We start from the raw sequence: 288,358 nt of genomic DNA on the forward strand, positions 1-288,358 counted from the left end.
TGCACACATATCACATTTTGTAGAGTGTGGCTGAGCAGTGTCCGTGACCTGGGCAAAGGGGCTGCCATGGGGCTGTGTTGTGTACAACTCCAAACTGAGGCACAGAAGACAATGTGCATTTCGAGGGTGCTGGGCAGGGGGGCCCTGCTCTGCCCATGCTATACTATACATGGGCAGTGCAGGGCCCCCCCTGTGAACCCCTGTACTTGTTCTCCGCCAGCCTTTTCATGGCGGTTGAACTGCCATGAAAACACTGGTGAAGAACAAGGTTGTAGTCAGCAGGGCGGCGGCCCTGACTTCAGCGCCATCCTTGCTGATTGCAACCTGATCTGCCGTCAACCCATCAGGATCTGAGAGCCTGGCAGGGACGGCAGGTAGTTGGCAGGTCTGCCCGCCAACCTCACAATGTGACGGTTGGACCACCACAGCCATGGCGGTCCGACTGCCACCGTAAGGCCACTGGTCTTCCAACCGCCAGCCTTATGGTGGCTTGTGATCTGGCCCTAGGTCTTTTATAAAAATTATTTATGCTGAAGTGTGATTCATTTTATAATTTTAGTCCGAAATCTTTTATTTTAATTGTGTTTGTATATAGTAGAAATTGGTTCTGTTATTTTATTAGTAGTGTCGGTGATTAGAAATATAGGGGGTCATTACCGCCGTGCAGAAGACCGCCAATACACCGCCGCGGCGGCGGCATTCCGCCACAGCTATTATGACACACATCTTGGAATCCGCCGAAATTCAGACACCCACACAAGACCGCCACACCAAAGGTCAGTGATAAACTGGCGGAAACAAATCCTCCACCTCCACGCCAACAGAAACACGCCCATGCTATTACGACCCACGAATCCAAGCGGTGGTCTTTCAACCGCGGTATTCCATTGGCGGTACACACCGCCGCGCTCAAAATACACACACATCTCCAAAACACCGCCACATTGGACAATTCCAAATACACACACCTGATACACATACAAAAAACACACCCACACACCCAATACAATATAAAACACACACCCACATCACCCACAAACCCCTACGACCAAAAATTTGAGACAAAGGCGACAGAGAGAGAGCACAGAATAGACAACCCCACTACACAGAGGCACACAACACCATCACCCACACAACATCCACACACAAAACACCACACACCACTACACTCACCACAACCATCACCACATACACCACCCCACACTTCACCCACACCAACACATGTCACGCCAAAGACACCCCCGCTTCTCCGAGGAGGAGCTCAGGGTCATGGTGGAGGAAATCATCCGGGTAGAGCCACAGCTATTTGGCTCACAGGTACAGCACACATCAATAGCCACGAAGATGGAGTTATGGCGCAGAATAGTGGACAGGGTCAACGCCGTGGGACAGCACGCAAGAAATAGGGAGGACATCAGGAAGAGGTGGAACGACCTACGGGGGAAGGTGCGTTCAACGGTCTCCAGGCACAACATCGCGGTACAGCCGACTGGCGGCGGACCCCCACCTCCTCCCCCACAACTAACAACATGGGAGGAACAAGTCTTGACCATCTTGCATCCTGAGGGCCTCGCAGGAGTCGGTGGAGGATGGGACACTGGTAAGTCAATTCTTAACTATCATATCCCCCACCCTACCTGCATGCCATCACACACCCCCTCCCTCACCCCCTCCCCTATCACTACAACTCCTCACTAATGTACTAATATCAAAAACCACGCATCCCAACACCAAGCCCTGCATGACACAACTAAGCATGGACACCCCTCACTAAAGCATGCCAACTGCACATACCCAGTACACCCCCCCCCAACCATCATCACACAACCCCACACACAGGAATGCTTGCACTGGGGTACACAAACACCCACCCATTGCACACCATTACACACACACATGCAATAATCTAGCTCTTAAGCCCCTGCAGGAACCCGAAGGACCGTCACCACACCAGAGGGTCCAGACAACACCACTCCACCTTCAGAAGAGGCCCACAGTGACGAGAGCAGCTCTGCCCCACTGAATCCTGATGACCAGCCCGGACCATCGTGGGCCTCGGGACAGTCGGTTCCCCTTGCACAGGCACAGCCCAACACCGACCTTCCACCCTCTGGTAACACCAGCACAGCACCCACCCAGCGGGCCCAAACCTACGTACCCAGGACAGGTCAATCAGCTGTGTGTCCACCACTACAGGGAACCCAGGATAACCCACCACCCCAACAACAACAGGGACCTGGGGGCAGTGGTAGTGGGCATACGGTCCATGGGACGGAGGGACAGGAACACAGGGGAACTGGGAGGGCTGCTGTGCGACAGGGGGCGGACAGGCCAAGGCAACCCACTCTCCACGAGGCCCTCTCCTTCATCATGGGAGCATACCACCATTCCCAGGAGACGATGGCCACGGTCCTGGAAAAGTTGCAGGAGACCCTGCGCCTGCAGGACGAACTGTATTTGGGGTTCAGGGAGGAGCTCAGGACCATCAGCTCCGCCCTGGGCACCATCGTAGGGGTGCTGAAGGACATACAGAAGACCTTGAGGGACACTGTGGCACTCCAAGAGGCCCCTGACACTAGCATGGACGATGAACTGCCCACCACCTGCGCCGGCGCTAGTGGACAGGATGCCCCGCCACAGGACCACCACACCAGCACCCCACCCCCTGCAGACGGACAACCACCATGCAAGCGGTCCCTGAGATCCAGGAACAGGACAGAGCACGATGGCAAGACCCCCGCCAGGAAATGACACCACCCTGTTTGTCCTCCCACTGTCCCACTTTGTTACCCTGTCCATACTTAAACTGCACCAGCTCCACTTCCTATGCCCAGATGGGCAGTGCACCTGTGAGACTAATAGACTGGACTCTGCCATGGACATTCCTCCGCCATCACCCATCCTCATTTTATAACCCCCTCCCATTTCTGAGCACTTCAATAAACACCCTTGAAACACAAAACAATCTGGAGTCAGTCTGTGATTTAGTAAAAATGTATTATCAATGACAGTGTCATAAGGGGTTTACCATTGTAAAGCTAACATACCTATGTCACACATCACAAGCCCTTGAAGGATGCAAGCAGTTGACACGTAGGTAACCACACCTGTGAAACCGTAATGGAAGGGTACAACTCAGTTACCAAATAGTGATTTAAATCGAGAAACAGGATAGAGGTAGACGTGTGAAAGTTAATGTTATGCTAAAAATGAAAATGTTCTCACCTGTGTCTCACTGGAAATATTGCTGTATGACTGACTCCCTGTTGTCGTTGTCTTCTTCCTCAGCTTCATCCTCATCACTGTCCACAGGCTCCACAGACTCCACAGCTGCTACAACACTGTCATCTGGATCATCCTCCTGCAGAAAAGGCACCTGTCGTCGCAAAGCCAAATTATGGAGCATGCGATGATGATGTCACACACCTTCTTCGGTGAGTAGAATAGGGATCCACCTGTCATATGGAGGCACCTGAACCTGGCCTTCAGGAGGCCGAAGGTGCGTTCGATCACCCTCCTAGTCCGTCCATGGGCCTCATTGTACCGTTCCTCTGCCCTGGTCCTGGGATTCCTCACTGGGGTCAATAGCCAGGACAGGTTGGGGTAACCAGAGTCCCCCAATAGCCATTCACGGTGCCTCTGGAGTTGACCCATCAGATCAGGGATGCTGCTATTCCACAGGATGTAGGCGTCATGCACTGAGCCAGGGAACATAGCATTTACCTGCGAGATGTACTGGTCTGCCAAACAGACCATATGGACATTCATGGAATGATAACTCTTCCGGTTCCTGTACACCTGTTCACTCCTGTGGGGGGGGGAACCAGAGCTACATGGGTCCCATTAATAGCACTTATGACGTTGGGGATATGTCCAAGGGCATAGAAGTCACCTTTCACTGTAGGCAAATCCTCCACCTGAGGGAAAACGATGTATCTCCTTACGTGTTTCAGCAGGGAAGACAACACTCTGGACAACATGTTGGAAAACATAGGCTGGGACATCCCTGATGCCATGGCCACTGTTGTCTGAAAAGAGCCACTTGCAAGGAAATGGAGCACTGACAGCGCCTGCACGTCAGGGGGGATTCCAGTCGGATGGCGGATTGGTGACATCAGGTCTGGCTCCAACTGGGTACATGGTTCCTGGATTGTGGCACGGTCAAACCGGTAGGTGACGATGACATGTCTCTCTTCCATTGTCAACAGGTGCACCAGCGGTCGGTACACCGGAGGATTCTGCCATCTTCTCATATGTCCCAGCTGACGGTGCCTACGAAGGACAACAGCGAAGAACCAGTCATTATTCCTCCAGGTATGTACCCACAGTTACACACAAGACTACACCACTCACAAAACCCTTCCTGTATGTGTGTTGAGTGCAGGCCTAGCTATGTGTGACGCACAGGTAAATTAAGCCATGTGGGCCCCTGAAATGGCGGCTGCCTGACCTCTAAAGTGGGACAATGGGATTGTGGGGTAACTGCGCTGGCGTTGCACACCGTCGTGGTAGGCGGTCATAGACCGCGGCGCAATGCTGCATTGGTTAACATTGGACCCTGTGGGTCCCAGGAGCCAATGAACAGGTGCGCTGGCGGTGATGATGCGCACCGCCGCCGATGTCACCGCCATTTTCTATCTGTTCAATCACTAGATACCTGACCTTCGACAGGAGTGGACCTACACTGCAAGTGCTGCTGTTACCTCGGTCTGGAAGCGACGATGGCTGCTGCATCTGGGGAAAGGGCCCCTGCCTTCACTACACAGGAGTTAGAGAAACTGGTAGACGGGGTCCTCCCCCAGTACATGCTACTCTACGGTCCTCCAGATCAACAGGTTAGTACACAGGGAGCACGTTGTATGGGCTAGGCCTGGGTGGAGAGGGCTGGTTGGAAGAGGGAAGGGGGCAGAGTTCATAGAACATTAATGCATGTGAATGGATGGGCCAAATGGCCAGAGTAGGGAGGGGGCCACTTACAACAACGGTGCATTAGGTAATGACTGTTCCTCCTCCCTTGTGCATGTCATGTAGGTCAGCGCCCACCAGAAGAGGGACATCTGGCGTGCCATCGCCAAGGAGGTCCGGACCCTGGTGGACCACCAGAGACGGGGCACCCACTGCCGGAAAAGATGGGAGGACATTCGCCGCTGCAGCAAGAAGACGGCAGAGGCTCAGCTGGGGATGGCCTCCCAACGTGGGAGGGGTGCCCGTCGCACCATGACCCCCCTGATGTTCCGGATCCTGGCGGTGGCCTTCCCGGAGTTGGATGGGCGCTTGATGGCATCACAGCAGACACAAGGGGGTGAGTACAACCTCATTCTGCGGACTTTGCGTGCAGTGGAGGTGTCTGGGTGGGGGAGGTGGGCTGTCGGTGTCCCTAGTCCAGGGCGAGTTAGGTAGGCAAGGCCCCTCCGTAATGTAGGCCATGTGGCACTCTACCCCACCTCAGCAGAGTGCCAAGTCGAGGTATAGTAGCCCCTGTGGCATCCATGTGCGCAGATGTCCACCATTGCCATATAGGCCATATCCCAGAAATTGTATGTGCAGAGGGCTGGAGCACGGCGTAATGCAGGGGGCTGCTGCGTTTGTCTTGTCCGCCAACGGTAGCGGTATGCCATGCACTAAAACTCTCTTTCTTCTGTCTCCCCCCCTTTTTCTGCTCTCCCTGTCCTTTTGTACATCAGCATCAACAGGCGGAGGTACAGTGGCACCGGAGCACGAGGGAGCTGCATCCCACATGGCCATGGAGGGCCACACCACGGACTCTGAATGCACCAGTGGGACGGAGGGCGAGGGGAGCTTCACGTCAGCCACCGGATCACCAAGCAGCGACACGGACACGTTCGACGATGTGGGCTCCCTTGTGGTGGCGGCACCATCTGTGCCCCCCACCTCCACACGTACAGCCGCCACCTCCCCTACCAGCCCCGCCCTCCCAGCAGCCCCTCAGCATTCGCCCCGTGCCCGCTCACCCAGGAGGGTGGGCATCACCTTCGCCCCAGGCACCTCAGGCCCTGACCCAGTCACCCCTGCTGCCCTCAGTGAGGAGGCCATTGACCTCCTCAGGTCACTCACTGTTGGGCAGTCTACCATTGTGAATGCCATCCAGGGTGTAGAACGAGAGTTGCAACACGGTAATGCATTCCTGGAGGGCATTCTGGTCAGGCTGTCCTTCAGCGAACCCTGCAATCTCTGGCCTCAGCACTGATAGCAGCCATTGTCCCTGTGTCTAGCCTCCCCCCTCCAACTTCCTCCACCCAGACCCAATCTCCTGTACCCCAGCCCATCCCAAGCACACCTACAGACCAGCATGCACGCAAGTCAACACACACAAGTAGCTCAAGCAAACATAGGCACCACACAACCCACAGGCACTCACGCAAGCCTCACCCACGTACAGACACAGCAACATCCACTGCCTCCACTGTGTCCCCCTCCTCCTCTTCTCCCTCCTCCCTCCCAGTCTCGTCTACACACACACCTGCATGCACCACATCTACAGGCACCATGAATCGCATCAGGACACCCAGCACCCCAAGCCGCTCACCTGCCATTTACACATCCCCTGTGTCCTCTCCCAGTGTGTCTGTGACGCCCCCTCCCAAAGTACACAAACGTCGGCAATCACTCACCCAACATCCATCCACCTCACGACAGCCTCCAGTACCTGCACCTGCACCCAAAACAGCTAAAGTGACACCTCCGACAACCACTTCCTCTTCCTCCACTCCCAGACCCCCTCCAGCTACCCATCCCAGTGTTCGTCAGAAACTGTCCCTCTGTAAAGTTGACCTTTTTGCCCCCTCCAATTCATCAGTCCTGTGGTAGCGCCTCAGCCAAAAAGCCTCCAATACCAGTGGTGCCTGTTCAAGGTTTGTGGAGTGCACCATCTACCAGGGCAGGCAGTAGGACCCGGAGCCAAGGCACTGGCAGCCCACCCCCTGAAACGGCTCTAAAATTGGAGAGTGGATGACGGGACCGTGTTAAGACTCCTGGTGGGAAAACTACTAACATGGGTTCCAAGGGGATTGGAGAGTCAGCTGTGACTCCACCAAAGGTGGGGAAGGGCCAGAGGAAGTCTGCCCAGCCTGTTGTGAGTGTCACGGCGGAGAAGTGCACCATCATTTCCGGCGGGCGAGACACAACCGCCAGCACCGTTGTCACTGGTCAGGAGACCACCGCCAGACTCACAGCCCAGGAGGGCCCAAGTATCGTCACTGGTCAGGAGACCACAGCCGGAGTCATTGCCCAGGAGGGCCCAAGTATCGTCACTGGTCAGGAGACCACCGCCAGACTCACAGCCCAGGAGGGCCCAAGTATCGTCACTGGTCAGGAGACCACCGCCGGAGTCATTGCCCAGGAGGGCCCAAGTACTGTCACTGGTCAGGGACCACCGCCGGAGTCATTGCCCAGAAGGGCCCAAGTATCGTCACTGGTCAGGAGACCACCGCCGAAGTCATTGCCCAGGAGGGCCCTAGTATCGTCACTGGTCCAGAGACCACCGACAGAGTCACAGCCCAGGAGGGCCCAAGTATCGTCACTGGTCCAGAGACCACCGCCAGAGCACAGCCCAGGAGGGCCCAAGTATCGTCACTGGTCAGGAGACCACCGCCGGAGTCATTGCCCAGGAGGGCCCAAGTATCGTCACTGGTCCAGAGACCACCGCCAGAGTCACAGCCCAGGAGGGCCCAAGTATCGTCACTGGTCAGGAGACCACCGCCGGAGTCATTGCCCAGGAGGGCCCAAGTATCGTCACTGGTCCAGAGACCACCGCCAGAGTCACAGCCCAGGAGGGCCCAAGTATCGTCACTGGTCAGGAGACCACCGCCGGAGTCATTGCCCGGGGGCCCAAGTATCGTCACTGGTCAGGAGACCACCGCCGGAGTCATTGCCCAGGAGGGCCCAGGTATCGTCACTGGTCCAGAGACCACCGCCAGAGTCACAGCCCAGGAGGGCCCAAGTATCGTCACTGGTCAGGAGACCACCGCCACCGCCAGAGTCATTGCCCAGGAGGGCCCAAGTATCATCACTGGTCCAGAGACCACTGCCGGAGTCAGTGCCCTGGAGGGCCCCGGCTGCCACAGCCCCACTGGGCAATGATGAAACATCATGCCACACACCAATGTCCAGTGTAGAGAACGTCATGCCACACACCAATGTCCTTATCAGAACCGCCATGGCAAAGCACCGCTGAACAGGGCAAAGACCGCCATGGCAAAGCACCGCTGAACAGGGCAAAGACCGCCATGGCAAAGCACCGCTGAACAGGGCAAAGACAGCCATGGCAAAGCACCGCTGAACAGTCCTGAACCGCCATGGCAAAGCACCGCTGAACAGGGCAAAGACTGCCATGGCAAAGCACCGCTGAACAGGGCAAAGACCGCCATGGCAAAGCACCGCTGAACAGGGCAAAGACCGCCATGGCAAAGCACTGCTGAACAGGGCAAAGACCGCCATGGCAAAGCACCGCTGAACAGGGCAAGCACCGGGTAGGAATGAATGGACCGCCACATCAGGCATCCTTATCCCATGTGCAGCTGGGACAGTGACAGGACACGACCTTTCACGGGGAGACTCATCCAGTCTGGGCACCAGTCCCCCCCAGTACCAGTAGAGACCTGCATCAACTTGAGAGACTGTGGCTTTGCACTCCCCAGGATGGCACAGTGGGCAAACCACCCACTGTATAGACTTGAGAGACTGTGGCTTTGCACTCCCCACGATGGCACAGTGGGCAAACCACCCACTGTAGAGACTTGAGAGACTGTGGCTTTGCACTCCCCAGGATGGCACAGTGGGCAAACCACCCACTGTAGAGACTTGAGAGACTGTGGCTTTGCACTCCCCAGGATGGCATAAATGGGCATGGAGCCCCATCGTGGATCTGGCTTTGCACTCCTCCGGCTGAGGTGCCCCCCCTTCTCTTCCCACTGAGGTGCCTGTAGTATTTCTATCTGATGCCCCGGCAGTGTTCTCTCCGATTGTGGTCAGGTATCGTTTGTGGGCCTCGCCCATGCATTTTTGGACTGATGGTGCACGGACATTGTTATGTACATATCTGCACTACTTCTCGTATTGTATATAATTATGACTGATTTTCAAATATATATCTGTATATTTTTGTTTGACATGTATATTGGCACATTACATTGTTTGACCGATTTTCGCTTTGTGTTTTCATTCTTCCGGGGGGATTGTGGGTTGTTACTGTGATTTTTTGTGAATGCATTGGTGTGTATGTTGTAATATGCGAGGGTGGGGGTGTTTGGTGGGTGTCCCGCTAACTTTTGCCTCCCTCCTCCCCGTGTCGTAGGTGCAGTACTCACGTTGTCTTCGGCGCCTACGTAGCTGTTGGTCATAGAGGAGCAGAAACACAAGGGCAGGGAGTATTTGGAGTTCCGCCTCCATGGTGTCCTCCTTCCTTTTGGGATGTGTTAAGGTGAGCGTTTTCCCATAGCAAAAGCTGTTTCCGCTGTGTTTTTATCCGCGGTGAATCCGCCCCGGATTGGCGGGTTGTAATACTGTGGGCGGTACATTGTCTCCCGCCTGTCTGTTGGCGGTGACCGCCGCGCTGCTTGTCTGTACCACTGTGGCGGGCGGTGTGTTAAAGTGGCTGTCTTTGTTGGCGGTTTCCGCCAGGGTCATAATTCCCTTTTTTTGTCCGCCGGCCTGTTTGCGGTATTTCCGCAGCTTTAACACCGTCGGCCAGGGTTGTAATGACCCCCATAATGAAAAACAGTTAATTGTGTGTTTGTAACCAATAATATTATTAATTGCATTTTTAGAGAATAAAGACATGTTATACATTGTTCTCATTTTATTTATGTTTTCAACCCTTATTTATTGTTTATTTTTAAATTTGTATTCATATATAATTTATCTTAAAAATACATGTGGGTGAATCCCATTTAATTTTATTGGGCTTGCAGGCCTATGCCGTGATCTTGTGACTTTTAACCTACTTAGCCTACTCTGTTTTAATCCATTTGTTTTATTATTTCTTTTAAAATGGCTGCCTTTGCTTATAGTTACAAACATGTTTTGATTTGCATTATCAGTGCCACTCTGCAAAGGCGTCACTATCAGCATCATAATCAAGTGATGTACATAGGTATTAACATCATATTCCTTACCCACTCACGTGCAACAATAACAATATGTACACTTGTTGGGGATTGTTTATATAATTTTCACCACAAGTCTGCCTCCTTATCAATTGTTTGGGAACATGCCTGCAGCAGGGGTCCTATGTGATCTTTATAAATACATCTCCCAAGGACAAGATCATTAGAGGGATTCCTTCCAGATGCCATCTATACTGCACGTCACCTTGCTGCAGAAATCAGCCTTTGTGTCACCACAGAGTCTAACCTAAAGACCTCATTCCAAGGTAACGAGGGTTGAGCGGCGCTGCTCACGGACATGGAACTGGCAGATTAGGTTTATCACACCTAGCTCTCATTAGGTTGGAGTTCAGGCACTCTATGTTAGAGATTTCACATTTCATGTAAATTGCAAGATGGTGGGGGTCTGTGTATTCACGACTCTCTTCTTCACAATCATGCTTCTTTTAATGTTCGTTATCCTAATAATTGCAGCTCATGCATTTTACCATAGTTTGCAGTCTTTTCAATAAATATATTGAAAACGTTCCTGCATCTCCTTCATTGCCTGTGTGTCACTGAGACTTGTTACTAACGTGAGAAAAGGATAACTTTGGTTCCAAAACGAGTTCCCTGAGATGTCACAATCTAGAGTCCATGAGTAAGGCTGCCAGAAATCACATTTTACTGTTTGGGGTTTTTGGTGAGGTACTGCTTGTGAGCCGGGAGGGTTTGGCCGACAGTTGCAACTTGTTTTAGGAATGGCTTAGTCACCTGCAACAAAAGTGCTATCTCTCCTAAACCAGCGGTCTCACCTAGGGGCGAGAGTCCAACTACAACATAAACATTTCTATAATGTTAAGTAAATAAAACATTCTTTAGTATTTTTGTTATTAAAAAATGTACATTTTATTTAAATACTATTGCATTTTGTATATTTTCGACTTTTCATTCCCCTTGTTCAACAGTTTTTTTGCAATTTCTTAAATTGTTTTATAAACATATTTTGAAAATCAGTTTAACATGTTTTTCAGTATATATAAAATATTAATATATTTTTATACTATTATTCAATTTATACTTTATAATTTTTAATATTTTTCACACCATTTTTAACACGTTTTACATGTTTAATAATGTTTAACATTTTTTCATACATTTATTACTTCATTTTCACAATATTTACCATTCATTTTTATAGGGAGATATGCTTTCTTTTCATTTAATTTAGTGGCCATTTGTTACAGCTACCTTCAATTTTGTAATCTATTGGTGTTTTTTTAGTCTATTTTCTCCGAACCAGGTCACAGTAAGTTGCTGCTGATAATCGGAACAGGTAAGTCCTTTTAGAAGGATTTTTTAAGGGATTTGCTCTTGGGGGCTGAAGGGGCCCAGACTTTAGGTGTAGTACTGTTTGTGTATTTTTTGTAATGCATATTTATATGTATTAGTATTAGTGATTTTCACTAGTTTTTAGTTTTTATTTTTTTTACACTATTTTAGTAATGTATTGCTATGTTATGTTAAATTGTGTTATGTTCATTATATTTTGATGATTAAGTATTAACTGTGATGTACATGTATTGTGGGGGAAGTAAGGGGTGTTGCAGGTGGGTTTTCTAATTACTTTACAGGTTTTGTCTATGAACGTGTCCTATGGGCAGTGAGATTTTGCGTTTTTATTGAAAGAAATAATTTATGGTTTATAATAATCAATGCTTTTGACCTGATTTCCTTTTGTTCTGGTGACCTTTAGGGTTTCTGTTTTTTAAAACACTTTTCAGGCTTTTGTTTTCTAGAAAGTTTGGATTACTTTGAGTTATTCCTATTTGATTTGTTTTTTAAAAAATTTTCTGGTGGCTTTTTGGACAAAGTTTTTCCCATTTTTAGTGGGCTACTACGTTTGATTACGTGGACATGGAGAAAGATCTGCAGCTACAGAACAGTAAGTCTGGGTGGGAAATGTGATGTTATTTTTTTGTGTGTAATTTTTGTGTCACCTGGAGAAAGGCAATGTGAACTTGTCTACATTTACAAGCATGAACAACTTCTGTCATTTGTATGTAACAATTTAATTATTTAATCACTGGGCACTCCAGGTCATCATTTTGACTTTTTCTGCTATGCTAGAAATAGGCTCCACAACTCAGAGTCCTGAGTTGTTGACTAATGTTGACTAGCCACTCATCACCTTGTGCTCAAACACTTTCAATACTCACATGCAAAGAAGCATATTCGTTTTTCCCATCCCAGACTTGGAAAGTTCCATGAGGATTCTAAAATTGTTTTCAGCTGAAGCTCCATGTCCGTAATTTGAAAAATGATTTCAGGAAGCCACTATTGCCATCAAGATAGCTGTCCTAATATCCTCCAAATCACCACCCACTTTTGTGATTCTAAAAAAGAATAGCAGCATTAATAAAGTGAAGTAACAGATGAGGGTAACTTCAACTCTTGGTACCCAGAGCAACTCCCACAATGGGGAGGAGCAAAAGACTGTGACTACCCCCGACCATGAAGAATTAGGTTGCTGGCGGAAGGCAGTGCACTCCCCGCAGGAAGGGCCCCTTTTATTAAACCTGTATACTGACAGTAGTTATAACTGTGGTACTTCCGAGCAGAAAGTTCAGCTATCTATTGTTTATAATATGGTTTGCATGCCATCCCTAATTTACAAGGACTCACCTCATTAAGGGGCATATTTATGAAAACTGGCACAATGCTGCATTGCAGCAATATTGAATCAAAAAAACTTGCTCTGTGTTGAGTCATTTACTTGTGACATGGATGCTATGTATTTATGGAACAGTGCACCATGTGTCAAGCTCTGAAGGTGCGTCAAAAAGTGTAATACATCTTTGAAAAAAATTATGCAACATGGTGTAAGGCAACCGGCACCTATGTGACACAAAGCTGATTTGCATGTCATAAAGCACTTGTAAGTGCTTCAAATCAGCACTGTGTCACTTAGGAGTGCATTGCGTGGCAGGAAGCAAGAAAATAAAACATTCAATTCAAAACACAGTACAGCAGACCAAAAATTACTTTAAAAAATGGAGGGAGCACCATCCACCAGTCAGGAGGGCAACAACCCATACCCCAGCCAAGATAACCAGATAGCAAACCAGGGGTGGAGGAAGAGAAAAAACAATTTCAGTGAGGAGTAGAACCAAATATAAATAGCAGTTGAGATGGCAAACAATGAACATCTTCTCTTTGTCACCTCCAAATTGCCATTAAAGAAGAAGGGAGCCATTTAACAATCCATACTGAGTAAGGTCAACAGTGTAGGGGAAACAAAAAGGACAGTGCTGGGCTTGAAGAAGAGGTGGCATGACCATAAGTGCAGGACCAAAGTCAAACTGGCAAGATCCTTAGGGCAGCCATGAGGACCAAAAGAGATACTGAATTCCAGGAGGAGTTGGTCCCACTGGAGGAACAGGTGGTGTCACTTATCCCAACAGAGTTGGTGGCAGGGTTTTCCGGACAGTACAGTGCTGCATTTGAGGACCAGGAAGAACTACAGGGTAAGTGAAAACAAAGGACCATATGGATGAAACTGTCATGCAGCACTGTACCAAGCTACACCGTGCAAGTGAAAGGGCAGGAATGTCTCACATATTAACTAAGCATCACATAACTGTAAATTAATTGCCCAATCAGTCATGTTTATGTCCAGCCCTGCCAAGTGTCTCTGATCTATGTGTAATGTGTTGTACCAGTCCAAGTTGTACTATAAATCCTGGAACTTCGTTTTACAGCTTGGTTGACTTAGACTACAGATCCCACAGTACAAAGCAAAAACCCACAACTGGAGCAGCACATCATGCATGGATCTTGGAAACTGTGCATTTATGTTAGTGCAAATGCTGGCTTCCTTGCACCATGATGAAAGTGTGCTTGTTTTTGGGCCTTACAGCCAAAATTTTATGTAATGCAATGTAATGTAAAGCAATGTGCTTTGCCAGAGTGCTAACTTCTCATCCAAGAGGGTATCCTGAAGAGTCAGGTGTACAGTCATTAGCACTAAACCATTTTGCACACAGCTGTCCAGATGTGCTGGGTGAGGTTTTAACAGGTGTTGGCTGCCATGTAAGAGATCACACTACCCCCTGCTTTGCTCATCAGAATATTGGGAGGAGGAGATAATGCATGTGAAGTATAGTGCAGAGGACTATGATTGTTTTTTGGAAGCATAAATGGTACCTGAGCTAGGTGGGGCCCAGGAAGTGTAGTGCCTTGTAGGTGTGGCAGAACAGATTGAACTGACAGTGTATCTGAATAGGGAGACATTGTATCCCAAGGAAGCAAGGGATGATGTGTGTGATGCAAGGTAAGCTGAGTAATAGTCAGGCCCTGCTGCTTATGATAGTTTAACACCTGTATAGAAGCTGTGAATAGATGCTGTGGTAGAGTGCATTGGTGTACTACAGTCTACACGTAATTAGGGCCTGGGGGATGGTGTCACAGGTGGCAGCCAGAAGAGACGTCTGACTATGCAACATATGTGAAAGCAGGTAGAAGAGAAGCAAGGGATTTGTGAAGTGTCACTGTGAGCTATGTGTCCAGGATGATAGTTAGGTGACTGGGGTGGTTGGAGGGCGAGGGGTTTGGGCCTAGGTGTGTGGTCAAACAGGGTAGGTATATGTTGCAGAATATCCTCACTAACATCTACTGTGGTTCAGTATGACCCATTACTCTCACATGGAGGTAGGCATGCTGGACAACAGCATAATGTAAAATGTTGGTGGTGTTTGTGTCTTCTGAGAGTCAACGCATGATTTGGTTGTCATCAGTGTGTGAGATAAAGGGCGCATGGCTAACCGCCCAAGATGGCGGTCGTCTGATCACAGAGCTCCTGTCTCGGGCACGCCAAATCACATCAATCTGAGTGTTATTGGGGCTAACTACAAACAATGGACCGTCCGCTGCTCAGGGGTGATGACGGAGCATCTGCAGAGTGAAGTTTAAACTCCCTATCGGGTACGAGAAGGTGCCGCTGGACTCTGCCGAGGATCGGGCCTGCTGCCCGGTGGGTGAGCTGAGGCGAGACAACAGGCGGACTGGAGACGCGCCGCGGTGAGTAGGGGCGCGGTCGTGGCCAAGATCGAACGCAGAAACCTGGGCCGTAGCGGTGTGCTTTTCCGAGGCTCACGGCCCGGAGCCCCTTCTGCCCCCCCCCTTCTTCCCCAGTGAAAAATCGTAGAAAACGTGAAGCGCAGTGCGGCGGAAGGAAAGGCAAATACAAGGCTGGCTACGCTTACACAGCGGCCGGGACTGAAAAGCATTGTGGAGTCACAACAGCGTGCTCTGATGAGCGGGAGAGGTGACGGAGAGTTAGCGGTGACTGATACTGCATGAAGGGGCCAGGGCTGTGGCTGTAGATCCCGCCTTCCCCTGCTGAGGAGGATTCACCAAATAATGGGGTCTGGCATGTAATGAGCGCTCAAGTGGCAAAGTTGGGGTGCCCGTAGAACACAAAAGTGAAATATAAACCTAAAGGAGGGGAAAAATAAAGTGAACTAACAAACACAACTACAACGCTCAAAGCGGAAAACGTACATCCCGATGTAAGAAGGCCAGGGATTCTGAATTAGGTAGAACAGAACTATCAGTCAGTGTCTACCTTGTGATTTGAAAGCTCCCTGCGCGAATGCCCATTAATTAATCATAGCTGTGTAAGAAGAAACCGTAACTTGCGCAAACTCCACTTAGGACTGAACTGAGTGTTTAAAATTACCAGCTTGCTGGAATAGAACTGCTTCAAAGACATACAATAATGGGCCGTACAAAAGGCAAGTAACCTGAAGGCATGGAGGTGCCGACCCCCGAGGATCCAATGCTGACAATACCATCAGGAGGCAAAATGGATAAGCTGGACGTTATTCTGCAGGAAATCAAAGACTCGCGACAGGCGATAGAGAAAAAACTGGCCTCCATCACAATAGAATTGAGTATCCTGAAAGACGACCAGAAGAAATTATCAGATAGAATGAAACAAACTGAATCAAACGTCGCTGAGATTCTCCCGACTCACAAGGAAAACAAAAATGCCATTGAGCACCTCCAGCAACAAGCAGAGGCTTTGCAGGAAAGAGTCAAAGATGCAGAAGGACGATCTTGATGCAATAATGTCCGAATAATTGGTCTCTCGGAAGGAAAGGAGGGGAGAGACCCCACACAATATGTAGAAGACTGGCTGAAAAAGATAGCAATGGACCTATTGTCGGTACACTTTGCAGTAGAAAGAGCGCACCGTATACCGGGTAAGAGACCTTCACCAGGAGCACCGGCACGCCCATTGATAGCCCGGATACTAAACAACAGAGATCGTGATACTATACTGCAAGCAGCGAGAGAATTAGACCCTATTACAGTGGATAATGCCCGAATCTCCCTGTATCCAGACTACACGCTGCTGGTCCAGAAACGCAGAGCTTCTTTCCAATCTGTAAAAAAGAGATTACGAGCAGAAGGGATAACATACGCACTATTATTCCCAGCCCGGTTTCGAATCACATTCAATCAAAAAACTCACTTCTTTGAAACACCTGACTTGGCATGTAACTGGCTGGATGCAACCTTCCCTCATAAAGAGTCTGGAGTGCATAGTGGTATCCCTCCCTCGAGCCCCACCAGCCCCACAGAGACAAGCGCAATAGACTACAATCAGCACGGAAAAAAACTGGCCCGACACTACTACAAGTTCTGGAAGGTCAAACTACTGCATTACAATCAGCATACTCTTTACAAGGAATAGACTTCTCCCCACATAGAGCTCCCTCATCCATGGATAGCACCGCAGCATCTGACTCAGAGGGAAGCTTGGCATTATTCCCCTCTGTCACCCCGCAAACAGCACGAGACCTCTAATGGAAAAAACACGCTACTTCAGAATTGACTATGCACCCATCTTCTGCGGAGACCGCATCTCCCCTCCTAAATGGCGGGCCCGGGCGGTTGAGCACCGCGATCCCTGTTATACATAAAGAAACCCGTTGGCCACGGGCGTGAACTACTGAGCGCACATCTTGTATAACCCCATTGCGTAGGCTCCTTGTATATTTCTGCTTTGGTTTGCAATAATAATGGTTTTGTATTGCACAAAAGTTTGGCAAAGCCAGTTTCGGCTTTGCCTAGTATTAAGCCTAATAAGAGGCATTGTTTACTGTTTCATGAGTTCGACATCACCACACACATCATACATAATACATAGAATACTGGCCCAAATAAAACGCTGAAAAGTGCACATGGCCTATTTGCAGGAAACCCATCTCACTACCCATGAAGCGGCAAAACTCCGCAACAAATGGCGGGGACAACTCCTTCACACATCATACTCTACGTTTGCGCGGGGAGCAGCGGTGTGGATATGGGCTGGGGTGTCCTTTGAAGTAATGGAGACTAGGATAGACGATGAGGGCAGGTACACACTGATCAGAGGCAATTTGGATGGGAGACCCATAATACTGGGTAGTATATATGCTCCGAATACTGCCCTAGACATCTTCCTGGAGCTTCTGTCAAGGGTACTATCACAATGGGCACATATCCCATGGATACTGGACGGAGACTTTAACGCGGTACTAGATATCACGCTGGACCGCACCACCCCCTCATTACCAGGCACTAATGCACAGAGACAGGCAGACGCACTGCGCAACTGGCTACAAGGCTGGTCACTAACAGACATATGGTAGAAATGTAGGTATGAGAGAGCACTCCTTTTACTCACACCCACACAAAGTACACATGAGACTAGACCGCGTTGTATGTACTACATCATTACAAACACAGATGACACAGATTACATACTTAGGGAAAACATTATCAGACCATAACCCTTTACAGCTGACCTTGTTGTGGGGCTGACGGTCTACACCGATCCCTACATGGCGTCTACAACCATCAATATTAGAAGACGTTACTTTGAGAGACGAAATGACCCAGGTGATCACAAACATTTTCGCTGTCAACACGGGCTCGGCGTCCTCCCCATTGATGGAATGGGAGGCGTTCAAGGTAGTGATAAGGGGGGCAGTGATGGGAGCAGCATCAGGAGTACAAAAGGTATTGGCAAGAGAGTTAAAACAGGTAGATGATTGACTGAGCTCCCTAGAAAAAGAGATGATATTACACCCCTCGAAGGCTCAGCAATTACAGGAAGCTAGGGCCGAACATACAGAACTCATTGAAAGATTACCATAAATAGACTATGCTAAATGCAGGGAACGCGCGCACAGTGAAGGGGACAAAGCAAGGACACTACTGGCACGCCTTATAAAAGAAGAGTCATCCCCCGATCCCATTCTTCATATTACTACACCACAACGAGTTAATATAACTACACAATTATAGATAAACGCAGCATTCCGTGACTACTACACTATGTTATATTCTGCCCTGCCAGCAAAGGATCAGGCTAAGATCGACTCCTTTCTGGCTGACATTACATTACGGACACTCAATGAAGAGGCCCGACTACAATTAGGAGCGCAGATAACGCAGGAAGAGATACAGGGACTATTAAAAACATGGCGTGTAATAAAACACCGGGATCGGATGGACTCCTGTCCGAATTCTATTCCCTCTACTGTGCACAGCTTGCCCCACAATTGGAAAAGCTATACTATGCCTCGTTACAAAATGGATCTCTCCCAGATACGACTAAACAGGCAATAGTTACCTCACTATTAAAACCGGGAAAAGCCGCAACAGACATCTCGTCCTATAGACCCCTGTCTTTACTGAATACAGAACATAAAATACTAGCAAAAATATTAGCGTAAAGACTACTCAGTTTTATAGATAGTCTAATACACAAGGATCAATGCGGATTTGTTCCGTCTCGGAACACCTCCGTGAACATCCGCCGATTATATCATGTGATGGACTCTGCTAAGGGACGATATCCACATGCGGGATGTCTCTCGCTGGACCTTCGTCAAGCGTTCGACTCTTTGAGTTGGGACTATATGTTTAAGGTGTTGGAGAAATTTGGTGTCCCTCACAATTACATACGCTGGGTTTGTCTGCTATATGCTACACCAATGCCAAGGGCACGCATGGGACAGAACATCTCAGACGCCTACCATGTACACAGGGTCACCAGGCAAGGATGCCCATTATCCCCTCTACTGTTTGTCCTGGCGATAGAGCCCTTAGTCCACCGATTGAGACGAGGTAGCGAGTGTTGGGGAATAGATACACCAAGTACAAAATACACGGTATCATTATATGCTGACAACATTATATTATACATAAAAGATCTAGGGCAGAACCTGGACACTGTAGCGCAGATCTTTCAAGAGTTTGCACCATTATCCGGACTGGCCATAAACTTTGGTAAATCTATAGCATTCTTCTTTTATGAACCAGATATGAGAAATGCAGTGACATTTGGAGATAAAAAACTATAAATGGCCACAGACACATTCGGTACCTTGGTATACAAATTTATCGCACCCCAATAGATATCTTAGAAGATAACTTACAAGGAACGATGACTTCACTTATGCCACAGATCCAGTTTTGTACAACATTACCAATATCAATTGCAGGTAGACTGGCTCTGGCCAAAATGGTGATGCTATCCCGCATTCTATATTACTTTATGACCCTACCGGTGAAAGTGCCAGAGACTTACTTTAAGACACTTCACTCGATGCTGCTCAAACTTGTTTGGGGAAAGATAAGGCGCCGTATAGGCCTAGCCAAGCTGTAGATGCCGCTGGGTCAGGGGGCATGGGTGCACCAGACTTTAAGGCCTACTGTGTGGCGAGCCAGCTGCAATGGCTGGCATACTGGTTGGCCGGACTAAACTTGCAAGAAATAGAGTACACCCAAATAATGCTGGATAAAGGCAGCATACACTCCTTGTTGTGTCCTGGTTCTCAGATTCCGGAGAAAATGCCACTTCTACTACGAGTGGCAGTGCAGTACTGGAAACTGTCACTCTAATACACAGCTAACACAACCCCCTATTCCCCTAATATACCACTGCTGGGATTGCCAGTTAATGCCGGTGCACTAGCCCATCGCTAAATACAAAGATGGACACAGGATGGCGTGGACACAGTTGGTTCACTGTTTAAAGACCAACACTTACTTGCACACATTGACTTTACACATGAACATAACCTGTCATCGTCGCTCTTCCTTCTCCATTCCAATATTATACATTATGTAAAGAAACACTGGGCCCCAGATGGTATGGAACTCCCTACGCATGATCTTGTAAGTACTATATACACCAAAGTGCATGGAAAACACTTAATAAAATGGCTCTACCGAGGACACAGAACTCACTTATCACAACCTCTGACAACACTAAAAACGAAGTGGGAAACAGACATTGGCAAAGAGCTGTCCGATGAAGATTGGGCGGCAATATTAAAGTATCCTAGTCAAACCTCCTGCAACACAAGATTCAAATTTATACAGTATGCTAGACTACATAGAGCATACCTCACACCGCACAAGTTACATTTACTATACCCCGAAGCACCATCAAGATGTCCCAGATGTGGGGTTGAAGAGGCAGAACTAATACACATGCTTTGGAGATGTCCAGCTATTGCCCAATATTGGAATGGGGTGAGAACTATATCAGAGAAAACAACGGGAAGCACTGTATGCCAGACAATTGAAACTTGCATGCTAGGGCTATTCCCATACTCAAGAAAAGGGAAAGCACCCCCACGACTAATAAACTTAGCACTTATATTGGCAAAACGCCTACTAACCAAGCGTTGGAAGGCCACAATGGCCCCCTCGGTGACGCAATGGAGTATAGAAGTGAGAGACTGGGGAAGGGTAGAAAGTATATCCCTTAGAAGAGAGGAGAGCAGAGGAATGAGAAGCCATCCTTTGGCTGCAGACTGGGACGAATTATTAGATGCATTTGTAACAGCATGTGAAGTGGAGGGGATCCAGGTTAAAATATAGAAGTGTCTATGTTTGACCGCCACAGTAATATAAATCAAAATGCCGATACCAATGAACCGTTTCAGGCAGTAACTTGTTACTGAAATAAGAATGCGTGTTATGAGTGATAGTAAAGAACTCCTTAATAAGCATATGTTGTATAGTCACAAAGAAGTACAACCTAATAATGAAAATGCTATTGCACAACTGGCAATGCCCCCCTATAAAGCCGTGATGTCAAGTTAGAAAATAGAATGTACAATACTATGGTTAAATGTTATGAGTTATGCAGGATTAAAACGTATAAAGCTACATATACCCAGAATGTATTATGCTACTTACAAGTTTAATATATATGGTGAATAATGTACAATATCACTGACAACCAAACAATTATATGTATGATATACCTCGGAATTTACCAGTATAATGTACTGAAAGCATAACAATTTGTGACAAATTCTGAAAATAATAAAAAGATGTTTAAAAAAAAAATCAGTGTGTGAGATAAAGTAGAGTCCATGGCTCTGAATGATGATTGCCTGAGGAGTCATGTACATGTACAACTGAGTGTGCAGAGTGAAGATAATAGCGGGAATTTGCAGATGAGTATCTTGAGTTCCCTGGAAATGGTGTGAGCTTGAGGTTGCATATTTTCAATTGTGATGGTGGCTATCCCCTTTAGGCACTGCTGTCAGTGTCCACTGTTCTGTACTCTGAAGATGAATTTGTGTGCAAGGAAACTACTGGAAATCATAAAAAATTGAACTATGGTGCATACGTATTCTTACCCATTCCTACAGTGTAGCAAGGTTGTTTACTGTGTTGAGTTCAGTGGATGTGTGACTAATATGGCCCCAGGCCACTTATTTTGTTGAAATTGCATGCAAGAGAGTACAGCAAGGCAGATTGTTGTGTTTTACGGTCTGAAAGGCAGAGTGCACGATAATATACAAAAAGCCAAATTAACAACACTTGGATACTGCTGTGGTGTTAACTGATGATTAGAGGGAATGCTGGCACCCTGATGACATGGTGCAATGGTCTCAGCAGTGGTTTAAAGAAGCAAATGTAACATCAGTGTAGACACAAACTAGAAACATTATGTCAAATGTTAAATGGGCCCCTTACCTGCACTCACTCTGTCATGCAGGGCAGGCTGAGTGGTGTTGCATTGTGTTTCCTTAAACAAATAGTCTCCCATGTTCATACTGAGGTAGTGAAACAATGTTGAGGTATTGCCATGTGAAAGGCTAACATGGCCTCATCTACTTATAGCAACATGTGTTCGACATATCCATCTTGTTAGACCTGGCATCCTTAGGGTAGTCTTACTTCAGACCTTTTGCTTTTCACCTACTATTTTTCGCTGTATCTTTGTGTTGACATTAGGACTCTGAGCACTTTACCACTGCTAACTATTTCTAAAGTGCCTATGCTTCCCCCCTAAACATGGAAACATTGGTGTATCCACAATTGTCATATTTAATTTACTTGTATGTCCCTTGTAAATTGGTATACCACATACACAGGACCTGTAAATGAATGCTATTAGTGAGCCTTTGGCACTGATTGTGCCACCCACTTAAGTAACCCTGTAAACATGTCTCAAGCCTGCAACTGCAGGGCCTGTCTGTGCAGTTTCACAGCCACTTCGACTTGGCATTTGAAATGACTTCCCAAGCCTTAAACTCCCCTTTTCTTACATATAAGTCATCCCTAAGGTAGGCCATAAGTAGACCAAAAGTAGGCTGCGTCATAAGTGAAAGGCAGGACATGTAACTTTAATTTATACATGTCCTGGTAATGAAAAACTCCCAAAGTTGTTTTTCATTATTGTGAGACTTGCTCCTCTCATAGGCCAGCATTGGGAATTCCTTAATAAGCTTTTAAGCTGAAATTCCTGATCAGAAAGGAGCAGCTGTGTCATGTTTCATATCATTGGACTGGTATTGATAGATCCTCTTTACTGGTAAAGGCAGATGTATTATTACTATGTTAGTAATGCTACTTTTAGAAAGTAGGCATTTCTCTGCTCTCACTGCTCTATGTGCCCGACAGCCTGTCTCCAAAACACCTCTGGCCTAGGCTGGGTGAAAGCTAGTTTAGTTCAGTTTAGTTTGGTAGATTTCTAGAACTCATGCCTACCCGGCGGCCTCTCAGCGCTAAAACGAAGATGGGGACGGGAGAACCAGAGTGGGACTATGCTGAAAAAAATAGTCTTCAGTTTTCCACGAAAAGATAGTTCAGAGTTGTCCAGTTGGAGTGCCAGTGGAAGGGAGTTCCATATATTAGCTGCTCTAAACGCAAAGGATCTACCTCCCCATCTTGCTTTCTTAACACAGGTGTTAATTAGAGGGGCAGATGAGGATCTAAGGAATCTCAGAGGAATATCTGGTGTGATAATCTGTCTAAGAAAAGCCGGGCCCTTGACATGAAGATCTGGGTGCACAATACACATAGGCCCATATTTATACTTTTTTAGCGCCGCATTTGCGCCACTTCTTGATGCAAAAACGACGCAAACTTACAAAATACAATTGTATTTTGCAAGTTTGCGCCGCTTTTGCGTCAAAAAATTATGCAAAAGCAGCGCTAAAAAAGTATAAATATGGGCCATAGCTTTAAAATTGATCCTTTGCTGGATAGGAAGCCAGTGAATGAAGGCTAGGGCTGGTTTGGAAGATACGTCTAGGGATGTTCATGAGTAGGTGGGCTGCTGCGTTTTGCACTACCTGCAATCTCTTTAATACGCAAGTAGGAGAACTCAAAAACAGGACATTCCCATAGTCCAAATGAGATGGTATGAGGGCCTGACTGATAAGTCTTTTAGCAAGAAAAGGAAGACATTTGAATTTTTTCCTAAGGATTCTTAGAAGATTGAAGCAGATGGCCGCAAGTTTTTTTGCATGATGTTCCATTGTAAGGCAAGAGTCCAGTCACACACCTAAACATTTTATAGTTTCCTTTGGAGAGGGAAGATCGTTCAGTCCTTCTGGATCGAGATAGGGGATTTAAGTAGGGGGAAATTCTCGACCAACATTACTTCAGTTTTTTCGTCATTTAATTTAAGCTTGCTGTCTGACATCCAACTGGTGACATCTGAGAGACAGGAAGATAGAGCGGCCTGATCAGAGTTTACATTGATGGTAAAGGAGTAAACCAACTGAGTGTTGTCAGCATAAGATATTAAGGATAGACCATAGGGTTTCACAATCTCAGCTAGAGGAGACATGTTAAAAAAGGTGTGGCTCAGGAAAGAGCCCTTAGAAACCCCACAATTAAGAGGATAAATATTGGAGAGAAAAGACCTATCCAAAACTTGGAAAGACCTATCTTCCAAAAAAGAGGAGAGCCAATTGAAAGTGGTACCTTCAAATCCTGCCAGGGTGATTCTTTGAAAAAGGATTTGTGATCCACTGTGTCAAACGCCACACTCAAATCTAATAGAAGGATTGCCTCGTAACCACCTGCTTCTAGACATTGTCGAGTGTCTTCTGTCACTGCCAAAAGGGCAGTTTCTGTGCTATGTTGAGGTCTGAAGCCCATTTGGGTGGGATGAAGAAGCTTACGTTCTTCCAAGAAACCTATACCTTGTTTATTGACATGCTTTTCAAATATTTTGGATGCTATAGGAAGAAGAACAATAGGTCTATAATTGCTTAGTAGAGATGCATAATAAAGGTTTGATAACAGCATGTTTCCAAGCTTGTGGTAGTTTACCAGCTGTGAGACAGTCATTAAGAATATTAGTTAGAACAGGCACTATAACATCCGCACCTTGAGCTAATATGGACAGAGGGCCAGGGTCCAAAGGGGATCCTGATTTTATTTTTGACAAATAATCTCTAAATAATTCTCCTGTCATAGGCTGGAAGACTGAGAGAGTGGGTCTAAGAGGGTGATATTCAGCCTGAGATGTCATTTTAAGCTCTTGAGATGGGTTATTAGGAAAAGTTGCCTTAGTGGTAAGGATTTTCTTTTGGAAAAAACATGCCAGAATGTGTTCTTTAGATGCTTCCATTAGGTTAGTAGTGACAGGTTCATGAGTCATTTCCTTAAATATAGAAAAACTCTCCTTAAGGGAATTGGAGGATTGTTCTATTCTAGAGGCGTAATAGGCTGCCTGCACGGATTTAATTTCCATATGGTAGGATCTAATCACTTTTCTATATTCAAATTTGGAGGCATCGTTGTAGGTTTACCGCCATTTTCTCTCCAATTTCTTGCACTCGTTTTTTTGGTACCACAGTTGTGGGGAAAACCAGGGTGGTTTCTTCTGACCATTATTTTGACAGTTTTCTTGGTCGGTAATATGATGTCTAAAGAGTTAGAAATCCATTTATTACATTTTTCTGATGAACAAGATTCTGTAGAGAAAGTACAACTATGTTTTAATGTGTCTAACCAATCACTACGATTCAATTTTGACCATTGACGTGAAGTCAGCTTCCTAGGTGGTTGATAGGTTTGGGAAAATGATGTAAGCGGTAACATAATTGGAATAAAAAAATTATCAATGTGTATATCCTCCAGACACCCACAACACTGCCTACTCAAATGTATCTGCATTCATCTGTGTTGGAAATGGCCCTTTCTACAGGGTCACCACTAAACATTTTGCCTTCCTCCTACTTTTTGCTGGATTTTTCCTTGTTGACCTTCGGTCTCTGTGCACTTTACCACTGCTAACCAGTGCTAAAGTGCTTGTGATCACTCCTTTCAACATGGTTTGATTGGTATATGCCTGATTGGAATATTTAGTTTACATGTAGGTCCCTTGTAAAGTGGTACACCATATACTCAGGGCCTGTAAATTAAATGCTGTCAAGCCTTAAACTCCCCTTTTATTACATATAAGTCACCCCTAAGGTAGGCCTTGGGTAGCCCATGGGGCAGGGTGCTGTGTAATTAAAAGGTAGGACATGTACTTTTTAGTTTTATATGTCCTAGTAGTGAAAAACTCCCACATTTGTTGTTTAACTACTGTGAGGCCTACACCTACACCTCCCATCGAATAACATTGGAGATTCCTTATTAAAATAATAAGTTATATTTCCTAAACCAGAGACTGTAGATATGTCATGTTTGGTATCTATGAACTTCTAATGATAAACCATCTTTAATGGTAAAGTCAGATTTATCATTACAAGTTTGAAAATGCCACTTTTAGAAAGTTGGCACTTTCCTGCCCTTAGTCCTCTGTGCCTGCAACCTGCCTAGGTCACATGTCTGGGTGCAACTGACAGTTGGGACTTTGTGAATTCACCCCAGACAGTCACACAATAGGGGGATTAGCAGAGCTTGAAAGGGCCATTAACTGACTTGATTGGGGGGTGGAGCTAAGCGCAGCCCCACTTGCAACTGAATAGGCTGGGCTCTGCCACAACACAATAGGCTTAATTACCCTATATTGTCAGTGCAGCCATCTTGGAGCAAGGGCAGGGGAGGTAGGAAAGTTGTGGAACTTCAGAGAACCTTTCTGGAAATGTCACCCAGCTTCTCAGCATAGGGCACCAGGGTATAAAAATAGAGGTCTCCGACCTGCTCCTCAGTTCACTAGTGGACCTGTGGAAGAGCTCTCAGAGGACTGTCTGCTGCTGTGACCTGCTGTGCATTCTACCAGACTGCTGCTGTATCTGGAAGGACCACTTTGCTGCCTGGAGCCTGCCTTGAACCTTGCGTGACCAGCCCTGCTATGGAGCCCTGCATCTTCACCTGCAGCCAGGACCTCAGAAGTGAATTTCAGGGCTAGTTTAGCTAGTCTCCTGTTCAGAGCCAGAAGGACATAACAGGCTGCCTCCATCTGGAACCTACACCTGGACCCTGCCTGAGTGAGTTTTGAACCTCCAAGAGATCTCCATCCACTCCTGGACCCTTGGTTGTGGTGCTAAAGGTGCTCAGGTGCCTATTTTCCAAAACGGAGGTCTCGCTATTTTGAACTTTAAACTCAAAAAATTCATAACTATGGTTCTACTCATTGGATTTTGATGATTTTGGTGTCAAATATTTTATTTAAAATGTCTCTATTTTCCAGAATTGGTTGGGGATTTTATTGTGTTGAGTTTGCACAGTGTTGTTGTTTGTGTACTTCATAAATACCTAATACATAGCCTCTAACTTTATCGTCTCTGCTTTTTATGCCAAGATACCCAGGGTTATGCACACGTTAAATTAGTGACTTTCTGTGGTTCACCTTGCAAGGGATTGTAGCAGTTGCTTGACCAAGGCTCACACCCCAGTCAACCAACAACCCAATTTTGCACAATCTGCATACTGATGGGTATTCCTGGGCAGGGAGGATAGGAAGGGCTCACACATACACTTCAAAGAGTAGTGGCCTAAGCCCCACACAAAGGGCTGATGACCCCCAACTGAGAGTCTGGAGCCACGGCTCAGATGAAAGGGGGACCTGTGCACTTCACATGGATCCTGTGAAGCCATCTCCCACATCAAAGGGACTTGTTGGTATAAGTACTGAGTACCCTCGATCGCAATTGCCTGGCTTTTGGATTTGCATCGGCCCCTCGCAACTTCAAGTCACCTTTTGCCTGCTAGTGACTTGTAAGCACTATTTTAAATTTAATCCTTAAGAATGCATATCTCAACTTCTACTGATTGGATTTTTGTTGTTTGGTCTTGTTTTACTCAATAGTATCTATTTTTCTAAACTGGTGTGTAGTCTTTTTGTGGTGTTTTCATTGTGTTAGTGTGTGTGCTGCACAAATACTTTACACAGTTTTTTACGTTAAGCCTGCCTGTTCTGTGCCAAGCTACCATAGGGTGAGCACAGTTTAATTTAGGTTGTGTAACTGACTTACCCTGACTAGGATTGTGGTCCCTACTTTAACAGGGTGCATTCTTCTGCCAACTAGAGATCCAATTTCCATCACATGTGTACTTTAAATTCTAAAAATTCTATCAGAATGTCATCAAAATCACTTATGTCTACATATATCACGGATGATTATTGACATATTCGTATCTCTTTCCAGAGGATAAACAACACCTCCTGTAGAGCTGCCGGTCCATGATGACCTACCTGTTGAGAACTCCATCCTTCACCCCATGAATGATGACACCTTTCATCAACTCTTTGACTCTGTTCATTCACCTCCTTTGGTCTTGGCAAGTGAAGATGACATTGCACGGTCTCCAGAAGAACTGCCATCCAAAGGACAGGCCCCATCTAGCTGTGCAATCCCAACTGAGGATTCCGAGGACCCCCAAGTTGACTTTCACCAGCAAATGGTAGGAGTCGAGCAGCGAATGGCTGATGAGGTGCAGGTGGGGAGGGAGACCATAGCAGACACCTTAGAAGGAGGCCTAGGTGTTTGACCTCTAATAAGGGTATGGCTAAGGCAATTACAAACACCCACACTTGGCCCCATTCGATTGATGAGTCCCTAGCTGACATCACTGGTGTCATGATGAAGAACGAACAACATCAGCCCTCTACTTCTGCCACCAGTGAAGAAGCCAGGCAGCTGAGGGCCATCCGTAATATCATGGAATCCATGGAGTGCAAGTTGGACTTTTACATAACAATAATGAGTGACCTTAATCACAACTTCATTGGTTTGTTGCCAAGCCTCCAGGCCCTTGTCAGGGATTTGGTGGCTGGCCTATTGGCACAGACAAATGTTGGTGGGGACAGGGGAGCCACATCTTCTTCCTCTGACATATGTGTTTCTCAGATGCCTCCCATACAAACACCACCAACTGCAGGGGAGGCACAACAACCATCAGAGGAGGAAGATATAGAGTTCCCCAGTTTCCATTGGCAAAATGCCAGATAACATTTGTCAGTGCCTCCTATCCAGTTTCCCAGTGGTCCTGTGTTTAACATAATGCCACATATTTTGCCACCTAGTATTGTACTCTTTGTTTGTTCACAGGTTGATTTTATTCAGTTGTGGACTAATGGCAATTGTATTTCCTCACTGAAATATTCCTCATCTCAACATGTCATCTGACGTGTTTTTCCAAATGGACTCTGTCTGGTCATCTAAGGTTTCAAGAAGTGTTGGTGTTTACCCAAAATAAACATTTATACTCCCAATAAACATTGTGTGGGACCTACAATCTTGTATAATAATAACTCTTACACATCAATTTGTCCAAAACCACAAACAGTATTGGATGTGTTTTTGCTGAAAGGACTACATATACCATGGTGGAAGTGTATTTTCATAACCCACTTCTTTGCATCTCAAGCACAGTGAGCTAAACTCTCTTGCACATGCACCTACAAAGAGTACATCCACTGCAATGGCAACATGAGGAATGTGTTTTCTCCCAATAGAACGCAAGAATGTGACAACACACTGCAGTTACTCTTTCTAAACACACCAATACTTATCTGCTATAAATGGGATGCATGGGCATGTGAAGGTATAACACAGTTTCACACATCCACATATATCTAGCGCAGTGAACATGACAACTTGATCACCCTAAAATGGTAATCTTGATGGTCAAACTGAAGAGATTATACAGTACCTAAATTTGCATGATTGTACTAATAATAGCTAGATATTAATGCCCATCCCCCTCAAAAATTAGCATCATACCTGTGCCACACAAGAGTGTACAAGGACAATCCAATACCTTGAGTGTCAGTATGAAAGAAATGTGAGGGCTTCTAGTAGGGGCTCGGTGTCAACTGATAAATGATGAATAATGCTACACTAGAATAAGTAGGGTAAATGTGTCCCTCTGCTCCTGAGAGCCTATTATGAGTTGAGCATGAGTTCAACCACACCTTACATCTACTGTACATTGTACACACATACTTTTGCATAAAGGCCAGACATGGAATCATAAACAATGCAACACCTCCCTGGGGGAAGAGGACATGGGAGACTTATGGGGATGAAACTCTAAAAGTACTTAACCAAAGTGAGCTCCATGAAGTGCCATACATAGCAAGTAGTCAATGCCATTGATGATGGAGGCTCTCCAGGCAGGTATGGATACATTCATATTTTGTAACCAGACAACAACTATGACCCACTTACACATTGGTATAAGGGTGTATGCGTTAGTGGCAGGCACAAGTGTATGTTCCAGTGCAGCCAGAGATCTGTAATCTGTAGTAACAAAACTATCCTGACTATTCCTACCTTTTTCACTTTGACACAGAGAGCCACAGTAGGAGACTATGGGCCTGATTACAACTTTGGAGGAGGTGTTAATCCGTCCTAAATGTGACGGATATCCCACCAGCCGTATTAAGAGTTCCGTAGGATATAATGGACTCGTAATACGGCTGGTGGTATATCCGTCACTTTACCGTCACTTTTGGGACGGATTAACACCTCCTCCAAAGTTGTAATCAGGCCCTATCTGTGTTGTGCGTAAAATCACCAAAAGAGGCACACTTCCAGTGCCTAAAGAATGATAAAGGGTCTATACTTAGTTAAATGTGAGGTAGAATAACACTTGTCCATAGGCCTGTAGCAAAGCAACATATACCTTCAAAGACTGCAGCTCAATAGCTACATCATGTACCTTACTCAATGCTCTACCAACTCCTAATTATGAAATGATGATGAACTTGTGAAAGCAGAAACAACTACCTAGCCCACACTTACTAACTTTAACACTACTTTATAATATCTTAACTTATCTTAAAGTACCTATACCTACCTAGCCTACACTAACTAGCCTTAACACCAGATCTATGATCGTGGCGGGTACAGTGGTCTTCAGGTGGGTCCGCCCACCAAAGTTGTCATTTGGCTATCGGACTGCCACAGCTGCGGCGATCAGACCGCACCATAGATTGGTACAATACAAACAGCAACTACACCTAAACATGTACTAATTACACATGTAAAGCTAAACAAATATATATTTTTTGGGTAGCTTTCTTTTTTCATTTTTTTTTTCAACAGTCACAATATGATTACAACCATATCATTTAGAACAATGAGTCACACTCATGATGATGTGTTTATTTGGAATTGGGCACATGGTACCCACATTTAAACTTTAGGTGTTGGTATTGCACCATGCAAGTGGGCTGAAAATTGCTCATCTACATATGTGAAAGTTGATAAGTTTAGACAGTCCAGGTAGTGTGCGTCTGCATTGCATAACTCATCTTGAGTCACACAAGTCAGCACACATTGCTGACTTTACTTACTCACTGTCAGGTATCTAAAACATGGATAGGGGTAGATATTTATCCCCTGCAAAACAGTATTGGTGCACATTTCATCAATTGAGCCTCAGCCAAATACACTAAGGGACACAGGTACAAAGATTTTTTCTCATCGCAAACGGCCCGACTCGCAGAATCGGGCTGTTTGCAACAAGAAAAAAGCAGTTGGAGATGCAAAAACCCAATTTTGCGATTCAGTAACCTCTTTAACGAATCGCAAATAGGGTTTGCGAGTCGCAATTAGGAAGGGGCGTTCCCTTCCTAATTGCAAGTCGCAGTGCGATGTATGATTGTTTTGTGACCGTTAATGCGGTCACAAAACAATCGCAGTTAGCACCAATTTCACATTGGTGCTAGCACATTCGCAAACGTGAAGGAGTCCCCAGGGGACCCCTTCTCCTTTGTGAAAGGTGGCAAAAATATTTTTTCAGAGCAGGCAGTGTTCCCATGGACCACTGCCTGCCCTAAAAAAATGGAAAGAAACCTTTTCATTTTTTAAAAAATGCATCCTGTTTTCCTTTAAGGAAAACAGGCTGAATTAAAAAAAAAAAACACTGATTTATTTAAAAGCAGTCACAGATATGGCGGTCTGCTGTCCCCAGCAGGCCACCATCCCTGTGAGGGCAGCCATTCCCAATGGGGTCCCAAATTGCAACCTACATCACGAATATTTATAAGGGTAGGTTATTTGCGACCCCATTGGGAATCGCAAACAGCGTCATTGGCACTGTTGTACATCAGGTTAAGACTCACAATTTGCACATCGCAAAACCAAATATTTGTACATGTGGCCCTAAAATCTGACATATAGCTCCAGGTTTACACTTGTAACAAAACCATGTTGACCTTTACTTAAACATATTTCAGTACACTCATTCTCCATGGGCTGCATTTGTCTGCACACATTTTAAATATGACTATGCATCTCAGTAGTGTGTGCATGTATGCATGCTGGAGTACTTATTTGTACAAGAACTTTGTGGCATATAATGCAGAGACCCTTGCATCATGATGCAGGTTAACTACATGGCATTCTGCACGTGAACATTTACACAGTGCATCAACATTACAATATACCTTGCATTGTATGAATGCCTCCCAGAAATAAGGGATATACAGGGCATGAGTTTGGCATGTCATTGTCAATCCATGTGCAGATTAGTGAGTTTGTTCAGCTGGGCACATACTGCCAATTAGACTGAATCCATTCATTGAGGCCTACTGACATTCTATAGATGTTACAGCAATGTAATGTAATGTAATGTAATTCGAGATTTATAAAGCGCGTTCCTACTCAAAGAGCATCGAAGCGCTGGGAAGAAAGCACGTAGTAAAAAATAGACAGAGGATAAGAAAAATAACAGAAATAATGAAGATAGAAAAACATCCAATAGAAGAAACTGAAACAAACTAAATCAAAGACCCTGATCTTGATGTACCAAAAAATTAACGAGGAAAGAGCCAAGTTTTCACCATTTTCCTAAATTTCATATAACCTGATTCTTGCCTAATATTCTGTGGGAGAGAGTTCCATCCTCTGGCTGCAGCTACTGTAAAAGCTTTGTCTCCCCATTTGGCTTTATGTGTGCGAGGGACCTGAATAAAGTGAGCTTGGGAAGACCTCAAGCTTCTTTTAGGTACATGCAGGAGGAGTCTGGAAGTCAGGTACCGTGGTCCTATTCCATGAACTGCCTTAAAAGTAAGAAAGAGCGACTTAAACTGGATACGCTGCGCCACTGGTAACCAATGTAATTTCCTAAGACTCTCTCTAACTGATATACATCATGGGAGATTAAGAACCGCTCTGACAGCAGAATCCTGAACTAATTGGAGTCTTTTTATCAGCCCCTTATCCAGATTAAGGAACAGTGCATTACAGTAGTCTATCTTGGACATTACCAATGCCAGGATAGCAGATACTCTCCATTCATGCAACAGATAGGGGAAGATTTTTCTGAGCATTTTAATTGACCATAAACTGATGTTTACCACATGATTAATCTGTTTTTTAAAAGACAGATGTTCGTCGAACAAGATGCCTAGGTTTCTAGTAACAGTAGTGGGCACAGGGCAGTTACCACATTCAGAGGGCCACCACTGTGAGTTCCATAAATTCTTTCCAGGTCCAAAACATAAAACTTCAGTTTTGGTGGCATTCATTTTTAGCCAATTGGTCTTCATCCATTTACTCACTTCCACCATACAATTACTAAAACGATCTGCAATCTCCTCCCATGGCTGATTAATAGGAATAATAAGCTGGGAGTCATCAGCATAGGAAGATGGAATGAAACCAAAAGTACGAATTAGACTAGCCAAAGGCGCTACATACACATTAAACAATGTGGGGCTGAGGGAAGATCCCTGTGGAATCCCACATGGCAGAAGATAAGGTCTAGATTTGAAATCACCACAGCTAACTGTGGTCCATCTATTTGTAAGAAAAGACTTCAAAAGTTTAAGCGCCTTGTCCCTCAAACCCACATGATGAAAACGGGACATTAATAGTGTGGGAGAGATAGTGTCGAAGGCAGCGGATAAATCTAAAAGAACCAAAACGGACTCCTTGCCTTCATCAACCATCCTTCGAATAGTATCAGAGGATGAGATCAGGGCAGTTTCAGTACTATGCCCTTTTCTGAACCCGTATTGGGAGATATCAAGAGCATCAGCTTTTGTTAAAAACTCGATCAATTCAGAGTTCAAAATTTTTTCTAGAATCTTTGCCAAAAACGAGAGACGTGGTATTGGCCGCAAATTACTCATGTCCTGATTATCCCCCTCTGTTTTTTTCTTGAGGGGTACTACTATCGTTTCTTTCCAGATAGATGGGTACTCCCCAGACATAGCTACCTCTTGGTAAATGGGGACCAACATCCGTGCCATTAAATCCGGAACCAAGTGAAAAATGGAAGGAGGACACGGATCCAGAGGGGAGCCCGATTTAATTTCAAGAATCTTCTTTTTAATAGTATCCATGGAAGGGGGTTGGAAATATGACATTAGTGACTGGTCATCTGCTGTAGCACTCTCTGTTATCATGGGGGGTAATACTTCGGGAATTATCTGGGTATCAAAGTTGCTATGTATTTGCAATGTTGCTATGTATTTGCAATATCTTATTTTCAAAATGAAAAGCAACTTTGTCACAGAAACCCTGAGAGTTTTCTAGACCAGCCGGCTTCATGGGCACAGTTAGGGCCTTAATAGTCTTAAAAAGTTCCCTGGGGGCATTAATAGCCTCCTTTACTTTGGTAGTATAAAATTTAGATTTGGCCGTAAATTGTGCTGCTTTATAAGCCTTTAGAGTGGACTTAAGGGATACCCTTTCCTCAGGTACTGGATTAAGTTTCCACTGTCTTTCCTGCTGTCAATACTTTCTTTCAAGGAGTTTGAGGTCTTTTGTAAACCAAGGGTGACCTGGTTTCTTCTGACTATTGGGCCTTCTAATTACGGGGGGTACCATTTCTTCCATGGTCATTTCCACTCCTTTCAGAAAGCTGTCAATCAGGGGCAAGGCCATAGCTTTAGCCTTATCCCAACCAGCTTCTAAAGCTGGGCCTAATTCCTCTACTTTAACCTGTTTCCATGACCTGGCTACCTTGTTCGTTTCCACGTTAGCAGCCCCAGCATTCTTTGAGGCAAGTTTAAATTTCAGCAGATGATGATCCGTCCAACTCAACTGTATCATGGTTACCTCCACCTGTTGAGTAGCTCGTGCAAACACCCCATCCAGAATATGCCCTGCAATATGGGTGGCCGACGAGACTCTGGAGTTCCAATCCAGGGCCTCCATAAAGTCAATGAATTCACGGATCTTAGGAGTTGACATCTCATCAAAGTACATGTTAAAATCGCCCAATATCACAGCTTTTGTAGACAGAACCATAGGTTCTATCAACTTAGGCCAAGACTGTAAAAGATTTTTAGTCGGTCCCGTGGACGATATATCAACAGCCCCTCTAGTAGTACCCCACTGGTTTGAGAAATTGTAAATGTCATTGCCTCACATGAATCTGTCGAAGAACTAATGCATGTGCATGCCAACGTAGACCTATAGATAATGGCCAGACCCCCCCCCCCTGTTCTGAGGTCTATCAAGTCTCTGGAAGGTAAAACCTGGTGGAGAGGCGACAATAAAGTCTGGGTCCGATTCTACTTTACCCCAGGTTTCAGTAATAAATAGACAATCAATCTGCCAATTATCAATCATTTCGCAGATTTCCTGTTTATGTTTGGGAAGGGACCTAGCATTTATTAAGGCATACTGAAAGCTGTAATTATGAAATGCCTTCTGTTTCATTTTTTTCTCTCCCAACCCTGACGGCCTAATGTCTTGGTTTCTTACCTTTGTTGCCTCTATAAGGACTTGAATAGCCCAATTACAAGTTTCACAGGTCCAAATAGCTCCACCCTTCCTTAAAGGCTTAGATACTACATTATTAGTGGGATTGGGCGATAGTTTACTGTAATCTTCCTCTCCCCCAGATACTGCATAGCTATGAAAAAGGGCAGCATTTCTGGCCCCGGGCCCGGTCGGGCGCAGGCGAGCTTGTCTTTGGTCGCTCGTTCAGGCACATTTATGCCTGCAGGACCGAGGCCCAGCCCAGAATCGGCTCCCTAACACTAGACTGCTAACTTGCGGTCCCAACAGGAAGGAGGGCTCTTACTGACCCTCACTTCCTGTTTAATACAAGTAAAAACGATTTCCACTCCCTCCACAGGCTATTTTAACTAAACTCCTCTTCTCGAAACCCCCAGAACATTCAAAATACACAGAAATGACTTTTGCACAATTTAAAAATGCAAAAAAAATTTAAAAACACACACATTGATTAAAAAACAATTTTCCTTATTTTTCTATTCTATTTTCCTCTTTCCATTAAAATACAAAAATGTAATACATCAAAGCCACAGTAGTTATAAAAAGCAGATGTCACCACACAAACCTTTAAACAGCAAGAGCTAAAATATATGCTTTCTTCTCAAGCGCGTCGCTCGTTCTGGCACATTTATGCCTGCAGGAACAAGGCCCAGCCCAGAATCGGCTCCCTAACACTAGACCGCTAACTTGCGGTCCCAACTGGAAGGAGGGCTCTTACTGACCCTCACTTCCTGTTTAATACAAGTAAAAACAATTTCCACTCCCTCCACAGGCTATTTTAACTAAACTCCTCTTCCCCACACCCCCAGAACATTCAAAATACACAGAAATGACTTTTGCACAATTTAAAAATGCTAAATTAAAAAAAAAAAAAACACATTGATTAAAAAACAATTTTCCTTATTTTTCTATTCTATTTTCCTCTTTCTATTAAAATACTAACATTTAATACATCAAAGCCACAGTAGTTATAAAAAGCAGATGTCACCACACAAACCTTAAAACAGCAAGAGCTAAAAAGAAATGCTTTCTTCAGGGAACTTACTGTCCAGGAGGCACTCACTGATGTCCTGGCGGCTTACCAACAATCCCAGGCAATAGCACAATGTGCTTAAACAATACACACACTGCACAGAGATCTGAAGACTGGCATCCAGTTAAGACCCGCAAAACAATATAACCAAAACCTTGCCTTGTGTACATCCACATTCACAATGGGCATCAGTCAGTCATTCTGGTAATGATTTGTACAACACAATGGTTGCCTACAGTAGCAAGCCTACAACCCAACATCCTCCAGTGCATCAGTGTAAATTTTCCTTTGCCACACCATTTCACACAGTGATGACATGGCCTACTCTGAGGCTCAAGTGCTGCTGAGGCTGGATTACAACAGCCTTGCCTTGGGTTAGGTTGAGAAACTGATTTTTTTTAAGACCTTAGGATAATGTACTAAGGGCCAAATGTGCAATGGCCTAACCCGTTCGGAAACAGCGAAAATCACCGGTTGCGACCACAAAATGGGCTGGTCTGATGTACCATCCCTATTTTGCAAGTTGGTCGCAATTACTGACTCACAAAGTAGGGATTTGCGACGCACAATTAGGAAGGGACATCCTGAGGGCGTCCCTTCCTAATTGTGAGTCACAGGGGTATGTATGATTGTTTTGTGACCGCAAATACGGTTCCAAACAATCGCAGTTACCATCAATTCAAATTGGTGGTAACCCATTCGCATACAGGAAGTGATTCCCTTCCCCTTTGTGAATGTATGCGAAAATATTTTTTCTGAGCAGGTAGTGGTCCCATGGACCATTGCCTGCTTTGAAAAAATGAAAATAAAATTTTTCCATTTTTCTTTTTGAAATGCATCCCGTTTTCCTTTAAGGTTGAGGAAATAGTCAGGGTAGAGCCACAGCTGTTTGGAGCACACATCCAGCAGATATCCATTGCCAGGAAGATGGAGCTATAGCGGAGGATCATGGACAGGGTGAACTCCGTGGGACTGCATCCACGAACAAGGAATGACATCAGGAAGAGGTGGAACGACCTGCAGGGAAAAGTACGTTCCATAACAGCAAGCCACCAGATCGCCATCCAAAGGACTGGCGTGGACCCCCACCTCCTTCCCCACAGCTGACAGCATGGGAGGAGCAAGTCTTGGCAATCCTGCATCCTGAGGGACTCACTGGAGTTGAATTTTACTACCTATCCCCCCCATACCTGCATGCCATCACCACCCTGAAACCCATCACTCTGCTCCATCCCACACAGTGCACCACCACAATTAACTAACCCAAATGCCAAGCCCAGCATGCCATGCCCACTGCATGCACATTCATTCAAGCCTTGCATGTACACCCACCACCAATTGCATGCACAGCATGGACAAACAAAGGTGGCAGGGCTACAGCAATAACATAGCTAGGAATGCAGACTATGTCACATATGTAGCATAATATACCACTTATATTCCCACAGGTGCTTAGCCACTCTCAGTGGCGAGGAGGTGCGACGGCTACCCAGTCCCCCACCAGGAGATGCCCCCAGTGATGACAGCAACTCTGGAGTTCTGGATCTGGATGAACTCCCTGGCCCATCAGGGACCACTGGTCAGTGGGATACCCCAGCCCACACCCACTCCACCCCAGAGTCTCCCCCCTCAGTATCCAACACCACAGCAGCCACCAAACGTCCCAAGTCCTCAGGACACATCAATCAGCAGTGTGCCCACCTGTAAAGGGACCCCAGTCCACACCTCACAGGCAAGGTAATGAGGGTCTTGGGGTCAGTGGGTGCACTGTTCAGGGGACACAGGCACAGGGGGCCAGGGACACTCGGAGGACAGCGGGAGGACAGACCCAGGGAACTAACTGTCCAGGAGGCACTCACTGATGTCCTGGCGGCTTACCAACAATCCCAGGACAAGAGGAATACCACCAGCAGATCAGAAAAGAATTGAAGGCCCTCAACACCACCATGGACTCCGTAGCAGGGGTGCTGGGTGACAAGGCCAACATCAGGCGGGAGTACACATCACACCAGCGGGTCCCTTCCACTAGCCAGTCATTTGACCAGCCCTCCACATCTGCTGCACCTAGTGGACAGGAGGCCCTGCCACAGGACCCACAGTCCACCAGGACCCCTCCCACTGCAGAAGGTGAACCACCCCGCAAACGGTCCCTGCGACCCAGACTTACACCAGAGACACTTGCCAAGACCAATACCACCACCAGGAAATGAGCCCCTCCTGAATGTCCCCCTTGTGTTCCACTGTGTCTGCTAGTCCACTTTGAACTCCCATTTCTCCCCTTCCTATGGCCCTTTGGACACTGGACCGGTGCTACAAACAGATTGGACCACTACCCTGGACTATTCCCAACCATCAGCCCACTCAATTGCACTTCCCATTGTAGAACAATTTTCAAAAAACACCCTTGGACACAACTTGTGTAATAGTGCTTTATCTACAGGTAATGTACAGTGTAACAAACTATAATGAACAGCATGATCCTGTGTAAATGCCCAGTAACATGTTCACCCATCCAACAAATGTGTCTCAGCAGTCTGTACACATCACAGCAGCACACCTTTGGAACTACATCAACATCTGCAATAACGGAAGATATAGTTGACAGTCAGGTGGGATGCAAACGGAATGACTGACATCATGCTGCAGTCACACAGGACAACACTAAAATGTAGTCTTGCTTAGTTCAACAGTCTTACCTCAGTGTCATTGGAAGTACTGTTGGATCAAATATGACCTGTTGCCCACATCCTGCACCTCTTCCTCCTCCTCACTGTCCTCAGTGTCCACTACTGCCACAGCTGCATTGTCACCCCCTCATCCTGCAGATAGGGTACATGCCGTAGGGGGGGCAAATTGTGCAATATGCAACACACAACAACGATTATGCAGACCTTCTCAGGGAAGTAGCATAGGGATCCACCTGTCAGATGGAGGCAACTGACCCTAGCCTTCAGGAGACCGAAGGTCCTTTCTACAATCCTCCTGGTATACCCAGGGGCATCATTATATCTATTTTCAGCCCCTGTTTCTCGGATTCCTAACAGGGGTTATGAGCCAGGACAGGTTTGGGTAGCCGGAATCACCTGCAAGAAGTAAGGGACACACATTAGCCCAGCGTAATGGCATTGGTCATGAGTCCTAAAGGCATACACTCACAAACATTGAGTGGGGACAGAGACTCACCTATTAGCCACACTCTGTACCTCTGTAGTTGTGCCATTAGCTGTGGGACACTGCTATTCCTCAGGACAAAGGCATCATGCACCGACCCTGGATACTTGGCAGTGACGTGGGAGATGTACTGGTCAGCCAGGCACACCATCTGGGCATTGATTGACAAGGAAACTCGTCTGATTCCTGTACACTTGTTCATTGGCCCTGGGGGGGGACTAAGGCAATATGGGTCCCGTCGATGGCCCCAATAGCATGAGTTATATGTTCCATTGCATAGACTCCAGCCTTCACAGTGGGTAAGTCATCTACCTGGGGGAATGTGGTGTAGCTGCACATGTGTTTGAGCAAGGCAGCCAACACCTATGCAAGCACAATAGAGAACATTGGCTGTGACATCCCTGCAGCCAAGCCCACTGTCACCTGGAACGAGCCTGTTGCCAGGAAATGGAGCTCTGAGTGTACCTGCACAAGAGCGGGGATTGCTGTGATGCTACGGATAGCAGGTAGCAGATCAGGCTCCAATTGGGCACACAGCTCTATTATTGTGGCCCTGTCCAGACAAAAGGTGAGTATGATGTGCCAGTACTTCAGTGTAGCCAAGTCCACAAGGGCTCTGTACACGGGTGTTTGCCTCCTCCTTTTCCTTCACAGTGGTTTGTACCTAAGGGACCCAAATGTAGAAAAGGAGTGTCAACAGGAACTATGAACATGCTACTGCAGTGTACACAGAGCATGTTTGTATGGACACTGAAACTGTGTAGGTGAGTACATTCAACTACAATGACACACTTATTAATCTGTACGTGTGCACCAGCATTAGAAAATGGCACCCTTCACAGTGGTTTGTACCTAAGGGACCCAAATGTAGAAAAGGAGTGTCAACAGGAACTATGAACATGCTACTGCAGTGTACACAGAGCATGTTTGTATGGACACTGAAACTGTGTAGGTGAGTACATTCAACTACAATGACACACTTATTAATCTGTACGTGTGCACCAGCATTAGAAAATGGCACCCTTCACAGTGGTTTGTACCTAAGGGACCCAAATGTAGAAAAGGAGTGTCAACAGGAACTATGAACATGCTACTGCAGTGTACACAGAGCATGTTTTTATGGACACTGAAACTGTGTAGGTGAGTACATTCAACTACAATGACACACTTATTAATCTGTACGTGTGCACCAGCATTAGAAAATGGCACCCGCCTGTCCTGGCGTTGGCGTCATGGCGGAAGGCAGTCCACACCGCTGTGCAATTCCTCATTGGCTAACATGGCCCTCTATGGAGTATGGGAACCAATGATGATCAACCCCGGCAGTGATGGAGTTCACCGCCGCAGACGTGACCACCATTTCCTTTTCAGCACTTCACTTGATTCCTGGCTTTCCACAGAACGACATCTCCACTGCCTGTGCTGCTGTGACTTGTGTCTGGAACCTGTCATGGCTTGTGCTACAGGGCAAAGGGCCCCAGCCTTCACGTCATAGGAGATGGAGCGCCTCGTGGATGGTGTCCCACCCCAGTATGGCCATTTGTATACCAAACCAACAGCTGAGTACACCATGGGTACATTGCATGCAAGATGACTGCATGGACATGTGTGTGTCTGCTGGCAGTGTGTCAGGTGGGGGGAGGATGGCTGGTGGCAGCATCAATGCAGGGGTACAGGTCATGTGTGTGCCTGATGAGGGGAAATGCTTTTTGTGGGCCATATGTGTGACAGGCTGGATTGTCAGGTTCATGGTGTACTGCCTTCTGTGTTTCCTCTGCAGGTCAGCGCCCATCAGAAGAAGGAATTGTGGTGTGCCATCGGCAAGGACGTGCGGACCCTTGGGGTCTATAGCAGGCGGAGCACCCACTGCGGGAGGACCTGAAACACGGGGCCAGGAAGACCGCGGAGGCCCAGCTGGGGACGGCCTCTCAACGAGTGAGGGGTGCTCTTCGGAACCTGACCCCCTGATGGCTGGCAAACTGGCGAAAGCCTACCCAAAGCTGGATGGGTGCTTGAGGGCATCACAGCAGCCACAAGGGGTGAGTACAGTGTGTATGTCAATCATCTCTGTTGGCTGGCATGGGATTTGGGTGCAGAGTATTAGTCAGTAGATGCCCCAATATGCCAGTTCAGATATTGCTGCGTAGTCCAGCTCAGGATAATAGGGTGTAAAGCATGTATTAGATAGCTAGGTAGATAGCGTCCCATGTCAGGCAGGGTTTAGCTGGTCCCAGTTGGTGTGTGTCTGGCAAGGTTTGGTGCCTACCTGCTGTGGTACATAGTCAATGGTATGCCAGTGTGGTCCGTACTACTGATTCTCAGTCCCAGTGTGTGACAGTGATGTGTCTGTCATCTGTGCTGTTGGTGCTGAGATTGACCCTGCGCTCCATTTCTCTCTGCCCCCCTCTCTTCTTTTGTCATCCTGTCCATGTGTGCATTAGCATCATCTGGCGAAGAAACAGAGGCACCGGCGAGTGAGGGAGCTGGAGCCCACAGGACCCAGGAGGCACAGTCCACCGACACCGAGAGGACCAGTGGGACGGAAGGAGAGGGAAGCACTATCGCGGGGACAGGAGGTGATACCACTGAGTTGTCCTCTGATGGGAGCTCCCTGGTGGTGCAGACCTCTCTGGGACCACCCCAGCTACAGGTTCTATCACCACTCCCGTACAAGCAGCGCCCTCCAAGTAGCCCCCCACCTAGGTTGCCTGTGCCCGCTCACCCAGGAGGGTGGGCATCTCCTTTGCCCCAGGCACCTCAGGCCCTGCTCCAGTCAGCCCTGCTGCCCTCAGTGAGGAGGCTACTGAGATCCATCTCTGTAGGGCGGTCAACCATTGTGAATGCCATCCAAGGGCTGGTATCCTAGATGCAGCAATGCAATGCCTTCCTGGAGGGCATCCACAGTGTGTTGGCGGTGCTTCAGAGATCGTTTCAGGCTCTGGCCTCTTCACTGACGGCAGCCAGTGTCCCTGTTTAATCCGTCCCCCCTCCTACTACCTCTACCCAATCCCAGTCTCCTTACCCTCAACCCATCCCACGCACACATTCTGACAAGAATGCACCCAAAACAACACACAAGACTCACACAAACACAAGCAGCACACTTCAGTCCACAAGCACTCACACAGCCAATAGAGAGATGCGCACACATCATCCACTGACTTCACTGTCTCCCTCTCCTCCTTCTCCCCCACAGTCACAGCCTCACTCACACCTGCATGCACTGCATCAACAGTCCCAGATCCTGCCATCTGCACAGCCTTGCCTATAGTGACCACAACAGCAGACCCGCAGACATGCACCCCATACACCACATGCGCTGTCACCACCACCACCAAATGCAGCACACCGACCTCACTTGCAGACACCACCACAATATCCATTCACACATCATGTTTGTCCTCCCCCACCCTGTGTGCCCCCAGTAACGCACACACGCTTGCTCTCAGACCCCAAAAAGCCATCCACCTCACACACGCACACTGACCATGCACCTGCACCCAAGTCCAGCACACCTCCTCCTCCTATAACCACTCCCTCTACCTCTTCTCCCATCCCTCCTCCCACATCCCACCCCATTGTTCCTAAGAAGCTTTTCCTTTCCCGCCTTGACCTCTTCCCTTCCCCTCCCCCGTCCTGCCTGTAAAAGGAAGATCCCACTACCTCAAGCACCCAGTCCAACACAGCTCCACCCCCAAAGTCTCCAGCTAGTACTATGGGGCACATGAGTGTTAAGTCAGACCTACGCAACTCCTCCCCCCTCAAACAGAGGGCTAAGGTGCCGCTCCCTCCCAAACAGACTGGCAAGACCATGGGACCACCTCCAAAACTCAGGGCCAAGGAGGCCCAAACGAAGTCCCTGCCCAAGGAGGCCCCCTGGAAATCAAAGGCCAAGGAGGCCCCCCAAACATTCATGGCCAAGGAGGCCCCCAGAAATCAAAGGCCAAGGAGGCCCCTCAGAAATCAAAGGCCAAGGAGGCCCCCCCAGACATCCAAGGCCAAGGAGGCCCCCCAGAAATCAAAGGCCTAGGAGGCCCCCAGACATCCAAGGCCAATGAGATCCCACAGAAATCAAAGGCCAAGGAGGCCCCACAGAAATCAAAGGCCAAGGATGAGCCCCATAAATCCCTGGAGAGGGAGGTGCCACAGAAATCCCTGGACAAGGAGGAGCCCCAGAAATCCCTGAAGTAGGAGGCCCCACAGAAATCCCTGGACCAGGAGGCCCACAATATAGTGGCCATGGAGAAGCATCTGGAACCAGAGGCCAAGGGGCACCATCAGTGACCAGTGAGCACCCAGCCCCCTCCTCATCCTGTGGGCAGGCAGCCCCCTCCTTATCCTGTGGGCAGCCAGCCCCTCCTTATCCTGTGGGCAGGAAGCCCCTCCAGAACCAGTGGGCATCCAGCCCCCTCCTCATCCTGTGGCCAGCCATCCCCCTCCTCATCCTGTGGGCAGGAAGCCCCCTCCAGAACCAATGGGAAGCCAGCCCCTCCACGTCGTGTGGGCAGCCAGCCCCCTCCTCATTCTGTGGGCAGCCAGCCCCCTCCTCATCATGTGGGCAGAAATCCCCCTCCAGAACCAATGTGTTGCAACCTCCAACCACCCTACCCCCCACCCCCTGAGGTGCCTGCCCATTCCCAACATGATGCCCCTTAACAGTGGAGTCCCGCTTGGACTTTGCAGTGTGGGCATTCATGACTTTGGACTGGCCTTTGGGCCTGCATTTCTTTATTTCTGCAGCTGTGCATGTTTTTGCATTTTTTTATATTTATACATAAGTAATACAGTGGTTGGAACTGTGTATGTGTCCTGCTTTTATTTACTCTGGGGTTCTGTTGCTGTTTATTCCTGTGCATGTGTTTCTGAGTGTGTTGTGTGTGTATGTTGTGTGTTGTACGTGTGTGTGTCACTCTCCCTCCTCTCTCCCACCCTTTTGTGCTAGGCGGCTGTACTCACCATCGTCATCTTCTTCGGCGTTGGTGCTCAAGGACGGCCATGGCATGGTACAGCATCAGGAATACTTGCAGTTCAGGTTCCATGGCGGACCCAGACTCCTGTGTGTCCCTGGAGGTTAGTGGCTCCCTTTAAGTGATGTGTTTCCACCAGGCTTTTGGTGTAGTTGCCACCGCCCCGGAAATCGTGGCGGTGTGCTATGTCATAATTTGGTGGGCGGATCCTTGTCTTCCACCTGCCTGTAGGTGGCTACCGCCGTGTTCGGGTTCATGCCGCGCTGGGAGTTGGTGTGGTACATTGGCTGTCTATGGACCACTGCTGTGGTCATGATTACATAGTCATTACCGCCAATCTGTTGGCGGTGCTACCGCCATGTTAACCCTGGTGGTCAGAAGACCACCAGGGTCATGATGACCACCTGAGTGTCCACTTTTTAAAGTGAAAAGAATTCCTATTTAAAAGCATACTTACTGGAACGATTGTTCTCTGATGCCTAAACATATATAAAGATGCTTGTTCTTTTTCTAAATTTGTGTGGCTCTCCTCTTTGAGTTGTGTGTCTCATTTATTTGTCATTGTGTGTATTTGTAAATGTCTTGCACTCCTCTGTGTTAAGCCTAAGGTTAGTCACCCACACTACCCCTAAATAGAGCACTTTGGTATTGCATAGCAAGCTTTGTCCACTCATTGGGGAACCCCTGGACACTCTACAAGGTATTTACATACCACATAAAGGGCTAACTTCCTATAGATGTCAAAAAGCTACATCCATGTACTTATAACACTTATTGGTTGCATTAGGGTCCCAGAAGCTGCCCACCTCATCCTGATTGTGCTGGAGATGTCCACCTAGAAGACAAAGATTTCAGCACTGCATTGTACATAGTGCAGATACACACGGTCAAAATTCAATACACAAAATACTATGCCATTCCAGTATTTCAGATATACTGAACACTCTTGCTACACATATCCATACATAGTATTAATATGGGATGCAGCTAGTCATCTTAAAGGGCTGAGCTGTCTGGATGTTGAAGGTCAGAGATATCTATCATCATATGCCTGAAGCATGCCTCAGGCATGTGATATTTTAGTGCTGCTAGTCAGCAATAAGTCTGGCCCCCTTGCACCATGACACATGGGTAACACCATTGCACTAGGCAGAACGAAGTAGTGGTGTGATGGGAAATGACAGGTATGCACTGCATGTGGCCGTATAAAAGCCATATCAGAATTTTCATGGCACTGGGGCACAGAGTGCTGACTGGTGGCAATGCATGCTATCTTGCAACTTTGTGTAAGGGTGCATGCCTTGTAAGCAGGTTTGTTTTGTGATGTCCTGTAAAGCCCACATTCAGAATGTTATATTTGCTTGAAATTGCCCCCCCATACACAGAAAGCATTCCTGCATGCGAAACAACGCCCTTGCACCATGGTGCAAGAGTGTCAGAGTCAGTTCTAAGCAGCCATAATGACACCAGCACAGGGGAAAAAGCAGGTATACACACTAATATTTTAAATAAAGAACATTCCCTCTATTTCCATAGCATGCAATGCAGCGCAGCAAGGTGACTCGCAACACTGCATGACAAATACTCATTATTCAACACCACTGATTAGTTTGACAATACCTTTGACCTGTTTTATAGTGTGCCAAATACAACATAAAGTACAAGCTGACACACATTAGTCATGTGCACACTGTTTTGCAGTTCAAAATATGTGTTGTGTGTGTTGTGCATAGGCACATGCATCCAGCACAATTTTTATCATAATCACATTTCCTGAACAAAGTGCTCTTGTGCAGGGATGAGTGTAACGCACAGCAACAGACCTTTTGAAGAGATCTGTGATGCAGTAGGCCTCACAGCAGTAAACGAGGGTTGCATGATAATTTACACTACTGCTGTTCACCACACAACATGCCGCCATCCCCACTGTAGCTCTATCTGAATCCTGGCAAAGGCAGTGGCGTGTATCTATTATGAGAGCAGGTGTTTTTTTGGCCATCCTGGTCCAAGCAGACTACCGTTCTTTAAACAGGCCTGGTTTGGCACACATGCATATTCCCTGTTTCCCGGTGGACATATACCAGAATTGGTGAGCAACACAATTATGCAGTTCTAACCTCAGGGCAGGGGTACAGTATTCTTAACATGAAGGGGTGATTTCATACCATACATCTCCATGGCACCATATTCAGTGAGTCTGTGATGTACACATACATTTATGTTTGAATTTTGACATGGGTGCCATACAAATTTAGCATCTCTGCATTCTTGAGGTGATGTGATTTTTGGCAAACATCTCCCTTGCCTTATTTCTCTAGTTAATGCCACACATTGCTACTTCATCAGGTTACTGTGCTCTGTTAGAGGCCTTGGAGCTTGCCTGCATTGCTGTGCAAAGCATGGTAAATGTGTATTTTGTCAACTGTGGCTAGATATGGTACTTACATCAATCAGCCCCAGAAAGGTGTCACCTGTGTAGTGTTTGATGGATCTTGACCTATGCATGTATTTCTTTTTACACATGACATGCTAACATCTACACCGGGGACTATGCGTATGTCCATGACAACTGTCACTCATGATCTCTAATGGTATCTGCAAGAACATTTACTACTTCAAAGCGCTGACATTCTACAAGATATTCCATTGGTGAGACAAACTACGATGAGGGGTTTGCCTCAGCTACTGACATTTTTGGAGATTTGTGTTCCATCAGTCACAGAGTACCATATGAAACACACTTTGCTCCTGCAGAACACAGCAAGCCTGCTAGCTGTGCTGCACTGATTAATTCAGTGAGGACAAGAATAAAACATTAATATGTAGATATGGGGCAATCCTGCCCAGTTCTTTCATGCAGTACACTTCACCACATTGGCTTGCTACATTGATTGAATTATTTGTTTAAGTTATGGTCCTATGTTGATCAACAGCTCAAGCAACATGATTGTTACATGTTGAGGACTGCATCTAGTTGAGAAGATGTGAGTGACTTGATTTTTACATTGACTTTCACCTAGAGACAACACAGTTAAAATAGTTCAAATATGTATTTATATGTTGATTAGTTGACATTATTTCTGTCTATTTTACCATCAGGTGATATGTTTAGCTAAAGACATTAGCCACAATCTGGGCATGTCTCCACCAACTGGCCAATGTGTGGTGGATGTCTCCTTCATTGTTTTTATCCTCGTCCATTTCTTCCATATGTAGTATTTCATAGTCCCAAGGGACATTTGTTTTTAAACAGATGTTGCGCAATACAGCACAGATGGTGATTATTTGTAGGCCATAGGCAGGGGGTACAACAGTCTTCCAGCTGACATATCCAGGCATTTTAACTTGGACCTTAAGACTCCAAAAGTCCTCTCCACACCATTCCTCATCTGTGTGGCATGTTGTACCCTTTCCCCATCTCCATCTGAGGATGGGTGAATGGGGTCATGACCCATTGTTGCAACCGATAACCATAATCAGCTGAAAGTACAAAAATACAACAGTAAAGGACTATGCACATTATTACAGAGACATAACTGTCCATGCTTGTTTTGTATGCTGGCACATTTCTTAAAGTTTTGAACAATATGCGTTAAATATTACTGACCACTGGTTCACACATGTATCTTCAAGTTGCATGTCTCATTCCAAATGTTGACCTTGATACTTTGGTCACTTTTACATGGTGACGTTTATGCTTAGGCAGTAGATTACTATGATAGGTCTTTTGGAATGTTCTTGACATCTCTATGTTATTTGCACTCATTATCTGTGCGAAGTGACACACTTATAATTAGATTATCTGGTGTATATTAAGCCCTAGGTAGGTTGTGGCAGTGCCAACATGTTTGACACTCACACATACATTTGCCCTTTTTACACCCTGGTGTTGTTGCTTGCCTACATGACAGCACTGCCTAGGATTGGATTGGGTCAGTTAATTTAGCATGGGTATTTGCTTAGTACATGTAGTTCATTTCCAACATGTGACATGGATAGTTATATAATTTGTGGTCAACCAACAGTTAATGTTTTTTGGAGAAACTGATGTAGATACTGATAACTTTCTACTACAGACCTGGAAACAACACTTTAGCTTTAACATGTAGGTGAACCAGTACTTATATGCCTTGATTGTGACATCATTGATGAAGCAAGAGAATTCTAAGATTGGGATCCAAAGTACAATGTGATACCTTACACTGGTTGCATTATATTCTATGTTAGTTACTAGTGTGTGAAATGATTAACAGCATATTGTTTGAATTTGTGAGTTTTACATTGATGGACTCAAATGCATGACATGTAGCCAACTTGCCCAACAAAACTGCTCATCACATTGATGTAGTAAATCTTTGTAAGTTGATGACTATGGGCCTGATTTAGATATTGGTAGATGGGTTACTCCACCACAACAGTGACGGATATCCCTTCTGCCCAAATCTAAATGCCATTACATCCTATGGGATTTAGTTTTCAGCGGACGGGTAATCCCTCATCTATGTGACGGAGTAACCAGTCTGCCAATATCTAAATCAGGCGCTCTTTGTATGTTTGGGCCTGAAATGTATGAATGGCTGAGATATATGTGTACTTTCTATTTTTGGTACTAAATATGTACCTGGAATTGGGCCTACACTTACAGTGCATGACAGAAATGGAATTTACAACTAGTCCTTCTTAGTGCTTCTTAGTGCTCCTGATACTTTGGTAAATATACATGTTTACTGCCATGTATGACTCATTTACTTATGAACACCATAACATCATATCTAACATCATAAACCATTATTTTAGTGGAACTTTAACTAATACCCAGACTAGGTACACTGTTAACGCGTGTTCTATGTTAATTTATACATTTAAGGACTCGTTTTAGGCCGATGAATCTTTGGACCCAGTGGTGAGACACCGTAAGACGAAGTAACTGATCATTATATCAAGCAATATATCAATAATATTGTCAACATATATCACCACAATATATCTCAATTTAGACATTAGTTAAGATCGTTAGCGCAACCATGACCTTTCAGTCATGAATAACCACACCTTATTGAAGTTTTGTGAATTTTATTCCCTATTGATTACAATCTAATAGCAGATATATTAATCTCAAAACCAAGAAGTAAAAGAGCATAGTCAAAATGCGGCAACTATGATAAGGTTTCAACAATGCAATGATCACAAACATAAGATAGAAATATGAAGGTAAACAAATCAAAATGCATAGAACCTCATATATGTCTTAGTTCAGCATAGCACCACGTCAGTCACGTCAGTTACGTCAGTCAAGGTGAATGCCTCATCTAGCCACTAATTAGCATCAGCATGTTGGGCTTCAGGCAAAACAATTTAGAACATCAATTTGGAAAACATCTAACTAAGGTCTCTAATCAAAAATACACAGCAGTTGGTACCTAGAAAGGAAAGGCAAATAGATGAATTTCAATAGCAGTAGCATAATTACCCTCCTCGGAATAGGTCAGCATACAGGATCAGTCTTCGTCTTCAGGACATCAGTTAGATCGCCGTCAGTCTATCTAGTCTAAGGGCAGGGGACACTTCCCTCATAAGGAAGAAAGTGTAATGGGGCGACTAAGGGTGAGGATGGTTCATTAAGTCTCAAGTCACCAAACAGAGTGACAGAGTTTCTGGATGCACTCGATATCATTCCCTACCTAGTGCTCTCGAGTCTCCTGTGTCATGGGTTTTTATCCCTTTTTCATAATACATTCCCTCAAAATTCTATTGGATAGTCACTACACCCCACTATCTGTAACCTATCAAATTATACATTAAGTAATGCATTTGTCATTTTACGATAACTTATAACATTTTGATTGGTCTTCATAATTGACGCTTTTCGTAGGTGGCACATCCGGGGTTACTTCATTTTCTGGCACACTCTTCGGGTCAAGAGTTCTCTTTTTCGTGGTTCAATGTCCTTGAAAGTGTCCATATTTTGTTGCAAAGCGTATAACTTTACACTAAAGCAGCTAGCATGCGGATGAGAAAAACTAGCAATGTTACATAAAACGGAGAAAAGAACAATTGCTGGGTCATGGCCTTTTGCGAGTCAGCACACTGAAGAAACAGAAAAATATGCTTTAATATGAGAGCTACACAGCTAGTTTTCGACTTACGCTAACTTAAGACTTATGGATTCTTATAAATGCAATCTTTGTACGTGTTAACATATTCAATTAATCATAGTACAAGCAATCATTTCTTCTTATTAATATTTAGTATATGCGTACAATAATTCTCCACGATTAAGATATGTTTCAATGAAAATATTATTAATGCAGTATTGTTAAATATAAGCATTTCACATCTAGATATATAATATTTAAACTACGCTCTCTCAGTCCCTTCTCTGATGACGCTCGTCATCACACAATTTTCTCTTTGGTTTAATTTTTCAACTTGCGCATGATACGCATTTCAAAATCTTACCCTTTATGAGAACTTTCCCATATTTCATTGAACATTTTCTCTCTTTCACTTTCTTCATTTCGTCGGGCTCTTTTAGTCCAATTTCTTTTTACTTTGTCATTGATTTTACTTGCCCCCCATAATCCTAATAGACAAACCAAAACAATTAATAGACCCATCATAATTTTTGCAAGTACCCCATTCCAAATGTTGGTAAACCAGCTTCCCACTCGGGCAATTAATTTCCCAAATTTCTCCCAAACACTGGGTTCTTTCAGATCCTTCAAGTCTGTACTATCTCTAGTAAGGTTAGTAAGCATGCTTCTAATTTTCTTACTGTTATCTGGTATGAATGAGCAACAATAACGCTCATTAAGCATTTTGCAGACACCTCCACTCTTTGCTAAAAGAATGTCTAAAGCAAGCCGATTTTGAAGAGTCATAGCTCTTTCTGCAGCAAGTTCAGTATCCATCAGGAGTATGGCTCCTGTAAAATTTGTCAACATGTTATCCACTATTGTAGACAACCTTTGAATTTTCATAGAATTCAAGATAAACCCTACTGATGGGATTATAGCTCCAAATATATCACCAATGACAGCCGCCACTGATTCTCGTTTTTGTCTAGAATGTTGCAATTCGGACGTTTTAGGTATTTGTTTCAAGTCATCAATCTGGTATATCTTTGGGAATACTATTCCCAAATAACATGTCCCATACCATCCCTTAGGGAGACGGTAATAAGCATTTAGTCCACAGATATAATAGCTTCCAGGGATCGCTGGATCTTGTCCATTTAACATAAAGGTCCATTTACTCTGAAACAGAAACACATGCCTACATTCACTCGTACCCACAAACAAATTGTCTTGATCAGATTTTGGTCTATATATACAGAGCCTACCTACGTGTAATGCATCTATAGCTAGTTTGCCTTGTGTTTTGATTGCAGTATAAGCATAATCATTTGCATAAGTACGCTTCTCTAATCCTTTTTCTAATCTTTCTTTCAGTGCTTTGCGTCTATCATCTGTGTGATCTAAAAAGCTTTTCTCTACAGGAGACAATAAGCAAGTCAAATTGTTGCGATGTGCATAAGCAGTTCCAAATGTAAGTGTTGGCTCAAAGAATCCTCTAACTATTTTTATATCATGCTCTTTTGCTAATCTATTTAGGAATTCAATCACAGGCACAAAAGAAAACACAACATCCAAGTTTGAATAAAAGTATTGCACATGCTCTTGATTATAGAATCTTGTTAATAGCAAGCTGCAACTAATTCCATAAGTAAGAGGGAGGCTATGATAAGTAACTCCCTCCTGCACAGATGAAGGAATTTTAGTACATACATAACAATCTTTCGCATCCATAGTTCCCACATATTCGTTTAGTAAGCGATAGAAGACATTAGTAGAAAGTTCCCCTTTTGCATTAGTTCCCTCATGCATATGTCTTGCATCCTGCTCAAATCTCTCCCACGGTGTTAGTTTAGTGGTAGTCTCAGGTTTCGAAGTTGCATTAATAGTTTCTTTCTCTCTCCATGGCATTCCCACAATCACTCCCACAATCATTACTGCACATACAACACCTATTATAAGACCTAACCAACCACACACTTTACTTCCTTTGCTACTGTAAGCCATGTTTGTATAGAATCAGAATAGCAGATCAACAATCAACTTGAGGAAAAACTTCTCTCTTTTTTTTTTTCTCTGCGATATTACAGCGTCTTCACTCACTCCAGGACCCTTTTCGTCAATTCAGGTTAGCAGCTTGTCGTAATCAGGTTTCTTTAAAAGTCAAGTCCGGTTTTAGTGTCACTTCCAGTAGTTTTCTAGAGTTTCTTTCTTTTTAGTTTTCAACATTTTCAGACTTAGCCAAGTCTTCCTTGAGTTTTGTTCAGGTACCGTAATACTGGCCTGGTACTTCTCGATCAAAACAAAATGCTAAGAATTCTTGTTGCCATTCAGAGGTTGTAGCATATGCCCATTCAGGACCTGTATATCTTCTGTTCGCTATTCTTTTTCTTTTTAACCTTCGTTCACCTTGTTGTTCTCCTTCACTCAGATCATCTGCTTGTGAAGTATCACTTTCTTCTATTATTGTGTCATTCGATACCTCTCTTATTTTAGGATGTGACTTGTCTGGCCAATTATCGCCTCTATGTGTCTTTGTTCGATGTTTTCCTTCAGGACGTTGGACAGCACCCTCCTCTTGTAATATGGTGTTTCCTCTTGACGGACCTGCAACTGGTTCGGGGACTCTGACACGTTTTGATTTGTATTTACAGTTTCTCCTTCTCTTTCATCTTCTGGTTCTATTTTGGGTTCGGACTCTAACCCGTACTCATCTACTTCTGGGAGAACCTCTCCTTGGCTTAGTTCTCCTGCTGCCTCGACTGAGATAGGCACTCTGTCACCTCTCTCGAACTCATTGACAGTTTGAGGGACAAGGCTGTTCTCAGTGGGCTCTCCAGTAGTCTCAGTTCCTTCTTGACTGATCTCTGACTCTGAGACTTCTCTTCCTGAAGTTGCTGTACAGGAAACTTCAAGTTCCTCTTCAACAGGACACGTTACCTTTTTCGTGTGACTGGCATGTATCCAGTTGGGAACCCTGGCACACTTCACAGCAGTGGTTGTCGTCAATATTACTTGATACGGCCCCTTCCAACGCGGCTCAAGACATGTTTTTCTCACGTGCTTCTTCACCACCACCCAATCTCCAGCTTGCAGAGAGTGACCTGGTTCGCCAATTGGTGGCAACGTGTTAGCTTCCACCTGGTGAGAAAAAGAGCGAATCACGTCAGCCAAACCTTTGCAGTAATCCAACACCATCTCATCTGTAATATTCACTAGTGCATTTGCAGGTACCGCTGGTAATCTCATTGCTCTGCCCATGAGGATTTCATGGGGGGCAGTCCCGTTTTCTTAGCTGGGGTATTTCTCATAGACATCAGTACTAGAGGTAAGGCATCTGGCCATTTCATGTTTGTAGCTGCACACATTTTTGCCATTCTTGATTTTAAGGTACCATTCATCTGTTCAACTAGCCCTGATGCTTCAGGGCGATAGCTACAATGCAGCTTTTGTTCAATGTTGAGTGCGGCACACAGAAGTTTAATCACCTCATTGTCGAAGTGTCTCCCCCTATCTGATTCTATAGAAACCGGAAACCCGAATCTTGGTATCAGCTCCCTCAGTAGTAGTTTTGCAACTGTAAGACTGTCATTCCTACGTGTGGGATATGCCTCAATCCAATGACTGAAAACACACACAATCACCAACAAGTACTTCAATCCTCCACAAACAGGCATTTCGATAAAATCCATTTGCATTTTGTTGAATGGACCTCCAGCTCTCCCAATGTGGCTCAAAGTTACCACAGTTCCTTTTCCAGCATTCATCTGTTGACAGATGACGCACCTGTGGCAAGTGATTTCTGCGGCATGTCTGAATTTTGGATTGAACCAATCAATCTTAAAGGACCTGATCATGGCATCTCTTCCCAGAAGTGCCTGGCCATGATAGAGCCGGGCAAACTGTGATAAAAGACTATTTGGCAGAACCAATTTTCCCTCTTCTGAAACCCATAGATCATCTGCTCTTTGTACACATTGCATTCTCTGCCAGGAACGTTTTTCTTCTTTGCTTGCACGACTTTGTAATGTTTTCAGTTAGTCTAAGGTATCAACCACTCGTAATGCTAGACTTAAACTTGTGTCGTTTTCAGTTTGTGGTAACAATTCCTACTGCTCTTTAAACGATATACAGTTCAATGCACAAAATCTTGTGACTTGATCTGCATAGCTGTTTCCCATAGACACAAAATCTTGTGATCTGGTGTGAGCACTGCACTTCACCACTGCAACTTCAAGAGGTAACTAAATCGCATGTAACAAATCTCTTATTTGTTCACCGTTTTTCACAGGAGAACCAGAGGAGGTCATGAAACCCCTCTGTGACCAGATTTGGCCAAAATCATGCACAATTCCAAATCCATATCTGCTGTCAGTATAGATAGTGACTTTCAAATTTACAGCTGCATGGCATGCCTTAGTAAGGGCTATTAATTCTGCCACTTGTGCAGAAAACACTTTCTCGAGCCAGGAGGCTTCGACAATGCCAGTTATGGTACATACTGCGTAACCGGCTTTCAATGTTCCTGCTGAATCTCTTAGACAGGACCCATCAACAAACATAATGCAATCGTTTTCTTTTAACTGGGTATCCTGTATGTCTGGGCGAGGTTTGGTACAGAGTTCAGTCACCTCAAGACAATCATGTTCAAATTCTTCCCCATCTTTGATTCCAGTATTTTCATTGGGAAGTAAGGTTGCCGGGTTCAGCACAGTGCATCTTTTTAGTGTGACATTTGGTGACCCCAGTATAATCGTCTCATATCTAGTGAGACGTGCATTTGTCATGTGTTGTGTCTTAGTTCGTGTCAACAGAATTTCAACTGAATGTGGAACCATTACTGTCAGAGGGTATCCCATGACTATGCCTTCACATTGTGAAAGGCTTTGACCAACTGCTGCAACTGCCCGCAAACAACCCGGTAAGGCTGCTGCGACAGGGTCCAAGGTAGCTGAAAAATATGCTACAGGGCGATTTGCATCTCCGTGGACCTGTGTTAAAACAGACAAAGAACAAGCATCACGTTCATGACAAAACAACAGAAAAGGTTTCTCATAGTAAGGCATTCCCAATGCTGGTGCCCTGCACATGCATTCTTTTAATTCTACAAATGATTCAAGCTCCTCTTTTGTCAAAGTTATTGTGTATGGCTCATCCTTGACTTCTTTTCCTGTCAATTTTATTAAAGGCTTTGAGATGATTGAGAAGTTGGGTATCCACTGACGACAGTAGCCCACCATTCCCAAAAACATCCTGACATCTCTTTTTGTTGTTGGGGGATTCATCTGCAAAACAGCTGTTATTCTTTCCTTTGATATTCTTCGAGACCCTTTCTCAATCAAATGTCCCAAATAGTTCACTTCCTTTTGACAGTATTGTAACTTTCTGGGTGATACCTTGTGTCCATTCTTTCCCAGATGATTCAATAATGCAATGGTATCATATTTACAACTGTCTCTGGTTTTGGATGCAATTAGCAAATCATTAATGTACTGCACAAGAGTCAAATTAAAAGGCAGCACAAGAGGTTCCAAGTCCTTCTTCAATATTTGATTGAAGATGGATGGTGACTCTGAGAACCCTTGAAGAATTCTGCACCAACTGTACACCTTGTCCAAAAATTTGAAACTGAACAAAAATTGGCTGTCCTCATGAAGAGGTATCGAAAAGAATGCTTGTGATAGGTCTACCACAGTAAACCATTCAGCATCACAAGGAACCTGGAACATTATTACCGCTGGGTTAGGTACCACAGGGCAGCATTTTATCACAATTTCATTTATTTTCCTCAAATCCTGCACAATTTGAACCTTTCCACAGGGTTTCTTTAAACCCATTATAGGAGAGTTACACGACTGCTCAAGACTTCTTTCAGGACTCCCTGTCTGAGAAAATCTGCAATTATTTGTGACACCTCGATGAGGACGTCTTGGGTCATGTGGTATTGTGACACTTGTGGGAACACTGCATTCGGCTTTATCTGAACCTTGACTGGTTCTACTCCTTTTATCAATCCTACTTCTTTCCCAGTCAAATCCCACACTTTCTCTGTCACGGTCCCTTGTAGTTCAACAGGTAAGTCGATCAAAGTATGTATTGGGAATAAAGTAATCAAAGGGTAGTCTTCATTTGTCTCTCCTCCTTCCTCTATGAATTGACTCTCATCTCCCTCATCGTCACTATTTGTTTGTACTTCTATTCCATCGTTGGAACAGGTAATTGAACATTTTGTCTTACACAGTAAGTCCCTTACTAGTAAGGATACTGGACTTGAATCGCATACAACAAATCTATGCAGCCCTTGAAAGTTGCCAATGTCAACCTGCACCGGATCAGTAATCGGATTAGTCAGGTACTGATTTGCCACACCAACCACTCGTATAGTACGCCCTGAGAGAGGTAATCTCGGGACTTCTGCACTTTGAACTGTAGAGCATGTAGCTCCTGTGTCGACCAAAAATGAAACCTTATAGCCCATTACTTTTCCCTCTACGTATGGGCCTCTCTGATCCACCTCTAGAGATGCTGCAAGCCTGCACTCTTCACTGTCTGAGCTGTCATCTGACCAATCCTCATTCATGCCATTTTCACCTCGTAATGGGAATTGTTGCACAGTATTATTTTGATTGGTTACCTGGCCTGTGACCTGCTGAGGAAGCATCACCTGTTGCTGTCCCATCGGAGCCATTGGTAATTGCATTTGCTGTCTAGGCACCATAGGAATCTGCTGCTGTACTGGTTGCATTTGTACTGACTGAAAACGCGGCATTTGCATCTGCTGCATGGGCTGTACCCCTTGCATTTGTACCAAATTATTCTGAAAATTCGGGTTTTGATGTCTCACTTTTGGACCTCGTGAATTTTGTAATGTACCAACATTAATGCTCTGCTGAACTGCACCATCCTGTACCATATTCGGACACTCCCGTTTCCAGTGCCCCACGCCCCCGCACGCGTGACATGGTGACATCTTTTTCACTCCTTGACCGTCATTTTGAATAACAACATTATTCATGTCCGAACCACGGTTCACAAACCCTCGACCTCGGCCTCTTGGCTGTGCCTCAAACACACCATTCATTTGCGGTTGTTGTTGTATCATTTGCTGATCTCCATTTCCCTGTATTCCTGCCTGTGCAGCCCTTATCTGCATCACCATCACTTTCTCTTTCAACTTTTTCTGCTTTAACTCAATTTCATCACTACAGTATTTTGCATACTGCAACACCTCATCAATCGGTTTAGCTTGCCAACAAATCAAATGATTCTTAATCATTTGGCTAACTTCTGGTCTCAACCCTTCAACGAATCTAAACACAAGGTGATTCATGTCCTTCGGTTCGATAGTCTCAGTACCACTGTAATGTTTGAACGCTTTCAATAATCTCTCGTAATAAGCATGTATTGACTCCTTAACCTCTTGAGAGGTCCGGTCGATTTTCTGCCAATCTGTCACCTTTGGCGACACCTTTTGTTTCAAGAACTCAATTACTTTATGATAATATTTCATCACCTCTTCTGAAGGTGCTCCAGTCACCTTATCTCTTGCCGGCTCCTTCGTTGGCCAATCTACCCCTCTCTTGCACTCGAGCTACAAATCAGGCGGAACAATGATCTCAAATAAAGTATTCAAGTCTTCCCAGAGACACTTTGCAAGTTTCACAAACCTGTCCGTTTGTTGATACCACTCAATCGGCTTCTCTCTTAATCTAGGATAATCGTTCGTAAAAGATAAAATATCTCCTCTAGACCACGGCACATGTACTAAAACACCACCAGCTGTCTCTCTCATAGGTAAGATTTTAACCGATCCCAGGTCAGGTGACGTCCTAACTTCATTGGACCCTGGACTATCTCCCTTTCCCTTATCTCTTTTCTTTGCCCATCAGCCTTCCCATTTCTCCAATGCACCCCAAATTTGTGCACTTTGCAACAGTTCTCTCAGATGTGCCTTCATGCCTGCAGATCTCATGTGTTCAAAATCTTTGGAGTCAAAATCTAGTCTGTAACTTCTTTTCAAATGCTTAGTGTTTCCGATATCAACATTATATTTATCTGCCAAATTCGCTAATCTCTGATGTACTTTGCCTACCTCTTTGGTAATCTTGGGGCATAAGTACCTCAATTCTGCCTCAGTGTATGATTCCAACCTATTTACTCCCATTGTTCCTTCCACTAACTCGGCAGCTTCTGCCCCTAGTCGTACAAAATTCAAGTATTCATCTTGTTTTTCTTTCTCAGGTTCAATGGTAGTCATTGCAGCCTTTTGTGAGGTACAAGTTTTCTCTAACCACTCATTTAACTGCTGTACTGTGAAACCCTGCAGTGAAATATTCCCTGCATGTATCATTGGGGTGTGTGAGGTATTTGTACTCATAGTTTGGGGAGTTAAAACTCCCAACCCTGCTTTACGCATCGCTTCGAGAGGTGCCCCTACTGGACTAAGGTCCATTAAGGGTCTCGGTGGCTCATTTACTTGCTCTCCGGGAGCCATTATCTGGGGTGTTCTCATAGGCCCTCCTCTTATTGCTTTCTGAGTCATCACTCCCTGATCACACATCCCTGTTTTACCTTGTGCATACAATGGCACTGGGGGACCAACAGTAATAGGTAACGATATAGCGGCAGGTGTCTGACCCGGACCCAGACTTCTTGGAGCCTCAACACCATAGGTCTGCTCCCGTGTACCCGGTACAGGTACTAAGGCTGGTCCCGCTACAGGGTTATACCCTGGTATCAACTGTGGTGGTTGAGACAGTAGCTTCGGAGTCGATTCAATCTGTATTAACTTTGGCTTTGTGTATATCGGGTCTTGCGGCACTATCAAGTTTGTAGTAGTCTCAAGCACTAGAACATCAGGGTGGATTCTCTTTATCTGTGGTGGAGGCTGCAACTGTATCGGCAGGTCTGGTGCAGTGGGTACATTGACACCATTCTGTATCAAAGCTGTATCGCTAGTCTGTACTGTATCAGTAACTCCCTTTTCCTGCGTCTATTTCCCAGGATCCAAGCTAGTGCTTGGAGCGCTGTCGCTCACCGCATATGGTGGCAGACGATCATGTAACAATCTATCCATAAATTCCTCATCATCTGAATCATCTTCCTCTTCCCAGGACCTTTTATTTTCTTTAGTTTTGCCTGAATCTTTGTTGGTTTTACAGGAGGCTTTCTTTCCCTGTGTCTCTTCTCCCTGGGTTATTGCTGGGAATAACTTCAACCCATCTACGATTCCCTGTAAGGCGGAGTACCCTCAGGTGGTGTGGGTTCTCCATCGGTTGCAACAATATATACATCTCCCTTTAGAGCGCTCTTAAATGCTTTGACAAAATTCATTTTTGCGATTCTCTTATTTCGTATTTAATCAGAAATGACTTAGTTCCCAGGACACTCTTCACCCGCCCTTTCTCAACCTATTGCCTCTCACAGATGGCAGCCAATCTGTGCGCGAACCCTCTCAACAACTGACCTATCTCAGCGTGGCACCACTGATGTCACACTCACACACACAGCAGCTGACAAAGTCTTGCGGCTTGTCCGCTCCTCACTGACCCTTACAACTCACACAAACTAAAGCAAATTATTGCGAGCACCTTAAAATGACAACACAAATCTGTCGGTTTACTACAGGAAGGGTAACACATTCTCTTCAGAACTTTACAGAGATTTCACTTGAAGCCTCGCCCGCTACTCTCTCCTTCTCAGTTCCCGCATACGCAAGCAGAATTCGACCCGCAAATTCTACTCTCGACTTGTCAATGACTCCTTCTAGTGCACTTTAGAATTTGTCAAATCTCCATCGAAGGTTTCATACATGCATTATAACTCAAACTCGACTTGTCAACCACGCCCGATTGACCTACTAAACCGCACAGATTACAACATGAACCACAATTATCATCATACTCCGGAGTCTTAGACCTCGACAGGTCCGTACACAACAACCAACCACGTGGATAATTTTGAGCAACAAGCGCTACATTCACATGAAGTACGCCAACTTCCCTACTCTCATACTGTGGAGTACGCCCACTCCTGCTAAACAACACTTAATTTGGCCTAAATACACACACATTTTTCACAACCACCTGCAAGATGCATAAGCTTAGGCAAGCGCAAAGTCCCTAACCACTCATACTATGGCGCCAAGAACATTCCCAACTCATTTAGGCAGGCTCCGAGATCCCGGGAAAGCCATGGCGAACTTAGCAACCCATCATATCTCCAAATTGCATTATCACAGAAAAACAAATTAAACAATGAAACTCCGTCCTAGGGCCCCCAAGGGCCAAACCGTCGCTCTGCTACCAGAACTGTTAACGCGTCCTTCTATGTTAATTTATACATTTAAGGATTCGTTTTAGGCCGATGAATCTTTGGACCCAGTGGTGAGACACCGTAAGACGAGGTAACTGATTATTATATCAAGCAATATATCAATAATATTGTCAACATATATCACCACAATATATCTCAATTTAGACATTAGTTACGATCGTTAGCGCAACCATGACCTTTCAGTCATGAATAACCACACCTTATTGAAGTTTTGTGAATTTTATTCCCTATTGATTACAATCTAATAGCAGATATATTAATCTCAAAACCAAGAAGTAAAAGAGCATAGTCACAATGCGGCAACTATGATAAGGTTTCAACAATGCAATGATCACAAACATAAGATAGAAATATGAAGGTAAACAAATCAAAATGCATAGAACCTCATATATGTCTTAGTTCAGCATAGCACCACGTCAATCACGTCAGTTACGTCAGTCAAGGTGAATGCCTCATCTAGCCACTAATTAGCATCAGCATGTTGGGCTTCATGCAAAACAATTTAGAACATCAATTTGGAAAACATCTAACTAAGGTCTCTAATCAAAAATACACAGCAGTTGGTACCTAGAAAGGAAAGGCAAATAGATGAATTTCAATAGCAGTAGCATAATTACCCTCCTCGGAATAGGTCAGCATACAGGATCAGTCTTCGTCTTCAGGACATCAGTTAGATCGCCGTCAGTCTATCTAGTCTAAGGGCAGGGGACACTTCCCTCATAAGGAAGAAAGTGTAATGGGGCGACTAAGGGTGAGGATGGTTCATTAAGTCTCAAGTCACCAAACAGAGTGACAGAGTTTCTGGATGCAATCGATATCATTCCCTACCTAGTGCTCTCGAGTCTCCTGTGTCATGGGTTTTTATCCCTTTTTCATAATACATTCCCCCAAAATTCTATTGGATAGTCACTACACCCCACTATCTGTAACCTATCAAATTATACATTAAGTAATGCATTTGTCATTTTACGATAACTTATAACATTTTGATTGGTCTTCATAATTGACGCTTTTCGTAGGTGGCACATCCGGGGTTACTTCATTTTCTGGTACAATCTTCGGGTCAAGAGTTCTCTTTTCCGTGGTTCAATGTCCTTGAAAGTGTCCATATTTTGTTGCAAAGCGTATAACTTTATACTAAAGCAGCTAGCATGCGGATGAGAAAAACTAGCAATGTTACATAAAACGGAGAAAAGAACAATTGCTGGGTCATGGCCTTTTGCGAGTCAGCACACTGAAGAAACAGAAAAATATGCTTTAATATGAGAGCTACACAGCTAGTTTTCGACTTACGCTAACTTAAGACTTATGGATTCTAATAAATGCAATCTTTGTACGTGTTAACATATTCAATTAATCATAGTACAAGCAATCATTTCTTCTTATTAATATTTAGTATATGCGTACAATAATTCTCCACGATTAAGATACGTTTCAATGAAAATATTATTAATGCAGTATTGTTAAATATAAGCATTTCACATCTAGATATATAATATTTAAACTACGCTCTCTCAACACTATTGACCATACACTTATCTCACACTTAGCTAATATGTACCCTTTGTACTCATTTTACTTTACTTGTGTAGCACATGATTTGTGTACTGATTTGTTAACCAGTGTTGAATATGTTGGTCTGTCAACTCACACTGTGAGATGACACAAAACTTCACCTAGTTATTTTGATACTAACATTGCAGTACTGGTGAGGGAATGACATAATGGAACTTAATTGTTTACATGTTTGAATAAATTATTCCCACTATGTGGACGGCACAAACTCCATAGACAAATACAGAGATGGCTATTTTATCACCATTACAACTTCTTAGTTAGTGTGTTGCATCTTTCTGCTTTGCTTACCAATGAGTAGGCCATTCCCATATCTTCCACTCTGAAACCACTCATTTATAACACTTTGGGGGAAGATGAAGGCATCAAGTGCACTCCCTGGATATTTGGCCAGCTCATTGATAAACATTCCCAATGATCCACTATGGCCTGGACATTGATAGAATATGCAGGATTCTGGTTTCTGAAGAGGTGGGATGTTGCTGCAAGGGGCACCATTTGCACATGTGTGCAATCCATTGCACCAAGGACATGTGGGAATCAAGATATGGCATAGAATCCTTGCTTTGTGTCCATTTGTTGTTGTTGAGTTTTCAGGTAGAGAAGGTGTTGGGGTGTGAGTTGGATTCTGACATCCATGACAGAGGGGAGGAACGCAGAAAATGCTCCCTGTGAAGTTCTTACCAATCTGTCTGTCGTGACCTGAAAGGAACCGGGTGCCAGAATATGGAGCACAGCCATAAGTTTCACATCTGGGGGGATGTTATTGAGCCTTGCAGTTGGTGGCTGGAGACGGTCTCATCTTATGTAGAACTTCAATAAAAGACTCCCTCCTCAGTCTGTAGAATTTTGTGACCTCCTTCTTCCTAGGGTCAATGAGGGATATGCGTTGCCGGAACACACGCTCCTTCCTCCTTCGCTGCCTGCATGATAGTGGTCTCCTCGCTACTCCTAGTTGCAGAATGACGAACTCCATAGCATAGTTGAGATTACCAAAGTGTTTTGTGATGTTCAGGTTTTTATACCACAGCCGCTGTGTCATTTCTTATGCCTGGTTGGCTGATGTGCAGCAATTCTGGTGCGTTTCAAGCTTTGCGTTGTGCTTCCCAGAGATGTGTGATAAAGTGGTCAACCCGCAAATACCACTGTGTTACATTTGTGGTAGAGTTTACGGGTGAATGCCTACATTGCATATATTAAATATTGCGTGAATCAGCTGCTTTCGGCGCAGCTGTTGCACCATGCAATACTTGAAAAATTAAGCACTTTTGCAAATGCGTTGTTTCCTAAATATGACTTTAGGCTTGCACCACTGTTGCATCACAATTTGTGGCACAACTGCGATACATGCCCCTAAGTGTGAATTCAAGGCAGTGTTGAAGCCTGTGGAATCATTATGTTCTCATCTGTTATAGGAAGATCTGTGCAGGTGTCGGAAGCCATTTTTCTTTGTATTCTGCGAGGGTTTTGACAGCCCTCTACTCAATGACAAGCAGTTTCACGTGCTTGATAAAGTATAACTTTCTGTTCAGGATTATTTAAGTGGTAAGAGCAGCATATAATTGACATTGTGTTTTTGACAGTCTTTCCACTGCATGAATGGAGTTTTTTTTAAATCATCCTCGTTGATTCTAATTAGGAAAAACATGAACTGTCAGCCCCTCGATCTGGGTCGCTACTTATCTTTCAAGCTCTGCAGAGTGATTTCACAGACTTTATAGCTCAAGAAACAGACTATCGTCGCATGTAGAGGACCACCAGACCTAAGGATTCAAAAGAAAAGTTCCACTTAAGGTGCTTTGCAGTGCTGCAGAAAGCTTAGATTATTCTAGAGAGACCTTCACTCTACATCTTTGACCCTTGAAGTCCAAGTACAATTGGAATATTGAAGCTTTATAATAGTGTTACACATTTTTCAACATTTTATATAATGGCCTTCAGTGCTTCTTCAGAGGCCTTCAACTTGTCAGACACTTTTCTTAGTACTGCACGCCTGACCGACTGAAATGAGACACTGGCCACACCAACCTCACTGTGACCTTCCTGCTCTGCACTCAGTCGGTCCACAGATGTGGAGTCTGCTGTCAGCAGCTCACCATCCTCCCCAGGAGCCAGGTCCTTATGTCAGGTCAAAGCACATAAGCTAGCTGACACCCCTCAGGTCACAACTCTGCACCACCACCCACAGCTCAGTTTTGGTAAAGCTTCCCAACATCAGACACCAGCAGTAACCATCTTGGGAAAACTGGAGGACTTGCCGTTGCCTACACTACACACCAGCAAATCAAGAGAAACTTATCTTTCATGGTCATTCACAAGGTGTGTTTCCTTTTCTCTGGCAGAAGGGCCGTTCAGAGAGGTACGTACAGGGCCACAGGGCAGGGAATTGTTAGATCATTTCCAGGGCCACTTACCTCAGCAGAATCATGTCTGTTCATTGCATTCCTGTCTGCCACCCCCCACACATTTGCTAATTTTTCATGTCCTCTTATCACCCAACATTAAATGAGGCTCTTAATTCCCCCATTGCTGCAATGCGAAATGATGACTCTGCTATTGAGCATTTGTTGAGGGTCCTAAATCTATGATTATGATAGATGCCTTACAGATATACAGAGGACTCAGGGTGCACAGCAGCTCGCTAAGGGTATTTGGACCCTCAGCCACTGGTTCTGCATGGCTCTGAATTATGCACTGATTGGCATTCATTCCATTTCTCAACAAACTATTGTTCAGGTCGGTAGTTAGTACCTCAAACAGAACAAGCATTGGCAATGCAATGGGTCTCGCAATTGCTCGACTTAGATCAATTAGCATTGTACAGTATTAACCGGACTTTTATTGCCACATAAAATGAAAATGAAAATTAATACAGTTACCAAAGAGACCTAATTTAAAGTGCCATGCCATGAGTGTGAAGAAGCACACAAAATGATGCAGAAGTTCGCTTGCAGTCAAACGTATTGCTGCATAGGAAATAAAAAGAAAAAGTAGTCCAGAAACCATGCTGAAAACATGGAGCCTCGTATGTTTTCAGTAGTTGGCCGATGCGCTTGAGGAGGGATAATCACCGGAAAAGACATGACGTATGCATGCCTCTCACAAATAAAATCAAGGGATTTTTAAAAGGCAAGCCTACGAACCAACCAAACTGATGGGCGTGCAGTGGGCGTGGTTAAAAGCCCACAGAGAGATTACAGCAGGCTAGAGCGCTTGTGCGCTCGACCCTAAAAAGTAATTCCCAAAGCAATTACTGTGAGAAGTCTTAGTTGCTCCAGACTAAGGAGTACCTTCTCTCACAGACAATGTTTTCTGAACTAGGCCTGAAAAAACAGACATAATTCACTCTTGATAGCAGTAAGACACAGCACAGCTACTCAAAGAAGAACGATTTGTAAATCAGGCTACAAAAGTTTACCATTAGGAGTGTATGTTTCTCATCGCAAAAAAATAATAAGTATTTGGAAGTTGCTGAATTTCATGCTGAGAGAAGGCATTTGTGTTCACTTTTGCAATAGGCCGGATTTTATAGCTTTTAAAATGGACACATTGAATGTTTACAATCCTCTGCGCCACGCGTCCTGCTTCCCTATGCAGTGTCGGGGTTATTGAAGGATGTAATCAGATATGGAAGTTTTCATGGTTAATTAACTTGCTGATCGGTGTGACACAAATGTGATGTGCTATTGATAACGAATGCCAATGTAGATGATTAGAAATGTGCATGTATAAAGGCTGTGCCAATGTAAGAAGGTAAAAGTATTGCAAAACATCCCAGAGAACAGACCAACAAACACAAAATAAAATCCAGCGCCTCTTCATTGCCCTTCAACTTGTCAGACATTTTTATAAGTATTGAGCATCTCACTGACCAAATTAAGACACTAACCTTACCAACTCCACTCCTGCTCTGTGCTCAGTCAGTCCACAGATGTGGAGTCTGCTCACAGCCGTTCACCATCCTCCCCAAGAGCCAGGTCCTTTGGCAGGACAAAGCACATGAGCCAGCTGGTACCCCTCAGGTCACAACTCTGCACCACCAACCACTGCTCAGTTTTGATCAAACTTCCCAACATCATACAACAGTAGTCACCATCTTGGGACATCATAGGAAACTGGAGGACTTGCTGTTGCCTACACTACACACAAGCAAATCAAGAGAAAGTCAACCATCACAGTCATTAACATGGTGTGTGCCATTTATTTCTGGCAGTAGGTACATTCAGAGAGATGCGTGCAGGGCCGTAGGGCACAGAATTTTCACAGATAATTTCCAGGGCCGCTTAGCTCACCGGGCTCATGTCTGTTCATTTCATTCCTGTCTGCCCCCATACTCACATTTGTCAAATATTCATGCATGTCCTATTATCACTCAAACTTATATAAGTTGAAGATTTAAAGTTCAACATAAAGTTAGCTCTCGAAAAATGAAAAGATGTTGTTAAACTCTTGGGGCCAGATGTAGGGAAAAGTGGCACAGCGCGGTGCTGCACCAAAATTGGCATCACCGCACTGCGTAACTTTAGAAACGCAGGGATATGCTGTATTTAAAGGAATACGGTGCACCCCTGCGTTTCACCCTGCACTGGCGCTAAATTTAGCTGCCAGTGCCAACGCAGGCATCCTTGCACCATCATGCAAGGATGTCTGTGTTGAGGGGTGTGATTGTTTATGTGTGGGAAGGTGTCCCTTCCTGCACATAAACAATCACTAATGGCACTTTGGCACTTCTGTGTGGGCTGCACAATGCAGCCCACACAGAAGTGCCAACGCGTCATTTTCTAATGATCATTTATGTGCAGTAAGGGACAGATTCCCGCACATAAACAATCATTTCTGGTATTTTGCTCTTTCTATGCATGCTGCAGAATGCAGCACGCATAGAAAAAGCAATAAACGAGGCGGAATAAAAATATTCCTCCTTGTTGCGCCATGCTAACGCCACCCCTGGGGGTGGCGTTAGATTTTGGCATTGCCTCAGGTTTACGAGATTTCATAAATATGAGGCAGTGTCAAAATGCAATGAGTGTTGCTGTTGCACGACCACAGCAACACCCATTGAACACCCTTTCCACGCACAATGCTGAGTGGGAAGGGGCCGTATTTACATGGTGGTGTTAAGCCACAAAAAGTGGCTTAAAGCCACCTTGTAAATACGGCGCTGTGCTTCGCGCCACAGGAGCGTCACTAAAAGTGACGCTCCTGTGGTGCTAGGGGCCTATAAATACGGCCCGTGATGTGCATGTGTTGCAGAGGTTTACCACTGGTGTGTATAGGTGAGATCTATGTGTGGTAGAGTAGGTCACTAATGCAACTCTAGGTAAGTACAAGTGACGTGGTGCTTCTAAGGTAGGGTGCGTATAGTAGATGCCATGTAAGGGACCTCAGGGTGTGGGAGGGCTGGCAGAGGATAGGAAAGGGGCTCAATCAATCAATCAGTACTTGTAAAACGCTGCTTATCACCCGTGGGGTCTCAAGGTGCTGTGGTGGACATGATGAACATTTGAAGAGCCAGGTCTTGAGATCCTTCCTGAATTGCTTCAGTGATGCAGCCTGTCTGAGGTTGAGGGGGACTATATTCCATGTCCAGACTGCGAGGTAGGAGAAGGATCTTCCTCCAACCTTGCTTTTCTTGATTCTGGGGATGGTGGTGAGGGTGAGATGGGAGGATTGGAGTTGACTGGCGGGGATGTAGAACGTCAGGTGGAGGTTGAGGAAATCTGATCCAATGTTGTGAAGTGTCTTATAGGTGTGAGTCAATAGCTTGAAGGTGATGCATTTGTTGACTGGGAGCCAGTGGAGGTCTTCGAGGTAGGCAGAGATGTGCCTGTGACAGGGGATGTCCAGGTTGAGTCTGGCTGCTGCATTCTGGATTCTCTGTAGTTTTGCTTGTAGCTTCTTTGTGATGCCGGTTTAGAATATGTTGCCATAGTCCAATTTAGAGCTCACAAGGGCATGGGTGACCATCCTTCTAATCTCAGTGGGGATCCACTTGAAGATCTTTTGAAGGAACCGCTATGTGTGGATGCAGGCAGAAGAGACGGCGTTGACTTGAAGGGTCATGAAGAGTGCTAAGTCCATTATGATGCACAGGTTGCGTGCATGGTCGGTGGGAGTGGGGGCGCATCCTAGGGTGGCTGGCCACAAGGAGTCATCCCAGGCAGATGGGGTGAAGCCAAGTACGAGGATCTCTGTTTTGTCTGAGTTGAGGCTGAGGCAGCTGGCTTCCATCCAGGTAGCGACTGCTCTCATACCGTTGTGGAAATTTCTCTTGGCTGTTGATGAGTCGTCGGTCAGGGAGAAGATCAACAGAATGTCGTCGGTTTAGGAGACACTACATAGTCCATGCTGTCTGACGATCTTAGCGAGCGGTACCATGTGGATGTTGAAGAGAGTCAGGCTTAGTGAGGGTCCCTGGGGTATTCCACAGCATGTTTCTTTGGGCGCCAAAGTGTACGGTGGGAGTCTGACACTCTGGGGTTCTTACGGTCAGGAAGGATAGAATCCATTCCAGTGCTTTGCAGCGGATGCCGCATCATGGAGTCTGGTGCAGATGGTGGAGTGGGAGACTGTGTCAAACGTGGTGGAGAACTCAAGGAGGATGAGGGTGGCTGTGTCTCTTTGGTCCAGTATGGTGCAGATGACATCTGTGGCTGCAAGGAGGCTGTCTTGTGCTGTGGTTGCTCCTAAATCTAGACTGTGAGGGGTCCAGAATGAGGTTTGATTTCAGAAATCCCGTCAGTTGCATGTAGATGGCATTTTCTGTTACCTCAGCTGGGAAGGGGAGCAGCAAGATGAGTCTGTAGTTTTTCATCTCCCTTGGGTCGGCGGAGGGCTTCTTCAGGAGTGGGTTGATTTCTCTGTGTTTCCAGTCGGATGAGAAGGTGGCAGTTTCAATGGAGCGGTTGATTGTCTGGCAGAGCTCTGGTGAAATGGTGGCACTGGCCTTGTTGAAGATGTGGTGTTGGCATGGGTCCGAGGGTGCACCTGAATGGATGGAGTTTATGAGTTTCTGGGTGTCTTGTGAGGAGATAGGGGTCCAGAGGGTCAGGGTCTGGGGTCCTTGGTGATGCTGGTGGGTGGTGGGAGCAGGTTTTGTTTCTTGAATCCTTCGGATATGTCCTGGATTTTCTGATGAAAAAACATGGCAAGGTTGTTGCAGAGTTTTCTCCTGTGCTACTGTATCTGTCTGAGGTGTCTGATCCAGGGTTCGTGAATTCCTTCACTATGATGAATAGCTCCTTGCTGTGGTGTGCGTTGGTGCTGATACATTCTTGAATGGCAGCTTTCTTGGAGGCTTTGATGCATTTGGTGGTGGGTGGTGACTGCATCTTTGTAGGCTGTGCGATCTGCGGTTGCTTTACTGTTCCTCCATTTTCGTTCCAGTCGTCTGCAGTTGCGTTTGGATTCTTGGAGTTCTGTCTTTAACCAGTTCGTTTTCTGACAGTGCTTGTTTCCAGCGGGTCTTCTGAGAAGGGCTATGGTGTTGGCGCATTCTGTAATCCAGCGGTGCAAGTTGCATGCTGAGTTGTTCGCGTTTGTGGCGTCGAGTGGGGGGGAGTGGCTGAGGGCATTGGTGAGCTGGGTTTCAGTGACTTTGCTCCAGTTTCTGCTTGGGGTGCACAGGACGTGGTGGTGTGCGGTGGCCTTAGTAAAGGTGAAGTGGACGCATCGGTAGTGGGTCCAACGATGTTAGGAGGTGTGCGAGATGATGATGGATGTTTTTAGATGAGGTGCACAGTAGCACAGGAGAAAACTTGTTCTGTCCTGGTGATGATGTAGTATATGTAACTTTTAAGGGGTCAAAACATCAAGAAAAACATTAGTGAACTGTTTTATTTTGAATGGGAATTCGACACTTTGACATAGAGGGACAGTTAACAACAAATGTATCCCTATCAGTCACTTGTATATATGCTTATTGTATAATACACCTGTGCATTTCTATGCACTTTCCTCACTTTCACTGTGCTGTATTAATGCTTGGAGCATCTTGTTATATCTGAACAGTATGAAAAAAGTATTTTTAAGCTTATGTTTTACTAAACTGAATACGTTTTGATTTGAATTCTGATCAAATCAATCTAGTGATTGGGACCGTTGTTTTTCTCTTACACCCCCAAGCTGCAATGGCAGACCTGTAGGCATTTTTTACAGTGCTGCTTTAATGGGTGTCACAGTGAGGAGTGCAGTCCATTTGCATTTTTTCATTTTAGAGGCATTGGGTACATGTTGTATCATATACTAGGGGCTTAAAAGTAAATTAAACATGCCAGTCAGGGATATGACAATTGTATCATATTTAAAAGGGAGAGCACAGTCACTTTATCACTGGTTAAAATGTGCAGAGCCTAACAAAAAACAGGTTCAGGTACAGAAGGAAAACATCTGGGGAATCACCACACAAAAGTTGGTTACTTCCAACAGGGCGTATATACAGTAAACATGTTTTATGTACATGCAGGTTTTGGTCTGTTTTCTGCACATGCTAATTACACAGCAGTTACCTACTCACAGTACCTTTCATGTTGCTTATTAGGGTGTTATCAGCCTTACCATGCTACTTTTCAGAAAGTGTTTTCTGACTACGTTTTAAAATTATGCATGCCCCTTGTATGTCACAAACGTCATGATCCTTGCTGTTTTAGCCTTGGCATAATTGTTTCCTTAGTGATTTGCCTGTAATCTTTCATTCACAAACACCAGATAACCTAGAAACGTGTAGTTTGTGTGTCAAGGTAAAAATATTTTGTACAAATGTAGGTTTTGAAATGGATGCATTTATTATACCAAAACCATGTTTCCTTTCTTCAACAGCAAAATTGTGTGTTTTTATTCAGACCTATTCCCTAGTATCACTCAAACATATATATAGAGGGGCTTTTGGTAATCCCATTCACCAATTCACTCATTTGGGCCATTCCTTTGCAGTCATTGCTTGCAAAACATGTACTTCACATTTTAGATCAGACCAGAGGAGTATTTCACTATCAATGTTGGCTATTGGCTGTTAGGTGTGTTATTTCACCTGCTCAAAAAATGTGTCTCATTTAAGAACATAGACAATGAAACATTCCATGCACTGCAATTCAGGTGCATTTGTATTTCTAAAAGTGTTTCCACACTCCTTTTGATGCAGCACTTACAGTGATTTTGCAACTAAACGTAATTTTGAAACCAAATGTAATGATTATAAGAGCTGGAGGTGCTTAGTGCATCCTCCTTGGCACTGTGTGGAGAACAAATTAGGAGCAAGTGCCACAGAGCTAACATGACCAAAAGTAATAGGTGACATTGCAGTCACTAGCACCCTACTTAGTGTTAGGCTTGTGTTAGCACTAAGGAGCCAGTCCAGATGTAGAGTGAATCACAGAGGACATATCACCACTCACCAATCATCTTTGACTCCTCCCTATCCATGACCCACCAGGTCAACTCTGTTGCCTCCTCCTGCTGACACACACTCTGCAAACTCCAGAAGATCTTCTGATAGATCCCAGAAGACTGTTGCAGGACAGTCACCCACTCCTTAGTCACGAGCAAGCTTGACTACAGTAATGCCCTCTATGCCGGCACCTCAACTAGGAACATCAAAAAACTTCAACTCATCCGGAATGCCACCGCCAGACTCATTCTGGACCTCCCTCAACAAGAACAGCTCCTGGCACTGGTGACCGGTCGAGAAGCGAATCACCTTCAACCTTCTCACCCACACGTACAAGGTCATACACAACGCAGGACCAGTCTACCTGAACCACAGTGTCTCCTTCCACACCCCCACCAGATCCCTCCGCTCCGTCCAGATGGCCCTGACCACCGTCCCTCACATCTGCAAAACCACCACCGGGGGACAATCTTTCACCTACACTGCAGCAAAGAGCTGGAACAACCTCCCCCTGCACCTCAGACAAAGCCCGTCGCTACCCATCTTCAGGAAGAACCTCAGGACGTGGCTCTTCTGATGAGGCCCCCCCCCAGCGTCTTGAGACTCTCACGAGTAGCCGAGCTTTACAAATATTGATCGATTGTCAGCAGCTTTCTACTTTGCTTGTTACAATCTTCCTTTCTCCATATATATCTTCTTTTTTCGCACAATGCAGCTCCTGCCTTTTTCTTCCAAACTGAAGTTTAAGGTTCTGTCCACTGCACTTCTCCATCTGTGGATGAAATGTTATGCTTAGAATACAACTCATTCAAACAATGACTATGATTTCTCCACATGACTCATCCATTCTGTAGGCCTAGGATGAATTCCCTGGTTTTTCTGGGTCAGGATAGGCTTGAAGGGTGTCCTTGGTTGACATGTATGACAGTCCCCTCCCTGTGGATCCTACTTCTCCCTCCACTCACCAGATTTCTCTGCCTTGCCACAAAAGTCTACGTCCCTGTGAAAACCTTCCATTGGATCCTACATCTTCAATCTTCAGATGAGGAGTGATGTTTATATCCACTGGGTTGTAGGTGAGGTTAACAATTTACCAGTGGGCTGCACTGGATGAAAAACCTCCCTTATAACTTTTGATCTATGAACAGTGACCTAGCCTCTGTTATGTTCCTAGTTTGTCTAGTCTGTGTGAAAGTGGCATTTGGGTGAGGTATGGCTGTGGGTTAGTTTTGATGCTGAATACCTCCTAGGGAGTAGGTGTCAGCTCCATTTCCTTCCTAAAATTGTCACCAGCCAAACCATGGGAAGCGTCACTTTCAGCGTGCTTCACTGCCCAAGCAAGAGAAACACACTCTGTTCAGTGTGAGGAGAATGTGAAAATTCCAAGTCAATAAATCCCAGGGATATCAGAAGTTATTGCAACCCAATTGTGTCCCAAAATATCTTTTTGCTTGTTGTGTCCTCGGACCCTGTACTTCACTACCTAAATACTGGGGACCAAGTACCCCTTTTTAGGGTCAAGCGCAAAGCCCTCTGTCCCTGGTGTAATCTCTCTGTGGGCTTTTAACCATGCCCATGTCAAGCCCACCCATCTGGTTGGTTCGTGGACTTGCCTTTTAAAATTTTCTTGATTTCATTAGTGAAAGGCATGCACACACCATGACTTTTCCAGTGCTTAGCCCGCCTCAATTACACCGGCCAACTACTGAAAACACACAATGGTACATGTTTTCCGTATGGTTTCTAGACTACTTTTTCTCTTTATTTTGTAGGCAGAGTGATCTCGCAGGGCAGCAGTCGAGTGCTTTGCATGACATCGACCCTGTTACATGAATAATTGCACTTTTGCCAGTTACATGGATAATTGCACTTTTGCTGATATGGTTCACTGCGAGCGAACTTTTGTTTCCTTGAAAGAAAAGTCCGGTTAGGAATTTACAACGCTAATAGCTTTAACTCAAGCAAACCCGAGACCCATTGCATTGCAAATGCTTGTTATCACTTGACTTTACAATAGGGAGGCACAGCAATCCCATTCTGACTCAGGTGGGGGCTGTGGGCTAAACCTCAGAACTCAGCAGCTCATAAATAACACTCAATAAGTCATTATCTAGTCAGTTATTTTTCTTTTACAAAAGGAAACATACTTTAGGACCGAACATTACAAATATTTATAATGGTAGATAGAAAACTCAATTGAAACACTGGAACCCTCATAAGGGAGTCTCGGAATCTACTCTACATCGAATACAAAAACATGTCAAGGGTGTTCACAGTGTTATAATTTGACCTACAGACATTGGCACTATATGCACTATGTAAAACCTTTGGTGTACCGGCTTCATCACAATAATCATAAAAATGGTTAATTAAAAGGCCTGCCATGTTCCTTTCGACAATAAAACAAAAAATTACTTTTCAGTAAAAAATGCATATTTGTTGTTTTATAACAAGTTTCCAAATAACCATTAAAGACCCACGACATAAAGAGCCCAACATGCCCAGGGCAACATACAGGGTCAGCTAATACTAAGTAAAGCCAGCCACTGACCCAAAAGCATTTTTGAGAGCAACGTAAAAACAAGCATTCATCACATAAACATATAAATGAAAATTAACTAATAGACCTCAAAAAGTGATCACAAAGTGTGGACGCGACAATGGGAAGTCTGTAGTTACAAGTTAAAAAGAGATGACTCAGGACTCAAAGAAAAGAGAGAATTAGCAACAAAAAAAGAATTCCCGTTGAGGAAAATATGCATCAAAAAAGGGGTGGTCCAGGAATCTAACTGCTTAGGAGTCGACAAAGTTTCGACCTTAAAATAAGTAGAAAGCTCATCAGCAGGACTGGGAGGATGTGAGCACAAGGTCAAGAGGTTACGGAGGGAAGAACTAAATTAACTTGGTGGGGAGTAAGCACAGTTTCCGGACTGTAACATGGTGTCATTGGATTATTTAGGGAGATGTCTGGTCTATTTCCCTTCTTCGCTTCCCATCTCAATTTTATGTCTCCCACAGACATTCCTGTATCCCTTCGCTCTCTCCCCTTGCACTCCTCCTTTTTCTTTAGTTCATACTCTGCCCTTTTCCACGCCCCACTTTTCTCATCCTGGTGTCATTTTATGTACTCATACCAGTGTAACGAAGCTTTCTTTGTTTCACTCACAGCCCTCTCGTCCCTGTTCACGCTTTTAATTAACTCCTTCTGATACCTTCTGTAATCTCTGTGGAGCGTCCTCTCCTGTCCCTCCCCGGTGCGCCCCAATTTTTCTTCTCTCCCCTTTTGTTTTGCCACTTTGTACCTTCTTTTACCTCCCCCTTCCATTCTATTACTATGACACTGCCCTCTCTCCTTGTGCCATTGAGTTTCTTGTACCTCCACTCTCCAGCTTCTCAGTCTGCCCTATTTTCCCATCCATACATCTCTGTTCCTTGTCACCAACACTGTATCCGCCATTTTCTCCAACTTCTCTTTTGTGTGCCATCCACTATAATTTTTTGCCCCCTCTTATCTGTTTTGAACACCTGAATTATCAATATGTTGCAGCCTTCTCTCTTTTCTAGAAGTCACTTACAAACTTTCACTTTCATTTTATCCACATTTATTTCTTCACTGTGTCAATCTCTTCATGTCCCCATTCGCGTTTTGCCCTTTATCTTTTTTACCATAGCCCGGACTCTCCTCATGTGGCTCTCCTGGTCTTATAAATGTCTCACGCTTTTTCCAAGTTTTTCCTGTTGCTCTATCACTGTCTCGCCTCTGTTTGCTGCTTCTATCTCATATTATGCTCTGTACTCTCTTTGATGTGTTTCAATACCCAGTACCCACACCCACTAGGGAATTTCAGTCTCACCTGTCAAAACCTGAAATTGGTCCATTTGATTGAGAAATGTATCGCTTTGTCCATTTGTTAAGATTTTTTAACTGGGCACACCTGGTGGGTGACAGGGTTATTAAGGTGAGCTAGCTCGCTTGCTAGACTCATTCTCACCCTGCAATTTGGATTAGAGATTTGCAACCCCTGACCCACCCCCCCAACCTCCTCCTGTGTATATTTCTACAGTGTAGAACCCCATTTGTCCAGGTATGTAGCTTTAGCAACACTGCATGAACGTAGCGTGTTCATAAAATCACTTGTTTGAGTACACTTTTTTAAGTCATTGTATAGAAAGGACGGTTCGGTTACCTGTGAATTCTTAGTTGTATAACTTCTACGTCCTTCAGCTTAACTTTTTCAATGAATTTCTAGGGAGCGTTTATTAAAATGGTGAGCACCTACACTCTTCTGGTAACCTCCGAGTCAATCAACTAATTTATTTTCAGAAACATACACAGCTTTGAAAACCTATACAGCGATCCACGATATTATATTCTATCTTCAGCAGCAACGCATTTGTCATGTGGCTTCATTTCTGTGGCTTTTTCGACTACATGAGTTCCCTTACCAGGCCCGAGCCTTTCTGCCTCGTATTCATTTTCTTCTCACTGCCCTCGAGCCTCTCATTCTGTAGTGAGGTATACAGATTGATTCCTGGCACTAAGTACACTGTGGTCAGCATGTAAAGGTAATTCCGTTTTATACCTAGGCTCATTCATCATGCATGCATTTTCCGTTTTTTCAAAATGTTTCATTCTTCGGGCAAATTGAAGATGTGTGGGAGAAGGCAAGCTCCTAGCTCATGCCTTTGTGCTCCGACCAATGTCATTAATATTTTTGAGCTTCCATTACATCCCTTCAAAATTCTGAATGAGTGCGAAACTCAGAATAAACTACATCTAATTAAGTGCCTCTCTTATACGAGATTTCCTTTTCTATTTTTAATAACTTTCCAACTTATTAATTCAGAAATCCGAGCTGCTTCGTAAGAATAAAAACACACGTAAGTGATGTGAGATGATGGCTTCTCATAATATAAAAACTACAAATGGATTCTGCGGGATACAGTTGCCGTACATGAGTTTTTGTCGTACTCTGAACTTCTAAGGAGAATATTCTTGGGGCATATTTAAGAGCCACTAGCGCCTCCATGAGCCACATTAGAGTCTTTTTTTTCCTAATGTGGCCCAACTAGGCCAAAATCCCTGCGCCATATTTCCAAAGTGGCGCAATGCGCACTTTGCAACCCTTTGCACTACATTATGCCTGTGCCAGACATAATGCATGCAAATGGGGCGTTCCCCCGTTAGTGGGGCTCAAAAATTGGCACAAAGAAATCAAAGAGATTTCTTTGCGTATTTTTTTTTCGACACTATCAACACCTGCTCAGAGCAGGCATTAAAAGGAGGCACACCACTGATTACAATGGGCCTCAATGGGCTTTACGGTATTAGCGCAAAAGCATTTTGATGCTAATCTTGTTAAACTCCCGACTAGCGTAAAAAATTATCACGCTAATCCCCTAACTACCATCATGGTGCATCATATTTAAAATATGGCGCACACATGGTGTGGTTAGGGGGGCGCTAAGGGGTGCAAGAAAAGTGGTGCTGCACTGTGTTCTTAAATGTGCCCCCTAGTTTATTACACTTCTGGCGTAACTAGGCTATTTTTGAGCAGTGCTATTTCAAGTCATTTATTTTCTTCTTTCCTCTGGGCAATATTCAAAATGTGACCAATTGGACCAATAACAAAAATACAATATGCAGATTTTAGATCTAGTGAAAATGATGGCAATTGAGTCCAGGCCAGACATTGTGATTACAAGTAAAGGGTTTGAAATCCATGTTTATTTTCCCTTGAAACATGCATCTAGAAAGGTCTGCTAGAGACCCCTAAAAAGTTAGCCTCATAAAAGTCTGAGAGAAAAGGTTGGGAATTTACTTTGGTAGGCTTATGCCGATGTTTTAGAGTACATTTCTGACTTTTATGGAATTGAGAAAGCAAAGTTGGTAAATGCAACTGTTGTAGATTCCCAGCAGTATTTACATGTCTAATTTGCCGTTCTATTCATAGAAAATCCAGAGGTGTATATTTCCCCATGTACAAATGAAACACAAAACTGCAATAGTAACTTGGAACTTCATTTACTTTCTCCATGGGGAAACTATTTTTTTCTTATGAAGAACCCCCTTGTTTAGCAACCCCTTTCGGCTTTACAAGAGTCCCCTTATTCCCACCTGAATATACATGATTTCCAGCCCTTCACCAAATTCACTCTGTGGATGTATGTAGGGTTGAAAAATAACTGCCAAAATGAATATCTGCAAACTTGTAGACTTACTGCAGTGTATCTGTGTTTTACGTGGGCCTAAACTGATGTGCCAACAACCTCTTCCATAAGAGCACATTGGCTTACACAGAAACTGTACCATACTGACCGATTTCACAAGTGTGTAAATTCCATTAATGATTGCAGAATGCTACCATTCCTTATTCTGTGAACTGGTAATGAGACTTTGATTTGCCAATGCCCTTTTTTGCACTTGTTTCACTTAGTTGCTGACAAAGGTTTATGAATTGGGACATTGGGGGGGCCTACTTACAGATGATTACTAATAATGGGCTCAATTCATAAAGGCAACTATACATGTGCAGATTTACTCACATGTGTATTTACTACTACACCAGCTGTAAATCTATACGTTTTTTTTCATTGATCATTTCGGAGTATTCTCCAAAGTCGGTCTAATACAACAGCACATCCAAGCCTGAAATAAAAATAAACCACTCCATCAACACTGGCACCTTCCCCGAGGACTGGAAGCATGCCGAAATACGTCCCCTCCTGAAGTAACCCTCGGCGACCCATCAGAACAAAAGAACTTTTGGCCCATCTCGCTGCTACCCTACCCGACCAAAGTACTAAAGAAAGCCATCAACACACAACTACAAAATTTAATCAAGGTCAACAGCTCTCTGGACAGCTCCCAGCATGGGTTCCGCAGCAACCAGAGCACGGAGACAGCTCTTCTTGCAGCCACTGACGACATCCGATCACTTCTAGACCGTGGCCACACCGCAAGACTCATACTCTCCGACCTCTCAGTGGCCTTCAACATGGTCTCCCACAGCACACTATGCACCAGACTCCACGACGTAGGAATCCGTAGAACAGCCCTGAAATTGATCCACTCCTTCCTCTCCAGAAGGACTCAGAGGGTCAGGCTCCCTCCCTACACATCTAAACCCACATGATTCAGCTGCAGAGTTCCCCAATGATCCTCTCTAAATCCAAATATTCTCAAAATATATATGACCCCACTCACAGCCATTGTCAGAAGCCATGGAATGAACATCGTGTCATACGCCGATGACACACAACTCATCATTTCCCTCACCGAAAACCCAGACACGGCAGAAAGGAACTTCCACTTGGGAATGGAAGCTGTTGCCACCTGGATGAGACAAAGCTGCCTCAAGCTTAACTCTGATAAGACAGAGTTCATCATTTGCGGAAACGCCACCTCAGCATGGGACGACTCCTGGTGGCCCACATCTCTCAGCACCCCGCCTTCACCGACTGAGCACACCAGCAAACTAGGCATCATCCTCGACTCCTCCCTATCTATGGCCCAACAGGTAAACTCAGTCACCTCCTCCTGCTGGCAAACCCTCTGCAAACTCTGGAAAATTGTCAAATGGATCCCCGCAGACTGCGGCAGGACAGTCACCCATGCCTTAGTCACAAGCAAGCTTGACTACGGCAACATTCTCTACGCCGGCACATTGACGAGAAACATCAAAAAGCTGCAAATCATCCAGAGCGCTGCTGCCAGACTTGTCCTTAACCTCCCACGTCAAAAACATATCTCCCAGCACCTGAGTATCCTCCACTGGCTCCCGATAGAAAAACTAATCACCCTCAAGCTACTCACCCACACGTACAACGCCATACACAATGTCGGACCGGCTTCCTGAACCACCGTGCCACCTTCCACACCCCGCCAGATCCCTTCGCTCAACAGGCTCTGGGCACTATCCCTCACATTCGAAAAACCACTGCCGGAGGACAATCCTTCACCCACATCACAGCAAAGAGCTGGAACAACCTATACCTCAGACAAAGCCCAGCGCTCACCATCTTCAGGAAGATCCTCATGAAGTGGCTTTTTAGATGAAGCTCCATCTTTCCCCCTACCCTCCAGCGCCTTTAGACCCTCACAGGTGAGTAGCTGCGCTTTACAAAAACTGATTGTTGGACCTGGCTTTTTGACAGGGACATCCCCAAACTTTTTGCCTCCTTCCTCCTATTTTTTCTGACCTGTTGTTGTTGGCTTTTGACCTCTGGGCACTTTACCACTGCTAACCAGTGCTAAAGTGCATATGCTCTCTGTTTAAATTGTACTACTGATTGGTTTATCCATGATTGACTATTTAATTTACTTGTAAGTCCCTGGTAGAGTGCACTACATGTGCCTAGGGCAGGTAGATTAAATGCTACTAGTGGGCCTGCAGCACTGGTTGTGCCACCCACCTCAGTAGCCCCTTAACCTTGTCTCAGGCCTGCCATTGCAAGGCCTGTGTGTGCAGTTTCACTGCCACTTCGACTTGGCATTTAAAGGTACTTGCCAAGCCTAGAACTCCCCTTTTTCTATACATAATTCACCCCTAATGTGTGCCCTAGGTAACCCCTAGAGCAGGGTGCGGTGTGGGTAAAAGGCAGGACATGTACTTGTGTGGTTATATGTCCTGGTAGTGTAAAACTCCTAAATTCGTTTTTACACTACTGTGAGGCCTGCTCCCTTCATAGGCTAACATTGGGGCTGCCCTCATACATGGTTGAAGTGGCAGCTGCTGAACTGAAAGGAGCAGGAAGGTCATGTTTAGTATGGCCAGAATGGTAATATAGAATCCTGCTGACTGGTGAAGTCGGATTTAATATTACTATCCTAGAAATGCCACTTTTAGAAAGTGAGCATTTCTTTGCACTAAAATCTTGTTGTGCCCTTCAATCCACGTCTGGCTAGGTTTAGTTGACAGCTCCTTGTGCATTCACTCAGACACTTGCTGGAGAAGAAACCTGAACCAGAAACTACATCCTGCCAAGAAGAACTGCCTGGCTGCTCAAAGGACTCACCTGTCTGCTTTTCTACAAAGGACTGCTGCCTTGCTGTTGGCCTGCTGCCTTGCTGAACTGCCTGGCTGCTCAAAGGACTCACCTGTCTGCTTTTCTACAAAGGACTGCTGCCTTGCTGTTGGCCTGCTGCCTTGCTGAACTCTTGTCTGGCTGTAAAAGTGCTCTCCAAGGGCTTGGATAGAGCTTGCCTCCTGTTCCCTGAAGTCTCAGGACCAAAAAGACTTCTCTCTTCCTCTTGGACGCTCCGTGCGCCGAACTTTTCGACGCACAGCTTGTTCCGCGGGAAGAAAAACGCTGCACACCGACGCTGATCGACAGGACGTCTTCGGGACGACCGAAACTTTGACGCACGGCCTCGCAAGGACAACGCCGCCCGACTTCCCGGGAGAAATCGACGCGACGCCTGCCGTGAGATCGAAACTTTGACGCACGGCCTCGCAAGGACAACGCCGCCCGACTTCCCAGGAGAAATCGACGCAACGCCTGCCATGAGATCAAAACTTTGACGTACGGCCTCGCAAGGACAACGCCGCCCGACTTCCCGGGAGAAATCGACGCGACGCCTGCCGTGAGATCGAAACTTTGACGCACGGCCTCGCAAGGACAACGCCGCCCGACTTCCCAGGAGAAATCGACGCGACGCCTGCCGTGAGATCAAAACTTTGACGCACGGCCTCGCAAGGACAACGCCGCCCGACTCCGCAGGAGAAATCGACGCGACACCTGCCGTGAGATCGAAACTTTGACGCGCAGCCCAGCAGAACGACGCGCAGCCGTAAAACAAGCAGGAAAATCCACGCACAGACCCGGGACATCTGGTATTCCCCGCAAACCACAGTAAGAGACTGTCCGCGCGCCGGAAAACGACGCACGACTCCCCGCGTGGAAAATAACGACGCAAGTCCGTGTGTGCTGAGGAGAAATCAACGCACACACCTGTTTTCCACGTATCTCTTCTCCTGTGGCCCTCTGAGGAGATTTTCCACCAGAAACCAGGTACTTTGTGTTTGAAAGAGACTTTGTTTACTTTCTAAAGACTTAAGACACTTTATATCACTTTTCAGTGATATCTTTACAAATTCGTATTGCAACTTTGATCGTTTTGACCTGAAGATACCCAGATAAATATTATATATTTTTCTAAACACTGTGTGGTGTATTTTTGTGGTGTTATGCTATGGTGTTGTATGATTTATTGCACAAATGCTTTACACATTGCCTTCTAAGTTAAGCCTGACTGCTCGTGCCAAGCTACCGGAGGGTGAGCACAGGCTGATTTTGGAGTGTGTGTGACTTACCCTGACTAGAGTGAGGGTTCTTGCTTGGACAGAGGGCAACCTGACTGCCAACCAAAAACCCCATTTCTAACACTGATTGATTGATTGATTGAGCCTTAGAACATATACAGCTGAAACTATTACATATTACTGTTCTCGAGACTCATTGCAGTCCCAGACAGGCTATATCAATCATGATTTGTAGAGCGAGGATAATCACCCGCAAGGGTATCCAGGCACATATACAAAGAAAATCCTAGGTTTTGGGCTGGCAAATTCTACACATATTAACCATGTCTCTATTTGAGGAACACATCCAGAAGGGTGGTGTGGTTCAATATTAAATCCAATATTTAAAGGTTGAGATAGGTGCAAACCAGAAAATTATTGCCTCACAGCCACATTATATACTGAGATGAAGTATTTTGCCTCCCCTCTACTTGCCAAACTAACCTCTTGGTCCCGCACAAATAACATCATTCCATTAAATCAAGCAGGAGTTATGAGGGGGTCAGGGACACAAAGGAATATTCTGGCATTAGCACACACAAATGACACACTGAAAAGAAGCAAAGCAACCCCTTCATCTCCGTTTCATTGATTTTGAGTCTGCTTGTAATTGCTTTGACCATGGAAAATTATGGTTAAAGCTTGACAGATAGTATAGCCCTGCACCCCTCCTGAGAGAGATAGAACTGTATACTAACACTTGGATTCGAATAAAATAGGCAATGGATCTTGTGTCTCAAGAAAAATATGAACGTATTTTGCATCAAGCATGGTTGTGTCCTAGCACCATTTCTCTTTAACCTTTATCTATCAGACTTGACAAAATCTCTTTTTTGTTTGGGCCCACTGCAACTCAATCATCTATTGCATGCAGATGATGATTTCCTTTGCAGTCTAACCAAGGTTGGACTTTAGCTCCTTCTGGATAAACCTTTTCAATATGCAATGAAAACATGTTGGAAATTAATGGAAAAAAAGACCAAAGTATTGCCAATTTCAAATCGTAAAAAGCGTCTCCAAAAGTGATCGCTAAATGGACAGCTTCTTGAGCACGTCAATGTATATAAATATTTGGGGATCTTCATCGATAAAAAAGGAACCTTTTCCCCACAAAAACAAGAATTTATAGGCCACCTTCCTTAACCTATATAACAACTTAAAAGAGCCCATACTCTTGTCAATGCTGACTGTTTTGGCAGCAATACTTCCTCCAACCCTTACCTATGGCAGTGAGACTCTGCAAGATCAAGATACAGCCTTGCTTGAAGGAATAATAATGAAAACATATAGACAAGTATTCATTCAAGATCCCAAGAACCACCTCACAGATGCAGATCTGTTTTGAATACGGCCATACAAAGCAAGCTACTGCCAGACAGCGTGCTTTTATGAGGTGCTGCTACAGACTGCTACACTCTAATGAAAATTCTATTAACAAATACTGTGGTCACTAATTGATAGCTCTCCGCTGTTGCTTATTAATTCCTATTTGGAAAAATCAGAAGCCACAATGCAAGCACAAGCTTTGTGCGACCTGTCATTACCATATTCAACTTTTTTTAAAAAGAATACTTATTAAATGTATGAGGAAAAAGTAATTGTAAGAGGACAAACTAACATTGGCTAAGCAATCACTTGCCCGGATGTTGTGCAAGGTGGTAGCACAACTACCCTGCTTTTGGCATAGCAAAAAGAGCAAAAACATTAGAGAACCTACCCTTGACAAGTGGAGTAAAGTAGGCTAATGTCTATGACTATATGCTCATACGTCCAATGACAGATACTCACCATCACATTTCAACACATCCCTTCTCAAACACGTACCACCAGATGTCCATGCACCTGAATAGTTCCCTGGAATGACCACTAATGCAAATACACCCCTTGTAGAAAATGCAAACACCTATATTACCTACCTTTTAATCTCCTGAATGCTTACAATTAGAAATTCATGGTCTCCACATTACCTCTACGGTGTGGAGAACATTAATGTCTCATTCTCCCAGGGTGCATAGGGCAACCTCTGGTGCTTGCACTAGAGGTTTCTTCCAAGCCAACAATTTCCTGGGACTACCCTGGAAGAGCTTCTGCTTCAGCCCGATCCCCTGCCACCCTAATCAAGGATACAGCACCAAAATAAATGATCAGGTGGGATTTCTCTTTTTCACCCCCATACAGATAAGTATATGGAAGAGAAGCTGATAGAAAGGGGAGTCCCCCCTTTTTTAATTTAATCAATAGTATAATTGGGAAAACCATATGAGACTAGCACCAGTGAGCTCTTTCTAGATTTTGAAATTTGTCTACTTTTCAGAAATATATAGCTTTTCAAGTTCAACCATAGGGTTCAATCCTGTTTCAACCACAAACTCCAAGTAGGAAGAAACCATAAACATGGAAAAAATCCAACTACCATATTTTTTTGATGCTGTGTTTAGAAAGGCAAATGTTTCTCATTTCCCCCCCCAAAAAAAACACAAAATGTTGCTGTATTTTGACTACTTCCTCTGTTCCCTCAAGGCAGATGAAAAAATGTTGTGTGCCTTTAGAATCCCTAACATGGGAGAAAAGGATGCAAATTATGCCTGAATACAATAAAAATAAAGCCTGAATTGCGCAAACATAATCAAAGGGTCAGTAGTGGGGAGGAAAAGCCTCAGTATGTAAGGCTTAAAAAGGCCCTACAAAGACCTACTTTTGTAGCCTGCCCTGTTACTTCTCTCCCTGTGAGAAAACTGCCCACCCTTTTCTTGCTGCTCTTCTTCTCTTCCTACAGCCACTCATGGTGAGTCCTGAATTGCATCTTTCTGCCTCTGTGTCCAAAACCAAACCATGAAAATGGTACCCCATGGATCCCTCCTCTCTGCAACTTTTGAACCTGTGGAAGATAGGAAGAGGGCTGGACTTGCTGTCTGAGACAGAGGAGCCCCTGAAGCATTAGGCCCTTGTACCCAGAACAAAGAGGTGGACTCCAACATTCAGTTGGCTGACCTTCTGTGTGGCTGCAGGGACATTCCAAGCTGCAAGAGGCCCTTTTCCTGAAGTGATCAGTTGACTAGTATCAACTGAACTTGGAGTGGGCCGTGCAGGTGACACCTGTGGCCTCTCCTAGAGTAAGTTGTAGCCCCCAAGTGCTGCCCCAGAGGTCCAAGGAGCCATAGAAGTGATCCAGACAAACTGCTCCAGAATCCCTGAAAAATTAGAACTTAGAAAAACATTTTTGCACCATGGTGCAAATGTGCCTGCATTGCATGCACAATTGTTTTTGTGAAGAATGGGGAACCTTCCTGCACAAAAACAATCCCGAGAGGCTTTTTTCCTCTTTCAAGATGTATGGTATAGGCAGTAATCTTTCCTGGATACATTGGAGTCACCTGTTGGGATGAGGCAGAAGAGTTAGAAGGTGGAAGGAAGCAGCTGCCTAGGAGTTGGGCCTATTGGAGTAGTGGCAGATGGTCTGATTTACCATTTTTTTGACCTTACCAAGGATAAGCATACATTTCTTGTGTGTTGGTAACTGTTTGGATTAAGATATTGATGCATCTTCACTTTGGCCTTTTTTTCTAGAGGCCAATCTGATGATATCCTTGCTCAGACCACACCACTTGCATTTGGATGTGATGTCAAACAGAAGAAAGTTGTTCTTACCCCTGAACCCTTACCAGCTACCCTAAGAATGTTGCCACCTGTTAGACACACCTTGATTCCATCACTGCCACTCTTCTAGAAATATTCTATATAGTTATTATAGCAAAATAACAGTGCAGTCTCCTACAAAGGTGGGAGACTGCACTGATATATTTAAATTTATTTATAATTATATGACTGTAATTAAATTGTATTTTTCCTCAAATATAAGTAATGTGGATTTTTTGGGGAAAGTACGTTTCTGGATATTACTTTTTCTTTTAATAACCACTAAATGAGTGTAATCTAAAATATTACTAATTGAAGAAAACACATAAGTGAAGGTTATGTCTGTGCTACGCTTGCCAGGCTCCTGTGCTCCTTCTACTGCACCTTCAATACTGTCAATGCAGGTGATGCCAGAAATTGTATTATTGTTGAGGAAGGGTAGCTACCCACCTCAAGGAATAATCAGAACTCATGTCATGGTGAGCCCTCAAAGCCACCAAATTAACCTGAGCTCAGCCGTCAGTAGATATGGTACAAAGTAGACAGGATTAACTTAGGATAACATGTAAAGTATTTATGCAGTACCAAAACAGTAAGAAAGTCAAAATGCAAAACAATAAAAATCCTGAACCGGAGGTGAAGTGGTCTTTGTACAAGTCTTGTCAGTCCCCTCTGGACTTTGCTTTAAAGAACTAGTATTACCAACATCTGAGGTGTTGTAGTGTACTTTCATCATTTTTGCTGCTCTTTCTGCTTTAAATTTTCTGGGGGTGCCCCCTCACCCTGCGGGATCCCGAAACACTGCCTTCTTCAGTTACCCAGCCAATACCAAGGGGGCGGATTGGGAAGGGAGTTTGAGGGGTGGGTGGGAGTGGGTATGGGTGTGGGGGTGTAACTGCCCATACTGAGTGGGCTGAATGCTTTTACCACTGGGAACAATCAGTTTGCCAATAACCTTTTGGGGGGAGAAAACACCCGTACCTGCCTTGCATCAATTTCATTTAAGCCCCTTTAGCATTTTGGCAGATGCACACCAAGTGAGCTGTCAGATACCTAAATAGTGAACATAAGCTGCATGCAATCAAAATGTTCTTGGGAGGGAGCGGATAAGGTAGGCAGCCATACGAGGTGGAAGGGTTGTGCAGCATGAATGTAGGGAGACAGAGCATTGAAGACCACAAGCTGCACCTGCTCCTGGGCGGGCCACTTCCATAGCCTAACCGGCCTTCTCCCTGCTCACCATTGGGGACCTAGTGTAACCCTGCGGGGATGCGACCATCAGAAACACCCCCTTTTGTGTCCGCTCAACCTCCCTTTTATTAAGTCCGGACTCAATTAACTTCTTCTTGGTGTCAATCTCTCCACACATGCCATCACCAAAATCATCTGCACGCCATGGTAGAGTCTTCAGACGGTATTGCAGCTCCAAATCTCTGTGCTGCGGACTGCGGTATTGAGTAATCAGAGCCCCCACCGTGCCCCGAGACTGAATGTGAGCGGCCACCGACTACCACTGCCATTCTCGCTCTCCTGGCGCCATAAGATGCCTCACTCCAACCTCCAGCATTTCCCCCCAGAAGCAGCTCCTTCAAGCAGAGTGCATGACAGGAGCACTTCGCCTGCTACCCCAATGTACAAAGACCACTTCTCCTCCGGGACTTAAGTGTGGGGTGCTAAGTATGCAAACAGAGATGACCGTTAGGAATTCCCCACCGCCACCAGTCCCTGCAATGAATAATGCAGCTGCACCAGGCTCAGCTGAGATGATCCTTTCTAGGTACAAAAATCTACTTTTATACCCACTGTTTGGTCTCAAGGCGGTTGGCTCTGTGCTGCAGGAGGGCAGGGTGTCATTTTCATCATTGCCAGAGCCGGAAGGCAAGGAAATAGAGGAACTACTTCAGTCCGCTTCGTCAGTTTTGTCACTAGACAATTGTCTGGGGGAAGCACCAGTACCTGGAAGTGAGGAGGGGGCAAAAGATATTCGCTACTTGGGCTAATGCTGTGCCAAAGTGGTAGGAGTGCTACTCTTCCGGATGAAGTATTGAGCAAGATAGGGGCGGATTCCCAGCTGGAGACTGTGCTATTCAGGATCATTGGATGGCAACAAGGTGATAGCAGATAAATTGAGCCAGGCCTATTTTATCACTTTGTTGCAAGCAATTGGTAATTGATATAGGGAACTGATTGCAGCAAAAAAAAAATCACAAATTTTGGGACATTTGCGGTTTATCGCTTGCACTAGAGGGTGCTGCCTCGGTGTTAAGCACTGGCAATTCTATAATCAAATCAGCTGTACAGTGGTTAGAACTGCAAACCTGAGAAGGTTAGCTTTCTTCAGCAAGTGAATGTTATACTACACTCCAGTTCAACTCCATAGTATATACCCTGGGGTCTCATCAGATTGTTGTAGGTGTAATCAGGCCAAAGGAGATTGGCTCCATATAATGTTTACATGTCCACAGCCAAAAATGTTTTGTCAAGGTTTCTCTCAGGAATTGGGGCTCAAATTACAGCTTTGTCTCACTTCCGATTCACAGTTTGCTGTATTAAACTGGATGAGGTTATCACTGGGACTGACTATTGAACAACTACAGTTGTGATTAATTTCGGTTTTAGTTGCCAGATTTCTGATCTTGTCAAACTGGAGGTCGGTAAAAACCCCATCAGTAGCAGAATGGGTAACCAAAATGAATAGAGTTTTTTAAGGGAAACATTGTATGCAAAGAGTTTGGGTTCCACAAGCAAACTCAATAGAACTTGGAATGATTAGGACAAGCAGATAAACTGCTGGGTATGGATTGGGAGGAGTAGTGTGCCCTTATGATGTATTGAGTTACGTCATTACGGATTGGGTCTGGTATATGAATTCTCACCAGGATTCACATGATTAATGTTTTCAATCTGATGTAATTACATGTGCTTTGGTATTAATCAAGTGAAGAGTACAATTTAATAAAGAAAATGTCACCAAAATTACATAACTCCAATAAGGGGACAGAGATATGATTTTTTGAAGTTTTAAGTAGGAATAACCCCAGTTAGTGCCAGTGATAGTCAATAGTCAAAAGAGACTGGAACATAGGTGAAAGGTGTCAAGCAGAGGGCATCAGCAGGGTTCAGTCCAGGTCCAGTTGCCACTGGTCATCTAGGCAGTTAAAGGATAGGTCTCTTGAAGTTGTATTACTGCAGCTTGAACAGGAGGTAAGCCTTATTACTTTTGGAGTCCATTTTTTGGTCCTGTGTACAAGAGGGAGCAAGTCCAGATCTTAAGGGCTGCTCTCAGGTCACAGATAACAGGTGGAGTCCTCTTCTGTTCTTCCTCAAGATCAGGGATGTTTTAAAGTGGGTGGTTGGAGATGCTAAATTTATGCCTGGAATGGGTTAGTTGTAGTAGAAAGACAGGGTACTTCAGTCATCAGGCAGGGTATACACAAGAATTGTCTTGGCATCCTGTTCCCTTCCTCTATAGTGTTATATGCAGCACAGTAGACCTGTCAGGCAGGATATGGCACTGTGCTGTCAAAAAGAAGCCCACAGCCCTACCTTGTGAATTCTGTGAGCTCAGATAAATCATTTCTGCATATTCAGATCAGTGTATTGTTTGCTTCTGGGAGGCATTTCACACATCTTCAAATTCTAATCACTGGCTGGGAGTTGGCAGATGGTTATATTAATTAGCCTTCTGACCATTCAAGTAAGTAGAGGGTTACTCTCTAAAGGGTAATTTTCCCTAATATGTATTAAATGAGAATTCACCCTTGAAATTAATTCTATAAACTATTAAAATAGTTGTTATAGTTGTTTAATTATGTTAAAAGCTAATCCCCCGCACATGATACAGTATTAGTATTTTAATCTGTAGTCTGGTTTTCTGCATAGGACATGCCACAGTGAAAATAGCTTTTGGGTGCATAAGGACATGTCAACATTCTACATGTCCTACTTTTCACTACCACACACCCTGGCTTGTGGCTACAAACCTATGTAGGAGTGACATATTATTGTGTCACTCCTCTATAAGATAAATATACCTTTCTAATGTGGATCTTCTCTTTGCCCTATGTTTCTGGAAGCCAATCTGATGCTGTCAGGTTCCAATGGTAGGCCTGAATCCATGTTTGCACTGCCACTATGATGGATGGCACAATAGGTGCTACAGTCCAATAGTAGAACTTAATTTTTACTTAACTATAATTAAACTATTGTTTACTGAGGATTTATAGGCAAGTTAACGATACCAGTAAGGAGTATGTCAATTCAACCGTTTTATAAGTGGGAGCACAGATTACTACTGTTTACCAGTGGTAAAGTAAAGTTCTAAAGCCACTAAAATATAGGGGCCTATTTACAAGGGGCTTCTGTGAAGCATCTCATGTATCCATCACCAGGTAAACTGTGAAATGTCTCAAACCAATTGCCCTCCCCAGGTCATGTGCACAATGAAAAATTAACTTAAGTGATCTAAACACTCCTGCCACCTATGTGTGGTGCATTCCGTGGCACACAGACATACACTATCAGGCCTACAAGTGTTCAGACTGTGCAGGAAGGTAGCCCCCATCTCACTGAAAATGCAGCCACACATTCACCATGTCACAATTGTGCCTGTGTTGGTGCTACACAGTCTATCGTGTGCCAGTGCACCTTGAAAAATCAGAACTGTGCTGTATGGCCCAAAATATGTCCTACACTTCCTCTACTTAGTGAGGCAGTGCAATCCAACAAAATAGAGATGTGAGAGAATTGTCTCCTCTGTGGTATACTCACTCTGCATATCAGTACATAGTCACCACATTCATGCTATTGGCAATACAATGTTTTTCAACTAGTAAGTGTATCACACAGGCCAGTGTACTTGTATGTGTATTACAGTGTCCGTTATATCAAAAAAGAAAGGGAACGTATGCCATTCAATGTCAGTGCAGGTCCCATACTGGTGAAAATGTATATGAGTCATTCGGTACACATAACTGAAATGTACATGATTGCGGATCCATCAATCATCGTGATCATTGACTGATTTTTTATTTCCTGTCTTTTCAGCTGACCAAGGATTTAGGGCCAGATGTATCAAACTATTTTGCATTCGCAAATGGTGCGAATCACAGAATTCCACAGTTTGCAGATGCAAAATAGCCTTCTACGATGTATGAAAGGCATTCACAGTGCATTTTGTAGGAATCGCTAAATTAACGATTCCCTAAAAATGCAACTAGGTTTAGCGAACGGCAAATTGCGATTTGAAAATAAGGAATTGCAAATCCAATTTATGAAGCAGTCACAAATTGCGAGAAGTCGCAAAACGGGGATTTTGCATGTGTAATTTACCAGTAAATGAAGTCAGCTGGTAAACTAGTGCAACCTATGAAAAGAGGCCCAGAATGCATCAGCCCTTTTTCGGCAGTTGCTGCACTCTACATCATGGCGAGGAGGATGAGGATCCTGGCAGGTTTGAGGAGAAGGAGGGGGAGGCAGGAGCATATTTTCAGAGTGCACATTACTCTATTTGATCAAACAGAGTAGGAAATATATGCCAAGTACAGGTTAAACTCTGACACGATACTGGATTTGATAGCAGATTTACAACCTCTACTGCAGCGACACACACACACACACAGCACCCATTTAATTCCCACTCATGTGCAGGTATTATACTCCCTGCACCTCTTAGCCACAGGAAGCTATCAGGGGGTCATAGCAGCAGTTGGAGGTGTATCTCAAAGTGTGCTTTCACCCTTATTTAATGCATTCCTAAATGCTATTTCAACAAAATTGAATCTGTACATAAACTTCCCCAACACCCTACAGGATTTGCAGCTAACTAAATTAAGTTTCTACCAGGTAGTCCAATTTCCACATTATTGGCTGCAATGTTGGGACACGTGTGGCAATCTGTCCACTATCTGCAACAGAGTATATCTACAGGACTCGTAAAAATACCCACTCAATGAACATCCAGGTTTTTTGCAATGCTTCCCACTTCATAACTGATCTAGTGGCCAGATTCCTACATTTTAGCACCGTGGAATGTACACAAGACTTCTTGCTGGGAGTTTGGCAAAGGATACCTAATTGGTAATGAAACAGAGAACAATGCTGCATGTTGTATAAGTTATGTCACAGATAACAATAACTAATATGACACTTCTGTCATTGTAGGAGACTGCTTATGCAGTGCAGTCCTTGATCCTGACACTGTATCTCAATCTGGCCATGCCAAGTGAGAGGCAATACAATGCGGTACATAGGAGGACAAGCAGTGTCATAGAGAGGACCTTTGAACAGCTGAAGAGTTGCTTTTGGTCCCTGCACAAAAGTGGGGTGCACTCCAATACAGTCCAGAAGCCACCTGCAAGATTGTGGCCACATAAGCAATGTTGCATAACACTGCTACTGTAGTGAATCCTAGTTCGTTTTAATGGGATAACAGGAGTTAGCTTAGCCTCTGGCTTGCAGACTCGTGCCCCCGTCACCCAGTGACTTTTAACCTACTTAGCTTGCTCTGTCTTAGCCCATTTAATTATTTATTTCTTCTAAGATGGCTGCCTTGTTTATAGTTAGGCCACTTGTTATGGGTAACATTATCAGTGTCACCGCGCCAAGGCCTCAAGATCAAGCACCAAAGACAAACAAACAGCAGGTGTTCACACTTAGGGATTTTCCCTCTCTATACTTTCGAGGGATTGTTTATATTAATTGCCATCCCAAGCATGTCTGTTATCTATTGTTTAGGAACACACCTTCGTCAGGGGTCCTTGTAGATCTGTATAAATACATCACACTTTAGACAGATAATCAGAGGGATTCCGACCAGAGGGCATCGCCACCATCGCTGATAGCGATGCTGCAGTCGTCTTGACGCTGACCCAGTCTTCGTGTCCCTGCGGAGTCTGAGATAGAGACCTAATTCCAAGGTAACGAGGGTTGGGGGCTCCTCTCATGGGCATGGCCTTGGCAGATTAGGATTAACAAACCCAGCTCTCCTTTAGGTAGGAGGTTAGGCCTTTCACATTAGGGTATTAGGGCATATTACATCTCATATATCTTTTCTACGTATTGCAAGATGGTGGTGGTCTTTGTGATAATGACTCTCGTCTTCACAATTCTGTTTCATGCATTATTCATTATCCTAATCATTGCAGCCCATGCAACTTATCGCAAATTGCAGTTATGTTAAATAAAAACTATTGAAGCTCTACTGCATCTTTGTCATTGCCTGTGTTTGTATGAGACATGATATATCTGTGAGAAAGGGGTAATCTCCGTTTAACCATGACACTCCCTGAGAAGTCTTATTCTCGAGTCCATGCGTAACGGCTGCCATGAATCACCTTTTACTATTGTGTTTCTGGTGAGGTGCTGCTAGTGAGCCGGTAAGGTTGGGACAACAGTTGCGACTTGTAGGAAAGGCGTAGTCGCCTACAAACAAAAGTACTGTCATCCTTAAACAAGCTGTCTTGCTCAGAGCAAGAGTCCAAACTACGACACTACAGCACGAGGTATACAAGTGGAACTGACAAAGATGGATTCCGATGAGGATGATGACCCCTTGCCACCTCTTCACCCAGCAGACATAACCAGAGCAGCAGATGGCAGGCAATGACGTGCTGAGATTACGCGCAACTATTTCTAATGTAAGTAATGACAATGCCACATCTCGTTTCTTTTTTGCTACAGGTATCACATTTATTGCCTTCAGTCAAGGTCGATTATGTGGGCATAGGACATGGGTATTTCAAATTAGCACAATCAGTAGCCAATAACAATGTCATACTGTTAACATCATAGTATCAATGCATTGCGACAAAATATACAAGGCCCAGAACATGTCCAAATCACTTTATTATGTCCACGCATTCCGTTAGTACGCTCATTGGGCTCAACTGCACTTTTTGTTAAAGGTACTGAGACAGTACTGTGTCTGGAACTGCGACGTCTAGGATCTATTACAGGGGCTGTTACACTACTGAGGCTAGAAAGCTACTCAAAGTCCCCACCACCCAGATCACTGTTTGCAGCACTCCGAGCTGTCTGCATTGCCTCCAATGCATTAGTGACTTGCACCAATCCTTGTGCAACATCCTGACTGCAATGTGCCATTTCCACTTGTACGCCCACAGCACATCGTGACTGCAAAGCAGTTGTATTAGTGAGCTGAGTTACAGATTTGTTGAACCCATCCAACCTACCCATCAATTGGTGATGGCGCCTACGGTGGGGGACATGCTCCTGCTGCAGTACAGTGCAGAGTCTATTAACTTCAGTTGTCATCTCCCTTAGGTTTTCTACTGTAGCTTGTTGTCCATCATGCAGCTTGTACATGTTGTGATTGTGAGACACCGAGGCCCATATTTATACTTTTTGACGCAAAACTGCGCCGGCGCAGTTTTGCGTCAAAAATATTACCGTCAGCTAATGCGATTTCAGTGCGCCGTACAGGCGTCAAATTTATACTTTGACGCACAGCGGCGCAAACCACAGGTGTAAGTCATTTTTTTTTATGCACACTGCAGTGTCACCTCGGAAAGGAAAACAACGTTAACCCTGCGGAAATGACTGTGGGTCGATTTACGACACCGCAAAACGGATATGCGGCATTTTTTGACGCAGTAGCATAAAAATTCCCCACAAACACAGCCATTTCAGCAGGGGAGAGCCAAAATGGAGTCCAGATGCCTGTACAGACCCCAGGAAGATGACAACAGACCAGGAACCAGCCAGGAGGACTCACACAAGAACCAGGACAGGGAGAAGAAGAAAAGAAAGTGTTGCTTCAGTGCAGAGGAGCAGGAAATCCTGGTAAAACGCTAACTGTTTGTCACCTCAAAGTTGCCAATCAGTAGGAGAGAGGCTATATGGCAACAAATTGTTGACAAGATTAACATTGTGGCAGAAGTACGCAGAACAGACATCGAGTGCAAGAAACGCTGGCATGACTGCAAGCGCAGGACCAAGGAAAAGATGGCCAGGAACAGGAAGGCAGCACTGCAGACTGGAGGTTGGAGTCCAGCACACCATGGGGCCCGGGACCACATGAAGGAGATGGTGGCAGCCATCATCCTTGAGGAGATTGTCACAGGGATTCAAGGACAGGACAGCGCAGACTGCCAGGAGACAACACACATGCAGTGTAAGTCGCATGAGGAATTAAAATGCACTAATGTCAACTACAACCGGGGGCGGGGGATACCGACTACAAAATGCATGGAAGTCATCATATACATGGAGTGGCATGGGTAAAGGGGTACGGCATGGGGGCATGGCCTGTGCAGAGAGAAACTGGGGCACACCATAACACAACACCAACAACATTTCCATGGGGGTATGCTGTCATGCCAACAATGTTTCAAAGGTAAAGCCATGCCAGGAGGGAAGGGCACAATGTCAAACTGACATCCTGTCACACGTCAGCCACTATACCCCCTACATTAACTAGTGCCCAATTAACAACCTCTAGCCATACCGACAACTGGAATGGAACAGTGACAACAGTTGCCACTACCACCTCCGCAGTGTGTGCAGCTCATGTAGCCAATGGCAGTAACGTCCCCATGGATCATACACACCTAAATTAGTGGGTTAACAATCCCCTGAAACAAGACTAATGTTCCACTCCTGTCAATTGTGAATGTCCATAGTTGCCGCAAACATCAGCCAATGTCATCCACATTAGGAGCTACACAGCACTAAGGTCACACCCATGCAGCATATGCCAGGGTCCATCCTGTGCCTGGGCCACAATGCAACATCCCAAATTTCATACTGCTCAGACAACAGCATTGATGGGGAGGACACATGTAACTGGTCACTGAAATACACCTGCACAGTCAGAGGAGGAAATAGGACACTGCTACGACTATCAGGGCAATCCAATGTTCACACATTCCCCAACATCAGCTGTACACATTACCAATGCTAACATCCATGTTGTGCCATAACAATGCTATGCATAGGATACACTACATTTATACTACATATAAGTGGATGTGAAAGATCAGAGACTGGGGCAGGTCCAGATTGTTAAGTGTGCTGCTAGTGCCATCAGAGCACCCACAGCCAGTGAAAGGACTCACAATGAGAATGGATGTAAACGGAGGGTTGAGTAGGACAAGAAGGTGGGAATTCACAATTTGGCCTAAACCAACACCTAGAGGAGATGATGCCGACAAGTCAAAAAACTTACCATGTGACGTGCAGGTGGGGCATAGGCCTGGGAGAATGCCCATCTGAAAGACTGGAGCAATGAACAGGAAACAAGATCACAATGTGAAATCATCACAAGGCAGGCATGTCACATCACAAATGCCACAACACAGATACACTAATTGTACCCTATTTAATTGCAGAGAACGATGGATCTCCTGCGGATATGCCTGTCCAGGACTACCATGATGACATGGATGACGAGCTGACAAACATCAGCCACCAGACCCTCCAAGATGTCCTTGGAACCCTCCAGACCCCACCTTCAGTCACAATGAGGAGCACAGAACAAGCAGCCCTCACAGAGGACCCACCCACACCCCAATTGTAAGACCTGCCAGCTCCGATACAGCTGAGGACTCTGACGACACTGGCACCAGCTTTGAGAGAACTGTAGTCGGAGTACAGCGGGAGCTGGCCAAGGAGGTACGGGTGGGGATGCAAACTATGGCAGCCAGCCTAGAGGGGGTGTGCTCAGCATGATGTCATCTGCAGATCAGGCAGCAGCCATGCAAGCGCTAACATCCATCCTGCAAGGACTACAACAAACTGTAAAGGAATTCACCACTGCAGTAAGGGACTTGCCACAACACCTTGCACCCCAAACCTTCCACTGCATGCACGAATGCAATCATGACCCCCTCAGGGCCGACCTGGCTGCCTACCATCGTGATGTGGCTGCTATTCTTAAGAACCAGCAGATCCTCCTTGCAGCAGTACTGCCCTTAGGACCTTCACAGGTAGCAGCGACGGGGATGTCTGACTCCACGTCTTCAAACACTGAGGTGTGTGTTGCCCCTTCACAACCACCAAGGACAGAGGAGGCAACACACACATCAGAAGAAGAAGGCATGGAACAGACCACCATCACACGTAAAAGTACCAAGAAGCACTAGTCCCTGCCACAAGGCCACCTATTACCAAGGTCCTGCGCTTTGTAACATACCAGTCTTGCAACAACTGTACTCAATGACTGTTCTGCAAACCACTGTATATCTTGTCAGCCTGCCTTGTGATTGTCTCTCACTTACTCATTGGCAAATCTTGTCCCTCTGCACTGTCTGACACATCACCCCAGCATGTCAAATGCATTTTCCTTTAGCACTTGTGCAGGATCACAATGGAATATGTCACTATAATGGACTCACAAACATGGACAATATACATATAGCACTACAGCACTTTTCATTAAATAGCACTTACACAACCACTTTGTCTCTGTGTAATGTGACACATCAACCGTGCAGTAGATCACTGAATTTTGCCTCCTGTCAAATATCATAGCTTGTCAATACAACTGTCCTGAAATAATGTAGGCTGATAACTATGCACAATGGCCTGGATTCTACCATACTCTGCCCTTCCTGAGGGTAATAGCTGATGAAAAGAGAAACCATACACCATAATGCTATGTTGGACAGAATAATGCTGCCTCCATACAAAACTAACACATATAACATTGCCCACAAATCTAAGCAAACAGTCAACAAACTGCATGAATGAAGGTGTCTGAGTTTACATCCAAATAAGTAATCATGCTGAACAGTGTCACAAATTATCTATGTGAGTCATGAACACGATACTACAAGGATGCTTACTACCACTCAGCTTATAAGGGTTTCCTTGAACATCACACTGCAGTCAGACATAACACAGTGTCCCCAATACCAAATCTGGAAGCCATGTATGTGACATTGAAAACACACTTATTGAAAAAAACACGTTGGGATCCATAGTAACTGTGATTGGTGGTTGCAATGAATGGTCTAATCTTTGCAAGGTAACTTTGGGGTAGCTGCCAATGTTACAGCTAATTTGGGATTTGTTTGTAGCATAGGACACAAAGGCCCTCATTACGACCCTGGCGGTCGGTGTTAAAGCAGCGGTAAGACCGCAAACAGGCCGGCGGAAAAAAAAATGGAATTATGACCGCAGCGGTGCCACTTCACCATTCCGACCGCCATGGCGGTGAAGACCGCTGGGCTGGAGATTGCGGTCTCCAGTCCGGTGGTCGTCACTAGACCGCCGACGGTATCAGGACCCTGCATACCGCCATGGATCTCGGGTGGTTGGGAACCGCCATGAGATCCATGGAGGTAGGCACTATCAGTGCCAGGGAATTTCTTCCCTGGCACTGATAGGGGTCTCCCCCACCCCGCGCTGCCCCCCACGAATCCTCCGCCCCACCCCCTGCCACCCCCCAAAGGTGGCACAACACCCCTCTCCACCCCGACCCCGAACATGCACATATGCACACCCCTACATATGCACACCCCTACACGCACACACCCCCAATATGCACATATACACACCCCTACACGCACACACCCGCAACATGCACATATACACACCCCTACATGCACACATACACCCCGACAACACATACCCGCACACATACAGACATGCACACCGTCCGACCCGCACACATTTCCCATACACACAACACCCCCCGCACACATACACTCACTCACCCCCTCTACACTCTCACACGCACACCCCCATGCACCCACACAACACACAACACCCCCCACCCCCTTCCCTAACGGACGATCAACTTACCTTGTCTGTTGATCCTCCAGGAGGGGACGGGATCAATGGGGGCAGCTCCGCCACCAGAACACCATCACCAGAACACCACCACACCGAATCATGGGACATGATTCAGGGGGCGGTGTTCTGTTGACGTTGCGGTGGAGGTTGAAGAACCTCCACTTTCCCGCCGTCCGCCAGTATGGCTGCTGGCGGCTTTCCGTACGTAAAAGGACAGCAGGCTGCCAGCAGTCATAATACGCGGCGCGGAAGACCATCACCATTGGCAGTCTTCAGCACGCCGGTACCTCGGCGGTCTTACGAAAAGACAGCTGAGGTCGTAATGACCCCCAAATTGTAAATCAAAAGAAATCATCTACACTCATGCCAAGGCCCTGATCTACAAGCATTTCACACATACTGTAAAGGGTTTACTACATATTTATTAAACTGTAAAAACAGAAGAGAAAACTCGGGGAAAAGCCTTGCCTACCCTAATCTACCCTAACTAGTCATTACCCACAACTGTCCCTAACTAACCTAAGCTAAACTTACTTATCACATGTAACGAAACGTTCTAAACATCAACCACCCACCCCCCTTATGAGACGGGACACATGGAGGACAACAGATACTAACCTAAACACATACTATCCTATACTAAACAAATATATATTTTTTAGTTTTTTTTATTATAATATTTTTTTGTACATTTTTTTTCAAAACACACAATAACCCCAACATTGCGAAACACACTCAAAAAGAAACAGTAGAAATAATCAGGACCCCCCACCCACTAACACTAACTAAACTAACAGCCTATACTAACCTAACACTAAGCCCCCTAAACCCACAAAGTATACGAATAAGGAAAGAGGAGGGAGGGGAGGGAATCATGTCCATCAAAATGTCTATAGGTTGGCCGTCTGGAGGGTCCGCTTAATGGACCGCACCCGCCGGTTAATATGGCGAACATCCTGCCGCAGGCGACTCATTTTTCTCAGGACACGGTCCATTTTACGGTGCATGTCCACAAAAGCAGCAGGGTCAAAAGCTGCAGCTGGGGTGGTCTGTGTGCCAGCTGAGGAAGTGTGGGGCCGTGTAGGGTCAATGTCTGTGGGCTGCCCTGCTGGTGGTCCTGTTCTAGGGCATGGAGCACTTGCTGATGTTGTTGCCACAACGGTCACAGATGTTGGTGGTGCCACCTGGGTGGTAGTGGTGGTGGTGCTGGTGGTGGCTGTGGTGGGCAAAGGAGGGCCTCCCTGTGGGAATGCCCTCCAGGCTCCGGAGGCCCGTTCGTTTTGGTATCTGCGGGCCATTCTTCGGTACCCCGACTCTACCTGCAGTATATACTGGTACCGCATTGCCCGCCTTTGGAATTCCCGCACTTGGATGGGTGTCATATTAGCAGCTGTGACGACAAATGAAAAAAATTACATTAGGAACTGCATTGTGTGAAATGGCACAAGAAGTAAATCAGACAATACATCTACTGTACTTGTAACAGCTCATATCACCATACAGATCATTGAATGTCCCTTAGGAAGTACATGGCAGGCCAGCCTACAAAGGTCGTATCAGACATAGCACATCCAAACCCTACAAGATGGGTAACAACTGGCATGTTTTGGCATCAGCGTTCTGCGAGTTGTCAGCTAACAATCATGCAGCACATCCTCCGCCAATGCCAGGGCTAGAAATGTCATTGTACGGGATGGAAATCTAGGGCCACTAGTATAGTACTCATGTGCTAAACATTAGAGTGTATACTAGGTTCAGACAAAAGATTCACTGATTTACATGTCTGTGTACCAAATTGTATCATCAGTCCTAGGTACACTATTCACAAACCCATGCCTGTGTTTGACGGTGGGGGCGTGGGGGGGCTGGAGAAACAACTAACAATTTCAAACAACATGGACACCCAGGAAGCTTATGAAAGCTGGACATGTGTTTGGCTCTACACACACACCACAGGTAAGGTGTATCTACAAAGAGGAGACAGCAAATCCTTGACCAATCCCAGCGCCACACATGTCTGGTAATGCAGACTTTTGTCCACATCATATACTTCCAGTAAGCCATGACTTACAACTAACACAGAGATGCAAGAACACCCCTGGCCATGAGTTGCATGCACACCTATGCCATTGCACTCAAGTGCCACATATTTGTAGCACTACATGTGGAGCTACATGCTGCTAGGAAGTTCAACCTATAGTTTAATCAGTACATTAGTGAATAGGGAAGCATAAGTCTGTGGGTAAGCATTTTGCAGCCCCATTCTGGGAGACTGTGGGTCTGACAGGCTGACTAAATCTGAGATTAGGTCCAGTGCGACTCTTGTTGATACAAGTGTTATCCACATGACTCATCCCCATTCACATTGCGGGGCCTACAGGACTGACCTAGAATCCCTAAATAAGACAATGGGATAAGCATTGGCCAACTCTAAAATGGCGAGAAAATGAAATCCCACTCATGGAACAAGACAAATGATTGGCCAGCGCATCACACCTTGCTACTTGTTCAACACACAGGAGTCCATCACACATCACCAGCAAACACAACACATAACAGACATATCAACACTTACTGGAGTTGTCGGGATCCTCGAATGAAACCACTTCGCCCACAGTGTAGGGTGCGGGTCCACCTGTAAGGCATGGAAGGGTGAAATATGCTCACATTTTGTGCACTGTCCAACAATTCCAAAGACAAAAACTATGTGTAAGATTACATAAGTAAGTAAAGCCACTCAGACATGATGATACTGCATCTGATATAGCACGGCTAACATGTACATACCATGGGTATACTGTGAAATTTACACACATATCCGCACACATTCAGAGGCCCTAACTATCATGTGGTGGCAAACATGCTCCTTCATTAGTGAGCAGACATAATAATGGAGTGTATTCGTCTCATCATGTGTATCCAAGAAAGACATCCAAAGCCACTTTCCTTGTGGAGTGCATTACCATTCAACCAGCCATTGTGGCCATGACAAATTTATGACACACAGGTTCAATGTACAGTGGGGCAGAGACAATTGTAAGCCCTCATGTTGTTACAGTTTCTTCATTTGATGTGGCCCAGCTATGATGAGTTGCACCAACCATAGAGATGTGAACCCATGTGCATACCTTTGGCCAACCATCCCTAAAGGTGGAACAACAAACACCAAATAAAATACCAGTCTAAGATGTTAGCTGAGGGCACCTTGCACTTTTTCCCTATGTATCCAAATCCAGATCTGACATGTATCCGAAATAACGAAGGACCACAATAATCCCTAACATTTAAAGAACTTCCATGATCGCTTGCCTTACACACTCACCAGACACACGAGACATATGTTTGGGCCACATTGCTATCATCAATTGACGTGAAGCCTGCACTCATTTTCCACATCATGTAGTGTTTCGAAAGTCAGTCTAGCTGTTGTGTCAAAAAATGTTGGTAATGATTTTGAAAATCTATACCTCACAGGCAAATGTGACCTATATATACATAATTGGCTCCTGATTTGTGTTGCTGTTTGACACAAAGGCGGCACCAACTTACATTAAGCAAAAGTATTCAGTAAGTTTGCAGAGCACTTGCTTCCTGACAGCTAGCAATTGTGGTCCTTAACATAGTCCATCAATGACCCTGTATGTTTCCAAAGCATTCCACGTACTCAACAACATTGCCGGCAGATATTGTACAAATCATCTGATGTCACTACAGAGCATTTAATCGTGCACATTTACATGATTTTTACTCACCAACAGGGCCCCCAATCACAATTCCCAGGTGGTCCAACAGATCTTGCTCCTGGAGATGAGGTCATCCCAGCGGTGCTTCAGCTGGTGGTCATTCCTCGGGCTCCGATATACGCGTTGCAAGTGATGCAGAACCTTTCCCCACCGGAGCCTCCGTGCCTTGGTGTGATACCCCTGTATCACCCGCCCACCTGCCTCAATCAGACGTGGCCTACCCAACATCTTAGCACAAAAAGGGGTAATAGGGGATAAAGGAGAACAAAGGAGAATAGGGGGAAAGTAGAATAAGAAAAACATAAACTAAACAACTAAAGGAGCCCAGCTATCCCCAAACTATCACTACCCACAACAGACTCCCAAAAACAACAAAGAGAATACAATACTAGACAATAGTACACAATAAACACTCAGACAGGATATAACAACAATATTTTATTCACAAACTGACAAGTAATGGACCACACAGGAGACAAAAGCACAATTTGACTAGACAAAACTCTAAACACAGCCACACATTCTAGAAGAATCACAGACAGCAAAGTGAAAGTGAAAGTACACCCACTGTACATAATCAGTAAACATCACTTCCTGCATAAAATGGCCACCGTTTTTATTGTTATGCGTTAAAAAAAATGACGCATACAGTCTGGGCGTCATTTTTTTGACGCACAGGAGTAAAAATGAGGCTGCATCCATATATTTTGAAATAGTCTAACACGTAACTAATTTTCAGGGCATAATGCATCGTTTTTCGGGCATAAGCGTCATTTTCTTACGCTTGTGCGTCATTTTGTGACACATATGCGTCAAAATTTCAGGGCATTAACTGGGTTTGGGTCATTTTACTATTTTAATGTAATGTTACATTTGTGACACAACTGAGATAGGCTGATTGCACCCACTTTGGTCTTGACGGTGTATGGGCACATGTGAGACATCATACTGCTGCGGACCATGATCCGCTACTTCCTTAACATGATTTTCACTCTTGGCTGACGCACTAGATGGCCATATGTGTGGCCTACATATATGTATTGCACAAATTGGACATGTTTGGCGTCAGGAGAGGATAACAAGGTGACGCACATAAGTACAATACCTCAATGCCTATGGGTCAATTTGTGTGCATTGGCTACTAATGTAGTTGTTGACCCAGTGTGTGTGCATCACAAGATGCATTATTGAAAATATGCTTGTATGAATGTGAAGTCAATGTTTCCAAACCTTAGATGCAAGTCAGTGTGGAAATGAGAGAGGACATGTGTGAGTCATAGATGTAGCAACATCTGTTGTGTGCACTTCCAAGATTTTGGGTAATGTAGACACCACAAATGACAAACCATGCACCGGATAGATGGCAGACGCTTGTTCATGTCAATGGTCCAAAAGTTGCCCATCGCATGTCCTGGAAATTTGGAAACTGCTTCCTAGGCACTTGTTGGTGAACCCAGCGTGAGTCAGGCACATGTACAGACTAAGTGGGTACCATGTTATTGGCACGGAAAGCCAAAGGTGACCCACAACTGTAATTTCACCCCACAGTTGTGGTCATATGACTGAGCCACAACTCTCCTGTGGCAGTGGTGGACCAGCAGACGAGGCAGCACATGGCCACATATTTCCAGTGATCAATTGCACAGAGGTGTCTTGTTCATGTGTGTGGTCCAATGTTGATCCTGTATATTTTTAAGGGTCTATGTTGTCACAGTTACGTCCAGGTCTCATCATGAGTCAGTGGCGGCTATTCCTGTATCTACTGAGTATCCTTCAGAGATCAATGGAAGTAAAGCCAATGAGGACATGAGAACCTACATGGGGATGGTCCCAGCCTGTCACTGCAGACGTGTTATGAGAATGTCAACAGGGCAACCTTGGTGTGCTGAGTGAGATCATATCTCAGGAGTCATGTTCCAGCAGGTTTCATTGCAACATTTGTACACAGGTAGACCTGTAAAGTTCCCACTTCATCTGGGAACATCATAGCCTCTGTGTTGATTAATCTTGCAGCTATTCAGCACACACAGGCCATCAATATGTTGTGAGCAATCTGATTCAGCATGTGAATTGTCAGGGTCCTAACATGTGTGGAATTTTCATGCACATTATCAGAGGTTGCTAGTTCTGCTGGAGGCACCATACCCAATCCCTGCATACGGCCCTGGTACACTGTCACACTTTGTCGTTCATGCATACATGAGACCCAGACAAGGGATAGGCCATGATTTTGGTATTCCAAGACAATTTTACAATTATGGTACAATTAAAAAGCAGATGATTCTATACAATGTATTTGGGTATGCATTGAGGAAGCACCTGACAAAATACCCCCTGAGGAATGTGAGGTTTGGGAAAGCAAGTGTGGTACATATGTAGCTACAAGGAACCTTTAGGGTAACGCAGAGGCAGGTGCCAGTCAGGCTGACAGGATGCAGGGTCAATCAGGATCCAGCAATTTCACAAGGTACATACTCAGTGGTCTGACTTACACTGGTCGGAGGAAGAACAAGACAGTTGACATAGGAAACTGTGTTTGTCCTATGTTTTGGAAGGTGACACATCAACCCAAGGGCTGTGTTATACAGCTTATTTTCTAGCAATGCATAACAGTGTATTCGACAAAATGGCAACTTCTATGCTGTTCCAAGCATCTACAAGGGCAGTGCATGTACAAATGGGTTGTCTGCATGGAGGTGATCACAGGTGTGTGCTGCATCAGCTTATCACAAGTCCTGTAGGTGAGATTCGAGTTCAAATGGCCAACAGTACCTTTCACATGGGAAGCAAACTACAGGTGATAACGTGGCTTAGAAACTACAAGCCAGTGTATTAATTGACCTGACGTCCATGCAGTGAGATGTACTATGACAATGGCATACCATAGGAAAGGGTGAAGCACACTGGATTACTATTGTTAGTCTGTGTGTGGAGAGGAGGGAATATCTGGGTACACATATTACCATTCCAGGGACCTCTTCAGACATGTGGGGTGAGGCCAGGAGCATGGGTGTGTCAGGAGTTAGGAAATGGGCTGACATGTACATGGAATGCCGTGTGCGCAATGCTTGTCATAGGTGTGGCACTTGTGCTGTCTATGTTCTGCTTATATGGAACTCTAGTCATAGATAGTCCTTGCAAAGATAGGTGCTGTACGACTTACTGCAGTCAAGGGTCTGGTCATACATTCCTGTTACCAATGCAATAGCACGTACACTGCCTCATGTAAGAGGCATTTTTTTCCCTTATAGACTGATGGTGTCTTAGTTGTGTGCCATATGCTGCGATGAACCATGTTGCCAACATGTATGTGCGAAATAGGTGTGGTCCTCTGCTATTGCCCTTCAAATGTGAAATGTACAGGATATATGTCATTTACAGTGTGTGTGTATGTGACTGTTGTGTAATACGCATCACAATTGCTTTGGAATGTTCTGTGTCCTGATCGGTATATCAGCAATGCTCCAGGAGGCTACACTGTTATTCTGATAGTTAGGGATAAAGGTGAGCAAAAATGATTACCCAGACCATGATATGGGGATTATTATCGATGTTTATTTACATATGTTGCTACAGTGGTGATGGTGAGTTGTTCTAAAAGAAATTGTTCACAATATGTTGGCGCCTATGCAATTCAGCAGCTGTGTTTTGTTGTTCCCCCTCATGTTGCAGGCCAGCATCCTCCTCTTCAGGCATTTGTGGCTCTGGTTCTAATAGGGGAATGTTCCTTCATATACAAATGTTGTGCAGGATGGCACATGTTAAAATGATCTTACAGACCATTTCTGGTGAATATAGGAGGCTGCCACCAGTGATGTTGAGGCACCTGAATCTCGACTTGAGGATGCCGAAGGTCCTCTTGACTATGGTGCGTGTCCTTCTATTTCCCTCGCTGTAGGCACGCTCTGCTGCAGTGCTTGAGTTGCCAAATGGTGTCATAATCCATGGCTGGATCCCATACCCCTGATCAGCTGAAAAAGAAAATGATTGGGATCATGTTGATGTAGCTTGCACCATTAATATCACCTTGCATGGCAGTAGTTGTCTTGTTTTGTCTGTGACTCTTTTGTGTTATTGTGTTGCTTCATAGCCTTCTAGGATGTACCAGCTTCATTGGGTTGTTTCCTTGACTGAACGAGTGTTTGCCTGCTGATCGGTTGTCAGCAGTATGTTTTGGGATTTGCAGTACAGTGTGCACTCCCTAGCATTGTGACTTGCGATACAGGTGTCCCTATGTCTTCACTGGGGGTGAGATGATAGTTCCATACACAGATTCAAATTGACAGTGGTGGTAACACGTTAGTATCTATGTACCCTGGACATCCCATACCTTTAGACATATGCAATGGATTAATTTAAACATCAGTGAGACGCTTACATTTTGCAAGGTTGCAATTAGCCAAACCTCTCCATACGTTGTGATCATTGACGTCTTGACATTAGACTGTACACTAATTTCCGATCTGTGACAGGTTCACTGCAGACCTATCAAACATGGCTAGCGGTGTGATAACCTCAGTGTGTTCCTGTCCACATGTTACTGTTGTGGTGTATGTGTTGTGTGTCCTAGAGGGTTGCTGTGCAGTGTGTATATAAGTAGGTTTCTGTACTTACCAACAAGTAAGTCCATTGCCATGTCGTCCATCCTGGAAGTGTTGATTGATGGTAGAGTGACGGAAGATGAATGAGTCATGGACGATCCCAGGATACTTTGCCACGATGTTGGTGATCAATCCTTGGTGATCCACAATGGCCTGCACATTGATAGAGTGTGTGTGCTTCCTGGTGCGGTATAGATGTTCAGTTGCAGCAGGTGGCACAAGGCGTACATGTGTGCAGTCAATTGCACCAAGGACGTGTGGGAATCCATTAATGAGGTAAAACCCCTGTTTTGTCTCCTGCTGCTTCTGCTGTGTGTTTGGGAAGCAGATGTGGTGGTGTGTGAGTCCAATGATGGCATCCAGTACTCTGGGCAAGGAGGCAGAGAATGATACTGTGATATTCCGGCAACCAGGGCGCCAGTGCTTTGAAAGGAGCCACTTGCCAACATGTGAAGTACAGCTAGCAGCTTGGTTTCTGTTGGGATGGTGCTGGGTGTCAGCAAGGTGGGTGCCAACTGTGGCTCTATGTTGCGCAGCAGCTGCTGAATGGCCTGCCAATTCAACCTGTACCTCTGGATGATGTCATGTTCCCTGAGGCCATGAAGGGTTGTCCTGGTGCGGAATATCCTCTCCTGCCTTCTGCGCTGCCTAAGGGGGCCCTGCTGGTGTTGTGGTAGCTGCTGTTGTTGTTGCTGGGCTCTGCGTCTGCTTGCACGCTGGATGAGAAGCACCTCCATGTCTCCCTTTTGCTGCTCTGCTGTTGCTTCTGTGTGTTCTGATTAAATACAGGTGTGTTTCCCCCATTTTAACGCCTGCCCTGACGCAGGCGTTAATTTTTTACGCAAATCAGGCTGTGCGTCATTTTCCGACTCCACCTCCCGGCTGTGCAGGAATTGTGCCCGGAAGCATAAATACGACGACGGCCGTTTATGTCTTTTTTTGGACGGGAACGTCTACCTTGCATATGACTAAAGCAAGGCGGTTTCCCGCATCGAGAAAATGATGCACACAGCGGGATTTTGTCGTCCGCGGGCTCAGGCTTCAAAGTTTGAATATGGGGCAAGGTTTGCGCCGATTGTGAGTCAAACTTTTTGACGCACATTCGGCGCACGCGGAGTATAAAAATGCACCCAAATGCCTGTGGATTGATCTCATGTCCTTACATTGTAGGCGCTGCACCTTCAACATGGATGCCTCAAGACCACCAAACAGAGTTGGGCCCTAACCTTCCACTATGCTTTGTCTGCCTTCTTCACAACGCCTCCTGAGGGGAGTGTACTGGCACTGAAACAGAGACTGTTGTCTGTGGGTGCGTCTACAAGCTGACGGTGGTGTCTGCACATCTTCTTGTAACTCCTCAGAGTCCTGAGTGAAATCTGGGAGGGGTTCCACTCTTGCCCTGCGTCTGAGTGGTGCTGGTATGATGGACTCAGTGTTGTTGGTATCAGACTGTGCCTGACTTTCCTCATTTCCCCCTGTTTCAGTCTCCACTGCATCAGGTGCAGGAACATCTGCAACAACAATGTGCAGAATGTAATTCCATATGTTCTTTTTGCATGAGTCATGAAACAGCTACTTTTATATTAAACATTTTCCCTGACATTGTATCTCTATATGTCTGTTGTATTGTCCCTATGTTTGGTTTTACACAATACTGCTATTTTGGCAGTAGATGCACTTTGGACTACCACTCCCATCAGGCATTGTTGTGTTGATTGGACAATGTGGCATGGACTGTTTCTCACACTGCATGGTGACATTGAACATTTCTAAGGGATATTTGTACATGCACATATGGTGATTCAAATCATTACTGCCGTTACCATTGCTGGTGCTGGATGTGCCTGAGGTGTCTATGTCAGTTATATATCAGTTATACCACCTACTGCTTCAGGCAGCAGTGTTGACTCCACCATGTCTTTCAAGGGGATGGACGGTGTCTGGGTGGATAATCCTCCGCCAGTGGTCCTTGCCTCCTTCAGCCTGCTAGCTACCCTCTCCTTGGCACATGATCATAAGTCATACCATCGCTTGCGTATCTCTTTGATGTACGCTGCGCAACACCTACTGCACTGATTTTAGTCTGGATGTCAGTCCGCAATTTCCTTTTCTCACTTTCTGGGACATGTAGTGAGTTCTTCTCAAGTAACTGGTCATGGTTCCTGACTACCCCTTCTGTGAGCACCTCCAATTCCTGCTCACTGAATTTCAGTTTTCTTTTTCTCCCTCCTGTGTCCTTGCCATTTCCATCAATAGCCATTGTGTTCACCTGGTCCTGACTGACTCTCCTGAGTGCCTCCCTGGTGCTGTGCTGGGTCTCTCTGCCTGCCTCTGTGGCTCAGGCTTCTGGAAACAGCATGCACTGACTCACTTCGTGGTTGTGATGTCATCATGCAACTCCAGAATACAAAAATCGCATGTGTGATTTCCAAATACCGATTCACTATTTTATAGAATCGTTATTTGGTACTTCGTATTTGGTTTGCGAATCCCAAAAAGCGTTTTGGTAAAAATCGCTACTTGGGAATCACAAATGCAGACCTTCATACATCTGGCCAATAGTCTGCACCCATGGGTCATGACCCCATTTCCACACCCCACAGACTGAAGCCAAGCGGAACTACAACAGCATCCTTGGTAAGATCAGGGCTATAGTGGGGTGGACTTTTGGAGTACTGAGGTCTCACTTATGCTGCCTCAACATGTTTGAGGGGGAGATTGCTACACTCTGCCCATGGTATACAAGATCATTCTTGTGTGCTGTATATTTGTATAATCTATTTATGTGTGGACCAGTGTCCCATGGGATGAGGACCGGGAAGACACAGGTGAAAATGTTGATGAGGATGAGGACCAAGGCCTAAATCTAGCCACAATTGTCGGTACCCAGTGAAGAAAAAACATTATGCAGAACTTTTTCAGACACATGACGTATCTTGTTGGACAATAATTTATTTACTTTTTTACAAAGAGTGTTAAAAAATGGCAATAAATTAATAAAAACTACCTTGGTTTAAGAAATCTCAATTCACAGTCACTGTAAACATCAAGACACTCACAACTCACCTAATATTTGTTGCTCCATCACAAAGGTATGTAGCTATGTGTTACTAACACCAGAGGACCACATGTGTAGCAAAATATGTGTGCATGTCAGCAACATGTGCCAAACGCATGTGTTTGAAAAGACATACACCAAATAAAGCTAGCAATATGGCACAGAGTGGCCATGTTGTGTGTATGTGTGCTGTTGCAGTGTACTGACCATCAAACATCCTACCACAATACAAAGGGAGTGTAAATGTAAACAGTGTGCAAAGACTGCATGTGTTTGTCGTACATCTAGCCATATGCACAAGCTCATACTTGTTGAGAACACTATAGTGAACTCATAGTCTGATGAGTGTGAACAGAGGCACAAATGATGTGAATGGGAACACAGTGCAACCCATATAGTCACCATATACTACATAAATGTGTGCAAGCAAATAGCAAATTCATTGTGGTATCTCACATAACACATATAAATGTAGATTCCTCGACTGGGCCAGTGCAGGATTTGCTACATAGGCCCAATGCTGGCACACTTGCCCCACTAGGCAAGGATGCAACTGTTACATGCAGGGATGTATGTGACCCTGTTGGTGTGCCGCACTCCAACAATAACAATGTTTTCACTCCTGCAGCTCTATCTATGTGTGTTAGTAAAAACAGGACACAAAAGGCCTGATTAGAATTTGGTGGATCATTTTTTTCTTCACAACGGGGACGAATATCCCATCTGCCGAAATCTAAATATCATTATGCCCTATAGGATTTAGATTTCGCCGGACGGGATATTAGTCACCATTGTGATGGAGTAACCTGTGCGCCAAGTTCTAAATCAGCCCCTAAGAGATAAAAAAAAAATCAATTGATGCCAAGGTATGACTACATGCAATATCACTTTTGCCAAGGTAGCATGCACTGATGCATTCCAGGTTAGAGTGGCATAAAGTTGCATAAAATGACCAGATTAACATCTGATGTGATTAGCTACACACATTGTAAGTTCACAGAAGACCTCTCTGCTGCTAAATAATGTGATGCATGCTAAATTGTTTTGGCCTTGTGATGACCAAAATATAGGCTGACAATTAAGGCAAACACCTTTCTGCCGTGGCACTGTGCCACACATATTGTTCCAGATACCAACCCAAACAGCAGATGTGTGTATCCCACAACATGATATGGTGGTTTTGGGGTATTTCTGTATGGAAATGTTGTTTTTCACATATCCACATGTGTCATATAGGCCTAGCCATATACCTTACAATTCTACACAGCCAGCCTGTGACCAGGATGCCACATACACTGTAGACTTGCTGAAGCAGCTAGTGCATGTCACTCTCTGGTTGTGTATTGTGCCCATAGCACATCCTATGTCGGGAATGCAGACAAATCTGAACATATTTATGAGAGGATTGCACTGTCAGTGCCTCACTTTTTTGCTGCTCCGGCAGCGCAAGGCTCTCAACCATATCTCTGGGGCCACGCAAAACACTTTGCATGGCTTTTTAATGCCTCAAAGATATGAAGTAAGGCAAGCAGCCTAAGTTGCTATGTTGCCTTACTCTGTGCCACAGGGGCACACACAACATCCATGGATTTTGGTGCTGCCTCAGATTTACTTAATAATGTAAACCTGCTGCAGCGTCAACATTTTACACCTCCTCAAAGCAGGGGTAATGCAGAGAAATAGTTTAATTTCTCCTAATTTCTATCTCTATCCATGTATGCTGCATTCTGCAGTATACATAGAAAGTGGGAAACACCTCTTGGGATCGTATTTGTGCAAGAAGGTTCCCCTTCCCTCACAAAAACAATCCTGTATGGAATGTAGAAACCCTTCCACCATGGTGCGGGGGGAGTAGAACAATGCACCGTATTACATAAAAATAGTGCATTCCTGCACTTTTACACTGGTGTAGGGCAGCGCAGCTAGAAGACTTGCAGATCTGTCCTACACAAATTGCCCATAAATAGTATGTCACACACGTTTTGCAATACTCTTGCAAGTGTATCACATTTGCATAGGACTGCAATATATGAGTTGAGCCAAACATGATACAAATTGTAAGACATGAAAATATTGTGAATTTCTCAAGAATACAGAATATGTTAGTGTATTTCACAGTGCTACATTTCATGTCCCTGTGTCCGCACCTTTAATGCAATGAGTCACACATATGTGAACATACACATGCAACACATTGCAAGTTGTCAATCATGTCAGGTCAGAAATTTCAAAACAAATAACTGCTCGCTGGAAGTGTTTACCAGCTTTGCTCAGTAGAGTACACTGTACAACACGGCTACTTGCATCAATGTAAATGGACGCATTAGCCTTATCCGGGATTCATTGCACTCCCTGAATCACTGGCAGCCATTTATCCATGCCAATTCGTCAAAAAAACAGCATTGTGCAGTGAAATGTGTTATGCGTAAATCACGCATTGCATATTTTGCTAAGAATGCAAAAGAAAAAAACAACGCATTTGGAAAAAATGTGACGCATCCACCCAGGAAATTATCCAATGACTCAGCCATGCTACAAACCAGGAACAGTAAAGTTACTTTCACTTTTCCTTACAGTCTTTTTGTCTGTGCTGGCTGTTGGAGGTGTTTGTCAGTTGCTGGTGAGATTGGTGGTGTCTCTATATCTTGTTGGTTTCTGTGCTGCCACTGTTGTGTTACATTTTAGTCTTGTAGTTGTATTTTATATTGTTTATTTAAATAGGGAGTTGTAGTTTTAGGGTAGGGGGACTTGTAGGTTTTGTTAGCTGAATGTTAAGGATTTTTTTGATGAGGGATAGGTCAGGGAGTGGCAGATCACGTAATCTGCTGGAGGATGAGTTTGGAGACCTCCTGTGGCTGATTGTACACTACCTGCTCAATTGGATTGCCACAGGGGTAGAGTAAGCCAGGGTTACCCTACCCATGAAAGAAATGAGTGTTGGGAGAAGGTCAGGGTTTATCTGAAACATGCCTATATTTCTAAGAAATCTTTGTCATTTTTACATCCCAAAATGTAATATTATGATCAGGAGATAACATGTGAATTGTTTTGTTGACTAAAGCCTAATGTTGAATCAAATATGTACAACTTCAGCTTTGTCTGATACATATTTCCATTCACCCCAACAGACAACATAACGCCAGACCAGACAAAGTCACATGGGATCGGGCTTAAACTGTACCATCACCTCAGGCATGTTGCATGGGCATATGGTAGGATGGGACGCAGGTAGATGGATGAGAAGGCGACTGGCACATGGTCCATAGAACATCAGGGTCAACAAGCAGCAGCCAAGGCAGGATCCAGCCAGGCAGACAATGTGCCCCATGATGAGGGAGATGCAGTATTTCAGGGAACATCTTCAAGCCAAACCCTAAATGCAACACAGGCCTAACCACCAACCCCAGAGCAGCCATCTGGCATTGAATAGCAGGCCCTTAATGACCTGGTGGAATTTAAGAGATGTGCTGAAGGAATGGGGCAGCAGCTGAACATGATTCTGTGGAGAATTAACAGTTTGTAGCAGGCAGCGGGCCGTATTCCTTCCCAGATCTGAAACTCTCTGTTACTTCTTGACCGTCTCCTTTATTTATGGAGTTTTTAAGATTTGTACAGTAGCATGTGTTGGGTTAGTCATTAGCATAGGGTTAGTTTAGTATAGTTCAGTGTTAGAAATTCTAAAGACTTTATAGTTGTTTTCTTGTTAGGTGGGGATATGTGTGGGTTGTTTGTTAAGGGGGAGCTTGACATTTATTATATGTTGAAAAAATTAAAAAATTATATTAAGAGGGGTTAGGAGTTGATTTTTAACATGTCTGCTGTGGTATATGTGTGGAGTAGAATACGTTAAGGTTAGGTAGATTAAGGTCGTTTTTAGATAAGTTAGTGTAGGTTAGATAGCCTAGGTTAGTTTAGGAATATTTTAGTTGGGATAGGCAAGCTACATTTGGGTAGTTAGGTTTAAATTTTATAGGCTTGTCTAAGTTATGAATAAAGTATGATTTCAATTTTCACAACTGCTTTGTGATTAACTGTGTAGGAGTTGACATATATTGTTAGGTGGTGTTAGATGCATGCTGTGGTGTTTCCATGCAGTGTTTGTTTCCTTGTGTGACTAGGTGGAATACCTACGGAAAAGATCATGTCACTTTTGCAATTGATTCACGTAAGAGATCCTCACACTTGATTGGACAATGTAAGTAGCAGTCTTGCTGTGGATGGACACACAGGCCAAAACAGGTATTCCTATACTGTTGCAGTGTGTGTGAGTAGTGCTACATGTGCTATATGGATGATCATGTCAAACTGTTGTCAGTATTCAGAGAGGATTTGGCTCATACACTGATGCCATCTACTTACACACTCATCCTTGCAGCATTTTAGTGTCACAGCAGTGTTATTTGCTGGCTAGTATACTTGGATGTGCTCCCCACCTGTGCTGTGACATCATTCACCCTTACCATAGACTGAATGCTACTTGTTGCACTTCATGCTTGTTACCTTGAGTAACTACTTGCTAGTCTAGATATATGTAAGGATCACTTAAACTAATTTCCTTGGCCTGTGTAGAGTGTTCCATGGCTCTATGACACACATTTCGCTTTGGGTATCGGGTAGTGTCATTAGGGTCACAACATCCACCATGGTCTACTTAATCCAATCATCAACAGACATACAACACACAGGCTAAAGTCAGTGCATTTATTTACATGTGTGTAAATATGTAGGATCACAGTCACAATTATTTCAGCAACAACCCCAATATTGTTTTAGAGCTATAGGATGTCCAGACAGAGTACAGAGGGATACATGTAATGAGACATGCTGAGGAGAGGAGTATTACAGTGAGGAGGAGATCCAATTTGCTATTAGAGGAAAGAGGCCACGTTGAAATTCCACAATTGGATAAGAGCAACAGGTGGGCAAACACAAACTAGACAGTGCCAGATGATAAGGGCGATGGCATGTTACGTAACACAGGCCTAATAGGGAGACTGGCCAAGTGGCACAGACAAATGTTACTGAGACATTTGCCACCTGAAATTGGAGAAATGCATTTCTTCCTCCTCTGATATGTGGTGTGTATCCCCTGAGGGTGGTGGTGTTTGTGCAGGAGGCATCTGAGGCACCAACACATCAGGGGCTGAAGATGTGGCTCCTCTGTCCAGCAGCATTTGTCTGTTCCAACACGGAAGGCAGTACAGTGCTGAGAAGGGGTTGCGGGCTTGTCAGCACAGCAACAACATCACAGTGGAAGGTACACATCATTGTGTTATAGGAGTCCTGCTTCTGCTCCATGGACTGGAGGATGTTACACATAGCCCCCAGCTAGATGGCAACCTCACTGGTGTCACATTGGCAGGGCTGTTGTTGTTGCCTCTGCCTCATGACACCAGCAATGTTAGCCAGAGACTGTTCCAATCTCTGGAGTGGAGTGTAGGTGCCTTTAGCTGCATCTGGGGTGTTCTTATTGGGACTGAGGCACCTTTGGACTCCCTCTAGGGTGCCCACAATGTTCTCCATCCCTGGCCACTCTGCATCCAAAATCTGCCGCTGGACTCCTAACACTTGGCATTGAAATACAACCTGTGGGTCCTCAGATCGGAGTCCAGAGCTGGCCTGGGACTTGTTGATGGGGTTGAAAACCCAATAATGCTGTCAGCCACTTCCAGAGAAGGTCAGACAATGTAATCCGGGATTTACTGGAGGATGTCATCGTCCATGGGGAGCAGGATGGCATTGGCAGCAGTTTGGCCATCCTGGACAGGCAGGTGGTCAGCAGGAGTTGTTTCTCCATCTGCAATAAAATGGATATATGTCAATGTTGTTTAATGCTAGATGTTGACAGTAGTTATCTAGCTGACATACAGTATTTAAATGCATGCACTTTCAAATAAACATTGATGTGTGGTACTTATGTGACTTGTATGCATTGAAAGGAAGTGGTAATGTATTTGCCTTTCAAATGGCAGGTTATGTGCATTGTTCATGTGCCACTTTGTGACAAGGGAGTTTGTTTCTGTCACACCATACATTACAACACAGTTACACAGTGTGCTGGCCTGCCCTACCAGTGCAGATATGTTGAGTTAAGGTACACATCCAGCTTGGTGATTGTAATATTTTTTTAATAATGGCTATGTCTAACATTTTTTCATGTGTTCACAGCACTACTGTGCACATTGCACAAACATTGTTCGAGCTCAGCAGTGTACTTGTAATTCCCTGCGGCCACTACTCAGGCCACAGATCCTGAAATAGTACACATTGTTTGCTGATATATTCAATTTGATCCTGGTGTCAGCCTTACACATGCTACATCATGGCAGTCTGCCATGTTGTGCTGTCTGGCATGCATGTTGTGCATTCATTTAGCCAAGGTGCATATTGATCATGCATTCATACTACAGAGCTAGGAACCTGCTACACTGCAGGAATGTGTATGTGCATGTTATTGCCATGGGTGTGCTATCTGTGTAAACAGTGTCCAGTGTGTGTGAACTCTGAGGGACTATACACAGTGAAACTAGGTACCTAGCTAGCAATGACGATCAGCCCATTTCATTGTTGCCAGAGTTGAATATCTGCTGAGTTTCACACATTGTCAGACTCATCCCCACTCACTTGTACATGACTCCTCTGGCAATCCTCATTTGGGCCCAGTGACTCCACTTACTGTCACACACAGATGGAAGCCTGATCATACATTGACTCACGTGTGATGCTAAAGCCTACATTTACATGCACCACTACCAATTGTCAAACATGGCTGCATGATTTTGTGAGCTACATATCTGGCTGGATCCACACATGCTAGTATTTTTAATTATGAATGACATGTACCTACCCTGGTTTGGCACAGACCTTTAGCCATATTTCTCTGCCTCAAAACATCACAGATTCCTGCTCATAGTTATGGCAACCTAGCTCATCGTGTCATTTCTGATTTCACTGTTTGTCATCCTCCTGCTTTGACATATGTATTGTGGTATGATTTTTCTTTTTTCTTCTTCCATCATCTTCCTGGTACATGCTACATCTTCCTCCAGTGCACATCACATTTTTGATGTAGTACACCTATGCCCTCTTCTATGTCATCCCTTCCGAGCAGCAACAGATGTGTGGCAATAACAAACACAGTGATGCATTTGTATAGTTCAGGCTACTTAGGAGTACACATGCCACGTCTCACCTCCTTGCTATGCAATGTGCCCCCAGTGAAACATGTGTCCTCAGCCACACTTACATTTAAGAGCACTACCATGGAACAACCTGTCTCACACATTGTTTTACAAAACACACAGCTCAGTTTTTTATGCATCACTTGCTTCACCCCGTTAAGATATTTTTCTATACCAGGATTGAGGGTGTTGGCTACCATGGCAGACTACACCTTTCTGCTTAAACCCCACACATCATGGCATCTATGTGCAATCTAGTTTAATAATAGGGACTAAGGGACATATTTACAAGCTGCATGCACTGCCAGTGCAACACTTATGGAGACACACCAATGGCAGAAATTGCAGATCCATATGTATGAGGCCACAGAAAGGCTATTTGATTGCCTTTGGATGGGCTCATATATATTGAGTCAGGCAAGGCACTGAAAAATGGCTCAGTTGCCTTAGCCTGCATTAGGGGGTCATTCCATGTCAGTTGTGGTCGGTTTTTCAAAGCAACATTCATGGCTTTGGACTCATTCCCAGATTTCCTAAACAGGTAAACCTAGATATGCGTACAAACTGGCAGGCCTACCAAGAAAAAATCACTTTCTTTCTACTCCTTTTTGCCTCTTTCCATGTGTGCTGCATTTTGATGCATAGATGGGAAGAGGTAAATGCCCCCATGTATTGCTATTGGGAAGGTAGGTATGCCTTCCTGCACAAAGACAGTCCCCCATGCAATGCAGGCACCCTAGCAACATGTTGCACGTGTGCCAGCCTTGATGCTAAGCAGCCATCAGGATGACAACACGGATGGGGTGGAATAGGAATGCTCCATTTTATGAACATACACAGCAATTGTGCCCTTATCTGTGGCGCAGGGCACGCACAGCATGGTCCATTGTGGTGGTGTGCTGCCCTGAGGCTGTATTGCTGTACTTGTATCCTTCTGGACATGGCTGTGCACATGGCCCTATGTGGTGGTACTTTACATGCCCAACACCTGACCCTACTCTCAGGAGAGGAATTGATCCTCTTGAAACCCACATTCCAACCCATAGCTTTGCAGTCCAGATTTGGCTGCGTGACCCCACAGGAAACTCACTCACCTCATGGTACAAGGGGGCATGCATCATACAAGTTTGGTTGGTCATGGTTCCTGCCATGTTATGGTTTTTCAGTCCAGGAGGCATATTTACTAGGAATTGGCATAAGGCAGGCCGCAAGTCCTTATGCTGTGCTGCCTTACATCAATTAGAAAGGGCAGAAATGCACCGTATTTACAAGATTGAGCGCATTTCTGTCCTTTCCCCCTGCACTGATGCACAAATTGCTGCCTAGTGCCAACGCAGTCAGCCTTGCACCATGGCACTCACGTCAAAAACCCTTGGGTGCTGCCTGTGACCACCCACCGCAATGGGCCATGGTACTGCTCCATGATGCAGTGTAAGGCAACTCAGTGACTTGCCCTGCATTGCATTACACCTTATCTCCGAGGTCATGAAAAGCCACGCAAAGTGGCTGCCGGTGCATCACAAAGAGTGAGGCTCCAGCGGCTTAAACCCATTTTAAATATGCCCCCAGATTTTTTGCTTGGAATTGTGAGACTTATAGTCCTGGACACTGATGTTGTACATTACACAAAAATCCCAAAGACCCAATGGTGAAGCTAGACTGGTGCAGCACAACAAACATGGACTGAACACACATGACGGCCCGGGACTGGGCTTTGTGACGTGTGTGTGGGTTTTCCTTAAGTTACATTTTTGTGATGTATGACTAGACATGTGGCAATTTCCATCCCTTTTCCTTACACTCAGCACAGTGAATCCCAGAAAGGTAGAAGGCTGCGCTGCAGAACCTGACACTTTCGGTACAATAGTCCCTTGTTGCTACTTACCCTGTGTGTCTTGCTGGTCCTTTTAGGCTGGACTGTCATGTCCTTCCACTCCTGCCACCAACTCAGCTAGGATGACTGATACCACCTGCTCCTCCATGAACGACAGCTCCTTCTGGACCTCAGGTCGTCCTCCTCTGGTGCTCATGTCTGCCTTCAATTTGCTGGCCAGCTTCTCCTTGGTCCCGCGCTTGTAGTTATGACAGTGCTTCTTGCAATCTGACACAGTCCTTTTGACTTGCCCTACACTGTTGATTTTATTCACTATGGACTTCCATATGGCCTCTTTCTTTCTGAGTGGTAATTTTGAGTTAACAAAGAGTTGATGTCCATGCTTTCTCATTGCTGTTACTAGTGTTTGGTTCTCCTCCTCACTGAAATTCAGCTTCCTCTTCCTCGTTCCCTGTGGGTGTGCCCGGACATCCTGGCTGGTGCTGGGGTTGTTGGAGTTGTTACCGCGGCTGCTGCTGCTGCTTCAACTTTTCCTTTGTTGGAAAGGGGAAAAGTTTTTTGCAAATCGTCACTTTTTATAGGATTTCTGATGACACATTCTGCACTCAAAAGTGATGCAAGGCTGATTTGCATTTCTTTACTACCAAAAATCAGCCCTGCGTCACTTTCACAGCAGAAGCATCAGATTTCCTTATGGCATCATGCCTATGGATGCGTCATTTTTTTGACGCACCATGGGAACTTACTCCATGGTGTGTTGTGTTGTAAATACAATGTATCCATGGCATAGGAATCTGTTGTACTAAAGCACAACTTATTTTGATGCATGGCTGCCACAACTCAGCGATGCATCACTTCTTGTGAATATGTCCCATAAGTTCTGTCAAAAGGCCAAAAATTCCAGAGTGACTGGGCAGAAAAGTCAGATTTCCCAAGCAAGTTTCCAGCAGCCAAAGTCTAGGGTTGATTAATTAATTCCTTGATTGGCTTACCTGCTCAAATGGTAGAACAAGGACAATTTGCCACCTCTGCATGACCCTTGCCTGCTCTTTGCCCCTCTGAACCCTTCTACCAACAACTTCCCTAGCCACTAACCCTTTCAATGGCAAACCCTCCTCCTCACAAGCCCTGCACAAAAGGCTAACAACAAAGAGAGGCCACTTTCAGTGTCTGGAACCAGGGTCCTGGGCATCCACTGCCAGGTGAAGGCTCCAATCCGTCAGGAATCCCCAAGGTGCCTCCTGCGTTATCTATCAGCATCCCTAGGGATTAGGGTTAAATCATATCTCTGTTCTTGGTTAAACCTTCATGTTTATAAGTAAACATAATGTGCTGTGTTACACAATTGGTTTTATCAATGCTTGGTTTACCATTGCTTGTTTGCTAATGTGAGTAGGTGTAGACATGTGCTTCTAATTGGGCGTGGTCACGTTATTTTCATCCACACGTGGAAACTCAACTGCTTTGCTGATTGGCTATAAATAGCAGAGTGAAGCGTGCCTCCCTGCTTGGCTTTGTTTTGCTTCCTGATCTCAGCATCTGACTTGACAGTCCAGAGCCTGCTGTCATCCTCGTATTCAGTACTTTTGTGGCAATTCTTTTCTTTGTTCCTGTACCATCTGACACTGGCATTCCTCCAGCACACCGGAAAACACTGCAGCTAAGTGACTAGTATTCTCCAGGGAGTTCGGGCCATATGTACGAACACATTTTCCCATTGACACAGAATGGGAAAAACCCTTTGACATATCTGGCCGCTTGTTCTTTGAGCGCTGCGCTTTCCTAGAATCGCTTGTGTATTTCAATCCTCGTATTTTGGCAGACTGCTTATCTTGAAGAGACAAATGCATTTCTGAACATTCTACATTATTATTGTGGTTACTTGCCTAAACGTGCTTCAGGAAATCTGCTTGAGCTCAAGTACTACAAAAAGTGACAGTGCTATTGTAAAAGAGCATTTAGGTGACTTTAATTTCTCTAATAGCATAACTCTTGGATTTAAATTGTGTCATTCATGCCTGTGTTTCAGGTTTGGGGAATTTGCTTTTTGAAGGATTTTTTTACACACAGTGAAACCAAACCAAACTGTGCCGCCCTAACTGTTTGAACCCAGAGTGGACATTTGTATTTCTTGGATTGTTTTTGTTCTTTTTAGTTTAACCCTATGCATGCAGGAAAGTTATACGTGATATAATGAATGTTCTTGTTTGTCTTTCTTTTGCATGATAAGTGCAACCACAGTTCTAATTGTAGTGTGCAACAGTGAATCTCTGTGAAGCCAGCCCTAGTGTTGCAGTACTTATTGTTATGGTACTCAGTTTGGGTTTTTGGTAATGCAGTGTTAATAATTCTGCCAACAGTCATTATTATCCAAGAAAGGTGCTGGAGCATCCTGGTGTTTTTCTACCGTTCCTGTACCCATATCAGAAAGAGAGATTCAGTTTCAAGGAAGATGAGTGCACTAACTTTACTATCACTCTGTCAAGAACTACCTGCCACCCCCTTCCCCCGAAGATAGAGGGTGCCTAGCTGGACCGGCAAGATGTGGCAGTGTTTTGTTTCTTTCTCTTCCACTTCCCCTTTCCGTTTGGGACACCTGCCGGGGCTTCTGTGTCCACCAGGAAGTACCGAAAGGTGTTCCAGGAGGTCAGGGGGCATACCATCGCCCCTGCAGACATTCTGCTTTTCAGGTGAGTGGCCCATCTCGACACAATCTGGAGCCTTGGTTAGGCCTTACTTCCAGCTGTGAAGTTTGTAAGGAGTCCTCCACTTAATGCTGAGGTTCCTTTGGCCTCCTAGGTGCCCCAGAGAGGAGGACTACAATTTCAAATTGCAGACAATCTCCTTCTGCTTTCACTTCTGTCATCTTAAGGGTGGCACCTTCAGACTGGCTCTCCAGCTTAATCTGTGAACCCCGAGACTGAATATGTACCTGGCATTCTAGGACTTCCAGCGGCAAAACCACAGCACCAGGCCCTCGACGGTGACACACTCTGTTTGTGTTTTCTAGTGCCCTTCCTGGAGAAGATATTGTCCCTGTGACAGAGAAGGAAAAAGGCATCTTAGGGGAAAGGGGAGCACACTCTGACCCCCAACTCCATGCTGGGTGTGGGTCTGTTCTCACATTTTCTAAGAAATGTATATTTTTTATGTGATTTGTGGATCTGCCATGGCTCCCAGCAGAGGCTCCTTGTGTCTGTGGTGCTATCAAGTTTTGCCCATCTGCCACTTTAGCGCTAGAGTAAGCTTTACAGACTGAGGGACTCCACTGTGCAGAAGGCACTGGACAGCTGCTGGGAGTGGAGAGCATGGCCAGAGGCCAGGTCCTGTGACCACTCCCGCTGTGCAAAGCCTGTGGGGCCAGATCCACCCTTATGGTTCTAAATTGTTTTTTAAAAAGCTGATATTCCAAAAATTAACCATGTTTATTAAAAATAGGAGGCTTGGAACGGAGACTTTGGGCTTATGATGTTTTGTATGGGCAGCTGTATGTAAAATTGGATATCTTCCTCCAGGTTACTACGGAAGATCCTGTTCCCTTCTGCTGTTAATTGTCCTACATCTCTTCAGAACATTGCAGGCATTTCAAACCAGATGTTATGGTAGTACTGTGACATATTACTGTGATAAATCCCCGGGCACTGTACCGAAAGTATGCAGAATTGACTTTGTTACTATGTTTTAGGGAGTTTTCGATTGGTGTACAAAACTGGTCCGACCATTTCTGCTTCTGTCTTTGTCAGATATTATAATAGACAAAGACTACATGGGAAAGAGATCAGTCAAATTTGGAAAGGTTTGTTTCATTTCAAATGATAAAGTAACATGTTACATGTGGTTACTTACATGTTGAAATGATTTCCAGTGAAAGTAGAGGTTGATGCTAGGTCATTCCATGGATTCCAGTCCATGTAATTTCCACATTACAGAAATCCATATCCTTGCTAATTCCTCATGATATCTCATACTCCTGAACATGGTTGACAAAGGAGTGATCAACTATGCATACAAACAAACCATTGTGCTGGAATCCTTGTGCAAATCAACGATGGAGGTGTGATTGTAATATATTGCAATTGCCCGCTGCCTGTGCAGTTTAACCTCTTGGGTGCCTTGGACGAGATGATCTCGTCCAAGGCTACAGTTCCCCTGTGCCTTGGACGAGATCATCTCGTCCTAGGCACAGGGGAACTTGGGGGCGCGCTAGCGCGCCCCCCGTGTACCCCCCCCCAGGCGGGGATGGAAGGGGAAGACCTTCCCCTTCCACCCCCGCCCCCCCCCACGGCAATCCGATGACGTCAGCGCGCGCACAGCGCGCTGACGTCATCTAGTGTTGCCGGGCGCGCTGGAAGCCATTTGCTTCCAGCGCGTCTACCGAGGAGGACGCAAAAAGTAAGTCCTCTTCTTTTTTGGGGGTCGGGGGTGGTGGAAACAGACACGGGGGGAAAGGAAAGGGTTTTTCCTTTCCCCCGGTGCCTGTTTTCATTAGATTCCTGCTCCACGATCGTGGGCAGAGCCCGCGATCGTGGAGCAGGAATCTCCACTAGCCACCAGGGATTTACTGTTTTCAATATTTTGGGGGCGACCCCTTGGGCAAGGGTCGCCCCCCCGGGGGCAATTATTTTTAGTATTTCGCCCCCCCCTGGGGGCAGATCCGCTGTTTTTTCGGCGGATCTGCCCCCAGGGGGGGGCGAAAACCACTAGACACCAGGGATAGTGTTATTTTGCCATTATTTTGGGGGCGACCCCTTGGGCAAGGGTCGCCCCCCCGGGGGCAATTTTTATTTGTATTTCGCCCCCCCCTGGGGGCAGATCCGCCGATTTTTCGGCGGATCTGCTCCCAGGGGGGGGCGAAAACCACTAGACACCAGGGATATAGTATTTTATGTTTATTTTGGGGACGACCCCCTTGGGCAAGGGTCGCCCCACCCCGGGGGCAATTTTTTTTTGTATTTCGCCCCCCCCTGGGGCAGATCCGCCGAATTTTCGGCGGATCTGCCCCCGGGGGGGGCGAAAACCACTAGACACCAGGGATTTTATATTTTGTGTATATTTTGGGGGCGACCCCTTGGGCCAGGGTGGCCCCCCCGGGCAATTTTTATTTGTATTTAGCCCCCCCCCCCGGGGGCAGATCCGCTGATTTTTTGGTGGATCTGCCCCCGAGGGGGGTTGAAAACCACTAGACACCAGGGATTTATTTTTATTGTAAAGTTTTTTTTTGGGGGGCGACCCTTTGGGCAAGGGGCGTCCCACTGGGGGACAAATTTTTTAGTATTTGCCCCCCCCCCTCCCCCCCCTGGGGGCAGATTGCCAATTTTGGGGCTGATCTGCCGCCGGGGGGGGCGGGGGGGCAAAATCCACTAGACACCAGGGATTTTGTTTTTGTTGTTTATTTTGGGGCAACCCCTTGGGCAAGGGTCTCTCCCCTGGGGAGTTTTTTTTTTCTGTTTCGGCCCCCCCGATGGCAGACCAGTAATTTTTTGGACGATCTGGCCCCGGGGGGGTGGAAGCACACTAGGCGCCAGGGATTGTGTGGTGTGTGTGTAATTTTGTAGGCCCATCTGCCCCCAAGGAGGGCAGAAACCACCAATACGGCAGGGATTTTTTTGTTTTGTGCTGGGGGTGCCCCCTTTGGGAAGGGTTGCCCCCTAAAAGGGGGCACAGAGGTGTTGCCCATTTCGGCTAATTTTTTTACGCCCATCTACCCCCGAGGGGGGGCAGGATCCACTTAGGTACCAGGGACAACTTCTAAGTTCTTGGTGGTGGGGTGTTTGTCAACCTGCAAAGTATTTGTATTTGTGATTATAACAATTTATTTCTTCTTTTTCTTCTAGTTCAACGCTTTTGCTTCCTTTGCTGTGGATCTTAGCGGTTTTGGCAGTAGTTGTCCAGTGGTTTGCATAGCTGCATGTTTTAGGTAATTGAAAGCAATTTACTCCAAAGGAGTATTGTTGACATGCATGAATGACATGTTTGTAGGTGGTGTACTAAATGCAGTATTGTGTGTTTGACATTGTCCTTAGATTTGAGCACAGTGATGTTTGTGTTGTCATATGTCTAATTTGCTTTTTTCTTTTTTCTTTTTAGTGGGATATCATTGGTGATTGCTGTGTCTGTGCAGAGTAGTTGCTTGGTGAGTAGCTATTTCAGGCAACTGAGTGGTATAGTTTTTTGTAGTACATAACTCTTTGTGATAAAGCTACACTTTGTTTATTACTTATTTTAGTGCTAGTTGTTGTTGGCAATCCATTTGTTGTTAGGATCATGGCTAGCCGCAAAGTGACCGCTCAGCAGGTTGTTCGCATGCTCTTTGAGTCGTCTTCAGACCATGATTACGACACTGACTCTGCATCTGAGGCAGAGGAGGAAGCAGGAGATTCTGGAAGTGAGTTTTCTGTCCAAGAGTATTCTTCTGATGAGGAAGCTACTCTCAGTGCAGATGAAGGGCCTGAGTTAGAGGAGGACATTGATGTGCCAAGAGTGCAGCAGCCTGGGGCTGAAGGGTTTCCCATTAGAAGACCTGACACCTGGATTGCCCCAAACATGGAGCAGCCACAGTTACCTGCATTTACTAGTCTCCCAGGGTGTAGAGTTAATACGGAAAACTTTCTGCCTGTCCATTTCTTTCACTTGTTTATGGACGATGTATTTTTGGAAGAGATTGTGGAGCAGACAAATGTGTATGCAGAGCAATATTTGCGGGACAACGCTGCCAGACTTAAGCCTCAGTCTAGAGCTACTCATTGGGTTCCCACATATCTGGAAGAGATGAAAAGGTTTTTAGGGTTGTCTTTTTTGATGGGGTTGATCAGGAAGCCGTCACTGGCTTCTTATTGGTCTACTAGTCCCTTGATGGCAACTGCTATATTTCCTGCAACTATGACACGTAATCGGTATTTGCTTCTTCTTCGTATGCTGCATTTTGTAGACAATGCTTTAGCCTTGCCACGAGATCACCCTGATTGTGACCGCCTTTTTAAGATTAGGCCTGTCCTTGATCATTTTGTGGATCGGTTTTCAGAGGTCTATGTTCCAGGCAAAGAGATAAGTGTGGACGAGTCTTTGGTCCTTTTCAAGGGGCGTTTAGTTTTTAAGCAGTACATCCCTAGTAAGAGGGCACGGTATGGGATTAAATTGTATCTGCTGTCAGAAAGTAGTACAGGATATGTTTATAATTTCCGGGTCTACACTGGTAGGGATTCCAGTATTGACCCTCCTGGTTGTCCGGCCACTTTTGGAGTTAGCGAAAAAATTGTGTGGGAACTTGCTAGACGGCTGTTTAACAAAGGTCACCATTTGTACGTAGATAATTTCTACACTGGAGTGCAGTTGTTCAAGGAGTTGTTTAGGGTGGACACTGTTGCTTGTGGCACAATCCGTTCTAACCGCAAAGGCTATCCAAGGGAGCTTGTCTGTAAAAAACTTGAGAGGGGACAGTGCAGTGCCTTGCGGAATAATGAGCTGTTAGCTATGAAATTTTCAAACAGGAGGGATGTGTACATGCTATCGACCATCCATGATGAGAGTACTTCCCCTGTGGCTGTTTGGGGTCAGGTTGCGGAAGTGCGCAAACCTGCGTGCATTTTGGACTACAATAGGCACATGGGTGGTGTTGATAGAGTAGATCAGAGGTTGGAACCTTACACTGCTCTTCGTAAGTCGTATGTGTGGTATAAAAAGTTGGCCCTACATTTATTTCATTTGGCAACTTTTAATGCCTTTATTGTATACAAGGATTGTTCACCTGAGTCAAGGATGACTTTTGTTAAATTTCAGGAGTCGGAGATAGAAAGCCTTATTGTGGTGGAACCGGCAAGAGTTCCTAGAGTAGAAGTGGTGGAGGATGTGGCTAGATTGAAAGATCGGCACTTTCCAGATCACATTCCTCCCACTCCCAAAAAAGACATGCCCACAAAGAAATGTAGAGTATGTGCCCGGAGATCAATCCGGAGGGAGAGCCGGATGTACTGCCCTGAATGCCCTTCAAAGCCTGGGCTGTTTGTGCCCAGCTGTTTTAGAAGTTACCACACAAGGAAAAACTTTTGGGAAATACCGTGAGCGTAAGCTGTCTGTTTTATATTTTCATATGTTTCACGGTTGGCATCTGTCGTGTATTTAGTTTGAGGTTTTGTGTTTGTAGTTTTGTGCCTATTTTATAATTAGTAGTTTATTTGTTGTTTATAAATAAAAAAAAGTGATTGCGGTGTGCGTGGGGTGGCGCTTGGCTGGCGGTGTGCGTGGGGTGGCGCTTGGCTGGCGGTGTGCGTGGGGTGGCGCTTGGCTGGCGGTGTGCGTGGGGTGGCGCTTGGCTGGCGGTGTGCTTGGGGTGGCGCTTGGCTGGCGGTGTGCATGGGGTGGCGCTTGGCTGGCGGTGTGCGTGGGGTGGCGCTTGGCTGGCGGTGCCAGCCAAACGGCAGTCCACACTCCCATCAGCTGGTGTGATTCTTGTATCAGGCATGTGGCGTATGTAAGTGATGGGCCCTTGAGTGGCGCGGTCTGTCGATGTGAGTGTTGTAATGTGCTGGGCCCATGGCTGGCGGTGTGAATGGTCTTGTGCGTGTCATGTATGAAAGGTGTGTGAATGGACTGTAAAGCGGTTGGTGCCTTGTCGCGGCTTTACAGCTCACGAGCTGTGAGTCATTGGTTCACTTTTTTGCCTTTCAGTCATTAGCAGTGCATTTCATTTTTGTGAAATCTCTTGTTAATAAAATTTGATCCACTGAACCATCACTCACCCTCGTGCCAAATCCAACCAGTATGTGTTGTAAAAAATGACAAAACCTGCTCCGCTGTAATCAGGCGTCGCAGCACACCTGTGACACGCTAGGTGCCTCGGGTGGGACCCCGATGATGAAGCATGCCACCAACTTGGTTGGTGGGTGAGGGGTCTTCTTCACATAACCTAAGTGTGTTTCTTTTCACTATTTTAGTGTTTGGCACATCACGGACGTATGTGCACACATCAAAATGATATATTGCAAAAATACCTATCCCTTCTATCTCTTCAGGTTTTGGGCCTTATTCTGTTGCAGGCACCTGGCCCACCCACACAAGTGAGGTATCATTTTTATCGGGAGACTTGGGGGAATGCTGGGTGGTAGGAAATTTGTGTCTCCTCTCAGATTCCAGAACTTTCTGCCACAGAAATGAGTGGAAAAAGTGTTTTTTTGGCCAAATTTTGAGGTTTGCAAAGGATTCTGGGTAACAGAACCTGGTCCGAGCCCCGCAAGTCACCCCTCCTTGGATTCCCCTAGGTCTCTAGTTTTCAGAAATGCACAGGGGTGGTAGGTTTCCCTAGGTGCCGGCTGAGCTACAGGCCAAAATCCACAGGTAGGCACTGTTTTCTTCCAAAATTTTGGTTGTGTCCACGTTGCGCTTTGGGGCATTTCCTGTCGCGGGCGCTAGGCCTACCCACGCAAGTGAGGTATCATTTTTATCGGGAGACGTGGGGGAACGCTGGGTGGAAGGAAATTTGTGGCTCCTCTCAGATTCCAGAACTTTCTGCCACAGAAATGTGAGGAACATGTGTTTTTTTAGCCAAATTTTGAGGTTTGCAAAGGATTCTGGGTAACAGAACCTGGTCCGAGCCCCGCAAGTCACCCCTCCTTGGATTCCCCTAGGTCTCTAGTTTTCAGAAATGCACAGGTTTGGTAGGTTTCCCTAGGTGGCGGCTGAGCTAGAGGCCAAAATCTACAGGTAGTCACTTTGCTAAAAACAGCTCTGTTTTCTGTGATATGTCCACGTTGTGTTTTGGGGCATATCCTGTTGCGGGCGCTAGACCTACCCACACAAGTGAGGTATCATTTTTATCGGGAGACGTGGGGGAACGCTGGGTGGAAGGAAATTTGTGGCTCCTCTCAGATTCCAGAACTTTCTGCCACAGAAATGTGAGGAACATGTGTTTTTTTAGCCAAATTTTGAAGTTTGCAAAGGATTCTGGGTAACAGAACCTGGTCCGAGCCACACAAGTCACCCCTCCTTGGATTCCCCTAGGTCTCTAGTTTTCAGAAATGCACAGGTTTTGTAGGTTTCCCTAGGTGGCGGCTGAGCTAGAGGCCAAAAGCTACAGGTAGTCACTTTGCTAAAAACAGCTCTGTTTTCTGTGATATGTCCACGTTGTGTTTTGGGGCATATCCTGTCGCGGGCGCTAGGCCTACCCACACAAGTGAGGTATCATTTTTATCGGGAGACATGGGTGAACGCTGGGTGGAAGGAAATTTGTGGCTCCTCTCAGATTCCAGAACTTTCTGCCACAGAAATGTGAGGAACATGTGTTTTTTTAGCCAAATTTTGAGGTTTGCAAAGGATTCTGGGTAACAGAACCTGGTCCGAGCCACACAAGTCACCCCTCCTTGAATTCCCCTAGGTCTCTAGTTTTCAGAAATGCACAGGTTTGGTAGGTTTCCCTAGGTGGCGGCTGAGCTAGAGGCCAAAATCTACAGGTAGTCACTTTGCTAAAAACAGCTCTGTTTTCTGTGATATGTCCACGTTGTGTTTTGGGGCATATCCTGTCGCGGGCGCTAGGCCTACCCACACAAGTGAGGTATCATTTTTATCGGGAGACGTGGGGGAACGCTGGGTGGAAGGAAATTTGTGGCTCCTCTCAGATTCCAGAACTTTCTGCCACAGAAATGTGAGGAACATGTGTTTTTTTAGCCAAATTTTGAGGTTTGCAAAGGATTCTGGGTAACAGAACCTGGTCCGAGCCACACAAGTCACCCCTCCTTGGATTCCCCTAGGTCTCTAGTTTTCAGAAATGCACAGGTTTGGTAGGTTTCCCTAGGTGGCGGCTGAGCTAGAGGCCAAAATCTACAGGTAGTCACTTTGCTAAAAACAGCTCTGTTTTCTGTGATGTGTCCAAGTTGTGTTTTGGGGCATATCCTGTCGCGGGCGCTAGGCCTACCCAAACAAGTGAGGTATCATTTTTATCGGGAGACGTGGGGGAACGCTGGGTGGAAGGAAATTTGTGGCTCCTCTCAGATTCCAGAACTTTCTGCCACAGAAATGTGAGGAACATGTGTTTTTTTAGCTGAATTTTGAGGTTTGCAAAGGATTCTGGGTAACAGAACCTGGTCCGAGCCACACAAGTCACCCCTTCTTGGATTCCCCTAGGTCTCTAGTTTTCAGAAATGCACAGGTTTGGTAGGTTTCCCTAGGTGGCGGCTGAGCTAGAGGCCAAAATCTACAGGTAGTCACTTTGCTAAAAACAGCTCTGTTTTCTGTGATGTGTCCAAGTTGTGTTTTGGGGCATATCCTGTCGCGGGCGCTAGGCATACCCACACAAGTGAGGTATCATTTTTATCGGGAGACGTGGGGGAACGCTGGGTGGAAGGAAATTTGTGGCTCCTCTCAGATTCCAGAACTTTCTGCCACAGAAATGTGAGGAACATGTGTTTTTTTAGCCAAATTTTGAGGTTTGCAAAGGATTCTGGGTAACAGAACCTGGTCCGAGCCACACAAGTCACCCCTCCTTGGATTCCCCTAGGTCTCTAGTTTTCAGAAATGTATAGGTTTGGTAGGTTTCCCTAGGTGGCGGCTGAGCTAGAGGCCAAAATCTACAGGTAGTCACTTTGCTAAAAACAGCTCTGTTTTCTGTGATGTGTCCACGTTGTGTTTTGGGGCATATCCTGTCGCGGGCGCTAGGCCTACCCACACAAGTGAGGTATCATTTTTATCGGGAGACGTGGGGGAACGCTGGGTGGAAGGAAATTTGTGGCTCCTCTCAGATTCCAGAACTTTCTGCCACAGAAATGTGAGGAACATGTGTTTTTTTAGCCAAATTTTGAGGTTTGCAAAGGATTCTGGGTAACAGAACCTGGTCCGAGCCCCGCAAGTCACCCCTCCTTGGATTCCCCTAGGTCTCTAGTTTTCAGAAATGCACAGGTTTGGTAGGTTTCCCTAGGTGGCGGCTGAGCTAGAGGCCAAAATCTACAGGTAGTCACTTTGCTAAAAACAGCTCTGTTTTCTGTGATATGTCCACGTTGTGTTTTGGGGCATATCCTGTCGCGGGCGCTAGACCTACCCCCACAAGTGAGGTATCATTTTTATCGGGAGACGTGGGGGAACGCTGGGTGGAAGGAAATTTGTGGCTCCTCTCAGATTCCAGAACTTTCTGCCACAGAAATGTGAGGAACATGTGTTTTTTTAGCCAAATTTTGAGGTTTGCAAAGGATTCTGGGTAACAGAACCTGGTCCGAGCCACACAAGTCACCCCTCCTTGGATTCCCCTAGGTCTCTAGTTTTCAGAAATGCACAGGTTTGGTAGGTTTCCCTAGGTGGCGGCTGAGCTAGAGGCAAAATCTACAGGTAGTCACTTTGCTAAAAACAGCTCTGTTTTCTGTGATATGTCCACGTTGTGTTTTGGGGTATATCCTGTCGCGGGCGCTAGGCCTACCCACACAAGTGAGGTATCATTTTTATCGGGAGACGTGGGGGAACGCTGGGTGGAAGGAAATTTGTGGCTCCTCTCAGATTCCAGAACTTTCTGCCACAGAAATGTGAGGAACATGTGTTTTTTTAGCCAAATATTGAGGTTTGCAAAGGATTCTGGGTAACAGAACCTGGTCCGAGCCACACAAGTCACCCCTCCTTGGATTCCCCTAGGTCTCTAGTTTTCAGAAATGCACAGGTTTGGTAGGTTTCCCTAGGTGGCGGCTGAGCTAGAGGGCAAAATCTACAGGTTGTCACTTTGCTAAAAACAGCTCTGTTTTCTGTGATATGTCCACGTTGTGTTTAGGGGCATATCCTGTCGCGGGCGCTAGGCCTACCCACACAAGTGAGGTATCATTTTTATCGGGAGACGTGGGGGAACGCTGGGTGGTAGGAAATTTGTGTCTCCTCTCAGATTCCAGAACCTTCTGCCACAGAAATGTGAGGAACATGTGTTTTTTTAGCCAAATTTTGAGGTTTGCAAAGGATTCTGGGTAACAGAACCTGGTCCGAGCCACAGAAGTCACCCCTCCTTGGATTCCCCTAGGTCTCTAGTTTTCAGAAATGCACAGGTTTGGTAGGTTTCCCTAGGTGGCGGCTGAGCTAGAGGCCATAATCTACAGGTAGTCACTTTGCTAAAAACAGCTCTGTTTTCTGTGATATGTCCACGTTGTGTTTTGGGGCATATCCTGTTGCGGGCGCTAGGCCTACCCACACAAGTGAGGTATCATTTTTATCGGGAGACGTGGGGGAACGCTGGGTGGAAGGAAATTTGTGGCTTCTCTCAGATTCCAGAACTTTCAGCCACAGAAATGTGAGGAACATGTGTTTTTTTTTAGCCAAATTTTAAGGTTTGCAAAGGATTCTGGGTAACAGAACCTGGTCCGAGCCACACAAGTCACCCCTCCTTGGATTCCCCGAGGTCTCTAGTTTTCAGAAATGTACAGGTTTGGTAGGTTTCCCTAGGTGGCGGCTGAGCTAGAGGCCAAAATCTACAGGTAGTCACTTTGCTAAAAACAGCTCTGTTTTCTGTGATGTGTCCACGTTGTGTTTTGGGGCATATCCTGTCGCGGGCGCTAGGCCTACCCACACAAGTGAGGTATCATTTTTATCGGGAGACGTGGGGGAACGCTGGGTGGAAGGAAATTTGTGGCTCCTCTCAGATTCCAGAACTTTCTGCCACAGAAATGTGAGGAACATGTGTTTTTTTAGCCAAATTTTGAGGTTTGCAAAGGATTCTGGGTAACAGAACCTGGTCCGAGCCACACAAGTCACCCCTCCTTGGATTCCCCTCGGTCTCTAGTTTTCAGAAATGCACAGGTTTGGTAGGTTTCCCTAGGTGGCGGCTGAGCTAGAGGCCAAAATCTACAGGTAGTCACTTTGCTAAAAACAGCTCTGTTTTCTGTGATGTGTCCACGTTGTGTTTTGGGGCATATCCTGTCGCGGGCGCTAGGCCTACCCACACAAGTGAGGTATCATTTTTATCGGGAGACGTGGGGGAACGCTGGGTGGAAGGAAATTTGTGGCTCCTCTCAGATTCCAGAACTTTCTGCCACAGAAATGTGAGGAACATGTGTTTTTTTAGCCAAATTTTGAGGTTTGCAAAGGATTCTGGGTAACAGAACCTGGTCCGAGCCACACAAATCACCCCTCCTTGGATTCCCCTAGGTCTCTAGTTTTCAGAAATGCACAGGTTTGGTAGGTTTCCCTAGGTGGCGGCTGAGCTAGAGGCCAAAATCTACAGGTAGTCACTTTGCTAAAAACAGCTCTGTTTTCTGTGATATGTCCACGTTGTGTTTTGGGGCATATCCTGTCGCGGGCGCTAGGCCTACCCACACAAGTGAGGTATCATTTTTATCGGGAGACGTGGGGGAACGCTGGGTGGAAGGAAATTTGTGTCTCCTCTCAGATTCCAGAACTTTCTGCCACAGAAATGTGAGGAACATGTGTTTTTTTAGCCAAATTTTGAGGTTTGCAAAGGATTCTGGGTAACAGAACCTGGTCCGAGCCACACAAGTCACCCCTCCTTGGATTCCCCTAGGTCTCTAGTTTTCAGAAATGCACAGGTTTGGTAGGTTTCCCTAGGTGGCGGCTGAGCTAGAGGCCAAAATCTACAGGTAGTCACTTTGCTAAAAACAGCTCTGTTTTCTGTGATATGTCCACGTTGTGTTTTGGGGCATATCCTGTCGCGGGCGCTAGGCCTACCCACACAAGTGAGGTATCATTTTTATCGGGAGACGTGGGGGAACGCTGGGTGGAAGGAAATTTGTGGCTCCTCTCAGATTCCAGAACTTTCTGCCACAGAAATGTGAGGAACATGTGTTTTTTTAGCCAAATTTTGAGGTTTGCAAAGGATTCTGGGTAACAGAGCCTGGTCCGAGCCACACAAGTCACCCCTCCTTGGATTCCCCTAGGTCTCTAGTTTTCAGAAATGCACAGGTTTGGTAGGTTTCCCTAGGTGGCGGCTGAGCTAGAGGCCAAAATCTACAGGTAGTCACTTTGCTAAAAACAGCTCTGTTTTCTGTGATGTGTCCACGTTGTGTTTTGGGGCATATCCTGTCGCGGGCGCTAGGCCTACCCACACAAGTGAGGTATCATTTTTATCGGGAGACTTGGGGGAACATAGAATATCAAAACAAGTGTTATTGCCCCTTGTCTTTCCCTACCTTTATTCCTTACAAATATAGGGGTGTGTGTAAAAAAGACATCTATTTGAGAAATTCCATGTAATTCACGTGCTACTATGGTCACCCCGGAATTCAGAGATGTGCAAATAACCACTGCTCCTCAACACCTTATCTTGTGCCCTTTTTGGAAATGCAAAGGTTTTCTTGATAGCTATTTTTTACTCCTTATATTTCAGCAAATGAATTACTGTATACCCGGTATAGAATGAAAACGCACTGCAGGGTGCAGCTCATTTATTGGCTCTGGGTTCCTCGGGTTCTTGATGAACCTACAAACCCTATATATCCCCGCAACCAGAGGCGTCCAGCAGACGTAACGGTATATTGCTTTCGATAATCTGACATTGCAGGGAAAAGTTACAGAGTAAAAAGTAGAAAAAAATTGATGTTTTTTTCACCTCAATTTCAATATTTTTCTTTTTCAGCTGTTATTTTCTGTAGGAAACCCTTGTAGGATCTACACAAATGACCCCTTGCTGAATTCAGAATTTTGTCTACTTTTCAGAAATGTTTAGGTTTCTGGGATCCAGCATTGGTTTCATGACCATTCCTGTCACTGACTGGAAGGAGGCTGAAAGCACAAAAAATTGCACAAATGGGGTATGCCCCAGTAAAATGCCAAAATTGTGTTGAAAAATTGGGTTTTCTGATTCAAGTCTGCCTGTTCCTGAAAGCTGGGAAGCTGCTGAGTTTAGCACCGCAAACCCTTTGTTGATGCCATTTTCAGGGGAAAAACCACAAGCCTTCTTCTGCAGCCCTTTTTCCAATTTGTTTGAAAAAAACGAAATTTTCACTGTATTTTGGCCAATTTCTTGGCCTCCTTCAGGGGAACCCACAAAGTCTGGGTACCTTTAGAATCCCTAGGATGTTGGAAAAAAAGGACGCAAATTTGGCTTGGTTAGCTTATGTGGACAAAAAGTTATGAGGGCCTAAGCGCGAACTGCCCCAAATAGGCAAAAAAAGGCCTGGCACAGGAGGGGGAAAAGGCCTGGCAGCGAAGGGGTTAACAAACTGTTAGTTTACAAATAAAGATACTCTGAGAGGTAGCCAGTATAGCATAGCTTTGCCTTACAGAAAAAAATAACTGCACTTTCACAGCTTTGCAAGTGGATACCATGCACTGCAAACCATGGTCTTTGCAGTGGTCATTATAAACTCAGAGGTAACACGAGGATTACCCATGATTTTGAAGTTGCAGTCTCCTGATGAACAGTCCGTGTAAGTGAACATTTGACCTGGCTAGAAACTGGGAACGTGGTCTTATCTGGTAACCTTGGAAACTGGTGAACAGTAGAAGGGGACGTTTTAGTAATCATTTAAAACAGGAAGGTTGTGCCAAGTTCAACCAATGCCTGTGTATGTCTGAAATGTAAAAAATAATCTTATCTCTAATCAGATTCTACAACCTGACTCTGAAATTTCATATGATGGTAACATTCAAAAATATTCATTTTTTACATTCTTTGAAGGGATATATGTTTCAGGATTTGAAATTGGTCATCATTTCTCATGACAGAACAGAGTTCCCCTCACTCTCAAAGACAGCACTCTCTCAGTCTGTGAAATAGCACCCCTGGAGATAATGCTACACAGGGAAAAGAAGATCAGGGGAGCAAGAGAGGCAGGTAATGTTTTGATGATAAGGCGGGTCAGCACTTCTCAGGATTTTACAAATACTCACTAGACCTTCAAGTTCCTGTAGCAAAAGCACACAATACATTAGATACAGAACTTAACAGGCATGTATCACTCCAACTTTCAGAATTAATATGGTGCTTACCAGGGTCAACTAAGGGAAGCTCTATAGCTAGCCCCCGGCTATAATGATACAGGCAGAGGACTGAAAGGGTAGTGAGCATTGGTCCAGTGTAGCTTCAGACATGGAGGTAACAGTAAAAGAGCACAAGCCATGGAGGAACGCACACTGGTAGGTATCATGGAACAGCAGGGAAAAAGAGGCAAGTGAGAAAAAACTGGCAGATCCCTGCCTAACAGACTACAGAGATAGCTGTGAAAACGGAAAACTCAAAAAACATGAGGGAATGCCAAATTGGTTCAGAAACATGTAAAGCTCAACAACAGTTCTCGCCAAGCACAGTTGTGAAGTAAGTAGTTATCCAAAGCAAAGACAAGTTCAAATGATAAAGACAACTTCCTTTATTAAGAGAGATAAACTCCAGCCACAGCTTACAGCAGCAGGGAATCCACAATGTAAATGCCTTCACAGTTTCTCTTTGAGAATTAACATTCTATATGGAACATAACAACATTGCATAACAAATGACTACAGGAACCAACCATAATTACCAATACCATTGTTAACAATATTAAACACCCTCCTCCCTAAACCCAACAAATCATGCAAAAAAACAAAACTATGACAAAACTACAAGCATCCTGAAATTCAACATTCTCCCATCATCCAGTTTAGCAGCATTTTTTAACATCTTGGTCACTTTAAAAGGCATGCTAAAGTGAGAGAACAGAGTGAGAATTTTTGGGCAGTTTAATCTTTAACATATTTCCACTTAAATCTCAAAAGGTTTGACCACTTTATAGAGATGAAACTGTAGTGAAATAAAATAGGGCCTATGATTTTAGATTCCACTTTTTAGCTTGACATCTTTTTCTAATGGTGACATGTTTTTCATTAACACAATACTGTATTTAGAAGTTACTGTATATGCAGCTTATTTCTTAATAAACGTTGTTATGTTGTTTATACACCCAGTCCAAGGTTAAGCACATCAAATGTGATGTCCTTGTGTAATGTTGTGTGTTAGGGACAGCTCTACGGCTCCAGACAAACCATTGCATCAGCTCTGCACCTTTATTGCAGTGCGATATGAACAGTGCCTTTATTATATAAACAGCCTCTATGCTATGCTAGGCAATAGAACGCTTCTGCTGGGGCTATCCTGCAATGCAGTGCATTGTGACTGAAATGCAGTCCTGCTGAATCTGACCGCTGTCCTGCAAAAGACAATAGCCGGCTTTACATTAGACCAACTTCCTGGCACATCATACCTAGGTATAGGAGGGTTAAGCTATCCCAATGGATCAGAGGGTACTTCTACTATGGTCTCTAATGTGTGGGTAGTAGTATATTGGAGTGCAACTTTACCAAGGTTGAATTATTTATATTTTTCACCACTCTCATAAGTCTGGTTACAATGTTTTGTTTTATCTGCCTAATAATCGCAGCTCCTGCTTTCTATACAAGAATATGATTGTTTCAATTAATGTTTCAAATTTCATCTTCATATCTTTGTTGTGTTTAGCTTGGGCATGCAGCAGAGTAACAATCAAAGGGTAGATCTGTTTCCATGATTTCCTCAGGAATGAGAATGGTCATGTTCGAGGTTTCTGATAGCATCTGGTACCCTGCTAAGGTTAGAGGTTAAGTTGGAGTACTGTGGGCTAGCTAGGAATTGTGTCAACATTTTTCAAAGGCATGTGTGGACTAAGTACCTGTATTCTGAGGTTCATGTTGACCTGATATACATTCATATTCAATTCTCATGAACCATATAAAAAACCTCTTCTTTCTCTTCTCCTGCAAATTAACTTCTCTCAATTTTTCCCTCTCCATTAAGGCTTCCACAACATACACAACATAACATTTCTTACAATACTCATTTACTCATGGGGGGCACATTTTAATAGAAGGCATACGTTTCTTAAATAGTATAAATGGACTAGCACCTTTGGTGGTATGATGGGTAAACCTATACCCTTCCACTCAGCATTTCACAATAGCCACCCAACATGTCCCATTAGCTCTTGCAACATGAGTACTCTATTTTAATGTTTTATTGCACCTCTATATCTTCCCATTCATTTCCAGATGATATAGGGCACATTTTTGTGAGTAATCCCTTTCTCACCCCCACAAGGGGGAATTAATCTGCTCACTCACAACAAATGATTGTTGTTAACTAATAGATGCACAGAGACTTCAGCAAAAGCAGATAAACATTCAGGACAATGCCATGAACAATTACCAGCAATAATTGTGTCCTGTAACAGTTTCATCATGTGGTCTTTTCCATCTCAGAAAGCCACTCTTTCTCTGCAACACAACCAGATGTGATAATACAAACTTTGAAATCTTCCTCCTTCTACCACATTTCTTCGTCTCCACATGATTCATGAGTTACATCAATCAATCAGGATAAACAGCCAGCAGGCCTATTATCTAGGCCAGGAATATACTTCACCACACACTGATAGTCCTGCAATGTCACTTACAAATGGGGGCCTCCGAGACCGAGGACGAGTCTTGGCTGCGAGTGCCCAGAAGCAGCTTGTGGGTCCGGTGGAATCTACCAATTTCAGGAATATGGACACCTTTGTGAAACCCCACATGTTTGTGGCGGTGCACACCCATTGGTCCCTGCCACCTAGACCAGTGCCTGGGCTAAGTCTCACCCGATTATTGCTAGACTGCTCAATTATCAAGATCAGGACGCAGGCCTCGGCTGATCCCAAAAACTGCAAAAACTCCAGTATGAGGACGTGGAACTCTCTATTTTTCCAGATTTTTCAACTCATGTGCTGGAGGCACGTAGAAGGTTCCTGCCAGTCAAGCATAAACTGCAAGAATTGAAAATTGATTATGGCTTGCTATATCCGGTCCACTTGTGTGTGACTGTGGAAGGGAAAACCAAGATCTTCACTGACCCTAAACTCCTACTACAGTTCCTCAGACAGTAGAGGTTTCAAATGGATGACGACAATCACCGAGGTCGGAGGATGGTGAGCCAGGGTCTTCCCAAGACCTTGAGGACCTAGACTGATCCTCGTGATGTCTACAGTACAGTTTGAGTATTTGACCTCTATGTTACAATCAATGCTATGTCTATTTATCTTAATTCATTTTTATTTTTGTTGAATAGTCATCATATTCAATAACTTCCATAGAGCTGAATTGTAGAATGGGGTACCTCACTATGCAGTGAGATTGTTGACTGAGTGGCTCCCCCTTTAGTATGTTCCAAGTGCTTGCTCTGTGGCTGGGTAATGGGGCATTGATGGAATATGTACTGACGATGGGGTTGAGATGTGCTTCCAGATCCTTGTGTTTGATAGTGAAGCGATATTTAATGTGTAAGTTTGTGTGTTGCGCGAATGACGAATTACACACTTTTGATGCAACCCCCTGTGACTTTTGGCTGTGGGGATGATTGGCGGGCACCATCTGTCCCCATGTGTGTACCACGTTGTTTCTCTGTGGGTCCTATGCTTGGGGATTTGAGAGGGATTGAGGTGGGTTACAAATTGCTATGCATGTTGTTGGTGAGTGTAAAGTGGGTAGTGGATGGGTTCAGATGATTTAGTTCGATTTCACAGCACTGTGCGTGTATTGACACAGTTGTGTGGCTCATGGCGAGGCTCTTACTTGTTCATAGCAAGGAGTAGATATTGCTGATGACGGGGCGTACACTACTACAGATGTAGGGCAACCATTATTGTTGAACTTTCTCACCTTGAGCATCAGGTAAATGACACTAGAAAAATCTGTAAAGTGGTTGTTCTTGCAATGCCATAGCGCATTGTAAATGAGGGGCGCTTGCTATGCATGAGGATTCACTGTGCATGCATGCATGGTTCTGATCTGGATCAGGTGCAACTCTGGCATCAAGATACAAAATGTTCAGGTAGACCCCGGTGGCTGCTTTGTGATGGCTTGTTTCTATAAAAAAACACTTCTCAATAGTGATGGCCGGAGTATATGGCTCCAGTTATGAGGACCTGCAATTTTACCACACCCTACAGGCTAAACTAGCCCAATACGATGATCTACCACAAATCTGGGGTGACGATATTGATTGCGTCTTGTCACTCAAGCATGACATAGGCAGCCCTCTGCTGCGACCGATGTCATAGCTGCTGTGACAGAGCAGTGTGGCCTGGTGGATGTGTGATATCACTGTTTACCGCAAGGCAGGGGGTGAACTCACTACTTAACAGTCCATGCCATACATACACGTATAGACTATTAGCTTGTGTTCCACAGCTTGGTGTCAAATATCCGATGATGTTGACCATTTACCATGCACGTCTGGTGAGAATGGAGGCAGATCTAGCTGATCTGAAACACACTCATAGCGAGACAGTGGAGCAGGACCTCAAAGGCAACATCAGAACCAAATCAACAAAATACAATGAACTGGCACAGAGTGAGGTCACACACCTGGGCAGGTATGCAGGTTTACAGTGACGGTGAGCAGCCAGGCGCCACTCTGGTGGCCCTCATTCGGCCGATCCATGAGGATGGCAAGCTCCTAAGCATCAAGGATGAACAAGGAGAGCCTCTGCATAGGACAGATCAGGAGACAGATCAGTTCTTCGTTACTTTTTTGATCTTTACACCTCCTGGGTCACTCATGATGAACAGGCTATTACTGACTATTTATTACATATCACCATGAAGTAGCTGACATCGGCGCACAAAGAGCAACTCATGGCACCACTCAGCTCCTCTGAAATCATTTCTGAATTGAAACGCATGCCAGGCGGGAAGGCACAGTTAGCCTCTTTGAGGAGATGGTGAGAGATGGGTAGATGTTCCCAACGATGCGTGAGGTCTTATTGGTCACTTTACTCAAACCAGGTACGCCAGCTGATCACTGCTTGTCCTATCGGCCACTATCACTCTTAGGCCCATATTTGTACTTTTTTAGCGCCACATTTGCGCTGTTTTTTGATGCAAAAGGGGCGCAAACTTACAAAATACAACTGTATATGGAGATGTTAACTCTTACTTAATTGCTGCAGGCGACATTGTGACAGAAGGCCATTGCAACATTATATGCTTACTCACAGGAAGCCCGGCGGCCCGGAGTCATTAAGGCGATCCATCAATGACAGGAAGACTTAATTAAAATTAGCAGTGATAAACAACTGGCTAACTGTTGCTCCATGGTTCGTACTACAAACAGCTCTCATTGTCTAGTGCATTTCAAGTATCTTAAAAGAGTGTATCACACCCTGGACCAAATTGTTTCATTATGGCTTCCTCAATTACTCCCATTCCCGGTGCTGCAGCGTGCACGGCACAGGATTTGTGCATTTAGCGTGGAGCTGTCCTACTGTGCAGTGCTTTAGGAAAGCAATGTTTCTAGAGCTGCGCAAGATTACCGGGGAGACAGTAGACTATACTCCGCTGGTGGCGTTCCTGGGCTATGATTGGGATGTCCTGAAGATCTGTTTGTGGCTTAATGTATTGAGACTCCTGCTAGTAAAGATATATGAGGACCATACCACAAGTACTTGTTGCATGCATGAAATGACACTGAAGGCTGAGGAAGCATGTGGAGATGAGTCATAGACACTGTGCAGCATTCACAATTCCTTGTTTGTTAGTCAAGTGTTGCTCTGCCTGCAGGATGTGTGCTGTGATGATGAGACATACTAAATTATTGTCGCTTACTATTGTGTCTGTCACTGCAAGCGATGTAGTTGTATATTGTCTCTCTGAGCTATATTTGAGCAACACCTATGCACCTCTGTCCAAAATGCTCATTATATCTCTTCATCGTATCATACTGAACTGTCTGCATCATCTGTATTGCACACAAGTCTGCCATGAGCCCCCCATGACTATGTTCATGTATACTTTAACTCTCGAGTGTTTGACAAAATTGTTGCTGTCTAGTTGTTAAGTCAACTGAAAATAAAGTTTTTTGTTTTTGTTTTTTTAAAGAATGAGATTAAATATTTTTATTATTCTTTGAAAATATTAAGAATTAGAAAAAGTTTAAAAGAAAGTTACAAAAACATTTATCAAAAACACAAAACAAATGTGAAACAAAAAAACACAAAAAAAGGTTCCAAAATAAGAACCTTAAAAAAAGCAATTGACTGCCAGTAGTGGGGTGTCTGCAGACCAGGCCTTGTGGCTGACCCCCCACTAGGTATAATCAAAGACAGTGCATAATGGTGGTAAGATATCCACGGTAGATGGGGCACAGGGATCAACAAGAGGTAAGGCCCTGTGGCTCCAGTCCATAGTGTACAGCACTGAGATTCTTGGTCTCACCACCAATATGCAGAAATGAAAGTTGTTTGCAGTGTGGGTTAGACACCCAGGGAGGGTGGATTCAGGGCCTTTCCTCTGGCAACCTCTGATGAACACAACCAAACAACACCTGTGTAGATTGAGGCTCACTAAGTGGCCTGCCAGACTCAGCAGTCCTCCCCCAATGTCCATGGCCAAAGAATGTGCTGAATGGCATTTGGCCATCTGTATCAGTTCAACACAGTTGGCATACACAATACCCAGTATAGTTAGTGTAAAGGGTCTTACCATAATTTATGATCTGCAGTCAAGCCCTGCGTCATATCTCCAAACAACATGTGCTGTAAGGGTTAAGTTGTCAACTACAAGCTGTGTACTAAGAGTGCAGTCATTCTCTACTACACAAAGTCAAAATCTGTATGCAGTCTTGGTTAACCAGCAACCAAAAGCACAATAGGTTGAGGTGCAAAAAAGCAGTCTATGCGGAATATAATTAAAAAAACAGAAATTCACTGAAAAAAATAAAAGTTAAAGTGATGATTAGGTTTACTTCTAACACCCTAATATATGTTCAAAACATCTTTAATTACCAGGAAAAACCCAGTGAAAGTACAGTTTTGGTTACAAAACAGCAACTAAAAATCACTTTCCAGTTATGGTTCAGTAAACTAACCATAACTTGTGCCCCTGTCACGCAGTGATTATGACCTCACATGTAACATCACTCACAACATGTTAAGTAGCTTTACTGGTAACATCTGAAATGGCATAAATGATGACATCAGTGGCAAAATCATTCAGTGATACCAATACTCTGCTGGTGACCATATGCATTGGTGGGTAGCTTCAAGGTCAGGTCCTGTGCACTCTATTTGCTGACCACCAACCCTCAATGCACAGAAGCCTCCTCTAGTGAGACCTTATGGATAACCCTCTGCAGGTGGTTAACATATGTTGCATACAACACTCAGCTGTGCACAAAGTGGGTTGGCTTCAGGGGCTAGCCTACAATTACAGCATGAGCCAGACAGTCTCTGATGAGTCCACCCTTATCTCTCATGGCCTTTGGTCTAATGCAGTGGAGCATGACCTTTGGCCAACCCCTGCACCCAGTCCTCCTCAGGTAATAAACTCCCACTGTGCCCAGCCTTTGTCCATGTGTTGCCTGCAGAGCATAAACATGGACCCAGCCCTTCAGAAATTCTCTTTTCCACAACCTTTGGTTGTACGCAGTGGTGGCTGGCAGTATAACTTGCCTTCACACCTAGATCTCCACTGAACAATTTTGGAGCAACCACAGCTGTGCACAACTTTTATAGTCCTGGCCCCTCGATAGACCTCCATAAACATTGTTGTCTAGAGATTTTCATTTTTTATTTGTATTTTTGGATCATTAAAGAAGTAATTTAGCTTGGGTAGACCTTGCTAATGCTGGCCGATTTTTTTCTGGAAGACATTTAAAAAAATGTCAGATGTGTGGCAGAGATGATGTAATATTTTAGGAACCATGAGACCATATATACTTAATTTTGGTATCAAAACATAGGTTTTGGGGGTCAAGTAGTCTTATAGAGACAGAAAATAACTCCTCAGTGCAACCTCCCAACATTTTCCTAAATAGTGGCTCTATAATGATATGTTTTAGCCATCATATTGGTAATTAATTTTAACATTGTTTTTGTTTCAGGTTTTCTGTTGATTCAAATTTGTAAACATGAGCGAAGCATGTGGTAGTAGAGGATCTTTACCTCCTGACAGAATGTTGCTAATTACAAAATCTGAGGACCACTTCAGCAAAGAAAAATGTGTCATATGCCAAACTAATCCTAAAGAAAAGCCAACATCAACTGTGGCTGGACAGAAGAGAGAAGATGCTTCAGAAATACGGCAAGACAAAGGTCACAAAAGATTGAAATTGATGGGTGAAGAGGATTGTATATTTAGCATTGTAACAACAAGTGCTGCAAGTCATACAATGGAAAAAGAAGAATGGAAAAAAACTGTCAAAAAATTGCAGAAACCAGTGAATCCCAACAAGAATTTGATTCTTTTGAGAAAGTGATGACAACCAAACCCAGTGCCCATCCACTTAGAAAATCGATGGCTACCCCTCATCCACCTCCAACAACTAATCAGAAAGCAGAAGAACTTTAATGTGTTATCTGTGGTTTAGCAGTACAAGGGCCAAAGGGGTTGATGAAACAACAAAGTAATTAGGCCCTCATTATGACATTGGCGGTAAGTGCCGCTTACCGCCAAGCTGACTGCCGCCAACATACCACCGCTGCGGTGGATACCACACCAATCCATCAATATTCAGACACAGACACAAGTCCGCCAGCCCAAGGTCAGTGATAAACTGGCGGTATCAAAACCCACACCATTACGCCAACAGAACAACGCCCACAACATTATGACCCACGAATCACCACGGTGGACATTCAATGGCGGTAAACCATTGGCGGTACATACCGCTGTGCTCAAAATACACACACATACAAAACAACACTACATTGGACAATTTAAATAACACACACCTGACACCCATACACACATCACACCTACACACCCTCACCACTATAAACCACACACCCACATTACCCACAACCCTTTACCATAACAAACAATTGCCACAAGATAGACACCAAGACCACAGACAAGACCAGAGACATACACCACGATCACCTATACACCACCCAAGCACCTTACAACACAAACCCCACCACATCACCCTAGATACCCTCACCCACACTACTCACACTACACCCATGGCACCACAACAACACCCCAGATTCTCTGATGAGGAGCTAAGGGTTATGGTAGAGGAAATCATCCGGGTAGAGCCACAGCTATTTTGGAAGATAGAGCTATGGCGGAAAATCATGGACAGGGTCAACGCCGTGGGACAGCACCCCAGAACAAGGAATGACATCAGGAAGAGGTGGAATGACCTACGGGGGAAGGTGTGTTCCATTACAGCAAGACACCAACTCGCTTTACAGAGGACTGGCGGTGGACCCCCACCCCTTCCCCCAACAACTAACCACATGGGAGGAGCAAGTCTTGGCAATCAGGCATCCTGAGAGCCTGGCAGGAGTAGCAGGAGGACTGGACTCTGGTAAGTCAACACTTCACTACTTTCACCCCCCCTACCTGCATGCCATTACATACCCCAACCCTTACCCTCACTCCCATCACCCCACCACCTTCCACACACCCTACCATCACATATCACTCATCCCAATGCCAAGCTCAGCATGACATACCAATGCATGGACACCCCTCACAGACCTGCTTGGACACCTATCACTAAAGCATGTACACTAGAGAGAATCACCTAGCCCACCACATAACAACTCACACGAGGCAAAGCTGCCAGGGCAACAACAACCATAGAGGGCAGCCCACCCATGCACAACAAGTCACACACAGAAATATTAACACTGCGTTTACATCCCCACAGGTGTCCCAGCCAATGTCACCGGAGAAGAGGTGCCAGCAACATCCAGTCCACCCACAGAAGAGGCCCACAGTGATGACAGTGACTCCGCTCACCTGGATCTGGATGTCCAACCTGGCCCATCAGGGACCTCCGGACAGTTGGTTACCCAGGCACAGTCACACACCACCACAGAGCCTCCCCCCTCAGGAAACACCACCACAGCACCCACCCAGCGTACCCATACCTCAGTCCCCAGGACACGTCAATCAGCAGTGTGTCAACCACTACAGGGACCCCAGGGCACACCACAAACCCAAGACAATCAGGGACCTGTGGTCAGTGGGCACACGGTTCAGGGGACAGAGGCACAGGACAACAGGGAAGCTGGGAGGACTGCTGTGCACCGGGGGAGGACAGGCCAAGGGAACCTACTCTCCAGGAGGCACTCACCACGATCCTGGGAGCATACCAACATTCCCAAGATACGCTGGAACAGATCCTGGACAAGTTGCAGGAGAACATACGGCTGCAGGAGGGACAGTACCTGGGGGTCAGGGAGGACTTCAAGTCTATTAACACCACCCTGGTCTCCATTTCAGGGGTGCTGGCAGACATGGCCAACATAATGAGGGAGGCAGTGTCACACCAGTGGGCCCTCGCCACTAGCCAGACCACTGAACAGCCCTCCACCTCTGCTGCCACTGGTGGACAGGAGGCCCGCCACAGGACCAACAGGCCACCAGCACCCCTCCCCCTGCAGAAGGAGAACCACCCCGCAAACGTTCCCTGTGATCTAGGCAGAAGCCAGAGACTATTGCCAAGACCCCCACCAGGAAATAAGACTCTCCTGATTGTCACCCTTGTGTCCCACCTTGTCCACCTTGAACTGCCATTTCTCCCCTTCCTATGCCCCCTTGGACAATGCACCTGTGCTACAAATAGCCTGGACTCTACCCTGGACTTTCCTCCATCATCACCCCAGCCCATTGCACTTCCCCCTTTTCTTTAGAGCACTGCAATAAACACACTTTGAAAAAATACAAGTATGGAGTATGTCAAATGATTTAAGTATGTATTTGTTTAACAAGGTTTAAACATTGCAATTCAACTGTACAGTAATGTATACACAGGAAAGACCTGTAGTTGGCTGCAGTGAACACACCAGGAGCGATAGTGGAGCACCAACATCCTCAAAAAGAGTTGCCAAAAGGTACAGTGAGTGGCCATAGAAGTGGGAAATAACAGCCTGCCAGTGACAATGTCTAACACAAAGCTGTCAATGAAATGTGACGTTACACTGTCTTACCTGTGTGTCATTGGAAGTATTGCCGTATCACTGCAGATCTGTTGTCCTCATCCTCATCCTTTGCCTCCTCATCTTCAATGGTCACAGGGTCCACTGCTGCCACACAGCCATCTCCAGCCTCCTCCTTCTTCAGAAAAGGAATATGGCATCTCAAGGCAAAGTTATGCAACATGCAGCATGCCACGATTATCTGGCAGACCTTCTTGGGTGAGTAGCACAGGGATCCACCAGTTAGATGGAGGCCCGAAACCTGGTCTTCAGGAGGCCAAATGTACATTCAATTATCCTTCTTGTTCGCCTATGTGCCTCATTGTAACATTGCTCAGCCCTTGTCCTGGGATTCCTCACAGGGGTCAGTAGCCATGAGATGTTGGGGTAACCTGAGTCACCTTCAAATATCAAGGGACAACTGTTAGCCACACACTAACCCTTATGGCCCACACCATACCCAACATCCACTCGGTGGGAACCAGGACTCACCTATTACCCACACCAGTGCCTCTGGAGTTGGGCCATCACATTTGGGATGCTGCTATTCCTCAGGATAAAGGCATCATGCACAGACCCAGGATACTTATCATTGACATTGGAGATGTACTGGTCCGCCAAACACATCATCTGCATATTCATCGAGTGAAAACTTTTTAGATTTCTGAAGACCTGTTCATTTTGCCGGGGGGAGGGGACAAATGCAATATGTGTTCCATCAATCGCCACAATTGTGTTGGGGATATGTCCCATTGCATAGAAGTCAGCCTTCACTGTGACCAAATCCTCCACCTTAGGGAAACAATGTAGCTGCACATGTGCTTAATCAGGGCAGCCAACACTCTGGTCAGCACTACTGAGTACATTGGCTTTGACATTCCTGCTGCCAAGCCCACTGTCACTTTGAAATAACCAGTTGCCAGGAAATGGAGCACTGATAGCACTTGCGCAAGAGGGGGGATCCCAGTGGGGTAACGGATAGCAGATATCAGGTCAGGCTCCAGGTGGGCACACAGATCTGTGATTGTGGACCTGTCAAGTCTATAGGAGAGGATAATGTGCCTGTCCTCCATTGTTGCCAAGTCCACCTGGGGTCTACACACGGGTGTGTCTCCATCTCCTATTCATCCGCAGCGGTTGCAATCTCTGGGGCAAAAGAGTGAGGAGCCGGTCATAATCTGTACATTGTAACCACTACAGTTCAATGCATGATGATTTTGTAATGTATTAGTGGCATTTGTCCTGTATGTACAATTGTGAACTGTGACGCTGTTATGATCCATGGCCTACCCCCCCCTGAAATGGTGCCCACCTGTCCTGTCTGGAGGGACAGGTGGAAGTGAGGTAATTCTGCTGATGTAGGGCGCGTTGCAGCAGGCAGTGGGGAACCACCACGCAACTCCTCATTGGTTATTATTGGGCCCTACAGGGTACAGTGGCCAATGGTGATGTACGCCGGCGATGACAGTATGCACCGCCGCGGATGTCACCACCATTTTCTACCTGTTCACTCACTTGCTACCTGACCTTCAACAAGAGAGGACCTACACTGCATGTGCTGCTGTGACCTGTGCCTGGAACCTACCATGGCACGGGTGACTGGGGAGAGGGCCCCATCCTTCACCTCTGCGGAGTCGGAGAGACTAGTGGATGGGGTCCTACCCCAGTACGCACTGCTGTATGGGCCTCCAGACCAACAGGTGAGTACACTGTGAGCACGATGCATGGGGCATGAATGCATGGAGTGCTGTGTGTGTGAAGGCCTCGTGTGGGGGGGTTGGTGGATGGGCCCTGGGCAGCGTGCAGCATGGGCCATGTCTGTGCATAAGGGGATGGGAAGGGATATGGTGGGCCATGAGTGTAACAGGCAGGACTGTGTAACTAATTCCTTTACCTGTTTATTTTTCCTCTGCAGGTCAGCGCCCATCAAAAGAAGGGTATATGGCGTGCCATCGCCAAGGAGGTGCAGACATTGGGGGTCTACGGCAGGTGGAGCACCCACTGTCGGAAATGGTGGGAGGACCTGAGATGCTGGGCACGGGAGATGGCCGAGGCCCAGCTGGGGATGGCCTCCCAACGAGGAAGGGGTGCCCATCGAACCCTGACCCGCTGATGGCCCACATACTGGCGGTGGCCTATCCGGAGCTGGATGGGTGCCTAGGGGCATCACAGCAGCAACAGGGGGTGAGTACAGTGCCCATCATTACTACTTACACCTGGTGGGGTGGTATTCGGGTGGGGATGTGTGCCTGTGGGTGCCCATAGGCCAGGCCTGACATTGCAGAGTAGATCATATGTTGGGCAGGGTTCTAATGTGAAATTGCTCCAACCTAGCTAGTTGGCATCCACTACTGGGCAGTGGTGAGTGGGTCCCAGGTATGCTACCGTTGGTGGTATGTGTCCCTCCTCATGCCCTGGTGACTAGCATTGCTACTGGTAGCGCATTGCATAGTGCGTAGGGTTGTTCCCTGTGTGTGAGGGTGCTGTGTATGCCAGCGGTGGTGTTGGTGCAGCCATTGGCCAAGTGTATCCTTTGTGTCTCCCCCACTTTTTGTTTTGTCATCCTGTCCTTATGTGCATTAACATCATCTGGCGGAGGAGCAGAGGCACCAGCGACGAAGTGAGCTGCATCCCACAGGACCCAGGAGGCAGAGTCCACCAACGGTGAGGTCACCAGTTGGACGGAGGGCGAGGAGAGCACCACAGCAGAGACTGGAGGGGACAGTTCGGACATGGATACCTCCTCCGAGAGTAGCTCCCTGGTGGTGGCGGACACCTCTGTGAACACCCCAGCTACAGGTACAGCCGCCACCCCCGTACCAGCACCGCCCTCCCAGCAGCCCCTCATCGAGTTGCCCGTGCCCGCTCACCCCGGAGGGTGGGCATCTCCTTTGCCCCAGGCACCTCAGGCCTTGCCCCAGTTAGCCCTGCTACACTGAGTGAAGAGGCTATTGACCTCCTGTGATCCATCTCTGTAGGGCAGTCAACCATTGTGAATGCCATCCAGGAGCTGGCAGCCCAAATGCAACAGACCAATGCATTTCTGGAGGGCATTCACACTGGCTTGGTGGCCCAACAGAGATCAATCCAGGCTCTGGCCTCCTCTCTGATGGCAGCCATTGTCCCTGTTTCCCCCCTCCCCCTCCAACTTCCTCTATCCAATCCCATTCCCCTCAACCTCAACCTATCCCAAGCACAAAGGCAGATGAGCATGCACACAGAACAACACACAAGAGTGGCACAAGCAAACACAAGCACCACACTTCATCCCACTGGCACTCACACAGACACCATCCAGAAGCAAACATAACAACATCCACCACCTCCACTGTGTCCCCCTCCTCCTCCTCCTCCACCTCCCTCCCAGTTGCATCTACACTCACACCCACATGCACTACATCCTCATCCACTACCACCATCACCAGCACACCTATCAGAGCACACACCTCACTGGCAGTCACCACCCCAACATCCATGCACACGTCCCCTGTGTCCTCTTCCACTGTGTCTGTGCCCCCTCCTCCCAAGGTACACAAATGCAAGCACTCAGACACCCAACAGCCATCTGCCTCACAACAGCATCCAGCCCATGCACCTGCACCCAAACACAGCAGACAGATACCTCCTACAACCACTCCCTCTTCCTCCACTCCCAAACCTTCTCCCTCTCCCCACCCCAGTGTTCCTAAACAGCTTTTCCTCTCCACCATTGACCTCTTCCCTACCCCTCCCCACACCATCCTTCACGTCTGGCCAGGTTGTGTAAAACCCAGACAAGCACCTCAGCCACCCAGTCCACGGGCCCTGTAGTGTCCACAGCAACTCGTGGTGGGAAAGGATCCCGGGCACCAGGCAGTAGTGTCCACAGCAACTCATGGTGGGAAAGGATCCCGGGCACCAGGCAGCCACACGGAAAGGGTGCCTACCTCAAGTGCTGCCAGGAAGGTCAAGGTGCCACCCCCAGCTGCTGCCAAGAGAAGCAATGAGCTATCCCCAGCTGCTGCAAAGAGGAGCAAGGAGCCATACCCAGCTGCTGCCAAGAGGAATAAGGAGCCATCCCCAGCTGCTGCCAAGAGGAGCAAGGAGCTATCCCCAGCTGCTGCCAAGAGGAGCACGGAGCCATCCCCAGCTGCTGCCTAGAGGAGTAAGGAGCCATCCACAGCTGCTGCCAGGAAGGGCAAAGGGCCTGCACCAGCAGGCAGAAAGGACAAGAGGCCTGGTGCTGGGACTCAGTCGGAGCCCTGACCACCAACCATGGTGGTGCAGCTGTCCGAGGCTGCAGGGGATGGGCTGGAGCCTTCCCCCAACACCACCAGCAGCACCACCACCAGCACCACCACCAGCAGCAGCAGTGGGCAGCGGTCTGAGGCTGCAGGGGATGGGCAGGAGCTTTCCCCCACAACCAGCAGCGGCAGCAGTAGCACCAGCACCAGCAGCAGCACCAGTAGGCAGCCATCTGAGGCTGCAGGGGATGGGCAGGAGCTTCCCCCTGTTAGAAATAGGGTTTTTGGTTGGCAGTCAAGTTTCCCCCTGTCCAAGCAAGGACCCACATTCTAGTCAGGGAAAGTCACACATAATCTAAATTATCCTGTGCCCACCCTCTGGTAGCTTGGCACTGAGCAGTCAGGATTAACTTAGAAGGCAATATGTGTCATGACCACACAAACTTGCCAAATCAAATCAAAGAAATGCTTGAGAAAAGCAAAGAGATATCCTCAGTGGAGACAGCAAAGCCCAAACTGGAAGAAGGTTTGCAGAGTAATCTTGCGCTTATTTCAAAGGAAGAATCAAGAAGAGAAGATTCAAGATGGCCGTCGTGAGTCCGAAGGTTAGTTACAGTTCTAGTCTTGCAATCGGTTGGTTGCTAGGTTACGAGCTCACCAGCTGGAAGCTTAGCACTTCAACTGAGGTCTGAAAGGAATCAGCTGTGTGGAGAGAGAGCGCGCTTCAGAGCAGAAACTCCTGTGAGGTAAAATTACTCTTGAAGTCTATTTTACAGAAAACATGATAAATATTGTCAAGGTTTATTCAAGGAGTTTGATAGTAGACTGTTCCAGTGGAGGTTTGGCAAGGCTACAGAGTTTAATGTATGAATAAACCCTATGTTTACAAGGTTCCTGTTTAAGATACCAAAGTCAAAAGAAAAACGAACTTTAACAAGCAAGTATTTACAAATACCAAGGTTATAAACGAAGGCCGTGTTTAACGGAGAAATTAATGTTAACAAGTAAGCATTTACAAATGCAACGGTAACAAACCAAAGTAGAGTTTAAAAGAGAAACAAACTTTAATAAACAAGCATTTACAAATACAAGTTATCGACAGATGTCGAAGTAAGAAAGGAGAAACTAACTTTAATAAACAAGCATTTTACAAATACAAGTTATCGACAGATGTCGAAGTAAGAAAGGAGAAACTACCTTTAATAAACAAGCATTTACAAATACAAGTTATCAACAGATGTCGAAGTAAGAAAGAAGAAGCAAACTTTAATAAACAAGCATTTACAAATACAAGTATTGACAGAAGTCAAAATAAGACAGGAGAAACAAACTTTCACAAGCAAGAATTACCAATGCAATAAACGGAATTGAAGTCTCTAATGTAAATTCGAAACGAACTAACATCAGCTGATTTGGAGAACGCATTATCACCAACTATATATATATATATATATATATATATATATACATATATATATATATATAGCAACATAAAACCAATCTCTAACAAAGGTTGAGAAGTTCTTCCAGAATCAGTAATAAGCATTTTTAAGAAGAGCTTATCATTCATAGAGAGAAGCAAGGCTACAGAGAACTCAGGGTGAGTGAAGAAATAATAGAATTAAAGAGAATTAAGTGTTAAGAGTAGAAAGTGCAAAACTGATGTTGTATGTCCCTAGTAATTGCGACTGTGACTCTTGCAGGTGCTGCATCCAATCTTAGACGTGAAGAGGCAGACTGAGTACTGACGTTCATCATCTCTCTACAATCCCATTCCCCTTTCCTCCTCCGGGGTACTCAGCACAAAGGATTAAAATTAGTTGTGAGTAGCTCGGGTCGGGACTGAGGAGTTGTCTTCTGCTTCTGAGGAAATCGAATTGAAGTATCCTGACAATATATAATAAATCATACAATAACACAATATAGCACCACAAAAATACACCACGCAGTGTTTAGAAATATATATAATATTTATCTGGATAAATGTAGGTCAAAACGGTTAAAATGCAATATGTATATGTTGAGATATCACTGAAAAGTGATATGAAGCGTCTTACGTTTTTTAAAAGCAAAACAAAGTCTCTTTCGAGCACAAAGTACCTGGTTTGCGTGAAAAATCTCTGATTGGAACCGCAGAGGAGAAGATGCGTGGAAACAAAGGAGTGTGCAGAGATTTCTAGGGCCGCACACGGCGATGCGTCATTTATTTTTCACGCAGGGACGGCTGTGCGTTGATTTCTGCCCTCGTCATGGGTCCTCTTCGGGTTGCAGGGTTTTCAGACGTCCCGGGGATGATGCGTGGATTTCTGGAACTGGCAGGACAAAGTCACAGGAGCTGTGTCGATCCAGTGAGTGTTGCGTCAAATTTTCTACTGCACGGCAGGCGCTGCGTCGATTCCTCTCTGGAAGTCGGGCTGCGTCGTTCCGGCTCGGCTGCGTGTCGATCCAGTGAGGCCGTGCGTCAAATTTCCAGTCGCTACACTGGCGCTGCGTCAATCTTCTCATTGCGAATTCGGCCGGTGTCGTTCCGGTGTGGCGCGCAGTGAAATTTTCACCGCAGTGCAGGCTGTGCGTCGTTTCTGGCAGGCTGTGCGTCGAATTTCACTGCACAAGGAATCCTTCTTGTAGAGGTGAAGTCTTTTTGGTCCTGATACTTCAGGTAACAGGAGGCAAGCTCTATCCAAGCCCTTGGAGAGCACTTCTTCACCACAGCCAGAGAGCAGCAAGGAAGCAGGGCAACAGCAAGGCAGCCGTTCTTCACAGAAAGCAGACAGGTGAGTCCTTTGAGCAGCTAGGCAGGTTTCCTTGGCAGGATGCATTTTCTGGTTCATGTTCTCTTGTCCACGAAGTGTCTGAGTTGGTAGGGGCAGAGGCCCTGTTTATATACCCAAATGTGCCTTTGAAGTGGGGGAGAATTCAAAGAGTGGCTTAGAAGTGTACCACGTCCCCTTTCAGTTCAATCCTGTTTGTTAGGGTCCCAGTAGGGATGTGGCAGTCCTTTGTGTGAGGGCAGGTCCTCCACCCTCCCAGCCCAGGAAGACCCATGCAAAATGCAGATGTATGCAAGTGAGGCTGAGTATCCTGTGTTTGGGGTGTGTCTGAGTGAATGCACGAGGAGCTGTCAACTAAACCCAGCCAGACGTGGATTGTAAGGCACAGAAAGATTTAAGTGCAGAGAAATGCTCACTTTCTAAAAGTGGCATTTCTAAAATAGTCATATTAAATCCAACTTCACCAGTCAGCAGGATTTTATATCACCATTCTGGCCATATTAAATATGACCTTCCTACTCCTTTCAGATCAGCAGCTACCACTCAAACAATGTATGAGGGCAGCCCCAATGTTAGCCGATGAAGGGAGCAGGCCTCACAGCAGTGTAACAACGAAATTAGGAGTTTTACACTACCAGGACAAGTAAACTACATAGGTACATGTCCTGCCTTTTGCCCACACAGCACCCAGCCCTATGGAATACCTAGGGCATACCTTAAGGGTATCTTATATGTAGAAAAAGGGGAGCTTTAGGCTTGGCAAGTACTTTTAAATGCCAAGTCGAATTGGAAGTTAAACTGCACACACAGGCCTTGCAATGGCAGGCCTGAGACAAGGTTAAGGGGCTACTGAACTGTGTGGCACAATCAGTGCGGCAGGCCCACTAGTAGCATTTCATCTACAGGCCCTGGGCACATATAGTGCACTCTACTAGGGACTTATAAGTAAATTAAATAGCCCAATTGGGTATGATCCAATGTTACCATGTTTAAAGGGAGATCGCATATGCATTTTAGCAGTGGTTAGCAGAGTCTAAAAAACAGCAAAAACAGTATCTCAAAAGTGGAGGGAGGCAGGCAAAAAGTTTTGAGTTACTACCCTAAGGCTGTCAGGTCTAACACCACCACAACCACCAGCAGCAGCAGCAATACCAGTGGGCAGCTGTCCTGGGCTGCAGGGGATGGGCTAGAGCTTCCCCCACCACCATCGGCAATATCTGCATCACCGCCACTGAGAAGCTGTCACCGCCGGCGGACAGTGTGTAGTCCTGCGTCCATTGGCTGTTGTGCGTCCTTCCCCCTGCAAATCCTGTGAGTATAATACCCACCTGAGAGACTGTGACCTTACACTCCTCAAGACCTGCATCACAGGGCACGATGCCCCCTCCAGAACCAGTGGGTATGGCACCCACCCACCCCATCCTCCCCAGGATGAAGATCACAGTGCAGGATGCCCCATCCAGAACCAGTGGGGAAGACACCCACTCACCCCATCCTCCCCAGGATGAAGATCACAGGCCACGATGACCCCTCCAGAACGAGTGGGGAAGACACCCACTCACCCCATCCTCTCCAGGATGAAGATCACAGTGCAAGATGCCCCATCCAGAACCAGTGGGGAAGACACCCACTCACCCCATCCTCCCCAGGATGAAGATCACAGGCCACGATGACCCCTCCAGAACGAGTGGGGAAGACACCCACTCACCCCATCCTCTCCAGGATGAAGATCACATGGCACAATGTCCCCTCCAGACCCAGTGGGGAAGACACCCACTCACCCCATCCTCCCCAGGATGAAGATCACAGGGCACAATGCCCCCTCCAGAACCTGTGGGAAAGACACCCACTCACCCCATCCTCTCCAGGATGAACATCACAGGACATGATGCCCCCTCCAGAACCAGTGGGCAAGTCACCCATTGAGAGATTGTGGCCTTTCACTCCCCAGGACCAAGCAGTCGGCAAATCACCCACTTGAGAAACTGTGGCCTTGCACTCAGGACCAAGCAGTGGGCAAGTCACCGACTTGAGAGTCTGTGGTCTTGCACTCCCCAGGACAGCGCACAGGGCATGATGCCCCCTCCAGGACCAGTGGTGTTGTTCCATCTGCCGTCTGAACTGCCCCCGGTTCCCCGTCCCCCTGAGGTGCCTGCCTATTTTTGAACTGATGCCCCTGCAGTGTTCTCTCTGTGTTGTTTCAGGAGTCAAGTGGGGCCTTGGACTTTGTAATGTGGCCCTGTGGCCCACGAACATTGAGGACTGCTCAGTGCCCCTGATTTGTAAATATGTATATACTTTTAGATTGGATGCACATATTACTACTGTATTTATCTTATTACACTCACTTTCATGTATTCGTGTTGTCCTTGCATTATTCCTGAGGGGTACGGGGTAAATATGTTTTATTACTGCATCTGCTTGTGTGTATGGTGTGTGGTGTTGGGGGTGGGGGTGTTGCGTGTTGCGTGTGTGTGTCACTCTGTTTTTCCTCCCCCCCATCCCTTGGGTGCTAGGCGGCTCTACTCACTGTGGTCGTCTTCGCCGTCATTGGTGTTCGTGGTGGAGCAGGAAGTAGAAAAGCATTGGGAATTTATGTAGTTCAGGCTCCACGGCAGCATGGTTCTTCCCTGAGTCTCCACAGGTCAGTTGTTTCCCTTCTGTGCATAGTTTCCTCCAGGCTTTTGATGTTGTTGGTACCGCCCCGGAAAAGGTGGCGGTTGTAGGAGGCTGGCCTGGCTTATAATGGGTACCAATGGTACTTACACCTTGTTCCAGGTCCAGTTATCCCTTATTAGTAGATTAGTAGTGTTCTAGCAGCTTAGGCTGGTAGTGGTAGCTATAGAAGAGCAGCCAAGGCTGAACTAGGAGACATGCAAAGCTCCTACTATACAACTTATATCATATAGGTACTATATCATAAGAAAGACAATACTCAGGGTTACTAAAAATAAAGGTACTTTATTTTAGTGACAGTGTGCCAAAAATATCTCAGAAGATAGACTCCCTTAGGAGGTAAGTAAAATACACAAAATATACACACAAACCAAAATCAGGTAAGTAAAACAGTCAGTAAGTAGTGCAAACACTGTAGATCACAATAGGATGCAATAGGCCTAGGGGCAACACAAACCACATACTAAGAAATTGGAATGAGAACCACTAGTGGACCCCTACGCTAGTGTAGTGTGTAGAGGGTCACTGGGGGTGTAAGAAAACAATAAGGGTGTCCAAGATACCCCACCACAAGACCCTGGAAAGTAGGAATAAAGTACTACTATTTCCCCAGAAACACACTAAAGTCATGAAACAGACTGCAAAGCACTGAAGACGGATTCCTGGACCTGAAGACCTGCAAAGGAAGGGGACCAAGTCCAAGAGTCGCGAAAGTGTCCAGGGGGCAGGAGCCCACTAAACCCCAGATGAAGGTGCAAAATGGCTGCCTCCGGATGGAAAAAGCTTAAGATTCTGCAACAACAAAAGGTGCTAGGAACTTCTCCTTTGAGCAGAAGATGTCCCACGGCATGCTGGAGGACGCAGAGTTGTTTTCTTGGCAAAATACCACAAACAAACCTTGCTAGCTGAAAGAGTTGCAGTTAGAGAAAAAGGGTGCTGCCCCGGCCAAGGAAGAACCAGGATGTCGCCACTTGGGAGAGGAGACAGAGGGTCCCTCAGCAACGTAGAGAGCCCACGCACGAGAAGGTAGCACCCGCAGAAGTCCTTGAACACGGATTCAAGAAGTCTAAACATGGCGTTTAGCTCAACACTGCAGAAGGGGGTCCCACGACACTGGAGATCAACTCATGGAGCTGAGCATCGCAGGACAGAGTTCTGGGGACCTAGGCTCGGCTGTGCATGCAAGATTTCTTGGAAATGTGCACAGAAGCCCTTGTAGCTGCAGTTCATGTGGTGCACAGGATTACTGTCTGGAGAGGAGAGGAAAGGATTTACCTCCTCCAAATTTGGACAGTTGGACCACTAGACAGTCTGTCACTTGGGTCCACCACCTGTGTTCCAGAGGCCATGCTCATCAGGATGAGAGGGGTCCCAGAGTACCGGTGAAGCTGAAGTTTGGTGCCTGCTGAAAGAGGAGGAAGATTCCTTCGACCCACGGGAGATTTCCTCAGGGCTTCCAGTGCAGGATGAAGGCCGGCAGCACCCAAAGCATGCACCACCAGGAAACAGTTGGGAAAGCCGGCAGGATTAGGCGCTACAATGTCACTGGTAGTCTTCTTGCTACTTTGTTGCAGTTTTGCAGGTGTCCTGGAGCAGTCAGCGGTCGATCCTTGGCAGAAGTCGAAGAGAGAGGTGCAGAGGAACTCTGGTGAATTCTTGCAAGTCGTTATCTGAGGAAAAGCCCACTGGAGAGACCCTAAATAGCCCTCAAAGGAGGATTGGCCACCTAGTCAGGTAAGCACCTATCAGGAGGGGTCTCTGACGTCACCTGCTGGCACTGGCCACTCAGAGGCCTCCAGAGTGCCCTCACACCTCTGGAAACAAGATGGCAGAGGTCTGGGACACACTGGAGGAGCTCTGGGCACCACCCTGGGGTGGTGATGGACAGGGGAGTGGTCACTCCCCTTTCCTTTGTCCAGTTTCATGCCAGAGCAGGGACTGGGGGTTCCCTACACCGGTGTAGACTGGCTTATGCAAGGAGGGCAACATCTGTGCCCTTCAAAGCATTTCCAGAGGCTGGGAGAGGCTACCCCTTCCCAGTCTTTAACACCTATTTGAAAAGGGAGAGGGTGTAACACCTGCTCTCAGAGAAAATTCTTCGTTCTGCTTTCCTGGGACTGGGCTGCTCAGACCCAAGGAGGGCAGAACCCTGTGTGTGGGGTGGTAGCAGCGGTAGCTGCAGAGAAAACCCCAGAGAGCTGGTTTGGCAGTACCCAGGGTCCATAGTGGAGCCCCGGGGATGCATGGAATTGACTCCCCAATACCAGATTTGGAATGGGGGGACAATTCCATGATCTTAGACATGTTACATGGCCATATTCAGAGTTACCATTGTGAAGCTACATATAGGTGTTGACCTATATGTAGTGCACGCGTGTAATGGTGTCCCCGCACCCAAAAGTTCAGGGAAATCACCCTGAACAATGTGTGGGCACCTTTGCGAGTGCAAGTGTGCCCTCACACTTAGTAACTTTGCACCTAACCTTCAGCAAGTTAAGGTTAGACATAAAGGTGACTTATAAGTTACTTAAGTGCAGTGAAAATGGCTGTAAAATAACATGTGCATTATTTCACTCAGGCTGCAGTGGCAGTCCTGTGTAAAGGTTTGTCTGAACTCCCTATGGGTGGCAAAAGAAATGCTGCAGCCCATAGGGATCTCTTGGAACCTCATTACCCTGGGTACCTAGGTACCATATACTAGGGAATTATAAGGGTGTTCCACAGTGCCAATTGAAATTGGTCAAAGTGGTCATTAGCCTGTAGTGGCAAATTTAAAAGCAGAGAGAGCATAAGCACTGAGGTTCTGATTAGCACAGCCTCAGTGACACAGTTAGCCACTACACAGGTATACACATTCAGGTTACAAACTATGAGCACTGGGGTCCTGGCTAGCAGGATTCCGGTGAGACAGACAAAAACAAACTTACATACATGTACAAATGGGGGTAACATGCCAGGCAAGATGGTACTTTCCTACACAAACCCCCCAAACTAGGGGCAATTAGGCTATCCTTGCCCAGGTGAGACTTCATTGTCTAAGTGGAAACATCTGGAGAGTCCATTTGCATTGGAGTGGGTACTCCAAGGTCTATGTTCCACTGTATAGTCCATTCCCTGTAGGGAGATGAACCACCTCAACAATTTAGGGTTTTCACCTTTCATTTGTTTAAGCCATTATAGAGGTTTGTGGTGTGTCTGAAAAATAAAGTGAGTAACAAAGAGGTATGGTCTCAACTTTTCCAAGGCCCAGACCACAGCAAAGGCCTCCCTCTCTATGGCAAACCAACGCTTTTCTCTATGGGCCAACCTCCTGCTGATGAAAGCAACAGGTTGACCCTGGCCCTCAGTGTTAAGCTGTGATAGAACTGCCCCTACCCCTAATTCAGAAGCATCAGTTTGAACTATGATTTGTTTGGAGTAACAAGGGCTTTTTAGGACAGGTGCAGAGCACGTGTCCTGTTTAAGCACATCAAAAGCATTTTGACAGTTAGCTGTCCATAATACCTTTTTAGGCATCTTTTTTGATGTGAGGTCATTAAGAGGGGCAGCTATAGTGCCATAATTCTTGATGAACATCCTGTAGTATCCTGTGAGGCCTAGGAAGGCTCTCACTTGGGTTTGAGTTGTAGGGGGAGCCCATTCCATAATGGTCTGGATCTTCCCCTGCAGTGGTGCAATCTGTTCCCACCTACCAGATGGACCAGATAAACCAATTTACCCTGCCCTATCTGGCACTTTGAGGCCTTGATAGTGAGGCCTGCCTTTTGCAGGGCCTTCAAAACGTTCCACAGGTGGACCAGGTGATCATCCAAGGTGGAGCTAAAGACAGCTATATTGTCTAGGTATACTGCAATAAAGGCTTCCAATCCTTGGAGGTCTGTATTCACCAACCTCTGAAAAGTGGCAGGTGCATTTTGCAATCCAAAGGGCATAACAGTGAACTGATAGTGCCCCCAATGGTTAAAAATGCTGTTTTTGGTTTAGCATCTTCTGATAACTTAATCTGCCAATACCCTGCAGTTAAATCAAAAGTGCTTAGATACTTGTCAGAAGCCAGTGTATCTATCAGCTCATCTGCCCTGGGTATAGGGTGAGCATCAGTTTTTGGTACTTGATTGAGACTTCTATAGTCAACACAAAACCTAATTTCCTTTTTTCCATATTTACTTTGGGGTTTGGGGACAAGCACCACTGGGCTGGCCCAGGGACTTTCAGAAGGTTCAATCACTCCCAGATCCAACATTTTCTGTACCTCTTGTTTAATACAGTCCCTGACATGGCCAGGCTGTCTATAAATTTTACTTTTGACAGGTAAACTGTCTCCAGTATCAAGTGTATGCTCATACCAGGTAGTTGTACCTGGAATCAGTGAGAAGAGGTCAGAGAACTGGTCTAGGAGATTTATGCAGTTGTCCTTCTGCTCAGCAGTAAGGCAATCTGCCAATACAACTCCCTCCACTAAGCTATCAGCTTCAGTGGTGGAGAAGAGGTCAGGGAGAGGGTCACTCTCTTCCTCCTGCCCCTCATCAGTGGCCATGAGCAGGGTTAAGTCAGCCCTGTCATAGTAAGGTTTCAGGCAATTGATATGAAGCACCCTAAGGGGGCTTCTGGCAGTGCCCAGGTCCACCAAGTAGGTGACTTCACCTTTCTTTTCCACAAGAAGATGGGGTCCACTTCATTTGTCCTGGAGTGCTCTTGGGGCTACAGGCTCCAATACCCACACATTCTGTCCTAGGTGGTACTGAGTCAGGACAGCCTTCTGGTCATGCCTTTGGTATTGGAGCTCTTTGCTGGCCTGAAGGTTTTTACTGGCCTTTTTCATGTACTCTGCCATCCTTGATCTGAGGCCAAGTACATAGTCCACAATGTCTTGTTTGGGAGCTTTTAAAGGTTGTTCCCAACCCTCCTTCACAAGAGCAAGGGGACCTCTTAAAGAGTGTCCAAAGAGGAGTCCAAAGGGGCTGAAGCCCACTCCTTTCTGGGGTACCTCCCTATAAGCAAAAAGGAGGCATGGCAACAGGACACCCCATCTCTTCCTGAGTTTTTCAGGGAGTCCTATGATCATGCCTTTGAGAGTTTTATTAAACCTCTCAACCAATCCATTTGTTTGTGGATAATAAGGGGTGGTGAACTTGTAGGTAACACCACACTCCTTCCACATTGCCTTGAGATATGCAGACATGAGGTTACTATCTCTGTCTGCTACCACTTCCTTAGGAAACCCCACTCTGGAAAATATTCCCAGGAGGGCTTTTGCCACCACAGGAGCTGTAGTGGTCCTTAAGGGTATAGCTTCAGTATACCTAGTGGCATGGTCCACTACCACAAGGATAAATCTATTTCCTGAAGCTGTTGGGGGGTCAAGGGGGCCACCAATGTCAACCCCTACCCTTTGAAAGAGCACCCCAACCACTGGGAGTGGAATTAAGGGGGCCTTAGGAGTGCCACCAGTCTTGCCACTGGCTTGGCAGGTCACACAGGAGCGACAAAACTCCTTGGTGTCCTCTGACATATGAAGCCAGTGAAACAATGGAACAAGTCTGTCCCAAGTCTTACTTTGGCCCAGATGCCCAGCCAAAGGAATATCATGAGCCAAAGTCAGAAGAAACTCCCTATACTGCAAAGGGATGACCAATCTCCTGGCAGCTCCAGGTTTAGGGTCCCTTGACTCAGTATAGAGCAGGTTGTCTTCCCAATAGACTTTATGGCTATCAGTGATATGCCCATTCTGCTGTTTGACAGCTTGCTGTCTTAAATCCTCTAGTGTGGGACAGGTTTGTTGTGCCATACTCAGCTCTTCTCTAGCCAGCCCCCCTTCACCCAAAAGCTCAGCAGTGTCTGCTGCCAGCTAATCTGGAGTGGGTTCTGCACAGGGAGAGGATTCCTCTTCCTCAAAAGGGGAATCTTCTGGAGAGGGAGGGATAGTGGGCAAGGATTTACCCTTTCTACCCCTAGCTTTTGGGAGCACTTGGTCCATTTTTCCAGGATCCAAGCTTCCCTGTCCTCCTTGCTTCTGGGCCTGAGCCCTTGTGAGAGCAAAGATATGCCCTGGAATGCCCAGCACTGCTGCGTTAGCCTCCAACTCTACTTCAGCCCAAGCTGCTGTCTCCAAATCATTTCCTAGTAAGCAGTCCACAGGTACATCAGTGGCTACCACAACTTTCTTTGGACCAGTAATCCCCCCCCACCCAGTTGAGATTCACAACAGCCATGGGGTGGCTAAGAGTGTTGTTATGAGCAACAGTCACTTGGTACTGCTGACCAAGTAGGTGTTGTTCAGGGGCAACCAGTTTCTCTATCACCATGGTGACACTGGCTCCTGTGTCCCTGTAGGACTCAACCTCAACACCATTTATTAGGGGTAGTTGCGTGTACTTATCCATGTTAAGGGGACAAGCAACCAAGGTGGCAAAATCAATACCACCATCAGAGACTAAAACAGCTTCTGTGGTCTCCCTAACAAGACCAACCCCAACTGCATTACCAATGGTGAGCCTAGCTACACCCTTTGATTGGCTATTTGTAGTGTTCTTCCCACCAGCACTGTTATTACGAGGGGCACTAGTGGACGCAGTTGGGGTTGTGGTAGTGGAAGCCTTGGTGTTTTTCTTTGGACAAGTGGAATCACTTACCCAATGGCCTTTACGTTTACATAAATAACACCATGGCTTCTTTTGATTGTGTGAAGAGGATTTGGACCCACCTCCCCCAGAGGATTTTTGTGAGCCTAATGAGGACTCTGAACTCTTTTGGTCTTTGTCCCCACCCTTGTCTGAAGACTTACCATCCTTCTTCTTGCCATCCTTGTGACCACCTGTATGAGCTTTTCTGCTCACTCTTGTTGTGACACATTTGTCTGCCTTCTTTCCCAATTCTTGGGGAGAGGTCAGATCTGATTCTACCAAGTACTGATGCAATAAGTCAGAGACACAATTATTCAAAATATGTTCTCTCAAAAAAAGATTATATAGGCTTTCAAAGTCAGTCACCTTATTGCCATGTAACCATCCCTCCAAGGCCTTCACTGAACAGTCTACAAAGTCTGTCCAGTCTTAAGAGGACTCCTTTCTGGTATCTTTGAACTTTATCCTGTATTGTTCAGTGGTTAAGCCAAATCCATCTAAGAGTGCATCCTTCAAAACTTTGTAATTGGTGGCATCACACTCCCTGACAGTAAGGAGTCTGTCCCTACCTTTGCCAGTGACAGATAGCCACAATATAGCATCCCACTGCCTTTGAGGGACCAACTGTATCATAAAGGGTCCTCTCAAGTGCAGAAAACTACTTGTTTATGTCACCCCCCTCCTTGAAGGGGGGGACAATCTTGTGCAGGTTTCTTGAATCTGTTTCTCTAACAGGATGACTATCAAGATTGCTGCTGCTGCCACCATGGGGAACTAACCCCAACTTCTGTCTTTCACTCTCTACATCTAGGGATTCCCTGTCTAAGGCCAACTGCTGCTGTCTTAGCTTCAGTCTGGCCTCTTCCAACCTCCGCTTTTTGAGTTCCCTGTCTAGGGTGTTATCCCCAGGGTGGGAGGTTTGGGAATTCTCTGACCCAGAGGTAATGCGAGAATTAGAAGAAGTGGACCTTTCTCTAACTACCTGAACCATAGTGACCTGGCCTTTTGGAGTGAAAGGTGCCCTACTGATGTGTGACCCCCCTCCCACTGCCAGCTTCACTAGGAGGCCTGACAACTGAAAGGTCTTTGGAAGCACCCTCCCCTGATTCTACCTGGGTACCCTCCTACTCTACCTCCTGATCCTAGGTTTGGCCAGTCTGATTCTGGTCACTTTCAAGGAGAAGGCTAAGAAGGAGATCTTTGGTAGGGTTCTTACCAATCCCTAAACTCCTTTCTATACAGAGACCCCTCAAACCTTTAAAGTTTAGATTCTCATAAGTTGTCTTCACAACTTTGGGAGTAGCCTCTACCACAGACATAGTGGAAAGAAAGAGGTTAGGGAGGGAGAAAACGTTTAGAATTTTTTTAAAGAAAAGAGAAAAACTTTTTCAAACTTTTCTGAAACTTTATAGAAAGTTTTTAGAAAGAAAGTAAGACTGTTAAGGTTACTTGTGTATATTTCTAAGTATTTAGAAAATGTTTTTCTTATGAAAAGCACCATTGACAAAGTGGTAAAGCAGTTACAAGTACTTATCCTACCGCTGCACCACCAATGTAGGAGGCTGGCCTGGCTTTTAGTGGGTACCAATGGCACTTACACCTTGTGCCAGGTCCAGTTATCCCTTATTAGTAGATTAGTAGTGTTCTAGCAGCCTAGACTGGTAGAGGTAGCTATAGCAGAGCAGCCAAGGCTGAACTAGGAGACATGCACAGCTCCTACTATACCACTTATATCATATAGGTACTATATCGTAAGAAAGACAATACTCAGGGTTTCTAAAATTAAAGGTACTTCATTTTAGTGACAATGTGCTAAAAATATCTCAGAGGATACACTCCCTTAGGAAGTAAGTAAAATACACAAAATATACACACAAACCAAAATCAGGTAAGTAAAACAATCAGAAAGTAGTGCAAACACTGTAGACTACAATAGGGTGCAATAGGCCTAGGGGCAACACAAACCATATACTAAGAAAGTGGAATGCGAACCACAAGTGGACCCCTAGGCTAGTGTAGTGTGTAGAGGGTCACTGGGAGTGAAAGAAAACACTAAGGGGCATATTTATACTTCGTCTGCGCCGAATGTGCATCAAACATTTTGACGCACATTCAGCGCAAACCTTGCCCCATATTTAAACTTTGACTCCGAGCCCGCGAGTGTCAAAATTCCACTGTGTGCGTCATTTTTTGGATGCGGCAACCCGCCTTGCGTTAATCATATGCAAGGTAGCCGTTCCCGTCCAAAAAATGACTTAAACGGCCGTGCAGCGTATTTATGCTTTCGGGCAAAAATGACGCACGGCTGGGAGGCGGAGCCGGAAAATGACATACAGCCCGATTTGCGTCAAAATTTAACGCCTGGGTCAGGGCAGGCGTTAAAATGGGGCAAACACACCTGTATTTAATCAGAACAAACAGAAGCAACAGCAGAGCAGCAAAAGGGAGACATGGAGGTGTTTCTTATCCAGCATGCACGCAGACGCAGAGCCCAGCAGCAACAACAGCAGCTACCACAACACCAGCAGGGACCCCAAAGGCAGCGCAGAAGGCAGGAGAGAATATTCCACACCAGAACAACCCTTCATGGCCTCAGGGAACGTGACATCATCCAGAGGTACAGGTTGAACTGGCAGGCCATTCAGCAGCTGCTGCGAAACATTGAGCCACAGTTGGCACCCACCTTGCTGACACCCCGCACCGTCCCACCAGAAACCAAGCTGCTTGCCGTACTTCACATTCTGGCAAGTGGCTCTTTTCAAACAACTGGTGCCCTGCGTTCCGGGATATCACAGCCATCATTCTCTGCCTTTTTGCCCAAAGTACTGGATGCCATCATTGGACTCACACCCGCCACATCTGCTTCCCTAACACACTGCAGAAGCAGCAGGAAACAAAACAGGGGTTCTACCTCATTAGTGGCTTCCCACACGTCCTTGGTGCAATCGACTGCACACATGTACGCCTTGTGCCACCTGCTGCAACTGAACACCTCTACCGCAACAGGAAGCACACACATTTCATCAATGTGCAGGCCATTGTCGATCACCAAGGGTTGATCACCAACATTGTGGCAAAATATCCTGGGAGTGTACATGACTCATTCATCTTCCGTGACAGCACCATCAATCAACACTTCCAGGATGGACAGTATGGCAATGGACTACTTGTTGGTAAGTACAAAAACCTACTTATATACACACTGCACAGCAACCCTCTAGGACACACAACACATACACCACAACAGCAACATGTCAACAGGAACACACTGAGGTTGTGACATCGCTAGCCATGTTTCATAGGTCACCATTGAACCTGTCACACATCTGAAATTACTGTACAGCCTAATGTTAAGACGTCAATGATCACAACGTTTGGAGTGTGTTGCCTAAATGTTACCTTGCAAATTGTGAGCGTCCCAATTATTTTTACATTAATCCATTGCATAAGTCTAAAGGTATGTGATGTCCAGGGTACATTGATATGAACGTGTTAACAACACTGTCAATTTTAATGTATGGAACACCCCCAGTGAAGACACAGGGACATCTGTATCACAAGTCACAATGCTAGGGAGGGCACACTGTACTGCAAATCGGAAAACATACTGCTGACAACCGGTCAGCAGACAAATATTCGTTCAGCCAAGGAAACAACACAATGCAGATGGTACATCCTACAAGCCTAGGATGCAACACAATAACACAAAAGAGTCACAGACAACACAAGACAACTACTGCCATGCATGCTGATATAAATGGGGCAAGCTACATCAACATGATCCCATTCATTTTCTCTTTCAGCTGATCCGGGGTATGGGATCCAGCCATGGATTATGACACCTATTGGCAACCCAAGTACTGCAGCAGAGCGTGCCTACAATGACGCACATAGGAGGACACGCAGCATAGTCGAGAGGACCTTCAGCATCCTCAAGTCGAGATTCAGGTGCCTCGACATCACTGGTGGTAGCCTCCTATATTCCCCTGAAATGGTCTGTAAGATCTTCTAACATGTGCCATCCTGCACAACATTTGCATAAGAAGGAAGATTCCCCTCCTGGAACCAGAGCCACACATGCCTGAAGAGGAGGAAGAGGAGGATGGTGGCCTCAACATGAGGGGGAACAACAAAACACGGCCGCTGGATTGCGTAGGCGCCAACATATCGTGAACAATTTATTTTAAATATAATCACCAACACCACTTTATGAACTAATGTAAATAAACACCGATAATAATCACCATATCATGGTCTGGCTAATCATTTGTGCTCACCTTTATCTCTAACTATCAGAATAAGAGTGTTGCCTCATGGAGCATTGCTGATATACCGATCATGACACAGAAAATCCCAGAGCAATTGTGATGCATATCATACAACGGTCACATATAGACACACTGTAAATGACATAGATCCTGTACATTTCACCTTTGAAGGGCAATAGCAGACCACACCTATTTCACACATACATGTTGGAAACATGGTTCATCGCAGCATATGGCACACAACTAAGACACCATCACTCAATAAGGGGAAAACAAGCCTCATACATGAGGCAGTTGATGTGCTTTTGCATCAGTAACAGGAATGTATGACCAGACCCTTGACAGCAGTAAGTCCAACTGCATCCAATCTGTGCAAGGAGTATCTGTGGCTAGAGTTCCATATAAGCAGAACATAGACAGCACAAGTGCCACACATATGACAAGCATTGCACACATGACATTCCATGTACATGTCAGCCCATTTCCTAACTCCTGACACACCCATGTACCTGGTCACAACCCACCTGTCTGAAGATGTCCCTGGAATAGTAATATGTGTACCCCGATTTTCCCTCTTCTATACACACAGACTAACAATAGTAATCCAGTGTACTACACCCTTTCCTGTGGTATACCAATGTCATAGTACATCTGACTGCATGGACGTCAGGTCAATTAATACTCTGGCTTGTAGTTTCTAAGCCCTGTTATCACCTGTAGATTGCTTCCTGTGTGAAAGGTACTGTTGGCTATTTGAATGCAAATCTCACCTACAGGACTTGTGAGAAACTGATGCAGCCCACACCTGTGATCACCTCCATGCACACCACCCATTTCAACATGCACTGCCCGTGCTGATGCCTGGAACAGCATAGAAGTTGCCATTTTGTCAAATACACCGTTATGTATTGCTAGTAATGAAGCCGTGTAACACAGCCCTTGGGTTCATGTATCACCTTCAAAAACACAGGACATACACAGTTTTACATGTCAACTGTGTAGTTCTTCCTCCGACCAGTCTTAGTCAGACCACTGATTATGTAACTTGTAAAATTGCTGGATCCTGATTGACCCTGCATCCTGTCAGCCTGACTGGCACCTGCCTGTGCGTCACCCTAAAGATTCCCTGTGGCTACATATGTACCACACTTGCTTTACCAAACCTCTCATTCTTCAGAGGGTATTTTGTCATGTGCCTCATCAATGCATACCCAAATACATTGTATAGCATCATCTGCCTTTTAATTGCACCATATTTGTTAAATTGTCTTTGAATACCAAAATCATGGCCCATCCCTTGTCTGGGTCTCATTTATGCATGAACGACAAAGTGTGACAGTGTCCCAGGGCCATATGCAGGGATTGGGTATGGTGCCTCCAGCAGAACCAGCAACCTTTGATAATGTCCATGAAAAGTCCACAGATGTTAGGACCCTGACAGTTCACACGCTGAATTACAATGCTCACAACGAGGCTATGATGTTCCCAGATGCTGTGGGAATTTCAGAGGCCAACCTGTGTACAAATGTTGTAATGACACCTGCCGGAACATGACACCTGAGGCATGATCTCACTCAGCACACCAAGGTTGCCCTGTTGACAGTCTCATTACACGTCTTCAGTGACAGGGTGGGACCATTCCCATGTAGGTTCTCATGTCTTCATTGACTTTACTCACATTGATCTCTGAAGGATACTCAGTAGATGCAGGAATAGCTGCCACTGACTCATGATGAGACCTGGACGTAACTGTGAGAACATACGCCCCTAAAAATATACAGGATCAACATTGGACCACACACATGAACAAGACACCTCTGTGCAATTGATCACTGGAAATATTTGGACACGTGCTGCCTCGTATGCTGGTCCACCACAGCCCCTGGAGAGTTGTGGCTCAGTTATATGACCTCTACTGTGGCGTCATGATACATTTGTGGTTCACCTTTGGCTGTCTGGGCCAATTACATGGTACCCACTTCGTCAATGCATGTGCCTGACTCACTGTGGGATTCACCAAAAGGTGCCTAGGAAGCAGTTACCAAAAATCTAGGACATGGGATAGTGAAATTGTGGATCATTGACAAGAACAAGCGTCTGCCATCTATCTGGTGCATGCTTTGTCATTAGTGGTGTCTATGTTATAAAAACGGATGTTGCTACATGTATGACTAACACATGTCCTCTCTCATTTCTACAATGACTTGCATCTAAGGTTTGGACACATTGACTTCACATTCATACAAGCATATTTTCAATAATGGATCTTGTGATGCACACACACTGGGTCAACAACTACATTAGTTGCCACTGCACACACATTGAGCCATAGGCATTGAGGTATTGTACTTATGTACTTCACCTTGCTATCCTCTCCTGATGCCAAACATGCCCAAATTGTGCAATACATATATGTAGGCCACACATATGGCCATCTAGTGCGTCAGCCAACCGTCAAAATCCTGTTAAGGAAGTAGAGGGTCAAGGTCCGCTGCATTATGATGTCTCACATGTGAACATACACCATCAACACCAAAGTGGGTGCAATCAGCCTATCTCAGTTGTGTCCCAAATGTAACATAACATAAAAATTGAAAAAATCCCCAAAACCAGTTCATGCACTGAAATGTTGAGGTTTTTAGCGTTATGCGTCATTTTTTTCCACCAATACAGATTGTGCGTCATATTTTTCGACGCACAGGAGTGAAAATTAGGCTGCATCCAAATAATTGTAGACAATTTACTATTATTTGGATGCGGCCTAATTTTCACTCCTGTACGTCGAAAAATATGACGCACATTCTGTATGCGTGAAAAAATATGACGCATAACGATAAAAACGGCGGCCATTTTATGCAGGATGTGATGTAATAGGATATCCTGTTTACAGATTATGCACAGTGGGTGTACTTTCACTTTCAGTTTGCAGTCTGTGAATCTTCTAGACTGTGTGGCTGTGTTCAGAGTGTTGTCCAGTGATTTTGTGCTTTGGTGTCCTGTGTGCTATGTTACTTGTTACTTTGTGAAATAAATATTGTTGTTGTATACTGTCTGGGTGTGTTTTGTTTACAATTGTCCGGTATTTTAGTGTATTTGTTGTTTGTGGGAGTCTGTTGTGGGTAGTGCTTTTTTGGGGATAGTTAGGCTCTTTTAGTTGTTAAGTTTACTTTTTTTTCGTACTCCTACTTTCCCCCTTTTCTCCTTTCTTCTTCTTTCTCCCCTATTCCCCTTTTCAGTGCTGAGATGTTGGGTAGGCCACGTCTTGGCAGGTTGGGTGAGGAGGAGTTGGGGGGTTTATATGGCTGGTGTGCCATTTCCTCCCACTCATGATCGAGGCAGGGGGCAGGGTGATACAGGAGTATCACAATGAGGCGCAAAGAATCCGGTGGGGAAAGGTGCTGCATCACTTGCAGCGCGTGTATGGGAGCCAGAGGAATGACCACCAGCTGAAGCACCGCTGGGCTGACCTTATCACCAGGGAGCAAGATCTGCTGGACCACCTGTGAATAGTGATTGGTGGCCCTTTGGTGAGTACAAATCATGTAAATGTGCACATTTAAAAGCTCTGTAGGGACATCAGATGATTTGTACAATATCTGCCTGCTAAGTTGCTGACTGTGTGTAATGCTGTGGAAACATACAGGGTAATTGATGCACTATGTGAAGGATCACAATTGCCAGCTGTCAGGAAGCACATGCTCTGCAAACTTACAGGATACTTTTGCTTAACGTAATTTGGTGCCGCCTTCGTGTCAGACAACAAAACAAAATAGGAGCCAATCATGTCTATATAGGTCCCATTTGCCAGTGAAGTATAGATGCACTAAAATATTGGCAAACTTTGTTGACGCAATAGCTAGACTGACTTTAGAAACACTACATGATGCAGAAAATGAGTGCTGGCTTCACGTCTATTGATGATAGCAATGTGGCCCAAACATATGTCTCATGTGTGTCTGGTGAGTGTGTAAGGAAAGCATTCACGGAAGTTCTATGAATGTTAGGGATTATTGTGGTCCTTCATCTTTTTGGATACATGTCAGATCTGGATTTGAAAACATCGGCAAAAGGTGTAAGGTGCCCTCAGCTAACATCTTAGACTGTTTTTTGGAGTTTGTTGTGCCACATTCCAATTATGGATGGCAGTCCAAAGGTATGCACATGGGTTCATATCTCTATGTTTGGTGCAAATCACCATTGCTGGGCCACATCAAATGAAGAAACTGTAACAACATGAGGGCTTACAAAAGTCCCTGTCCCTCTGTACATTGTACCTATGTGTCATAAATGTGTAATGGCCACATAGGCTATTTGACTGGTAATGCAGTCCTCAAGTAACCAGGCTTTGGATGTCTCTCTTGGATGCACATGATGAGACGATTACACACCATTATTACTTCTGCTCACTAATGAAGGAGCATGTTTGCCACCACATGATAGTTAGGGCCACTGCATGTGTGTAGATATGTGTGTAACTGTCACAGGAGACCCATGCTATGTACATGTTGGCCGTGATATATCAGATGCAGTATCATCATGTCTGAATGGCTTTCATTACTTATGCCAGCTTACACATTGTTTTCGAAATTGTTGGTCAGTGCACAGATTCTGAGCACATTTCTTCCTTCCATGCCTTACATGTGGACCGCCACCCTACACTGTTTGGAGAGGTGGCTACATTTAAGGACCCCGACCACTCCAGTAAGTGTTGATATGTCTGTTATGTGTTGTGTTTGCTGGTGATGTGTGATGGACTCCTGTGTGTTTAACACATAGCAAGGTGTGATGCGCTGGCCAATCATTTGTCATGTTCCATGAGTGGGATTTCAGTTTCTCAAAAGTTTTTAGTTGGCCAATGCTTATCCTATTGTATTATCTAGGGACTGTAGGTCATTCCTGTAGGCCCTGCAATGAGAACTGGGGTGAGTCATGTGGATAACACTTGTATCAACAAGAGTCACACTGGAACTCATCTCAGATTTAGTCTGCCTGTCAGACCCACATTCTCCCAGATTGGTACTGCAAATCGCTTTCCAACAGACTTCTGCTTCCCTATTCACCAAAGTACTTATTAAACTGTAGGTTGAACTTCCTACCGGCATGTACTTCCACATGTAGTGCTACAAGTATGTGGAACTTGAGTGCAATGGCCTAGGTGTGCATGCAAATTCTGATCATGGGTGTTCTTGCAACTCTGTGTCTGTTGTAAGTCATGCCTTACTGGAAGTATATGATGTGGACCAAGGTCTGCATTTCCTGACATGTGTGGCGCTAGGATTGGTCAAGGGTTTGCTGACTCCTAATTGTTGATAGACCTTACCTGTGGTGTGTGTGTAGAGCCAAACATGTGTTGAGCTTTCTATACACTCCTGGGTGTCCATGTTGTTTGGAATTGTTCGTTGTTTCTCCACCCCCCCTCAAACACAGGCATGGGTTTGTGAATGGGGTACCTAGGACTGATGCTACCAGAATGTTACACCTACATGTGAATAAGTGAATGTTTGGTCGGAACCTAGTATACACACTCAGGTATGGCACATGAGTACTATACTAGCAAGTCCAATTACAACTTGCAGACCATGTGGCTTTAGATTTCCATCCTGTACGCTGACATCTGTAGCCGGGGCATTGGCGGAGGATATGCAGCATGATTACTGGCAGAACTCAGATAGCAAGTTAATGCCAGTTATTACCCATCTTGTAGGTTTTGGATGTGCTATGTGTGATATGACCTTTGTAGGCTGGCCTGCCATGTACTTCCTCAGGGACATTCAATAATCTGTATGGTGATATGAGCTGTTACAAGTACAGTAGATGTATTGTCTGATTTACTTATTGTGCCATTTCACACAATGCAGTTCCTAATGTAAATTGTTTGCCTTTGTCTTCACAGCTGCAAACATGACACCCGTCCAGGTCCAAGAGTACCAGAGGCGGGCCATGAGATACCAACATATCCTGCCGGTAGAGTCGGGGTTCAGGAGGGTGGCCCGTAGATACCGGAATGAACGGGCCTCAGGAGCATGGAGGGCTTTCCCACAGGGTGGCCCTACTTTGCCCACCACAGCCACCACCAGCATAACCACCAGTTCCACCCAGGTGGCACCACCCATAGCTGGGACTGTTGTCCCAACGTCTGCAGTTGTTCCATGCCCCAGCAGTGCAACACCTTCAGGGCAGTCCACAGGCATTGGCTCTACATGCCCACAAACCTCCTCCGCCGGTACCCAGACTGCCCCAGCTGCTACAGTTGACCCTGCGGCTTTCCAGGCAATGGAACGTAAAATGGACCATGTGCTACAGAAAATTAGTCTTCTGAGCCGGGATGTTCGCCATATGAACAGGCGTGTGCGGTCCATAAAGCGGACCCTCCGGAGGGCCAACCTCTAGACTTTTGTATATGGACATGATTCCCTCCCCTCCCTCCTCTTTCCTTGTTCTCATACTTAGTGGGCTTAAGGGGCTTAGTGTTAGGTTAGTATAGGCTGTTAGTTTAGTTAGTGTTAGTGGGTGGGGGGGTCCTGAATCTTTCTATTTTTACTTATTAAGTGTGTGTTGGGCTATGTTGGGGTTCTTGTGTGTTTAAAAAAAGAAAGAAAAAAATTCAAAAATATAACAAAAATCAAAAAAATATACATTTGTTTAGGATAGTATAGTATGTGTGTAGGTTGGTATCTGTTGTCCTCCATGTGTCCCGTCTCATAAGGTGGGTGGGGGGTTGATGTTTAGAACGTTTTGTTACATGTGATAAGTAAGTTTAGGTTAGGTTAGTTAGGGACAGTTGTGGGTAATGAGTAGTCAGGGTAGATTAGGGTAGGTAAGACTTTTCCCTCGGTTTCCTCTTCTGTGATTACCATTTAATAAATATCTAGTGAACCCTTTACAGTATGTGTTAAATGCTTGTTGATCATGGCCTTGGCATTAGTGTACATGAATTTTGTACTATTACATTTGTGTCCTATGCTACGAACAAATCCCAACTGAGCTGTAAGATTGGCAGCTACCCCAGAGCTACCTTGCAAAGATTCCACCATTCATTGCAACCACCAATCACAGTTATTATTGATCCCAACGTGTTTTTGTCAATAAGTATGTTTTCTAAGTCACAAACAGTGCTTCCAGATTTGGAATTGGGGGAACAGTTGTAGGTCTGACTGCAGTGTGATGTTCAACGTCACCCTTATAAGATGAGTTGTCGTAAGCACTCTTGTAGTATCGTCTTCATGACTCACATAGATCATTTGTGACACTGTTCAGCATGATTACCTATTTGGATGTAAACTCAGACACGTTCATTCATGCAGTTTTTGGAGTGTTTGCTTAGATTTGTGTGCACTGTTATATGTGTTAGTATTGCATAGTGACAACATTTTGCGGCCACTATTTGATGACTTAGATATCCCTTGAGGAAGCATTATTCTGTCCAACACAGCATGATGGTGTATTGTTTCTCACTTCATCAGATATTACCCTCAGGAAGGGCAGAGTATGATGCAATCCTGGCCACTGTGCAGATTTATATGACTACATAATTTCAGGACAGATGTATTGACAAGCTATGTTATTTGACAGGAGGCACATTTCAGTTATCTACTGCACAGTTGATGTGTCACATTACCCAGAGACAGATTTGTTGTGTAAGTGCTATTTATTGAAAAGTGCTGTAGTGCTATATGTACATTGTCCATGTTTGTGAGTCCATTATAGTGACATCTTCCATTGTGATCCTACACAAGGGGTAAAGGAAAATGCTTTTGACATGCTGGGGTGATGTTTCAGAGAGTGCAGAGGGACAGGATTTGCCAATGAGTAAGAGAGAGACAAGCACTGGGCAGGCTGACAAGATATACAGTGGTTAGCAGAACAGTAATTGAGTACAGTTGTTGTAAGACTGGCATGTTACAAAACGCAGGACCTTGGTAATAGTTGGCCATGTGGCAGGGACTAGTGCCTCCAGGTACTTTTCCGTGTGAATGTGATCTGTTCCATGTCTTCTTCTTCTGATGTGTGTGTTGCCTCCTCTGTCCTTGGTGGTGGTGGTTGTGAAGGGGCAACACACACCTCAGTGTTAGAAGACATGGAGTCAGACATCCCGGTCACTGCTACCTGTGAAGGACTAAAGGGCAGTACTGCAGCAATGAGGATCTGCTGATTCTTAAGAATAGCAGCCACATCACGGTGGTAGGCAGCCAGGTCAGCCCTGAGGGGGTCATGATTGCATTCGTGCATGCAGTGGAAGGTTTGGGGTGCGAGGTGTTGTGGCAACTCCCTTACTTCAGTGGTGAATTGCTTGACAGTTTCTTGTAGCCCTGGCAGGATGGATGTTAGGGCTTGCATGGCTGCTGCCTGATCTGCAGATGACATCATGCACGAATGCACCCCCTCTAGGCTGGCTGCCATAGTTTGCATCCCCACCCTCACCTCCTTGGCCAGCTCCTGCTGTACCCCAACTACAGTTCTTTCAAAGCTGGTGCCTGTGTCGTCTGAGTCATCAGCTGTATTGGAGCTGGCAGGTCTTACAATTGGGGTGGTGGGTGGATCCTCTGCGATGGCTGCTTGTTTTGTGCTCCTCCTTGTGACTGAAGGTGGGGTCTGGAGGGTTCCAAGGACATCTTGGATGGTCTGCTGGGGAATGTGCGTCAGCTCGTCATCCATGTCATCAGGGTATTCTGGGACAAGCATATCCGCAGGAGAGCCATTGTCCTCTGAAATGAAAAGGAGTACAATTAGTGTGTGTGTGTGTGTTGTGGCTTTTGTGATGTGACATGCCTGCCTTGTGATGATTTCACATTGTGATCTTGTTTCCTGTTCATTGCTTCAGTCTTTCAGATGGGCATTCTCCCAGGACTATGCCCCACCTGCACGTCACATGTATTGTGGTAAGTTAGTAGACTTGTCGGCATCATCTCCTCTAGGTGTTGGTTTTGGCCAAATAGTGATTTGCCACCTTCTTGTCCTACTCAACCCTCCCCCTACTTCCATTCTCATGGTGAGACCTTTCACTGGCTGTGGGTGCTCTGATGGCACTAGCGGCACACTTAACAATCTGGACCTGCCCCAGGTCTCTGATCTTTCACATGCACTTATATGTAGTTGAAATGTAGCGTACCCTATGCATAGCATTGTTATGGCACGATATGGATGTTGGCATTGGTAATGTGTACAGCTGATGTTAGGGAATGTGTGGTACATTGGATTGCCCTGATAGTTGTAGCAGTGTCCTATTTCCTCCTCTGACTGTGCAGGTGTATTTCAGTGACCAGTTACATGTGTCCTCCCCCTCAATGCTGTTGTCTGAGCAGTATGCCATTTGGGATGTTACATTGTGACCCAGGCACAGGATGGACCCTGACATATGCAGCATGGGTGTGACCTTAGTGCTGTGTAGCTCCTAATGTTGATGACATTGGCTGATATTTGCGACAACTATGGGCATTGACATTTGACAGGACTGTAGCCTTTGTCTTGTTTCAGGGGATTATTGGAGTTGTCATCCTCAACCCTCTAATTTAGGTGTGTATGATCCATGGGGACGTTACTGCCATTGGCTACTTGAGCTGCACACAGAGCGGAGGTGGTAGTTGCAACTGTTGTCACTGGTACATTCCAGTTGTTGGTATGGCTAGAGGATGTTAATTGGGCCCTAGTTAATGTAGGGGATATAGTGGCTGACGTGTGCCAGGATGTCAGTTTGACGTTGTGCCCTTCCCTCCTGGCGTGGCTTTACCTTTGCTCCATCGTTGGCATGGCAGCATGCCCCCATGGGACTGTTGTTGGTGTAGTGGTATGATGTGCCCCAGCTTCTCTCTGTGCAGGCCATGCCCTCATGCCATACCCCTTTACCCATGCCACTCCATGTATATGATGACTTCCATGCATTTTGTGGTCGGAATCCCCCCTGCCTACAGTTGACATTAGTGCATTATAATTCCCCATTCGACTTACCCTGCATGTGCGTTGTCTCCTGGTAGTCTGCGCTGTCCTGTCCTTGAATCCCTGTGACGATCTCCTCAGGGATGACGGCTGCGACCATCTCCTCCATGTGGTCCAGGGCCTCCTGGTGTGCTGGACTCCCACCTCCAGTCTGCAGTTCTGCCTTCCTGGCCATCTTTTCCTTGGTCCTGCACTTGCAGTCATTCCAGTGTTTCTTGCACTCGATGACTGTTCTGCGTACTTCTGCCACACTGTTAATCTTGTCAACAATTTGTTGCCATATTGCCTCTCTCCTACTGATTGGCAACTTTGAAGTGACAAACAGTTGGTGCTGGTGTTCCGTCACCACTTTAACCAGGATTTCCTGTTCCTCTGCACTGAAGCAACACTTTCTTTTCTTCTTAAAAGTGTCCTGGTTCTTGTTGGGTCCTCCTGGCTGGTTCCTGGTCTGTTGTCATTTTCCTGGGGTCTGTACAGGCATCTGGGATCCATTTTGGCTCTCCTCTGCTGAAATGGCTGTGTTCGCGGGGAATTTTGAAGCTATGGTGTAAAAAAACGCTGCATATCTGGTGTGCGGTGTCGTAAATCGACCCACAGTCATTTCCGCCGCGTTAACATTGTTTTGCTTTACGACATGACGCTGCGGTGTGCGTAAAAAAAAATGACTTACACGTGTGGATTGTGCCGCTGGGTGTCAAAGTATAAATTTGACGCCAGCACGGCGCACCAAAATGGCGTTAGCCGGCGGTAATATTTTTGGCGCAGTTTTGCATCAAAAAGTATAAATATGGGCCTAAGGGTGTCCAAGATACCCCACCCCAAGACCCTGGAAGGTAGGAGTAAAGTACTACTATTTCCCTAGAAACACACTAAAATCATGATAAGGGATTTTGCAAAGACCACAACAGACTGCAAAGCACTGAAGACGGATTCCTGGACCTGGAGACCTGCAAAGGAAGGGGACCAAGTCCAAGGGTCGCGAAAGTGTCCGGGGGGGCAGGAGCCCACTAAACCCTGGATGAAGGTGCAAAATGGCTGCCTCCGGATGGAAGAAGCTGAAGATTCTGCAACAACAAAAAGGTGCTAGGAACTTCTCCTTTGTGCAGAAGATGTCCCATGGCATGCTGGAGGATGCAGAGTTGTTTTCTTGTCAAAATACCACAAACAAGCCTTGCTAGCTGCAAGAGTTGCAGTTAGGGAAAAAGAGTGCTGCCCGGGTCCAGGAAGGACCAGGATGTCGCCACTTGGGAGAGGAGACAGGGGGTCCCTCAGCAATGTAGAGAGCCCACGCACAAGAAGGTAGCACCCGCAGAAGTCCTTGAACACGGATTCAAGATGTCTGAATACAGCGGTCGCCTCAACACTGCAGAAGGAGGTCCCACGACACCGGAGATCAACTCAGGGAGCTGAGCATCGCAGGGCAGAGTGCTGGGGACCTAGGCTCAGTTGTGCATGCAGGATTTCTTGGAAATGTGCATAGAAGCCCTTGTAGCTGCAGTTCACGCGGTGCACAGGATTACTGTCTGGAGAGGAGAGGACTTACCTCCTCCAAATTTGGACAGTTGGAACACTGGACAATCGGGGTCACTTGGGTCCACCACCTGTGTTCCAGGGGCCACGCTCATCAGGATGAAAGGGGTCCCAGAGTACCGGTGAAGCTGAAGTGTGGTGCCTGCTGAAGCAGGGGGAAGATTCCGTCGACCCACAGGAGATTTCTTCGTGGCTTCCAGTGCAGGATGAAGGCAGGCAGCCCCCAAAGCATGCACCACCAGGAAACAGTCGAGAAAGCCGGCAGTATTAGGCAGGATTAGGCACTACAATGTTGCTGGTAGTCTTCTTGCTACTTTGTTGCAGTTTTGCAGGTGTCCTGGAGCAGTCAGCGGTCGATCCTTGGCAGAAGTCGAAGAGAGAGGCGCAGAGGAACTCTGGTGAATTCTTGCAAGTCGTTATCTGAGGAAAAGCCCACTGGAGAGACCTTAAATAGCCCTCAGAGGAGGATTGGCCACCTAGTCAGGTAAGCACCTATCAGGAGGGGTCTGTGATATCATCTGCTAGCACTGGCCACTCAGAGGCCTCCAGAGTGCCCTCACACCTCTGGAAACAAGATGGCAGAGGTCTGGGACACACTGGAGGAGCTCTGGGCACCACCCCTGGGGTGGTGATGGACAGGGGAGTGGTCACTCCCCTTTCCTTTGTCCAGTTGTGCACCAGAGCCGGGACTGGGGGTTCCCTAAACCGGTGTAGACTGGCTTATGCAAGGAGGGCATCATCTGTGCCCTTCAAAGCATTTCCAGAGGTTGGGAGAGGCTACCCCTTCCCAGCATTTAACACCTATTTCCAAAGAGAGAGAGTGTAACACCCTCTCTCAGAGGAAATTCTTTGTTCTGCCTTCCTGGGTCTGGGCTGCCCAGACCCAGGAGGGCAGAACCCTGTCTGTGGGGTGGCAGAAGCGGTAGCTGCAGAGAAAACCCCAGAGAGCTGGTTTGGCTGTACCCAGGGTCCATAGTGGAGCCCCAGGGATGCATGGAATTGACTCTCCAATACCAGATTTGGAATGGGGGGACAATTCCATGATCTTAGACATGTTACATGGCCATATTCGGAGATACCATTGTGAAGCCACATATAGACATCGACCTATATGTAGTGCACGCGTGTAATGGTGTCCCCTAACTCACAAATTTTGGGGAAATGACCCTGAACGATGTGGGGGCACCTTTGCTAGTGCAAGGGTGCCCTCACACTTAGTAACTATGCACCTAACCTTCAGCAAGTGAAGGTTAGACATATAGGTGACTTATAAGTTACTTAAGTGCAGTGAAAATGGTTGTGAAATGACATGTGCGTTATTTCACTCAGGCTGCAGTGGCAGTCCTGTGTAAAGGTTTGTCTGAGCTCCCTATTGGTGGCAAAAGAAATGCTGCAGCTCATAGGGATATCTTGAAACCCCAATACCCTGGGTACCTAGGTATCATATACTAGGTAATTATAAGGGTGTTCCAGTGTGCCAATTTAAATTGGAAAAATTGGTCACTAGTCTATAGTGACAAATTTAAAGGCAGAGAGAGCATAAGCACTGAGGTTCTGATTAGCAGAGCCTCAGTGACACAGTTAGTCACTACACAGGTATACACATTCAGGCCTCAAACTAGGAGCACTGGGGTCCTGGCTAGCAGGATCCCAGTGAGACAGACAAAAAAAAACTTACAAACATGTAAAAAAGGGGGTAACATGCCAGGCAGGATAGTACTTTCCTACAGCGTTTTCCTGTGTCTTAATACAGTGGGCGTAACATTGACTTCCGCCTGGCTGTAGGCGGCTACCGCCATGGTGCATGTTGATTCCGCCATGGTGGTCGGTGTGGTAAAGTGGCTGTCTGTCTGAGCTCCTTCCGCCATGGTTATAATTTGGCGGTATTTACCGCAAGCCTGTTGGCAGTATTACCGCCACTTTATCACCGCCCTCCAAGGTTGTAATGAGGACCTTAGTATGTGATTTTCAAAGAGGTAATGTTTTTATCTACAGCTTGCTTTTTCCAGGATGAAGTTTTGAGCCGGGTAGCTGTTCTAAACAGAGAGGCGAATGTATTTGCAGTGGATTTTTATGCCCATCCAAACTGCCTGTATGCATACATTCAAAAATATGAATGTACAATGAGCTCCCAGAAGCAACATAACCGCCAGCCTTCAGTAAAGTTTGCACTCTTTGAAAAAGCAAATGAAGTTTTAAAGCCACTCTTGGGTGCCAGATACGAGTTCACACTCAGTGAGGTCAGAGAAACAATGGTCTACATTGATGAAACTGGATTGATCTATAATAATGAAATGAAGACTTTTCTGGTGAGAATGTGCAGAATTCATTTTTGTCAGTCTAACAAACAAAATGAGCCACTTATGGTGTTCTGAGCTGGGTTGACTCCTGAAGTTATTGCTGCTAAAATAAGATCACAGGATGCAGGAAATTCAGCAGGAACCATTTTTAGAAATGCCCTGAATGATTTAGATTTTGGACTTAATGACACATTTTGTGATGTCCCAGAGCTCCCCAAATCATGGGGGTCAACAAGAATATCTGATGATGTCTTAACATTTTTTACATCATTGTTTAATATCAGCAAAGCAAAACTGTTACAAACTAAAACTCTTGAATTCGGAACAGAAGCCGACATCATTGATGATGGCTTTGAAGATAGAAGCAAAGAAGTTGAAGACAATCCCATAAGCCGACAGGTTTATGATGTGCAAATGTACTGTCTTTTCCAAATCATGTTTTATGAATTAGATCATGGCAAAAAGAAAACTCCACTACACATGATGACTGCCCATGCAATCTATGACAAGTGCAAAAGTAGAGAGCTAATCACTTCAATGAATAGGATTGGTATACCAACACGTTATAATCAGATAGTATGGAGCAGGAACTTGTTAGCAGTACATACTGTAAAATCTTGTGAATCCGACAGCACACCACTTCCAAGTAACTTGACCAGGAAATGATTTACTATTGCTGCTCTTGATAATTTTGATTTTGAAGACAGCTCCACTCTTGTGTGGAACATCCAGCACCCATGGTACTGCCATGGTGCTTTTTCAAGACTGTACCAATGAAGTAGCTGCTGGAAAACAAGCTGTTTCAGCTGCAGGCATAAACAAATGAAGCTGCAAACATATAACCCAACTGTCTTGCCATTGTATGCAAAATCACTACAAGCCATTAACACATCCCAGTCTAACAGAAAGTTTCAACGTGGCTGAGGGCATGGATCTTCTTCTACCTAATGCTGTGGTCCGCAAAGCTGCTTTAACTGAATTTATCATATCGCTTATTCGGTGCAGACTGATGGATGAAGAAAAGCCAGTTCCTCCATAGCCTGGAACTCATCCTATCCCAGAATACAGTCCCACTGAAGAAGGCTGGGTTTTCCCAGTAATACCAGTAATACAATCTCCAGTTACAAACTAAGCAACAGTGTACACAGCTCTAAAACAATTCCAAAATATGCATGCTCATCTTGAAGGCCAGCCTATCCTGCAAACTTTCTGAGATGAAGGTGTTTTCCGTATTATAGCTGACATTTTTATGAGCAATCCAGTAGAATCTGATGATCTTGATCCAATGACGAGCAGTTTCCATATGACAAAGATTGTGTTGGGGTGTGCAAGAAGTTATGTCAGTAGATGTGGCATAGACGAAGCTCTTATTGAAGGTGAACTCTTTGGAAGTAAAACAGTCAATCCATTATTGATCGGAACTCATGTTTATTTGTTACAAGGGATGCTCATCATTCTTGAGGCTGTAGAAACATTGCGTTGGAATGCTTTCTAGAACAAGACTGAAACATTAAGTATTGCATATCTTATCTCAGAAGTGAACAAGGCACAGGGTGCACTTCATTCAACAGATATAATGCGAAGCCGGTCATTGTTCAATACTCTCAGTTCAGAATCAAAAAACCTGAAAACCAAGTTTGTAGAGTTTGTCAAAGAATGTGAATGAAAATCAGAACTTTGCAAGTACTGAGGAAATGTTTTACACCTAATTGCTCCAGTGAAAAACTTGGTACATGCTGATATGGAAGGTGATTGAGAGCAGCATGTGAAGACTGTGGAGTCACTGATGACTGTGTTTCTTGAACTCAATTGCATAAATTACCTGAGATATGGGTCCTGGTATTTGGAAAGGGTGAAGAATCTAGAGGTGAAAAAACCATACCTCTACAGAAAATTAATCCAAAGATATTTTATGGTGAAAGACAGAGAGGGAAAGTTCAATGCTGTGGCTCCAGATATGAAACTGGAACAGGCGATCCAAAGATCACAGAAAGCTCTAAGGGAATTGTTGGTCAGACAGTTAAAAGTGGCAGAAGTCCTTTCTATCTGCAATGTTTTCAGAGAGATGACAAATTCAAAATTAATGGACCTTCATGAAACTGAGAAAGAGAGGGGAAGGCTTTAATAAATATGTTCACAGCCTTATTCATTTTATGCAGCAGCAAGGAAACCCCTTTATATTGGCTGAGCCTGTGGGACTCCACAACTTTGTGACCAAACAATATGTGGATAACAATACAAAGACACATCTACTAGATGTCCTGGAACATGGATCAAAACTATACGCAGAACTGAAGTAGGAGAGATTTGTATTAAAAGAGAAAAGCTGTTTGACATAATCACTAAAGCCAAACCTCCACACTTCAATTGCCATAGTAAGAGTTTCATCCAACCAGCCTCACAAAACAAGTGACAAAAAAGAGGTGAATTTATCAAGGACATTCTGTCGCATGATCTTCTTCCAACAAAACATTATTGGATGGAAATGCTACAACCAAACCAGTGAAGCACAAACTCGTACAAGAGCTTGAAAATAAACTTTCACCTGAAGAATTTCAATTCGAAAACGTGTCCTCATTGAAAACTGCTGTTGTTGTGGACTATATGTTACAATTGAAAATGGTCAGGATTTCATCCATGCAAAACTTCAGAGAGGTTGTTCAGACTGTTTTACAGATATCAAAGTCAGTGTGAACCTTGCAGGAACTGCACATTCTCTTTGACAGTTATCTTGAACTATCTATCAAAGAATGTGAGAGAATCAGATGAATGTCTACAAGTGGAACAATTGACTTTGCCTGCATCAACATTTCAACACCTATACCTGTGCAACTTGATAAATTCTGGTCATCAACTTCAAACAAGAGGAACTTGGAGATGTTAACTCACCAAACATTGCTGATGCTTCAGTTTTACACTGAATTTCCAATTATTGCAAGTGGAATTATTGTCAATGAGGAGTTGGTGCCTGCAGAGTTATATTCAAAAGGTACAGGCCATATTGTTCAAGAATATAATAGCAAATTGGAGGAAGCTGACCTTCTCTTTGTGCCACATGTTGAGTGGGCTGTTCAAAAAGTTTCCAATCAAGTCATTTTACTGTCAAGTGATACAGATGTTATTATTGTGCAACCTAGATTTGTTGCAATGTTCATAAATCAAGGATTGTCTGAGTTATGAATACGTTGTGGAAAAGGCAAGAAAAGACACCTAATCCCGCCTCATTTTCCATACAAGAAACTTGACCCATATATGCCCAATGTATCTATCAAGGCACATATTGACACTATGAGCAAAATTGGAACAAAGCTTGGAGCTTTAACTGCTGAACCTGTGAAGTTTCTAAAAGGATTTGCTGAGACGGAAGAAAAAATACCATGTGCGTGTGTGGAAAACGAGTTCTGACTACCACACATTTGATGATCTTCGGTACATTGAGTTCAAGAGATCAGTCCCGCAAAGTGACCTTCCACCGATCTCATATTCTATGCGTGGACACATTAAAAGAGCGTTCTACTTGATTAGCAGATGTGTAAATGTTTTGGATCCTGCATAGCTAGAGAAATGTCCGTGTGAATTTGGTTGGTAAGATATTGATAGAGTGCTAAATACTATGAAATTTCTAAAGCCTCTACCCACAGAACTTACATGTACTTGCAAAACCTGTGCTATAAAACAAAGTCCCTGTTGATATGCTCTTCTCAAATGATGGGTGAGGGTGAAAGTAGCCGCACTCCTAGGGAAGTAGACACAGTTATGGAATTTATACAATAGAATGTGATGCAAATGGTCAAAGTGCCTTACTACCCTTAGGCACAGACAATGTGTAATTCTATACACAAATAATGATAAGCAAAACAGACCACAGCACACAATAACCAACAGTATGACACAAGTATTTAAGATCCGTAATGCATGGTTTCTGTTGGATAGAAGAAGAGGACAGGCACGTCGGTGTTCACATCTTTTCTTGAAAGATAATCTCTTTATTTATAGGCGAAGTTACATTCAGTGAAAGAGAACATCACTCCAGAAACAGCCAACACGTGTTTCGTCACACTGGTGACTTTTTCAAGGCTAATGGACGAAGTAGTAAAGTGAGATCAATACGTCGACCACAAAGTAGAGTAAATCTTCGCATCTGAAACAGTAGTCAGGCTGTTCGGTATAAGTATACCTCAATGGAAGAAAGACCAAACCGATGAAAGGTAACCGGAGGTTAGGACCCTGGTAAGTCCAATAGCATAGTTCGTTGACGGCCGAGTGCCGTAGAACCTAGTTGTCCTGGGATCTATCAAGGAGTTACTACTTCGTCCATTAGCCTTGAAAAAGTCACCAGTGTGACGAACACCAACGTTCCTGTCCTCTTCTTCTATCCAACAGAAACCATGCATTACGGATCTTAAATACTTGTGTCATACTGTTGGTTATTGTTTGCTGTGGTCTGTTTTGCTGCTCTTCTCAAATGTTCAACAGTCTGCAAATGTACTATGAGTGATTGCTAAAACAAATAAATAAAGTGAACTATAAAAATATGTCTAAACCAGGAGTGATAAAACTTATTTTTTTCATATTCAGATCAGAAACATTGTTTGGTGTATACATAAAAGGATTAAAAACCATTATTATTTGTTTTATTTCAGTATATGTCTCTTCTTCCTCTATTATAGCCTCAATTTCTGAAAATGGCGGAAGGGTTGCTCTGAGGAGTTATTTTCTGTCCCTTTAAGACTACTTAAACTCTAGAACCTATGTTTTGAAATCAAAATGAAGTATATAGATCTCATGGTTCCTGAAATATTACATCAATGCTGCAACACATCCAACATTTTGTCATCCAGAAAAAAACAGCCCAGATCATCAATGTCTACTTAAGCTAAATGACTTCTCTAATAATCTAAAAACACAAATCAAAAATGAAAATCTCTGGACAGCAATTTTCTTATGGAGCTATATCAAGGGGGCCAGGGGTTAGTGAACTTTTTAGGTAGCTAATCCCTACAGTATAGATGCCATCAGCCATGTGCAGCAGGAGTTGAATGCAGGGTGTGGCATGTGTCCACTCCATTGAAAAATGCAGGGTATGCTGCATGCAACCATCTTTCCTATTTTCCTCTTTATCATGTTATTAGGGGTTTTAGTAGAGAGGTAAGGGCTTCCTTCATGCTTTAGTTGCTAGAGTCAATGGGTAGATGGAAGATGGAGTGGGAGTGTTGGATGGAGGTAGAGGTGACAAGGCCAAGCCAAAAAACATCGGTCACAAAATATAAATGCGGGTGGCAAATATACAATTCTAACTCAAATCATGTATATTATTTTCTAAAATTTGATGTTCAGGTATAGTACGTACAATTTCAACCTAAATTTAATGAGTGGTACATTAATATTAATAACCCCTAAAAAATGTTGAAGTAATGTAGCACTTAAACCTTAACATACTAATATTTTGTTATAAACTTAGCAATACCCCAAAAATATACTTCAAATGTTTTTTTTTTAAAAGGACAAAAATCATAATTACCATTGAAGCCACAAAAATATTTTTTAAATGTGAGCTAACATTAAAGCACTACCCTCTAAATTACCCAGTAAGCTCCACAACCCATTGTATTAAAAAAATGCATAGTACATCAACACCCACCATGCGTGTATAACGATGTACCTTTAATTTCCTTATTGTCATCGAGCTGTGACACCTCTAGTCACTTTTAATAAGAAAATGATTTGGCAACAAGGTAAAATGCAGGTCATAGAACATCACTACAACTGCAATTTGAACAACAAAAATTAGAACTGACTTTATTTTTATGATCTGCTTTCTCTAGAATGATGAGTAATCAACAGGATGGAGAGATATTCTGTTTAAAGTTTGTACACAGTTCATAGGAATGAAATAATCTCTGTGCATGTTACTATTCATTCTGAGTTTAAGGGTTCTTTAATGTGATATATATTAAACTGATTCACATATGTCTCTGCAAATAAATACTAACTATTTATTGCTGTGTGAAAGATTGTGCTACTTATTATGCTTTTACATTTCATGTCTCCAACCATACCATCACTTTCATATGAAGGAGCAAGACCTAAAAGATTTAAGATTTAAGACGTTTGTAGGAAGATTGATGGTGTGACCATGTTTTATAAGGAATAAGCATGGATTATAAGGAATAAAATACTCTCGCACATGCATTAAAAGAATCCTACAACTCACCTTGGAGTTATAAAGTTGTTTAACCTTCAGCTTTAATCATCTATATGGTCACACAACACCCCGGTGAGTTGCAATATCCTTATAATATGCAGCATAGACTATTAAACCCACACATAACTACACATCCCAAGAAACAAAATCAATTTTTGAACAAAATTAGACATTTTAAAATTATATCCTTATGGAATTAAATTCATGAATTACTTACCAGCTAGAATTCATTCTTAATTTATTTTTACATGATATATACATAAAACACTACCCATCTGAAATAGCCAAAATGTATTAACAAATATAGAAAATAACAAGAAAAAATGCATTCCAAACTAACAAAACACAACTTTGGATAAAATAATATAATTATAAACATTACAAATATGACAATATTGGTAACTACATTAACTACCACAATAATTTAGTACTTTAAACAATGAAATTGTAGACAAGCATGGAAAAACAATATACTTACCTTTGTTATTATGTCCCACAATATCGACCATAATATTGTGGGCCAGTAATTTGCCTTGGTAAGGCATAACACCTATCCATACTCAACAATAGTAATAATTAATACATTACACTCTGCTAACACACATATATATTTTTTTATATATATATATGTATATATATATATATATATATATATACATATATTTATATAAAAAAATATATATGTAAATATATAAAGTATATAATAAGATGTGCAGAGTGTGATATGCTATTTATTACTACTGTTGAATGGGAGGAAAAGGCATGACTCAGGAGAGGTGATGCCTCAAGTGGATCATATTGCCCCTCTCCTTCCTTGACAATAGTAATAAATAGCATATCAATCTCTGCCAGTCTGCGTATATGATTTATGCTCTGGCACCTTTCTATATGCATTTGTTGTAAATAAAGGTGTATAAAACTGGGGTACTGGTTGGGGGGTTAATGAAACCCTACTCAAGCAGCAATCACAATTCTTGTCAGGGTGAAATAGAAGCAAATCCCAAATTAACTTGTGCTCAGCACTCTGGTAGCGTGGCACAAAGCACTCAGGCATAACTTAGAGGCAATGTGCAAAGTATTTATGCAGCACTTCAAACAGCAATACAGTGAAAACACAACACAGGAAAAATCCTGCTAAATGTACAACAATAAAGTACATTTTAATAAATTATTTAAGACCAAAACAACAAAAATTCAATTGGTAGAACCAGAGAGATGCAGCTTTGAAGAATTAGGTGAAAATTGTGCCTAGTAGCACAAAGAGTCAACCGTGGTCATCTGATCACGCTGGACTGAGACAAAGTCACAAGTTCAGGCTCACTGCAATGGAACACAGGATGAACACAGGGTCCACGTTAGGCCAGCTGAACAAAGTACCTTAAATCCTGGTTGGGGGGTGTGTAGGAGGCTGGCCTGGCTTGTAGTGGGTACCAAGGGGTACTTACACTCTGTACCAGGTCCAGTTATCCATTATTAGTGTAGAAGAGGTGTTTCTAGCACCGTAGGCTGGTAGAAGGTAGCTATAGCAGAGCAGCTTAGGCTGAACTAGGAGGCATGCAAAGCTCCTACTATACCACTGGTGTCATATGCACAATATCATAGGAAAAAACATTACACAGATATACTAAAAATAAAGGTACTTTATTTTTATGACAATATGCCAAAAGTATCTCAGTGAGTACCCTCAGTATGAGGATGCCAAATATACACAAGATATATGTACACAATACGAAAAATATGCAGTAATAAGAAAAGGAAGTAATGCAAGCAGTGTATAGTTACAATAGATTGCAATAGGAGCACATAGGTATAGGGGCAACACAAACCATATACTCCAAAAGTGGAATGCGAATAACGTATGGACCCCAAACCTATGTGAGCTTGTAGAGGGTCGCTGGGACTGTAAGAAAACAGTGAGGGTTAGGAAAATAGCCCACCCCAAGACCCTGAAAAGTAGGTGTAAAGTTCACCTATATTCCCCAGAGAGCACAGAAGTCGTGATAGGGGAATTCTGCAAGGAAGAACACCAGCAATGCAACCAAAGTGGATTTACGGATGAGAGTACCTGTGGAAGAAAGGGACCAAGTCCAAGAGTCGTGGCAAAGTCGAGATTGGGCAGATGCCCAGGAAATGCCAGCTGAGGGTGCAAAGAAGCTGCCACCGGATGGTAGAATCTGTGGATTCTGCAAGAACGAAGAGGGCTAGAAACTTCCCCGTTGGAGGATGGATGTCCCACGTCGTGAAGAAGCTTGCAGAGGTTTTCCCACGCAGAAAGACTGCAAACAAGCCTTGCTAGCTGCAAGGGTTGCAGTTAGGGTTTTTGGATGCTGCTGTGGCCCAGGAGGGACCAGGATGTCGCCACTTGTGTGAGGAGACAGAGGGGGCGACCAGCAAGACAGGGAGCCCTCACAGAAGCAGGCAGCACTCGCAGAAGTGCCAGAACAGGCACTATGAAGAAGAGTGAACCGGAGCTCACCCAAAGTCACAAAAGAAGATCCCACGACGCCAGAGGACAACTCAGGAGGTTGTGCACTGCAGGTTAGAGTGTCGGGGACCCAGGCTTGGCTGTGCACAAAGGAAATCCTGGAAGAGTGCACTGGAGCCGGAGCAGCTGCAAATCACGCGGTACCCAGCAATGCAGTCTAGCGTGGGGAGGCAAGGACTTACCTCCACCAAACTTGGACTGAAGAGTCACTGGACTGTGGGAGTCACTTGGACAGAGTTGCTGAGTTCCAGGGACCACGCTCATCGTGCTGAGAGGGGACCCAGAGGACCGGTGATGCAGTCTTTTGTTGCCTGCGGTTGCAGGGGGAAGATTCCGTCGACCCACTGGAGATTTCTTCGGAGCTTCTAGTGCAGAGAGGAGGCAGACTACCCCCACAGCATGCACCACCAGGAAAACAGTCGAGAAGGCGGCAGGATCAGCGATACAAGGTTGCAGTAGTCGTCTTTGCTACTTTGTTGTGGTTTTACAGGCGTCCTGAGCAGTCAGCGGTCGATCCTTTGGCAGAAGGTGAAGAGAGAGATGCAGAGGAACTCTGATGAGCTCTTGCATTCGTTATCTAAAGAATTCCCCAAAGCAGAGACCCTAAATAGCCAGAAAAGGAGGTCTGGCTACCTAGGAAGGAGGATAGGCTAGAAACACAGGTAAGAGCCTATCAAGAGGAGTCTCTGGCGTCACCTGCTGGCACTGGCCACTCAGAGCAGTCCAGTGGGCCAGCAGCACCTCTGTTTCCAAGATGGCAGAGGTCTGGAGCACACTGGAGGAGCTCTGGGCACCTCCCCTGGGAGGTGCAGGTCAGGGGAGTGGTCACTGCCCCTTTCCTTTGTCCAGTTTTGTGCCAGAGCAGGGCTGGGGGATCCCTGAACTGGTGTAGACTGGCTTATGCAGAGATGGGCACCATCTGTGCCCATCAAAGCATTTCCAGGGGCTGGGGGAGGCTACTCCTCCCCAGCCCTGACACCTTTTTCCAAAGGGAGAGGGTGTAACACCCTCTCTCTGAGGAAGTCCTTTGTTCTGCCTTCCTGGGCCAAGCCTGGCTGGACCCCGGGAGGGCAGAAACCTGTCTGAGAAGTTGGCAGCAGCAGCAGCTGCAGTGAAACCCCGGGAAAGGTAGTTTGGCAGTACCCGGGTCTGTGCTAGAGACTCAGGGGATCATGGAATTGTCTCCCCTATGCCAGAATGGCATTGGGGTGACAATTCCCTGATCTTAGACATGTTACATGGCCATGTTCGGAGTTACCATTGTGACGCTATACATAGGTAGTGGCATATGGATAGTGCACACGTGTAATGGTGTCCCCGCACTCACAAAGTCCGAGGAATTTGCCCTGAACGATGTGGGGGCACCTTGGCTAGTGCCAGGGTGCCCACACACTAAGTAACTTAGCACCCAACCTTTACCAGGTAAAGGTTAGACATATAGGTGACTTATAAGTTACTTAAGTGCAGTGGTAAATGGCTGTGAAATAACGTGGACGTTATTTCACTCAGGCTGCAGTGGCAGGCCTGTGTAAGAATTGTCAGAGCTCCCTATGGGTGGCGAAAGAAATGCTGCAGCCCATAGGGATCTCCTGGAACCCCAATACCCTGGGTACCTCAGTACCATATACTAGGGAATTATAAGGGTGTTCCAGTATGCCAATGTGAATTGGTGAAATTGGTCACTAGCCTGTTAGTGACAATTTAGAAAGTAAAGAGAGAGCATAACCACTGAGGTTCTGATTAGCAGAGCCTCAGTGAGACAGTTAGTCATCACACAGGGAACACATACAGGGCACACTTATGAGCACTGGGGCCCTGGCTGGCAGGGTCCCAGTGATACATACACTAGAACAACATATATACAGTGAAATATGGGGGTAACATGCCAGGGAAGATGGTACTTTCTTACACAACCCCCCCCCAAACGAAGGACAATAAGACTAGCCATGACCTGATGAGTCTTCATTGTCTAAGTGGAAATATCTGGAGACTCCATCTGCATTGGAGTGGGTACTCCCAGGTCTATGTTCCACTGTATAGTCCATTCCCTGTAGAGATATGGACCACCTCAACAATTTAGGGTTTTCACCTTTCATTTGTTTTAGCCAAAGTAGAGGTTTGTGGTCTGTCTGAACAATGAAGTGAGTGCCAAACAGGTATGGCCTCAACTTCTTCAGTGCCCAGACCACAGCAAAGGCCTCCCTCTCTATGGCAGACCAACGCTTTTCTCTAGGGGTCAACCTCCTGCTGATAAATGCAACAGGTTGATCCTGGCCCTCAGAATTGAGTTGTGATAAGACTGCCCTTACCCCTAATTCAGATGCATCAGTTTGAACAATGAATTTCTTGGAGTAACATGGGCTTTTTAGGACAGGTGCAGTGCACATGGCCTGTTTCAGCTCCTCAAAAGCTTTCTGACAGCTAGCTGTCCACAATACCTTTTTAGGCATTTTCTTTGAAGTGAGGTCATTAAGAGGGGCTGCTATGGAGCCATAATTCTTTATGAACCTCCTGTAATACCCAGTGAGGCCTAAGAAGGCTCTCACCTGGGTCTGAGTTGTAGAGGGAACCCAATCTATGATAGTTTGGATTTTCCCCTGAAGTGGTGCAATCTGTTCTCCACCTACAAGGTGTCCCAGATAAACCACTTTCCCCTGCCCGATCTGGCACTTTGAAGCCTTCATAGTGAGGCCTGCCTTTTGCAGGGCCTCCAAAACTTTCCACATGTGAATCAGGTGATCATCCCAGGTGGAGCTAAAGACAGCTATATCATCTAGATATGCTGCATTAAAAGCCTCCAACCCTTGCAGGACTGTATTCACTGACCTCTGAAAAGTGGCAGGTGCATTTTTCAAACCAAAGGGCATTACTGTGAATTGGTAGTGCCCTCCAATAGTCGAAAAGTCAGTTTTTGCTTTTGCATCCTCTGATAACTTGATCTGCCAATACCCTGCAGTCAAATCAAAGGTGCTTAGATACTTGGCAGATGCCAGTGTATCTATGAGCTCATCTGCCCTGGGTATAGGGTGAGCATCAGTTTTAGTTACTTGGTTGAGACCTCTGTAATCTACACAAAACCTCATCTCTCTTTTCCCATCTTTAGAGTGAGGCTTTGGTACAAGCACCACAGGAGAGGCCCATGGACTTTCAGAGTGCTCAACCACTCCCAGTTCAAGCATTTTCTGAACCTCTTGTTTTATGCAGTCCCTGACATGGTCAGGCTGCCTATAGATCTTACTTTTGACAGGCATGCTGTCTCCAGTATCTATAGTGTGCTCACACCAAGAAGTGGTGCCTGGCACAGTAGAAAAGAGTTCAGAAAACTAACCCAGGAGATTTATGCAGTGGTCTTTCTGCTCAGCAGTAAGACAGTCTGCTAAAACTACACCTTCCACTAGAGCATCTTGTTCTGTGGAAGAGAAGAGGTCAGGGAGAGGGTCACTCTCTTCTTCCTGTCCTTCATCTGTTGCCATGAGCAGGGTGAGATCAGTCCTGTCATAGGCGATTGTGGCGATTTACATGGAGCACCCTAAGGGGACTCCTGGCAGTGCCCAAGTCAACCAAGTAGGTGACTTCTCCCTTATTTTCAACAATAATGTGGGGTCCACTCCATTTGTCTTGGAGTGCTCTTGGGGCCACAGGCTCCAAGACCCACACTTTCTGCCCTGGTTGGTACTGAATCAGAACAGCCTTCTGGTCATGCCATTGCTTTTGGAGCTCTTGGCTGGCCTGAAGGTTTTTACTGGCCTTTTTCATGTACTCAGCCATTCTAGATCTTAGGCCAAGTACATAGTCCACTATGTCTTGCTTAGGAGCTTTTAAAGGTTGTTCCTTTACAAGTGTTAGAGGACCTCTTACAGGGTGCCCAAATAGGAGTTCAAAGGGGCTGAAGCCCACTCCTTTCTGGGGTACCTCCCTGTAAGCAAAAAGGAGGCAAGGTAACAGGACATCCCATCTCCTCCTGAGTTTTTCAGGGAGTCCCATTATCATTCCTTTGAGAGTTCTGTTAAACCTCTCTACCAGTCCATTTGTTTGTGGATGATAAGGTGTGGTGAATTTGTATGTTACACCACATTCCTTCCACATGGCCTTCAAGTATGCAGACATAAAAAAGTTGCTACCCCTGTCTGATACCACCTCTTTTGGGAAACCCACCCTGGAAAAGATTCCCAGGAGGGCCTTTGCCACGGCAGGTGCTGTAGTGGTCCTAAGAGGAATTGCTTTAGGATATCTTGTGGCATGGTCCACTACCACCAAGATAAACCTATTGCCTGAAGCAGTAGGAGGGTCAAAGGGGTCAACTATGTCAACCCCTACCCTTTCAAAGGGAACCCCAACCACAGGCAGTGGAATAAGGGGAGCCTTTGGGATGCCACCTGTCTTGCCACTGGCTTGACAGGTGACACAGGACTTACAAAAATCTTTTGTGTCCTCTGACATCCTAGGCCAATGAAACAGGGGGACAAGCCTTTCCCATGTTTTAATTTGCCCTATATGTCCAGCCAAGGCAATGTCGTGGGCTAGAGTTAGGAGGAACTCTCTGTATTGCAGGGAAATGACCAATCTCCTGGCTGCTCCAGGTTTAGGGTCCCTTGCCTCTGTATACAAGAGGTTGTCCTCCCAGTAAACTCTATGTGAGTCACTGACATCCCCATTTTGCTGTTTGACAGCTTGCTGTCTTAGACCCTCTAATGTGGGACAGGTTTGCTGTGCCACACTCAGCTCCTCCCTGGCAGGCCCCCCTCCACCCAAAAGCTCAGCAGTGTCTGCTTCCAGCTCCTCTGGTGAAGGTTCTGCACAGGGTGGAAATTCTTCTTCCTCAGAAGTTGAATCATCTGTAGAGGGAGGGATAGTGGGTAGGGATTTACCCTTACTAACCCTAGCTTTAGGGAGCACTTGGTCCATTGTTCCAGGATCCAAGTCACCCTGTCCTTTTTGCTTTTTGGCCTGAGCCCTGGTTAAAGCAAAAATATGCACAGGAATGCCCAGCATTGCTGCATGAGCCTCCAACTCCACTTCTGCCCAAGCTGATGTCTCTAAATCGTTCCCTAGTAGACAGTCTACAGGTAAATCTGAGGCAACCACAACTTTCTTTGGACCAGTAACCCCCCCCCCCCAGTTGAGATTTACAACAGCCATGGGGTGGCTAAGAGTGTTGTTATGAGCATCAGTCACTTGGTACTGGTGACCAAGTAGGTGTTGTTCAGGGTGTACCAGTTTCTCTATTACCATGGTAACACTGGCACCTGTGTCCCTGTAGTCCTGAACCTCAACACCATTTATTAGGGGAAGTTGCTTGTACTTATCCATATTAAGGGGACAAGCAACCAAGGTGGCCAAATCAATGGCACTTTCAGAGACTAGCACAGCCTCGGTGGTCTCCCTAACAAGACCAACCCCAACTAAATTACCAAAAGTAAGCCCAGCTACTCCCTTGGATTGGCTATTAGTAGGTTTGCTCCCACCACCACTGCTATTACTAGGGGCACTAGGTGTAGCAGTAGGGGTTGTGGTAGTGGGAGGCTTGGTGCTTTTCTTTGGACAACTGGCATCAGTTGTCCAATGGCCTTTTACTTTACATAAATAGCTCCTCGTATCTAAACAGGGTCCCTGAGCTAGATACAGAGAGTAACACACAGGGAAGCAATACTATGAGTATAACGTAGTTTACTCTCCATTAACATAGCAAACATAGGAATGGAAATCTTAAATTCAAATATACAACATACAATATATTTCAATTTAGATATTTATTATAGCTAATTAAACATTCAGTTCACACATATTATAATCAACATAGAATCAACCAAAAAAATATAATACAACCCCCTAACCTAAATGAAACATACATATATGAAAACATAAATAACATACCAGTAGATACGCAAAAATAAACAAAAAACACAGAACCAACAAAATCACAAAATAGTATACATACAAATTTGCAACCGCCTCATACATGTGAGGATATTTAAACAGCACAATAAAGTTACTGCTTTCATGCTACAATTATGCGTTGTAGTTTGGATTGTATAAAATTCAACATAATAACAGGCAATTCTAGGTTATAATTTCCTGATTCAAATTCTCGTGTTACAGGCCTGATGGTAGCCAATCCTGGTCAGGGCTTCAAATTTGCCAATTTCAAACACTTCATGCCAATGTTCAAGACATGCCAATTTACAAGCCGACGCGCGTTTCGGTGAGTGAAGAAAAATATAAATACACCTTCATCAGGACTTTATGATTCAGTATAATTGGCATACGTACATCTTGTAATCTGCCTATCAAAGAAACATCAAAATTATTAATTGCAGTTCTTTGCATAGGGGGAAGGCTCGAATCATGTCAGATTTGCAACCAGACCAACTCAAGTGACTTAATTAAGAAAAAACACTGATAAAGTGCCCAAGATCAAAATCTATAAAACCAATGCTTAATAAAGGTAAATAAATCTAAAGATCCAAGGAAAGCACCATTAGTGTCCAGCAAAAAGCTAGATAAAGTGCAGAAATAGAATCACCTATAGCATAAACGTGTTGGATGACCACCGAGAGAATCTAGTCAAGAATAGTAAAAGACTAGTTTGTTTATATTAAAATAAGATAAAATACCTTAGATATGAAAGAACTTAGATATCCCTTACAGGCTAGATTATTCACTCTCCAACTTCAAATTTGTAGTCCAAAATGAAGGACTGACACATGGATATACCTAAATGAAGCTATGCTTTCTCACTCTAAAAGCAAACATAGTGAAATCATTAGCTTGCACAGGGCAGGAAAGTCCACAGGATAGAAAAGAAAAAATCTGCTCATATGTACAATCGCTAACTGCAGACTTACCTACAAGTTCACATGGTTTAAAAAACGTAATCCACAGGGGAAACCCACAAGGATACCAAACTTGTAGGGAACAACTTGCTAACTGCAAGGAAAAAGGGGGGGAGTCATGAGCCAGATAGAAATGACACAATCCAGACGGTATAAAATAATTCAATCCACAAAGGTTCAGCAAAGCTAACCTACCAGTATCAACAGGATCCAGGACATATGACCAGCACGATGATCTCTCGAGGAGCAATAACCCGTACTTCCCCAGCTGCCTCCTATTTAAACCAAATCACTACAGGTGATGTGATGAACATAGAAACAGGCCCGTAGGGGCCCTCTAAAAAAATGGTCAAACATGCGCCATCTTAGAACCGTCAAAACAGCATGCAATATGCCCAAATCTACAGAGAATAAGAGGTGCAATCAAACTGTAGAGTCATAGCCATATAGTAGTGGCAAAAGGAAATAACCAAAGATAAAAAATAAAAAATAATGGCCAGTTCTAAATCAAACCAAAGGGTAGATATCACTTACCAGCACGCCCAAACAGTGGGCGCCATCTTGGAACATCAAAGTACAGGGTACTCAAGTCCCAAGGGTAGGCACAAAATGGGTTAGTGAAATACAATACGTATCGTGTATATAATACAAATCGATAACATAAGATTTTATAAGAAGGAACCGAAAACAGTTTTATGGTATAAAGTGAAGAATTCACTTCAAAGTAAGATAAAGGGCCACCACAGGAGAGCACAAAGCAGCCCTGTGGTAGGCACCTGGAAAAATATTGACCCTTCAGGCACTCCTGTACATACGTACTCAGATGGCATTGCTCCAAGGGAGATCTTCGTTCAGGCCATTCTCATATGTGTTTAAAGAAAAAATCCAAAACACTTCTTTCTTTTTCCTTTGTGTTTCAGGGTCCACATCGTTTCTTGTCAGTACTTTCTCAAGAATAATCCACCTGATATCTACCTCCTTGTGGTTTAAAGATAACCAATGAGCAACTAGGGGGCGTTGATCTTTTGTGTCCTAATCGCAGATTTATGTTCCGATAGCCTAGTTCTAAATTCTCTGGAGGTCTCACCTATATATCCCAGGTTGCAGGGGAAAATAATCAAGTAAATTACATTTTTAGATCTACAATTAGTCATGTCCATAAATGGGATAGTCTTATCATTGAATGTAAACTCTTTTGCAACAATGGCTGAGTCACAGGCGTGGCATTGGCCACATTTGTAATTGCCCGTAACTGGATTAGATCCTGTTAGTGACTTTTGGCCAAAAGTAGATACACAATTGGTAGCTGATTTCACCAAATGGTTCCGTAGGTTTTTGTTCCTCCTGAAGGCGAACAATGGTTTCTCAAGTTTATCCGCTTCAGTATTGGAATTCAAAATGTGCCATTCTTTGTTGATAATATCCCTGATTTGATTATTCAGGGTAGAATGGTGAATCACACATGCTAGCCGGTCACTGGTCTTGCATCGTTGTTTTGAAAACAGGGCCTCACTGTTGTAAAACTTGGCTCTTTTTAAGGAATCTTTGATGGTTCTAATCGGATAACCTCTCTGTTCAAATTTGCACGTAAGATCTGCAGCATGTTTCAAAAAGTCTGCCATGCTGGTGCAATTTCTCCTGAGTCTCAGGAATTGTGAAAAAGGAATAGACTGCTTCTGGTTCCTGGGATGGAAACTATCAAAGTGAAGCAGCGTGTTCCTAGCCGTGGGTTTAGTGTATAGGGTCATACGCAAGTGCCCTTGATAGTGTTTGATATACACATCCAGGAATTCAACCAAATGATGGTCGTATTTAATCGTAAATCTGAGGTTGCTGTCACACATATTGAGCCAACTGTAAAATTCTAGTAGTTGGTCTTCACTGCCTTTCCAAATGAAGAAAACATCATCAATAAATCTACTCCAGGCCTGCACATTCTCAGAGAAAGGGGCCATTTCGTTGTAAATGAACTTGTCCTCGAATGCTCCCACATATAGGTTCGCCACACTAGGTGCACAGGCAGCACCCATACTGACTCCTTTGATTTGATGATACATTTTGCCATTAAAATCAAAGTAGTTATTAAATAGTACAGTTTCCAAACATTTCAGAATGAAACTCAATGCTGGATCATCTCCCCGTCTGTTTAGATATAGTGCTACAAAATCAATGGCTTCTTGCTGGGGTATATTCGTATATAAAGACTCAAGGTCCATGGTCACCAGATATTCCCCATCAGGTCTATATTGCAGGCCTTCGATCTTAGAAATGAAGTGGCCTGTGTCTCTGATGTAAGATGGTAAAAGGGCTACCATCGGTTTCAGAAAGGTATCAACGTACTTTGACAATGGCTCAATGGCCGAGCCTATGGTGGATACAATCGGACGCATAGGTGGATTACTGGCGTCCTTGTGGATCTTAGGTAGACCATAGATAATCGGGATTCTAGTATGGACTGGAGTCAAAAAATCAAATTCTTTCTTACAAATAAGGCCCGCTTCTAAGGCTTCTAGATTCGTAGTTTTGATTGATCTCTTCAATTTGATTTCAGGGTGGCCTGGTATAGATTTATAAAAGACCGGACACTGCAGCATGTTTTCCATATTGTCCATATACAAATTGGTGTCTAGAATAGCTATACATAAATAACCCCATGGTTTCTTTACTTGATTAGAAGAGGATTTGGACCCATCACCCCCACCAGAGTGTTTTTGTGGGCCTGATGAAGACTCATTTTTAGATTTGTCCCCACCCTTGTCTGAAGACTTACCATCCTTCTTCTTGCCATCCTTGTCACCCCCTGTGTGAACTTTTCTGTTCACTCTTGTTCTGACCCATTTGTCTGCCTTCTTTCCCAATTCTTGGGGAGAGGTCAGATCTGAGTCCACTAGATATTGGTGTAACAAATCAGACACACAGTTATTCAGAATGTGCTCTCTCAGGATCAGATTATACAGGCTTTCAAAGTCAGAAACTTTACTGCCATGTAACCACCCCTCCAAGGCCTTCACTGAATAGTCAACAAAGTCTACCCAGTCTTGTGAGGACTCTTTTCTGGTTTCTCTGAACTTAATCCTGTATTGTTCAGTGGTTAAGCCAAATCCATCCAAGAGTGCATTCTTCAAAACTGTAAAATTATTGGCATCACTTTCACAGTAAGGAGCCTATCCCTACCCTTTCCACTGAAAGATAGCCATAGGATAGCAGCCCACTGCCTTTGAGGGACCCCCTGTACAACACAGGCCCTCTCAAGTGCAGCAAACCACTTGTTAATGTCACCCCCCTCCTTGTAAGGGGGAACTATCTTATGCAGATTCCTAGAATCATGCTCTTTCACAGGATTACTATCTGTAATACTGCTGCTGCCACCATGGGGTCCAAACCCCAACCTCTGTCTTTCTTTTTCTAAGTCTAAAGATTCCCTGTCTAGAGCCAGCTGTTGCTGTTTAAGCTTCAGCCTGGACTCTTCCACTCTCAATCTATTGAGCTCCCTTTCTAAAATTCTGTCATCAGGGTGGGTGGGTTGGGCATGCTTTGACACAGAAGAATGATGTGAATGAACAGAGTGTGAATTGTCCCTAACAGTTGGCACTCTAACAACCTGGCCTGCAGGAATGACATCCCTACTGGGATGAGAGCTCACATTAGTACCAGTTATGCTAGGTGGCCTGCTAAGGGGCAGGTTGGGAAGGATACCATCTAACATTCTTACTGGGGGTGCCCCAGAATCAGAGTGTGAACCATCTCCTAACTTCTCAACTGATGTGCCAGCTAAGGCCTTATCATTTTCAATGAGCATGTTAATTAACAATTCTCTAGAGGGATTCTTCCCTACCCCTAACCCTTTATCAATGCAGAGACTCCTCACACCTTTCCAGCTAAGGTTGTCATAAGCAGAGCTGACCAGATCAAGAGTAGGGCCTGTACCAGACATGATAGAAAAAGGTTTAGGGACAGACAAAAGAAAGAAAAAGTTTCAGGACTTTTTAAGGAAACAGAAAAAAATAACTTTTTCAACTTTTTAGAAACTTTTTGAAAGTTTAGAGGTACTTTTCAGCACTTAGCAAATAGAGTAAGAGAAGAAAATAAAAACTTTTTGGTTAGGTGTACATACACTGAACTTGTTTTGTATATTATTCTCTTATGAAAAGTACAAAATGACAAAGTGGTAAGTAGTTGCAAGTACTTATCCCAACGCTGCACAACCAATGTAGGAGGCTGGCCTGGCTTGTAGTGGGTACCAAGGGGTACTTACACTCTGTACCAGGTCCAGTTATCCCTTATTAGTGTAGAAGAGGTGTTTCTAGCAGCTTAGGCTGGTAGAAGGTAGCTATAGCAGAGCAGCTTAGGCTGAACTAGGAGACATGCAAAGCTCCTACTATACCACTGGTGTCATATGCACAATATCACAGGAAAACACATTACACAGATATACTAAAAATAAAGGTACTTTATTTTTATGACAATATGCCAAAAGTATCTCATTGAGTACCCTCAGTATGAGGATGCCAAATATACACAAGATATATGTACACAATACCAAAAATATGCAGTAATAGCAAAAGGAAGTAATGCAAGCAGTGTATAGTTACAATATATTGCAATAGGAGCACATAGGTATAGGGGCAACACAAACCATATACTCCAAAAGTGGGATGCGAATAACGTATGGACCCCAAACCTATGTGAGCTTGTAGAGGGTCGCTGGGACTGTAAGAAAACAGTGAGGGTTAGGAAAATAGCCCACCCCAAGACCCTGAAAAGTAGGTGTAAAGTGCACCTATATTCCCCAGAGAGCACAGAAGTCGTGATAGGAGAATTCTGAAAGGAAGAACAACACCAGCAATGCAACCAAAGTGGATTTCCAGACGAGAGTACCTGTGGAACAAGGGGACCAAGTCCAAGAGTCGCAACAAAGTCGAGATTGGGCAGATGCCCAGGAAATGCCAGCTGAGGGTGCAAAGAAGCTGCCACTGGATGGTAGAAGCTGTGGATTCTGCAAGAACGAAGAGGGCTAAAAACTTCCCCTTTGGAGGATGGATGTCCCACGTCGTGAAGAAGCTTGCAGAGGTGTTCCCATGCAGAAAGACCGCAAACAAGCCTTGCTAGCTGCAAGGGTCACGGTTAGGGTTGTTGGATGCTGCTGTGGCCCAGGAGGGACCAGGATGTCGCCACTTGCGTGAGCAGACAGAGGGGGCGCCCAGCAAGACAGGGAGCCCTCACAGAAGCAGGCAGCACCTGCAGAAGTGCCGGAACAGGCACTATGAAGAAGAGTGAACCGGAGCTCACCCGAAGTCAGAAAAGGAGATCCCACGACGCCTGAGGACAACTCAGGAGGTTGTGCACTGCAGGTTAGAGTGTCGGAGACCCAGGCTTGGCTGTGCACAAAGGAAATCCTGGAAGAGTGCACAGGAGCCGGAGCAGCTGCAAATCACGCAGTACCCAGCAATGCAGTCTAGCGTGGGGAGGCAAGGACTTACCTCCACCAAACTTGGACTGAAGAGTCACTGGACTGTGGTAGTCACTTGGACAGAGTTGCTGAGTTCCAGGGACCACGCTCGTCGTGCTGAGAGGGGACCAGAGGACCGGTGATGCAGTCTTTTGTTGCCTGCGGTTGCAGGGGGAAGATTCCGTCGACCCACGGGAGATTTCTTCGAAGCTTCTAGTGCAGAGAGGAGGCAGACTACCCCCACAGCATGTACCACCAGGAAAACAGTTGAGAAGGCGGCAGGATCAGCGATACAAGGTTGCAGTAGTCGTCTTTCCTACTTTGTTGCAGTTTTGCAGGCGTCCTGAGCAGTCAGCGGTCGATCCTTTGGCAGAAGGTGAAGAAAGAGATGCAGAGGAACTCTGATGAGCTCTTGCATTCGTTATCTAAAGAATTCCCCAAAGCAGAGACCCTAAATAGCCAGAAAAGGAGGTTTGGCTACCTAGGAAGGAGGATAGGCTAGAAACACAGGTAAGAGCCTATCAGGATGAGTCTCTGACGTCACCTGCTGGCACTGGCCACTCAGAGCAGTCCAGTGTGCCAGCAGCACCTCTGTTTCCAAGATGGCAGAGGTCTGGAGCACACTGGAGGAGCTCTGGGCACCTCCCCTGGGAGGTGCAGGTCAGGGGAGTGGTCACTCCCCTTTCCTTTGTCCAGTTTTGCGCCAGAGCAGGGCTGGGGGATCCCTGAACCGGTGTAGACTGGCTTATGCAGAGATGGGCACCATCTGTGCCCATCAAAGCATTTCCAGAGGCTGGGGGAGGCTACTCCTCCCCAGCCCTGACACCTTTTTCCAAAGGGAGAGGGTGTAACACCCTCTCTCTGAGGAAGTCCTTTGTTCTGCCGTCCTGGGCCAAGCCTGGCTGGACCCCAGGAGGGCAGAAACCTGTCTGAGGGGTTGGCAGCAGCAGCAGCTGCAGTGAAACCCCGGGAAAGGTAGTTTGGCAGTACCCGGGTCTGTGCTAGAGACTCGGGGATCATGGAATTGTCTCCCCAATGCCAGAATGGCATTGGGGTGACAATTCCATGATCTTAGACATGTTACATGGCCATGTTCGGAGTTACCATTGTGACGCTATACATAGGTAGTGACCTATGTATAGTGCACGTGTGTAATGGTGTCCCCGCACTCACAAAGTCTGGGGAATTTGCCCTGAATGATGTGGGGGCACCTTGGCTAGTGCCAGGGTGCCCACACACTAAGTAACTTAGCACCCAATCTTTACCACGTAAAGGGTAGACATTTAGGTGACTTATAAGTTACTTAAGTGCAGTGGTAAATGGCTGTGAAATAACGTGGACGTTATTTCACTCAGGCTGCAGTGGCAGGCCTGTGTAAGAATTGTCAGAGCTCCCTATGGGTGGCAAAAGAAATGCTGCAGCCCATAGGGATCTCCTGGAACCCCAATACCCTGGGTACCTCAGTACCATACACTAGGGAATTATAAGGGTGTTCCAGTATGCCAATGTGAATTGGTGAAATTGGTCACTAGCCTGTTAGTGACAATTTAGAAAGTAAAGAGAGAGCATAACCACTGAGGTTCTGATTAGCAGAGCCTCAGTGAGACAGTTAGTCATCACAAAGGGAACACATACAGGGCACACTTATGAGCACTGGGGCCCTGCCTGGCAGGGTCCCAGTGACACATAGACTAAAACAACATATATACAGTGAAATATGGGGGTAACATGCCAGGCAAGATGGTACTTTCTTACAGGGTGTTGCAAGATCCCACATTGAGGATGGGTTACACAGCGGTGGTTCAGGAGAAGTTGCGGGGCTGTGAAGCAAGGTTCTGCATCATCATTGAGCATGCTGTTGATGGGGAATTACAATATGAAGTCCTGCATCGAGGATGCATCGTGCAGCGGTGGTTCTGAGGAACTGAGACCTGTGATGCGACATCCCGCATTGTCATCGAGGATGCCATCAATGAGGGCTTGTAATGTGAAGTCCGGGGTCGAGGATGTGCCTTGTAGTGATGGTTCCGAGAACCTGCAGAATCCTGAGTTGATTATGCTTCACTCGGCAGCGGTGCTGATGCAGAGCTACAAGTTCCTGCGTCAGGGATGCTTCTTGTAGCAGGGCTCTGATGCAGAGCTGCAAGGTCAGGCACCATTTCTGCCTCAAAAGACCATGGCTGACATTTAGACCCACTTCCAAGTGTCCAGGTCTGGTGTGGCACCACTTGGAGGGCAAGACTCACAGCAGATAGAGCCCAGGTGCTGGGTTCAAGGAGGTCGGAGTCTTTTCTTTCCCTGAAGCTCTGATAAGTAGGCAAGCAAACTCGTCCTTGGACTCACTCTGGTGGTCCTGTGTTCAGAATGCAAGCACAGTCCTTTTCACTCAGGTAGCAGGGCAGCAGTAGCACAGTAGCAGTCCTTCTTGCAGCAGAGCAGCACAGCAGTCTTACTAAGTCTCCACAGGTCCAGAAGTATACTGAACAGTTGGGGCTTAGGATGTAACATTTATACTTGGTGCCAGCTTTGAAGTACGAGAAGGTTATGGAGGTTTCCACCAACCAGAGAAGTTTGGAATTTCCTGACAACCGGTCCTGGGCCCAGCTAGTCTCAGGACACAAAAGACTAGTGTCAAACCCTTTTGGAGTATGCCTAGGCAGAGGCTTTGTGATGTGTAAGGGTGGTGGGTAAGAGTTCATCCCCCCATCAAGTCAGAGATGGATTATCCTTACAACAGCTATCCCCCTTTATCTCACTGTCTGGGAGCAATACACAGAGACTACACCTAGCTATGTGACGCAGTATACAGGCTGCGGACACCAATAGTTGGGACAAGATAAATGTCAACCATCTAAAAGTGGCATTTTCAGAATTGTGACTTAAAATCCAATGTTCCCATTTAAGAGGGTGTTAAGTTACATTCCTTTCAACACTAAACTCAATATTCCTACTTTCTACCAATTGAAAGTTATCACTTATTAAATGTAATATGGTAACCTAATGCTATCTTATAGGAGAAATAGGCCTTGTAGTAGGGAAAAATTGATGTAACAGCTTTTCACTAGCAGGACATATTTTTTAAATTCACTGAACCCTGCCCTGTGGCTGTTTAGGGCCTACTCAAGGGGTGACCCATATGTATAAAGAAGAAAGGTTTAGGCCTGGCAAAAAGTTTACTTTACCAGGTCAAAATAGCAGTTTAAACATCATCACAATCAAGCTGCAATGGCAGGACTAAGACATTTTAAAAGGCTATTTAAGATGGTGGTGCAATACGTGCTGATGGCCCACTAGTAGCATTTAATCAGCAGGCCCCAGGTACTAGGGAATTACAAGTGATTTAAATATGGAAATAGGGTGTAAGCTGATGTTTTAGGGAGTGGGCATATGCACTTGAACATTTAAGCCAATAAAACAAAATCAGAGAGATCAGCAAAAAAGAAAGAGCAAGGCAAGAGATTTTGGGGAAGACCACCCTAAGGCTGACAGGTCTAACAGAAGATAATTACCATATGCAGGATTCACAGAGCTAAATTTGTGCAATAAGGTAAATTCAGTTTTGTAGAGTCTCCTAATGATTAGGAGTGCTTTTTTCTTGTGTAAAGTACTTGTTACAACCAATCTACTGGTCTGTTACAACCAAAGCATTTGTCTACGGGACTAAATCGGGAATAAACTCCCAAAAACTTGAATATGAATTTTGACTTGTAGCAATAAATGTGTCAATATGCATTTGTTAGTACAGTATCTCAGCAGGGGCTAAGAACCAGGGGGTCTCAAAACTGAAATTGCTAACATCCATTATCATAAAAAATATGCACTGACATACAGAAATAGTCACTGAATGGATCTACACCAAATTCAGCAAAAGTATAGAACTCTACTGAGAAAGCATGTGGTTTATGATTTGGTATTAATCAATTCTACCCTTTTCGAGAAATAAGCATTTCAGAAGGGCTTGGGTTTGGCATGAAGGTGTTAACCATGAGAAAACATTATGTGTATCTGTACGGTTGGTCCCACAGATGTCCCGCAGAACTCCTACGGTACCAAAACAATCCAAATATTGGCCCATTTGTTTCGCTGAGGGAGCTTTTTTCCCCTTTGGTCATTTTGGTACCACTGTACCGGTGCTGACATTGTGGTACTAAATGATCTGATTGGCTGGCTGCAGCACTGAAGAAAATGTTGTTGCCACTTTTACACGTCTAAGGGACTCAGACCCTTTCCAAAGACGCATGGGGGGCAGGGAGCAACACCCAGACCGCCAATGGCACTAGCGCTGGATCTTAAAGGACCCCCCCCCTAACTTAAATTAAAAAATATATATTTTAAGTCACCAGTACTGTGATACCAGCATCCTTTACCGAGTTACCACCAATCCAGGCAATCCCAGTACCGCTGTATCAAAAAAGCATTTAAAAACAATTACAAAGGTTTGGCCGACCTCTGGGAAAAATGCCATTTTGTCTCAGCTGAAGGTTATGTAACCGGTGTGGGATAGCGGCCCGAAGGAGGGTGGGCACCTATTTGGGGGGTGGGATTTGGGCATATGGTTTGGATGGGGGCCAACATGCCCCAAGCATGGCCAAAGGCCGCACATAGTAAGAGACTGGCAGGCAGTAGGAGCCTGGCCTCTAACTATGTCCTGAAATCAACTCACTGCCACACACTGCCAAGAGCAGTACACTGAAGGGGGTGGGGTGGCTGCAATGGGGTTGCATTCAGGGCCTCAGTGGAGGCCAGGCCCTCCATTTTACTCCTGCCTCACACAGCCTTCAGGTTGGGAGTTAACAGGGAGGTGTGCACAAGTCCTTGGCTGAGGCCAGTCCCTCCCACTAATCCCCGCTGTGCACAGCCAAAAGCTGTGCACAAAGGTGGGTTGGGCACTTTGAGGGATTGCGTGCAGGGTCTGGTGCTGAGGAGCACTGACCGCAGGTTGGCCAAGGTGGTTGGTCATATGCTCAACTATATTATAAAAAACACAAATTTCCCAAAACAGCAAAGGTTAAAGTGACATTATAGTTATGGATGGCAATAAGAACTTAAATTGTGTTTAAAAAACAGAAATTCAGTAAAAAGCCTAAGATTAGCAGTCTATAACTTGTGCCCCCCTCATACACTGCTTATGATTTCACAATTTACATCACTCATGACATGTTAGATAACATTATTGATGGCATCACTGATGAAATCATCCAGTCATTGTGATAGTGTCCTATAAGGTTTTAGGACTTGCATTAATTCAGTAACTGTGCCCAATTTCCTATCAACAATTAAGTGTTAACGGAAATAACTTATGACGACATGCTAGACACATAGGCCCTGATTATGAGTTAGGCGTAATGTTAATTACCACATGCAGGGTTAAATACCACATGCCTTTAACGAATCACCTGATCATGAGTTAAAAACTGCATGTATTACTTACCACACGTGGTAAATAACCCATGCCTGTAGTTCACGTTTGCAATTAAACACTTGCTCTAACTACCGTGTGTGATATCTACCATAGGTGGTGAAAAATACATAATTACAAGTTTAAGAGGTCATTAAAAACCAGTGTAAAATACCACCTCAGAATACCTCCAGTCAAAAGCAAGTGGTTAAAGTCCCTGAAAGTGTAGGGAACGCAAGCAAAATTGTAAAACAATACAAAAAACGAAGACCAACACAGTAATGAAAACTACAGTACATGCTCTGTTTGAGCTGAAAAAATTAAATTTTGCCCCCATATTCATGAAGGGCCATACCTACTTTAACAGCCAGGGACTGGTGAAGCTACCACAGGATAATGATTTTAGCAGCTCACACTTCCAGTCTGCAATACACTACCAGGAACTTCCAATGAATGAAAATCAGCACTTCCCGGTATTCGAGCTGTGGCTTCAAACATTCAAACCTTGGGCCCAGTATTTGCCCATACCTAATCCCCTGGCCTTTCCTGGCTAAGGCAAGTCAAGCGAAGCAGAGCAAAGCAGAGCCCGGCACAGAGCGGCTCAGGTTGCAGCAACCAGTGCACTTCGAGGACTGCAAGGACTGGTGGGCATGAGCGGTTACAGGCGCTATCTCGCAGCAACCGGGTGCAGGTAAGACCCCAGGGTTGCGGTCCTCTCTGTATAGCTGCAGAAACGGTCTTCATTAGGCTAGTAAAGCTTGTGCTTATGGAGGGCCCGCTCACCACACCTTCCGCGGAGTGCATACTCTAGTGTCTCCATCTCCCACCTTGCCATGGCCTCAACTGAGCTCAGTCACCTGGAAGCCCCAGCGTGGTAAGCGCGTCCTGCTGAGCTTGTGAGCTTGCTGCGCTCGACCCTCTTGCTCACCAGTCAATCAGCTTAGGACGGCCCCGGACAGCTCAACCATTGCTCACCGCCACTCTTCTGGCTACTCACCATTCCATCCTGCGATGTACAGGAGTCCAACCGAGCTTCTTTTTGCTGTCTGTCTGCCTGCAACCCTTGGCCAGTGGCTTAGGGGGTGCCTAGAATACTCCCTTAACTGGAAGTGGAAACAGCCCAGCTAGGTCTGTGGCATGGTTTGCTCCACATTGGACGCTCCACTGTTGTCTATCAGCCTTGGGAATTGCAAACAGGCCATCTGGAACCCTGCTACTAGTCATCACTATAGAGCAAGGTAATTGTAACTGGCAGAGGTGGCAGATAGACCATGCGCTCTGGCAAGACAAAGGTGGCGGGGTCAAACACAAGGTGCCCCCCAAAAAATAATCAAACACTAGAGCTCACTCGATTACGACAAGTCACAAACAACAGGATGTGGCACTCCATCTCTTACCAGCAGCGCTAGCTGCCCAGCCCCAAGACCCACAGGCAAATCCCTGGAACAAATTCAACTTCTTAAAAGACCCAATGGATGCTCTGTTTTCTCCCAACAAAGAGATATGAGGCCTACAAGCACCCATTCAGCCACAATCACCCAGTATGCTTGACCCACTACCGGTGGATATTCACAGCAGCTCTGGTCACAAATCCCAATAGAGCCAAAGAGAAAGGCTCCCTTTCACTGGGAGGAATGGACAAAAAAGAGCCTTGAAGCAAGAGTAAAGAGGCCAATCCTGGCAATAGGCAATCCCAGGGGAAATTTGAGCTTCAAATCCTTGCAGCCTTCTGAGCCAAATGACTCAGAGGCACACATCTAAGGCAATTCTGATACAGAGCCTACCAACGGCATCCCGGACAAAGCTGAATCCCCTGACAAAAGGAAGGGCTGCCATGTTGTCACTGAGGTTCATCATAATTTTCCCTATGCCCCTTTCATCTTTTCCTTGGATACCCAATGAAATGATGGGTCCCCCTCAGCAAAAACACCCTGGTCCACATCTCAGTCACTGATCAAAAATATGGGAGCTATCAACCAGCCAAGATGCAGATCTCCCTCTTTGAATTGCCAGACGAGACTTTTCCCTTATCTCAGGCTGAGTCTCGTATTTTCAGACTTAAAAAGTCTTTCTGTACACTCACATCTATCATCAAGTCACAACATCGTTCATCAGAGTCGCTGATCGGACAACCCTCAATGTCTCGGCAAGATGGCGAGCCAAATGACACCTCAGGCAGCTTGCTCCACTCATTTCAATTTATTGTTAACACTCCAAGGTATCAGTCAAGTAAGTTAAACCTGCAGGTGGACCTTCTTAATACTATGGCAGTCTATGTCGCACCTAGTGACTCCAAAATCGGTGCATTAAACTCACTTATACAATGCAGTCAAGCTGATGTAGTATAAATAGCTCCAATCTGCGATTGTGACCCGGTCTGCGACAATCTATTATGCCTCCAACACACTTTAAACGCAGTTCTAACTGAAATAAAGCTTCAATTGACCACTGACTGTTAGGGTTTGTACACAGCAAAGAGCATGTCCCCTCTCACTGCACTAGTGGGTTCTGTAATAGCTCCCTTTTAAACTTACTATTGAAAGCCTTTCTTGTTATCTCACCTTCCCCCCCCCTAGGCTTCTGTGTATGTTGTTTAATGTGCTGTTTTGTTTACACATTGGGCCTTGCTTTTACCAAGGCTTCTTTAAAACACTCCTCCCTAGGCCATGTGTTAATCCAACTCATTTGCATAATAACTGAAACTCTGCACACCTTTCAAGAACATGTGCAGCATGTGAGGACCACACCCAGCTCTTCAAACCACACCCAGCTCTGCACACCTTCCAAGAACATGTGCAGCATGTGAGGACCACACCCAGCCCTTCAAACCACACCCAGCCCTGTCTATAAAAGGCATCCCCGAGCCTCACCCAGTGCTTGTGCTCGTCTACCTCCCGCTTACCTGAGAACAGATCCCTCGGCGCTGGCACTCCTGCTCTTTACAGACTTTCATTGACTTCAATGGGCGCAGCTTCTGGCTCTTCCTTCTTCCGGTTTCCGGTTCCTCCTTGCTTCAGCCTCTCTCCTATGAGTAACCTGCAAAAGAGAAAGAAGACAAGGTTAGACTGATCAGTATCTCTTGCCAGCAACAAGTAAGTGCAAAACCTTTTATTACCTGAAAGAACTTTGACAACAATTTCTGGATTCGTGTATAGACAATTTGAAACGAAATACCTTCCACGAACATTGTGATTCAAACTCTTTGTTACAAGAATATTTTGCAGAACTTTGTGAAGCAAACATTGTTTTTTCTCATGGAACTTTTAAGAATCGAACAGTGGAAACCATTAACAGCAAGGCAAACAGTAAATCAAGGACTTGCACAAATTACATGCTGTATTTTGATGTAAAAGTACAGTATTTGTTTTATAAAAGATTCTGGAAATATGGGAAAAAAGTTTTACAGTAATAGAAAACACATCCCAGAGCCGTAACACATTCCAAACCTGGAAACTAGAGACCAGGATCCAAGAGGTACTTTTAGAAGAGAATTTCTAATAAATAAAGGGATAGTCAGGAACCCATTTAGGAATAGGTTGCACTTATCTGTTCTTTGTTTATGTTTCATTAGGCACCAGTTTCTACAGAAGTCAGAGAGGGCCGCAGATTTGTGCAGCACTTCAACAGTGGAAACGCAAGAACGGTGTTGTCTCTCTTTTTTTTATTTTATCCACTTCCCCCCTTCCCTTGAGCTTCTGTTCTTAGTGCACTGTTTTAAAAACTAGTGTGCTGGAACAAGCAGTTTCAGGGTGGGGTCGGATTGTCTTCAACCTCCATCAGAACTGAACAAGAACTCAGGTGAGCTGGGCTTTGACAGAAGCACAAGCCTTTAAAAAATTTCAGTTCTGGTGGACGATGAATACCGGGGAAGAAATAGAGGGCATTGTCGTCACGGATATGGCGCAGGCCCTAAATGAGGACTTGGCTCATAATGAATCAGTGTCTGGCATCTTGCAACATATGCAAGAGGAAATAGAGAGATTAAAGATGGAGAATACCTCTTTAAAACAGGATTTAAGCAGGTATAAATTTAGGGGATCTCAGTGGAACACAGCTTCTACGCCTTTGTTTAAAACCTCCTCAGAGACAGGGGCGCCATCAAAACATACAACTTTGCCTTCCCCAGTTGAGGTTACTGTTAATGTTCCTAATGTTGTGCCCTTAGCAGCACCTGAACGTTTTCATGGAGATAGTAACAAATTCCATGTTTTTATCAATCAATGTCAATTACACTTCATTTGTAAGCCACAACAGTTCCCTACTGATGATACGAAAGTGGCATTCGTCTTGTCTTATTTGGGTGGCACAGCAGCCAATTGGTCAATTCCTTTCGTGGATAGAGATGATCCCATCCTCCATAATTGGAATCAATTTAAACGTACCATGACCAGCCTTTTTTCAAAACACACTTTCATGCAGGCAAGTGATAATGAGCTTTTAAATCTTAAACAAGGTAACAAGGATTTATTGACCTATCTCACTAGTTTTAATCGTTTACTCACCGAGACACAGTGGCCAGAAGAAAAGCGTGTCTTCCTTTTTTATAAAGGTTTGAGAGACGAGTTAAAAGACGCGCTGGCTCATATCGTTGATTTGCCAAAAGACTATTCAGACTTTGTAGATTTAGTTGTGAAATTAGAACATAGACTAGGAGAAAGAAAGGGAGATAAATACAAACTGGAATCACGGTTAACTTTTATTAGACACGAGAAGAAAGACACAGATAATAAACTCCCTGAACCAGAGCCTATGCAAATAGGGACACTCAGAGGTCCACTCACATCAGAGGAAAAAGAAAGAAGGAGAAAATTTCAATTATGTTTATATTGTGGCAGGGCAGGTCACTTTGCCAGAGAATGTCCAGTAAAGCCTAAAACTCCACGAAAGGGTGCTGTTTCCTCCACCTCCTCAACTGAATCGGGAAACGATTAAGCTCGACAAGGGGAGAGGTTACTTGTTCGAGAAAACATCTTAATCAAACCTCTAATGCTGCAGCCTTCAGGGTACCGCACATACCTAGACATTTCATAATTCAGGTCGTTTTAATTGTTACTACCCAAGTGAGGCATTCTCTCCCTGTCCTACTGGACTCAGGCGCGACAGGAAATTTTGTGGATAATAAGTTAGCTGAAATCTTAGGACTTCCTATGTGCCTAAAGCCTTGTCCAGAAGCAGTATGTGCAGTGGATGGGTCAGAATTGACCTCTGGATTAATCACAAAACAAACAAGTCCACTTGTTATGGTCTGTCAGAACGGGCACACAGAGGTGATTAGCTTTGATCTGATAGATACTCCTAATTTTGGTTTGATTCTCGGGGTACCCTGGTTAACAACTCATAACCCAAAAATTGATTGGGTGAATAGAACTGTTACTTTGGATTCCTCTTTCTGTAGAACCAATTGCTATCAAGAAGCAGGTACAGAACAGAGCACAGTATTACACTGTGCTAGTGTTACACAAGATGAACCAAGTCTCCCTCCTGAATATTCTGACTTTAAAGACGTCTTTGATCCAGTAAAGGCTAGTGTGCTGCCCCCACATCGGTCTTATGACTGCCGTATAGATCTTATCCCAGGGGCCCCTTTACCTAATAACAGAGTATATGCTTTGACTGACGAAGAAACCAAATACTTAAGAACCTACCTAGATGACCTACTACAGTCTGGGTTCATCCGTCATTCCACATCTCCGGTGTCATCTCCACTCTTTTTTATCCCGAAGCCAGATAAATCACTGCGCGCGTGTATCGATAATAGAGGACTAAATAAGGCTACAATAAAGAATAAATATCCTCTTCCTCTAATACCTGTGTTGTTGGATCAATTAAGACATTCTACTGTATACACTAAACTAGATCTGCGGGGAGCTTACCACCTGGTCCGAGTAAAAGAGGGGGATGAGTGGAAGACAGCTTTCAAGACAAAGTTTGGTTTATTTGAGTACACAGAAATGCCCTTTGGGTTATGTAATGCCCCTGCTGCCTTTCAGTTCTTTATAAATGAGGTCCTACACGAATTCCTGGACGTTTGTGTCATAGTATACATAGACGACATCCTCATTTACTCTAAGAACTCAGAAGAACATACCCAACATGTTCGTGCAGTATTATCAAAGTTAAAAGAAAATCATCTTTTTGCTTAGTTAGAAAAGTGTACTTTTAATGTCAACAAGGTGGACTTTTTAGGATACTGCCTGTCACCTCAAGGAATAACTATGGATGTAAAGAAAATCAGTGCTATTGCTGATTGGCCAGAACCATCCTCTGTAAAAGATATTCAGAAATTTCTGGGTTTCGCCAATTTTTATAGGAGGTTTATTGCACATTTTGCAGACATTGCGACCCCAATAACTACCTTGTTGCGGAAAGGGCAACGATTTCTTTGGACTGATGAGGCGGCACACGCCTTTCAACTCCTAAAACAAAAGTTCACTTCAGCCCCAATTCTGAAACATCCTGATCCTGACTTGCCCTTTTTTGTTGAAGCGGATGCTTTACAAGTAGCTTTAGGAGGAGTTCTCTCTCAACGAGATGCAGTAGATGGCCAGTTACATCCTATAGCCTTCTATTCCAAAAAGTTATTGCCAGCTGAACAAAATTACACTGTGGCTGAAAGGGAACTACTAGCTATCAAAGTAGCCTTTTCAGAATGGAGGCACCATTTAATGGGAGCCAAGTACCCAGTTACAATCTTTTCTGACCATAAGAACCTACAGTTTTTTGGATCACTTAAAGCACTAACACCACGTCAGATGCGCTGGCTAAATTTTTTTAGCACATTTGACTTTGTTATAACCTATAGACCAGGTGCACAACAAATTCAATCTGATGTGTTATCTAGATACGGACATACCTCAGACATGAAACAAGATAAAATAGGAGAACCCATTATTCCTCCCCAAAAGTTGTTGGCACCAGTACAACAGAAGGATTTCATCACAGATCTATATAATGCACACATGCAAATAGCACCTCAGGATTGGTTAAAGGATTCCCATAACACAATACAACGAGGTTTATTGTATCACGACAACATGCTGTTAGTGCCCACCTCTGAATTACAAACACAGGTGATAATTTGGCATCACGCCTCACCCTTGGCAGGTCATCCTGGTTGGGTAAAAACCCTGGAAAATGTGCAAAAACACTTTTGGTGGGACACTATAAGAAAGGACATTAAGCAATTTGTCACTACCTGTCCAATTTGTGCAAGACATAACTCTTCTCATAAGGCTCCTGACGGCTTGTTAATACCAATGCCAACACCCAAACAACCTTGGCACACTGTGAGCGTAGACTTTATTGTAGGTTTACCACCTGTAAAATCCTTCACAACAGTGTTGGTTATAGTGGATTTTTTATCTAAAATGGCACATTTTGTACCATTACGGAAATTACCCACGGCGGCAGAATTTGCCGATATTTTTATAAGGGAAATTGTGCGTTTACATGGTTTGCCAAGCAAAGTGGTTTCAGACCGAGGGAGCCAGTTCAACTCCAGATTTTGGAAAAAATTATGTGAAAAACTGAAAATAGATGTGGCCTTATCCACTGCTTTCCACCCAGAGACAGATGGACAGAATGAACGACTGAACCACTGAACCAAACCTTACTTCAAACGCTACGTTGTTTATTGGCTGATTATTCTAGTGAATGGTTGGAAGCTCTCCCTGTAGCAGAGTTTGTTTATAATAATACTGAGCATTCAGCTCTACTTTGCTCACCATTCTATTTCTTGCAGGCGTATCATCCAAGAGCTATACCCATTTTGTTAGAAGATTCCCTGTTGCCTACAGTAACGGATAGACTAATGAGGTTAGGTGACATACAAGACAAAGCCAGGAAACATTTATTAAAGTACAAGGAAAGCATGAAAAGACAAGCAGACAAACACAGGTCTGAGGCCCCAATGTATAAAATTGGTGACAAGGTATGGCTCTCCACAAAGAACCTAAACATAGAGGGATCCCGAAAGCTGCAACCACGTTTCATTGGACCCTTTAGTGTAACTGCCATAGTAAACCCGGTAACAGTAAAATTAGATTTAGCAAAAGAATATCCAGTACATACTACATTCCATGTGTCCTTGCTTAAGCCGTACAACTCAAAAACCCGACCTGAACCACCACCTCCACCCATACCAATTAAGGGAAATCTGGAATATGAAGTGAAAAGCATAAAAGACTCAAAAAGAATTAGTGGACGTCTGTTTTATTTAGTAGAATGGAAAGGATATGATGAATCTGAGAATTCATGGGAACCAGCATCATATGTACATGCCCCACAGCTGATTAGACGGTTTTATTTAAAAAATCCAGGAAAACCCCGTCCTGTAGGAGGGCCTTTGAGGGGGGCAACTGTTAGGGTTTGTACACAGCAAAGAGCATGTCCCCTCTCACTGCACTAGTGGGTTCTGTAATAGCTCCCTTTTAAACTTACTATTGAAAGCCTTTCTTGTTATCTCACCTTCCCCCCCCCCCAGGCTTCTGTGTATGTTGTTTAATGTGCTGTTTTGTTTACACATTGGGCCTTGCTTTTACCAAGGCTTCTTTAAAACACTCCTCCCTAGGCCATGTGTTAATCCAACTCATTTGCATAATAACTGAAACTCTGCACACCTTTCAAGAACATGTGCAGCATGTGAGGACCACACCCAGCTCTTCAAACCACACCCAGCTCTGCACACCTTCCAAGAACATGTGCAGCATGTGAGGACCACACCCAGCCCTTCAAACCACACCCAGCCCTGTTTATAAAAGGCATCCCCCGAGCCTCACCCAGTGCTTGTGCTCGTCTACCTCCCGCTTACCTGAGAACAGATCCCTCGGCGCTGGCACTCCTGCTCTTTACAGACTTTCATTGACTTCAATGGGCGCAGCTTCTGGCTCTTCCTTCTTCCGGTTTCCGGTTCCTCCTTGCTTCAGCCTCTCTCCTATGAGTAACCTGCAAAAGAGAAAGAAGACAAGGTTAGACTGATCAGTATCTCTTGCCAGCAACAAGTAAGTGCAAAACCTTTTATTACCTGAAAGAACTTTGACAACAATTTCTGGATTCGTGTATAGACAATTTGAAACGAAATACCTTCCACGAACATTGTGATTCAAACTCTTTGTTACAAGAATATTTTGCAGAACTTTGTGAAGCAAACATTGTTTTTTCTCATGGAACTTTTAAGAATCGAACAGTGGAAACCATTAACAGCAAGGCAAACAGTAAATCAAGGACTTGCACAAATTACATGCTGTATTTTGATGTAAAAGTACAGTATTTGTTTTATAAAAGATTCTGGAAATATGGGAAAAAAGTTTTACAGTAATAGAAAACACATCCCAGAGCAGTAACACATTCCAAACCTGGAAACTATAGACCAGGATCCAAGAGGTACTTTTAGAAGAGAATTTCTAATAAATAAAGGGATAGTCAGGAACCCATTTAGGAATAGGTTGCACTTATCTGTTCTTTGTTTATGTTTCATTAGGCACCAGTTTCTACAGAAGTCAGAAAGGGCCGCAGATTTGTGCAGCACTTCAACAGTGGAAACGCAAGAACGGTGTTGTCTCTCTTTTTTTTATTTTATCCACTTCCCCCCTTCCCTTGAGCTTCTGTTCTTAGTGCACTGTTTTAAAAACTAGTGTGCTGGAACAAGCAGTTTCAGGGTGGGGTCGGATTGTCTTCAACCTCCATCAGAACTGAACAAGAACTCAGGTGAGCTGGGCTTTGACACTGACCCACTAGAAACTCAGATCCCACAACTAAAAGGTCTGCTAACTGTTCCCTCAATAGGCCACAGCAAACAAGCCCTCAAACCAACACTGCCCATCAGAGGAACTTTAACACACATCCTCTAGCAATCTGACAGTTAATTACGGCAAGCTCCAAACTCAGCCCACAACTAATAGGGGACTCAAGAAATGTTGTCCAACAAAGCAGCACATCTACTCAGCCCTCTACTTAGCCCCGGGAGAGAAATGAATGACGTCCACCAAAGCAATACAATTATTTGGCCTCTGACCAGCATGTCTGCATCTAGCTCGGGATCACTAATGGTCCACTCTGCTGGAATTATTCAGCCTACGAAAGACAGGGTAAGAGGCTTAGAAAAACCCTTAACAAACATAACGTTAAAGGACTTTTACCCGTGCAGCTCGAGTAAGTCTATTCCATTTTCAGACCAGCTTCTAAGACTTTAAAAACAGCCAATAACCTGTGAGTAAAAGAGGAGCTGTCTAGTAGAACAAACTCCACTAAAGAAGGCAAGAATAGCTTAGATTCCTCTACAATCTTTACTCTAAACAAGCTCTTCACCCCTATGCAATAACCAACCACCTAAGCAGGCATTACCGAACAACTCAGTTCGAGAATTTAACACAGGTGAGGGAATCTGCCCAGCACCTACTGAAGCTAATTTGGCAGGTGCTCAGCACGTCCAATCAGAGCATCAATCACTCTCTGTGGTGGTAACTGGGATCAACATTAATTCATGAATAATTAAAAGAGAAGGCTAGTTGCCCAACCAGCAGCCTACTCATCCATCACTGGGCCCTCCCTATTACTTCAGATAATAATGCAAGACCTAGTCCCCATGTCACCATAAAATTCCAACCTTCTACAGACCTCAGGATGCTGTCTAATAAGCGACCAACTCAGAAGGGAGGTTGTACCCCTGAAAGACCTTGCATCCTAATTTTCACACCAAAATACAAATCACAGGGCAATTCGACATAATCAACAGACGTACAGTGCTCCGCATGGTGCAGGAAATTCCTTTTCTAAGGCATGTTAAGTCATCAGACATACACTCAGTCACCTTTATAAGCCTTTCAAGCCCTGGTAGGGAAAAAGCCACAGTTACTACCTGGGCACTCCTCTTGCTCATGTAGCAGATGTGGGCGGAGAGCTCCTGCTATGAGGTTGAATCCTGTGCCCAATTTTTAACGCTTCACAGCCCCGGTAAAGGCTTTTCTCCACCAATCCACCCAGGAGAATGGAGCAAGCAAGACCCAACTGTGGGGCTACATGCCCATGAATAAATTCAGCCAATGTCATTTCTTAGAGGGGCTTGGAGCCATTCAGTATTATCCAATGGCTATGGCGAAACGAAATGTCCAAAAAGTCAACCTGAATATGCCACAATTGATTGGGCTTGGTTTCTCGGCATTCTGATACCAGATGCAACTAGGTGCAGGCAATTTTGACAAAGTAAAAGGAAAGTTTCTCAATTTGTGCATGGAACATAGAGAGTTACCCAGCAAAATTGAGGATAAGCACTTTTTAGCCTACATTAAGGCCCGTATTTATACTTTTTTTGTGACGCATTTGCGTCGTTTTTTGACGCAAAAACGGCGCAAACTTGCAAAATACCATTGTATTTTGTAGGTTTGCGCCGTTTTGCGTCAAAAAGCGGCGCAAATGCGGCGCTAAAAAAAGTATAAATACGGGCCTAAGTCTTTCCACTTGGCGATTTTCCAAGAAACCTGGGCTCTAAAGGCTTTAGAACTTGCAGCATTTTTGGGATTCAGCAAACTGGCAGTCAAAACTCACATGCTAGGACACCCTGCTGGGGGTCTTGCTATCTACGTAGCAGCTGAAATCAATGATAAAATAGAGGAGATCAACATTGACTATCCTAATCTGCAAGCTGTAAAGCTCATGGAATGCTTGCCAACTAGCGCTCTCCTGTTGTTGATTATAAACGTCTACATTCAACCTTTGTTCACTAGGATGCAAGAAACAATTGACATTTTACTGGCTTTTATCACTGCCCAAACAACTTCAAACCCGGCTCCCCTCGTTTTCATGACTGGAGACTTCAACTTGAGCTTGCCTTAAGCTGTGGCACGGGATCAAATAGCGGAAATAGATAATCAGCTCTGACACATACCTTCATTTCAACCATTCATGCAGAGAAAGCAGAGAAAAGAAGTTAGGGGCCATTAAGGGTCAGCTATTTGCAAATGACATGGAGCACCTGGGTCTGAGATCCTTGAATGGTAGCATTAACCCAGACACACCAGCTCAGCCTACATAACATTTTCCATCTCCATTATCGATTACACTTTTATGACCCTTGCAAAATTTCAAATGATCACCCACTACGAATTGGGAACCCGCTTGGAAAGCGACCACCAGCCTCAGAGGATCCTGTTACATTTACACTGTTCAGTGCATGACCAGGCCCAGCTGGACATAGGTACAGTCTCCACCATTAACTACGGAAGGCTTTACTGGTGAACAAGACCGGACAGGTGGAACTTAAGGCCAAGCATAAATGGGAGCTTGCATGCAAATCAATCTCTGACCCACAGGAATAGTGGACCCAGATCCTAGTACTCCTCCTGGATGATCAAGACCAATCTTGATGGGCATCAAATGCTCCTATTCCAGCCCTGACACGGGCCAGATGGGCCTCCGCTGATAACAGTAAAAAAGAAGCTGAACCATGCATATCGGTTACTCAGAAACAGTCCAAAACTGACTTTACGGAGGGGGACTCTCCCCAAACTGAGATCACTGTACAAAAAAGCCACAATGAGAATCATTCAAGTCAGAAACAGACCGGTTCTAGTGCAAATGTTTTACAGCCTCCAGAAGAAACAACGCTAGAGAGTTCTGGAGATTGGTGAACCATGCTTCAGGCTCTCAGTTGCCCCCCTCATCCTTGAACATGTTGGAAGCCACCTGGTCTACCTATCTCCAGGTCTTAGAAGCCACCTGGGCTATGTATCTCCAGGAAATACATAGGGGCCCTAAGTCATCAAAGAGGCACCAGAGAATAACGCCATCAATCCCGGAGGCGGAATGCTCCTCCACCCCAATTCTTCCGGGTGATGTGAAAAAAATAATTGTTTCTGAACATCTTGATGGTGCCCCAGGCCCCAATGGCCTACCACAAACGATTTTCACGCAGAACTCTCACTACTGTGCTAAACATCTGTCCTCCTTGTATAGCCACGTCCTTACCAACCAGGCTATCCCAGATAGCTGGTGGAGATCGATCATAGCCCTGATTTATAAAGCAGGGCAGAAAACACTATCCTCAAACTATTGGCTGATTGCCTATTGGACGGGGAGGCAAATATTTCACCAAACTATTGCTTGCTGAACTGACAGCTTGGGCAGAAGAAGGGTCACTGGTCCTAAACCTGGTTCGTTAAAAAACAGGTACAACCACTAACATCCTAATGCTCACTCCGTTAATCGGCTAAGCTAGATGCCACTCCTTAAATTTACACCAGTGCTTAGTGAACATTTGCTCTGCCTTCGACGCTGCCCAGCATAACATCATGTGGTCCAATTTGCAAAGCTGGGGAATTTCTCCTTCTCTCCTAAGAGCCATTCAGTTGATCTACACCAAATGTGAACTAGAGCAAAGCTGGGCAGAAAATACCTACGAGCAACGGCCTCAGAAAAGGATGCGTCTTGGCTCCATTCCTGTTCAACTTGTATCTAGTGGCGCTGTCAACTGTCAGTAGCATTAACTCTCATTCCCCTACACTCAGGATTCAACGCATCTAAAATGTTGTACTCCGATGATGTTGTCTTGATCAGTTACACCAAGGTCAGCCTGCAGCACCTAATTGATGCAACTGCTCATACTCTGTAAACCATGGGCTTCGAGTTAACCTTAACAAAACAAAAACAATGCTAGTGAGCACAAGAACTTTCTATCTGGATAGCTCAGCTTTTGAATCCATGTCGTTATACAAATATCTTGGCACAATCTTTAACTCAATACCTTGGCGTCAGCTTTAACTCAAGATGTATTTTCAACAAACAGAGCAGTGTGATACAAAGGAGAAGCAACTCTCTAGCCTCTGCTTTTTGCACCTAAAGGAACTCTTTAAGATGAATGTCTCTTCAACCAATCCTTCAAGTCATGGTTGCTACACATGCCCCTTCACTCATGTATGGTGTTGAGGCCCTTAGAGAAACAGCCGACAAAATAATTGATAATGCCATAACTGGCACATACTGATGAGTGTTTAATCTCCAGTGCCATGCCTCACCAGCCCAAATTCGCCTTGAGTTCAGCCTCCAGATACACAACGTAAACAGCTTGGGCGCTTTCCAGAAGTTCTGCATTTGCTCGAGTTAGAGCTATTAGTGTTGTAAACTCTTAACTGGACTTTTCTTACCAAACAAATTAAAAGAAAAAAAACCGCAGCACGATGGTCCTATGTAAAATGATGTGCAATCGCACTACATGGAAAATAAACAGATAGAGTAATCCGGAGACCATGCTGAAAACATGGAGCCTCATATGTTTTTAGTAGTTTACCGGTGCTGTGTAGGTGGGCTATACACTGAAAAAGGCATGCAGTATGCATGCCTTTCACAAATGAAAGCAAGCAGATTTTAACAGGCAATCCCACAAACCAATGAAAGTGACTGACGTGACATGGGCGTGGTTAGAAGCCCAAAGAAAGATTATAGCATGGGATGGAGCGTTTTGCACTCACCCATAAAAATGTAAAATGAATGTTGTACTGGGTAAATGGGGTGGAAAAGAAAATAGAGGGGTGGGAGAGGAGAAGTGGGATTAGACTGAACTCATGGTATTAGTTAACAACATTTACCCCCACCTAAGGCTAGGATGGGGCGACTGCCTTGCCACGTCTCCAGCCCCCAAGAAGGTTATTAAAATTCTGGTTGTAAGGCTGGACAAAACTCTATTAATGGAAGCTCAGAAAATGAAACTCTAAGCCAGCTGTTTTGCCAATATTAAAATGCTTTGTAAAATCCAACATCTGCTTCCTTCGCTTTACAGAAGACTTATGGTCCAGGCACTTATTCTCTCTCACCTGGACTATGGGAACATGACTTTTCCTGCCACATAAACTGAAAATGAAAAGTAATACAATTTCACATAAGGGAGACGATTTAAAGAGCCACGCCATGAGCGTGAAGGTGACTAATCAGAACAAAAAGACAGGTCCAGTTTCACCTTTGCATAGTAATAATAAAAAAACAAGCGCAATCACCCTGTGTAAAACCTTGAATTTGTGAAGGAGATCTAGGATAAGCAATAGAATTATACTGATAGTCATTAAAAGCGCTCGATTACTGCCCAGCAAGATCATGCTGCCTATGAAGTAAAGAGAAAAAGTAGTCCAGAAACCATACGGAAAACATAGAGCCTCGTATGCTTTCAGTAGTTGGCCGGAGAGCTCAAGACGGGCTAAACACCACACAAGGCATGACGTATGCATGCTTTTGAAATTCTAAAAGGCAAGCCCACGAACCAATAAAAATTATGGGCATAACACGGGCATGGTTAAAAGCCCACAGACAGATTACAATAGGAACAGAGCGGTTGCGCGCTTGACCCTAAAAAACGACAAGGAACCTCATACACTGCTAGAAAACTCCAACAATATCAGCACCATACTTTTTTGCTTTGTAGAAACAATCTTCTGCTTTGTAAGTTTGTTTTGGTAAGGCATAAAAAATCTGACTTTGGTAACCTAGCAACCAAATTTAAATAAGTGGGTTGGTTTCAATTGTCGCTTTCTGACGGCTTGAAGGAAACATGCTTTCTTGCCTTTATACATGCTCCATTTGTGGATTAGTGACTACAGAATGACTGACATACGAAAAGTGGGTGATATACTGGTGCAAGTGAAAAAACGGTCGGTTAGGCCTCGTTGTATTCCATATTTATGCTCTTTGGCTAGTCAGCCCACCTATGACGGCCTGAAAAAAAGCACTGCACTAGACGTGTCGAGCTCTTCCAAAGTGTTAGTTGTTGAAAATGAAAGAAAGAAAAGAAAGAAAAGAAAGAAAGCGTTTTGATGACCAGGGGTGATATGAGAAGCTGTCTCGCCTGAGAGGGGGTCATTTACTATAATTGGAGAAAAAACATTTTCATTTCCACCCACTGCTTGACAGTACCCGCAGTTTCAGCTGAAAGTTAAACACAACTGCAATACAATACACCAAAATCAACACAACTGCACTGCGCATGACTAACCAGAGCACATTCTGTCATAGGGCACTACCCGGAGAGCAGGAAATTATGACCAATTTCCCAAAAGCAGTGAGCCCTGTCAAATGACCCTTTAATGTTCAATCAACCCCAGACCATGACTGTACAGCCAATTCCTGGCACTAGGCAGTTTCTTTTTTGTATATGTTTATTGAGAAGTACATGTCAATATACAAACTGCGTGAAATAGAGACACAATAAATCAAATTATGGCCATATATGAAAAATATTATGAAATATTAACTTTCCAAACACAAAAAGCATTATACATATATCAATAAATGCAATATATGAGATTATTTATAAGGCATCCAACTGTGCATTAACTGATAGAAATAGACCTATAAAAGAAAATCTGGAAAGAAAGGATTATGCAATATGTATTAAACCAATATTATAGGTTGTTAGAAGATAGTCAAGATAGTAATATCATACAAATCCACTTATATAACATTTCAAATGGAGATATTCCTGCCAATTCAACAGTGTTGAATTGGTGAGCAGTAAGTCCTACTTAAAATAACAGTGTTAATGGGTGAAGTGTCAATTGTCTTAATAATAATAACAGCATGACTTAAAACAATAATAAAAATGTCTTAATAAAGATAGGAGACAAAGAAGGAGAAAACATTTAAGTGTGAATATTAATAGAATATGTATTAGCTAGAAAGAGTTTCCAAATTTGGATGAAAATCCCAACATTGTCTTGCAATCTGTAAATCAGCTTTTCATATGATGCCATGTTATACGTTTCAATAAGCCATTCATCATGTGTAGGACGTTGTGGTGTTCTCCAATGTAGTAAAATACAAGTTTTTGCTACAGTGAGTGCAATGGCAATCAATCGTCTTGGATGGTTTGTTAGATTTGGGAGATCAGTAACATCATGTAATATAACAAATTTTTCTGTTAAAGGAATGAGCACATGTATAGCTCTGTGTAGAGAGGAAGTTATAGAAGACCGGTATTCCGTCAAAACTGGACATTGAAATAAAATGTGTAGAATATCACAGTCCTCATGAGGACACCTCCAACAGGTAGAATGGTGTAGTAAACCTGCTGCCTTGAGTTTTTGTGTTGACCAGTACCAATTATGAAGAATTTTGAAAAGAGTACATTTCATTCTTGCCTCTCTGATTCCTTTATCCATGTTCATAACAACATCCGTCCAGTCCTAGGCATTTTTTTTTAGAAAACGCGCACTTCTTTATTAATAAGAAACTTTGTGTTTGTTAGGTGCGTGCCTAGACAGTCTCAGTTCTTACGATTCTTTCTGGACCCGGGTACCTATTGCAAAGTTGAACAAAGACCCCTGTCTCACCACAGTCAACATGGACCTTAACTGCCTCCTTAACTGCCTATTGGTTGCATCGCTGTTAGATGGGACAGGCTTTTCAGCGATAGCCAGTGAGATCATAGGAGGGTACCTTGTGGCAGTTTTCAGATTATGCAGCTGCATTCAGAGCCGGCAGATGAAACGCATAACATTGAAACTGTTAAGCAAGGAGTGGGGCAGAGCAAGCACAAAGCTTTCCATTGTCCTGCAAAATGGGGGTTCAGGGTATTCACTTTATTCCTGCAACCTTCATAATCAAATCAATGAGTTACCACGAGTTACTTATTTGGGCAAAATGTTTCACGTGTAAAACGGATGAAATAGCGGTGACGTCGGACGTAGAAATGAAATTCCACAGTGCGCGCTGCGGGTCACAAAAACAGTGTGTTGGAAACATTTGACCACTGGTATTAACCTTTTAATCCTAAAATCGACATAGGCAAAGGCCCAGCGAGGAGGCAGCGTGTGGCTGGGGGCTGCAATTCCTTTCCCTTGAGACAGTGCTAAAAATAGCCCCCTCAGTCACAATTACGCCGACTGGGGTTGATTTCTACCCACTCATCTTCTTATTGTGCGTGTTTTCCAAACGGTGTGGCGAAGCGTTCGTGTTAACAATTTCCAAACTGTAAGCCCCTCGTGCATTTTGTCGTCAACCAAATGTCAGTTTACACACCCTCTTGGGATTCAAAAGTACCTGTGAGTTCCCAGCCCGGAAACACGCTGCTCCAAATTGTGTGTGCATTGTGCACACTCAGAACTCAATAAAATAGACTTAACACCATTCCTCCTCAGTCGTGCCATTATCTTGTAACAAACCAGGTAGCGGTCATGACCCGGCTGCTAAAGATTATATATTAAAACACAGTTCTGCCCTTCTTCAGCGTCCCCCACCCCCGCACAACACAGAGGAAACACGCTGGGATAATATTGGGATGCCTTGATTTTAGGAAACCACATTGCTATTGCCACAAGACTTGGGGGATACAATGTAAACAAGGTCGATAGTATGCAAAGCGTTGGACTTCTGCCCAGCGAGATCGCACTGCGAAAACAGAGAAAAAGTAGTCCACAAACCCAGCGAGCCTCGCATGTTTTCTGTACTTGGTCGCTGGCTCGAGGAGGGCTAACCTCCGGAAAAGGCATGATGTATGTGTGCCTTCCACTAATCAAAAGAGGCGGATTCTAACAGGCAAGCCAACTTGGCAATGAAAGACACTGACGTGACGTCGACAGGGATCTGAGCCCTTTTCTAATACCTAAAGCATCTCGCTAGCGATACGCATGCGCGAGCGCATGCGATGCAGGCTCGACCCTAAAAGTGAGTCTGGAGTGAGTCTGGAGCCACCATAAGCAGCATTGGCTGGAAGGCCATAACTGACCCAAGAAACCTCCAGACTCACAACTATTTAAACTCAGCTCTAACCATGTTTAAGGCAGAGGCACTGTGGGCCCTAGCTCTCTTCCAACCAGCTTTTAACCGAGCCATAAATTCAACATGGAAAAAGATCTCCTCTCTTAACGACAAAGCTGTGCTGTCCAAAACATCACCCACCTGGGTGATAATAGGATCATACGGACTCCTAAAGCCTCAACCATATCTTGGCGAACTGTTTGGGTTGAAGTCAAATTCAAAACTCAAGTTGCTGAATTTTCGGCTAGGCAGACTCCTTACACGATATAATTCTGGCGACCGGAGATCTTCCAACGAGACTGCATGCCGGCTCTGCAACTATCCAAAGGAAGACATCTGTCACATCGTTTGACTTGCCCTGCTTTAATGATGGAAGGCAAAGCCTGCTGAGACAGCACTCTACCAGGAACGGAATAGGCACGTGTTGGATTACAGCCTGCCTTCAAGGAGAGGACCTGTTGCTCTGCGGGGAAGTCATCACGTTTATGAGCCTGATGGACTCAAAACTAACCAAGCTAGTTGTATAACTGAGTATTTTTTTCTTATACTCTGGCACTTGTTCGCGCTTTGACTTAGAAACTGCCCCAGAAGATGCAGTTTTCCTGTGACTTTGCACTTTGGTTTGGATGCCTCTTTTTCACTCAGCATATATTATGCAGCACTCTCAATATCAATGCACTTTCACCTTGTATTTTGATCTTTCAAAGCACTAATGTCTTATGAACCATGTACTTTTCATTTGTACTAAGCCTTGATGCCTCTCCCCTTCTTGGCTCAGCTAATACCATTTGACATCATTGATACTATGCCAAAGCACTAAGCAATTTTCCCCTGGCTATCTGTACTACGAAAGCAATAATGTTTTATGAACCATGTAGCTCTCTTTCAAACTTGTACAGGACCTTTAGGCGCACCAAAATGATATTAACTAATGAAGGAGGAATACATTGAGACATGCAGAACGCTGGATTTCTTTAACTGATGCTTTTATTTTTTTGTTTTTATAAATTGTAAGTTTTTAACCAACTAAACATTAAAGATTCTTGTTCTTAAAGATGAGAACAATGCATTAAACCTTAGTGCTGTGCACAAGGCATTAAACCTTAGAGCTGTGATTACATACAACCACACTGTGAGTTAAACAATGTGCAATGGGTCACGCTTTATTCTGTAGTAAGACTTCTCAAACCAATAATCCAAAAGCTCACATTCATGTTCAGGAGCTGGGATTTAGTGAGTCCTTGCCCAATCCAAAATGTGACATCCCCATATTTTTCCTTTGCAAAAAAATTCTCTGATGGACTGTGTGGAACATTAAGCATTGTTTTTTTCAAGTCGTCATGACATACATATATATTGTATCAACGGAAAGAGAAACTGTATAGTTATGTCTGACTTTACATTTTAAAGGCAATTTGTAAATTAATTAAACTTTTGGTGCTTTTGACTAATCTGCACTAAAAGTTTCAATTTAATACCAAAAAAGGGGTAATCTTAGCATGTCAAGTTTCATGCAAATCTGTCTAGTGGAACTAAAAAAGGGGTCACAAAAAAGAGCATTTTCTAATTCAAATACTTAATGGAACTTTGCTCTCTGCTATTTAAAAATGTTGATTAGAATTACACCAAGCCTGGCATGAAACGTTACACAGAAGAGTGCCTTTTCCTGGGTTTGAGTAAATTAGTTCAGGTGTTTTAAAGAAATTAGTATTGAAAAGGTGGGCTTCAAATGTTTAAATTATACAGATATCGTGATCTTTAATTTGTGAATAGTTTGCTAACCCAGCTTCAAGGGCTTTTTCACGGACTCAAATTTAAACAAGCATTTATAATGCAACGGGTCTCGCGTTTGCTCATGTTAGAGCTGATCGCGTTGTAAACTCCTAACGAGACTTTTCACCTATCGGGCAAAAGTGCATTTATGTACACAACCCAAAAAAGTTAAATTAACTATGTAAGGCGCTCGACTTCTGCCAAGCGTAAATTAGAGAAAAAGAAGTCCACGAGCCCGATCGAAAACAGCGAGCTTCGCATGTTTTCTGTACTTGGTCGCTGCGCTCGAGGAGGGCTAGCCACTGGAAAAGGCATGACGTATGCTTGCCTTCGACTAATGAAAGCAAGCAGATTTTATTAGGCAAGCCCACGAACCAATAAAAAACACTAATGTGCAGTTGACAGGTCTCCGAGCCCTTTTCTAAAATACAAAAGCGTCTCGCTGCAATACGCATGCGCGAGCGCATGCAACGCAGGCTCGACCCTAAATATAAAGGCATGCCATTGGATGAGGAAGTTTTTCTTCGGCCATCTGTTTCAGGTCAGCAAACTCAAAACTGAGTCTGCAGAATCAAGTTCTCTAATTGGCCAGTAACAACAGAAAACTTTCACCTGTGACCAGTATTATAGGATGCAGAAACAGCTCTCATGCCCCCAAAAATTAATAACCCACTTTAGGAGGGAGGTGAAACTGGCATCAGAGTTTGCCAGAGATCATATGAGATGCTCATACACTTGGCTCAAAGTTCACAATTCTAAGCAGTCAGAGGGCTAGTGGACTTATGGACTGATGCTGGGTATCATGTCAGAGTTTGCAAATTCTGATATGAGTTCATGGACCCATATTGTGTATTCTGTCAAAGTTCATGGACTCCAATACAAGTTCAGGGAGCAATGAACTAATCAATCAATGTTTGGTGCCATATCAGAGTCTATGAACTCCGATTGAACTCTGTGGACTAAAAACAATGGCATGAGCCCAAAAACTTGATTTCATGTCTACAAAGCCCATATTTGGGAGTCATTTAAAATATGGTAAATGCATCATTTTTCATTGTATTTTTTTTTGTTTCAGCGAGGGCAAGTTTAAATTGTGTTTTAGTGGTGTGTTTATAGTGAACTGAAACTTTTAAAAAGCTATTAGCCTGTAGACCTAATTTCAGGTCTGCAAACCTGGCAGGCACAGGGCTTAATTTGAGCCTCCAGTGCGGGGCACCAGCATTTATTTTTGAGGGCCTGCACTTATTTTTCTGCCTCAAGCATTTACTGTGAGCAATAGACACATATGGGAAAGACAGTGGAAGAGAAAAACGAAAATGCATTAAAAAAGGGAGAAAGCAGAAAGCTGCAAGAGTGAGCTGAAAGGGCAGACAGTGGCTGTAAATGGATTAAAGAGGCCCGAAATGGCTTTCGGATTATGCTGCCTCAGTATTCCGTACTCTAATTGCAGCAGCCCTGTGTTTCAGAGGAGAGCTTTGGCTACCAGCACGTTTTCTATTTACAAATTAAGCACTGGGCAGGCATAATGACGAGGGTAGGGCTTTCTCTAAGCTCTGAAGACTTGTAGCAGAGTCCATGGATTTCTGTCAAGTTCAAACACTTTATATACCCTTCCACCACATCAAACGCTGCCCGCTCCAAAGCCGCTGGAGCCACATACGTCATTTGTGAAGAGCAAGAGACTATAGCAGGTGCTACATTGATTCAATGCTGCGCTTTCCATCAACGACGTGTCTGGCAAACATTCCTCGACTGGACCATCACCTGCTTGTCAGGAAGAGGGAGAAGTGATTTGCACCGCACAAGCAATGGAAAGAGAAAAACAACTAAAGAACCATAGTTTGTGAGTATTTCAGTTATCCTCTTGGAGAGAAGAAATTAAATAAGAGGAAAGTAACCTGCATAATTTATGACCGTAAACTGATCAGGTGACAGAGATCTATATTTATTCAGGACACTGACATTGACAATGGCAAGACATCTGAAATCAAAGCAGGATTATATGACCTTCCAGCATGAACAAAGCAGAAGAATAGCCCAAATACCAGAAAACCAGGACATAGAAATACCACATTTCATTTTCCTGAACAGGTCCTGCGTGCTGCAAGAAATAGGAGACAATCACCCCTCTGTCTGTTGTATTGTAAGGCATGCAAAACAAATGTGCGAAGTAGAGAACAAAATCTGATGATTGCCAATAATAAGAAAGTAGCGCACTCCAAAGAATACGAAAATTTAACAAAAGCTCTGGTTTTAAGTGACCGATTGCCACTAGAGTTCCAGCAACGTTCATTAAAAAGAAGAAAACTAAGAGAAACAAAATTTCAAAAATAAAATAAAAGCAAAAAGATGGTTCTTATGAGTACATATCACTCAGTAAAATCTCAGTAAATGAGTTAGTCTCCATGTATTCCAAAGCCCCGCAAGACCACCTGTTGGACACAGTCGAAGTGCTTCAAGCGTTGCCTACCTGAGCTGGGTTGAATGCACAAATGGAACATTGTTGCACAAATCCATCCCGTGAGGCTTTTTCCTCGTTCTGTGTGCCCTGCAGAATACAGCACGCATAGAAAGAAGAAAAAATGAGGAAAAATAAACATTTATCTTTCTTGCACCTCCTCTCGGGAGGCATACGGTTTTGGTGCATCCACAGGTTCATAATGTCAAAACCATGGGTGATGCATGGATACAGCCACCCCAAGGCCCATGGAACGCCTCCCTAATACAGAGTAAGGCACCTAGTGGTTTGCACTACCTTGCCTTACACCATACCTATGAGGCCATTCAAATCCACGCAAAGTGGCTTTTTGTGGCCTCATAGATATAACTGAAAGGTTTGGGCTGCCTTTGCATCACAAGGAGTGATGCAACGGTAGTGCCAGGGGCTCTTAAATGGGCCCCCTAGTAGGGAAGAATTTGTCTAGAATAGAACTATCTAACAACTTAAGGAATGGGGATAAAATGGCACTCTTGGTACATATATAATATTTAGTGAGAGAGGGACAGCTAGTTGGTGATGAAAGTGACCAGTGATTTAGCATGGCCTTTGGTCACCAGGGCTGGTAAAGCTTCTTGTTGGCAGCAAGGAGGTTTCAGAATTTTTAGTGGCTGAATGATTTATTTCACAGGATGTGGGTGAAAGAAGAAATGAGGGGACAATGCAAATTCAGGGAATACATCCCCAAAGCTGTCATCTCAAAGTGCATTTACAGCTAGGAGGGAGTTGCAGATTTCATTCCTTCTATTAACCATGAATTAATTGAAGACTTTCAGTAGGCTACCTCTGAGATGTCCAGGGAGGCTACAAAGAAGTTTTGAATTAGAAAACATTCTTTGTTTTGTGTGAATCATTCTTCGCTTCTTTCTCCATTTACTTTTTTTTGACATTTTGGGACTGATTCATAAAGGTAAACTTATACCTTTGGGTAAGTTTACGATTGTTTGGTAATCGGAAAGAGATTTACGAGTATTATCTTTACGATTGTGGAGTTTCTGCACATCAAAAGATAGGGCCAGGTTTATCAAGGTTTTACATCACCCTTGTGCCATGCAAGGTGGGCGCAAGGGTGGCACACATCCTAAGTGAGATTTATCAAGCCATGCAAGGCCATTTTGCATGGCCCTGTAGCATTTGATGAAACTAAAGTAATTCAAGGCAGTGCTAATCGCTGCCTTGCATTACTCTGGCCCAGGGAGTCGTTCCATGGGGGGATCGTAGGTGTCCCCACACATCCACCCATGGATTTTGGTGCATTCCCAGATTTACCATTAGTAGTAGACCTGGGAATGAGTCAAAATGCTATACCTCCTGTCTTTTCCTTTTCATGCTGCGCAGCAAGGTGGCTTGCTGCATTGCACTGTGTGAAAAAATTATAAATGTGGAGCATAGTCTTTTTATTTGTTGTTGAAGGAGTTTTGGCTTCATGAACTATCCATCTTAGATAGTGGACCCAGTTTTCCCTTCTGTATTTCGTAATTACTGTCTGTTGTTACTTAATAGTATGAGTTGATTGTCTTATTTTGTTTTTCAGTTTTTTATTGGCGTGTGTGTGCAGGTATATACGTATTTTGGCTGTCTTGATTTTTGTATACATTCTACTGATCTCCTTTCCAAGCTTTTGCCATCCATAGTAACAGATTAACACTCACCATGTGTGTCAGTTATATATTTTTAGTGATATGAATACACTCATATATAAGTCGATAGCAACTATTTACTTATTTTTCCACGACACTTTCCATTATTTTTTCGTGTGTTGAGGTATCATTTAACAATTCATAAGAGGGCCAGGTTTTTCAAGATTTTTGTATCTCTCTTGCACCACGCAAGGGGGGGAGCAAGGGTGACGCAAATCCTAAGTGAGATTTATCAAGCCATGCAAGGCCACATTGCGTAGCCCTGCATCGCTTGACAAATCTAGAGTAATGGAAGGCAGCACAAATCACTGCCTTGTGTTACTCTGCCCCAGGGAGGTGCTCCATGAGGGGAGCATAGGTGTTCCCACGCACCCGCTTATGGGTTCTGCTGTAGTTTAGCATACCAGGTTTCCTGTAAACCTGTTCTGCAGGAAAATCTTGAGTTAGGATTACAAAACTATACATTTCCCATTTTAGGTCCCAATGGAAATTTTGCCCTTGTCTTCACCCAAAACCTTTCAATGAATTGATACCAAAGTTGGCATGAAAGTAGAACTTCACTCAGAAAGCTTGCTTCTTATGGTTTGGTGTAAATAAGTTAAATTTTTTTTAGATATTTGCTAACGGTACGAGGTAAGCTTCGAAGTCTTAAGATTTTGAGAAATCATGTTTGTTAAACTTATGGGTAAAAAATTGTTCCATCAACCTTGTGTTTTTTTCATGAAAAGTGATTAGCTGGTTGAAGTCATCAAATTATTTATTTTCCACCATTATGGTATTCAACCAAATTTTATAGTTCCGCATTGTAAAAATCTAATTCACAGTGAGAAGGACAGGCAAGTTGACTGGCACGAGGCCGTAATGAAGGAATATAGTATTCCATTGGTATAGAAAAATAGACCAATAAAAAGAGAAAAAAGCATTTAAATTATGGTAAACTAGCGAGTACCAAAAGAATTAGGAGGAGGCTGCCGCCATTTTGTATTCGTTAACTGGCACCATTTTCCAGTACTCACAAGTTTCACTGAATTTACAAAGTTTACAACTACAACACCAAACGTGAATATATATATATACAGTATGTATATACATATATATTTATACATGTATGTATGTATATATATGTGGGTATGTGTATATATCCATATCCATCCATATATATATTTATATAGATATGTATATATATATACACATATATGGGACCACTTTAAGCAATATTATATGAAAGCAATAACAAGGGTGGTACATAACAAGGGTGGTACAAGACAATCATATAAAACAATACATAAATAACCCTTCGCGAGTTTGGAATCCAAAGTTTCATGGAGTTTGCCTATGTTAAAACTTACATAAAAAAAGGGGATTCGTTCTGCTTCTGGTTGGGTGTAGGGCCCAGTAGCATGGTCCTGTGCCGAGGCCAAAGGCAGTATGTAATAGGGGTTGGATGCACAGGTCGAAACCTTCCTCTAATTGCTAAAGCTCCTAATAAAAAAAAGCTCAACAAGTCACTAAAAAAAACAAAAACAACACAGTTCAGTTATAGTGACATAAGGTTCTAAAGCACAACCTGAAATTGCCTGGAATATGTCAGTTATGGTCCACAACATTAGCATAATGTGTGCCTCGCCACGAAAGCCACACCTATTTAAAGTCTTCTCCGTCCTGTGGTACACCAAGAATTACCACAGGGAACACTAACTTTGCAGTTCAGTGATCAATTGGGATCTGGGTTTGGATACCTCAAGGAAACCGAGGTGGTGCTAGAACAGCTGTGAGTTGGGCACCATGTCAGGAGTCTAAGCAGATAAGACCATAGGTGGTGCAGGAATCCTGCTGGCCTAATGGGGAGGAGATGGCTGGAGAGTCAAAAAATGCACTGGTTTCAAGCGCCATACAACAACAGCCACCATCTGGAAGATTGACAGAGCACTCCTTAAAAGATAGAGGGGGTCCTTCCGACCTCGGCGGTCTTTTCAATAGACCGCCGAGGGACCGCCGTACGGAATACCGCCAGTGCTGGCGGTCTTCTGCATGGGCCATTCTGACTGTTGGCAGCGCTCCGCCCGTTTCCGGACGAAGAGCCGCCAACAGCCATACTGGCGGCAGGCGGGGAAGTGGAGGTAGCTCCACCTCCACCGCCACGCCAACAGAACACCGCCCAGCGAATCACGACCTGTGATTCGCTGTGGCGGTGTTCTGTTGGTGTCGCGGTGTCGGCGGAGCTGCCCGTTCCCTCCCAGAGGATCACCAGGAACAGGTAAGGTGATCGTCCGCTAGGGAAGGGGGGTGGGGGGGTGTTGTGAGTTGTGTGCGTGCATGGGGGTGTGTGTGTGTGTATATTGAGGGGGCGTGTGAATGCGTGCATGAATGCGGGGGGTGTGTGTATGTGCATGATGAATGTGTGCATGAATGCGGGGGGGTGTGTGTATGTGCATGATGAATGCGTGCATGAATGCGGGGGGGGTGTGTGTATGTGCATGATGAATGCGTGCCTGTATGTGTGTGTGTATGTTGGGGATTGGGGTGGGGGACGGGGGTCCTGCAACCTTTTGGGGGTGGCAGGGGTGGTGGGGGATTAGGGGAGGGAGTCGGGATGGGGGTTGGGGGTGGGGGAGACCCCTATCAGATAGTGCTTACCGCCATGGATTGAATGGCGGTCCCCAACCGCATGAAATCCATGGCGGTAAGCCGGGGTCAGGCGGGTTGGAATACCGCCGGTGGTATGTGACGACCGCCGGGCTGGAGACTCAGGTCTCCAGCCCGGCGGTCGTTACCGCCGTGGCGGTCGGAACGGTGAATCGGCGGCTGACCATGGCGGTAACCGCCATGGTCAGAATACATGAAAAAAGACCGCCAGCCTGTTGGCGGTCTTACCGCCGCTTCACCGCCGACCGCCAGGCTCAGAATGACCCCCAGAGTGTGGTCTTCATCAAGTGTCAGCTCCCAGAGTATGGACAGCTGCAAAAATGGTTCAGGTAGACGGTCGACCCTTGACCTCTCCATCAGATTAGACCCTCTTTCTTTACATTGACAAACCTGGACAGGGTATACCATGAGGGCCTTTCCGTGTAGGAAGCTGAATACTGTAATGCTTCAGAAAGAGGGATGGGCAAGGGTATTTAAAAGGAACCTCCACAGCCCATCTTAGGAAGCCCAATGATAGAGGATAGAGTTTAACCTAAAAAGGATGCTGGGTAATGAAAGGGTACAGCTAATACAGAGCAGAGGAAGGAGAATCGGTCTTGGGGCCCAGGGGAAGGAATCCCAGTGTAAACCACACATCCCCGCCATTCTGTGAGAAGAACTAGGACTGGAAGGAGGAACATTGACTTTCTTCATCTCTTTTCAAGCCAAGTGGAGATGTGGGAGTATGAAAGGCTTTACTTGGTTGACTTTGTAGAAGCACTTGAACCAGCAGAAGGAGTACTGTCTTGCTGCCTCTCTTTTCCAGGCCCCTGCTTTCTCCACATGGGATCAACCACAGAGCTCAACCTCAGAAATGGGACATGGATAGACCAATAATTTACTAGCACTAGTGCAAACCCAAGAGGGAGATCCTCTTGCATTGTCTCAAAGCTACTGAAAGTGAGATAATGGAAATTGAAAACTCATATCATTCCAGTGAACTGACAAATACTTTTATCTCTCCAGAGATGGAATCTGAGATAAGAACTAACAGGGGAAGGTCGTACCTTCCTGGGTCTTAACATCTGACATTTTGGAGAAGATGTAACACAGCACTAGAGATGCAACACTGTAATATGGTATTACATACCACATCGTCAGCACATATGCATGCGATTTGTGGTGTCCCAGTACTTCTAAAGATAAGGTATAGCGTGACACATACTCCCAGCTCTCCCTGGAACTTACTGCTAAGGGCTATATAGCGCCTGCAATATAGTGCCTACTGCTGCCTCTACTTCCTGGTTTTCTGCCTCTTTTTTTCCTGGCTTGTGTTTCAGGACCCCCAGCCTCCCCTGCAATCTTCCCACTCTTTCTGCCCCAGCTCAGACCCCCCTGTTGTCCAGCTATTTTTCCTGCTCTGCTCCCTCTCTCCCACTCGGCCCTTCCACTCCGGGACCTATTTAATGGAGGCCACTGCACAACCCCATTGAGCAGGCCCATCTAGCTACCCATTGCACTTACTGCTAAGTGTTATATAGCGCCTGCAGTATAGTGCAAACTGCTGCCTCTGCCTCCTGGTTTTCTGCCTCCTTTTCTTTCCTGGCTTGTTGTTTCAGGCCCCCTTGCCTCTCCTGTGCTCTTCCTGCTTTTTCTGACACCGCTCAAGACCCAGAATCCCAGCATTTTACTGTTCTGCTCCCTCTCCTGCCTCCCACACCCCTCCCACTCCAGGACTTACTTAATGGCGGTCACTGCATGACCCCATTGAGCAGGCCCCTCCAGCTCCCTCTGGATCTTACTGCTAAGCGCTATATAGCACCTGCAGTATTGTACCTACTGCTGCCTTACACTTCTGCTTCCTTTATTTTCCTGGCTTGTTATTTCAGACCCCTAATCTCCCCTGCGCTCTTCCTGCTCTTTCTGCACCAGCTCAGGCCCACCCGCATCCAGTATTTTTCCTGCTCCTCTTCCCATGCCCCTCCCACTCCAGGACCTACTTAATGGTGGTCTCTGACTGACCCCATTGAGCAGGTCCCTTCAGTTCCCCCGCACTTACTGCTAAGCACCTACAGTACAGTGCCTACAGTATAGTGCCTACTGCTGCCTCTGCCTCCTGGTTTTCTGCCTCCTTTTTGTTCCTGGCTTGTTTCAGGTCCCTCTGCCTCCCCTGCGCTCTTCACACTCTTTCTGTCCCTGGTTAGGCCCCCCGCTTCCAGCTGTTTTTTGGGCTCTGCTCCCCCTCACACCTCCCCACACCCCTCCCACTCCAGGACCTACTTAATGTTGGTCGCTGAGTGACCCCACTGTGCAAGCCCCTCCAGCTCCCTGTGGCACTTACCTCGAAGGACTACATTGCACCTGCAGTATAGTGTCTACTGATGCCTCTGCCTGCTAGTTTTCTGCCTCATTTTTTCTTGGCTTGTGGTTTCAGACCCCCTCACCTCCCCTGAGCTCTTCCTGCTCTTTCTGCCCCCATTCAGGCCCCCTGCATCCCACCGTTTTTCCCGCTCTGCTCCCCCTCCTGGTCCCCTGTGCCCCTCCCACTCCATACCTACTTAGTGGTAGTCGCACAAAGCAGGTGTGCCACTGGCCCTGCCACCAAGCCTCACGCGAGCTCCTGATCCTAAGTACCGGACACCAAGACTCCCACTGCTGCACGGCCTCCCCGAACTCCACTGAAGGCCTTTCACCTGCTGTCACTGCCGCTTCTCCTGCCTCACAGAACCACCTACCCACTCAGGACCCAACCTCCCAGAGGGCCACCACCAACCCGGGGCCATTACACTGCATCCTGCTCAAAGCCCGCTCCCTCAGCAAACACGCCATGGAAATCTGGGATCACCCCAGACATCGCCTTTGTCACCAAAACATGGCTCAACCCCGCTTCCAACGCCGACATCGCCACCACCACCCCTGACGGATACAAAATTATACACTGAGACTGCCCCAACAAGCACGATGGAGGAAGCACCATATTTTTCAAGGAAACATCCAATGCTCCACCACGAACGATGACTCAACACCAGTCATGGAGCACCTTAACTTTCTACTACCCATCGACCCTAGGACAACCATAAGGGGTACCCTTGCATACAGACCACCAGGACCCAAACCAGCTTTCTGTGATGCCATCAGCATCATCATCACCCCCCCTCGCCATCGACTCTCTCCATTAAATGCTGCTCGGCAACGTCAACTTCCACATGGAGGAGCCCTAAGGACACCAACTCCACATCCCTACTGGAGAACCTCAACAGCATTGGACTCACACAACTAGTCTCCAAACCCACTCACAAAGCCAGACCGACCTTCAACACCATCTTTTCCTTCAGTGACAGAATCAAATTCACCCACACCACGAAACTCTCCTGAAACAACCTCACAATCATCCAATTCACCACCTCCAAGACCCAGCACACCATCACCAAGCACCGAAGCACCACCCACCACAGCTGGGGAAAAGTAACCCAGAGCCAATGGACGCAGGTTGTCAGCATCACACCACCCGACACATCAAACAACCTCGACCAGACCGTCCACAGCTTCTTGGCCTGGATAAGCAAATGCGCAGACAAAGTCGCCCCTTTAAAACCAGCAAAAACCAACAGAACATCAATACAAGACAGCTGGTATACCCCAGAGCTCAGAACCACCAAGTGTAACTGTCTTCAACTTGAGAAACTATGGCGCATCTCCAAGGACCCCTCCAATAGAGCTGCACACAAATCAGCACTCAGAGACTACCACTGACGCATCAAGGAGGACAAAAAAACAGCCATCGCAAACTGCACTGACGCTGCAACCAACCAAACCAAGGATCTATTCAAGATCGTCAAGGGATTCTCCAACCTTATTGCCACAGGAAACACAGTACATCCCTCACAACAACTCTGCGACTCACTATCCAACTACTTCCACAGCAAGATTTCCAATAAATACAACAATTTTAACCCTCAACCCGCTTTGCCCAGACTCGACAACCTCATCAAACTGGCGAACCCTAGCTCAGAAACAACCACCCGGTCTCCACTCAACATCCAGACCACAGCAACCATCATGTCCTCCATCCACTCCGGAGCACCCACCAACCTGTGCCTCCACCATTCCTTCAACCTTGAATCCAACTTAATCAGCACTGAACTCACCAACCTCCTCAACACTTCCATCCCCACAGCATCCTTCCCAGATGGATGGAAGCATGCAGAGATCATACCCTTCCTAAAGAAGCCCTCATCTGACCTCAGCGACCTCAAGAACTACTGGCCGATCTCCCTGTTCGCATACCCAGCCAAAGTACTTGAGAAGGAAATCAACCAACAGCTCACCGACTACATAGAACGGAACAACCTACTGGACACCTCACAATCAGGTTTCCGGGCCAACCACAGCACAGAAACCGCACGCATTGCCGCAACAGACAACATCAGAACCCTCCTTAACCAAGGACAAACAGTGGCTCTGATTCTCCCCCACCTGTCAGCAGCATTCAACATCATCACCCACCACATCAACAGCCCTCACAACATCGGCATTAAACAACATGCCCTCAAGTGGACCACCTCTTTCCTCTCAGGATGCACCCAGAGCATCCGCCTACCTCCGTTCACCTCTGTTCCCAAGAACATCATATGGGTCGTTCCCCAAGGATCTTCACTCAGGGGGCGTGATGCTTTCTCCTTCATCACCGCCAAAGCCTGGAATGACCTCCACCTCCGAAAGGCACCCTGCCTGGTAGTCTTCAGAAATCAACTCAAGACCTGACTTTTAGACACAGACAAAGATGCAGACGCAGCACCCTCAGTACCCAGATACCCCTAGGGATGATACTGTTGTGCTTTACAAATGACTGATTGATTGATTGATTGACACATTGATATTTATTACCCATTAGAATAGTCCTGGTGACACAACATGACGATAGACTAGTCCCTGGCAAACCAAGGATCACATATTAGAGATATTGAAATCAAACAATTATCTCATTCTCCAAGGAAGATGTAGACTGAGACCTGGTCTGCAGGATTTAGGCTTCACAACAAAAGAGAGGTCAAAATCTGGGACCCAAAAAATACAGTAATAAGGGAACTTCATTGTTGAAGGGTATTTCTTAAATATTTTTGCAAACAGCCAAAAACTCTATTGATGCTCAACTTATTTTTTTAGATGTCTCTGACCATCCCCTTGCCTCCTACTACCGCTATTTTACCTGTCACTTATTTTGAAATATCCACATACTACGAATGGCTCTTTGCACTAGTAAAGCACTTGTAAGTGAAACCTCCCATTATAAACCTGTGCTGTCCAGAGAATTTGCTCCCTTAAAAAGAGCATATGCACGAAACACATTGGGACATACTGTAATTCTGGAGAACGATTTTGGAGTATAATTAGCAACAGGAATCTGAAGTCCACTTCATTGGAACAGAGAAATACTGAATAGAAATTAAATAGAATGAAAATTGTGCAAAAACAATGACAGGTGAAATAGTCCTTAAAAACAACTTAATGGACTGTTTCAAACCTTTACCGTGAACATTCAAGGCATGAGTATAAGAAACGACTGGCAACAAACATGTTCAACATTGGAGGGATCTGTGGTTCACTGCCCAAGGCTTTGACACAGAAAAAAGATGAAGGCAGATTTGTTATTAGATTTTCTGAGCCGATGACTCCCAACGCCAAACAAAATGTAGTTGTATGTGGGAACGGATGCCTCCTCTTTAAGCGACCTACTGATAGAAAAGACATATCAATGACCGAGTACTAGCTGAAACAACCAGCTCTTTGGCAAATATATGCACATCCATGAATTTAAAAACATATTTAAACCCCAATATCAGGGTCAGAACTGACACGACGTAAAACACTTACGTAGTTATTTTCGCACTGTCTGACTAATCGATGGCCTTGGCCCCTTGTCTACGAACCATCGGTGCACTCCTTCCGCTTTAGAAACTACTGTATACAATGGGTGTAGAATGCAGGCACAAATGGTTCATGCACTAGACACACCGAGTGTCCCTGATGCACGTCATACGCATTACTGAAATGCGTTCATTTTTCCGAATTAATTGCAAATAAGTGAACAACTAATCATCTGGAGGAGATAACATGAAGCAGGAAATGGCCAAATGATTCACTTGGCTACCTCTCATAGATCACATAATATGTAAATATACTTTGGTACACTTTGCCCATTTCTCTGTCAGTAAAAGGTAGTTTTCATCATGATTTCATACTTAGTGACATATGCACAATGACCACATACATTATTTATCTATCTATTTATCTATTAAGATACAGATATAGATATATGGAATAGTAAACACAGGTTAAAGTAATATTATAGTTAGCTGTTAAAATTAGTTTAAAATTATTTGGATGGTGTCCTCCAGGATGTCATTTGAGATATCATTATTTATTTAATTTAACATGTCATGAGCAATGTAATATATGAGATCATTAGCAGTGCGTGGCAGTTGCTTTTTTATTCTCAAGAGTTAGTTTTTAACTCATTTTAACATGTAACTGTAATGGTATTTTACCCCTTACAGTTTTCAGTGAATTTCTAGGGGTTTCTAAAGTTAGGGAAGATCATATTACAATACCTGACTGTAACATTTATTTTACCTTTGTTTTTTCAGTGTTTTCCTAGTGTGTTTGTTTAACATATTCAGCCAACACCTCCACTGTGCATAGCCTTCTGCAATACACAACTGGGGGTTGGCATAACCTACTGCTGCTGGCCAGTCCAGCACAAGCTGCCGTCAGTGTCAGCTAGCGTGACCATGTCATTGCCTCCTGCTCCCCATGGTCAATTTACTTCGTCTGCCCCCCTCCTGCCTGTTCTCTGTTCTCCCTTTGTATGCCCCTTCCCCTCTCACCTGCCCTCTGTGGTAAGCTTTCAGCTCCTGGCCCTGCTCCCCTCTCCGTTGCCCTCTATTGTCTATGTCTGTGTGCTCCGGTCACCTCTCATGAGTCCTCCATGGTTCACTGTGCTGCCATTATACTGCTGCCAGCCCTACATGATCAGTTGACTGCCCCCACCACCTCCCTCCTGCCCTCCTTTGTTCGAGTCTGTACTGCTACCTCATCCCTCCTTCCCTCAATGGTCCGTCATGATGCCACTGACCTCATCCTCCCCTCCATGGTTCGTTCTGATGCCGCAGCCTTTCAAGCCTGTCCTGCATGACAGCTTGCTGCTCTTGCCCACATACCTCCTGCCTTCTTTGGTCCCTTGTTCTGCCACTGCCCCTCTCATCTGCCCAGTGTGGTCCCTTGTGCTGCAACTGACCCTCCCACCTGCCTGGAGTGGTCAGTTTGTCACTCTGCTCCTGTGCTCTCATACCTTGTCCTACATTGTCCAAGTCCATACCCCAGACCCCTCCACCCCCACAGTGTTCTAAATAATTATAGCATTAACATTCTGTGATTATGGCAAGTGTGGCACACCAGACATATTCTTGGGGGAATCAGAACTGTAAGGCCTAAAGAATTCATACAAAATGTGTCCTAATTTTCCTTTTAGCAACACTAACAATAATTTCTATAACAAAACAAATCCCCTTCATTTTTTTCATTTCTAGAGGTATAGATTCAAGTTTTAACAGCTTTGAGTCAATCAAGATGACTTCAGGTATGTCACATTTTTGCCATAAATATGAATGTTAGCACTCTAATTGTTTATTAAAACACTGTGAGAGGCTCCAGTAGAACAATTGGGATTCAACTGACAGGCTGTAGTTGCTGCTGGAAGTATGTTTTACTCAGTATGTCACACTTTATTTTCACATGGTTTAGGAAGTTAATGTCAAATTACAGAAAATATGTTGGCCTCACAACTGATGCAACTTGAGTGATGCGTCAGTTCAGAATGACACAAGTATCCTAATGTGTTGGGACCAATGTGAACCACTGTCAAATGGAGAAATAGCCCGTTGTACAATCTCACATTGGCCCTGGATGTACTGTAAGCAGTATGGCTATAAGTCACATTTCAGTAGGCATAGTCCACTTATCTGTATGTGGAGACCTGAGTATGTGTGTCACAATGAGTGACATTGTTATGTGAGTGAACACAAGTAAATGGTGTAGTGTAAAGTAGCAATACATGAATTATATACCTTGTGTGTGTAATTACCTGTTGTCCTCTAGAATACACTGACCTGGACTTGGGGACCCCTTCCTCCATGGAGAAGTGACAATCCTGGTCTGTCCCTTATAAGTAGTACACGTCACATGGCCTTGTTGCAGTGGATGATGAAATCATAGGTGCCATGGTCCCACCTTGGTGAAGGGTTCCTACAACATGATTGTCACATTTGTAGACCTACTACAACTAGTATGAATGTGAAATACAGACATAATCCAGTGTGGAAAGTGACTTCAGATAGTCAGATTCCTGTCACAAAGCCTCTGTGTCAGTTCCTACACTGGAGTTATGGAGGCGTAGGAATTTGAATGCATTTCACGTTTTGCGAGACACATCTTAAGAAGAGTCACACAATTAAAAACTTGTAGATATCACTGCATCCGCTCTAAGTGTTTTTTTACGAAGGAACGCCCACTCTGCATACATTAAAATCTGTGTGATGCAACTGGTTCACATGCATATTTTTTTTCATGCAGGCCTCGAAAAATTACACATCCGGCCAAATACATCACCTTGCAAATATGGAGCCACAATAGCTCCGCTGGTACGTAAACAAAACAAACGACCCAACTGTGGTGCAAGCTCCTAGTAAATAAGCACCTGGGTTTCTGGTTGCCAGAAGTATGCACCCTGAGCAAGCAGGAACCACAATCCTAGTCAGGGTAAGTCACAAACACACCCTAATTAACTTGTGCTCACCCACTGGTAGCTTGGCACTGAGCAGGCAGGCTTAAATTAGGAGGCAATGTGTAAAGTATTTGTGCACCACTTCAAACAGTAAAACAGTGAAACCACCACACAAAAAGGTACCACATCTGGTTAGAAAAATAGAACTTAATTTAATAGAACAAGGCAAAAATGACAAAAACCCAATATGTAGTACTGAAGATATGAATTTTTGAAGAATAAACTGCAAAATAGCACTTAGAAACAAGACGCACCAACTGGGGATATCTGGTTGCTCAGGACGGGGACAAAGTCAAAAGTTCAGGCCGACCGCAATGGAGCACGGGTCAGCTACGGGGACCCCATCGGGCCCGCTGAACCACAATACCTTAATCCTGGTTGTGGCGACATTCAAGATGCGGGGAGCGGGCTAAAGCAATGCATCAGTGTTGATCCCCACGGTGGAAGTGATGGGTCGATCTTTCTCACGCAGTAGTGAAGATGTGTCAATTTTCTCCGCACAACAGCGCAATGCATCGGGTCCAAGATGTGACAGTTCTGAAGGTGATGCAGTGAGGTTGTTCCATGCTGAAGGGGCAATGCGTCAACTCTGATCCACACAAACGGGCTAATGTGCCAAGTCCAATCCACGCAACAGGAGTGATGTGCTGGTTCCAATCCACACAGCGCTGGTGATGCATCATCTCAGATGCATCATCTCAGATGCAACAAACAACTTTATCCCACTTCAAAGGGTTCAGGACTGGGATGGCACCACGTGGCAGAGTACACCTACAGATGGCAGAGCCCAGGTGTAGATTTAGGTTGGTTTTAAGTCTTTTATGTCCCTGAGACTTCAATCAGGGAACCAGTCAGCTGGCTCTTTGAGTCACTCTGGATTCTGGATTGGAGAGATGCAGGCCCAGGCAAGAAAGCAGCAGGTCAGCACAGTAAAGCAAGAGCCCAGCGGAATAGCAAGCCAGCAGAGTGGCAGTCTTTTTTAGTAGCACAGCAGCCCCTCTTCCTGGCAGAGTATTCACAGGTCCAGAAGTCTACTGAGTTGGTGGTGTCAAAGGTCCAGTACTTATATCTACCTGCACCTTTGAAGTGGGGAGATATCAAAGAGATGCCTTTGGAGTACACTGGGTCCCTGCCCTTCCTGCCCTGGCTCCAGACTCACTATGTGTGTGGACAGGACACAGCCTATTCAGGTGAAAGTGAGGTTGTGTCAAGCTCCTTCCTCCCATCTAGTCTTACTACCCGTGGCTAAAACCCATGGAACCAGTGTGATACTTTCACGAGTAGTAAAGGGCTCCCTCGTGGATGAAAGACCCAGGAACAACAGTGTCTTTCTAAATGGGGAGTGATCCTGTTGCAGTAATAAGGGATGGGATCAGGGAACTAAACAGTGAACAGAATAATGTCCCCTACACCTTACATTTCACCATTAACTTGTGCAGGCTACATAATTGATCCGCATCTCTCATAACCATCAATCAAAGGTATCCTCCCTCTACTTTTTTTACTCACATGGCATGTAACATACAAATGGAATTATACACCTAACCGACTCTGTCAGAGTTTTTTTAGCAGAATATTTTTTGGTCCATCCATAAAATCTATTAGTAAGGCAATACAAACATAGTCACATGTAAATCAAGCTACAAAACAAACAAAATAATTCAATGTTCATACAAATGAGATCATATTTCATTACACATTTTAACATAATTCACGCTATACTTCTGGTCTAAACATTCATAAGTGTCCACATACTGTGATGCTCAGTTTATCAACAAATATAAGTGTCAAACATAAACTTAAAATATCTAATATCAACATATATAAGTGCCCAACATATATGGTGTTCAACATATATGGTGCTAAATCCACCGAATGGAGTGTCCAACACAGTTTGTTTCGCATTGTATCGCAGGGGATTTCTATCATCCTCCACCTGCATAGTCCTCCAAGTACTATGGGACCCTAAGTGGTCAGGGCATATACTTCTTAAACCTTTCCAAATGGCTGAAGGGTATGAATCCTCTTAGTCCATTATCATTTAATTCATCGATTTATATAAACATATGTGCACTTGATCTGCACTTCAAAGTAAGCCGGCGCATTTCAACCTTCCTAGTGGGCCTCTTGTTCAAATAAAGGTCTTCCTTGGGATGACTTATGACTTTGGCAGTCTTTTGGCAAGACCGTCGCAGTGGCGGCTGCCAAAAGACCGTCATATTGGCAGTAATCCGACCACTGCATTAAGAGCCATACTGTGAAGTTTGCCAAAAAACAGCAACATTTCCGAAACCGCCAGGACACTGGAGGATGGAAAAGAGGCGGTTCCACCACCGCCAGTTCAAAAAAAATCCACCCACCAAATTACGATCCACAAATCACCAGATCGGTTCTTCTCTGGTGGAAAACCATTGGTGGTCCGAAACGCGGCAGTAACAACTCACTTCTGTCAGAACACAACACCACATTGGATAGTTTGAATACCCCACACCTGACACATATCCACACACCAGACATACCTTCTCACAGCACTATATAACACACCCCTACACAACCCATACTCCTTTGCATCCAGAATGCCATACATATACACTGAGAAGCCAAAACAAATTTATTTTGTACTTGTACACTACAGGCACACATGCACATTTCACTCAGCACCCCCCCCCCCACATCAGCACAACAATCACAATACACACATCACTAGCACACACAATCCACTACAACCATCTCCAATTCACATCACAACACCCACACCTCACCTATTACCCCACACTGCAACATTACACTCACAACACCTCCACACACTATCCACACAACCACAACCATGTCCCCACAAAAACACCCACGTTTCACAGATGACGAGTTGAGGGTCATGGTGAATGAAATAGTAAGGGTAGAGCCACTCTTGTTCAGAGCACAGGTCCAACAAACATCTGTTGCCATGAAAATTGAGTTGTGGCAAAGAATGTTTGACAGGGTAAATTCTGTAGGCAGTCATCCGCGCACAAGGGAGGACATGAGGAAGAGGTGGAATGACCTATGGGGGAAGGTGCGTTCCATGGCATGCAGGCACCAGCTAGTCGTACAGAAGACTGGCAGTGGGCCCCCACCTCCTCCCGCTACTTTCACTTCATGGGAGGAGAAAGTCTTGGACATACAGGCATACCTGGGGGACTGTAGTCTGGTAAGGACCCATAACATTTATGTCACACAATTGTCTTGTCCTGCATGCCCCCTCATCACACAAACCCACCCGATTGAACTATTTTAGCCACTACACCTCTCACCAAATCACCTAATGCCCCTCTCTGCCATGCCACTGCTCCACTGAACCCAACTGCCCCACAGTCCTTGGAAATGGCATGTTAACTACTGGCTAATCATATCACTACGACTCCCAGAATGCACTAACCCATCATTCTGAAAACTTGGAATGTGCACATCATATCCCATGTAATGCATGTATAACTAAATTACGAATTACACCATCTAGATTGATCAAGTGAGGAACTGTACATGGCAATGACAGCAATACAATGGCATACTCACAATAGCAACCAATGCAAAACACAGCTATAGCTGAGTGGCCATTCATAATGGCCACAGATCAAATATTCCATGCCAGAAATAGACTAACCTGGGTTGGAAAGTCAGATGGCTGAGACGATGCACATGCACAACATTTAAATACATGACAATGGCCCTTTCATACTCACACTGTAATCCCCCTAAGACACCATTGTGCATTGTGCAGCTTTAATGTGTGACATCTAGCAAGCCTGACTATTCACTAGGTAACAGAGGTGAACAGTCATGTCAATAATCAGACAATATCAGATCCCATCTGCAGTGTAATCTGTACCAACCTAGTCTCAGAATGCTCAAAATGGAGTATGGAAATGAAATCAAGTCACAGAGTTCTATGTACAACAAAGGTATGCTGAGCAGCAGCTGTCAATGTCACTGCAGGGAAGCATGTAAAGGCACTGTCTGCATCACACACAAATGTTACAAAACACACAATTTAACCTGAATGCTGTGTCTCACTCCCTCCACGGGTAACCTTGCCATTATGGAGAGGATACCTGAGATTGTCAGTCTCCCTCTGTATGAAGGCCCCAGTGAGGATAACACCTTTGGATGTCTGGACACTGACAAATAACCTAGCCAATCTGGGACACCTGGTCAGGCAATGACTCTCAGCCTCACCCTGCTCACATCAACTCCTATCAACCTTGATGCATTGACATCACAGGCAACCATTCGCCCCCAAACCTGTGTCTCAAGGACTGTATCATCTATTGTGTGTCCCACAGTACAGGTACCTGAGTCTAACCTTGCCATCCCTGACAGTGATGGACCTGCAACCACTGGAAGTGGGCACACTGCACCAGGGGCACAGGCACAGGGGTTGGGGGTAGGGTGCGTGGAAGGGATGCTGTAGGCCAGAGGTTGGGCCCTCAAAGGGACACAACTGACCAAGAAACCATCTCCCAAGTCTTGGGAGCCGATCAAAGTTCCCAAGACAGGATGGGCCAAATCATCACTATGTTAGGGGAAAATCAAAGGCTGCAGAGGAACCACCGGTAAGTCCTGCAGCAGTGGCAGGCACAAAATGTCCATATGGCTACCATTGCAGGGGTGCTGAGGGACATCAATAGCACCCTGATTAGTTTCTCCACACAACAACTGGACCCTTCAACTAGCAATGTAACATATGCTCCTTCAACATCTGTGGCTGCTAGTGGAATGGTGGCCCTGCCAGGGGAAGGTCATGCCTCAGACACCCCGCCCCCCTCTGTAGCTGAAGAACACCTCACAAATGTGGACGTCCACCCAGACATCAAGCAGATGCCAAAACCAAACTCACTGCCAGGAAGTGAACCTCACCTGATTAGTCCCCCTTGTGTGCCAAAGATTCACCCTGTTAACTGTTCTGAAACCTGACTCCATTTTCCCATGGTACAAGGACACAGGACTTGTATTACCAACTGATGTAGCAGCTACCTTGATGACATCACCCACCATAACTTCACCCATCACTGCTATGTTCATTTATATTAGTCTCATTGTTACAGATTTCCTTTTGATGTGCACAATAAATCACACTTAAACACAGGTCCTGTGTATGTGTCCTTTAAAAGTCATGTACAATAGTCATGCATGCCAACTCAGGTGTGGTCATTCCCCCCTGTATCGAAGAGCCACTGTAATGGACATCAAATGGGGACTCCATCAGCAGGGGAATCATCACAACAGAAATGTTTCAGGACAGATGTCAAAGAGGTTGAAATCTTACTCTACAAAAATGTATTGTTAGTATTGCATTCAGCACCTAGAGCATGACTCAGAGTACCATCAGGATGTATGCAATTGTGTCATACAATGCAAATACACAAGGTACAGACGTCAGGCTCATGGTAATCTACCTGCAAAGCAGGGGCATACAGATAGGTCCTCTGTATCACCTGGTATAGGCTCTTCACATACCCATACCATGGCTTGTAAATCACATATCCCATGGAACACGGAAGATAATAACTGAGGTACTCAGTACTGAATCTATTCCCTAACATTGGTCCCATACTTGTAGGATTGTCACTCACCTATGTCGGTCTACAGTGACATGCACCTTGGACTGCAAAGTAAGAACAAAATGACAGCTAGGTCCAATGTTGATCACAGAGTACTCCACCCATTGTGAAGTAAGAGGCTATGATCCAACCTTTACACGTGTGCCAGACACTTGTCCAGACAGATAATACAGCATTTTACATCCTCCTCTACCTCACAGGTGAAAGAAATGGAGAAAGCTATTTCCACCACAGTTTAATGACTGCTAAACAATCAAGGTTACACCCCACTTAAAGAAAACTGATATTACTAGGTATCTGTCATGTACACTTCACACATATGTCAGGAATTCCCATCTGCCTCTGACACAGCCTTTCTCAAGCCAAGGTTTCAGAACCAAAGGATCAAGGCAAATCTGTGAGTGAAAAGGAAAGAGGATATGACATTGCAAAAAACATACCTCACATCTGTGAAGTCATTTCCATAAGTGTAAGTTAGCATCTACTTTCAGTCTTTATTCACAACTCACTCATAGGCATTGTAGCTCACTACATCTCCACAGATGATGCAAGAAAGGAGGTGTGATGCCAGCCATCTACATCTGGTTGTACACTTACATCACAACAATAGATCTACTTCACATACCTCTCTGTCAGTTGACGTTCTGATTGATGAGATCTGCCCTACCATCACCTGCTTCATCTTCGTCACTTGGCATATCACTATTCCACCCACAGGTTCAGCTGCCTCCCCCTCATCTGCAATCAATTGTATCTGACGTCTCAGAGCTAGATTGTGGAGCATGCTACAGGCAACGATTATTTGACATACCTTGTGGGGCACGTGGAGGAGAGCTCCTCCAGATAAATCAAGGCACCTAAATCTTGCCTTCAGAACCCCAAAAGTCCGCTCAACTACATGCCTTGTCCTCCCGTGGACCTCATTGTAGCGGACGTCCCCTGGCGAGGTTGGGTACCTCACTGGCGTTAATAGCCAACAACGGTTTGGACAGCCAGAGTTACCTGTGAACACATTGTGAAGAACACACAAACATGTATGTGTGACATGCTATATTGTGATGGTAGGAGGCATAAATTGCAAACACACAGTTCTATGGTAATTTACATCTATCCAGGCCTTCTCTGTGTAGCATTGTGTCATTAGCAGTGGCACACTGTTGTTTCACATGATGAAGGAATCATGTACAGAACCTAGATTCTTGGCTGTGACTTGTGAGATGTACTGGTCTGGCAGACACATCACCCGAACGTTGATTGAGTGTTAGTTTTTCATGTAACCTGTTAATTTGCACTGGGAGGGTTCAAGGCTCCATGGGTGCCATCAATGGCTCCTAACACATGTGGAATGTGTCCCAACTCATAAACGTCTGCCTTAACATAGGCCAAATCTGCTCGCTGGGGAAACCAGATGTAGCTGTCCAGGTGTTTCAACAATGCACACAGTACATCCTTCAAAACCAGACTGAACATAAGCTGAGACATCCCTGCTGTCATAGCCACTGTATTCTGAGACATCCCTGCTGTTATAGCCACTGTATTCTGAAAGGATCCTGTGGCCAGGAAGCGTAGCACTGACAAGACTTGAACAATGGCAGGTGTGCTAGAGGGATTGCGAATGGAAGGCATCAGATCTGGCTCCGATTGATTACTAAGATCCATGATGGTATGACAATTCAGACAATATGTCTGAATGGCATGTCTTTCCTCCATGGTGTGCAGGTCTATTAGTGGACAGTACACTGCTGATTGTTTTACTCTCCTCATGGCAGGATGACTATGTGAAAAAAGTAAACATAGTATGAGAACTGCACAATGCACACATCATGTACAGCTAATTACATCCCTCACAACTAACAGCTGTAGAGGACAGCTATTACATTAGACATATACAGTACAGCACATAGCTATGCATCCCATTACACCTCCCTTGGTGCACATTGCCAACTATAACAATGGGTTAGAACTTATGAAACAACTGTCACTGTCAATGTGTGTAGGACTAATATGTTATACAGGATTCACACTTATTGTAGGACTTAATCGTAAATGTCCGACAAATAGGTAACTCTGAGTAGCTGTACATAGCTATCACCACATGTCCTCAAACAACACAGCTTTTAGTGCACATATGCAAGATATGTCACCTAAACGTGAAGACTGTACGTACAGATGTACAGCACAATAGGGGTTTGAGTAATTGATGCAGATTAGGAAATACTTCCATACATGAAATGTGCTTAAAATAGCAGGAGCCTGACCTACTGTACTGGACCGGTGGAAGTGACCTAAGTCCACCGATGGAAGTCATCATGGTGGTAGGCAGTCACAATCGCAGTGTAACTTGTCATTGGAAGACATTGCTGCCTTTGGCGGACTTGGGCCAATAGCGATGTCCGCCAGCGGTGATAGTCCTGTACGTGGCAGCTGTGACTGTCATTTTCTGCAGCATTGCTCTCTTGACTCCCGCAACTGCTGCCAGCATGACCTCCGCAGCCTGAGCTGCTGTATACTGCCTCTGGGAGCTATCATGCCACTTCCTGCAGGTGATAGGGCCCCTGCCTTCACCCCTGAAGAAGTTAGTGGAGGAGATCCTACCCCTGTATGACATCTATATGGTGCACCAGAGGAGCAGGTGAGTCCAATGTCAAGCAATATGTGATAGGTTTGGTGCTTGACAGTGTACTGTTAATGTAAACTAGTGAAGGTATTGATGCATGCAGATTGTATATTGTGAAGGCATGTGAGCTAAGAGGATGAGTACTGTCCACTCCTATTGGTTTGGTGCATGTGGACATGACTTTCTCCTTTTGTCTGTGTCATCCATTCATCAACGCCCATCAGAAGAAGAGGATTTGGTGTGCCATTGCCAAGCATGTGCGGACCCTGGGGTCCACAGCCAGCGGAGCACCCATTGTAGGAAGTGGTGGGAGGACCTGAGATGCTGGGCCTGGAAGATCGCTGAGGCCCAGCTGGGGATATCCTCCCAATGAGGGAGAGGTGCCAGTCGGACACTCACCCCCTATCAATCAATCAATCAATCAATTTTTGTAAAGCACAGCTACTCACCCATGAGTGTCTCAAGGCACTGGGGGGGAGGAGGGGCCTCATCTGAAGAGCCACGTCTTGAGGTTCTTCATGAAGATGGTGAGCGACGGGCTTTGTCTGAGGTGCAGAGGGAGGTTGTTCCAGTTCTTTGTTGCAATGTAGGTGAAGGATCGTCCTCTGGTGGTGGTTTTGCGGATGCAAGGGATGGTGGCCAGCTCCATCAGAGTGGAGTGGAGGGATCTGACGGGGGTGTGGAAGGAGATGGGGTGGTTCAGGTAGGCTGGTCATGCATTGTGGTAGCCAGTCAAAGGTCCTCATGTGTTCTCGGCAAGGGAGGTCCAGAATGAGTCTGGCAATGGCATTCTGGATGAGTTGTAGTTTTTTTTGATGTTTTTCTAGATGAGGTGCCAGTGTAGAGGGCGTTGCTGTAGTCGAGCTTACTAGTGACTAAGACGTGGGTGACTGTCCTGCAACAGTCTACTGGGATCCATCTGAATATCTTCCGAAGGTTGCAGAGTGTGTGCCAGCAGGAGGAGGTGACTGGGTTTACCTGGCAGGTCATGGATAGCGAGGAGTTAGGATGATTCCTAGGTTGCAGGTGTGCTCAGTCGGGCAGGGGGTTGCTGAGGGACGTGGGCCACCAGGAGTCATCCAAGCTGAGGTGGCGTTTCTGAAGATGATGAGCTCAGTCTTGAGTTGAGCTTGAGGCAGCTTTCCCTCATCCAGTGGTAACGGCTTCCGTTTCTGAGTGGGAGTTCCTTTTGACCATGTCCGGGTCTTCGTGATGGAAATGATGAGTTGTGTGTTATCGGCATCTGACACAATGTTCATACAGTGGCTTCTACCAATGGCAGCGAAAGAGGCCATGGTCATGTTGAACAGTGTGGGACTCAGTGAGGATCCTTGGGGACTCTGCAGTTGACTCCTGTGGGTCTGGAAGTGTAGGGCAGGAGTCTGAACCGCTGTGTTCTCCCGGAGAGGAAGGAGTGGATCCATTCCAGGGTTCTTCTGCGGATTCCTATGCCGTGGAGTGCTGTGGGAGACCGTGTTGAGTGCTGCTGAGAGTTCGAGGAGTATGAACGCCGCAGTGTGGCCGTGTCTAGGAGTAATCGGATGTTGTTGGTGGCTGCCAGAAGGGCTGTCTCCGTGCTGTGGTTGCTGTGGAAGCCGGACTGGGAGCTGTCCAGGGAGTTGGCCTCGATTAAATTCCGTAGTTTTGCCTTGATTGCTTTCTCCAGTACTTTGGCGGGGTAGAGTAGCAGCGAGATGGGCCAGAAATTCTTTAGTTCTGATGGGTCAGCCAAAGGTTTCTTTAGGAGAGGGCGTATTTTGGCATGTTTCCAGTCTTCAGGGAAGGTGCCAGTGTTGATTGAGCAGTTGATTGTGTTCCGGAGCTCGGGGCGATGGATGCGCTAGCTCTGATGTATATGTGTTGCGGGCAGGGGTTTGTGGGGCTCCGGAATGAGTGATGTTCATGATGCTGTTTCCTCTGTGGTGAGCGTGGACCAGCTGTGGACGTTCTGGAGGGGTTTTGGGGGGGGAGGGGTCGGTCACAGGTTCCGGTGCCAAGATTTTCCAGGAGGAAGCTGTCGTAGATGTCCTGGATATTGTGGTGAAAAAGGTGGTGAGTTTGTGGTAGAGGTTCTGTGACGGGGATGCTGGTGGCTTCAGAGGGGGGATCTGTGAACACGTTGATGACTGAGTTCCTCAGTGTTGTGTGCGGAGGAGTTGATGTGCTCCTGGAGTGTGTCCTTCCTTGTGTTCTTGATTTTTCATCAGTGGGCAGCAGTTGCGGCTCTGAATGAGGCGAGGTCTTCGCTGGTTTGGCTGTTCCTCCATTTTTTCTCTAAAAGTCTGTGGGTACGCTTTGATTCTTGGAGTTCATGGTGAACCAGCTGGCTTTCTTAGGTACACGTTTGTCCGATGTCAGCCAGAAGGGGGCTAGAGTGTCTGCGCATTCAGTGATCCATACATTGAGATTGTGTGCTGCTGTTTTGGCAACGTTGGAGGGAGGAGGGAGGGATTTGGCAAGCGATGAGGCAAGTTACTCGTTGGTGATTTTGTTCCATTTCCTGTGTGGGGATTCTGGGGGTGCAGGTGTGGCTTCTGGGTGCCTTGATTGTAAAGGGTATGCAGCGGTGGTGGGTCAAGTCTGAGGTGAAGATAGGGTCCAGTTTTTGTCCTGCAATGTGTGTGGGTGTGGAGACCAGCTGTCTGAGGCCGAGTGTGGCGACGGTGTCGAGTACAGCAGTGGTGTTTGGGTTGGCGAGGTCCTCGAGGTGAAAATTCAGGTCACTGAGGAGGAGGTAGTCGACTGACGCCAGGGCCTGGGTGGTAGCGTTGTCTACGACGTCGTCTATGAAAGTTGGGCGGGCCGGGTGGCCTGTACACCAAGGTGCCACGGATGGAGGAGTTGTGGGTGGAGTGGACCAGGAAGTGAAGGTGTTCCCTGGTGGTGCATTGTTCTTCTGGGGTGGCCTTGACACATAGTAAGGACTTGTGTACGATGGCGAGTCCTCCACCCGGGCGGGAGGCCAGTCCCTCCTTAGGATGCTGTATCTGTCAGAAATGGCAATGGCGATGTCTGGTACCGAGGTGGGGTTGGTCCAGGTCTCGGTAAGGAAGGCGATGTTCAGTCGGGCCTGCATTTTGGTGGTGGCCTACCCTGTGGTGGATGGGCATTTGAGGGTAGCACAGCAGTGACAAGGAGGTAAGTCCTGACTGAATCCATGTACTTTCCTCTGATAGTTTGGTGTATGCTGTCTCAATACTGCAGCTGTAACAATTTAGTAGGTGCTATAGGTTTGTTGACTACTGGGAATACATGATACTCCAGTTGCCAGTATACAAACAGAGATGTGGCCTTTGGATTGTGCATGGGAACATGTTCATCACCTGTGTCCAGCCAAATGTATGACTGCATGTGGAAATGCACATGTGACTGAACCACATGTGTGACTCTACGCAGCCATATATATGTCTGTAAGATGCCGCATCATCCTTCCCACCTAGTGTCCACAGTTCAAATTATCCAATTATTGTATTATGTAGCTCTAAGGTGTCATACCACACCCATCTAAATGGATCTGCACTATGTGCAACATTGGGTCTGACATATTAGTTACAGGGCCTAGTTATCCTGTGTCCTGAAACAGTTGTAGACTTCATGTGAGGTTGCTATCCCATTCAGGCAATTGGTATGGCCAATGTATAACTGTCTCTATGAAGTTTGAGGAGGTGTCCCCGTTGTCATGTCATATTCATGCAATGGGGTATGTAAAGTTTGTGAAGGATGGACATCCCAGAATGGGGGACTAATGTTGTCCATTAGTCCTTAACATATCTTGGCATTACATTGAAATGTGGCCAAATAACTTGTATCCAAGTGCCTTTTTTGGTAGTGAAGGCAAGTGGCTAGGCTGTTTGACCCTTTGACCATGTGAATTGTCCATGCTAGATATGCCAATGCCATACCTATAAAAGTGCTACATATGGTATTACCTGCCTACATCAAGTCTCAATGGATACTTGGTGGCTGATCATGTATAGTAAGCTATTCTTTGCTAGGCTTACCTTAGCTGATCTGAGCTGATTGGATACATTTGGTTTTGGCTCACCTCATTGTAGCCTCGTTCAATGGTTTAGCTGGACTTCCATTTCACATACTCCTGTTGGTGTTGTGGGATATGTTGTCAATAAAATAGCAGTCGTGTAAGTGCATGTGTAACTCGTGTACATTGGTCTTCAGTGCTATAAGTGTTCTGTCAGCTGTCTTAGCTATTGGTAATCACGTCAGGACAGCTGTAAGTGATGTAAATGTACTCATGTTGTCACGTTGTGGCTCTGAATCAGCATGTCAGGTGGAATGTTATGAGCCCTCCTATGAAATTGTATGCTGTCCATAGTTTTGTTGTTCTATCTATGTTTTTTGTGATTTTCTGTGGATGTATCATGTGTACTAGGTAGTCCCCAATTGCAGTACATGGAGCTATTGTGTATTTGAGAATGTCTCTGAATAGTGACTGCAGAAAACCCTGTTAGTCTTATAACAACTATTTACATAGCTGTTATTCAGACATGGAATGTCAAATTGTGATGGCCACTGTATGTGACTGCTACAAGTTATGTATTCATCAGAGAATGTTGCCATTGTGTCAGTTATGTACAGAAGGATCAGGTAGGCATGTGATTGGAAGGCTAGGTGTTGTGCAGTATGTGAAGAGAGATGACATTCCTTTCATGGAGCATGACTTTTCCTGATGGACTGGGCAGGTGTGGAGTCGGAGTAGGCATGATTTGGTGTTATCTGTCAGCTGCATTTCCTTAGACGGATAAGATGATGGACAGTGATGAGCTGTATGGGGATGAAATATCTGTTTTAGCCAGGCCATGATGAGCATGATGCTTTAGAGTTACATATGATTTGATGGGATGGTCACGTAGTGCTCAAATACTTGGCTTATGATGTTGGTGAGACAGATGACAAATGGGGTAGTTGGAATTATCCTATTTTGACATGATGTAGGCTCTGAAGGTTTTTTTACATAGACTTAACTAGCAGAAGATGTATAACTACAGCTGTGTATGTTGTAATGTGTATGTGAAGTATGTGATGACCCTCTCTCTCTTCTTCTCTCTGTGTTTGTGTGCATCAGCATTGGCAGGCGAAGGAGGTGGGGCACAGGTGAGTGGGGATGCTGCCGGCCATGGGACCTGGAGTGCTGAGACCACCAACAGTGAGGGGCCCAGTGGCCCAGGGGGCGAGGGGAGTGCCATGGGGGAGACAGGATCTACATCATCATCCTTGGAATCCTCCTCCAGTGGACGCTCCCTGGCGGTGGCAGACCCATCTGGGACCACGCCAGCACCATCATTGTCCGCCACCAACCTTCCTACTACCTCCCTGTAGCACACCACCCAGATGGCCGTGCCTGCTCATCCAAGAGGCTGGGCGTCTCCTTTGCCGCAGGCACATCAGCTCCTGGCCCTGCCAGGCCTGCTGCCCTCAGTGAGGAGGCTCACTGAGGTCAATCTCTGTGGGTCAGTCAACCATTGTGAATGTCATCCAGGGACTTGAAACTCATGTCCAATAGAGTAAAGTGTTCCTGTAGGGCATTCACTGTGCACTTGCAGGCCTACAGAGATCCTTTCAGGCTCTGGCCTCCACACTGACAGGAGCCAGTCACTTTTTGTCTTTTGTCCCCCCTCCACCTTCCTCTTCCCAATCCTAAATCCCTCTTCCCCGCCCCAGCCAAAGCACACAGACAGACAAGCATGCATCCACCTCAACATCCAATGGTAGCTCAGAGAAACATATACGCACCACAGGACACACCACCAGCATGCACACAAGTAACATACACCTGCAGACACATCAACAGTCACAACTTGCCCTGCTACCCCCACCACCCTCAGCATTACAGACACAACACCTGACACATCTGCAGACACCAACAAACACAGATCCAGCCTCAAAACATCTTACCCACAGGCAACACGACAGAAGACCCTCAAACATCCACCCCAGTCACCACATCTGCAGACACTACCAAACCACAGACACGTCTACATGCAGCACATCCATCATACCTGCAGTCACCACCCCAACAGTCACCCATCCACCATGGCATCTCCCAGCGCCTCTACCCCACTCCTCCCAAGGCACATAAACATCCACACTCACCCATGCCACCATACACAAGCTTCCTCACACAAACATGCACACAAGACATTTCACAACAACACCTCAGACAACCACTCCCTCTCCCTCCACACCCAATCAATCAATCAATCAATCATTCGCATTTATAAAGCGCGCTACTCACCCATAAAGGGTCTCAAGGCGCTGGGGGGGGGGGTCAGTGCTTGAAGAGCCAGGTCTTGAGCTGCCTTCTGAAGGAGAGGTGTTCAGGTATGGCGCGAAGGTGGCTGGGCAGAGAGTTCAAGGTCTTCGCTGCCAGGAAAGAGAAGGATCTTCCTCCGGCGGTGGCTTTGCGGATGCGGGGTACGGCTGCCAGGGCCTGTCCGGCGGATCGTAGAGTGCGCAGAGGAGTGTAGAAGGAGACGCGGTTGTTGATGAGTTTGGGTCCGAGGTTGTGAAGGGCTTTGTGTGCGTGGGTGAGGAGTCGGAAGGTGATCCTCTTGTTGACGGGGAGCCAATGGAGTTTTTTCAAGTGTCCTGAGATGTGGTGGTGGCGAGGGATGTCCAGGATGAGTCTTGCGGCAGCGTTCTGGATCCGTTGGAGTTTCCTCAGCAGCTTGGTGGTGATGCCCGCGTACAGGGTGTTCCCGTAGTCCAAGCGACTGGTGACGAGGGCGTGGGTGACAGTCTTCCTGGTGTCGGTGGGGATCCAGCGGAAGATCTTGCGGAGCATGCGTAGGGTGTTGAAGCATGCTGAGGTCACCGAGTTCACCTGTCTGGTCATGGTGAGGGATGAGTCCAGGATGAAGCCGAGGTTGCGTGCGTGGTCGGTGGGTTGGGGAGTGCTGCCTAGGGCGGGGGGCCACCAGGAGTCGTCCCATGCGGTGGGGGTGGGGCCGAGGATGAGGACCTCCGTCTTGTCGGCGTTCAGTTTCAGGCGGCTGTCTGTCATCCAGTTCGCCACTTCCTTCATTCCTTCATGAAATCTGGTCCTAGCTGAGGTGGGGTTGTTTGTGAGGGATAAGATGAGCTGGGTGTCGTCGGCGTATGATATTAGGTCGAGTCCGTGTTTGCGTGCGATGTTCGCCAGGGGGGTCATGTAGATGTTGAAGAGAGTGGGGCTGAGGGAGGATCCTTGAGGTACGCCGCAGATGATCTCCGTGGCTGTGGATCTGAAGGGGGGCAGGCGGACTCTCTGAGTCCTTCCGGAGAGGAAGGAGATGATCCATTCGAGGGCCTTGCCTCTGATGCCGGCGTTGCTGAGGCGTCGTGTCAGGGTGCGGTGGCAGACCGTGTCGAAGGCTGCGGAGAGGTCCAGGAGTACGAGGGCCACGGTCTCACCCTTGTCGGTCAGGGCTCTGATGTTGTCCGTGGCTGCGATGAGGGCGGTTTCGGTGCTGTGGTTGGTCCTGAAACCGAACTGTGTGGGGTCGAGGGAGTCGTTGGTTTCCAGGGCGTTGGTGAGTTGAGTGTTGACAATTTTCTCAATCACTTTGGCGGGGAACGGTAGGAGAGAGATGGGCCGGAAGTTTTTGAGTTCGGTGGGGTCTGCTGTGGGTTTCTTTAAGAGGGCGTTGAACTCTGCGTGTTTCCAGCTCTCCGTGAAGGTGGCGGTGGTGAGGGAGGCGTTGATGACATCTCGGAGGTGCGGTGCGATGATGTCGTCGGCTTTGTTGTAGATGTGGTGCGGGCAGGGGTCCGATGGGGATCCGGAGTGGATCGAGTTCATGACGCGGGTGGTCTCCTCGGTGGTGGTTGGGCTCCAGGTGAGGATGGTGGCGATGTCGGTAGCGGGTTCCGGGGGGGGGTTCGCGTCGGTGGTCGGGAAGCTGTTGTATATGTCGGTGATCTTGTGGTGGAAGAAGGTCGAGAGGGAGTCGCAGAGGTCCTGTGATGGAGGGATGGAGTTGTTTTCTGCGTCCGGGTTGGAGAGCTCTTTGACGATGCCAAATAGTTCCTTGCTGTTGTGGGCGTTGTTGTCAAGTCTGATCCGGTAGGCTGTTTTTCGTGCGGCGCGGAGGCGTTGGTGGTGTTGGCGGGTGGCGTCCTTGAGAGCTGACATGTTCTCTTCGGTCTGGTTGAGGCGCCACGTCTTCTCGCGGGCGCGGCATTCTTTCTTGGAGTCCTTGAGGTCGGGGGTGAACCAGGAGTTTTTCTTGTGGTTGTTGGTGCTGGCTTGAGTTTTCAGGGGGGCCAGGAGGTTGGCGCAGTAGGAGATCCAGTTGGTGAGGTTGTTGGCGGCTTCGTTTGGGTCGGTGGTGCTGGTGGGTCGGTTCTGGGAGAGGGTTGATGCGAGCTGATCCGTTGTGATACGATTCCAGTGTCTTCTTGGTGGTTGCTGGGTGTGGTGGTGCACAGTGGTCTTCTTGAAGATGAAGTGGACGCAGCTGTGGTCCGACCAGGTGAGTTCGGTGGTGTGGCTGAAGGTGATGTGTTTGCTGGAGGAGAAGATGGGGTCAAGCGTGTGTCCGGCGTAGTGGGTGGGGGTGTTGACTAGCTGATTCAGTCCCAGGTTGGTGAGATTGTCCAGTAAGGCGGTGGTGTTGTTGTCGGTGAGGTTCTCCAGGTGAAAGTTGAGGTCTCCTAGGAGGATGTAGTCGGTGGACGAGAGTGCGTGAGGGTTGACGAAGTCTGCGATGTCTTCGCTGAACTTGGTGCGGGGTCCTGGTGGTCTGTACATGAGGGTGCCTCTGAGGGTGGTCTTGGGGTCGCTGTGGATCGTGAAGTGGAGATGTTCGGCGTCGGGGAGTGAGTTGTCGGTGTCGACCCAAACTTTTTGCCATGCCCCGTCTGTCAAAGAAAGCTTTCCTCTATGAGTTTGCACTTTTCACTACTTCTCTTCCACACCGTTATACCCCTAAAGGTTCTGTGTCTCTCCTGAAGTCCGGCCCTTCCACCTCCAAGACCTCCCCTGCCCCCCTGCAAGTACCCATGCCCCTCCCCCACAAAGAAGTCAACCCCTCCCAAGAGTACCGAACCCTCGCCTAAGCCTCAACCTAAGCCCCCAATCCAAAATCTAAACTCTGATGCAGCCCGCCCTAATCCCTGAGGTGCCCGCCTTCCCACTTGATGCCCTTACCTGTGGAGGTTACATGGCAGTCAAGAGTCAAGTTGGGAGCACACACATGTCCTTTGTGTGCATATTGCATGTACATTTATTTGACTGGCCTCTGGCCTTGGACATTATTAGTATTTTAATAGGAATAATATATATTTGGAGCAACCTGTTGTCGGTTTCAACGTTATATCTTTGTCCTGCATTTCTTTACTTAGGGCAGTTTTGTTCTTGGCTGACATTTTTTGTGTGTGAGCATTTGTGTGTCACTGGTGGTTGTGCTACCTGTTTTGTCTGGGCAGCATTTGTGGTGGTGTGCAGAGCATTTGTCCCCCGGTGATGCATGTGTGATGGCCATGTGTATGTTGGGGGCATGTTGTTGTGTTGGTATTGAGTGGTGTTTGTGTCAACATGTGTTATTTGCAGTGTTGTGTGCCTTTGTGTGGTTGGAATGGGTGGGTGAGTGTGTGTAGAGAATGGTATGTCAGATACATTGTGATGTGTGTTTGTGGGGTATGTTGTATGTTGCGTTGTTTGGATGTGTGATTGTGTGTGTTCATTCCCTGGTATCGGTACGTAGTGTTGTATGTATGATTTGTCAAGGGGTAGGGTCTATTGTGGGTGCTTGCCAATGCTACGCTGACATAGCGATTGTGGTGTAGTTGTTTCATTTGGTGGTGTTGTGTGATATTGTGTGTGACTGTGCCGGTGCTGTGTATGTGGGGCTTGGTGTGTATTTTTTATGTGTGTGTGTAATGGCCGCAGTGTGTGTAATATGTATGTGCGGGTGTGTATGTGGCTGTGTGTGAGTTTGCGTGTCAGAGTGGGGTTACGTGTGTGTGTCGCCCTCACCACCCGTTCCCGATTTGTATGTTATGTGTTGTAGGGGTTTTGACAATTTACAACAGTGAAAGGCAAGTGTGTGTAAGCATGGTTGCTGTTGCTGGTTCTGAAGTCGTTGGGCAAGCAGGATCTGCGGGAAGACGTGTAGTTCTGGTTCCATGGCAGCTCCAGACAAGTATGGCTTCATAAAGGCGAGTGTTTCCTTTTATACAGGTGGTTTCCCCGTGGGTTTCTGCGGTGGTGTGCCGACTCGTAAACTGTCTGGCAGAAACAGCCCAATCTGCTGAACGAAATTACACCAAATTTGATCTTGGTCTAGAAAGAGTCCTTTTCATAATTTGGTGTGAACCTGTTCAGTAGTTTTGAGGTTAAAAAAAGGAAATAAAATATAGATATCCAGGGACGTGGACCATTCGCAGATCTACCCACAGGGGATCCGTGGATTTGGAAGAGAAGCAAGTCCCTGATTGGCTGGCCACAACCTGAAAGGAAAGTTGTGGCTGCCATTTTTTTTGTGGCTTGGGCCAAGGGAGGGAAAAGTAAAGTGTGAAAACACATTAGGGGTCAGGATACACGTATCCTGACCCCATAGGACAGATGGGGGACCACCTCATGGGCAAAAAATGCCCCCAAATTTCTTTTATCTGATCCACGGATCTGCAGATCCTCTGTGGCACTCAGCACCCCCCCTCAGTAAGCCCTCCACAGCTGATGGCGGTAGTTGTATTATCATTTGGTAATTATATATTACTTTACGTTAAAAAAACATAGAAATTCACTGATAAAACTGAAGGTTATAGGGACGTTATAGTTGACTTTTACCCACAGAAAACCACAGACATTCAGCAGGTATAGTTATAGTTATACTAATCTGAAGAAACCATAACTCATTCTGTAATGTAACTTTAGGCCACAAATTATAGTTTCTCAACATAAGTATAACTATAAGTATAACTATAACTACTGAATATGAATCGTTTTGTGTGGGTAAAATGTCAACCTAACTGTAACGTCCCTGTAACCTTTGTTTTTTTCAGTGAATATATATACATATATCTTCCTATGTGCTAAAATTTTATCATTCATGTCACTATTTAGTAGGATTCAATGATCATAACAAGAGTAGTTAGAGTCCAACTGAATTGGGGAAGAGCTACCCTATGCAGTGTTGTTCTGTTCTGATCATCTTTGCTGTAGCATCTTAAATTAGGGGTGTGTGCATTTAACTTCACCACCAGGGCCAGCTTCACCACCACTGCTTTTAGAAAGTAAGAAAAATCACAATGATAAAAATGCGCTTTTATTGGCTAAAAACTATATAAAAAATCTGGATTTGTAATAGAATAACCCCTCCTAAAAAGTCTACAGTTTGCAAGATAAATTCTTTGCAGATGCGACTAAATGTCTGGGCTGCTCTGGAAGGCCCAGTAGGGCCTCATTTGATTTTTTCCTCCAGGTAGGGATATAACGAGGTTTTATGTGTTTGCTCACATTTGTTCCTGTGTGACCCAGGATACACAGAAATGTCAGTCACCGTCGCCTGGATGGCTGTAGATAGTGTGAAAGGGACTGCTGCATCACCCAGATCCTTTTCCAAGTTCACTGTGTGACTAAGCTGGCTTTGGGCTCCATGAGGTTCAGTGGTACCTCAGGGATGGTAAACAACCAGGAGGACAAAAATAAGCAACTGCAGTTTGTGTCTTAAGTAGGAGGTGGGAATAATGCACTTGGGCATTTGTTGGGTTTGGGGGGGGGGCAAAACCTCTCCAGAGGTCCATGAGGCTAGTGTGACAGAGTTTCCCGAGCCTACTAAGGACTCATGTGCTTTTCCAGAGTATCAAGTCTGATTATAGTTAGAGCTCCATTACGCCAATGTGCATGATCAGGACCAGGAGGCATGGCTGTCTTTTGGTACCAATCTGAGGCCGTTGTCTATACCCAGAAAAAAGACCCACAAGCCTGCAAGGACTCCCATGCCTCCATGCCATCAAGCTCAGACAGGACCAAAGCAGATCACTATGAGCCCTGTATGAAAGATAAGGGCAAGTCATAAAGGACTTATCCTCAGGGACCGATATGATTAATTTCTCTGTATCCAGGACAGAGATGCAGGTGTCCTTCAGGTACTCACGTCCCTGAGGGTCATCAAGCACGGACAAAATCCCAGTCTGAGCTCCAGAAGCATCATGTGCAAGATTTGGGCAAGTGTTCTCGATCTGTCCTTTGGATATCCACCCTTCATACTCTGGACAGAGACCCCCAGAAGCCCCACAATAACTTTCAGGCTTTTCTGTAGGTGAAAATCTCAAAATACAATGGAGGTAGAATTCTTATGTATGCCCAAGACACATCTCTAGATGGCGTGAACAAAGTAGTAAGGGAAGAAACTGTGACTGGCACTCCAAAAAGGAATAGAATCGGGAGGCTACTGTGCATATATATCCTTTCTCCTGAAGCCTATTCCTTAGGATATGGTGGTTAACAATATCTAAAACAGTAGACACAGCTAACAGAATTACACAGCCATTCATCTGTGATGGTCCTTTATTCATCAATGATGTTTCTGGGCCCCTCTGGGGCAAACTCCAAGCTGCCATGGGTATATTTCGTATTTTTCATTGTAAAAACATGCTTAGTAAAGGCATATATGGAAACAGCATGCATGGTTGTGTCATACAACTCCCCCTCTTAACCTATAAAACTACCCCAACCCCCTCCACCTGCCCTGAGACAAAAACCACCCCATCCCTAAAAACCTGCCCCCCAAAAACCCTGGCCCCTGTTTAAATTAAACAAAACTAACCTGACCCTCCCACCTGCCCTGAGCCCTAAAACCTCGCCACCCTAAAATCTAAACTACCCTGACAACCCCACCCGCCCTCAGCCCTAAAACCTTCCCCGCCCCTAATAAGTAAACTACCATGACCCTCCACCCACCCTAAGCCCTAAAAAATAAACTATCCCACCCCTAACAAATAAACTACCCTGACCCCTCACCCACCCTAAGCCCTAAATCCACCCCAACCGCTAAAAACTAACCCCCCAAATCATGCACCGGTCCCACTTACCACAACGCGTCCTCTCCCGATCCTTCCTCCTCTCCTATCATCTCCGCCCTTCTCCCACCCTTTCTTAAACATTCCCCGCCCCTAAAAAATAAACTACCCTGCCCCTAAAAGATAAAGTACCACCCCCAACTGCGCCCCTAAAAAATTAACTATCCCGACCTCCCCACCCACCCTAAACCCTAAAAAATAAACTTCCCCAACCCCTAACCTACCCCTAAAAAATAAACTACCCCACCCCCCTCACCCACCATTAGACCTAAATCCACTCCAACCTTAAAAACTACCCCCAAGCCCTGCCCCAGCCCCTTACCTCACTGCATCCTCTCCCGATCCTTCCTCCTCTATTCCCTCCTCCCGCCCTTCCTTAAACTCTCCCCACTCCTAAAAAATAAACTACCCCACCTATCCTTCGACCTTTCCTAAGCCATAAAAAATAATATTTCCCCAATCCCTCACCACGCCCCTAAAAAATAAACTACCCTGACCCCCCCCACCTACCCTAGGCCGTAAATCCACCCCACCCACCCATAAAAACCACCTCCCAGCCCCACTTACCTCACTGCATCCTCTCCCGATCCACTAGACCATTCTCTCCCTTTTCTCTGCCTTAACCACGCATCCATGGTTAAGGCAGAGAAAAAGCCAATCATTGTTTAGGAAAGCATTGTTCCGCTTGCGTGGGAAAAGTATGTGTAGTGAAATTCAGGTCTGATCATTTTTCCCTGCTGTGCTATCTTGGAGTCCTTTTTATTAATTTTTGTTTAGTACACCTGGCCGGTGAATAATTGTATTTATAGGATAATCTATGGACTCTGCAAGGTTAAAAAAGAGTTATTTAAAGGTATCCTGTACTAAACATTATTTTTTCAATGAATTACCTGTGGCATGGCATACCATTCAATCAAACAATCGGGTGGATTTATATAGCACGACTAATCACTCGAGATAGTATGCAGGCGCTTGAGGGTCATGATGGTTCAGGTGACTCAGCCGAACCGCCACGTATTGAATGCTCTCTGGAATTCCAGTAAAGAGTTGGAGGTCCATAGCTGCAGAGGGAGGCCGCTCTTGGATTTTGCCATGAGGTAGTAGAAGGAGCATCCTCCGCTGTTGATTTAGGGGATGTGGGGGCTGTAGGCGAGTGAGATGGAGTTGGATCATAGTTGTCTGGTAGGGTGGTGGAAGTTCAGGCGATGGTTAATGTAGGTTGGTCCTTAGCTGCGCAGCGCACAACTCATTTAGGATGGAGTTTTTCCATATCAATATCTTACATAGACAACAAACTTTCTTTCAGACAAGCCGGAAATATTTGTTCAAATGGAGGTTATGGAAATAAAAAGAAAGACGTGAACTATTTCAGCTGGTGAAAACCTCATGCCCATTGAAAGATTATTATTTCGCATTTTTGTTTTATTTTCTGTTTGACAACTCAGCTATAAAATGTAGGAATTCCGCCATGAGATAGTTTCGCTGATCAGTGGGGGCAGGCTCAGCCACATTTTCGGTTTCCGTCAACCAAGCAAAGAGAAAGTATTTCAGACCCGAGTGAATTTGATTACAGCTGAATAGGAAAGACAGAGGCTGCTAATTTCACAGCAGGCATAGAAGCATCCCCTGCGGTTTGGGATTTAAGTGACACTCTATGTTTCCCTGCAGCAGGGCACTTAGAGTGTCAGCTATCTGTGATAGCCCAGCTGTCAACATCCAGCGGCAACAGCTCTCCAATTACCGCTCCGGTTCCGTTTCATGACCTCGTGCCAGAAACTAGACTGCACCCTCGTCCTTGCCACCTCATCTATGGCGTGTTCTTTCAGCTGCCAATCTTGGCCACTTCAACATCCTCGAGCCATAATGCTTTAAGTGCCTGACTTACGCAGCAAACAGAACAGTCAGCGTGTTGCTGTCCTTTCTGATATTGTAATTTGGGTTCTTTTTCTTTCTGACGAAAGTGCAATGCACAAGGTGGGCACACACTGGCTTGGTACTTTGTAGAACGGAGATCTTCCATTGAGTAGGCCCGGGTCGACGTCATATTTCAGGGTAATCACTGCGCAAATGAGTTCTCTTTGCATAATTTCTATGAAAGGCTTATCTGGTGTGGATGTGCAAAAATCTGGCAAGGATCCAACCTTCCTGAATCTAAGCAGGGCCAACAGAAGACGGAAGCAAAGGTAGCTAGCATTATGACCCAGCTCAGCCTTCCATCTTCATTTACAGGAAGCTTACGTGCAATACCAATAAACTGAAGCAGATGCCATGACTTCTCCTCCTTGGCCCATGTTAAGAAAAAGTAGTGCATCAGCTTTACGTCTTGGCCCCAGGCATCAGAAAACGTCTGACAAAATTGGACAAATGTGGTGGACACCTTCACTACCACGTTAATGTGCACTTGTGTTTTTACCTTGATTTTGTGGTATGTGAAACTGACACCCTCATGAACGAAGCGATACACAAACATTTGCAGTCTTAAATTTAACTTCATTGTATACAAAAATCAACGTGCAAATGCAAATCGCCAACCATGAGCCCTAGAAACAGGACTGATTAAATGTTATCCTCTGAAATGAGAGTTGCCAATGTGGAAATCTCCCTAAGGAGGAAGATTTTTAATCACAATTTCTGGGTTAGCGGGAGGTTTGCGGCCATTCTGTAGCCGCCCAATATGCAAGAGCATTAACACCCATAAACCAAAATGAGTTTGTGTTTTCACACATCATTTGCAGGTACCCTGAATATGCTTCCCAGTGTCAGTGCAGCTGGTAATCTATCAACGGTATAGATTTCCAGGATTCTACTGGTTCACAAGCGATGATGCACAGCCAATAGGATGCCCTGCAGGGAGTGCTGTACTCTGCCTTGTAAGGGGTGGTGGAGAGAGGGATGCGCAGTCAGAGCTGTGTTCTGCAAGCCATGTGGTGACTCAGAAGCTGTGCCCATTAGGGAGTGAGGCACAGCCAGTGCTGTGCTATGAAGCCCCATTAACAGATGACAATCTCTTCATAAACAACATCATTATGCATGCTCATACATGGATATTCAATGGCATCAGGCCGAAGATATCTACTATGAGAAGCCTTCTGTAAACATTGTTTGCTACTGGTGTGAACAATACCTAATGAAGAAATAAAAACCTCTACGACATATACATTAAGATTGGGGCTACCTTTTTGATTGGCATACTATAAAGAAATGCATGTTATGTCTTACAGTTACATTCGATTAGGAGGATATTGGTAGAAATGGCCTTATAATACACAATGTTCTGCTACACAACTCTTTAAACGCCTTAATTCAGTGACCCACCAAAGTCGGCTGGCCTGTCATTTCACTGCCTAATTCTTGACATTGTTCAATCAGTTGGCAGCCATAATTTCTGAAATTGCAAGATAGTGAATCTGACATACCTAGAAGGTGTTTGTCCATCCGCCCATCCGTCCATCCATCCATCCATCCTCCAAGTGGTCGTCTTGACGTCTAAGATGTTCTCAGAGGGCGGATAGCAAAAGGGTTACGGATGGCTGATCACAAGAGTGACTGGAAACTATGGAAGAGGCTGTGGCCTGTATCCTCACCGGCCAGTATCCCCTTTGCATCAGGCACAGGCCCTTGAAACTCGTCTAAAGAATAGTACATCTTTTGCAAATGCAGACATTTCCTTAACGAAAAATGTGCTCCAGATTTCATCTGAACAGAGAATATGAACTTCAGGAAAGCAAAGTAGCGACATTGAGTGTCATGCCAGGGACAGCCTGTGTAATCTGTCGCAATAATGGGCGAGATACAACGGGATTTGAAACATGTGGCATTTAATAACTTGTGAAACTGTCTTAGCGAAGTGGTGAGACCGCCTCAAAGCCTGGCGCTCAGCTATTGTGCTCTTTTAATTGAACTGACAGATCTCTGCAGCCTCTTTCTGCACCAGCCGGGGCTCGAGTCACTGACATTTAAACACTGAAGAGGCTTACATTTAATTAAATTGAATTCAGAGCACAGTTCCCGCACACAGATCGAGATGGTTAGCCTTGAAGAGCATCACAGCATGTCAGTTTTGCAGTTTGAAGCTCGTGCCTTCCTGCCTGTGCAGACAGGGGAGGCTGCTGAGAAAAATGTAATGAAACATCACGGCTTTCCGTTTTACTTATCTTTGGACAGGATTCAGGTGCCTGGGTGAGCTTGGAATTCATAAACCCGACTGGCAGAGGCTGGATGTGCAGTGCTCGCACAGTGGCATGTATTCAAATATGATTCCGATTATTATTTTCGGAGAAAAGCAACAGAGTATGTGAAAGTGAAGAGCTAAAATGCGTTTTAGAATACGAAGGGGGCACAAAGTGGTCCTCCATCACTCTCTGTTATTTGTAATTGTATTTATACAGCGCTTACTACCCCTGACAAGGCGCGAAGCGCTTTCGGAGATGATAGTGTAATGTCGGCACCTCCTAACATTATTATATAGCCAGGAATAACTCCCTGCAACAACTCAGTTTCTTTTGTTGGTCGTGACCGTGCCAGATTTAGCAGCGCTTTATGCTACGGAGACGACCCTCTGGACCGCTCCACGTCGCCTGCCTTTCCGCCTACAGCCACGCCCTTTTATTAAATACTAGCCCTGAGGACAGCAGGGCAAAACCATGTTGCAGCGGAAAGTAACGAAGGGGGGAAAAACACGTGGGGCCAAGGAAAACCTCCACACCCTTGATCCCCACTGATGGTAGTGTCCTGGCACCAGTTTCGTCACTGGTATGCTACTCTACATTCCTCAAAAAAAATCAAACAAAGAAATAACATAGAGATACATATATAAGTCACATATCTACGAGATGATCACGCAGTCTTGTAGAGGGAGTTGGGTTGCTGCGTAAATTATATCTGGTAGCGTTTGACCTCCTCAGGACAGAGCTTTGACTTGAGTCTCTACAGGTGACATTGTTAGGAACAGGGGCCGGCCCTATATCATTCGAGACAGGCAAACAGGGGTCACTAGTACAACATCACTCTGTATGGACCCATCGTCATCATTAAGAATCGGGAAATCTGGATTTTGCACGTCAGTGGCTGAAGGACAGAATTTCTTGAACAGGGAAACATTACAGGTAACAACAACAGGTCCCCGCTGTGTCAAAACTGAGGATCCATTCCGACGAATGACAGTCCAAGGAACTGTATCAAAAGGCATTCAGAACTTACTGCCAGATGATGTTTCTTTCAGCAACACTTTGTCACCTGCCTTAAGGCCAGAGTGTATAGCACGTCTTTTGCAGCTGGCATACTTGTTGGTGGCCAAACGGCGTTCAAAAGCCTGGTCCTTGTTTAAAGTTGGCGGGACCCAGGACCGGTGATGTGGGATGGAATCAATTATTGCTCGTCCAAAAACTACATGTACAGGAGCTCTTAGTAGTATTTGAGTGAGGGGTCTGGCAATAGTTATTTAAAAAAGAATAAATAGCATAGTCACTGGATTGATCACTCGTATGAGCAATACGGATTACTTTGTTAAGAGTTCTCATAAAACGCTCTACTTCCCCATTGGCTTGAGGCCAATGGGGAGTGATCCAACGATGTCGAATGCCAGTGTTCTTAAAGTACTCAGCCATTTCTCGACTCTGAAAAGGCGGGCCGTTGTCGGTTTTGATTTCAGCGATAAGACCATGGGTGGCTACAATTTTCTCCATCCGAGATACCACTATTTCAGCAGTGGGAGAAGGTATCATTTCCACCTCAGGGTACTTGGAGAAATCATCAGTCACAAGTATAGTGTGGCGACCATCTGGGAGACTCCCAAAATCGAGACTGGCTGACACCCACGGTGCATCAGGACTGGGTTCAGTTTCAACTGGGACAGGGCGGCTCGACTCACCAGAGCTTGGCACCATACACATGATCTCACCACTTCTTCGACTTGCTCATCAATGAGAGGAAACCATACTTTAGACTTCAGTCGGCTCTTTGTCTTGACCATGCCTTGGTGTCCATGGTGGGCTAACTGCACCACCCTGACGGTGAGAGATACGGGACAACCAACCTGCATCCTCAGAGCAGACATCCATCTACATCTATTATAAGTTGATCTCTAACATAATACAAACTTCCAAGAATCCGCTGGGACTCAGCACCGAGAAATGGCATTTGTTTCTTTACCACGTACCATTGGTTGGTTCGAATTGCAGAAAGTGCATTTTGAAGACACTCATCGTTAGCGGTAGCTTTGACTATCTCACTGAGAGAGATGGGCAGTGGTCTCGATCTTTCTGAGAAGTACTTGACATATTCTTCCATCTCCTGGGCATCGTGCAACTCCTCATCTGAAGCTGCTCGTGGGTGTCTAGACAGATAATCCGCTGGATTTTCAGACCCTGGGCGATACTCCAACCGACATTGGTAGTCCTGTAACTGGAGCATCCATTTTTCTATCCTCAGAGGAGGTTTTGACGCAGTACCGTTGAACAAAGGTAACAAAGGCTTGTGATCAGTCGTTACTACGAAAGGACGCCCATAGACATACATGTGAAAATGTCTACAACCCCAATGCACAGCAATTGCTTCTTTTTCTATTTGAGAATACCTTTGTTCAGTTTCAGTCAAAGACCTGCTGGCATACGCTACTGGGGACCAAATTCCGCTTCCTTGTTCCTGAAACAGCACAGCACCTAGTCCCTTTGGACCCGCGTCTACTGCAACCTTGATCTCTTTCCTGGGGTCAAAATATCTTAGGGGGTGTCACTTGACAAAGCATTTTTAATTGCTTTGAACACTGTCTGTTCAGCCGAGGCCCAAGTCCAGGGTTCAGACAATTTGGTCAGATTCCTGAGCGGCTGGGTGAGAGTTGACAGATCCTTGATGAATCTCCTGCAGTAGTTCACCATTCCCAGAAAGCTTATAACCTCTGTTATGCACATGGGCAGAGGTGCATCTTTAACATCACATACTTTTGCTGGGTCAGGAGCAATGCCATCTGAGGAGAATACGTCTCCAAAAAACTGTATTTTGTTTTTCTAAAACTCACACTTCCGACAATGCAATGTCAAACCTGACTCTTGGATCATCTGCAGAATATTTCTGAGACGAGAATGAGCGCGTGTATCAGAATGTCATCACTGACATTGAGAGTCCCTGGAAAATCTGTTATCAGTTCGTGGATCACGTTTTGAAAAACCTCAGCAGCACTGGAGATCCCAAAGTTTAATCGTTTGTATCTCCTCAGCCCAACATGTGTGGAAAAAGGATTGATGTATTGGGATTCTTTTGACAAAACCAGTTGATGGTACCCTGATCATAAGTCAAGTTTAGAAAACCAGCACGACCCACTAAGTTCTCCGATGATGTCATCAGTGGTGGGAGTCAGATGTCATTTGCGTTTAATGGCAACATTAGGGAGCCGCATTTCCACACAGATGCAGACTTCACCAGGCTGCTTGGGTTTGCGGGCAACTACAATGGGAGAAACCCAAGGAGTCGGCCCTGTCACTTTCTCTATAATGCCTGCCTTCTCCAAGTGATCCAGCTCCTTTTCTATCTGTGGTCGTAGATGAAACGCAATGCGCCTGTGGAGAAGGGACAACAGGTTGCACAGTCTTATCAATGTGGAGTTGCACCTCTTTCGTTTTCAGGCATCCAATCCCTTCAAATATTCCTTGATACTGGCTCAAAAGCTCTGTTATAGACTCTTGGTGTATACTAACTGCAAAGGTGACGACCCCTAAGTCTTCAGCCGTTTTGCAACCCAACAGCCACGTCCCTCTTCTGCCACATAGACTTTGGCTTGAATTGTCTTGGAATCATGGGTAATGGTCGTATTAAACAGTCCTCTCAGGGCCAGTGGGGTGGTCTGTCAATAGGCATAGACTTTTACCTTTGCTCTTGACAGTATAGGAATTGGGGACATTTTGCAGTGTTCATCTGCAGCCAAAACGTTTATCGAGGCTCCTGTGTCAATCACTGCCAGAACCTCATGGATGCCTAGCTGAACTTTGCATTTTGGCAACTTTGTTGACATATGAGAAGCATTTCCAAAAGAGAATATCGAATAAACCACACGTACTTCAGCTTCATCATCATCATCCATGTCGCTACCGTGTTCAGAAGGGCTGAGTTTTGCCAGACCTACACACTTTCAAAAAGTTGTTCAACTTTCCACAACCAGCAAATTTTTTCCCTCTGGCTGGGCATTCAGACGGCCGGTGGGATGGTCCGCCACAATAGCCACATTGTTTCGCCGGAGGTTTGTTCACACAGAACCTTGTCTTGCTTGCATCTGAAGCTACTGTGTTTGTGGATTCTTCTTTTATTTGCCTCTGTAGAGCTGCTTCCATAAGAGATGCACAGACTTTGGACAACTCTTTGGTGCGTCCCATCTGGAGAATGTCAGGCAAGGACCTTCCAGACTCCTCCAGGATCCGTTCTCTAAGTTTTACTGACGAACACCCTTGAATAATTTGCCTTCTTATTTCTTCCACTTCGTCAGCGAATCTGCACGTGTTGGCCAGATCTCTCAACCTCATGTAGAAAGAGTCTATGGATTCTTCCGCAAGCTGCCGAACCTGCCTAAAAACGAATCGCTCATAATCTGTATTGGCCATGGGTTTGAAATGTCTATTTAGAGCGGCAATTAACGTGACATGTGTTTTTGGGGTATCCTCAACAATATTCTTGGATATTTTATAGATATCTTTTCCTCCTAAATGCAAAATTAAAGCACGCTTCTGAGCGTCTTCGACTTTGGTGGCCTCAAAATACAAGAAAACCCTTTCCACCCACTCCTTCCACTTAGGAGCTTGGGTTGAGGGGGCACCTTCCACGATGAAATGCTCGACTGGTGGAATGGTTGACATTACAGCAGGAGGCAGGTATGCGTGTAATGTGCAGAGACGGTCTGGGCCTCAAACTACGAAATGTAGTACTCACTGGACCGTGGTGGCACCAAATCTGTAGGGGGTGAGTGGCTTCTGTAGTAAAATATTTGCAGGAGAAATTACTATGCGTCCTCAAAAACAGATGGGCGTCAGAACGACCAGAATAATTAATAAAAGCATGTACATAGTCCCCTTGTGAGTAGCACCATCTGCAGAGTCACCCTTCACGTGGGAAAAAAACAGCAGATGTAGAAAGACTCAGACACAGTCACAGAGAAGCCAGCATCCACAGGATAACACACAAAACAGGAACCAATAGCATCCGGCAGCAATGTTCTGAGCCCATGAACTGCTAACAGCAATGTTCAGCACGAAAAACGAGTGGTGGGTGGAACCTCGTTCCTGAAACTCCACCGGCATCAGCATGTGGAGCTCAAACGCGCACAGAGCTGCTGCATTACGGAGTGTAGGAAGCACAGCGCTTCAGCAAATACCTCCGTATTAGAAAGGCATGGCAGGCCTCAGCGAACTCCTTCGGCGTAGAGAGGGCATGGCAGGCCTCGGCAAACTCCCTCGGACTGGTGAGGGTGTGGCAGGCCGACAACGCCTCCACCTGTGGCACAAGCACCGCACTAACAAGTGGCCGCCATGGAAAAGGAACAGGAGCGGTGATCCGAATCACACACCCTCCGTCACCAATGTAATGTCAGTGCCTCCCGACATTATTATATAGCCAGGAATAGCTCACTGCAACAACTCAGTTTCTTTTGTTGGTCGTGACTGTGCCAGATTCAGTGGCGCTTTATGCTACGGGGCGACCCTCTGGACCGCTCCGCGTCGCCTGCCTTTCCGCCTACAGCCACGGCCTTTTATTATATACTAGCCCTGACGACAGCAGGGCAAAACCATGTTGCAGCAGAAAGTAACGTAGGGGGAAAAACACTTGGGGCCAAGGAAACCCTTCACGCCCTTGATCCCCACTGATGGTAGTGTCCTGGCACCAGTTTCGTCACTGGTACGCAACACTACAGATAGGTTCAATGAAAATGCCGCAGGTGCTTATAGCCTACAAGCCATCCTTTTTATTCTGGCCCAACCACAGAAATCCGTGTTTAAATACAGAATGTGTTTTTAAATACAAACGCACTACCCAGGAAAAGTTCCTGTTTTTTGTTCAGCAAGTCAGCGTTTGTGGTGCAGAACAAAACAAATGACAGCCATGGGGCTGACATCATTTGTTGTGTTGCTTTGTGTCATGGTATGCTGTGCTGTGGTAGGTTGTATAGTGTTCTGTGCAGTGCTGCATTGTGGTACATTGTGTTGTGTTACATCATATTATGTCGTTTAATGCCATGCTATAAGGATCACTAAAATGCCATCAACGAAGAAAGAGTTCTCTAGGGAACAAGTCTCGAGTCGGTGCCAGTGGTTAAAGTCTCTTCAAAATGGCAGCCAAATCAACTAAAGAGGCCCTCACCCAAGGTAAGTTGGCTGACTGCTCGGTCCCATCTAGTCACACCAACTACAGGCCCTAGAAGCAGGTCTTATTGAGTAGAAGTTCAACTGAAGCACGGTTATGCCTGCAAAGAACCTGCAAATAGTTCCAAAACTGTGCCTTAATACTGTTCTTCCTTTCCCCTGCCCATGGCACTGGGGTGAGAGACCCAGCGTACCCAAGGCAGCACCCAACTGCAATCCAATTTCCCACAAGCTCTAACCTGACGACCTCGGCTTACACTCTAAGTACCAACCGATTATCCCCTCCTGCATCCTCACAACAGTCATCAAGACCTACATACAGATCTAGGCAGAGGTCTTCAACACTAACCAACACATCATACATTTTCTTCTACCTCATCCTGCACAATCTCTGCCCATCCCAGAATGCCTGACCGTTCTCACCTTTCAGCCACCTGGCCTTGTTTACCCTGAAGAATACATGCACAGTGGTGTTTTATGCCCAGTAATTTATAGCACTATCATTTACTATGGTCCTTTCAGTCCCTTAGTCACAGAAACACAATCCTCTTCTCACTGCAATACCAACATCCCCAACTTGATTGCAAACAAAATAGACAAAACCCCACATGTGACAGCAAGTCAGCTATCCACAAAGTAGCCTCCACCGGTCCCTATCTCACCCTAGTCTCAACCATCAATGAATGTGAAGTCTCAAACACACTCTTCCTCCCAGTGGCAAGCTTTGGACCTTCCTCTTATACTGTCCTATTAGCCACATGCCATTGTCAACTCGCACTGCAAACTTGTATCTTCCTGGGCCATCCTCTAAGGTGATCCCATCCACAACAAGAGTCACTACCAGGACCTACTGGGACCTTGTATTATAAAGAATTGCCCATCAAATTTGTCTTGATTGCCTACCTCTGACATGGACTGACCAGTGCCTAATACGTTTCTTCACTTCCATGCCGCCACTGTCCACATATCCCAAGTCCAAGTATGTTTTGTCTTCTTCCCAAACTTCTTTATTAACTATTGAACATGCATGTTTCTACCTAAACGGAGCCCTCATCAAGGGTATTGACATCATCACACCACTCTACTATATGAAACTAAGCATGATCTATCCTGGCTGGTTCCACCCTAAACTATTCATACCAATACACTGACACAGCCAATAGGGTTGGCCTTAGCAAGATAGCACTTTTTTTTTTGTTATTGCATGCTGATGCCATAAAATAAAAATAAACTAATGCCACGACCTAAATATGGCTACCCTATACATACAGTAAATATTTTAAATTTATAATAATTCACTGATTATCAATTATATATTTCTAAATACAAAAATTCCACTTGTGCCCTTTCTGATTATTATTACTGTTTCTGAAGGAAAAGTGATTAGATCCAGACCTAACCCATTACTGATATTGCAGCCATGCTAAAATGTCACTTAAAAACGTTGCTGCAATGCTAAAATGACACTTAAAAACTTTACACAAGCAAATATAACTACAAAGGAGATAGAAAACAAATCACCATCTAACTGGGTACCAGAAGTGCAGACAAAACATGTAACTGGTATTTAAAATAACATGAAAAGATATTTAAAAAACACACTTTGAAACATCTTCATCGTTGAAGAGAATGGAACTATGATGAGGAAATATGAATGATCTGCACAGGCTTAGTGCAGTCACCAAACCCGAAGGTGGCCAATGGGTAAAGTGTGCTGATGCTTTGCCCCATGTTGCATGCTGTTATGGTGGAAGCAAAGTATGAGTGAAAACAGACTTGACAGACTAATGGATGAAACCCGCTGACCAAAAGCCCATCTATATAGCTATAGTTCATATGAAAAATAATAGCTGGGGAAGATAGCTAAAGCTGGCTTAAAGCACAGACCTAGTGACAAAGTATTGTTTTTGTTATTATTATTATTATTACAACTTGCTGCTGCAACTCCCTGTAGCCCGACAAGTTTTAAGGCTAAATTCCTCTTCTCTTGTGTAACCCTCATGAGGTTTATGGACTACCTGGCATATTTATCAAAGATGTGTGTCACTCTTGCGCCACGCAAGGTAGCATAAGGGCGATGCAAACCCTAGAATGATATTTACCAAGCCACGCAAGGCCACCTTGCGTGGCTTGGTAAACCTGGAGTAAAACAAGGCAGCACAAATTGCTGCCTTGTGTTACTCTGCCCCAGGGAGGAGTTACATTCCCAGATTTACCAAGAATAGTGAGTCTGAGAATGTGTCAAAATACTACACCTTCGCAGGTGAGGTGTAACAAGGAGAAATATCTTAACTTCTCATTTTTAACTGTTTGTACTGTATTCTGCAGCACACATAGAAAAAGAGAAAAACCTTAAAGGATTGTTTTTGCACAGGAATGTGTCCTTTCCTGTATGTTAGACCTGACAGCCTTAGGGTGTCACGGTTTCGGCCGGGTCTGATCAGGACTCTGGTTGGGACACCCCTTGAGGTCACCAACTATCCTAAAGAGGTGGTGTACTGGGGCAGAAAAGCAGCTAAAGGCATACACAGGAAAGGACAGCTATGGGCAGGAACAGGAAACAGGAAAGTAAAAGCAGAGCAACTCTTGTGTGAAGAAACAGGAAACGGATTACTAATGGACAAACACGCTGGGGTTGTACATAGAGCAGGGCGCAGAACCTCCCACGGTGACAGAGAATGTCAATGCATCTGTGCAGTTTGCTCTTATAGATAGTCACCCTGCCAGCCCCATAGAAAGAAGGCAGCAGAAGTGGTTCTGTCTCTGGACCCTAGAGCACAAACAAGGATAGTACTTACATACACAAGACAAGCTCTTGTGGGTCCAGCTGGAAACACAGTGACGATTCCTGGAAAAGCAGGAATAGCCCACTGTCAGACACGAAAGACAACGTATAACACTAGACAAGGATGGGGGCTGGAATTGCCTCCTGGAAACCATGAACCAAACCCAGTACAAAGAAGGACACTTATACACGGGTGAAGACTGATAGAAAACTTACCAGACACAAATACCGAGGAAACAGAAACCGAAGGGACAAACTAAGAGACAGAGGCAGGAACTGGGAACAGGCTCAGGCTGAAGCAAAGGCAGGACTAAGACTGGAAAACAGGGTGAAAACTTCTGGTTGGAAAAAACAGAGACAGGACTGGGAAACACAGAGCAGGCTCTGGCTGGAACAAGCAAGGACAGGGCTGGAATACAGGGACTAGGAATAAGCAGCAAACTGGATTTGGAAACAAAGAGCAGGTTCAGGCTGAAACAAGGCAGGAGCAGGACAGAGAAACAGGGAGCAGGCTCTGGAAGAAACAAACAGATACAAGGCTAAGAGATAGGGAGCAGACTCTGGCTGGAACAATCAGGAGCAGGACAGAGAAACAGGAAACAGGTTCAAGCTGGAACAGATCGTGAACAGGACCAAGACTGGAACACCATCCGATAAGGGGTCTGTAGCACAAAGGAATCAAACTCCAATGCATGACGAAGGATCTTGAGGAAATGGCTACTTATAAGCAGTTCCAAGCTGCAGAAAACCCCAGGTGGAATCACATGACTGGGCTGCCCAGGAGAGGTCTCAGGTGTATGTAGTTTCAGACACTCGCAAGTCCTGGAGGAGAGGGTCTGGAAAAAAGGAGCAACTGGATTTCTCTCATAGAAAATAATGTGAAACAGAATCCAGGCTTTCCTGGCTACCAGATTGTGCATGATGGGATTTGCAGTACCACGAAGCAAATGTAATACTACAAAAGTGTACCATGGCAAAAAGAGAAACAAACAGTTTTTGCTGGTTTTAGGACTCTGCGCACTTTACCACTGCTAACCAGTGCTAAAGTGCATATGCTTTCTCCCTTAAAACATGGTGACATTGGCTCATACCCAATTGGCATATTTAATTTACTTGTACGTCCCTAGTAAAGTGCACTACATGTGCCCAGGGCCTGTAGATTAAATGCTACTAGTGGGCTGCAGCACTGGTTGTGCCACCCACTTAAGTAGCCCCTTAACCTTGTCTCAGGCCTGCCATTGCAAGGCCTGTGGGTGCAGTTTCACTGTCACCTCGACTTGGCATTTAAAAGTACTTGCCAAGCCTAAACCTCCCCTTTCTCCACATATAAGTCACCTCTAATGTGTGCCCTAGGTAACCCCTAGAGCAGGGTGCTGTGTGGGTGAAAGGCAGGACATGTACCTGTGTAGTTTACATGTCCTGGTAGTGTAAAACTCCTAAATTAGTTTTTGCACTACTGTGAGGCCTGCTACCTTCATAGGTTAACATTGGGGCTGCCCTCATACAGTATTGGAGTGGTAGCTGCTGATCTGAAAGGAGTAGGAAGGTCATATTTAGTATGGTCAGAATGGTAATACCAAATCCTGCTGACTGGTGAAGTTGGATTTAATATTACTATTCTAGAAATGCCACTTTTAGAAAGTGAGCATTTCTTTGCACTTAAATCTTTCTGTGCCTTACAATCCACGTCTGGCTGGGCTTAGTTGACAGCTCCTTGTGCATTCACTCAGACACACCCCAAACACAGGGTACTCAGCCTCACTTGCATACATCTGCATTTTGAATGGGCCTTCCTGGGCTGGGAGGGTGGAGGGCCTGCTCTCACACAAAGGACTGCCACACCCCCTACTGGAACCTTGGCAGACAGGATTGAACTGAAAGGGGAGCTGGTGCACTTCTTAGCCACTCTTTGAAGTCTCCCTCACTTCAAAGGCACATTTGGGTATAAAACAGGGCCTCTGCCCCACCTCATCAGACACTTGCTGGAGAAGAAACCTGAACCAGAAACTACATCCTGCCAAGAAGAACTGCCTGGCTGCTCAAAGGACTCACCTGTCTGCTTTCTCCAAAGGACTGCTGCCTTGCTGTTGGCCTGCTGCCTTGCTGAACTCTTGTCTGGCTGTAAAAGTGCTCTCCAAAGTCTCAGGACCAAAAAGACTTCTCTTTTTCACTTGGACGCTTTGTGCGCCGAAATTTTCGACGCACAGCTTGTTCCGTGGCGAGAAAAACGCCACATACCGACGCTGATTGACGCGACGCCTTCGGGACGACCCGAACTTCGACGCACGGTCTCGCAAGGACAACGCCGCCCGACTTCCAAGGAGAAATCGACGCAACGCCTGCCGTGAGAACGAAACTTCGACGCACAGCCCCGCGGAACGACGTGCAGCCGGAAAACAAGCAGGAGAATCCACGCACAGACCCGGGACATCTGGTAATCCCCACGATCCACAGAAAGAGACTGTCCGCGCACCGGAGAACGATGCACGACTTCCCTTCGTGAAAAATAACGACGCAAGTCCGTGTGTGCTGGGGAGAAATCGACGCACACACCATTTTTCCATGTATCTCTTCTTCTGCGGCCCTTTGCGGAGATTTTCCACTCCAAACCAGGTACTTTGTGCTTGAAAGAGACTTTGATTGATTTTTAAAGACTTAAGACACTTGATACCACTTTCCAGTGATATCCCTACAATTTCACATTGCATCTTTATTCGTTTTGACCTACAATTATCCTGATAAATATTATATATTTTTCTAATCACTGTGTGGTGTATTTTTGTGGTGCTATATTGTGTTATTGTATGATTTATTGCACAAATACTTTACACATTGCCTTCTAAGTTAAGCCTGACTGCTCGTGCCAAGCTACCAGAGGGTGGGCACAGGATAATCTTGGATTGTGTGTGACTTACCCTGACTAGAGAGAGGGTTCTTGCTTGGACAGAGGGTGACCTGACTGCCAACCAAAAACCCAATTTCTGACATTGGTGATCAGCGGTGAGGATAGGACTTGTATTGTGCAGTGACATACAGTAGCTAAGTATTTCACTACCTACCCACAGTTGAAGGTCAACTTGATTTTTTATCTATTTGCAAATTCGTTTTTCCTGACAATTTTCAAAAACTAAATCCTCACTCAACATGTCTCTGACTGGGTCTCAAATAGGAGACTTTGACCTAGTCCTGTTGGATACATATACTGTCAAACAGCTAAGAGGGTTCTGCAGGGCAATGAGGGTACCCACCCAAGGGGCCTCCAAAAAGGAGGACTTTCAAGTGGCGCTGAGGGCCTGGCCAGAAGCCCATTTAGAAGAGGATGATGAGGAAGAGGAGCCAGAAAACGGCCCCTTAGAGGATTTGTTGCTATCTGTGGATGATGTCACCACTGCAATTGTGCCCCCTTCCAGACCAGGGAGCAGTGTCTCTGTGCAAAGCCTGACCGCAGAGGAAAGGAGAGAAGAAAGGGAGTTCCAATTGCAAATGGCAAAACTGAAAATTGAGGCTCAACAGGAAAACAGGAGGGCAGAGAGAGAAGCCAAACAAGCTGAGGCTGAGAGAGAAGCCAAACAAGCTGAAGCTAAAAGAGCAGCCAAACAAGCTGAAGCTGAAAGAGCAGCTAAACAGGTGGAAGCGGAAAGAGCTTTGGATGAAAAGAAACTATTGTTGGCTCATGAACTGAGTCTCAAGGAGCTGGAGATCAAGGCAAGACAGTCTGAATCCAGCAATAATGGTGGCAGCATACTGACAGGACCTGCTGGAGAAAAGAAGGTTTGTATACCCAAAAATGTGGTGCCCAGTTTTGTGGTGGGAGATGACATAGATAAATGGTTAGCTGCTTATGAAGTTGCACTAATGGCTCATGAGGTTCCTGAAGGGCAATGGGGGGTAGCTATGTGGGGTTATGTGCCGCCATTGGGGAGGTACACACTTCTCACATTGGATCAACCTGATCAAAACACATACCCACTTCAGAAAGCCACTTTACTTGCCAAGTTTGGGCTGACCCCTGAGGGATACCGTCAGAGGTTCAGGGACAGCACCAAACAAACCACACAAACATGGGTAGATTTCTTTGACTTTTCCAGTAAGGCACTAAATGCATGTGTGCGGGGCAACAAAGTAGATAATTATAAAGGGCTATATGACTTGATTCTGAGAGAGCATATACTCAATGTTACCTATATAGAGTTGCGCCAGCACTTGGTAGATAGTAAGCTGACTGATCCCAGGAAGCTTGCTGAGGAGGCGGACCTCTGGGTTAGCACTAGAGTGTCCAAAAAGGTATCTGGGGGGGACACCCACAAAGGTTGTCTGGGTTCCCAACAGAAGAAAGAGGGGGGAGATAAACTTACAGATAAAGAACTCTCAAAAGGCCCCCAAAAGAATTCCCAGGGAGGGGGTGGCAACCATTCCTTTTCCAGATTTGGGAAAAAGCCAGGGACATATGATAGGTCAGGGAAATCCAACCCCAAATGCATGGAGTGTTACCAGTATGGTCACTATAAAGGCGACCCCCAGTGCTCCAGGAGGGCACCGTCCACTACCGGACAGACACCTGGGTTGACTAATGTAGCGCTTGGAGGGGAGATGGACCCAGATAGCTTTGGGGAGCAGGTAGATATTTCCCTAGTGTCCCTGGGAGAAGGAGAAATGGTGCCCAAAGCCCACATGCCCCAAAATACTTCCAAGTACAGGCAGTGGGTCACCATTGATGGGCAGAAGGTGGAGGCTCTGCGTGACACAGGAGCCAGAATGACTACTATCAAGAGTCAGCTGGTGTCAACAGAGCAGATAGTCCCTAATACATTCCACCAGGTCATAGTCGCTGACAATCGTGAGAGTCACCTACCGGTGGCTCTGGTTCCCTTTGAGTGGGGGGGGGGGGTCTCTGGTATTCTGAAAGTAGCTGTGAGTCCTGTCATGCCTGTAGATTGTCTGTTAGGCAATGATCTTGAGCATACTGCTTGGAAAGAAGTAGAGCTCAGCTCTCACCTGGAGATGTTAGGGTTACCTGAGTGGGTCTGCATGACCACACGGTCCATGATGGCTGACCGAGAGGGAAGTCAAGGGCGTCTGGAGCCTGGAACAATGGCCCAGATAACTGCCAAGAGGAGGGGCACGGGCGCGGGAAACCGGTCCCAGAAGTTCTCGATGTGGTTGACGGGGCTCCTGAGGAGGAGGCTCCCAAGCCAACTGGGGAAGACATTGCCACCCTAGGTGACCTACCTGAGCTTACTGGCTGGCAAGTTGAGGGTGGACCAACCAGGGAGGAATTCTGCCAGGCACAGAAAGAATGTCCCACTCTAGAGGGTCTGAGGAAGCATGCCTCAGACCAGGCAGCAGGTGAAGCCTCTGGCGATCACCACCTATATTGGGAGAATGATCTCCTCTACAGTGAGCCTAAGGTTCCGACCATTGGGTCAGCGCGTGCACTGGTGGTCCCCCAGTGTTACCGAACCTTCCTAGTGGGTCTGGCTCATGACATTCCCCTGGCAGGACATTTGGAGTAAGGCAAGACCTTTGACAGGCTTGTCACCCACTTTTATTGGCCCAGAATGAGGACAAACTCAGATAAGTTCTGTAGATCTTGTCCTACCTGCCAGGCCACTGGTAAAGCAGGGAAAAGGGTTAATACCCCCTGATTCCACTTCCTGTGGTTGGCACCCCCTTTGAAAGGGTGGGCATCGACATTGTTGGTCCATTGGACCCCAAAACTGCCCTAGGCAACAGGTTCATCCTGGTTTTGGTGGACCATGCCACCCGTTACCCAGAGGCAATCCCTCTGAGGACCGTAACTGCACAGGTGGTGGCCAGAACTCTGATGGGAATATTTACCCGTGTGGGATTCCCAAAGGAGATAGTGTCTGACAGAGGCACTAACTTCATGTCTGCATACATGAAGTCTCTGTGGGATGCGTGTGGTGTAACCTACAAGTTCACCACACCCTATCACCCCCAATCTAATGGTCTTGTGGAGAGATTCAACAAGACCTTGAAAGGCATGATTGGTGGCCTCCCTGAGGCCATGAGGTGTAAGTGGGACGTCCTCTTACCATGCCTTCTCTTTTCTTACAGAGAGGTCCCCCAGAGGGGGGTGGGGTTCAGTCCCTTTGAGCTTCTCTATGGGTACCCTGTTAGGGGACCCTTAAGCATTGTCAAAGAGGGGTTGGAGAGAGCTCCAAAGGCACCCCCTCAGGATGTGGTCAGCTACATGTTGACCCTATGCAACCAGATGACCCGCTTCTGGAATGAGGCCCAAAGTAACCTTGAGGCCAGTCAAGAGGTAATGAAACGCTGGTATGACCAGAAGGCCACCCTGGTAGAGTTTCAACCTGGAGACAAAGTGTGGGTAATGGAGCCAGTAGAGCCTAGAGCTCTCCAGGACCGCTGGACTGGCCCATTTGAAGTAAAGGAGCAGAAAGGGGAGGCCACTTACCTAGTGAACCTCCAAACCCCTAAGAACCTCCTAAGGGTGCTCAATGTCAACCGACTAAAGGCTCATTTTGAGAGGTCTGAGGTCAACATGCTTCTGGTCACAGATGAAGGAATGGAAGAGGAGAGTGAATCTCCCCCTGACCTCCTCTCTGCCCAAGAAGGTGATGGGTCAGTGAAAGGGGTCATTCTCTCTGACTCCCTGACTCTAAACCAGAAAGGAGACTGCTATGAGCTGTTGGAGCAGTTCTCCCCCCTGTTCTCCCTTACTCCTGGATTGACCCACCTCTGTGTTCATGACATTGACACAGGTGACAGTCTCCCTGTGAAGAACAAAATTTACAGGTTATTGGATAAGGTGAAGGCCAGCATCAAGGAGGAGGTCTCCAAGATGTTAGCTTTAAGGGCTATCGAGAAATCCAGTAGTCCCTGGGCCAGCCCGGTGGTGTTGGTCCCTAAGGCTACTGCCCCAGGTGTGAAGCCAGAACTCCGGTCCTGTGTGGACTACCGGGGTCTCAACTCAGTCACACAGACTGATGCTCACCCTATCCCCCGAGCTGATGAGCTCGTTGACAGACTGGGCGCTGCCAAGTTCCTGAGTACGTTTGATCTTACTTCAGGGTACTGCAGATCGCCCTGACTGAGGGGGCTAAAGAGAGATCCGCATTTTCAACCCCTGATGGCCATTACCAGTTCGGGGTGATGCCATTTGGATTGATAAATGCCCCCGCTACCTTCCAACAGTTGGTTAACGGGGTCCTAGCTGGCAAGGATGCCTTCTGTGCAGCCTACCTGGATGGCATAGCTGTCTACAGTTCCAGCTGGGAGGAACACCTGCTCCACCTCAAGGAGGTGCTTCAGGCCCTGCAACAGGCAGGCCTGACCATCAAGGCTAGTAAGAGCCAGATTGGGCAGGGTTCCGTCTTGTACTTGGGACACCTAGTGGGTGGTGGCAAGGTGCAGCCACTCCAGGCCAAGATTGAAACCATCAAGGCCTGGCAACCACCTAGAACACAGACTGAGGTGAGAGCCTTTCTAGGCCTTACAGGATACTACCGCAGATGTGTCAAGGGCTATGGTACCATTGTGTCACCTTTGACAGAACTCACTTCCAAGAAACAACCTAGGTTGGTGAATTGGACAGAGGATTGTCAGAAAGCCTTTGACTCTCTGAAGGAAGCCATGTGCACTGCCCCGTGCTCAAGGCCCCTGACTATTCTCAGGACCTTATCGTGCAGACAGACACTTCAGAGCATAGCATAGGGGTGGTCCTAGCACAGCTAAATGAGGAGGGCCCAGACCAACCAGTAGTCTTTATTAGCAGAAGGCTATTACCACGGGAACAGAGGTGGAGTGCTATTGAGAGAGAAGCTTTTGCTGTGGTCTGGGCACTGAAGAAGCTAAGACCCTACCTGTTTGGGACTCACTTACGGGTTCAGACAGACCACAGGCCCCTCAGATGGCTCATGCAGATGAGGGGTGAGAATCCAAAACTCTTGTGGTGGTCCATTTCCCTACAGGGAATGGACTTTACGGTGGAGCATTCCCCAGGGATTGACCACGCCAATGCTGATGGTCTCTCCAGATACTTCTGCCTTAGCGATGAGAGCTCCCAGGAGGTCAGGTAGCTCTCCCCACTTTCAGCTGGGGGGGGGACATGTTAGACCTGACAGCCTTAGGGTGGTCACCCCTAACTTTTTGCCTGCCTCCCTCCACTTTTTGGACACTGTTTTTGCTGGCTTTTAGACTCTGCGCACTTTATCACTGCTAACCAGTGCGAAAGTGCATATGCTCTCTCCCTTTAAACATGGTAACCTTGGATCATACCTGATTGGACTATTTAATTTACTTATAAGGCCCTAGTAATGTGCACTATATGTGTCTAGGGCCTGTAGATTAAATGCTACTAGTGGGCCGCAGCACTGGTTGTGCCACCCACTTAAGTAGCCCCTTTACCTTGTCTCAGGCCTGCCATTGCAAGGCCTATGGGTGCAGTTTCACTGTCACCTCGACTTGGCATTTAAAATTACTTCCCAAGCCTAAACCTCCCCTTTCTCCACATATAAGTCACCTCTAATGTGTGCCCTAGGTAACCCCTAGAGCAGGGTGGTGTGTGGGTGAAAGGCAGGACATGTACCTGTGTAGTTTACATGTCCTGGTAGTTTAAAACTCCTAAATTAGTTTTTGCACTACTGTGAGGCCTGCTCCCTTCATAGGCTAACATTGAGGCTGCCCTCATACAGTATTGGAGTGGTAGCTGCTGATCTGAAAGGAGTAGGAAGGTCATACTTAGTGTGGCCAGAATGGTAATACCAAATCCTGCTGACTGGTGAAGTTGGATTTAATATTACTATTCTAGAAATGCCACTTTTAGAACGTGAGCATTTCTTTGCACTTAAATCTTTCTGTGCCTCACAATCCACGTCTGGCTGGGCTTAGTTGACAGCTCCTTGTGCATTCACTCAGACACACCCCAAACACAGGGTACTCAGCCTCACTTGCATACATCTGCATTTTGAATGGGTCTTCCTGGGCTGGGAGGGTGGAGGGCCTGCTCTCACACAAAGGATTGAACTGAAAGGGGACCTGGTGCACTTCTTAGCCACTCTTTGAAGTCTCCCCCACTTCAAAAGCACATTTGGGTATAAAACAGGGCCTCTGCCCTACCTCATCAGACACTTGCTGGAGAAGAAACCTGAACCAGAAACTACATCCTGCCAAGAAGAACTGCCTGGCTGCTCAAAGGACTCACCTGTCTGCTTTCTCCAAAGGACTGCTGCCTTGCTGCCTTGCTGTTGGCCTGCTGCCTTGCTGAACTCTTGTCTGGCTGTAAAAGTGCTCTCCAAGGGCTTGGATAAAGCTTGCCTCCTGTTCCCTGAAGTCTCAGGACCAAAAAGACTTCTCTTTTTCACTTGGACGCTTCGTGCACTGAAATTTTTGATGCACAGCTTGTTCCGTGGCGAGAAAAACGCCGCACACCGACGCTGATCGACGCGACGCCTTCGGGACGACCAGAACTTCGACGCACGGCCTCGCAAGGACAACGCTGCCCGACTTCCAAGGAGAAATCAACGCGACGCCTGCCGTGAGAGCGAAACTTCGACGCACAGCCCTGCGGAACGACACGCAGCCGGAAAACAAGCAGGAGAATCCACGCATAGACCCGGGACATCTGGTAATCCCCGCGATCCACAGAAAGAGACTGTCCGCACGCCGGGAAACGACGCACGACTTCCCTGTGTGAAAAATAACGACGCAAGTCCGTGTGTGCTGGGGAGAAATCTACGCACACACCATTTTTCCATGTATCTCTTCTTCTGCGGCCCTTTGCAGAGATTTTCCACTCCAAACCAGGTACTTTGTGCTTGAAAGAGACTTTGATTGATTTTTAAATACTTAAGACACTTGATATCACTTTCCAGTGATATCCCTACAATTTCACATTGCATCTTTATTTGTTTTGACCTACAATTATCCTGATAAACATTATATATTTTTCTAATCACTGTGTGGTGTATTTTTGTGGTGCTATATTGTGTTATTTTATGATTTATTGCACAAATACTTTACACATTGCCTTCTAAGTTAAGCCTGACTGCTCGTGCCAAGCTACCAGAGGGTGGGCACAGGATAATCTTGGATTGTGTGT

Source organism: Pleurodeles waltl, chromosome 5 (assembly GCF_031143425.1).
Source record: "Pleurodeles waltl isolate 20211129_DDA chromosome 5, aPleWal1.hap1.20221129, whole genome shotgun sequence".
NCBI lineage: Eukaryota > Metazoa > Chordata > Amphibia > Caudata > Salamandridae > Pleurodeles > Pleurodeles waltl.